General features: G+C 41.0%; 1 protein-coding gene and 1 pseudogene across 2 annotated transcripts; both read left to right on the plus strand.

Annotated features, from left to right (window-relative positions):
- Positions 1 to 21,740: 21,740 nt before the first annotated feature.
- LOC147446643 (uncharacterized) lies at positions 21,741 to 22,372 on the plus strand (annotated as a pseudogene).
- A 40,101-nt stretch (positions 22,373 to 62,473) lies between these two features.
- On the plus strand, positions 62,474 to 213,780 carry LOC147446644 (homeobox protein knotted-1-like 4). Of its 2 annotated transcripts, XR_015189944.1 has the most exons (6): positions 62,474 to 62,744; positions 62,842 to 62,984; positions 63,067 to 63,195; positions 170,506 to 170,632; positions 213,064 to 213,243; positions 213,391 to 213,565. XR_015189944.1 is itself a non-coding variant. In XM_086526267.1 (5 exons), the coding sequence occupies exons 1-5, from the start codon at positions 62,561 to 62,563 to the stop codon at positions 213,483 to 213,485; spliced, it is 678 nt and encodes a 225-aa protein (XP_086382393.1). In that variant the 5' UTR covers positions 62,549 to 62,560; the 3' UTR covers positions 213,486 to 213,780. The 2 variants fall into 2 exon arrangements, 1 of the variants encoding a protein (XP_086382393.1); XM_086526267.1 differs by lacking the exon at positions 213,064 to 213,243 and having other exon boundaries at positions 62,549 to 62,744; positions 213,391 to 213,780.
- The last annotated feature ends 74,578 nt before the right edge of the window (positions 213,781 to 288,358 follow it).

Genomic DNA, 288,358 nt, shown 5'->3' on the forward strand with positions numbered 1-288,358 from the left:
CTCAGCAAAGTCTATCTTTTGAAAGACAGTAGCTTTGAGATGTAAATCCCAAAACTTGTATACATACTTGTTGATAGACTCATGAGAGAGAAGCTTCAAGCCGCGCCATTCGGTAAGAACTTTATCTTTAGTATCGCTTGGAAGAAATTGCTTCATGATGGAAACTCGTAGAGTTTTCCATGTCTTTGGGGCTTCTCCATTGCCACGAAGGCTAGCCCACCATTGACGAGCTGATTTTTGGAAGTGCATAGCTACATGGCGTAGCTTGGAGGACTCTGTGAAGCCCTCGTCCCCAAAGGCTGCATCAAATTGCTGGATGAAGGCCAACACTTTGTCGGTAGCACCAAAGGTGCCATCGTAGGTGAGAAAAGAGATACTCTTTCCTCCCTCCTTGAACTTCTTTAGCTTTTGTGACCTTCGCCATGCAGGAAATGATTTGCGATGTCCTCCCCTCTTGTATTCTCTAGGAGAATAGCCAAACCTTTCATCGGAAGAGGAGGAAGGTGAAGAAGAAGGAGAAGAGGGTGACCTCTTCCTAGCCCTTTTCTTCCTTTGTTTACTCTCTTGCCTTTCAGAGTGATGAGGAGAAGGACTATAGGTTTCTCTTTTCCTCTTGGGAGGAGTAGGCGATCGTCTAGACCGCCGTCTTCATGGAGCCACCTCTTCAGAAGAGCTTAGACTTTCATTGCTTTCTTTCTCTTTGGATTCCTCCTCTCGAATGGGAGAGAGTCTTCTTTTGGGGGTATCTTCAAGAGGCCTCCTAAGCTCTCTCTCCTCTGGGAGAGGAAGAGAAATTCCATAAGCACGAAGTTGTTGAGTAACTTCGGCTTGCAAAGCAGGGTTGCCCATAGCTTGCTGCAACCTAGCGACGAGATAGTTCACAAACATGGGAGCATCATCATTAGCACCTTCATGTGCAAAATCAAAGCTATCAATGTTCATTCTACTCTCTTGATTATTGTCAGCCATGTTAACAAAATTTATGTTTATACTTAGTGTATGCTTTGGCAGTTCAAAACCTTAGTTGCCACTCCTCTTAGCCTTTGAAAATCGGCTCTTAAGTATCTACACCCACGGCTCAAAGTGGTTAATTATAGAGAGTAGAGGAGTAGGTCTAACATAGCAGAGTTGCCAAGGGCTAGCTTCTTTCGGACTTCTTATGGCTCAATAATGGTAAAGCCGTAGGCAAGTCTAAAAAGACTCCATTATTAAGTCCAAAGCTCCCGAGGTGTGCACCATCCCCCACATAGTGGGATTAACAAAACCGATATTAGATCCAAGTTCCACTTACTCTATTATAATTAACAACATCAACCATTTATAGGCTACTTAAGGACCTCTCTTCTTAAGCAAGAAAAGAGAAACCAAATGCTCTGATACCAATGTAATGGAATTTGCCTATTCAATTTGAGAGTAGCGGAATTTAATGAGAGTACTTTCAAGAAATGATTTTGTGAGCATAGCGGGTAGACATAATTGAAGATAGAAACATAATTATAGCAATTAGTTAACTTGGCATGGACAATACTTTTGCAAGAGAGAGAATTTAGAGAACATGACAACAGTTGAGGACCGGATTTATGTGGAGACGGTCCCCCTCCAATAGGCATTTGTATTATGATTTCTCCCATAAAGAGAGACTTGTTACAATACATTCTTTGTGTTCCTTGTGACCTAGGTGAAGCAATGAAGATGGAAAGCTTCATGCATCACCATCATAGCATAACCTAAACTTGAAGAAAGCTTTTATAAACTATCAACCCAACCTCCAAGACCTCACAAAGCGAAGGGAGGAGAGAGCAGGGGATGAGGGTAGAGAAGAGGAAGAAGAAGCATTTCATACGAGAAAGAGCTAGTTCCTCACCTTATCATAACTCTTGTGCAAGCATACATAATAGCATAGTAATGAATAAGAAATAGATGGCAAGCTCAAGCATTGAAGCATGGCTCTTGGATGGATTTGCACTCCATAGCAAGAGTGTTGGTGTAGGCTCTCAACCTCTACTTGCTTGGAGAAGGAGAGGGAGTTCTTGCACTTTGCATAGTACACAATGAGAGTGTTTGTGAGTGTGTGTGGGTGAGTATACCCCCTAAGCACCCCCCTAGCTTGCTTGGGTCGACCCCCCCCTTGTAGCTCATGCTTGAAGCTCATTGGACCCCTCCAGGCCTAGCCAATCACAAGCAGGAGCCATTACAAGCAACATGGGTAGCCTTGGGACAAGTGTCCCCCTTTCCCCTTTGAGAGAGAGGACTTGATAAATGCAAAATCAATTAATTAAATATCCTAAATTATCATCGGACCCCTTGGGTGGCCAACCAATAGGCTTCAGGCACACCATGAGGGCAACATGGGGAGGAACTTGACAAGTGTCCTTGCTGCCTCTTCAAGCTGGGGCTTCCCTTGTGTGTGTGTGTGTGTGTGTGTGTGTGTGTTTCTCTCTCACCCCCCCCCCCCCCTTGTAGGCTCGCCCCCCTCCTTGTAGGGATATTTTTGACTTTGGATGAGCAAGCCCCTTAGTCATCAAGCGTGACTAAGCACTTGAAGTAGGAGGTGTTCCCACAAGTATCTCAGGCAAGCTTCTCAAGGCACCTCAAGCACCTTAATCATGCACCAAGTCAAGCACCTCAAGCATGGAGCCAGTCAAGCACCTCAAGCATCTTAATCAAGCACCTTGAGCTTGGGCCGGGTTCCCACCTCAAGCTCAGCCCTAGCTTACCTAAGGTCAAAGGACTTTTACACACATTATTGGAGGTCTTCAATGAAGCTAACCCTAAGGTCTTATGCTCCATTGGTTAGCCTTGCTCTTGATAGACCATCTCCCATTGGGCCCCTTTACTATTGGCCCCGTGTTGAGATAGATCTATAAGCACATATGTATATCTTAACACTTGGTCCCATTTATTATCTCCCACATTAAGTGATCAATTTAATATGAGAAAATCATTTGGGTTGGTTAGATATTAGATTTTATGACAGTGTAGTTACTTGAGTGCATTTTTTTGAAGGCTAAGTTAAGTAGTAACCAAAGCTTTAATCTCTATCTATCTCTACTCTCTCTATACATTAGAGAGAGAGAGAGGGGGGGGGGAAGGGGTGGATATAGAGAGATATATAAAGGGTAGATATATATGTATGTTTAGGTGTAGGTATACGTATGTTTAGGTATAGAGAGAGGATTGGAATCTGATGTAGACATGTAGAGGCCTTATGCAGATTAGATATAGTGATAGGTTCTGATACTTATCAACCTTTAATGTAGATGTCAAACAAGAGACCAGATGGTGGGGAGCAACCATTGCATTCTTCTTGTGGTTTGTTCACATCCCATATGGGCTTTCATCTAGGTTGGACGTCGCCTCCAGTGGACCCGAGTCTTGAGGCAGTAAGTCCAAGCATTAAAATTAAGCTTATATGTACCTAGTTTTTCATGAGCATGAGTGTAGGTTTCTCTTTGTTATTTGTAGGCATGACCCTCCTACACCTACGGATGTGTCAGTCCATCTACCCAGGTTCCTCTGATTGTGGTAGATCCACATCTCTAGTGGGCACTCTCTTTACAAGACGGGTACCTTCATTCGATGAAAAGGTTGTTTGGCTGCTACACTCACCAACAACTTGTGTCTTCTGGTCTTTCTCAGCAGACCACGCCATGGGGGAGCCAGGGAGGGACTCCCTACATCTAGGGCCTCGCACCAACAACACCTCCTTCTAGAGTCCCTTCTTACCGACCTACTCCCCTTATATCATAGGCTTCCACTCCCCTTCTATCGCAGGGACCCATGCCACTCCATTCCCCTCCTGCTTCACACGAGCATCGTCAACACACTTTTTTTGGCATCGGTGTTGCCTCAACCAAAAAATATACACCAATGAGACATGCTGCCTAAATCGATAAATCTACACTAATGCTTCCTAAACGGACGGATCTGGATTTATTTTTGTGCTACCTAAATCAATGAATTTGCACACTTAATATTGCTTAAAATAATGAATATGAAATTTGTTAGTGTGGTGCCTAAATCAGCGGATCTGCACATACAATTGGTGTTGTGTAAATCGGTGAATCTACACCGGGATGAGTATTTACACACTGCCTGAATCGGCAAATATGTGTGTACATGACCAATGGACTAGACAAGGCATAAAAATTTGTAAAACATTTACCTGGTACCAAATTGGTGTAGATTGGAATGGTGAAGTATGTACCAAACATTGACAATCGTTCCAAATCAATTGAGCTCATGTAAGTAGTTGTATGAAAAATCATCTCAGTATGAATCCAATCAATGTAAGTACCATGCCATGACATTAGAGATAATTGAATTCGCACGCCAATGTTCATCTCAAGGCAGCGAGCGCTGAGAGAGGCAGAGCGGCGGGGGCTTCACTTGTTTTGGTAGTGGGGAGGGGACGGAGTCTCCTATTTCAGAGAGTGCAGCCCTAGAAGCAAAGGATGAGGATACTGACGCACCCATTCCAAACACGCATGAGAGCTATTATAGAGTAAAGTATGGCAGGGAAGTGGACTTTGGTACAACATAGGGCAGGGCCAGGGATTTAATATTTACATAATTATGACAAATTGTGATCACAAGGTCTTATTGACACATTTACATGATTACACTAAACATAATCACACAGAATGCGGTTAAGGGTGACCTACAGACCCACTAAATTCCCGTCAGGCTTTTCAGTTTCCCCACTAGGCTCACCGGGATATTTCATTTTCCTTGTGGGCTTGCCGGAATACTAAAAAGCCCGGCGGGCTCGCCGAATTATATATATGCGGGCCCGATCGGGCCCGTTTGGTATTATTTCTTGCTTTCATCTTCAAAGAGAGAGAGAGAGAGAGAGAGAGAGAGAGAGAGAGAGAGAGAGAGAGAGAGAGAGAGAGAGAGAGAGGAGAGAGAGAGAGAGAGATAGAGAGAGAGAGAGAGAGAGAGCTCGTTGACCAACTTTGCAGGTATGTCGAGAGGAGAGAGGAGAGAGGGGATCATGTGGCACCGTGCTCTATGTCTTAGTGGGCAGAGCAGAGTACCTGACCACACGATCCGGGTATGTGTTGTGTGTGTGTATGCGTTGTGTGGTAGTATGCCTTTTGTCATATTGCACGATAGTAATAAGCTACCTTACCACACAATGGGAGTGTGTGTGTAAGTTGTTCTATGGAACAATGCTTATCACGGGGGCATCACCTCGGTGACGCGGGAAAGATGGTGGCTGTGTGGTAAGTATTGGTTTACTGTCTTGGTACTACGTCGGTAACGCGACAAATCTAGTATCATTATGGTAAGTCAACTTCCCTTCCCCTTTCACAAAAAACATGTGGACATCGATCGGTAACGCGGCTATATGATGTTCGTATGCAAGCCATTTTTTCTCCTTAGATTCAGGTGGCACTCAATCGGTAACGCGGCTAATAGAGTGTCGTTTGTTAGAAGCATCTATTTTTGCATAAATGTGGCATTCAGGTCGTTAACCCGACCGTATGAACGTCATATAATTTGTATGTGCATGTGCAGTTAATTTTTTAAGTATTAAGTATATGAAATACTTGGTCAGTAACGCGGTTGTGAAGAGTATTTCATACAAATATACAAATGTATGAATTATTTGATTCTGTTGTTTTTAACTGTCCGTTTGAGATTATATACTACCTAATCATATTCAAAAGAATACTTTATTCGTCAATCATCGCTATTTTAAATACTCCATTTATATAAATTATATGTAAAAAAGTATTTCCACACAAATTGCATGTTAAATATTATATTCTTTTTTTATCTTTTTAAAGGATTCTCAAGCATTATCGCTATTTTTAATGAATCATTTACATAAATTCTCTGTAAATAATCTACATGCACAATTTGTATGTTAAATATTCTTTTGTATCTTTTTAAAGAGCATCAATTATCATCGCTTTTTTTATTTCTACATCTACATAAACTCTATGTAAAAAAGTGTGCGAACACAATTTTCTAGTCCAATTTGTATACTTTCAATGTTTTAAATGTTTTTGAAGTTTTCAATTCGGTGTGTGCTTTGTTTGAATTAGTATGTGTGCACGGAGAAAAATATAAGTTAAAAATTCAATATATGCTAAAATGTGCCAGACTGTTTTAACATGTATTCTTTGATCTGAATTAAGTTCTTATAAACCACTTGTTTTATCTGCATTTTATACGTGTAACAGATTGCAATTTTAAGTGAAGATTGTTTTCAATTTTTATCAATATTTTCTTGCACATTTCTTAAAGTCTTCAAGTGGTGGTTAAGGGTTTACCTGAATAGTGTGAGAGTGTTAGTGTCATTGGCAACCATGAATTTGTATTTGATATGTTGTTTTTTATTGTCCAGTGCAAATATGATGCCAGATCAAAAGAAAAGTATTATGCGTGCCATTCGTAAGGAATGTATTTTGGCAATCTCATCATGTGCAGCTGATCGCACACAATAGATTCGTGAAAGCGATGTCTACATCAAAGACCTCACTAGCGCTATATGGGAGAACACATAGCGCACGTTGCGACTTGAATGCCAATACGAGTTGCTACTTCCAGCAGGGATTCAAGAATTTGACCCCCACCACAAGGTTAGGACAGTGTTGGGCAATATGAAAGTATGGCAGAGACTTAAAGGAAGATATCCCACTGCCTGCGACATGCCAAAATTAGAGCTCTGGGATAAATTATGGAAAGAACAGAAGGTAAAGATGAAGCATGTGAAAGCGTAGGACCAAGCAGCCTTACTCAAGAGATTGAAGATGGCCCAAGTTGTGCAAGCAACTTTGGGAGGTTGATCTCTTTGAATGCAAAGTGTGCTCATCTTGTCGGCATCCCTCATGAAGCCTTGGTAGAAGGTATGAGGATTGGAGCAGGCTCCTTCGGTGTACGTGTGCACATTGTACACCATCAAAGGCATCTCATTTTTTCCAGACCACATTACATATGTGGGAAAATGTTACAAGGGAGGGAGTGAGGTGAAATTTGATAGCTTTCAGACAGAGCAAGGAATGCAAACGCTTCACCCCTCCATTGTAAGGTGCATTGGGTTTACTACTGAAGCTCCTTGGATCACGATATTTCCATACTACAATGGGGGTACCGTGGGCGACATGATGTGGCGCTTACCATTCGCTCATGGATTTTTCAGACGACACATGCACAAGCTACAACACGGTTGGAGGTAGTTGCCTGTAGCAAATCTTCCTGTAAGGAGATAGACAAGGTGTGGATCAAAGCAATGATTGAGCATATGCTAGCCATTTTTCATGCCTTAATCGACGATGTTGCGGTTGCCCACTCAGTCGGTATTTGCACAGTGACCTGCACTCGTTCAACATAATGTTAGACTTTACTCGTGCCAATAAACCCCATGTCGACATCATTGATTGGGGTATGATACTGAGAACACGAGCTAAGGACGCAGCAATTAATTATATGCATCCAAGCACACAGTCGGATGAAGCAGTTTTGGATGCACCGAGAGTAGGGAATGCCGAGATGGCTAAGCGACCATGAATTGCTCCCAAACTATACAATCCACGGTGTGTAGATGCATACACAAAAGCGAGCAACATTTATGCATTGAGCTACCTATTCGACATGCCGTAGATTTTTGTAGTGCAGCCAGAAAAGTTTATTTTCTAGAAGAAGTTTTTCACCAGTACCGGGACAAAGATGTTATGAGGGCTATTTCAATTAAAGTAGATTGTTTGATGAAGTTAAAAGAGCGGGAACAAAGAAGGAATGCTTCTGACATGTTGATATTTTTCAAGAACATTTAAAGACTAACCCTGTCCAACGTCCCCTTGTTGGATTTGCACCATCATTTTATCCGATTTAAACATATGTCTTGTCCAGGGTATTCTATTTTTTATTGAAGTGTATTATCTGGTTTGAAGTGGTTCACCTAATTGAGTCAATTATCTTTAGTCATTTCAAATTTATCATTTAACTATCAGTATTTCAAATTTTCCTTGTGGTTCAATTAGTCGCATTTGTTGTGGTTTGATTTAGTGGATTCCGCGCACTTTTTCTGTGAACGAGAAGTTGCTATATTTTGTATCTGTGAGACTGTTGAATCGTGAGAATATATATTTGCCAATGATATTGAATATTTGTCTATCTATTGACTATAGCTCTAAGAGAAAATGACCGATGAAGAACAAGATATTGTACCCAATCACTGCCCGATGATCAACAACAAGCGGCTATTAATGCATTTCAGCGGATGAAGTCTCTGGCACACGGCATGTTGGTACAACAAGCGACGCGTACTGCTCAACGACTCTCAAAATGGGCAAATCCAAACCACATGCAATGGAAAGAGATCAACAAAGAAGTGACAAAGGACATGATCAAGATAATATGGCCATGTGAGGACGCAAAGATCAAGAAAGGAAGGTGGAAGGTTTCGAAGTGCAACCATGATACGATCAAAGAAAACGCTGAGAGGATTTATTTGGAGGTTTATGGCCATCCCTTGAAGAATGCAGCAGATTGTGCGCTATATTTTGCAAAAATGTTATATGTTCACTTCGTGCAATAGCAACGAGTAGAATTCTCGTCAAAGGAGACAACAGTTGCCACTCATGACTTAAGGGAGAGTTGTGTCACTTTCACCCGAGATGAGCTGGCATTGATACTGGAAGGCACCAACCTACAGTTAAAAAGAAGAAGAATATTTACACGACACAGTTGACAGAGAAATGCAAAAATAACACGGTTTTCTATAGCCATCCAGACACCCAACCAACCCTCACAAGTCCGGATGGAGAAAAGCATTCACCGCTTAAGTCAGAACGTTCAAAATCTGACACAGCGAGTGAATCCAACACCTCTACAAGAGACACACATCACCCACCTTGTCATGCATCCGGATTTGGTCCCCTCGTCTACTTCAAATGCATCCTCATCTTCCTAATGTCCAGTTTTCTACAAGAATTTTGATGGATGGAGTGGATATTATACATTGACGTGTGGTCATTATTATCATTTAGTTTGTCTTATTCGTTTATAATAGTCGATGTGCAATCTGTTCACACGATATTCCACAAAGAATATATATTATGTTTGGCATGGCAAAAAATATAAATTCAATCAAGCACACCAAGATACCCCTAGCACTTAGAAATCTGTTTGATGAGCAAGATGCTGCTTCAGGGCAACACGATTGAGATCGATACACTATGTACTATCGTGAATATGAAGCATTGTAATTACTCAAAACACATTTGAATACAATGTCTTTTACAATGGTTTTTAACATTTACTTGTTCTACTCTCAATCTATATTGAATCTATTGAGTTATTATTTGGTTCTAAGTCTGAGTGTTGTGGTTCTCCTTGTAATTCAACCTCCACATCTATTATCAAATTCTCTTCTATTTCATCTACAGTACATTGAGATACACCAACATTGAACTCTTCTTTATCTTCATTTTGACAATTATACAACCAAGTTGGCATTTCCTTCTCGTAGCCAACACTTTCGATGTGATTCAATATCTTTTCGCTGCAAAACATATACACTAATTTTTATGCTCTGTCTGCTAATAGTCTGTTGGTGCGAATAGTGTTGTGAACATACTTATACATACTCCAGTTTCTCTCTGAACTTGAGTTTGTTGCACATTGTGCGAATACTTTCATTGCAAGGGGACGTAAGGTAGAGTAATTCTCTCCACCATTCATCATCCACCACTTCCGTGCAGGTTGCTCTTTTGCCATTACCTGCACAAAATCATTTGCAAAAGGATCTTCTTTTAATCTAAATGCACTCATTTCTTTGATGCAATCAATTCGGTCCTGAATGTTGGAGTAGAACGTGTTGACCACGTGATAGAAATCTCTTACCACCTCTGTATTGGACATTAGATCTAAATTCCAATACTCTGGATCGAGCATGTAAGCAACGCTATGGAGTGGACTATGAGCGCTCGTCCACATTTCATGAAAATACTTAGCCAAAATTTTTGATGTTTGCCAAAGAATGATAATTGCCACTCCTTCACTACTACAGACTCTTTCAGCTCTTCAGGATTTTCAAGACACTGTTGGATTGACCACCATGTCATCCACACTTTGCCCAAGTTTGGCACCCTTTGATCAAGATTGTGGATCATGAACATAACGGGCATCATTACATGGTATGCATCCATTACACTCCTCCACCAAGAAGCTTTGTTTACATTGTCACGTAGACATGCAATTTTATCTTTCACTTTTTCTTTTTGCTCAAGCTGTCATTCATCAAAGGCCGCGCAATTGAATGTGTCAATCACAACGCATTTATTACAGAGAAGTGATTCCAAGGTATAAAAGTGTGTGCAGATCCAAGTTTCAGCAGGAAGTTTCAACATCACTGACATGTGCATCCTATACAAATCGAGCACTCTTTGTCCTTTCAAGATAAATTTCACAACCTGACGTGCTGTATCAACTATTTTGGCAAACCATGTGGTTTCTTCTTAGTGTACCAATCTTTCAGCACCAAGTTTAAGCTGTGCGTATTACAATCATTGGCAAAAATGTGTGGAAATTAGCACTTCTTTATTAACACCTTGCATTGCTTCCTTCAATTGTTGATTGAATAAAATGCGACCGGCTGTTGTAAGTACATACATACTAGAGATAGATCCATCCCTACATTTTCTAATTCGGCAATTTTCGTAGAAGTGAAAAGAAGTTCCTGACTGGCATTTTTACAATTCTTTGTGTTTTCCATGACTACTTGAACGACATATTCAGTACCAAATTCTTTCATTACACTAATCAGGACCTCAAAAATGTATTTTCCACTTTTAATTGCACCAGAACTAACAATCACCTTTATAAATGTTTCTCCCCTTGGACAAACTAGCATTACATTGATCAACGGTCTTCTCTGAACATTTGACCAACCATCACTAACAATCCTACATCCTGAAAGCGAAATATTCCCAAGTATTATTTTGCCAACACGCTCTTTGACTTCGATGTAACATTTGTCCAAGAAAACATTTCTTATTGTGTGATAACAAGGAGCTGAAACATCCTGGACCAAACTCACCGATTATCTTCCAAGCAGCCTTCCAATGATTGTTGTCTACCATGACCAAAGCACTTCCAGTAAAGAATATTTCTTTGGCGAGTCACAGTTTATGCTTCTTCTAGAGACTGCACTCGAAAGCTTTGATGTATTGATTTTTGACGCATTTGACAAAGTCCATCTTCATTGTGATGTTTAAAAGAAACACTGTCTGGACTTTCCTCTCCTTGCGCAGGTTGTTCTCCAAGGTTAGTTGGTGTCACTACAGAATTTTCAGAGTTAATATTTGGCTATGGGAACTCTTGACTCGAAGCCACATATCTATATATTTGTTGTCTCTTGCCACCCTTTTTGGCGAGCTCTTCTCTCAAACGCTTTGCAACTGCAGGTGCCTGAGGATGTTCACATTTCTTACAACTTTTTTAGCACTACCCAGAAAATGATTCCTAATACGTGGTGCGCCGCCTGATTTTGTTGTGTGACAAAATTTACATTGCCACTCCATATATCGGCTGCATATATTGTGAGCATAATCCCACTCTTTGCCAGGAGCCTTTTTATTCTTTGGCTTCTTCGTACCACTTGTGCCCACATTTTGCTCCATTGCTTCTAAATTAAAACTGAAGACAAAAGAAACAAGTGTTCAGTTTTTGAAACATTTTTCTTATTTTTAATATATATTAAAATTTAAAAACCATTCAATATGAAAGTAGCCATGATGCACAATATGAGATTTTTAATGCACGCTAGTCAATCCACATATCAATCACCTATATTGTGAGCAACCATACACATTGCAATGAAGTCTATGCATGGCATAATAACTATAACAATGCTATGAATCTCTCTATGCAATTATTATTATAATGATTATTTATATGTCCACTTTGATTTGCAAACAGTAAGACACATCTAATTTCAATTGTTATAAAAAAACAAACAAAAGCAATAAAATATATGATTGGTCATTTCATACACTAATAATCTATCGTAATACATAATGCACTCTCTGTATAAACCAATGCATGAACTAACGCAAATAAATATTCAATATAACCACTCAATTGAGGACTACTTGTACCCAGTGAAGGATTGTAGCCCACCCATGCAACCAAGTTAATATATAAAAGCTATGTTAACCCAATTAAAGATTATAGCTCTAATATTGTGGAGTGACAAGTGTAAATCAGCTCAAATGCAAGACTTTAAAGATCTTTATATGTCCAATACACTAGTATAGGACATCCGACCCTTGACTATCGACTCGTTATTTACATATGCTCATCTTCTAAAATTAATTACAGCCCTCATTTGGACCAATGGCTTCTTCGCAATGAGCATAATTCTCCAAGTTTTCAGTTGTTTTGGTTTTGTACCTTTATGTCGATAAAACGAATTAAAAAAATTTAGAAGTGGTTACCGAATTAAGAATTACGTTTGGCCCAAAAAAAGGACCTGTGACTTGTAACCTTAGGTCAATTCACAAGGAGATGACTATACCCGGCACTCGGATACACTCCCCAAGGATTTGCCTAGCTAAAAGTACGCGGTTAGCACACTATTTACTATATATAATTATTCCCTCTTGGCTTTTTCATTTTCTCGGCAGGCCCGTCGGGAAATGAAAAAGCCCGACGGGCCCCGCAAGGAAAAATGGAAAACCCGGAGGGCTAACCGGCTCTATAGGTTTTTGCAGGTCATAATCAAATTCACGTTAATAATTAACGTGATCACGTGATGATTTTGTGTAAATACTAAAGTTATTGACGTAATCACCCGATCGTGATTACGTTCATGAAATCCCTGGGCAGGGGTTTTGACGCCATCTTCAGATTCTTATACACTCGACGTATAAGATTTTTTTTTTGCAAAGTTCAAAGATCTACAGTCCAATCATGTATGCTACATCGAGGAAGCATTGCATGCTTGATTCCCAAATGCCCCCAATGAGCATTTTTCAGGACAGTGGTTAGAGGGCTGCATTAAAATATTTTTAAAAATAAGCAAGCATTTGTACGGTGCACAACGGCCAACCATGTCGCAAATTCATATAGGAGCTATCAAGAAGGCAACATGGCAAATGCAGAGTGGGAGTGGGCCATGCAAGAAAAGGGCAAACAAGCTGCAACAGGCTCATCCTATAGACAACACCGCAAAGCTCGAGCCAGACAAACTCCCACACACTATGGTTCGGGAGGCAAAGAAACTTGAAAGGACAAATACGTAAGTTTTCTTACATTAGAGCCTAAAAGGTTCAAAAAAGGTTTTAGTTTATGAATCGATTTTGTTTTTGCTAACTTAGGAAAATATCACTCTGAGTCACCCGACCAGAGAGATGGTCAAGTATCGAGAGTGGCACAAAGAATTCAATACTTAGCAATGGTTGTTGGAGAATCATCACATCGCTTGTGAGAAATTGGACTCAGCAATTGGATATCTACAAGCAGTAAGTCTAAACAAACCATATTTTATTAATTGTTTTGAATTGCTAATCACTATTTAATTTGGTTTTGGTTAATGTAGAGTTAGGTGATCAAACGTATGAACCTATAGATGATGACAAGGAGGAGGAGGACTTGGACAGATAGAAAATTATTTGTAGTCCTCTCTTAAAGTCCCAATGTGGTATAAGAAAAACTCTATGATCATATGTATATACAACTGAACTAAAATCATCATCTTATTTGTAATTCTTTGAAATTATTGGTCTTTTTCATTTTAACTTGTTGGTATATTTAAACTCTATTGTTTATTTTTTATGTACATTTTTTCAAATTGCAATTGATGTTTAGATTGTTTTATGCAGGTCAAAAATAAAGGTGCTCATTTGGGCCACCCAAAATTTGATGGCCCAATTGAGCACCTTTATTTTTGAATAGGCGCATAGCGATAATATCCGTGATAATAGACGCGGTAATAAATGCGAGGGTATATGTCCGTGACTATTGTTGTGCATATTTTTGAAAAATTATTGCCGCTACTATTACTGCCAATGCAATTTTTTCTCTCTCCTTTTTCATTTGTTCCACGGTAATAGCAGCGGTTCTCAATTTCTCCTCTTATAAGAAATGAAATTATATCATCAAAGGAGAGTTGTACATTAAGAGGTTTCTTTAGAGGAAACTATAGATTGTGCAAGGTTGATTTCATTGAATCATTTACACATTAGAACATCAAAATCATGCACATAAATTGGAGGGAATAACATGATCAAGATTGACAGCTTGTGGAGGACTAGATTTTTTTAGAGTCAATCCTCCCTTCAAAAGGACTTTGCATTATAATTCCCTCAATGAGAGCTTTGATTACGATACAAGCTTGTGCTCTTGTAGAGGTTTCCTTGAACCAATACGATGATGAGCTTCATGATTCTATGGTGTAACCCTCCTTTTTGATCCCTAAGCAGCCCAGCGGAGAGAAAGAACTATCAGAATGGAGGTAGATAAAGTGAAAAGAAAAAGTAGTAACTTATTGTATTCCTACTCCATGAGCTAGCTCCTAGCATAGCTAGAATAATAGAGAAGAAAAGGATGATGAGCTCGCTTGCTTGGATTTGCATCCATCTCAGAACTTGAGCATAGGGGCCGTCTCTTGAGCTCCCATGTGTGTGTGTGTGTGTGTGTGTAGTGAGAGAGAGAGAGAGAGAGGAGAGAGAGAGGGGGGGGGGGGGGGGGTTTGCTTGGCCACCATGGGCACTTGTGTGTGTGTGTGTGTGTGTGTGTGTGTGTGAGAGAGAGAGAGAGAGAGAGAGAGAGAGGAGAATCATCCATGAATCCTCTCTTTTAACCTTTCTTGCACTTGCCAAAATTCCTAAATGGAATGCATTGCTTGGATCAGTCACAACTAAATACTTAAGATGTAACTAAGTGCATGCTTTGACACTTTTCCCCCTTGCTATCTGAAAAAGAACTCCCCCGTCCCCTTCTCTTTTGACTTGTCTTGACAAGTACACACACACACACACACACACACAAACTCACTTGTCCAACTTTCTATAAAGGAAATGCAAGCTACCTTAGACATGTGGCCCAACCAAAATTAGAAGAGACACACTAAAGTCAGCTTTCTTAATAAGGAAGGGCTGATCTAACCTTAGACTTTAGCTTTAGCCTTTTATTAATTAAAATACCTAGTCTTACCTTCAATTCTACTAGCTCATGTGCAAGACCTTTGCACTATGCTTTGGAGACTCTATGAATGAGAACAGACTCTGGTAAAATCAAACTTGTCCTTGGGCTTTGAACCTTTATTTCTTGTGCAAATTCTTTAGCACAGTCCTTGCCTAAGGTTCTATATATGAAGCTGGTCTCAAAATGTGCTAAATTTAGACTATCTTTGGAAAGTTAAAATTTTATCATAAGGCTTTCAAGACTTCATACTTGGAGTCTAATGAGTAAATTTAAATACTTAAAATTTAGTCTCCTATAATTCTAATTAGTCTCCTCTGCCTTCTACCTCTGATCAAGATTTCTCGACAAAGACTTATCCTTCTGTGACCTATACCTTTGACTTGGGATAATTAAATAGAAGTTATTCTTGCTTTTCTATGGACTTGTTTCCTTTGGTTCTAAGCCCAGCCTTGACCTAAATAAGTCTATAAGAACTTTAATCAATTTTGCTTGTTCTCTTTTGCTTTTTGGGGACTTAAAAAGCTAATTTAAGAAACACTTTTAGAAGGTTAGAGTTAATTTTCGTGACATAACCTCTCCCTTGACATCATGGTCATTCTTGACTATGGAGTACGGAAAATAAAGTCATAGCTAGCCTTTTACTTTGGGCGTAGAGGATCCCTTTTTACCTGTGGATATCCTTTCACAGTAGGGATTAGTTCCACTTCGTGTGTGGAAGACTTTGCTATTGCAAACATGTCTTTACTTAGCTCTTATTATCTTCCATAGTAGATTGGCAAGTATTATTCATTGCATGCATACATTTGAAAACTTATGAATATCTAAAAGAAATCTTAGCGTCAAGAGAAGAAAATGTTTGTTCATACCTCATTCTTACCTTTGACATGAGTCATTGTAAGCGTTTACAAGGTTTACGTTAGCCTTTAACTCGATGTCTTGCATCCAACTTGCATCTTCAAAAGGATAATTTTTAAACTTAATAAGTTATCGTCAGATAGTCTTACCACTTCTTGAAACTATCATAATAATTAATATCTAATTCTCCTAAATGATTTTCTCATGTTAAACTTATCATTTAATATGGGGAAGTGCCAGGGGAGAAAAAGCTAGAATATTGGTTAAGCTGGCAAATCGGCCACAGTAGGGATCCAAAGGAGGGAAAATAGAGATCCAAAGGGGGGTCCATCTGCAAAAGAGCAATGTGCAACAATGGGCTTCAAAGACCCTAAGGCTCATCCCATTAAGACTTCCAAAATACTAAGGTTCCAAAATTCAAAGCTTATGTCAAATGGTCCAACCTTAGGGAAATTTGGATGCTTTGAGTGTACACAAAAGTCTTTGCAAGCTCCTACATAGGAGGAGGCAAGCCCTTTTAGTAGGGGATGGGAGAGAAACACACACACACACACACACACACTCATGCAAGCCCCTCTACACAAAGGGGATGGGAGAGAAACACACACACACACACACACACACACACACACACACACACACACACATACACACACACACACACACACACACACACACACACACACACACTCATGCAAGCCCCTCTACACAAAGGGCATAGTCGACACATATCAGCTCCCTAGGCAAATTGCCCACAAGGTGCACTCAAATCCTATTGGATGGCCATAGAGGTGGACCAATGAGAATTAGGCTAGGGTAAATCTAGTTTAATTCATTTAAAAACACTTGATAAAAGAACCAATAAGAATTAAACTCTCTAGAGGACTATTGGACAGTCTCCCAAGGGGTCCAATGAGCATTCAGGAGCCCAATGGCTTGCCTGCTTCCTATTGGCCAAAAGAAAAAGGGATCCAATGAGAGATTACTTTATTAATTTAATTACCTAAAGCTCTCACAAAAGGGGAAAGGGGGACATATGTCACAAGGCTATCACTTATGCTTCTCAATTTTCATATATTGGCTAAGCTTTGCAGGGTCCAACGAGGTGCCAGCAAGAGTATTTTGCAAGAGGGGTCGACCAAGAGGGAGAGGGGGTTGATTTTGGCAAGGAATTATCACACACACACTCACACAATCTCATGTGTGAAGCAAGAAGACTCTCTCTCTCTCTCCTTCTCAAGCTGTAATGGAAAGCTCATCATCTACTCCAAGCTTGTGAGAAGGGAGGCCTACACCAACAACTCTTGGCTTTGTGATGCAAATCCAACCAAGATCCAAGCTTCAATGCATGCTCATCTCCTCTACCATACTAATTACTAAGCTATTCTAATCTATTATGAGTGATTATGTGAGTAGATATACTTCTTTCTCGTACGACTACTCCTTCCTCTCAATCTACTCTCATACCCCGCTAGCTCTCACCATCTTCGAAGGTGTGTGAGGTCTTGGGTCTGACACAATGAGGGACTTGGTGTTGTGTTTTATAAGTGTTTTCTTAGTGCTTGAAGATTCCATCTTCATTGCAATAGCTAGTTATCGAAGGATCACAAAGAAAAGTATTGTAGAATGTCTCTCTTGATGGGGGAAACCTATAATACAAAGCCTTTTGGAGGGGGATCGGCTCCATATAAATCCGATTCTCAACTATTATCAATAGCTTAATTTCTCTCTCTTTTGAAGTATTGTTCATGCCTATCTAACTAGGTGTTATGCTTTTTGTTGCTCTCTCCATCCAAGCACTCGATCTTGCTATGCTCATTAGGAATCTATTCTAATGAAATGCTCACTATGTTTATGCTATTTTCCGCTACACACAAGTTACTAGGCCATTAAATGTTACAGAAACATTCTCTTAATGTTGCAGGATACTATCGGACTGCAGGATATCTTCTTGACCTTCAAACTCGAGTGGATCTTAAATCACTAGGTCTTTTGGCGGCTCGCACTTATAAGTTTTAAAAGGCTCACATGAGAGGCATTTTGAATGAGCCAAGTGCTAGGTAAGCTTAACTTATTACACAATTCATTGTTTAGCTTAAGAATCTAAAATGGACCATATTAATATATTTTTTCTAGCTTAGCATAATTTTTCTCATGACCCGTTGGGCATCTATGAACTTCCCTTTTCCTATTGTATGGTTTAAACATGCTTTGTGAAATATGAGCAATACCGAATCATTCTCTTTGAAGGTCAGTACTCTTTTATGCTTGTAAGCATTAGCCTTTTGCTTCTGTTATGTGATGAATATAGCTTTCTTAATCTTATCAAAAGATTCTTTAAGGTCTCTAGTATAGTCATTAGCATCAACAAAGATCAATGGAATCTTGGGTCTTCCTTCAATTACTTTGAAGGGTGCCTTTCCTATACAAATATGGAGAATGTTATTGTACGCATACTCTACAAAGGGTAGATACTTTTTCAATCGATCTCTTTGATCTATCTATATAACATAGGCTTTGAGTAGATCAATAATAGTTCAATTTCCTATTTCACTTTGGCCATCTGTTTGAGGATGATAGGCCGAGGAGAAATTCACTTAGTATCTAGATTTTCAAAAAGACCTTTCCAAAAATTACTAATCATTCTTGGGTCTCTGTCAAATACTATGGATGCTGGTAAGCCATGATACTGAAAGAATTGGGATATGAAGAGGATTGCAATATGGTGTGCTTTAATGGAATTTCTAATCGATATAAAATATGCAAGAAATAGCCAAAGCATAGCAATTTGAGACATAAGATGCATGGCAAGAACCTGAATGAGTATGACTAGACAAAGATGCATCCTAAATCGGTCTACTACTGTCCATGTTCTCGTACTTTCGTGAATAGATCTTGACAAGATAAAATCCATGGATTAACTCTCCCACTGGAAATTGGGTATAGGCAATATTTGAAGCAAGCCATGCTACTTCCCTCTATCCTACTTTGTCTTTTGACATACAATGCATTTGGAAACATAGTCCTTTATGTTTTCCTTCATTGTTGGCCTACGTACCAAATTAGGACAGATGCTGGTGAAATTAAACTTATCCTTGGGCTTTGGAGCTTTCCCTCTTGTGTAAAATCATCAACACAATCCTTGGAAGGGTCTATAAAGTTGGTTTTGAAACTTGCTAAATTTAAACTATCTCTGGCAAGTCAAAATTTAACCCTAAGGCTTTCCAAAATTCATACTTGGAGTCTAATGAGCAAATTTAATTACTTAAATTTAACATAGCTAGTTTCTATTTTTGAACTTCTATAATTTCTCTAATTAGCCCCCTTTGCCGTGTACCTTTGATAAAGGTTGCTCGAGATAGATGTATTCTTCCTTGATATATACCTTTGACTTGTGATAATTAAATAGCAATCATCCTTGCTCTTTTATAGACTTGTTTCTTTTGGTCCCAAGCTCTTAACTTAAATAAGTATATAAGCACTTTAATCAATTTCACTTGTTTTCTTTTATTTATCCTAAACTTAAGTGGTCAATTTAAGATGGAAAATATTAGGAGATTTCGGAGGTCTTTTAGAGGGCCTTTTAGAAGAGAGAGAAAAAGCGCTCCTCCCATGAAAGAAGAGCTTACATTACGTAGAAAAATAGATTGATATTAAGAAAATAAATAAAAAGTGTCAATGGTCCTTGAAAACGGGTGCCTTTTCATTCAATGCGAATGTCTTTTTCATGAGGTAGGCGACGCTCATTTAATATGGCTTTCGTCATCATTGAAATTTAAAAAAATCACAAAACTGTCAATTGATGTTAGAATTTGAAACTTTTGACACCGTCAATGCGTCCAGAACATCCAAAAAAACCTAAAAAACATCTATCTATTTGCCTCAATCTGAAACCCGGAGAGGGAGAAATCACAAAAAACTCCTAAAAAGGGGATTTTGGATCTGCATGGCGCGCGAGGGACCATCTAGAGAATTTTAGATGACCCTCTACGTGTCGTGATCCAAATTTTTTTATTTTTTGCCTCACAGCGTGCGGAGGGCCATTTGGAATTTTCCAGATGGCCCTCCGCGCGTCGTGAGGCAAAATCTCCTTTTTAGGGGTATTTTGACAATTTCTCCCTCTCTGGGTGTCAGATTGAGGCAAGTAGATAGATGTTTTTAAAATTTTTGGTCATTTTAAACGCATTGGCAATGTCAAAAATTTTAAATTCTAACACCAACTGATAATTTTGTGATTTTTTTAATTTCAATGATGACGAAAGCTATATTGAATGAACGTCGTGTAATTCATGAAAACGACACATGCATTGAATGAAAAACGGACCGTTTTCAAGGATTTTTGGAAAGCTTTTCAGAGTGTTAAGTTGTCTTTTTGAATGTACGCAACAAGTGCAAGTATATTTTAAGAACATTTTCTAGAGAGAGAAATAGAATTTCTTAGAAGGCCCTCCAAATGACTTCCGAAATCTCATAATGCTTTTAAAATGTTAGAAATTAATTTTCGTGACATATAGTGATGTGACTAACAATGTTAAAGAGGAAAGTGGATATGTGTTGTGAGCATGATGGGAAAACAGAGAGTGGGTTCGATTAGATTCTTGTCCAAGTTGGAGCTCCACTGCTTATAGGTTCACGCCATATTTGAGCTCATTATGGTGGCCTAGTAAGGCTCGAAATTGCTCTAAGTAGGCTTTCATAGAGGTGATCTGCGATTAGCCTAGAAGCATCCAAGTTGTTTTCCCTGCTAATCGCAAATCACCTCTCTCAAAGCCTACTTAGGCCCGTGTCAGATGCATCCGGATGGACATGCTTCCTCCTGAGATTGGTGGATCAACCTCGGTGCATCGGGCCTTGCCTATCACACCCATCCGATAGACACAAGAGCAGTGTCCAAGCTGGCTACTAGGTCATGGCCATCTAGCTCTTGTCCGTGGGGGGCCTCTACAAGCCTCCCTTCCCTCGCCCGTATGAAGAAAATAGCACGTGATTGGTTGAGGGCATTGCAGATGACCAGACGGATACCACCCTCTATGAAGTGTGTGCGATTGTGTTGATCAGAAATGGCTTGAGTAGTAAAAAATGTATCCGTCCATAATTAGCAGCCATCTCACTTGTCCGCACCGCCTGTAAGACGTGTGTGATAGGGGCCTTAGGCTTTCCACCCCTCTCTAAACTACAGGAAGAAGACCATGTTCACCAGGTCAAAATATCCATCTTGCCGTCTGAACCGGTCTGAACGCCATTGTGTGAGGAATAATAGTGTAGGTACTACGAATTTACACCATTGAGGAGATCAAAGTACCAACAGACAGCCAAACTGCAAACCCAACCCTCTCATTGTAAGGTAGCTTTCAAGCGCGGCAAAAGAAACAATCAGGGTGTAGCTTTCAAGAAACACTGTATGTGTGACATTGTGTGTGTATGGGGACGAGTCGGAAGAGAGAGAGAGAGAGAGAGAGAGTTTATTATATGCTATCATCATCGACCTTGTCCTGCTAATTTACGGTGGGAGGGAGAAGAACACAAACTAAGGGGAGGAAGAGAAAGCGCTGTCGTCGACGTTCGTGGAAAAGTTTCCACTGTTGCTTGCTCAACGTTGCTGTGCAAAAAGAGTCGAAATCTCAGCTCTTTGTGTGCGCGCGTGACGAGCAGAGAGAGAGTCAGCCAGCTGGGGTCACCACCTGCAAAGCTGCAAGCTGCTGGATGAATAATAGTGCTGAAGCATGGCAGCGCATGGCTCGGGCGTACGCCCCTGCAACAAAGGGAAAATGGAAGAGCTGAGCAGCTGGCCACCAGGCCACCATGGCAGTACAGCTCGTCGACATATGCAGAGCATTCATCACACACATCATCATCATACTCTAGTCCACCATCACCTATATCAGAGGCACTACTTCAGCCTGCGTGCCTGCCAATATCATCGTCGTCGTCATCATGGCAGGGAAATGCCGCTCGCCTTCCGTCCTCATCAGATACGCACAGTACTGCAGCAGATGAGAGAACTGACAATATTCATCAGCAACGGGGACAACATCGTGGACGCTACGAGTATTTGCAGCTCATCGACGAGCTTCGCGCGAGTGCAAAAGTGAAAGCAGAGATTGTCGCACACCCGCTCTTTCACAACCTGATGCAGGCGCACGTGGAATGCGTGAGTGTCGGCGTGCCCTCGCAGCAGCTGCCGGCTCTCGACGCAGTACAGCTGGCCAGAATGCGTAGCGTTATGCACAAGTACGTGACGCTCGGCAGCGTCGACCCCAGTACGTCATCCCGTGCTCCTGCAGCCCAGGCGCTGATCAGGCCAGCTGAGATCGATGCCTTCATGGTCAGTTCAGCTCCTTTCCTCTTCTGCTAAAGCTCTCTTAATCACTGTTCATTAGGAGGTTGTATATATTGTCTATTTTTCTTTGAGATAGGCTTTCTTGCCCATGTAGTTCACGGCTGTCTGATCACGGCTTTCGGTATTGATTAGCTAATCTTAGGACAAGGCCCTTCCCTCCTATATAGGGTTAATTCGTCTTGGCCTTACTTCCAATCAAAGCTTCACTTCAAGTGCTGATGGATAAAATTAACTATTCACAAATAAGGGTAATGATGTATCTTGGATAATCCCTTTGATTATTTAGTGGGTAAAGATCTACCATATAGTGCCGGGTTTCAACATTATGATAGATGCTTGAGTGATAATATACAACCATATAGTTGAGTGCAAAGCTAACCCATTACTCTTCAACACTCCCTCATGATCGGTATAGAATCTTCCTTACTTACAAAAAATGTACTTTTTCTTTTTTTAAGCAAAACTCACAATTGTGAGTGAATTATATTGATCAACCTAAAAAATCACAAGGTTTTGTCATGCTCGTGATGAGCCGGCCATGAGATCATACAGGGACCAAAATCACAACGGCTATCAAGGCAGCAAAGTCCATTGTCATGTTCTTCTGATATCTTTTAATTACCGATGGCTAGTATTTTCCCTCGTCCTAGGCATGTCAACTGCTGACAACAAGGCACAAGTAGTCCTAGACCAATCCTCCGAGTGTTGCTTGCGTCCAAGTGTCCATATTAGCACTTTGCTTTCTTGTATAATTTCTGCGAAGCTTGCCACCTCGAAACCTCCTTCAAACACACGACGGTTCCTTGTCTGCCATACATTATGTAAGAAGAAGTATCGGACGATTTGAGTGCTGATGAGGAGGGCAGGACTACTTGAATTCTTCCCTCCAAGGAATAGATGAGTCTTGAAGAAACAAATTTTCCATGTTCTTTGGACCCACTTGCATATTTTCCCTGCTAGGCCTTTGATAGTTGGGAAATCCATAAAGAGGTGGGCTAGATCTTCACTAGCGAGCCTGCACGACCCAATCCCTCTCTCCTGAATCTTCACCCCCGTCGGTAGAGCACCCCAGATTACCTTCCATAAAAATACCTTCATGTGCTGCAGAACCTTAGGCTTCCAGATGTTCTCTATTACTTGCTCCCACCTTTCCTCCGGCCATTGTTTTTTCCATATCTTGTTAAGGGTTCTAGACCAATTCTTCTTATGCATCATTGTATGATAAATGTCTTTAGGATGGGGTTTCCATAAGAGACTGCTTCCGGGCCATTTATAGGCATTCCAGTCCAACTCCGAGTCACAAATCGGCATCACCATATTGTCAAGCTCTTTCATCACTTTGTGGACAAGCAAGACCTCCAAGCTATTAAGTTGGTACTGGCCAACCAGAAGATCAATGGTTTTCCAACTCTTGTTGTCCCTGTCCCAGAAGTGCCTAAGTCGATTCAGACCCTTGTTATTCAGTTTTCTGGCTGTCTCTATCCAATAGGTAATTTGTGGTGGATCTACAACTTTGGACAGCCAGGGGGACCAATGCAAAATGGAGTTCTTGAAGTATCTGGTTTCTTCACCCACTTTAAGACTCTTGCTGCCCTATTGCATTTTCTTACCAATTCTCCTGAGCTGCCCCCCAGTCTAAGGGTAGACCATGCCGGGGCTAATAGTTTGTCATGGAACTCCACCCCTCTCCATTTACCTCCTTTCGAGCCAAGTTTAGCCACTTCCATCATATCTTTGATCATGACAGCCCAAACTTGATCCTGTTTAACCAAGGAGACGACAAATTTGGCGCAACAAGCTTCTGCATGGGCCATCCGGTTGAGAATTCCGAAGCCTCCTTGATTCACCGGCCGAGCAAGTGATTCCCAACGGGCCCATTGCCAAGGCCTGGTGGATTTCGTGTTGTTTTCCATAAAAACATTTTTGCTGGGGTTTTAAGAACTCCTTCTAGTGACACTTAGCCATCTTGAGAAGCGGGCTAGTGAAGGCAACATAAGGAATCATGAAGGCATTTATCACTTTTACCCGACTTTGGAATGGGAGAAGAGCATACTCCCACCTACTCATTTTTGTTTTGATTTTTTCAAGAACCCACTCAAATCTTTGCTTGTGAGTTACGTCCACCCCCAAGGGTGCTCCCAGATGTCTGAAGATATTCCCTTTTGTGACAATCTCCCTTGACCAGTCAGAAGGGTCAATTGAGTCATTTTCCGATAGGGAGATCAGCCTTGACTTCTCTATATTACACTTGGACCCCGAAGCTACCGCGAATATTTGAACAATCTCTAGAGTTTTCCTAATGACCTGGGGGCACGCCTTCAAGAAGAGGAGAGAATCGTCTGCAAAAAGTTTTGCTAGGAGTTGGATATTTCTTGGTAAAGCCAGGACTTGCAACCCCCCTCGTTCTGCACTAGCTTCAAGTGTCATGATTAAAGGATGCGATCCTATGGCAAAAATCAGGGGGGCCAAGGGGCATCCCTGCTTAATAGACCTTTTGACCTCAAAAGAGCCCACAATTCTATCGTTGAATAGGAGCTCTGACTGGCTTCCAGCCCCCAGACGACATAGGCGAGGCCCAAAGCCCAAAGCTTCCATGACGGCTTCTATATATGACCATGTTATTCTGTCATAAGCCTTATCCAGGTCCAACTGTAGCAGAATGCACTCTTGCTTTGTGACAATTGCGTATTCGATGCCCACCATTGCTACCAAGATGTTATCGTAGATGGACCTTCCTTTGATGAATCCATGTTGATGGGGAGAGATGATCTTGTTTAGTAAGGGGGCAAGTCTGAGGGCTACTGCTTTAGCAATAATTTTGTAGGCCACCGACATCATCGTTATAGGGCGCCAATGTTTAAGTTGAGAACAACAGATCTGCTTTGGGATGGGTTTGATAAGCCCTCTCTTTACACGTATCTCCATCGACCCTTCGACAATGGCTTTATTGGCCAACCTTGTGATTGGGCCCTTGAGACCATCCCAAAATTCTCTAAAGAATTCTACCGTCATCCCATCCCAACCAGGGGACTTTTCCTTGCCAAGGGCTTGCAATGCAAGAGAACATTCGTCTTCAGAAAATGCCCTTTCCAAGCTATTAGCTTCTGAGTGGGGAATCTTCTTCTTGGCACTCTGAAGGAAGGTCCCTCTGACTTCTTCCACTTCTTGGGACTGGATCTCTGGCTGTCCAATGATTTGACTAAGATAGCTCAACATCAGACCATCCATGCATCTCATCTTGGTTATGAACTGTTGTCCCTTTCTCATCATAGATCGAGCGGACGTGGCCCCGACTCTTCTTGATTTTTAAAGCCCTAAAAAACTGAGCTTGATTAGAGGCTTCCGGTTGAAGGAAAGTCTCCCTGGAGAGAAGCCTTGCCTTTCTGATATCTTTTAACTGCTCATTAGCAAGGTTAGATTTGGCTTCGAGCCATCATTTGTGCTCATCCTCAGTAGCAAGCCCATTGGCTTTTTTGGAGATAAGCAGTTGTAACTCCGCTGCAAGATGCATAAGGTGTCCCTCCCTAAATTCTTGATTCGGGGGCCTGAGGTTTTGATTGCTTTCTGGATGCTCCGAGAAAACAGGTCCCACGCATTGTGTTTGTTGAGGTCAACATCTTTTCTGAGCTTACCCAGTGCTTTCTTAATTAGATTCCTGAAAAGAGGGTTTTTGAATATGTGTGCACCTGTTACCAATAGTTTTTTCCCACCTCTTGGGGTCTACTCCTCCCCTGTATTCTTCTTAATATGTATGTGTAGAGGTATGTGATCCGAAAGGCTTTTTTTTGGGACTACCTTCATCTCCATCAACGGCAGAATCCTCTCAGCTTGGTGTGAGCAATAGCATATGTCCAGCCTGGAGGCAGTGCGGGCATACTGCAGGCTTGCATAGATGAAACCAGGCGTGTTGTTCCATGGTCCGATTTCCCATTAGTTGATCATCACCCACTTTTCGCACAAACTTTGCCATTTAGACCTTTCCTAGCCAACCAACATACTGGAGGACCCTGTTCTATCCCTGCTCTTTTCTACAATTTTGAAGTCGCCAACCAACAACCACTCACCTTCAATAGGAGTATCTCTAAGATGCATCCATAGTTTAGCTCTATATTTTGCATTGCAAGGGCCTTACACATTCACAATGGTGAAGGAATGCCCTTCCCATTTGATTCTAATCCCCAAGATTCTGCCGGAAGGGTGGTTTAGAACCAACTTTGGCTCCAATTCTCTATCCGCAATGCTGAGGATGCCACTGAAACAATTACTTCCTTCCCCATAAAATACAACTTTCTTTCCTAGCACCTACTTTCTCTTGCTATGAGCATCTAAGTGGTGTTCCTGGATGGCCCAATAGTTGACTGCCTTCTCCTTTTTTATTTCCTCCTAGAATAGGATACTCTGCTTATGGGTTTTCAGCCCCTTTACGTTCCAAGATTGGATAGTGAGAGACTCCATCATTAATGAGGGGTTCATTGGGATAGAGGAACGAACTCTTCAGCATCTGAATCATTCTCCCCCCCCCCCCCCTCTCCTTGGTCTCCGGAGAATCCCGGGGTTCCAAGTCAATGGATTTCTTTTCTTGCAACGCTGCAAATAGATTGTGCAGTGGGATAGTGAAACCTCCTCCTTTCAAAGGGGTGGAGGATGGATTAGATCCTTTCACCTCAAGTGTTCTCATGACTTGAGGCACTTTGGAGTCTCTTGCCACTACCTTCACTCTTTTGGCTCTTTTTAGACCAGGGATTTTAACAGCCATCACTGTTGTCACTATCATAAATTTTGGGGTAGCAGCGGGAGTAATGATTATATTATTATTGCATGCACTTTCAGAAGTTCGTTGTATGGGAATCGATTCCTCCATAATCTTTTCCTGCATTTTTGTATCCATTATACCTTCTTTATCCTTCCCTGCATTTGCCTCTTCGTTACTGCCTCCTTGCCTCTCCAGCCCTTCCATCGGGGTTTCCATTTCACTGGGGGCCTGTGCTGATGGAGCTGCAGTACCTTTAGACTTCAAGGGGCAATCCTTGGCGAAGTGTCCAAAGTTGTTGCATTCAAAACATGCTCCAAAATATGTTCCAAAGTTAAGCGGAATAGTAACAAGCCCAGCACCGACATTGATAACCATGCTCTTAGGTGGCGTTTTAGACACATCCCAGCCTATACAAACCCTATTTGAGGTTCTGCCAAACCCTCTCTTGCTAGGTATAAATAAGGGAGTGCCCAGTTGACTAGCAAGAATCCTAAGATTTTCCCACAGCCAGCTAGGCAGTCCCACAAACTCAACCCAGACCGGATGAAATCCTTGTAGAGATTCAGCTGAGTCGAACGCTGGCTCCCAAGGCACCACACAAACCGTAGTCCTATTAAATACTAGGAGCCCTTTGTCAAGAATCTTTTCCACATTGGAGGCCTCTTTGAATCTCACTGAACAAAATCCTTTAGCTAGGTAGAAAGTACTTTCAACTGCTCCTCCATGACCAAGAATTTGAGGGCACTAAAGCCATTGTATCATCTCAAACCTGTTTGGGATTCTTCCAATGAACCCAAATACAAGCGTTAGCTTGGCTTGCCTGGCTTACTGTTTTTTATCAACGTTGGTGGAATCGCTACAGTAATAGCCTCGACAACCTACACCTGCTGTGGCAAAGACTTTTTTTGAGTAGAAAAGGCCCGATCTGCCAGCCCGTCTTTAATCAGCCCACTGCAATCTATTTGGGTGCAAGTTCTCTTGTTGTTGTTAGGGCCAGACTCAATCATTTTGATGACTTCCTTGAGCTCTTGCTGAAGTCTAGCCCTTGTATTCTGCAGCTTTTGACATCTCCTTCACTCAACAACTCTTCTGTTGAGCCTTTTCCACCATCCTTAGAGTTAGGCCCCTTGAGTATGCTAGCAAACGAGATGCCTGGCCTGCGAGCTGCAGATACACTTGATGCCTTATTTACATTGGTACAAATGGGACTCTGAGGAACCCCGTCTTTGAGGGTTTTAACCTTGAATTTGAACCCTTGAGCTAAGCCCATTTTCTCTCTTGTTTCCTCAGAAGGAACTTTTTCAATCGATACAGTTTTGTCCACTTTCATGGTTGCAGCCTTTGGCAAGTTGGGACTCGACATTTCCATGTCATATACCGGTTTCAAAACCGAACCGTCGCTTTCATCCATCGGCACTGCTAACCCCATTTCAGGTACTTTACCCGTCCCTAACATCTGTGAGAATTTTACGATATCCTCGCTTACTATTAGAGCGTCAGGTTCCATGACTAAATGACTCACAAAAAGGAAAGAAAGAAAGAACCCCTTCCAAAAGCAATAAGCTAAGGCATATGTTCCCGAAAAAAAAACGATTATTTGCTAGGCAGAAGCTTGCAAGAAACGATTATTGTGAAACAAAATGTAACGAGTATTAACTAGGGAAAAGCTAAACAAAGATCATTATGCAGCAAATAATCGTGATGGCAAAAAAAAACGATGGTGTTTCGTTCAGAGCAGGAGGCAAAACACTAGCTCGCCAAGGTTGTCCCCACTTTGTAACAGCACACTGAGTTAAAGCCTAGTGCTCGTCGGACTGCTGCGAACTCTTGCTGAACTCTCAAGCTACTGCGGTCTCCTCAGATTACTGAGTAAGCACTCGCTTGTGACCTAAGGCAAGGGAAGGTGGCCCTCAGAGGCTCTACACAGCCCTGTTGAAATCCCTGCGCTATCTTCATGTGCATCAACGTTGTTGACGACCCGCCATGTTCAGAGCTTGCCTTGAGCTTGCCTTGGGCTTTTGAGATCAAAATAAATCAATGTACTTTTTCTTGAGGACATGAAACTTCTCAAATATTCTAGATGCATTGTTGTTCATGTGTGAAGAAGTAAATAAGATTAACGTCTTCTATAGGAAACCTTCTCCCTAGTGAAACAATGACAAATCTCTATATGTTGGCCTCTACTTTGTTGGTAATGAAATGATGGTGATTCTATATGTATTTTTCTTACCATGTGGAATTGGGTTGTTTCCAAGACAAAAGTGGATATTTGATTGCAAAAGATATTTTATATGGCTTGAGATGTCACACCCACACTCTTCAAGCATTATATCGGTTAGCCATATTACCTCACAAATAACATTGTTTGCTCCTTTAAACTCAAGTTGTAATGAGGAAAGTGCAAATTCTTGCTAGACCAGTTGATGATGCCACCCCTAAATTGGAAACAGTAACTTGATGTCGACCTTCTACCATATGAGGACAATGCAACTACGGGTCGCTTCTTGATCGACTCATTGATGATGCCCCTCCCAAGTACTGAGTAATGGAAACTTGATGTAGACCTTCTACAACTCTTGCTAAATAAACATGTATGTTCATCTTGCTTCAGATTAGAGCTAGTATAAATGAGACAATGATCAGACTCCCTTTATATTACTGGAGAATCCTCTTGCTTGTAATGAATGTGATCAATTTGGCTCTTGCCTGAATTAGCTTATAAAGCTTACGTCATAAGACATGCTTTTACAAGTAATCAATCAATTATGTAACATTGAGCATAACAATTGCAAAGCATGCATTAACTTGGATTCAATCACACATCACATACAAATACCAAAACTACAAGAAAGAGGGAGAGCAAAGAATTTGACATCAGTTGAGGGTCAGACTTTTGGAGAGCTAACCCCCCCCCCCCCCCCCCCCTCTCTCTCCTGAAAGGAATTTGTATAGATAAATTCTTGTTCTTGAGAAGAGCTTTTGATCAGTACAACCGGCTAATCGCACTTTGAACTGCACAAATTGAAGAGATGAAAGTTCTGAAATTTGGCGGAGTTTGCGGTTAGACTTGTCACTTAAAGGACCTCATTGAACTCAATCCCAAGACCCTAAACACCTCCTGGGTGATAAGATCTACGGAGATTTAGCAAGAATGAGGTTGAAAAGAAGATATGTAAGCATTAAGAAGTAGTAACCTCCATAGTTAATCATGTATAAATTTCAGCAGCCATAACTAATATAGAGACTTGTGTGTGTGTGTGTGTGTGTGTGTGTGTGTGTGTGTGTGAGAGAGAGAGAGAGAGAGAGAGAGAGAGAGAGAGAGAGAGAGAGAGAGAAAGATAATATAATATAGAATCTTTCCCAAAAAGAGAGAGAGAGAGAGAGAGAGAGAGAGAGAGAGAGAAGATAATGTTCCTTGAGAAGAGCATGGAGAGCATCTTTTTGGTTGAGGATTGCATGGAGCTTCACGAGACAGGAAGATAGAAGTTTCCCTGCTCTCTCCAATATAGCCCTATAGAAAACAAAGAAAACTCCCACTTGAAGTCCTCAAATGAAACAACTTTTGAACCACAAAGTTGTTCATCTTGCCGTTTCTAATAAGAATTTATAGAAACGCCTTTTTTTTAACTTATTCCAAAATACTCAACCTAGGTCTTGTAAAAACAGTTTTTTATTTTTAGAGCTACTCCTCTCACTTTCTCTTTTGCATGGGAGACTTGTGGACCACATCCCTTATCTCCACATAGCTTTAGGTTTACAAATGTGGATAAGAACATCTTAGCTCCCATTTCCACCTTTTGGTTATCATTCTCGCTTTGGAGGCTTTCTGGATCCGCTTTGGACTCTTTTGGACTCTGTAATACCGCATCTTTGTCCCATATGATCCCGATTGAATCCTTATTGAATTCTATTGGTACTTGTGAAGCATACGTTCAAATCTTGAAACTCTCTAATTGACGAGCAAGTTCCTCTACCCATTGTACATAATTGACCCTTCTACTATTTTTATTTTCTCTTGGTAGAATGGTCAATTCTAGTGAGAGAAAGTTCATTTAAGTAGACCAAAAATGAAATTTGGTGACAATATTATCCCACCCTTGAAATCATAGTTTTCCTTGACTATGCTTCTATTTAAGAGAGGTATCTTTGGTCCATTCGCTTTTTGTTCAAGATCCACTTTTAGCACATTCGACATTGTTCCAGAGTAGATGATCAATCTACTTGGCACTTGGACAAAAATCTGTTGCAAGTATGTCCACCCTATTAGCACGAGCACCTTCTGTAGTAGATTGCAAGTCTACTTGGTACCTAGGAGAAATTGTGTCGCGAGTGTGAAAAATTTGGTATGCATACACATTACATTTAACCATTAATGAGGAACTTTAGACAACATAGTTCAAAAGCAAGAATCACATTTTTCTTCATTACATTTTAATTGAACACATCGATGTACATTAGGGCTTTGTAGGAAATTCATTGTAGGTATCTACAAGTGACATATTGTACTTCAATTGTGGCTCTTGCATCCATTTAGCATCTTCAAAAGGGTAGTATCTAAATTTAATGAGATACTTACATAGTAACTTATCATTGCATAGCTCCTTGTCTTTGTGGTGGATATTATGCTTAGGCTGCAATATCTCTTCAGCCCCTTCAAATTCCAAAGGATCTTGTGCTACTGACTCTTGTGGTGGATCACCCTTGTAGCCCTTTAGTAGATTTACATGGAATGCATTATGGATCGGCCAAGAGAGTGTAGCTTAATTTGATAATCCGTTTCATTGATTGGCCGTGGAATTTGAAATGGTCCATAATACCTGCGTGCTAATTTTGCATAGTACTTTTGATGATCTGTGAGTTCTCCATGTCAACTTTTTCATGTAGTGTGTCTTAAGCAAGCTTTGCAAAACTTTAATAGAACCCATGAATTCTCTTTGAATTGAAAAGGTCTTATATGCTTGTAAGCAATAACCTTGTGCTTTTGTTGTGCGATTCCGCATTTTCAAAATGGGGGGAGCTTTTGACCTTCCCTTGATTACCTCAAAAGGTGCTTTACCTGTAGAAGAATGCACAATGGTGGATACTTCTCCCATTGGTTGTGTTGGTCTACTTCCATTACTCAGACTTTGAGTAGATCAAGTAGTCCACAGTTTCACTTTGCCCATCCATTTGAGGATGATAGACTGACGAGAAATTGAGCTTTGTTCTAAGATTCTCTAAGAGTCCCTTCTAAAAATTATTCATCATTCTAGAATGTTGGCAAATCGTGATACTTAAATATTTGAGAGATGAATAGTTGTGCCATATTGCAGCCCTGTTAGTCTTTTTGACAAGTATAAAATGAGCTTGCTTGCTAAACCTATCTACTATTGTTTATATCCTTGTATTCCTATGGATAGACTTTGGTAAGACAAAGATAAAATACATAGCAATACTCTACCATGGAGAATCAAGAATTGGGAGTGACTGAAGCAAACCAAGTTTCTTTCCACGGTCATATTTGATATTCTGGTAAGTAATGCATTGAGTCACATATTCTTGTATGTCCTTTTTCATTGTAGGCCAAAAGAAATATGTTTTCAATTTCATTCATTGTTGCTTGAATCCCTCTATGCCTAGCATATGATGGGCATGAAAATCATACATGACCTTATCTCTTAAACTTTTAATAACACATAGGCGAGAGCCATATAGAAGATAGCCATCTTGAACCAAGTATGGTTCTTGCATCCTCCCTAGTGCTATGACAGACATAACATCTCAAAACTCTGGTTCATTAGCATACTCATATACCATAGAGCCTAGATCATTGTGAGAGGCTATCGACACAGCATTGCATCAAGGTCTACATGAGAGCGTATAACATCTCAGAACTGTGGTTCATTAGCATACTCATATACCATAGAGGCTAGATCATTGTGAGAGGCTATCGACATAGCATTGCATCAAGGTCTACGTGAGAGTGTACTGGCTACTTGATTGTGCTTTCCAGGAATGTGAGCAATGTGAAAATGAAATTGTGAATGGAAATTTTTCCACATCATTTGTTTGTTGGAAAGCTTAATTTGTGTCATTAGGTACTTGAGACTGTAGTGATCCATTTGAATGATGAAGGGTATCCCAAGTAAGTAGTGCTTCCACGTATCAAAGGCATGTAAGACAGCTAGAAGCTCTTTTTCGTAGATGCCAACATTCATCTCATCAGAGTGCAATCGGAGACTCTCGTATGCTATGGCATGCCCTTCTTGAAGTAGTACCACTCCAAGGCAATCACCACTTGCATCACAATGGACCTCAAATGTCTTTAAGAGGTCTGTTGCACGAAAACAGGTTGAGATGTGAGTCTCTCTTTAAGTTTAGTGAAGTCTTTTCTCTCCTTTTTAGTCCATCCATATTTGGCATTCTCCTTGGTCAAATCGTGTAATGATCCTTCTATGGCCGAGAATTTTGCAATGAATCTTCTATAGTATGAGCACATTCCAAAAAAAACTTTGTAGCTCATGTAGATTCCTTTGTTAAATCCATTCATTTATCGCCTATCCTTGAGATCCTTCCTGTAGTCATTGCTTTCAAGATGTCATCTTTGATTTTGGATTTGAAACATGTACTGGTACATGCATCTAGAACTTCCCATTCCAATGATCTTAAGATGGGAGGAGGTAACTTCTTTATCTCTCCATATGCACCCTCCCTTTATGGAATCTTGTATTCTGTAAAATACACAAACAAATCCACTGTTTTGTAAGATGAAGGTGGCTCGGTAGCATACATAGCATCTGCTATCCCCTTGTGAATAGCTTTGAATGTGCCACCACTTAAGCTCTCCACGGGTTTCCATTCCACAGGAGTTGAGGGAAAGATAACTGAAATGAAAAAATTTTCAAAGGAGTCATGAGATGCAATGTGAATGGTGTGCCCCTTCTCATTGACTCGTAGAGTGATGTCTCTACCCTTGCACGTGCTAAAATTCTACTAACCTCTCTGGAAATTTGATGGAAGCAGCCATACTATCAAACCACGGTGATCCAAGAAACACATCCTCATTCTTGACTCGAGAGATGAGAAAATCCTCTTTGTCTACATACCCTTGAACATGAAGCCGTAACTTTCCAATCAAAAGTGTGACTAGAATTTCTTGCCCTTCAAAGGGTCGCTCAGTGGTAGCATGTGTTTGACCCATCTCATGAAATGAGCATGTATCCCTACCTCTAATGCTAATCCCACATATATATGATTATGTGTGGAACTAGAATCAAAGAGGATGAGTGCATCATGTTCTCTCACCTTTTCCCATGCATAACATAAGGAACTTCCAAGTGGAAGACTGCCCTCTTCTTGAATAGATACCATTGTAGTTCTAACTTGGGTTCCTTCTTTGCATGCTTTTGAAGGCATGTACAGTAAGAATCACCTTGTTCATGCATTTAAAACATCTATTATCCTTATGATAACACTATATCTTCAAGAGATAATCGATTCTTACCTTGGTATCCAAATTTGTCTTCATGATTCCCAGTTTTGGTAGGAACATTTTTATTTGAATTTCGTCCTTTCTCATCTTGCTTGTCTCTCCCATTCTTTGGCTTTGAACCCGTCCAAATCTTGGAATTTGATATTGGAGGCTACCATTGCGTGGTGGATAACCTCCAAAATGGTATGAGGTCTTTGTGTACTGATATAGTTTCTCCAATCTTCAGGGATCCCAACACAGAATTGTTGCTTTTACTCTAAGAAGTTGATGCACATGTATATCGTATCTTTGATATAGATCCCAAACCTTCTCCATATATTTTTTCATGTTCTCTCCATCATCAAGCTTTAGAATTTGCCATGCCATAAGAACTTGGTCGGAAGCCCCATTGGCCCAAGAATTGCTTCATGATAGCAACTCAGCATGTTTCCAAGTCTTCAAAGCTTCTCCATTGGAGCATAGGCTTGCCCACCATTGATGGGCCGATTTCTGAAGATGTATAGCAACATGTCAAAGTTTGGATCACTCCAAAAAAAAAAAATCATTCCTAAAAGCCTCATCAAATTGTTGGATAAAGCTTAAAATTTTGACCACATTGCCAAAATTTCCATTGAAGGAAAGGAAGGTTATGCTTTCACCTCCTTCCTTGAACTTTTTTAGGTGAGATGCTCTCTTTCAGGTAGCATGAGAGAGTCGATGGCCTCTCCTCTTGTGTGCTTTGGAAGAATTGTTGTTTGAGTAGAAGAAACTCTCAAATTCATATGATCTTGAGAATGACAAAGGTCTGGATAGTTTCTTCTTTCTCCATTGCTTTTCAGGCTTCTTCTCACTCTTCCCAGATTGGTGAGAAGAATGAGATATTGAAGATCTTCTCCCCCTAAAGGGATATGATGGTGAGGGAATTCTTCAATGCCTCCTAGGCTGTATCAGATGACACAGGACTATATTCTTCATTCAAAAGAGGTTTCTCTCTTGTGTCTTTGTATTTCTTCTTTCCCTTTTCCTCATGTTGAGGGCTTATTCCACTTCTTGTAGCAAATGAGCACTTATTTTGCTTGATAGAATGTCCTCTTTTTGAAGTATCTTTATGAGACTTCTCAGGAGAATCCTCTTTGGAAGCAAAGACAATAAGATTCCTTGTTTGCAACTGTGTTTGGATTACAGCCTGTAAAGCAGGATTTTCCATAGCTTCTTGTAACCTACGAGCAAGAAATTCAATTGCCCAAATTTCATTAGCAGTTGTAGCATCATTGTGCAAATCCAAATTGGTGAAGTCAATCACCAGTCAATCCAAATTGGTGAAGTCAATCACCAGTCAATCCAAATTGGTGAAGTCAATCACTCTCTCCTCTTCTTGATTGTGTTCAAACATAGTCATGGTGATTTGTGAATGAGAAGTTCCAATAGAACTATTTTGTGTGAACAATTGCAGCTATTCCCCTTTGTGAATCAAGAGAAATCTCTTTGGATCTTACACATGCTCGATTTAATCTCTTTTAAAGTTAAAAGTTTTAGCCCTTCATGTCCAATCCTAGAACTGTCTTTTCTTCAGAAAGAAACAGATAACCTAGATATGCTTTGATACCAATGTAAGAGAATTGGGATTAATGTACAATATAATTTATAGATTAACTAGAGTAATCAATCATTTGTGTAACATTGAGCATGTTTGAGCATGACAATTGCAAAGCATGAATTAATTGTGAATCAATCGCATATCACATACATGTATCGAAACTACAAGAAAAAGCGAGAGAGAGAGAGAGAGAGAGAGAGAGAGAGAGAGAGAGAGAGAGAGGAAGATTTTGACACCAATTGAGGGCTGGGCTTTTTGGAGCCGGTCCCCCCCCCCCCGGAAGGACTTTGTATTAATACATTCTTCTTCTTGAGAAGAGATTTTGATCAGTACAACTAGCTAATCGCACTTTTAACTACACAAATTGAAAAGATGAAAGCTCTAAAATTGGGCAAAGTTTGTGATTAGACTTTTCACTTAAAACACCTCGTTGAGCTCAATCCCAAGGCCCTAAACACCTTGTGGATGGTAGGATCTACATGTTTTAAGCAGGAATTAGGCTAGAAAGAAGATATGTAGCCATTGAGAAGTAGTAACCTGCATAGTTAATTATGTATTCACTTGAGCAGCCATAGCTATAGAGACTAAATGTGTGGGAGAGATAGAGAAGATGATGAGCCTTGAGAAGAGCATGGAGAGCTTCTTTTTGGCTGAGGATTGCATGGATCTTCATGAGACACGAAGACAAAAGTTTCCCTACTCTCTCATGTGCAGCCGTATAGAAAAACAAAGAAAACTCCCTCTTGCAGTCCTTAAATGAAAAAACTGTGAACTATAAAGTTGTCTATCTCACCATTTCTCATAAGGTGGGTTGTTTTTACAAAAACACCTTCTTTTTTTAGTTATTCCAAAATATTCAACCTACATCGTATAAAAGCAATTTTCTATTTTTAGAGCTACTCCTCTCACCTTCTCTTTTGCATAGGAGACTTGTGCACCACATCCCTTATCTCCACATAGCTTTAGGTTTCCAACTATGGATAATAACACCTTGGTTTCGATTCCTACTTTTCGGTTATCCTTCTCACTTTTGGAGGATTTTGAGATTCGTTTTGGACTCTTTTGGACTCGATCGGTAATATCCCGTGTTTGCCCCATAATTAAGACCTTATCTCCACATAGATTTAGGTTGCCAAATGTGGATAATAACACCTTGGCTTCCATTCCCACCTTTCGGTTATCCTTCTCACTTTTGGAGGCTTTTGAGATTCATTTTGGACTCTTTTGGACTCGGTAATATTCCATCTTTGCCCCATAAGACCCTGATTGAATTCCTTATCAAATTCCATCGGCACTTGTGAAGAATAGATTCAAATATTGGAACTCTCTAGTTCACTAATACATTCCTCTACCCATTGTACATAATTAGCTCTTTTACTATTTTTCTTTTATCTCAGTAGAAGGGCCAATTCTAGCGAGAGAAAACTCATTTCAATAGACCAAAAATGAAATCTAGTGACAATAATTTTAAAAATTGAAGCATGCGAGTACTATGGGTTAAAGAATCACTCAATATATTGTCCTTTCACAAGAGTAGGTTGAAAATATAGATTCTATGGAAGATATAAAGCTATAAGAATAATGACAAATTGGAATGATTCAAGAGGGATTGTTATAAGCGAGTTACATACCATGCATATTTTCCAAGCATGTGTAATACTACAATAGTTGTGCTAGAGACACGGAGAAGTTTGAGGAAGAAAGGAAAGTGGATACAAACACGGTTTTCTCTTCGTCAGCGAGCTCATTCGTGGTAGAGAGGATATAGGATGTGCAAAAGAAAGGAAAGGAGGGAGGCGGGGTTTAAATAGATTCAAGGGAATGTATTCCAAAAAGGGAAAAAAGAATGGGAACGGGAGGATGTTTTCTTAATGGGTGAAAAAGGGACTACCGTTTGGTTGGGGGAAGGGGGGGGGGGGGGGGGGGGGGGGGGGGGGAGATATGATTAAAGGTGGTTTCATGGTAATCATTGGGGAGGGAGTATAAAGGTTCATAGGGTGAAGCAGGGGATCATTAAAAAGTATTTCAGAGGAAATTATGGTGAGCTTTTCCACTGTTTGGTAGCAAAAAGGACACTAAAACTCACAAATTTGAATGAAATGTTACATGAAATCTAAAAACCATCTCATTTACAAACTTATATAATTCTAGCTAAATTATTTATAAAAATTATAATCCCTCACTTTTGTACACAATATCTTCAATAGTGACTACACTCATGAAAGGGATGTACGCAAAATAGTAGTTGATGTTTCACTAAAACTCATATCCTAATCTAAGAAAGAAATGACTAGGATGCATGCATTAATCCAATCTTAACTACTTATACATATGCTTGATATTTCTGCAACTTTCATGTGACATTTTTGTTGTTTGTGACTATAATTAAATATATGGAGTCCTATAGGTACTCAAATATGAGACATTTGCGAATTCAATTCAATGCGACCACACAAAACATATATCTAATTCATCTAAAGTTTCATTGTCTTGTGCTATATATATATATATATATATATATACACACAAGATCTAACACCCCATTACTTAACGTAACACTTTTTTATGGTTATGCAAGCATTTGATGATTTCTGTCATATCCCAAAAATTGTGCATGTTGAAATTCTTATTTTTTATTTATCAAAGATTATCCTTAAAATAAAGTTCACTTTTGGGTTCGTTCATTATCTCATTTACTTATATACAAATACCCCATGTGGACACAATTGGGCAATTCACATACACACTTTCATAAGTTTTTCATGGCAATGTCTCTTTTGCAAAAAGTTGGATACTATTAAAAAAAAAATGAGCTGAAAATACAAGATTCCTCTGAGTTTGATACGTACATTATACCTTAAGTTTTGCCCCATAATATCATCATCTTAATGAAAGAGGGTTTGGAAGACCAGAATTTTCCTCTTTCTCAGCATTTTCAAGATTTAGGTTTTCTGATTGTAACTAAAATTTGGTCTAAGAACTACTTTTTGAAGCTCTAGTTCTTGGTATAATAAGTTTTTACTTATCCTCCAAAACCTTGAAATTGATGAGAGCATATTTTGATGAGAAGTTATATTTGATTTGTGGAAATTTTGTTAATATTGAACTAAATTCTTTTTATTTTCCCTTCTTAAAACTTATCACTATATCTTAATATGGTATTAGATTTGGTGAAAATAGAATTTTGGCAATGCTCTTCAGTTAATAGCTAACCTAAGCATGAACATGACCTACAAATCTTTTTTCTAGCTTTACCCAATAATTATGACAGCTTGTTGGAAAAACATAACACTTTAGTGTCTCAGGACACTTCATGAGTGTCCAATTACAGAACTAGTGTTAAAGGGAAAAAACTATAATTCTTATTTTCATTTTTCATTGTTGAAACATGTAGAAAGAGAAGGATTATAATTGTCAAAGATCAATTTGCATATGGCATTGGTTGAAGATCGGGGAGAGTCGAGGAAGGAGAAGAAAGAATTGAAGAAGGGGATGGGAGGGGGGAAAGAGTGAGTGTGAGAGTGAGATCAGGGAGAGGGATAGGCTCAAATTGTTCCAAGATAGGGTGGAAATGTCCTAGATCTAGATTAGAAAATTTTGGGTAAGATCAACTAGGGTGGTTGGGTTAGGTAGGGATAATAGGTAGAGATCATTTTTGTTTTTGTAAACAAACTTGAATATTTCTAGAGTGTATGGTTTTAAAATCTACTTTCAAAACTTTATGTCCACCATTGATATATAACAAGGTTGTAGATTTCACACTTGAAACATGAAATGGGGGTTGTAAAGTGCTACCAATGTTTTCATCCACCACCCCTTTGTAATGTGTTGCTAGTGGGTAAGTAGGGTCTTATTAGGGTGCAACGTCCCATCACAATGTACGTTTGAAAAGTTAGTACTCAAGAATTTACATATTTATATATATTTTTATATATGCCTTTCTATTAATATCTTTCTTTAAATTTGGGTAAGGTTGCCCATAAACCTTGGTGACTAGCACATAAACACTCATGAAACTCCTTGATATGATTCAAATGATTGTCCTTACCACATACTATCATGTGTGGCAATCCAATTCTTTGTTTTGGATGCTTCCACAGAAACCCTTTCTTCAAAAATTTCCCATATGCCTTCTTATCCTCTTGAATTCTCGTTCATACCAATATTATTGTGTACCAAAGTAGTACCCAATAAGAAACCATTCACCTTCATACATCCCTCTTGAAATGGCTTAATTGAAGCTTCCAGACACTTTTCATCACCCTTAGCATGAGCTATAGTGTAAAACTTTGTACATACATCACATCCTTTGACAACCATGTCCTCCTCATCTTTGTACCTTGTCATAGATAGCATACCTTCCATTGCGTTTTCTTTCCCGGCAATATACCTAACCTTTTGATTCAAAGACTTAATGTAGGCAACTCATCATGACATAGAAATTTCTGAACAAAATATCATTCTAAGAGTGGTAAACAATTAGTTTCCACAATCAATCATGCCCCTATCAAGTACTCCTTGTCAACTTTAAATATTGTAACAACTCCTCACAAATCATTCTTTGTGTGTGCATAATCTTGTTGGAAAGAACTCAAAACCTTGGCCCCAAATCTCACCACATATCAAGTTCCTTCTTCATCATCTTGCCCATGCAATCCTTGTTGGTATCCATGGTAACAATGATAGGTCTTTCACACATATAGTCTACCATCCATAAGCTTAGTGATGAAAGAAGTTGGAAAAGTCTCTCTACCATAAGGACCACACATATGCCCACAATCAACACTTCATGGAGTACATACAAACTTAAAAACCCTTAGAGGCAAAGATAAACTTAATCCAACCTTGAAAAAATATTTTCACAATCTTCAATATGGTCTATAACATATTTATGGAAACTCTTAAATCCATAGTTTTATCTTTATCATTTTCTTCACATACATCTTTTGCTATGAGTATCATCAAGAATGACATTGTGGTTTGAGGTATGAAGTCGCATAGAACATTATCCATCCCACTCATCATATGTGCAACTTAACTAGCTAGTTGCTACTTGAGGTAAGGTACACTTACTTATCAATCAAAAATCATTTTCATGGTTGTTAAATCTCTACTCCCAATTGCTAGCTAGAATTATCATATCCTAAATAGAGATCTCCCATCAACTAAATTGCCCTTCCTACAAATTCTTATGTAAATACATCCATAATTTTCCTTTACCTTTTATTTTGTAAACATGTAACGGTTTTCAAATTTTTACTTTCATACTTTTATTCTTTGAATCTTTAAAATATACAAAACCCTTTTGGGTGAACTCATCTGCTACATGCTTACATATTTTGAGATGGACTCCCCCTAGTATTTCCCTCCTATCCCTCTCTCTTCTCTTAGTTTGTCTATAATCGTTTGTTTTTGTGTGATTTTGTGTGTATGTATGTGTGCATGTATGTTCTTCTATTATGATCGCGTGGGAACAAAGCTGATGTCATCTATAAATCAAATGTGGATGCCATTGATGCTACAGTTAAGTGTTGATAATGTATCTTCATATACCATCCAATGTGTTGATGTGAGTGAAAAAACACACAATGAGCTTGTGTAAATAAAAGAAACAATGTGTGTGGAAACGATGGAGGTGCATGAATCAGTGTAATAGCTAGGGAACGGGGGGAACACGGCCCAAACGTTCCGAAATGGCATTCCGGACGAGTCCCGTTCCCGAAACGGACATGGGAACGGAACGCCGTTGCGGAACGGGGTGTAGCCAGAACGGTGTTCCAGCAGTGTTCCAGAATGGGGGGAACGAGGCAAAACATGAGGCTGAACAGCGAAACGCGGGGCGGAACGGGCAAAAGTAGGCATTTGGGGGGAAAAAAAGTGAGCTTTTGGGGCCAGATTTGGGGCTGTTCGGGGAACATATTTGGTGCAGTTTGAGGGCAGGTTAGGGGGCAGATTTGGGACCATTTTTGGGGTGGACCGTTCGGCCCCGTTCTCATTCCGCCCCCCCTCCTTCTCCCCGTTCTCGTCCCGTTCTGGACCCTCCCATTCCCGTTCCCCGTTCTCGTTCCGGATAACTATGGCATGAATAGATCCAAGACATTGTAGAGTGATGCATGAAACTCCTCCCAACCATCCCCTCTCTTCCTATAAACTCTTAAGGATCATTGACAAGGTGCCTTGTGCATGTCATCATGTGGTTGTGCTACTACGTTGAGAGGCTTAGGTTCAAGGAACCACATGCTCCACTCAGCCTCTATGTCTATTCTTATAGATAAGTCCCTGCACTGGTTCTCCATTGGGCCTTGTCCAATCGTAGGCCTTACATTACTCCCCTTGGAGAAATGTTTTTGTCCTCAAAAACAAAAAGTGGGGTATTTCTTCTTAAGAACACGAATGTTTTCCCAAGTGGCATGTTCTTCAAATCAATCTTTCCACTAATTGATCAGTGCTTGGTGATGTGTTTGTAAATCTTGATAGTCTAGAATGCACTCGGGCTCATGCGGTTTGGTTGGATGTTCGATGAAATTGACCATAACTAGATGAGTAATTACATTGTCATCCCTATGCAAGCATTTACATAAATGGATTACATGAAAAATGGGATGAATACGAGAGTGCACAAGCAAAGAAAGTTTGTAATCCATATCGCCAACTCACTTGAGAATTTTGGATGGACCACAAAATCTAGGTGATAACTAAGGTGGACTAGTTTTTAGACTTTTTGAATGCTTTGGAACATGTAAAAAATACTTCAAGTCTTATCCTTCCATGAAGGTGATTTACCGATGTCGAGAAATTTGCGGTCTTGCCGGGAAAGCACCGGGCCTATGGCTGTGAGAGTTTGTGAGAGAACTCCAAAAAACTATATGAAGGAGTTAAACCATAGATGCCATGAAGACTAGGGTTTGGACTGAACTGCAATCAAAGAAGCCCCACTCTTTCTCTCTTGCACTCACACACACAAAGAAAGAACACAAAAGAGAATGTCAAAACAACACAAAGATGAAAACATCAAGGCTATGTTCATATCGTATCATGGGTAGTATGAAAGGGTTAATAGATGAGTTAATGGCATTCAATCTTGGCTGACCAAATATATATGTTTTGTCTAGTGATGGGGATTAATTGTGTATACAAATCCTCTTGGTTCATAGCAAGATAACTACGCTTACATCAAAAAAAAAGTTATAGTCTATAAGAGGTAATATGATGGGATCCCGGTGAAAGAAGTATTTCATTGAGCCTTTCTGGGCCAAAGAGAAACACTATACGTTGTTGAAAGTGTATTTTACGGCTAATCCATACGTTAATTCTAATAGATCGTACAGACTGAAAGCGATAGAAATTATCATCATGTGGGTTATTCATCTAGGATAGTATATGAGAAATGTAGATATGAGAGAAGTGAAGAGATGAGAAGTTTCCCTCCCAAGCCCTATTCTTGCCCGTAGGCAATAAGGATACTGCGGGGAGAGATGTACCTGTAGCAAAGAGAACCTAAAATTTGTAGAGAAGATGAATTACTAAGAGTGAGAGAGATAGGTTTGGTTAAGGAGATGAGATTAGATATATATATATATATATATATATATATATATATATATATATATATATATATATAGAGATGAAAAAGAAAACAACAAGAAATCAAGAAAACATCAATGTAGAACACATCTTACTTGACAAACCCTTCGGCACCATTATTGATGGAGAGAGAAGAAGAGTGGATAATTCCACTTTGATTGATACACCAAGTGCAAGACCTTCTTTGATTAGAGTTGATCTTCCAAGGTTAGCTTGTTGCAAGGATGGCTAGTCTTCTTCTAGGAGAAAGTATAGGCTTAGGCTTATGTTAATGACTAAGTACAATTTGGCATTACTACTCCCTCCCTCATGAATTCCTCTCATCAATGGCTTGAATGCATGAGTTATTTTCAAGGAAGAAGAGGTCCCCTTTTATAGGTGAGGGAACCCCCAAGGGTTTACACAAGAAGAGAGGAGCCAGTGTGAATAGAAACTGGAAAAGTTGGAAATGAGTTGTCCCTGCATGATGTGGGTAGACTGGGGTCCAGTATTTTGATCATATCTCCTCAACCGTGGCTCCAAATAAAAAAGTAAAAATATGAGCAAAAACTTCAGCTCATTAGCTACGATTTTCATCGTAAAATCGTTTTCCAATTCGGATTGGAATCTTGTGTTAAAAAATCGTCAAAATAGGGTCCATTTTTGGCAACAAAAGTCTTCCTGTGGTCCCCTTAGCCTAGACTTTCATTTGATTCCAAAGGACACCTCATGCCATATGAAAGCATGACATTGCTCCTTGACAAAGTTTTGTAATCATGCTTGCAATAATGCATTAAAATAAGTGTATCTTTGAAATCATTCCACCTAGTGTCCCACTAGGATTTGATTCCCCCTAGTAGCTATTTAAAAAGAAATATAAGAAAAATATGAAAAATACATAGAATATATATATATTGGAGTTTACCCTAGATATAGGATCTAGCTAGGGTGTGAGATGATAATGAGATATTAGAAATAAAGAATCAATAGGCGGAGCTATTGATGCTTTTCCCATAGTATTTTCTGATGGAATAGGTTACCCTTGAGAAAAATAATAGGATGAGATAGAAGGCTTATTATTTACTTAAATATGCATATGTACATTATAAGAAATATAATTATGTATCTAAAAAATTACAAGATAGATCTTGTAGCATGCGTTCCCACTATGTACGTGTCACAGCACGATACCGATGTTTCTCATAACCACACTTCTTGTATCTGTCTTGGTCTTGTTGAATGTTTTGACAAGAAATGTTCAACATGTCCATGTGGTCTTGGATAAAGTCCTTGACTTGATAAATTTTCTTAGTAGCCAACTCCTGATCTAGGTTGAAAACCATACATAAGCATGAAAGGAATAAACCTACTCATGACATGCTTTGCACTATTATAGGAAATATGGAGATAGCCTTTGCAACTAGATTGATTAGCATATCCTCTAGGAGTTGATTAAAATGTTCAATATGTCCATTTTTCTATCAATGATTTACAGCACTAATATTGATTTGCATTCCCAGAATTTCCATCTAAACATGGCTCTCCTAAAGTGACTGTTAAATTATGGATCACGACCACTGACAATGTTGCTAGGCAATCCATATAACCTTTACAGATTGTGAAAAAATAGGTTGGATAGCTTTGGAGTCTTAATAGTGGACTTAATCAAAATAAAGTTACAAATTTTAGTCAACCTATCTACAATTACCCATACCCAGTCATGACCTCTTATGGTGGTTGGTAGATCCACAATGACATCCATAGAGATACTCTCCCACTTACCATTGGGAATCTCCAAAGGATGCAAAAGACCGCTTGCCTTCAGGTGCTTTGCTTTATTAATTTGACATTTCTGGCAATGTAAGACATAATCTTGATCATATCCACGTAAGCTTCGCAAATAGAATCTGTTAATACATGTTGCGTACAAGATCATAGACTAGATGCACCTCTCAAGGTACACTTTAGCACTATGTAAGCACTACGAGCTAGTACTTATAGTACTTGTGCTAATTTTAGCAAAAATGATAGTAATTGGATTCAAAAATCAAGTAATTTTATGATATAATCACACACAATAATCAAGAGAATAAGTACACAAGCTGATTTGATGAGAGACATTCAATTATAAAACTAGTGGTGGAATTAGGAGGCCGATTTGGGATGCCCTAATTAGTAGAACAGTAAACTCAATCCCCAATAACAAAGTATTGAGATAGGCCTCTAATGTGTCCCTTAAACCAATGTCATTACCCTCATTCTCACCTCATATGAGTAGGTATGACATAGCTCTTTACATAGAGCTTCATAGTAGGTAGCTAGTAGGTGCTATTATAGAAAAATAGCACTATGGGCCTATTTGTGAAGAGAGCAACGTGAGGAGGTTAGATGATCTTCCCAAGAGATTTGGTATGCTGATAAATGACATTGTGGACTACAACTTTGTATGTGGAAGCTTATGAAAATTATTCCTAGATTGAGAGAAATTAGCTACACAAAGATGCCCTACTGATAGGTGGATAGCTCCACTTTTCTTTCCTTAATTATAGGAAAAGTGATTTTTAATCATGGCATGATTCATTGAATCATGACTAAGGATAATCAATCAAGTTTATTTTGACTTACAATGTTGATTCTAAACTATAATATGAAGTATATGCAACCTATCCTAAATATGCATGGGATATCTATTATTCAACAACTCTTCGTCAAGTGCAAGATTGAATAGGATTGGACTTGCAAACCATAAGCTTGTTTTTTAATATATGGAAATTATCAAAGCTAATGGACTTTGTAAAGATATCAGCAATTTGCTCATGTGTAGATATCAGTAATTTTCTCGTGTGTAGAGCAATGAAGAAGTGTAACTTCTCCTTCTTGAACCTTCTCTCGAGTGAAATAGTAGTGAACTTTGATGTGCTTGGTTCTAGCATGGATAATTGGGTTGTTGGCAATATAAATTCTTGACAGGTTGTCACAAAATATCTCTGTAGGATTTGAGATGTTAGTTCCTATGTCTTCAAACATTATCCTTAGCCATATGACTTCACAAGTGACATTGGGTGCTCCACTATACTCACCTTTGCTTAATGAAAGAGCAATTACGGGCTGCTTTTTGCTTGACCAACTAATCAATCCACTTTCAAGTGAGCGACCATAACTTGGAGTACATTATCTTCAATGATTCTGGGCCAAGATTCATATGTGTAAGCAACTAGCTTCAAAGGAGACTTAACTTCATAAAAGAGCAATCATACCTTTGATATACCTAAGAATCCCCTTGGACCATCCAATGTGATTGCCTTGACATCTCCATGAATTGGCTTATAATACTCATGTCATATGATATGTTTGGCCTTGTGATTGTAAGATAAATTAAAATTCCAGCAAGATTCAATTCTATACATATGAGAATCTACCTGTTCAGATTCATCATCCTTGACAAGATTGAAGTTTTCTTCAATAGGTGTGTGGGCTAGTTTGTAGCTTTCCATATTGGACCTCTTCAAAATGTCTCCAGCATACTTCCTTTGAGAAAGTGTGATCCTCTCAAGACTCCTATTAACTTCAATACCAAGAAAGTAAGGAAGCTCTCCAAGGTCCTTCATCTCATACTCCCTTTGCAAGAGAGCCTTAATCTCATCAATGTGTGCTTTATTGCTTCTTGTAATAATGAGATCATCCACATAAAGTATAAGAATTATGATATACTCTTCAAAATTTATCCGGCATACTTCCTTTGAGAAAGTGTGATCCTCTCAAGACTCCTATTAACTTCAATACCAAGAAAGTAAGGAAGGTCTCCAAGGTCCTTCATCTCATACTCCCTTTGCAAGAGAGCCTTGATCTCATGAATGTGTGCTTGATTGCTTCCTGTAATAATGAGATCATCCACATAAAATACAAGAATGACGATTTACTCTCCTTCATGCAAAGTAGGATCTATAACACTATTGTGGGATCCAAGAGAAACAAGAAACTTATGAACCTTATTTTACCAAGCTCTTGAAGCGTGCTTAAGACCATACAAAGCCTTGATTAGTTGACAAACTGTGTGGGTACTTTGTGCTCACATAACCTTGGGGCTGAAACATGTAGACTATTTCATCCATACCTCCATTAAGAACATTAAGAAAAGTAATCTTGACGTCCATTTGTGTAAGTATCTATCCAAAGAATAAGGCAAAATCAATGAATAGCCTTACCATTGTCATCTTTGCAACGAGGGCAAAGGTTTCATCATAGTCTTCTTCATAGTGTTGAGCAAATCCTTTGGCAGCTAACCTTGCCTTATGCTTATCAATGGAACCATCAAAATTTAGCTTTGTTTTGTAGACCCACTTGCTTCCAATGGCAGGCTTTCCTTTGGGTAGATCCACTAGCTTCCATGTGTTGTTCTTCATGAGAGCATTGTACTCCTCATACATGGCTGAAATCCACTCCTCGTTTTTGGATTCTTCTTCATCGGTTTGGGGCTCCTCAATGTGTGAGACTTTAGCCATAAATTTTAAATTTTGGTCTGCAAAGTTTGATGTATGATTGAGCCTTTGAGGTGGTTTTCTTGCCCTTGTAGGTCTCCTTAGCTTTGGTCTTGAATCTTCTTCATGTATGTGGCTTCCCATGCTTGTTGTAGGGCTATTGGGTTGTAATGTGTCACCTTCTTGAGCACTCTCATGAATGATGGTAGACTCCATGGTTGAGTCTTGAGAATGAGAGGTTGCATCCTCACCTTCTATTGAGACTTATTGATAGCTTGATGAAGTACCTTTGAACCCCTTTTGCTGCACTCACGTGATAGTCACATAATTATTAAGTGACTACCCTCAGTTCTCATCAAAGACAACATCTCTAGAAATATAGAGCTTCTTTGTATCTCGGTTTAACAACCTATATCATTTAGAGTTAAGGTCATAACCTATGAATAAAGACCTCTTCGACTTGAAATCAAGCTTCTTTGTCTTCTCTTCCAAAATATGCATGTAATCAATGCATCCAAAAACTTTCAAATTGGAGACATTGGGCTTCATACGTGAGTATGCCTCCTCAAGAGTGAGCTTCATGAGAGCTTCAGTAGGACTCCTATTCATGAGATAAACTAAGGTGTTGATTTCTTTAATCCAATAGACATTTGGAAGGTTATCTTCTTTGAGCATAGCTTAGGCATGCTCTACAATAACTCTATTCTTCCTCTTGGCCACTCCATTTTGGCGTGGATTGTAAGCACATGTGTATTTCCCTTTGGATTCAATGTTGCCAACAAAATTCTTCAAACACCTTGGACTTTAACTCCCCCACTTGATTAGATCTAAGGTTTTTGATAAGGCTTCTACATTCCTTCTCTATCATAGCTTTGAATCATCTGAAATAAGTGAGCACATCAAATTTTTTATTCAAGAAGTAAATCCATACTTGAAATGTCATCCACAAATGTCAAGAAGTAAATCCATAATTTTCTTGACATGTCATCCACAAATGTCAAGAAGTAGTGAGCTCCTCCAAGACATGTGTTTTGTCTTGTCCCCAAACACCAGCATGTAAGAGCTCCAAGGGATTCCTTGCTCAATGAGTCGAGTTCTTTGTTTCTTTCCAAATTGACAAGATGGAGATGGATGTTATTGCTCGTTGACTTGCAAACCCGGGGTCTTTTACAATCCCTTCCTTCTTCAAATGCTTGATTCTTTGAAGAATTATGTGACCTAGTCTCTTATGCCAAAGAATAAGAGAGCTAGATGAAGAATGAGTGATGAAGTTAGCATGGTGATTATTGTTTAATTTCAACTTGAAAAGCCTTCGATTCCTCTCACAATGAGAAATTACGTTACCTTGGTCATTCTCTATATTACAACCTTGCTTGTTGAGTTTCACATCATTTCTCCACAATTTAACCTACGGAAATCAACTTTTTTACTACACCTAGAACAAGAAGAACATTGGACAAGTCTTTCACTTCACCTCTTGACATCTCCATTGAGATAGGGCCCTTTCCTTGAAAGGCATGATGGGAATCATCACCCGTGAGTGTTGAGCCTTCTCCTTCAAAATGTTGATGTGATTTGAACCAATCATGATGAGTCATGTAATTGGATGTTCCTGAGTCAACATACTACTCATCCTTCAATTCTTCTTGGATATGAGCCATGTAAGTAGACAACAGAGCTTCATCATGCTATTTTGAACTTGAAGATACATAATTAGATACCTCATTGTTGTTGGTTGGTCCATTTGTGATTTGTGGCCAACCATTGGTTTGATTCCTCTTGCAATCCCTTTGCCAATGTCTGGGTAGTCCACATTTGTAGCAATAATCGGTTCTTCTTCCATTGTCTCTTCCTCTTGTTCCTTGATTGTTGCCTCCTCTTCTCTCAAAGTCTTGATTTGTTTGATGTGTTGGAGCTGAATTTGATGAAGCCATAAACCTTGAGTTGCTGTTGTGGTGGATGCTTCTTCCATGTCTTCCACCACCTCTACCATTGAATCTTCCTCCTCAATGCATCACAAGGACTGATCGTTGATTCCTTGGAGTTGAATTGTCTTCAATATTTCTTTCCTCTTCTTGGAGTAGAAGTGAGGTGAGATCCTCTAATGATGGGATCTTCTCTCTTGGTGCAAGAGAAGTGAAAAAATGCTTGTACACCGTCTTGATTCCTTTGAGGATAGCTTGAATCATATCCTCATCCTTGACATTTTCTCCAATGGCTGCAAGCTTATCTTGAATGCTCCTAAGCTTAAGCAAGTACTCATGCACACCTTCACTTGGTTTTTAGCAGCGTCATTCAGCTTTGCCTTCAAATGGATGACCTTAATGATGCTTCTACCTTCAAATCTCCTTGCAAGGATTTCCCAAGATTCTTTGGCTCATGTAGCACTCCTTATGTATCCAACCAAAGTATCGTTGACATTGATTTTCATGAATCCTTGAGCTTGAAGTGTTGTTCTATCCCAATCATTCCTTCGATCTCCATGGGTTGGTACGGGTTCTTCACCCATCATGATCTTCCACATGTTCTTGATCATCAAGAGCGTTTGCATCTTGACCTTCCATGAGCCATAGTGGTTTTGGTTCAGCTTTCTCTCATCACCAAGAAGGGTGATATCACTTGGGGCCATTGTGTGTTTGTGTGTGTGTGGGTGTGTGTGTGTTTCAATAACAATATAACATATCCACCAAAGAATCCTTTTAGATTACAAAAGACACTAGAAACTATGTCAATGAAAAGGAGGTATAATTCCATTCATAGTACAAAACAGTCTTATACACAAGTGTTGAAATCAAGAGCCCGAAGATATAATAGTCCACATCTTCAAGTCAAGGAACCTTGAAAACCATACTTGAGAAGGTAACCCTCCCCTTCCGCCATGGAAACAACACAACATTTATTTAGCTTTGGTATCGTACACAAGTGATGCATGGGTATCCCACAAGTTATAGATGTGACCCAACTAGATTTCTTTCAAAGATAAATAATAAGAAAGGTCAACCTAATCATATATTCAGAGATGTAATCATTTACAAGGGAAAAAAAACATATGATTCCCCTTGTGCTTTACAAGCTCTCATGAGATAAAGTTCAGCAGAAGAAGCTATTCAAGTGCCTCTATCGGCATATGCATGAGGAATACTCACAACCATCAAATAGTTCGGACAGCAGTCCATTTCAATGCCAAAAGTGCTACAGCCGGAGGCATGGAGTTCCCTGCAAAATACCCAAAAATAGCATACTACAAATCATAAAACAGACTAATTGACATACCTGGCAACCACATAGATGCATAATAGCGAGATACCCGAACAGAAGGAGACAGAGTGCGAGAGAGAGCAATAGGGCGCGTGCAGACGCACCTCCTAGAAGGGAGTGCTACGCCGGCACGCGAGAGAGAAGAGAGGAGAGGTGAGAAGAAGAACGCAGACACTGGGTGCAATCTCCCCCCGTGCAAGAGTGACCATTTCCCTCTTGCACGTATTTCATTTATAGATTTCTTGAATGGTCAAAATGATTACAAATTACTGGCCAGCCGGTCATAAATGGCCAAAGCTCATAAAGAGCACTTGAATAATAAAATGTACAATACATACATTTCCATCCGCATAGACCTAGCTCGGTCTAGTCTTTTCCACCTGTCAACTGCAATAAATTATAAAATATCATTTCTATAACATACCTCTCCTTTGGAAAGCAACTGTTCTCAGTTGCAAAGATAAAAATCTGCAAACAATACTTGTGAAAAAGAATGATTAGAAATCTGTATCAAATAGTAAAAGAAAGAATCCATAAAACTAAACACATTGGTTATGCCTGCCGTCATCCACATACTACCTATTCTAGTGTCACATACCACTAGAATAAGCAGTATATGTCATACCCCGATGAATCAGGATATCATTGATCACACTCATCATTAATCTCATAATGTCAAGTCTCATCACATTAACACTGCCATAATAATCACCAGATACCAAATTCCAATCCAATTCCAATTCCACAATATAAGTCCAAATCTAAATTACTTTCATTATGTACCCAAGTAACAAAATCATACCAGTTGCAGTGGTGGCCAGCCACTACAGCACGATTTTGTGATCGGTGTTGCCTCATCCGGCGAGTCTACACTAATAAAGTGTGCTGCCTAAATCGGCGAATCTGCACTAATGCTGTCTAAATCGACAAATCTGCATTTGGTATTGTTTAAAAATCATGAATCTATAATTTGCAATGTGCTGCCTAAATCGGAGAATCTGCACCAAGATGAGTATCTACACACTGCCTAAATCGTGAATCTGTGTGTGTGACCAATGGACTAGGCTAGACATAAAAAGACAAAAAATGTACTACCTGTGTGACACCACATTGAAGTAAGGTTGAGTAACAAAGTAATGACAAATTGTTATGCATTAGCGGAAGCACCTCGGCTCAAGTGAGTGGCTGCATAGGTCAATATGAAATGATCGCAGTAGCAATTTCATTTAATACAAGTATTGGCACAATGCTAGAGAATGCAGATAAGTAGAAAAAAGCCATACTATCTGTCAAAAAATAGATGGTAATCGAGTTGATAAGTAAGCCATGTGCGTTGAATTTATGAAATTGTGTTGTTCTCTGTGGAATGGTATATGTATAGGACTTTGAAAATCATACAATTTTGAGAGAGTGTTATTAGTGTATGATTTCTTGTCTTTACGAGAAGATTTTTAAAAACTAAAAATTGAAAATGTGGAGAGAACTTACTTGTGTGCTTTTCGTAAATCATTAGACTCTGGGTGATGTACTGCATCTGAAAATATGTACCAGTTTGTGCGTGGGGAGAGAGGTACAAGTAGGAGACAACTGTAACTAGCAACCTGACACCAAAGTATAGTTAACAAATTCAAAATGTGTTAATTTGGTGTTAATAAATGGCCATAAAATAAAACTTATCGGTTAAACTTGTAGTGGGTATGATAGGAGTCTACAACTTGTACAAATTACTCAAAGCAAGCTAAATAATGCCTTGATAGTCACATAACATGGACAACACGAGGTATACCCGTGTCATTCAAAATTGGCAAAGTAAAGGTCTAATTAGCTTGAATAGAAGAATAAAGATGCATCAAGCAGGAAATGCCAGTTTGCATATTATTAAGACATTCAAACAGAATGTGTGTGTGTGTGTGTGTGTGTGTGTGTATCATCGGAATTGACAAGTGAGTGTGTGTAGAAAGCCACAAAAATAAAATTAAAAAATTAAGAAAAATTTGAGAAGCATTTTTAGTTAAAGTGTTCTCATTGCCAATATATATAACTCAATTTTAGAACAATTGCAATAAGACTCTAAGCTAATCAAAAGAGATGTCGCCCTAGTAATAACTTGTTGTGAGCTGATAGATGGCATTGGTTGTAGGTATGTGTGCACGAATCGCAGATGAGGTGGGGAGAGAGATAGAGAGAGAGAGAGAGAGAGAGAGAGAGAGAGAGAGAGAGAAATGAAATGAAATGCTATATTAGCAATCTTCAAAATGACAAAATTTCCTATGAGAACAATCTAGATACAATCCTTGGGGATCTACTCCAATGTCGGGGTACAAATTAAAATGAAGTAAAGTGGAAAAAAACATAAAAATGCAAGTCTGAGACGTGATCAGACTAAAAGCATCGTCGTCTGGCCTGTGGATGCATGGTAGCGGACGATTTGCCTGAGAAAGTATTGCAGCGATCACTGAAGAGGTTCGTCAATGTCCACCTCTGTCGGGAGTCAGAAAGGGTGGGGAAAAAGAGATAGAGAAAAAGCGGCCCTCCCCTTCAAGCCCAGCGCTCTGCACCTATTGAAGAAGCCTTAATGGTCGTTGCAGTTCCCAAAGTTGTATCAGCATCGTGGTTGTTGTCGTGGATCTGCTGCGCTAGTTCTTACTTGCGAGGTTGCTTCAGCAGTGTCTGAAGCTGCCTTCCTTGCTTCCCTTTGAGCAGAACCCTCCTCATCCTCTTCATGGGAAGGTTCAAGAAGCGAATTTGAAAAATGTCCACAACTCCACCTAGATAGGTTTGAGGAAGGTAAATGCTGGCACAGATGAAGGTCCACCACCAACTACATTTGTATCTTCCAAACCTATCCTGTACGTGTCCGCATGTGAGGACTAAATTCCCAAGAGCATACACGCCTCATTCCATGTCCAACAGCTAAGAAGCTTTGTCCTGTTGTTGGACTACCCGGCGGAGTGCGAAAAGTCACGAAATGTTTTTCCTAAAGGTGAATCTATCCAGGAAAATGAACGTAGAAGCCCTGATAAAACAGGTAGAGGATTTATGTATGCTTCTAGAGAAGTATCTTCTATCAGGGTTTGGGATTTGAGTCAAGAGATGGTGGCATACAACATTGAGTCGCAGTCAAAGAGTAGTGTATCAGCTTTGTCTGCATCTGAAGGACAGTGCCAATATTTCACAGCTGGTTATCATGATGCATATGGATCATTGAAGGTGTTTGATTTAAGCAGTCAGACGTCAACCCCACACAAACAATAGGTTGTAAATGAGAAAACTCTTGACGTGGGGCAACCAGCTGGAACGACATTGGAGTTTGCGATAGGTCTGTGATCGTGAAGAGTTGAAGATGACGTCCCGTATTTGAAAGTTGCATTCCAAGCAGGTCTCACATTGGACCCATCATCCATGTGATCTCCTACCGGGGTTGATGATTACAGCTCCAGTACTCTCCAAAGGGCTCATGCATGCAGCGTGATAAAGTGAGAGAAAAAGAAAAGAAAATTTAAAAGAAGACCTCGCGGTGCATGGCGGATGTTGAAGTACAGAGTGAAAGAAAAGGTTTTCAAAGTGAGAGGAAGGGTGTTCGACTGGTCGTCAAAGACACAGTAGGAGAGTTGGTGGGTGGTGGGAGTTGTCTCCATGGCAATTACTACATGAGAGGGAGAGAGAGAAATCTGGTTCGCGAGTCAAGAGAGAGAGGGTTGATAGGGTAGGCAGCCGCCCTGTACATGCAGGTGTGGGCAACAAACAAGAGAGGGAGAGGGAGAAAGAGACTCGGAGTTTCTGTGGCGGCTGAGAGGAGGGAGAGAGAGAGAGAGAGAGAGAGAGAGAGAGAGAGAGAGAGAGAGAGAGAGAGGAGAATTGGTCACCTCACAAGAGAGAGGTGTGGCGACTTAAAAAATCCACAGAGAGAGACAGAGGCGGCGAGAGGGTTTGCAAGTGGAGGCAACTATCTATGTGGTCTGTGGTTGGCAAGAGAGAATTGAGAGAAAGACATGCGACTGGGCGATGCCATGCACACCACAAAAAAAAGTGGCTACGATAATTGGAAGGCGACGTCCAAGAAGGTCGGCTGCGTGTGAAGGGGAGGGAGAGAGAGAGAGAGAGAGAGAGAGAGAGAGAGAGAGAGAGAGAGAGAGAGAGAGGAGAGAGAGAGAGAGAGAGAGTGTGTGGTGTGTGTGTAGCTAGTTGTTGATGAGGGATAGAGAGAAAGACGTTGCATGGGATCTACATTTAGCGCTGTTGTTTTTTTTTTTTAATGTTGCTTCTACCCCCGCCAACATCACCACGCCACCATAACTGTGTTGTTTATACTAGTCAAGCTAGTGCTGAGGTGCTGTCACACGACCATCTCCCTCCTACCCGCCATGGCCTGCTGTCCGCCTCATGCTATCCCTTTATTGTTCGATTTTGTGGTGACGACGTTCCTTCTATCGCTAAGCCTTCCTAAGTTTAATATGTATAACCTGAATATGCTGCCTTTGTTTATAGTAGTCACTGTTAAGGTTTACTCCCATTGCATTACAAGAGAACTTGGCTATAGACCTATTGCAGTCATTGTTCGGCTGCTTCATGACGCTCATCAGATCTTGCCATGATTGCATTGTCATCAGGCTATGTTGATTATGAGATGATTTGAGGTGCAATTACAATAGTTTCTCACTTGTTTATCAACCGAGCAAAGTCTTAATGCCTTCTATTATCAAGTCTCTCCTATTTAAACAAAATGTTTGATTAAATAAGTGAACTTTTAGCCATTAATTTTCCATGATTTAAGTATGCGTGTAATACCTCTTCCTCTTCTCTATCCAGCAATGTAAAGACCCCGCCAAATTCTTTTCTTCTACCTTTTACAAGTATTCTCACCTACAATATCCTTATTCTCAATATGGGCATGATATCCTCTATATCTTCCTCTCTATCAGTGCCTACTAATCAAATCATGCACACACACTCAAATCAAGACGCACTCATAAACTACTCAATACTTGCATGAATGCATCTTCATATCTTTGAAAGAGAAGAACCATGAAATATAATTATAGGTAATCAAGAAGAGGAAAACTTATCTTCATGTCGGCTGTGCATAGAGATCCATGACGCCATGATCCAGGTGCCACCATGAGCGGTGATCTGTGCTCTGATACCACTGCTACAGCCGGAGGCGTGGAGTTCATGCAAAATACCTGAAAATAGCATACTACAAAACATAAAACAGACTAATTGACATACCTGGCAACCACATAGACGCATAATAGCGAGATACCCAAACAGAAGGAGACAGAGTGCGAGAGAGAGCAATAGGGCGCGTGCAGACGCACCTCCTAGAAGGGAGTGCTACGCCGGCACGCGAGAGAGAAGAGAGGAGAGGTGAGAAGAAGAACGCAGACACTGGGTGCAATCTCCCCCCGTGCAAGAGTGACCATTTCCCTCTTGCACGTATTTCATTTATAGATTTCTTGAATGGTCAAAATGATTACAAACTGGCCGGCCGGTCATAAATGGCCAAAGCTCATAAAGAGAACTTGAATAATAAAATGTACAATATATACATTTCCATCCGCATAGACCTAGCTCGGTCTAGTCTTTTCCACCTGTCAACTGCAATAAGTTATAAAATATCATTTCTATAACAAAAAGTCACGTGAGATTGAGTTGGAGCAGCCAACTTCACCATAGCTTGCTTATCCTTGTCGTTTGCCATAGAACTGACACTTAACACTACCCCTTTGCAGGTAAAATCCTCACAGTCCTAATGTACATACATTCTCCCAAATACACACACCACCAATGCTAAGTGACCATGTAAAGCTCACCTTTTTATAGGGTTTGGAGCAAGTGGACACCTTCCTTCGTAGCCGTATGGCAGGCCCGGCTTCAAGAGGGGGATGGTGTAACAACGTTGCCATGTACACACACACACCCACACACACACATACACACACACACACATAGAGAGAGAGCACTTAAGAGCACAGTATCGCAGACCTGTCAAGAGGGATCCATTTCGGTATTAAGCAGAAGACGAAATCATTTAAAGAGCCGGTTAGCCTGCTCATAACCCATTTAGTATCTAAGGGTTAGGTACCATTAAGGTACTACCCTACAAAAATTACGTAGTGAATTTAAGAGAGTTATTCAATAAAAGTACCCCAAGCCAACAGTTCTGGTAAAAATAACAAGGGAAATAGCAACACACTAAAACAATTCATGTGTGTATACCAGTACCAGTACCAGTATAATTCAGTAGTACAAATAGGTATCAGTATCAGTACCAGTTTACAGTACCATTACAACTCCAATATTACCAGTAGCAGTAAAGGAGTATCAATACCAGTAGTGTATAGTGCTAGTATCAGTACCAATATAGTCTTGTAGTACCAGTAAGTAACAGTACCAGTACCAGTATAATTCAGTAGTACAAATAGGTATCACTATCAGTACCAGTTTACAGTACCATTACAACTCCAATATTACCAGTAGCAGTATAGGAGTATCAATACCAGTAGTGTATAGTGCTAGTATCAGTACCAATATAGTCTTGTAGTACCAGTAAGTAACAGTACTAGTACTAGTATCAGTACCAATATAGTCTTGTAGTACCAGTAAGTAACAGTACTAGTACTAGTATATATTGTATTAGTACTACCAATAGGAGTATAGTAATCTCAGTAATAGTAGTGTATAGTGCCAGTATCAGTACCAGTATATATTGTACTAGTACAACCAGTACTACTAGTAGCAGTATAGGAGTATCAGTAATAATAGTGTATAGTGCCAGTATCAGTACCAATATCGTCTAGTAGTACCAATAATTGCCAATATATATTGTACCAGTACTACCAATACTAGTATAGCAATATAGCAGTAACCGTATCAGTAGTAGAATCAGTACCAGTACTGTGTGTGTGTGTGTGTGTGTGTGTGTGAGTGATCGTATCATACCGGTATTAGATAGCACCATGATGGTATTAAATTGTTCAATGTGGACATTAAATGATATCATGCCTCTATGAAAGAATAGCATATTGAGATTAAAGGATATCATATCAGGTATAGATGGTGTCACTTTGGTATCATATGATACCATACTAGATATCGCACCAATAAGAAATGATATCATACCAAAATTAAAGCCAATTGTATTGATATGAAAGAATATCATAATTGTATGAAACAATATCATTTTAAAATTAAATGATATCATTTTGGTATTAGATGGTACCATATTGGGTTTAATGATATCATATCGGTATGAACCAATACCATATCGGATATTAAAACCTTCATTATCATACTACTAATACACAAGAATTTATCACAATCACGGAACAAAGTTAAAGCAGTGCACATACCTTTTGCACTGAGTTTCTTCCTTTTCCTAGACCTTCTCACTTACTTGCTTTCCCTTGAAACTTCTTTTCTTTCGTCATTAGTGTCAGTCCTACATGTGTTCAGTATCACTCTTGGGTACATGACCTCGCAGGTGGTCCACCTCAAATAAAAATTAGTGCATAACATGTGTTCCAAAGGTGGGGTATTTTGAATTGATAAATTTTATTTTATTTTGGATTATTTTACTTACAACAAGTGTTTTCATTTAGAAATTATAAAAAACTAGTAATTTTAACAAGAAAAAAGGGTCATCTTACTATCCCATAATATGGAAGAAGAGGGTTTATAATTTTAATACCATTTGAACCCATGTGATATAGATGGTATCTTATAAGTACACACTCTGAGGGTGGCGTGTTCCATTGAATCCTTATTCATCATGAAGCCTTTTGTTCCTTGGAGAATATGTGATCCACTTTGGTCAAGGGTTTTTTGACAATAGCATGGGGTTTCTTTCAAAGGTGTATCAGTGGCTACTACCTTGGGTGTGTGAGATACATCTAGTTCTCTTGAATTTTGTCAACTTGGTTTCTTGAACCACTTTCGCTATGAAATTTCATATTATATGCATAAAGCTATCCAAAATACTCACTTGGGTGATTTGCACTAGCTTGACTCTAAAAATGTCACCTATATTTGGGTATAATGTAGACATAACAAGGATTTGGTGAGCCAAGGATTGGGTGTCTTTAGAGATCATGCTAGTGCAACCTTAATCAGGCACTTTCCCATTATAAATCCAATTTTGCATAGCAAAAGGCATGATACACATGTGTGCTGGCAGTAGAGCAACTTGGCTTACATGATTGTGCTCATGAATTTTTACCCGAAGGCATTCCATACATCAAGTATTACACGACTATGTCCTGCAATTGCAACTCTTGCAAGTAGTACCCAAGCTAAAGGAAATGTAGGTCAATCCCTCATCCCTAACATAAGCTCCAAGGGGCTATATTTTTTCTCAAGGTTCAAACCTCTTTGTGGCTCTTCTTGTACTCAAGAACACTAGAATCATTGAGGTAGAACATTGAATATCTATCATATAGGTATTATTATAGCATAATACCCAGGCACGTTCTATAATGCATATATTTGATATCATTTTGAAGCTTGATTAATTACATTTTAAAATACATGTGCTTTCTATTAGTGAGTTGGGGGTGAGTTGTGTACGTGTGGTCAACTTTTGCCTAGAGACGCTCAAGCAAACCTCCCAAAGAAAAATCACCATGCAGCTAGGTGATTTTGCCCAAGAGCTTCCTCTGCCCAATGCACATGTTTGGTGTGTTTGATGCATCCTTGACCTTTCGATACTTGGCATATAAAGTGTGATATACCTTTGAGTCTTCAGCAAAGAGGTTCCTTGAGGTCAAGCACGATCACTCAATGTACGTAGTTTTAGTTCTATCACTCATCCTCTATACTCGTAGCCAACAAAGAAATTTTGGTGCTTTTAGATAGTAGACAAGGTTATAACTTCCAATGCTCTATCTTATGGTCCAAGTAACCTTCATTATAACATTTATCATGACCCATGTTGTAAATTCTACCATGTTTATAGGACTTGGTAATGTGGAATAGAAATATCCATGTGCAAACTTCACTCTTGTTTGATATTTTGATGTTGTTCCCTACCAATACACCCATTTGTTGAGCTAATAGAGGGATGTGCATTGCTCTAGCTTTAGTATGTTCAATAAAACGTCTTTATTTTTCATATTCTATTCCATGAAAACTTGCAACCAACCAGACCCGAGAGCATCTATGTAAGTCAACTTCATGACATCCATCCCTTCACTGCTCAATCAATAGTAAATACTCCCTCTAGACTTCCTCCTTTGTAGTGCAAAAAGCTTTCAGTGATTGATTGACATCTCTCAGGTAAGCAAAGTGGGTGATTCAGTGATTCATTTTTTTTTGTCCTTGCTACATGACTTATTAATAGCAGTTTAATCATAGATGCTCCACACGTGCTCCATGCAATTAGTGGGATGGAGCTCATGAAAACATATCTTTTTGAGGGATTACGGATCTATCACTACGATGGACTCTTTTGTCTTTTGCCTTGGGCTCTATGTGGGAAGAGGCTCTATAACAAAAGGAATAGGGATGCACAGTAGTTGACGCAAAGCATTTGAAAGGAAGAATAGTTTAAAGGGGGGAGGAAGGTCGACTTTGCACACATTGAGTTGGTAGGAATGGCAACTTGCTCAACCTCACATGCAAAGTCGGATTCTAAAGTACAACAACTATCTAATTAATTATGAGTTCACCATAGACAGAGAATTTCACATTATAAAATGCCATCAATTGGCAATTCCCACCTAAAAACAATTCTAAACTAGAATCCTACTCCTTCCAATTCGAGGCCTCCATGAGGACCACCACACTAGTTGAAACTAGGCCACCTATTCATGCATCCAACCACATATAGATAATGTTGCTATAGTAACCTCCATTGTGCTTGATGACAATGTTGATATTTTGAAAGTTGCTAAGGAGCTATGAATATATTCAAAAAGATAGAGCTTTTTATTTGCCTTGATTATTGGGAATACTAAAACTTAGTTTCTAGAGAGGAGGCATCTCGCATGAAGAACCTTTTCGGCTATTATATCATCATACCATGAGCAGAATAGTAAATTGTAATATTGGTGCAAGTGAAGAAATATGTACTATATACTTTCTTGAAAATCACCACACTTGTTTACTCCTAGTTACTAATGCTCAAGGAAGAATAGTGGTTAAAGAAAGTTTCCAAGAACATATCCCAAAGCTAGAGAAATTAGATAATATTCATTGTGATTTTAATTGGATTAGGGCTAATTAGAAACAAGAGGATGAGTAATAAAGCTTTCATATTAGGCGAATGGTTATGGTGGATAACCTAATGAGCCATTTATAAGTTAAAAGAGAAAATTGTGATTGACATACTTGAGTGAAGCAACTTAATAACAATATGGCTTCTTATCAGTTATATAGGCATAGTAGAGGCATTCTTTCTTACATTATGGGAAGGTACATCCATGGTATATGTCATCAATTCTAGGTGAACTTTAACGTATGGGAGTGCATGAATATGACATGGAATTGGCCATCATGGCGATCTTCATGGATAAAGAAGGTTTAATAGATTGAGGTTTACCAAACCATGGTATATATCATCAATTCTAGGTGAACTTTGACCTATGAGAGTGCATATCACATGGCCTTGGCCATCATGGAGATTTTATATGGCTAAACAAAGGAACTTTAACCTATGGGAGTGCAGGAATATCACATGGACTTGGCCATCATGGAGATTAACATGGCCACCATGGAGATTTAGATGGCCACCATGGAGATTGAGGTTTACCGAAGCATATGGAGTTCATTGAGAGTTCTTTTTTCCTTTAATGCAAAAATGTACTATCTCAATCTTTTTGAAGTTGCAAGGTAAGCATTGCCCAAAATCAGTACAAGTAGAGTTTAGATGGAGAAAGCAAACAAGGGTGAGAAACCACAAGCTTGAATCCCATAGCAAAGAGGTACCCAAAAGTATGCAAACAAGGGACGTTGAGGGTCTTTATGTGTACATGAATGATGTAACAGTGGGTTACCTCAATATTGGCAAGTTTGTTTTAGCATAGATGGTGTGCATGCATGTGATGGGCGTGGAGAACATACCCGAATGATGTAACAGACGGTTACCTCAATATTGGCAAGCTTGTTTATGATGGGCACGAGGGTACTAGGTACAAAGGCTAATGTTGTTGTGCTGTTTCATGACTGCATGTGGGTGGAGAAGGAAAGCTACTTGCAGCTGCTGATGGTATGGAGAAAGCGGTTTCTGCCGGCAACAATGGATGCCTTAGCTACGTTAGCAGGAATGGAGCAATCCTTTAGGGATCTGACGGGTGAGTATAGATACGCATGCCTGCTATTCATAACGTCGCTAATACAGCAATTGAAGGGAGGATATATGTATTTGTTAATGTGGTAGCGCTGGCGCAGGAGTCGCTCTCAACCTGGAGGAAGCTGTGGCTGCATATGAGATGGGCGATCTGTCAGAGGGAGAGACGGACCACTCTAAATGCGATATAGACCAAGCTCTTCTTGAACACATTCGCCTGGAGCTCAAGCACAAGCTCAAAGAGGCAATTTTCCAGCATAGTACCTTTTAATGTTGTTCTCATCTTATGATTAGCTTCTAAATCTCTGCAAATCTTTGCTATTCAGAGCTACAAAGGGAGCATCATCGCAATGCAGGAAGAGATTCTTCGAAAGCGGCAGGCTGGCAAGCTTCCTGGAGACATAACAGCACTCAAAACGTGGTGGGACACTCATTCAAAGTGGCCATATCCCACGGTTGGTCTGCATATCCCTTTCTTGCTTTTGTGTAGTTTCTTCACACTTAATTTCAATGCACCCAGGTCAATTATGTTACTTTCTCGTCTAGCTAATTCCCAAATAGTGTATCTCATTTCACTACATTCGCCATGAATTAATTTTTATATGTCCACTATATTCTACCGACTTTCTTATTGGTACACCCTTTTTACAAACTTGTGAGCTGATCAGCTCTTTTGTGAGCTAATAGTAGGAGGTGAAGAATGTTCTCTTATTTATTAACTACTTTGCTCCTTAAAATTGATAGTTTTAGGGCCAGTAATTACTAAGTTGCTTTGAATTTCAAAAAAAAAAATCCTTTCTTTAATGTTTTAAGAGTAAGCTAGAATTTTTGGAGCTTGGAAAGATTAGGTGGGATCATGAACCAAGCTAAAATAGAATTTCTGATACAAAGCAAAAAGTTTAGAGTTGGTGATATATGCTACAGTATAACAATGGTATAATTGGTATTAACTGGTTTATGAAATTGTTCAACTAGAATGATTGTGGTATCTCACAGAGATACTAGTGAGGCTACCAATGACGATGATTGATATAAACTACAAGACAACCAAGAAAAACATCTTGGATTCTTGCATCCAATGGATGAGGCATATACACTTGATGGATGCTCCAATGATATTGGTATGATAGAAAATAAATCCAATTAATGATTGATGTGTGGATTAATCCCAAGCTAGATACAAGGCTAATCATCTTCCCTCATAGATTAGCTAATACACTTGATAAATGTAAATTGTGGCCAAGTTCAAAACACCACTCAATGTATGTGCATACTACACTGCCTTGTTGTCTCTCTATCCTTGTTGTCTCCCTGTCCTTTCTATAGATTTTTTTGTAGCTCTTCTTTGTATAGATGTACCTCAAGACTCCAAGTAATGTAGGTAGATTTTCCATATATGGATGCTCTTCATGATATAAGGATCAAAATTATTTTCACACTTTATCTTGAGATAATGAAAGTAGCTCCATCTATTTTTATCTTACAAAATAACAATATTTTGGTAGGTGTCTTCTTGTGGATGTAGTCTATATAATCCAAGTGTCTAGCTTGGCGGCTTCACCAAATATTGTAGAGGTCATCTAGTGATGATTACTCTTACTATATGGTAGTCCATACTTAGCATATCACTTTTTTCTTTATATGCCTCATTGAGAGAAAGAGATAAATTTTACTATACCAAAACAATCTAGAAGAAAGATGTAGTATTTCCTTAAAATTATTTGAATATGTAGGGGCACTTCTCATCGCATCACATAAGGTTGTCTTGACATCGCTTCATTGTGCCATCATCGCAAAGGCCTGTTCACAGTTCTTGACCAAAGAAGGCATGGAGTTGTATACTTTAACACCTTATTCCATGATTAGCCTTTCCTAATTCCATGATAATCCTTTTCTTACTCAAACTCTCCCCCCTAAGGGAAGCTTCATCATACCAAGTGAAGCTCTATGCTTGAAGAAGATTTCTTACCCAAGCTATGTAGTGAATCTATCAGCAACATTGTCCTTTGTGTTACAATCATAGAGAAATACGTCTCCATTTTTTAGTCTCTATCTATGAAATAATGATGAAATCTTTCTAAGATGGAATGAAAACTCTCTCTTTCAATGGAAAAATAAGTTTAGGGTTAAAGCCAATGTCCCTTACCTCTAACAACTATGGTATCTTCTTCTTCAATGTGTGCACATAGTAAAGTTGCATGTAGAGAAACATGAACTCTGGCCTATTGATTAGACTAGAATATGAGTGTTTATTTACGTGTTGTTACATCTTCCGATGCAGACAAGCTTACATAATTTCCAATATCAATACCCCACCAAAGTTTGACAACATTGGTCAAAACAATATAAAAATGAATTTGGCCAAGTGGAATTTGATTGACAAAGTCCTAATCTAATGGAGAATAATCTTACATAGTTGACAATACTATATTTTTTAGACTCCATACATAGATTATTAATCATGAGTGTAGCTTCACAAAACATTGTTAATAGGGTAGTAGAATGAGAAATATATTTTACTCTTGAGCCTTGCTAAGACAAAGCTTAATTCTTTAAGAACTTGAACATACAAAAACACTGTGAACATCAAAGACCAATTGGTTATAGTTTTATCAGTGTGACCATCACATGGTGAACAAAATTCACTTAAAGAATATAATTTTCTGTAAGATATTCAATAATGTGAGTATCACAATTAAATATAATAGATTAAATAAACAGATGTCGATGCTTGAAAGACAATCAAGTAACTTCTTTTGTCTAATTGCTAGCCCTTCAAAGAATATGTATAAAAAACTTACTAAAGCAATCAACAATCATAGGAGAATTTGGTGTCTCATAATGGCCCTTTAGGAAAAATACATGTCATGACCTTGTTGTGGGTTGAGCCCACAATGGCGACCCTTTTAGCTAGCTTTTGAGGAGATTCGTATGCCTTGCTCACGACCTTCATCACATCACTCTCAGAACCACTCTTGTTGGATAGAATATGTATGCTCTCCACCCCCTTTTGCCCAATGCTTTTAGGCAAAATCTAGGGATGAGGCGCATGCTTTTCTGTCTGAAAATTAACATGTGGCTTTTGCACAAGGGGCTATAGTTGCTACCTTGAAGGATGTTGTGGTCATTGACTCGGCTGTGGAAGGGGCACATAAGGTTACCCTCCATTATGGAAAGGGTGTGGTGTGGTATTTCATAGGAAAAAATACCTATTATTAGTGAAATTGCCCGCATCATCGACCCTGGCTTTCAACATCATATTACAGACAAGATTTTTTCTCGAGTAATGGCAATTTTGAGCTATTTTTCAAGAATCAAAAGGACCATCAAGCTTTTGTCTTTCTTCCCCACTGTTATTTTGTTTAATCCGATAGTTCATGTCTTCCAGTGGCAACCCATTTAGTTTATTAAGGAGGAGCTTATCTCCAACCATCCTATCTAGGTTGAGTTCATTGATCTTCCTTCCTAGCTTTGTCCATGTATCCAGCAACAAGATTCCTCTTTAGGCAAACCTTTATTTATCCCTTTACATTAATTCAGCCAATAGGAAAAAATATTGCATTATGTGGAGTATTGACAAGAAGTTTCCTAAGACTCTACAAATAAATCTCCTCGAGATTGGAAAGATTGGGTCATACTTAAACTAGGGTACATTGGTAGGGGCGTGCTTAACACTAGAATGGTAACAGGACACTTTTATGTCCGTGGACACTTTTGTGTCCTGTTAAGTGACCATTTTTCTTGAATTATTTGAAGAGTGTGAAAATGAATTTCTAGGTGCTATATATCCACAAAGTTGCCTTATGAGCTGAAAAAAACTTAGCATTTTTTTTTGAGTATCGATCTCACCAGTAACCTTACATTGCACAACATTTTTGAACCTAACTGTGTGAAAAAACGGTCCTGTTTTTGGCTTTTTTTTTAAATTTTTGGCAACTATACCACTCTAAACTTCATGTTTGTGAGGTTTAGATGGCTAGAGGTTAGGCCTTCATAGTTCTCAACATGTTTTTGATGCTTGTAGGGAGAGCTAAGTGTTAAAATTGAAAGTTATATGACCAATTTACAAGAATTGCTAATCCTGTTTTTTGGCCAAAATTAGCACTTTTATGATTTTTTTTTGTGGCTTTTCTTGATATCCAAATTCAATTTTGATTGTGTAAGTGTAATGTATAACATAAAAGCTAATCTTCCTTGAGTTTTGGGGGACCTAATATGCTATATAGCATAGTATATGATGATGGTTGAGTTTTTTGATTTGCTGAAGAATATGATACATTTTAGAGTAGCAAGTATAACTTTCTCAATATTGCTAGTTTCTTAGGCCAATTGTGTGTATTTTGTAGGTAGTGATCATATCTGATCATAGACTACAAACTTGGTTAGATATTGAGTAGTTTCTATGGGTTTCTAGAGGTCATAATGCTAAACCCCAGTTTTTTCATGTTTGCTGTATTTAGCACTTTATCATTGCCCCAAGGTTCCAATTGTAAGAGATCCTTTATCCTTTTGACATGCTCCATGGCTCCTTTTGAATCCAGAGGCCCAAAGGGAACTAAGAAAACATGTATATAGTATCTGTATTGAGCGTGACTATAGAAACCTTTGATAATAGGTCCGCAGAGTGGCAAAAATGCAACTTTTTTGTACCTATTTTTTTGCCCAAAAAAATTTAGTGAGGTAAAAGCAATCATATGTTTTGGTCACCAACCCATTGAAGTTAACGGGGCATTTTATCTCATGTCCTACAAAAATCTCCACTCTTATTTATATGCAATCAACCGTAAGAAATTGTTGTTTTGGGCAAAATGCACTGGTCCATCACTGGGAGGCTTGTAGTGACCAAGGGATGAGAAAAATTACAAGTTTCTCATCTTTTCCATATGTAGTAGCTATTGAACTATAAGCTCATGAAAGGATTTTTCAAAATGAGTGGATTTACTATGGTTTTGGAATTTTTTCCCAAAACCCTGAAAGGACACTTTTATGTCCTATTAGGTTACCATTCTAGTGTTAAACTATGGAAAAGTTGTGCAATTCTCTAGAGCTTTCCCTACTCTCATCCAAAATGAGATCATTTTGATCCCTCTTTCACCTGGTAGCAATTCTTGGTTCCTAAAGAATAAGTTTTTGGTAGATCTATTGAGAAAAAGACTCCTCAAAGCCCATAGACCAATGCTCATGCGGTACCACAGAATACCCATAATTTGATAACTCCAAAATATGCACGGCCTCCTGCATCTTCTACCCTCAAAACCTTTGGATTGACAGGCTTTGCTTGCTCAGGCAAATCACCACAATGGGGCATCTTCTTCTTGGTCATCTCCTAGACCTCAAGACAAAGACAAGTGGCCCATGGATGCCGACGGGTTTCAACAAGTTAGTGCACAAAATCTTTTAAACCTCAAATCCAATCGTGGGGGTACATCAGACCTTACATGTTTGATGTACTTCATAACCCTTCGTCCCTGAAACCATTGCAGCATTGGATGAGGCTTTAAATAGGCTAAGCAAACTCAATATCAGCGCAATCCTGATGCAATCAACTTGGAGGTGCAAATGAATGATGTTGAGCATGCAACTTGTAATGGAATTGGTCTATTAACATGAGAGTAGCTAAAATTAGAGAGAGAAATTTTAAGAAATTACTTTGTGAGCATAGCGGGTGAACATAATTGATGGTAGCAACATAAACATATCATTTAGTTAACTTGGCATGAACAATACTTTTGCAAGAGAGAGAGTTTAGAGAACATGACAATAGTTGAGGACTGGATTTATGTGGAGCCGCAAATAGGCATTTGTATTATAGTTTCTCCCATCAAGAGAGACTTGTTACAATCCCGGTAGATTCATCATGAGAAACTTATTGTACCCACGTAAGTACAGGGAAGGGGTTCTTTAGGAGTTTAGATAAGTGTATAGATTAGGATAGGCCCCTAAAAACTTATCTTTCATTACTAAAACATAAAAGGAGGTGGTTTTGATATATACTTCAAAAGGGGAATAAGGGTGTTTGGGGATAGGAAGAGATTGATAATATACGTATAGACATACAAATCAAGGCTTTTAAATAGTAAACAAGTCAACTATTTCTAGTGAATTACATGTGGTTACCCCATTACATGCCCTTTATAAAGATAAAGCAACCAAACATGATTAAGGTATATTGACTTTAAAAATGTAGCTTGTATGGCGTCAAGTTTGGTTTTTTTATTAAAAAAAAACTCACAACTGTGAGTGATTGTATTAGGACGCCACCAAACCTTATATATAAGTTAGGGGCATATTAATTTAGTAACTACATGTCATATAAGTGTAGAAAGAGGGCATTTTTTACTTCACATGAGTTGTAAATAGGGGTTTTCCAAGACTCTCCACTTGTAGGTGGCATGTCCTTTTCTATAGAGAGTGAATCCCCTAGTGTTACAATACAATCTTTGTGTTCCTTGTGACCTAGGTGATGCAATGAAGATGGAAAGCTTCATGCATCACAAGCATAACATAAACTTTGTGGAAAGCATTCATTATCCCAAGCCTCAGTCCCAAGACGTCAAACACCTTCGAAGGTGGAGAGAGCTAGTCGGGAATGAGGATAGGGAAGAGGAAGAAGAAACGTTTCATAGGAGAAAGAACTAGTTCCTCAATTATCATCACTCTTCTTGCTGGCATACATAATAGCATAGTAATGAAGATGGAGAATATGGCAAGCTTAAGCATTGAAGCATGGCTCTTGGTTGGATTTGCATTCGATAGCCAAGAGTGTTGGTGTAGGCTCTCAACCTCTCTACTTGCTTGGAGAAGGAGAGGGAGCTCTTGCACTTTGCACTTCACACACATGAGAGAGAGTGTGTTTGTGGGAGGGGGAGAGTATACCCCTCAAGTAGGCCCCCTACTGCTTTGATCAACCCCCCTTATAGATCATGATTGAAGCTCATTGGACCCCTCGAGGCCTAGCCAATCACAATCAAGAGTCATACCAAGCAACAAGGGTAGCCTTGGGACAAGTGTCCCCCTTTTCCCTTTGAGAGAGAGGGCTTGATAAATACTAAAATAATTGATTAAATACACTAAATTATCATTGGACCCCTTGGGTGGGCAAACCAATAGGCTTCGGCACACTATGAGGGTAACCTAGCTAGGGGCTTGACATGTGTCCTACTTGTCTCTTGGATAAGGGGTGTCCTTTGGAGAGAGAATGGTCAAGTAACTATCCCCCCTTCTTGCATGGCCTGCCCCCCTCCTTGTAGGGGTTTGCTTTGACTTTTGTGCCACCTCAAGGCCCTCAACCTTGGGCCTAGTTCTCACCACAAGCTTGGTCCTTAAGCCCATAAAGCTTGGGTTAAGTTACCACCTCAAGTACAGTCCTAGCATCTCAAGCATGACAAGAACCTCAAGCATCTCAATCATCAAGCACTTCAAGCATCTCAGTCATCAGGCATGACAAGCACCTCAAGCTTGGGCCGGGTTCCCACCTCAAGCACAGCCCTAGCTTACCTAAGGTCAAAGGACTTTTAACACTAACTATTGGAGGTCTTCAATGAAGCTAACCCTAAGGTCTTTATGCAATTCTACTTGGTTTTGAGAGACGTCCTCATCACAAACACGATTCTAAGAATGCATAGTATTTAAATTTGTGCACAATAAAAGGAAAGCTAGTCTTATAAGACAAAAACATTGGTCATTTAAAAGAAATTTGTACATGTGCTTACTCTAATGTGGCATTGTAAGCATTGACAAGGTTCATACTATCCTTAAGCTGTATTCCTTGCATCCATCTAGCATTTTCAAAGGATAATTTTTGAACTTAATATGATACCGTCGGATAATCTTACCATGTCGCAGTACATTGTCTTCATGCCAAAGAATAGCTTCGGATTGTAGCACCTCAATAATTGGTTCACGTGGTGGCTCTCCTTAGTAGGGTTGAGTAGGCTCACATGAAAAGCATTGTGTATGAGTCAATGATTGGGCAACTTGAGTTGGTAAGCCATCTTATTGATAGGCTTCAAAATCTGGAAAGGACATAAGTATCTTTTTGTAGCTTAGCATAATACTTTTGATGGCCCATATGAATTTGCCCGTCGTTACCTTAATTGAGCCTTAGGAAACTTAAGTAAGACCCAATCATTTTCTTTGAACGTTAAGGCCCTTTTGTGCTTGTCAGCCAATAGCTTTTTGCCTTTGTTTGAGAGATGGATATAGCCTCCTTAACTTTTGAAAAGATTTTTGTAAGTCAAGGCTATACTCATCGGCAACAGCGAAGATCTTCCCATGTACTTTGAGTAGCAAGGGACTTTTAGGACTTCCCTCAATGACCTTAAAAGGTGTCTTTCCCATATACGTATGTACAGTATTATTGTAGGCATACTCTACAAGAGGTAATTACTTTTCCTATTGTGAGCGTTTATCTACTTTTGTGACCTGAGTCTTTAGTAGATCAAGTATCGTAAGATTGGCTATCTCACTTTGGCCATCCGTTTGTGGGTGATACGTGGAAGACAAATTCAACCTTGTTCCTAGATTTTCAAGAGATCTTTCCAAAAATTACTGATCATTCTAGGATCTCTATCTGACACACTGGATGTTGGTAATCCATGGTGTTTGAAAATATGTTTATGAAGAGAGTTGCCATTTGGTGTGTCTTAATAGTCTTTTTGACATGAATAAAGTGTGCTTGCTTGCTAACCTGTCGACTATTTTCCATATTCCCGTATTCCCATGGATAGACTTGGATAATGCAAAGATGAAATCCATGGATATACTCTCCCATGGTAAATTTGAGATAGGCAATGGCTGGAGTAATCCAGGTTGCTTCCCTCTATCATACTTGATCTTTTGGCATACTACACATTTTGAATCATACTCTTGTATGTCCACTTTCATGGTAGGTCAATTGAAATACGTCTCTACTCCTTGGAGAGTAGGTTGAATGTCTCTATGCCCCACATAGAGAGGAGCATGGGATTCATACATAACCTTCTCACGAAGGGAATGGCGAACACATAGCCTGATTCCGTGGAGAAGATAACCATCCGGCAAGGTGAATGGTTCCTCTTTCTTTCCCAAAGCAAGGGCTGACATTATGTCTCTCAAGTTAGGGTCAATAGCATACTCATCTATCATAGAAGATAAATTATTGTGAGTAGCTATAGACACCACATTAACTTTTAGTCATCGTGAAAGTGCATCGGGCACTTGATTGTGCTTACTAGCAATGTGAGCAATATGGAAACTAAATTGCGAAAGAAAATTTTCCCACCTCAATTGTTTGTTGGAAAGCTTGTTTGCATCATAAAATACTTGGGACTTTGGTGATCAGTTCGTGAGATAAATGGAGTCCCCAATAAGTAGTGCATCCATGTGTCTAGGGCATGTAGAACAGCTAAAATCTCTTTCTCTCATAATTCCCAAGACTCGTTCATCCGTATTGAGCCTTAGGCTCTCATATGCTAGGGCATGCCCTTCTTGAAGCAAAACTGCTCCAAGGCCATCACCACAAGCATCACATTGGACCTCAAATGGATTTGAGAGATCTGGAAGCATGAGGACGGGTTGGGAAGTAAGCTTCTCTTTGAGATTATCAAAAGCATTTTGCTCCTTAGCAGTCCATATATACTTAACGTTCTTCTTAGTTAAGTCATGTAGTGGTCCTGTGACTTGAGAGAATTTTGCTATGAAGCGTCTATAGTATGCGCACATACCAATAAAGCTTCTTAGCTCATGTAGATTCCTTGGATTAGGCCATGCTTTTATCACCTCTAACTTCGATGGATCCATATGGATACCATCTTGCGGGATAATATGACCTAGGTATTGAATCTCTTGAAGGAAAAATTTTCTTTTTGACGAAAAGCTTGTTCTCCCTCAATGCTTGAAAAATCACTTGGAGATGTTGCTTATGTTCCTCCAAAGTCCTGGAGTAGATAATGATATCATCAAAGAACACTCCAGTGAATCTGTGGTAGGGTCTACAAATTTTCTCCATTAGACGATTGAACGTGGCCGGTGCATTAGTCAAGCCAAAAGGAATGACTAGATATTCATAAGGTCCAAACGTTGTGCGAAACGCGGTCTTTAGGATATCTTCATTCACTATCCTTATTTGATGATAGCCACCTTTAAGGTCAATTCTACTGAAGTAGGTAGAGCCTTGTAGCTTATCAAACATATCTTCTACCCGAGGCACGGGAAATATGTTTTTGATAGTGATATAATTTTAGTGCTCGATAGTCCACACACATACAGTATGTATCATCTTTCTTTTTCACTAAGGACTGAAGAACAAAGGGAGAAGATCTAGGTCTCACCATCCCTTTGTCAACCAATTCTTGTACTTGCCTCATGATCTCCTCTTATTGATCTTGAGAAACCCGATAGGGAGGCTTGTTAGGCAGTGAGCTTCCTGGAAGGAGCTCAATGCTATGGTCATCATTCCCTTGTTTTGAGGTAATTCCATAGGGATATCATCGATGAATACATCTGGAATCCTTTTGAAAATTAGACAAGTCTAAGTCTTCTTGATTCCTATCATTTACATTTGATAAAACATTAGGATCTTTTAGAGACTCTGGACAAAAATCATGTACGCAGAAACAGAGCTCTTCTTCATTGCCTTATCAAAGCAGGAGGATTTACAAGTGGTATAGTACGCCCATACTCACTGGCATCTATCTATATACATGTTCTTTCCTCAGCAGGTGAAGTAGATTCTCCTTTCAGTTCAGTTGGCAGCCATCACATCAAATCATGGCCCCTAGGATAACATCCTCATGTTGGAGAGGAGAGATAAAAAGTCTTCTTTGTCAACATAGCTTTGGACATGGAGCCTCAACTCCCAATCAAGGGAGTAATGGAGGTTCGCTATCCTTGAAAGCAGTGTTAGTCATTACAGCACTCCCATCTTGAAAGCTTGAATGCCCAACTTGGTGGCCACTCCATTGATATGAAGTTATGAGTAGAGACAGGGTCAAACAAGATGAAGGCATCATGCTCTCTTAACTTTCCCCAAGCATAGGAGAGAGGTGCACCTTTGCAATGAGCATCCTCTTTTGGAGCTTCGATGGTGGAAGCTCTAAGAGTCTCATTGTGAACATTCTTGTTGGGGCAAGAGCGATAACCCATGTCCTTGCTCCCCACACTTAAAGCACTTATAGTCCTTGCAAAAAGCTTCAAGCTCTTCAGGAGAGAGTTTCTTTTTACCTTTATAAACTCCCTTCTCTCTTGGACCGGTTGTTGTTGTTGTTGTTGTTGTGGAAGTGCCTTGGGAAGATATTTGGGCATTGGTTGTTCTCTTGGCATCACCTTTGTCTTTATTTTCTATGGGCTGAAATTCTATCTAGCCCTTTTTTGGAAGTCGATGCGCGAAGCAACCATGGGTGTGGTGGATTACTTCAGTGATAGAACCAGGTCATTGAGAGTTGACATACTCGGTCATCTCTTCAGGTAATCCCACACACAAAACTCTTGCTTTTTCTCGGCAAAGTCTATCTTTTGGAAGATGTAGTCTTGAGATGTAAATCCCAAAACTTTTTATACATACTTGTGGATAGACTCACGAGAGAGAAGCTTCAAGATGCGCCATTCGGTAAGCACTTTGTCCTTTGCATTGCTTGAAAGGAGTTCCTTCATGATGGAACCATAGAGTTTTCCATGTTTTTGGGGCTTCGTTGTTTCCATGAAGGCTAGCCCACCATTGATGAGACGATCTTTGGAAGTGCATAGCTATATGACATATCTTGGAGGACTCTGTGAAGCCCTCATTTCAAAGGCCAGATCAAATTGATGGACGAAGGCCAACACTTTGTCGGTAGCACCAAAGGTCCATCATAGGTGAGAAAAGAGATACTCTTTCCTCCCTCCTTGAACTTCTTTAGCTTTGTGTGACCTTCACCATGCACGCTATGATTTACGATGTCCTCCCCTCTTGTATTCTCTAGGAGAATAGCCATAGCTTTCATCACAAGAAAAGATGAAGGTGAAGAATAAGGAGAAGAGGGTGACCCTCTTTTTTGTCCTTTTCTTCCTTTGTTTCCTATCTTTCCTTTTGAAATGACGAGGGAGAACTGTGTGTTGATCTTTTCCTCTTGGGAGGAGTTGGCAATCGTCTAGACCACTGTCTTCGTGGAGCCACATCTTCAGAGGAACCTAAAGTTTCATTGCTTTCTTGCTCTTTGGGATTCCTCCTCTCATATGGGGGAGAGTCTTCTTTTGGGGGGGTCTTCAAGAGGCCTCCTAATCTCTCTCTCCTCTTTGGAGAGGAAGGAAAATCCCATAAGCGCGAAGTTGTTGAGTAACTTCGGCTTGCAAAGCAGAGTTGCCCATAGCTTGCTGCAACCTAGTAATGAGATAATTAACAAACATGGGATCATTATCATTAGCACCTCCATGTGCAAATTAAATCAAAGCTATCAATGTTCATTCTACTCTCTTGGTTATTTCATCCATGTTAACAAAATTTTTGTACGTACTTAGTGTATGCTTTGGCAATTCAAAACCTTAGTTGCCACTCCTCTTAGCCTTTGAAAATTGGCTCTAAAGTATCTACACCCACGGCTTGAAGTGGTTAATTATAGAGAGTAGTGGAGTGGGTCTAATATTGCAGAATTGCCGAGAGTTAGCTCCCTTTTGGACTTCTTTTGGCTCAATAAATGGTAAAGTCGTAGGCAAGTCTAAAAAATACTTGCCTACGACTAAAAAGACTTGCAATGGAGTCTAAAAAGACTCCATTATTAAGTCCAAAGCTCTCGAGGAGTGCACCATATCCCACATAGTGGACTCAAAAAAAACCGATAATAGATCCCAGTCCCACTTGTCCTAATATAATTAACAAAATCAACCATTTATAGGCTACTTAAGGACCTCTCTTCTTAAGCAAGAAAAGAGAAAACCAAATTCTCTCAAACCGATGTAATGGAATTAGCCTATTAACTTGAGAGTAGCGGAAATTAGAGAGAGTATTTTGAGAAATTACTTTGTGAGCATAGCAGGTGAACATAATTGATGGTAGCAACATAAACATAGCATTTAGTTAACTTGGCGAACAATACTTTTGCAAGAGAGAGAGTTTAGAGAACATGAAAATAGTTGAGGAATGGATTTATGTGGAGCCGGTCTCGCCCTCCAATAGGCATTTGTATTATAGTTTCTCCCATCAAGAGAGACTTGTTACAATATAATCTTTTGTGTTCCTTGTGACCTAGGTGATGCAATGAAGATGGAAATCTTCATGCATCATGAGCATAACATAAACTTTGTGGAAAGCATTAACTATTCCAAGTCTCAGTCCCAAGCCTCCAAACAACCTTCGAAGGTGGAGAGAGCTAGCAGGGAATGAGGATAGGGAAGAGGAAGAAGATACATTTCATAGGAGAAGAACTAGTTCGCACTTATCATCACTCTTCTTGCTAGCATACATAATAGCATAGTAATGAACATGGAAAGATGGAAAGATTAAGCATTGAATCATGGCTCTTGGTTGGATTTCCATTCCATAACAAGAGAGTTGGTGTAGGCTCTCAACCTTCTCTACTTGCTTGGAGAAGGAGAGGGAGCTCTTGCACTTTGCACTTCACACAATGAGTGTGTGTGTGTGTGTGTGTGTGGGGGGGGGGGGGGGGGGGGAGTATTATCCCCTCAAGTAGGCCCTACTATCTTTGATTGACACCCCCTTGTAGCTCATGCTTGAAGGTCATTGGACCCTTCCAGACTAGCCAATCACAAGCAATAGTCATACCAGCACAAGGGTAGCCTTGGGACAAGTGTCCCCTTTCCTTTTCCCTTTGAGTGTGAGGTCTTGATAAATGCTAAAACAATTTATTAAATCCACTAAATTATCATTGGACCCCTTGGGTGGGCAACCAATAGGCTTTAGGCACACTATGAGGGTAACCTAGCTAGGGGCTTGACATGTGTCCTACTTGCCACTTGGGCAAGGGGTGCCTTTTGGAGAGAGAGAGATAGTCAAGAAAACCACCCTCCCCTTCTTGCATGGCTTGCCCCCCTCCTTGTAGGGATTTTTCTTTGACTTCTGTGCCACCTCAAGCCCCCTCGACCTTGGGCCTAGGTTCTCTCACCACAAGCTTGGTCCTTAAGCCCCTCAAGCTTGGGCTAGGTTCCCACCTCAAGTACAGCCCTAGCATCTCAAGCATGACAAGCACCTCAAGCATATCAATCATCAAGCACTTCAAGCATTCTCAGTCATCGGGCATGACAAGCACCTCAAGCTTGGGCGGGTTCCTGTCAAAGCACACAGCCCTAGCTAGCTTACCTAAGGTCAAAGGACTTTTAAACACCAAGTATTGGAGGTATTCAATGAAGCTCACCCTAAGGTCTTTATGCTCCATTGGTTATCCTTGCTCTTTGATATACCATCTCTCATTTGGGGCCCCTTTACCATTGGCTCCGTGTTGAGATAGGTCTACAAGCACATGTCTATATCCTAACCCTTGTCCTGTTTATTCTTCTCACCATTTTAATGATCGGTTTACTATGAGAAAGTCATTTGGGTTGGTTAGATATTAGATGTTATGACACAACTAAAGGTACACAATGGTTATGTCTACTCCTCAATGAAAGTAATTACTATCAATGGGCAGGGTTTGGGTGACCCGAACAAACTTTTAGCATTTAATATAGATGGCTTTTGGACCAAAAAAAAAAGATGTTTGCTTTGTGCAAGAGCATAGCTCCATAAATGGTCTGGTCAATGTATGTACTTTAAAGGTTTTTGATGTTTCTATGAGGGACAAGAAAGCTTTCTTATTTTGGAGTGCGTACTCTTCTTAGATCTCAGTACAACCCTCCTATTGAAAGAGCATGACTCTGGCCAATGTCATATTATTCAATGTACTTCTCGGGAGATGCGTCTTGTTTATGTCTATGCTCCTAATGACAGGAGGGGATAGATGTCTATTAAGTAGTAGGAAAGAATGTCTATTATGGGATTGGCTTTCCACTCCACATCCTCACTCAAGCCTTTGTAGCTAGAGACTTTAAGACTGATTGTACTCATCCACCTCTACTGCTATTGTATATTCAGCAAATGAGCATATATGTGGAGTGCAATGAGATAAACAACTTTATTTGTCTGGTGCTTGGAAAATGGGGGATTATGGATCCTATGGAAAACATTTTATTCTACTGCATATAAGTAGTCAATGTCTAGATTGGATCAAATTTATTACATTGGTAGTTATTGGTTACCTACTCAAGCTGATAAGTCTATGAATTATATTGCCACACTCTCTAACCACTACTGGCTTGTTATTCTTGATCTTCATGATTGTTCTATTCCCAATATGGCATCTTTTGGATTCAAAGACCTCTCATGGTTAATAATCTATTGCTTGCTAACACTTTGTTCAACTCCCCGGTTCAAGAACTATATGTTAAATGTCTATAGTCAATTTTCTAATCCTTTATAGTAGTGGATTGCATTTTGTATAGTCTTCTCAAACATGTATTAGACTGTGTAGCATGAGGGTGCATCTTAGCAAAGACAATATGTGTTGGATGCTCAAAATGACATTACACAGTATTATGCATAAGGAACCTAGGGAAAATTCACAAAAGAGGAGTCTAATATCTTGAAAAAATCAAGATGTACTCTTAAAGAGATGAGGTTCTTAAGATGTGTAAAATGAATATTTCTAGCTAGGCAAAGGGGACTCTCTGATCCTAATGACTTCTCAAAGCTTTCTTTTAAAATCTTAAATCCAAAAGCAAAAAGGGATAGTAGGACTAAGCTTGTAATGGAAGGTGTCTTTGTCATTCTTATGGCCAACAAGTTATGGAATATATACCCAACACTTTGAGGGTATTTGAATAAACATATGGATACATCAATTGAAATAGCAAGAGTTATGGATCAATGTTGGATCATGTGAATCCATGCATTGGGATAGCAGATGCCAGTAGGCTTGAGGATGTCTTTCAATCAAAAATCTTTTGGCCTCTGAAATGTTGTGGCAAATGAAAAGACTTTGGCATTTGTGGGATTATCAAAGAATTCATGATGCACTTTTGGACACTATTAAAGCCGATTGTTCTTAAACTTCTCAATGCTATTTGGCTATCTCAATGCATGGATCCATACTTGAAGCAAGGGATTATTGAATTGATTCCAAAGAAATGTTCTCTACTAATTTCAAACACTAGAGACCTATTTATTATATGGGATTTATTATAATCTGTTGGCCAAAGCAATTGCAAAGAGAGTCCAGCCATTGCTTTGCAAGTTTATACATCCTCATCAATTTAGATTCCTTAAATGCATATCAATTTTTTGATAATATATTGGCAGTGCAATTGGGGATCACTCATCATGCTAAAAACTCTAAAGAGGATATGGTGTTGCTGCAATTAGATTATGCCAAAGGTTTTGATAATGTCAACTGGGATTTTGTGTCCGGCACTGGGTTTTGCTAACAATACTGTCCTTTTCTTGAAAGTTAATGATTTGAATGTACAAAATGTTTGACTTGTATTGGTGTTTACTCACTGGTTGTTGGTATTGGTATGAATATACAAAAGTAAACATTGATTGATGTATCCGCTTTTGAATTCCATACTATTTTTGGCATGGAAAATACTTTTGAAGGGTCATGTTTTTTGGCATCTAGGGTATCCCCTAGAGGTAGATGTAACACAAAAATAGCTGGTCTAAAGAATGCAAAACAAAATTCACTGCTTGGCGTTGTCATGACTGGCCTCTACATGTTAGGCTCAAAGTCATATACATGTCATTCTTGTGCCTATTTGCTCTATTTTCTACCCCTTTTGGATTGGAAAGAGAAGCAATTGTCAACCTTTCAAACAAATTTTTCTTAGATTCTACTAGGGAACTACCATAAGCCTTGTGCCACTAAACGTGGGACTGATGCACAACATAGAAAGAGAGGGGGCTTGGGTGTCTAGAACTTGGTCTCTCACATGCATGCAGGAGAGCCACATTGTTGAAGCACATGTTTGATAGTAGCACCTGTGGTCGGAGTGTATTGGTATTGTATCTCTAAAGTTTTGGTCTTCTTTAAGGGTGCATGGCTGATGTCTGACTAGGATACATTATATTCTCGCATGCACCTCTTAAGCTTTATTTTGCAACCACACAATGTTTGATTGGTTCATGGAAGCTTACTTGCATGGTTAATATGGAATGGAAGGGTGGATACATAGAAATTCTCTTGCAAAATGTATTTTGGAATTTTATATTTAGAGTTCCACCTGCCAGAGTCATTGGTAGAAAAGCAACCTGCTTTTTTTCAAGAAGGGGGTGCACTCCTATCCAACATTGTTGGAACTCTCAAGGTTTGTTTGGTTCTTTTTTGCAGCTAGAATAATGTTATGGGCTTACTTTAGCATACCGGAATTCTTGGTACACATTATGTATGCTTACCTTCAAGCTGGAGGTGCCCATTAATGTAAACCTACATGACACATTTAGGGACTGGATTCTCCCTCATTATGCTGGTAACTGGTAACATTTAGGGACTGGATTCTCCCTCATTATGTTGGTAACTGGTGGACATCAAGGACAAATCAATTTTATGAGTTTTTGCTTCCTCAATCCTCTATCTAGGACAAATGTAACTCTGCTTAGGGATATTCTCGATCTATTAAATGATGGCAAGATATACTGGCTCATTTATGGCAACAACAATGTATGTTTAAGCATAAGGTTTTCTTATGGAGACTCCTTGTTGGAGCTTTGCCTCTAGGTTTCTCCGTGAATAAGAAGCACTTATCTGACGGTAAATGTGTGAGGTGCAAGAAATCAAAAACTCTCAAGCATGATTTTTGGTATTTCTCTCAAGTTCAAGAGTGTTGGAAATGGTTCCTTGTCGTGTGGCACTCTTAGTTGCAAATCAAAGCAACTATATAACCTGTACATGTGGTTTATGGAAAAGACAGAGCAATTCATTTGCCTCCTTTGGTTTATGGAAAAGAGAGATTGATGATGTGCACTAGATGGTATGCACTTTTCTTGCTTCTTCTTCTTGAGCATTGCATACCATCTAGGTGACTTTAGTTCTCACTACCTTCTACTTTGTCCACTTGACAATAGTTCATTTGGAAAACCTCGTTTGTGGTAACTCGAGTGCCCAAGTGACTAAGGTTGGGCTTTGTGTTGTAGCTAACAGTAGATAACAATGTCAGGTTCTTTTAGTTCCACAAGGGTGACATCATTCACTCATGCTAGTTGATTATTGTTTCTTTTTTAATTTTGTTATAATCAATTGGCTATTGTAGCTTGCTGAGTTGTCTCATGCTCATGCATGAAAGGACATCCACTCATCACATGGTTTGGATCATTACATTCGAAGCAAACATGGCGATGATGGGCACCTCCTTGGCCCTTGTTGAAAGTGCAACCATGTTCTTTGCCATATCCTCCTTTCTAGTTGTTGATTCCTCTTATAGCATTTTGGCCATTGTTCCCTTGATTCTCCGTTGGGCGAGTCAATGTGGGAGCTTTTGCAGTAGCTACTATCGAGTGTGCCCATGTTCGGCCAATCATTAGTATCAACATTGGCAAGAACTACTGAGTGTAGGTGCCCATAGATTGTTGTGCTCGTGGTGTGAGAAAATGTGAGGTTGTGAGGACCACATACCTAGGAGCCACTAGATTTTGATTTCCCAAAATTTGGGTTTTTGCAATAAATGAACCCCCTATAATGACATGGTTATCAATTTGGAAACTGTTGCACAATGGTAGACTGTGGACATGGATTGCATCACCCAAGCTTCTGTCGCACGAATTATTGCGGACAAAATTCCTTTCCATATGCATTTGCTTGGTGGTGGTCATGTTATTGACATCCAATCGGGAGTTGTTCATGTAATATGTTTCCTTGAACGTGATACAATTATCATTGAGATCTTGCATTAGTCTTACAAGAGCAGTGGCATGCATCATGGTAGCCATGGGTGATGAATCTCAAAGGGGTGCCGGTTTGGGAACAATACATTCATGGAGGGTGGGTCGGCTAGAGAAGGGGTTAGCGAAACTTGAAGGTGCTTCCAACAACAAGGCTGCAAGAAAACTCGACAACTCATGTGCTACTTGTGGTGAGGGTTGGAGGGATAGGGGTGATGGTGTGCAAGTGCACCCTATGGTTGGGATCCTCCAACAAAAATCATAGCAATAAAGTAGAGAGCATAATTGGCAAACTATATCGATGGGGAACGAGGCCCTTTGTGTGCAAACGTTGTTAGAGTGGCTGGTTTTGACACTATCAACCTCTCATCAAAGACTTATTTCAACTCAAGAATGCCCTCTTTGGCATTAGGAGATTTTTGTTCTTTCATGCTATTTCTCTCGTACAATTTTGTAGCACTACCATTTGTTGACTTTGGCACTATTCATCGTTGCTCCAAGCAACGTGCATGTTCACAGAAAATGCTCATTCATTCAGGCTCCCACCATTCAAAGGCATGGAGTCAACATTGCTATGATCATTGTGGTCACCAAAGCTATTGGGCCTTGTGATTAGAAATGTGCTCTTGTGCAACACTGAACTATTGTGTGCAAATGCTCTGTGGTGCACCTCTCTCAAACTGAATGGGAAGACATTGTACAAGACACAGAATACATTGTTATGTATTCAGGAGTGAATCATATGTCTAGCCTGTTGTGTGTTCACCAACACTACCCTTATTGAACTCCTTTATCAGTTAATAGGTTTACTCAATTAACACACCTACCCTCAAGATTGGGCATCAAGTGAAAATTTTTCCACAAGGGCTCCAAACTTTACGGAGTTTGGAGATCTAATAACATTAACAACAAAGGGATATTAGCATGCTAGTATCTTCCATAACTACCTCTATATAGGCTCCATACAAAGCACCTTACATATGCATGTGTAACCAGTGTGAGAGGGCTCGCCCTAGGAACCCTTTCCACTTGTCCATAGCATTACCCATACGACCCTTGTCCTCACACTACTCCCCTCTTGGAGAAAAGTTCACTCCCTTGAAATAAAAGAGCAAAACTATTTTTTGAATCACATTGATGTTCTCCCAAGTGGAACCTTCCTTACATCTGTCCATCCACTTAGCCAAAAATCTTGTGAACAGCACAAAAAAATAGTCTCCACTAATTGATGAGATGTAAACATGTAATAGTGAATTAGAATACTCATAGAATAAACAACTCATAGCTAGAATGTCTTGATGCACCTATTAAAGAGAACAGTAGGTAAAGATGACCAAGTTGTGCATTGCTACCATACAACCACTGGTAAGGTTGTCATAGTTTCTTATCTTTCTACTTTAAGCATAACCATAAAACATATCTAAATAGACAATAATGACCACATGACCATCTAAAAAGGCAGCATTGCAATAATCCTTATAGAATGAGAGTGATTAGCACCATAGGATCCGTTGTGACACACGTGAAGATATGGCTCAATTTCATAGTCCATGAGAATTCATGTACTCTCCACATCTAGAGTATGTTTCAAATTGATGGCAATACCTTGACCATCCATGTTCGACTCCTTTGCAAAAAACAAATGTGTTTATGTGGCTAAATTAAACTCCATGAGTTTCTACACAATATTATCCACCCTTATGAGACTAATAAGAAGTGCCATAGAAAAGATATGTACCCTTCTAGTCGTGGGATCATCTTCAATATTCATTTCAAGATTTTGGGAAATTTTATTTAAAATAGTATATTCTAGTGTTTCCTTGGTTGCTAGATTTGTAGCTATGTTGTCTTTGTCAGAAATGAAGAACCTCTCTTCATGAAAAAACTTGGAGCAAGAACCATTAGGACCTTTGTTCACAGGTTTCTTCATCTTAACAACTCAAAAGCTTTTTTCATAAATGATCTTGAACCCTTGTGGTCCTTGCATAAATCATCATGTATATATCTTAACATTTGGCTGTAAAACCTATATATAACGTGCGTTCAATGGCTATTTATAAAACCCCTTAGCTATGGATTTTTCACCAATAAAAGGGGGCCTTTTTTCTGTTCCATTAACTTTTAAAATTTTCAACAAAATGGACCCTTTTTCCTATTCAATATTTGAAAAATAAATAAATTCATTTTTTCAACAGCCTTTTGTATGTAGAAATGTGAGAAAACATAGAATAAATAAACCCTAGTGTTGAGCTTATGTGATACACAATTGTTTAGTAGTGACCATGGGATACATGCCATGCATATAAAAGAGAGTATAGTAGTACACTTCTTAGCTAAAAAGTGATAAAGAATATACAAAATAAGTAGCACCTAATAGCTTTGATGTGTTTAACAATGCTTACAAAGAAGAAGAAAAATCATCTATTGCATGCTATCCAAATAAGTGAATTCAATCATACATGAGTTGGTGTTTTTCCATGAAGGTAAAATATATCCATAGAAGAATATGTCAATATCCAATCACAATAAAAATACGTAGAGGGAAAAATAGATGCCTATCAAAAACCTTATATGAACCCTTATGCATACCGTCACCTGAAAAAAGGCCTAAAGTCTGTGTACTTATGCACCCTTTTTCACGCTTTGCATATCTCAATAGGGAAATTTTGTTCTCTCCCTTTAATCAACCAGGTCAATCATCAAGTTTTTGATATCCTCATTTGAAATTAGTGCCAAGTATGATAAAATCATTGCATTTGTCTTCATCTCCATGCCTTTTGCATGGTAGGTGATGAGATTTGTGCACTTTGCATGGTAAATTGAAGGCATGCCACAAATGTATGAATGTCACCTTGCAACATAGAAACTTTCCCTTTGGATATGCTTGAATACTTGCACCTTCTCTCTCAAATTTATGCTAAGAACATAGATTGATTATTATGTTGATCCCATGTGCATGGAATAATTTATTAATGAAGAAGTGATAAATCCACAACAATGTTCCTACTTGTAGTGACCACTTATTGGAAAACCTTGTTTTTCCTCTACAAGCTTTTACAAAAAAAGGCAACATATAAGAGCTTTTCTTATATGTTTGTTGTAGAAAATTTCACTTTCAATAACCCTTTGTTTGAAAATCATGCTCTACTAGGAAACCCTATACATAGAAAGGTCTGCTTGAACATGGATTTGTGAGCCCCTTGACAATCATGCATTGTCTTGTACCTAACGCAAGCTTCATGCATGTTTTCTACCATCTTCACCTCCTTGCTTGTGCCTTGTTACATTGAGTGGGCTGTGTGAAAGATCTCTTAATGGGACCCTAGGCCCTTTTGGACACCCAAATCCACCAAAAAGTGTGAAAACCCTACAGCTTAGACATGGTGGCATTGACAGAGAGAGAGAGAGAGACTTGTAGCTTTGTGTATTTGTTTCTTGCAGTGGCATAGTTGTGTCAAGAGTTGCTCCCAATAGAGAGGCACCATTATTGAGTCCATTGGTGGATGATTTTATGCAAGTCCACCTTCCCCTCCTTATGTGTGAAAGAGCTACTTTAGCTCTTCCGTTATTGCTTCCTCCACACCCAGTTTACCTTTAATCTCCTTAGTTGTATGCCTTGCATGGCCTTCATACATCTTATATTTGCCCTTGTGGATGGTGCTTCCTCCACAATGGTTCATCTTGATGCTCCTTGGTTACATGCCTTGCATGGCCTTCATACGGCTCTTTCCCCTATGCATGAGATGGTGTGAGGGTAAAAACTATGAGATTTTACAAAAAGTATGAGCTGGTAGTGAAACCAATGCCATTATTTTCTCATTCATGTCCTTGGATTCACCGCGCAGAGTAGAATTTGCAAAAAGGTGGCTCGGGAGTTCATTGTACCTGTCGGGCACCAAACAGTGATGTTAGGTAGAAATGATATGCATGGTGAGGATGAAATATCTTGATTGCTGCTTGTCAAAGTGTACATCTCTGTTTTTTGGCCTCAACACTCTTCCCTTCCAACTTCTTGTCGTCTATGACAAGACATTTGCGGATGTGTATTGTTAAACCCCAATGTCAGTTGCTCCCATTCGTCTTCTTTGGGCTGATGATACAGGCAAGTGTAGGGCATTTCACGCTCATGTATCATGTAAGCAACAAATTTGGCATGCAAGTCCTTAGAGTAGCATGAAGATTGTGCTCTCCATCACAAAGTAGCCGGTGTAGAAGGCTTCGAATGTCTTCCAAAAATGAAGTCTACTTGATCTGTGTGGATTCTGTATTTTTGAATTTGTTGACGTAGGCGAACAACATATAACAAATCTTTAGCATCATCTTACATGCTATGTCCGGCCCACCACACACTAATCTAATTATTAGTTTGAGTTCTTTTTGCATTTATATTCAATGGAGGGAGAACTGTTGGGATCTACAAACAACTAGTAGTTCAGACACCATGGATGAGCACACTGTAGTCACTTGAATTCCGGCCAAGTTTTGTGTCTAATGATAGGGAAAAATATGGTATCGACCTGTAGGTGCACTAGCGCAAATGAGTTGACTGTTATTGTGTTCTTCTGCTCAATCATGAAGGTTATCTTCCACTCTGGATGCGCTACTATGAAGTCTTTAGTTTTCCACTCTTGACAAGTCTCAATATTGATAGCTTCCCTTTGAATCTGGTAGTAGTGAGGGATGTTTTCATGTAAGCGACAAATTTGGTATGCAAGTCCTTGTAGAGTAGCATGAAGATTGTGCTATCCATCGCAAAGTAGCCAGTGTAGAAGGCTTTGAATGTCTTCCAAAAATGAAGTCCGCTTGATCTGAGCGGATTTTGTATTTTTGAATTTGTTGATGTAGGCGGACAACATATAACAAATCTTTAGCATTATCTTACATGCTATGTCTGGCCCACCACACACTAATCTAATTACTAGTTTGAGTGCTTGGTGCATTTATATTCAATGGAGGGAGAACTGTTTGGATCTACAAACACTAGGTAGTTCAGACACCATGGATGAGCACATTGTAGTCACTCAAATTCCGGCCAAGTCCTGTGTCTAATGATAGGAAAATATGGGATCGACTTGTAGGTGCACTAGAGCAAATGAGTTGATTGTTATTGTGTTCTTGTGCTCAGTCATGAATGTTATCTTCCACTCTGGATGTGCTACTATGAAGTCTTTAGTTTTCCACTCTTGAGAGGTCTCAATATTGATAGCTTCCCTTTGAATCTGGTAGTAGTGAGGGAAGTTTTAACTGGCTAGGGCACCCCAAGTTGAGAATCCAAAACGACACACAAGAGAATCAACGAAACTACTTCATACTTTATCACACTTTAAAATTAAGTCGACACAACCTAGCGTAGTTCCCTGCCCAAAGGTGTTGGCCCCAAAAACCTAGCGCCCCTTTCGGCGTTGTCAGGAGTTTTTTGGAAGAAGTGATTGCGCATATGTACATACACATGCATGGTGCATCGAATAAAGAATTGCCCATTTTCCAAAGCCAGGTGGTTACGTGGGGCCCACATGTGTACAGGTAGGGCAGCATGTACATAGTGCATCGATTTTCACTATATCACCAGTACCAATTATGTGTTTTTTCTATAATAATGAGGAGTTGGTAGCACGTAAAACTTCTCAAGGAATCTATCCACGGGCCAACGACATGAGGTAAGCAGGTGCGTCATATGGCATCTAGTGGCGTCAGGAGGTCGAATGGGGTCAATACTTGCACGTGGATAAGTACGGACACAACGTGGGTGTTTTCTTATGATAATTATGCAAAAAGGTCATCATGAGACCATCTTTTGGGGCCACTTCATGTGGTTGCGGGATGCATTATTGGAAAAAGCTGAGTGCCAGGTGTGCGGATGGATGCAGCAAGGTGACAACTATGCACTACGATGCCACTTTTTGGCATGTTCGGGGTCCGTTTGAGGTCAACTAAAAGGCCAAAGGTGCCCAAGTAATAAAGCTAAGTGTGGGAACTGAAAACCTTGAGAGAAGACCAGAAAAAATGTGGAGAGAAGAGGAGGAACAGCTGCAACTGTGTTTTTGCTGTTTTTGGAGCCTGTTTTGGCCATAAACTGCTCATCCGACGTCGAATTTGAGCACTTTGACATTGTAGACTGGGGTTTTGGGCCGTTCCGGATGCAATGGCGCTGTCCATTTTTCCAAATTCCTCATTTTTTTTCTATTGTTTTGGCTGTATAAGTTTCTCCTATGAGCGAAGCTTCTGCTCCAATTTGTGATTGTATCTGGCATATTCTACCCATATTGCGCTATTTGCCCCATTGGTGTTGGCCCAAGCGCAGTTGTATCTAAACATCAGGAATTCTCCTCTTTTGACCTGAGTTTTTTGGGGGGGGGTGTGTGTCTCTCTCTCTCTGTGGAGTGGGCAAATGGATAGTCTCTCTCCTATCACTCCATCGGCGTGTTCCCTATCTCGGCCAGGTGGGTTGTGTAAGCCGAGTGGTGCCCCACAGTGTGTGTGTATCATCCCAAGAGTGTGTATCGGGTCATCATAGAGGCGTTCTGTATGTTTTCATCCCACTCACATTCTTTTGGTGCCCCCATGGAGGATCTTCTTCGAGTACCTTCAGCTTCGGGAGTACAGATTGCAGATTACAGGTTACACGAACAGGTATAGGTACAGGCGATTCACATAGGTACAGGTACATGTAGCTAGAGTAGAGTGATACACTGACAATGGAAGTCACTTGCAGTTGTCGTGGGTATGCATCATTTGGCGCTTGTTTGAGCGCATTGTCTGCTAGCATTGTACGTTACTTGTGGAAACTGCCATTGTATGCCTTTGTGGAGCCATACTTGGTTTTATTTGGCAGTCCCAGCCATTTTTGAAACTTGGTCTGGAAGATAGTCATTTCTGAGACTTGACTATACGAGGTTTGCTTAAGCTTTCATGAGAGGGTCGATAGCGTGCGGTTTTATTGAGCTGGGGGATTCTCAAATGTGAGATCCTTTCGGTGATATAGGTGGCTGGAGCACCCCTTTCGTGACCTCACCATAGGCTATGTACTAGTGATTCCTACTTGATGCTCGAGTTCTATTGTTGGCAGGTTATACATCCATATACAGTCTATATTTTGGGTTCTTACTGCTCTATTTCTGGGGAAACTCTGCAAAAAATTTTCCAAGTTGTGATGGCTGGTTTTTGGTCTTTTAAGCCATTTATGTTGTTATGCTGGTGAAATTCTGGCAAAATCGGAGGATAAGTCAGATGTGCCTTCTTGAAAGCTGCATGGTTGGCTTTAATGGATGATCAAAACGGACCTCAATTCACTCTTTTTCATTTAAAACAAAGAATCCAGATAAATGTTCATATGTCCAGGAAGATTTTTTCCAGCAACGCATAGTCTTTATCTTTGGGCCAAAAAGATGAAGAGAGATACTAGAATGTCCTTTGCCTGTTGTAATTCCGATGATTAACTATGAAAACTCATTTGATGTGCATGTGTTTGTCCTTATCTAAAGACGAGCTCTGGTTTTAGGGATTGGGTCAGTAAAAAGTTTGGGTTCTTGCACGTGTTGATCCGAGCCTATCACAAATTTTTGTTTATCATATTTTGTTGGTTTTCCTTGCTTCTAGAGGTTTACAATAAAAGAAAGAGTGAGAACAACCTCTTGGAAAAAATTTTAAAAAAATGATTTTTTCTTGACTAGTTCACCGGAGGTGAAAGGTAGAGGGAGAACCTAGTGGTAAAGGGAAGGGAAAATATGTAAATGTGAAAAGAAAAGATATGATGTGGTTGTGGAGCCATGCACCCATGATTCAAGGGTCATGAGTGGCTCATATCATCATGGCTTTGGAGCCATATGATGATTCAAACAAATGGGACCCAAGTGGAAGACTTGGTAAAGGAAGAAACCAGACACATGATTTTGCTGAATTTTTAAAAAATACTTCCACTCTGATCCAAGAAAAGTTGTCTTCATCAAAGTTGTAGCTGATGAGCTGGAAATTCTGGCCATATTTTTTTTATAATTTTTGCATCTACGGTTTAGGAGATATGGCCAAAATGGTGGACGCCAGTTTTTTCAACTGTGGTGGAGACCACCCCCCCTACCTTTACACACACACACCCTTCCTTTTCCACATTGAGACCTTCTTTAAAATCAGCCATTAGTCTTCTCACCCTCCTCTCCTTCCTCCTCTCTCTCAAGCTCAAAAACCCATCAAAGTTCCTCTTCTAATCACCTCTCAAGTCATGCTTAATCTTGTTGTAATTCATAAGTTCTCATTCAACCCCTTTCTATTATTACTAGATATGTATTGATTTTATGTAGATTCTTTACATTTTAAAATAAGGAAGCTCTTGGACTCAAGCTATGGAGGAAGGAGTGAAGACAACACAAGTGATGATGGAGCTAATTGGTCAACAAATCACTTGGAAGGAGCTTCTTCATTGGTTGAATGTCCCTAATCAAGCTTCATTTGTACAAATTACACTTGGATCTTAACCTCACTCCTAATCACTCTCTTTCCTATATAAAGAGGCCTTCCCCTTTGTAATTTCAAGCCTCCCTCAGCCCATTGAGCCTTTGTATCACTCACCATGAGCCCATAAGCTCATTCATTCACTCTATTCTTGCACATCCTAGAGTGCAAATTGTTTCATGCTAGTAACCTCTCCTCCTCTTACTTATGTTAATTAAGAGAAATGTTTTATATGCGTGTGAGAGTGCTTGATGTGATCTTGGCTAATCCTTGAGTGATTGTTTGGTAATCTATATGCTATTTGTGTTGGGAGTGTTTGAAGTCATCCATTCCTTGTACACACACTATGGTTAATGCTTCATTCATAGTGATCTCTCTCTCTCTCTCTCTCTCTCTCTCTCTCTCTCTCTCTCTCTCTCTCTCTTTGTGTAGCGGTCCTAGTCCACGCTTCCAAGACTAGGTGGTGCCCTCATCTCATTTCCCTTGTGGCGCAATGGAGTTTGTTTTGGTGTAGAGGCCGCCATTCCAAATTTCCTTCGTCAGTGTGTTTGAAGGGGGTTCTCAAAGCATTGAAACTTGGGTAGACATGGCTTTCTCTTATTCGGAGTTTCATGGAAGAAGTGATGAAGATGTGGAAGACTTTTTGGAAAAGATGGAGGTTGTCTGCATTAACAACCAGATTCATGATCCGACGCAGATGTTACGTCTTCTCCAAATCTGTTTGAAGAATGATGCACGAGTTTGGTCCAAAGCATTTGAAGAGGAGTTGCGTGTGGCTGATCCACCTGTAAGATTGAGTTGGGACAATCTAAGGCATGGATTGGAAGTGGAGTTTGTGAAGACAGAAGATCCTCACAAAGTGTGGCAAGAAGTACAAGTCTTGGTGCAAAAGGAAGGTGAGCCAGTAGATGCTTACATACGTAAGTTTTCATTGGCATGGGAACGGATGTGCAAGGCCTTAGCACCACAAGTACCCCCGCCTGACATGATGAAGAAGAACAGGTTCTTGGCTGGTCTTTGCGAGAATATACGTTGGAGAGTGGAGCTAAAGAAGCCTAGGACATATGAAGATGCATTGGAGGTGTCAAGGAACAAAGAGTGGAAGATGAGAAGAATGAGTCAGCTACTAGGAGTGGAGTCTTTGCCCATGAGGTCTGAATTTCAGCCTATGGACTTTTTACAAGGTCGCATGCCAGGGGTTCATCATGAACCGGTGGTTCCTGTTACTCCTCAGGTTATGCCAACAGTGGTCACTACAGCAATGCAAGATGATGGGCTAAGGCAAGATATGAGGAAAATGGTAGATTTAATGAAGAATCTCAGACTAAACATGCTAGGTCAAGTGGGAAATAATCGAGGTCGAGGGAGATTTGCAAATCAGCCAGAAGGTGAAGAAAGACCTAGGAATGGTGTTGGACAAAGCAATGGTAGGTTCTGGAGGCAGACGCCCACATGTTATAATTACGGAGAGTTGGGCCACATCAGCCCGCAATGTGATAAGCCACCAAGGATGGGGGGAGACATGTATCCATTGCCAAGACAGGTGCTAACTAGGTCAAATGATTATGGCATCGAAATCAAGGGAGAAGAAGGAACCACTGGATTAACCCAGGAGGAAAAGGGAAAGACAAAAGTGATAAGTGTAGTCACCTTGGAGAAGGCATCAAAGCTAGAGGATACATTAGTGATGCCTATTGGGAAGAGGACCACAGAGGACAAGGAAGGAAGAAGTGCCCCAAGTCTTAGTAAGAAGAAGGGAAAGAGCCATGAAGGCGAAGATGTCAAGGCCAAGAGGAAAAGAAGGGCTCGTTGCAAGTTTCATGTTTCAGATTTTCCACCAGAGGATAGGCAATTAAGCTATGACTTGAATTAAGCTATCTCTTTTTGCTGCTGCTGATCATGAATGATCTAGTAGACTAGGGGATGGGCAAATTATGTCAGGAGTTTTTTCGAAGAAGTGATTGCGCATATGTACATACACATGCATGGTGCATTGAATAAAGAATTGCCCATTTTCCAAAGCCAGGTGGTTACGTGGGGCCCACATGTGTACAGGTAGGACATAGTGCATCGATTTTCACTATCACCAGTACCAATGTGTTTTTTCTATAATAATGAGGAGTTGGTAGCACATAAAACTTCTCAAGGAGGCTATCCACGGGCCGATGACATGAGGTAAGCAGGTGCATCAGATAGCATCTAGTGGCGTCAGGAGGTCGAATGGGTCAATACTTGCACGTGGATAAGTACGGACACAACGTGCGTGTTTTCATGTGATAATTATGCAAAAAGATCATCATGGGACCATCTTTTGGGGCCACTTCACGTGGTTGTGGGATGCATTATTGGAAAAAGTTGAGTGCCAGGTGTGCGGATGGATGCAGTAGGGTGACAACTATGCACTGTGAGGCCACTTTTTGGCATGTTCGGGGTCCGTTTGAGGTCAACTAAAAGGCCAAAGGTGCCCAAGTAATAAAGCTAAGTTTGGAAACTGAAAAACCTGAGAGAAGACCAGAGAAAATGTGGAGAGAAGAGGAGGAACATCCGCAACTGTGTTTTTGCTGTTTTTGGAGCCTGTTTTGACCATAAACTACTCATGTGAGATCGGATTTGAGCACTTTGACATTGTAGACTGCGGTTTTAGGCCGTTCCGAATGCGATGGCGCTGTCCATTTTGCCAAATTCCTCATTGTTTTTCTGTTTTTTTGGCTGTGTAAGTTTCTTCTATGAGCGAAGCTTTTGCTCCAATTTGTGATTGTATCTGGCATATTTTACCCATATTGTGTGAGCTATTTGTCCCATTGGTGTTGGCCCAAGCTCAGTTGTATCTAAACATCAAGAATTCTCCTCTTTTGACCTGAGTTTTTTGGGTGTGTGTGTCTCTCTCTCTCTCTCTCTCTCTCTCTCTCTCTGTGGAGTGGGCAAATGGATAGTCTCTCTCCTCTCACTCCATCGGTGTGTTCCCTGTCTCGGCCAGGTAGGTTGTGTAAGCCGAGTGGTGTCCCATAGTGTGTGTGTGTGTGTGTGTGTGTGTGTGTGTGTGTGTGTGTGTGTGTGTATCATCCCAAGAGTGTATGTCGGGTCATTATAGAAGAGTTGTGTGTGTTTTCATCATGCTCACAGTGTTTTTATATTATATTAATGTTTGAGCAAAGTACAACACCCGAGGGGTCCTTTGCTCTTAGACTTTATGTCTAGATGCCCTAAAGAGTGAGGCCCCTAGGGTAATTTTATTCTTACAAGGGATGCTAAAAGCAAAGCACCAAAAGCAGTTAAACTCAAAAGAAAACTGTCCCAAAAGTAACTAGTCCTCAAAACTTTCCAAGAAAGCACCAGCGCAAATTGCAAAAATCCATACAGGCCGCCACATCATCAACCAACACAAAAAGTAGGATTCAGTAGAAATTTTCCACGTCAACCTGCTAGCATGTTTTGTGGGGGTCCGTACTGCTACCATGTGGCATTTCTGTCGCAGGGTCACTGTGTGTGTGTGTGTGTGTGTGTGTGTGTGTGTGTGTGTGTGTGTGCGCGTGCGCGTGCAAGGTTGCCACATCATCATTTGTGACATACCCCCCTCTTGAAAGAATTTTAATTGCTCTCGATTATGCCTACAAAGCAGACATAATCCATAAACCAGTTCAGTAAACACTGACTCTAAGTATATTGAAGCACTAGACAACACAAATCCATCACTTGTACAAAGACGACAGTCACGTCACATCACATCACATCACATATCAAATCAATCATAGAAAAATTCATTTCAAATCTCAGACCATGACTGCCAGCAACATATTTAGTAAACACATATAGATCCATCCCGGACCTCACTAATGTCAAATTAACTAATCCTTATTGTGATCATGTCAATAGAGATTTTCCACTCAATCATTGTCGTGTGCAAGTAATCATTTACCTTGAGCATTGTCGTGTGAGAGTAATCATTTGCCTCAAGCATTGGCGTGTGCGAGTAATCATTTTTAGGGATCCCAATCCATCACTAAGTTCATACTCAACAGAGTGGTTCAATCATTCAATTCTAACTATGTGGCCATCTCATCCCATAGGAACTCTTGATGCGCTCACAACATCTCCATTGAATCAGTTGTGATTCAATATTCATGATTCGTTATCAAGTTCATTTCGAAGTCCTCACTGCTCCAAAATTATCCTCCTCTCATTCTTAGTCATGTTATATGTTCACAAATAGCAAGCTCTTTCATAAAACATTAGTTTCATTCAAATTTTAAAATCATCTTTTAAAAAGAAGTCTTATTTCAAAAATTCATAAAGAAAAAATAATGCTAATTCATCCATAATTTTCTATCTAAAATCTATTATGGAACGAGTATCGCCTTGTCCTATTGTCCTTTCAATATGTCAGTCGTCTTGATTCTTGTGCCTTTTTGGGGCACTGTGTAGTAATATGTCCTTGTTCTTCACATTCAAAACACTTTCCTACTTTGAAATATTCATCTCTTTGGTCTTCTGTTAGTGGAGGTTGTCTATCTCTCTATCGTTTGTTTTTCTTATGACTTATTGAAGGTTCATCTGATGGGTAACTCAATTTACCCAAATGTATAGCAAATCCCCACATCGCATGTCCCATCAATTGTTGTATGGACTTGGAATTTCTTTTAAGACAATAGTCTCAAATTTCTTTGGGAAGTCCACAACAAAACTACTCAATCTACTCCTTAAAAGTAATCCTCTTAAAAGATGAAGCAGGTAGAAAAGTATCGCAAAATCTTTCACAATAAGTATCTAAAGATTTGGCGTTAACCATCCGAATATGATTCCAATCACTAATCACGTCTCATTTGTATTCTTGTGTGAGCCATGAAGAAATAAATAGTTTCTTAAATTTCAACCACTTTGTCGGTGCTTGTTTCCTTAACAAAAGAGTGGACCACCATGTCCGTGCATTGCCTTTCAGAAAGGATGTTGCCCATTTGATCTTGGAGTGCTATGTATAGCGTCCTCCAAAAAATGCTATATCAAATTGTTGGATAAAGGCTAAAGCCATGGGAGCATCTTGAAACCCTACAAAGTACTCAAACTTTATTGCTTGTCCTCCCTCTTTGAATTCTTTGGCCTTTTTTCCCTTGTCGTCGAGGAAATCATATTGATTGGCTCTGTAAAAGTACTTCCTTTTTGCATCAAACATATGATCTTTCCATCGTTTCTTGCCTTTTCTATCCTCATCACTCAAGTCAAAGGAAGATGATATGTCTGAGTTGTCAAAAGAAGATGATGAACTAGGAAATCCTTCAAAGCGTACATGCTTCTTTTGTTTTCTGGCATTTTCAAAAGAGTATTTGGGCCCAAGTAATCGAGGAAATTAATTGCCTAGTTAGAATATTCCCTACAGTTCTAGGCCATATGTACATGCCAGTAGTACTATGGTCGGTGGCCGGTCTTTGGTGGTCAATGTCCGTGACTGGTGATCAGTGGTTAGTGGACAATGACCGGTGGCCACGAACGATGGGTTGGCATAGTCAATATTGCACACGCCACATACACACTTATCTATCACCCACTTGTATCACTATAGAAGGAGGCCATCTCCATGAGCCATGAAATCCTATATTGAGGGATAAACATTCCCTTGTATTCCTGCCTACTAGCTCTAGTTGTCTATATCATTATCTAAGCTCTACCTTGAGAGCGCATGGGTGAATGACTCCATCACTTTGTAATAATGTTAATGGCTGAAAGCGTGGGTTAGTGGTGCAAAAAGTAGTGTCCTTGACACCTCTTTTGAGGAACTCTTGGATGGTGTTTTGTTGGCAGTTTTCAAAAGCCAAAAGATAAATATTCAATATTTCTAAAGGCGTTGTGCCAACCAAGTTAATGGTTCTTGATTTAGTCAAATGCAAGACTCTCTACCTACCCTTTCGGCAGTCTGCGAGCTCTCTCTCTCTCTCTCTCTCTCTCTCTCTCTCTCTCTCTCTCTCTCTCTCTCTCTCTCTCTCTCTCTCTCTCTCTCTCTCTCTCTCTCCCCCCCCCCCCCCCCCCCCCCCCTTGCAAGAAGAAGGAAAATTGTAGCAGGAACTTGTAGAAGGACCTTGTGGAGAATTTTCATAAGGTGTGGAGACTATGGTCCAGGAGATTGGGATGGAGATGTTGCAGTAGGAGACTGGCCAACAGTTGTGTTCGAGTAGGAGACTCCACTTGATTGTCACCTTTTGTGGAATGTCGATTTCAGCAGTTTGGGAGAGCACGTTCTGAATCAGCAACAGCCTCCACACAATTTCCATGTTGGATGGCCGGCCATTGCTTGTGGTGTCGAAAGTTTGGAAGAGAGGATTGTGCACGACCAGCCACCTCCAAGTACACTGCAGGGCCTTGAGTACTTTCAGCAGCATGCGCAATACATTCCACTTCATGATGATGACATGACTCACAAGTACCACCGCATGACTCAGTCACAATTTTCCATGAAGGTAACTATCAAATGCAAGAATATTGGTCTATGATGAAAAGAGAGAGCTGTAGGAGACAATGAGAAAGTGATGCATCAGGTTCAAGGTCAACAGAAGATGTGAATTAGGTTTACATGAAAGTCTCAAAATACTGGCAGGAAGCAACAAAAGGCATGACTTGTGATGCTAAGAAAACCGCCTTTCAATGTCTTCTAGGACTGCCAGCTTTTAGACGTTTGCATCATGCATCTGAGAAGTCAATACTATCCAATATTCGAGGCACAATTACTAAAGTCAAAGCATCCATGTTTGAAGATCAACTGAAGATTAAAAGAGTTGTCTGCATGATGTTGGCGAATGATGAAAGAGATCCATCAAGGTTTATTAGCAACTCTAAGATGGCTAGATTTACTAGATTGCATCGGCGAAACTTTGCAGCAACCAATTTGCGGTTAAAACAGGCTGAGGCTGGTGCATTTCCTTTGCAATTATGTAGTTGTCAACTACCTCAAAGTTCCACCATCGCATAGTAGGCAGCAAAAGACCTTGTTTTTTGCTTTTGGCAGACAGAGACAAGAGTGTCGCCAAAAGAAAAAGATGTGTGTCAAAAACGATTGGGCAAAAAATCTTATATAAAGCATCCAATACATTTGCTTGATGATTCACATGTATGCTTCTAAAGTTTCACAGGTATGAACTTTGGATGTAGAGAAAAGTCATAGAGTTCCTTTCAAAGGTAGTCATGGAAGATCATGATAGTACAAAAGGTTATTTAGGTACTCTGGATCTTTGAAAGAGTCTAGGAATACCTCAAAACGGTAGTCTTGAAAGTACCATGCGAGTCTAAATGGGTTCTCTAGGTACTTTGGAGGTAGAAAAAGTTCATAGAGTTCCTTTCAAAGGTAGTCATGGAAGTACCATAATAGTAAAGAGGCTCTTTAGGTACTCTAGACCTTTGAAAGAGTCTAGAATACCTCGCAAAGGTAGTCTTGAAAAGTACCATAGAGCTCTTTTCAAAGGTAGTTATTTACCATGAGATGAGAGGTTTCTCTAGGAACTTTGGAGGTAGAGAAAAGTCATAGAGTTCCTTTCAAAGGTAGTCATGGAAGTAACCATGATAGTATAAGGCTCTTTAGGTACTCTAGATCTTTGAAAGAGTCTAGAATACCTTGAAAAGGTATTCTTGAAAGTACCATGCGAGTTTAAATGGGTTCTCTAGGTACTTTGGAGGTAGAAAAGTTCATAGAGTTCCTTTCAAGGTAGTCATGGAAGTACCATGACAAAAAAGAGGCTCTTAAGGTACTCTAGATCTCTGAAAGAGTTCTTTTCAAAGGTAGTCATGGAAGTACCATAGATTTTGAAAGTACCATAGAGTTTTCAAAGAGTTTGAAAGTACCATAGAGTTCTTTTCAAAGGTAGTCATGGAAGTACCATGACAGTAAAGGGTTCTCTAGGTACTTTGGAGGTAGAAAAAAGTCATTGAATACCTCACAGAGCTTTCACTTTGATGGGTTTTTTTTGAAAAAATTTTGAGCCTCCATAGAGTTCTTTTTCAAAGGTAGTCATGGAAGTACCATGACAAAAAGAGGTTCTCTAGGTACTTTGGAGGTAGAAAAAAGTCATTGAATACCTCACAGAGCTTTCACTTTGATGGGTTTTTCTTTGAAAAAATTTTGAGCCTCTGATGGGTTTTTTTTTTTGCACAGGGTGAGCTTTACAGGAGGTTCCAAATGCAATATCCACACATCAAGATCTCACTCAGATGTTTTGAGGGATTGAAACCTTGGTTTGTTCGTAAGTTGAAGGACCGTTACACGTGCTTTTGTATTGCTCATATTCAGATGATATATCTCAAGGAAGCATTCAACCACATGAGACACAGTAAGGCAGGCATGCACAGCGATGGGTGTGACTGCATGTGTGCTATATACTTGCCAAAAGAGGCTCCAAGTAAGTGTGAAGCTACCACGTACACATACACTAGTGTAAGCACATTGACTGAAAGTGTATTATCTGAAAAACCAATGGACTCTGCATTTCATAAGTTGCCTTGCTTGAAGGGAGAATGTCCTCAATGTGGGTCAAAGAGATTAATGCTTTGTCCAAACGAAACACTTGAAAGTGCAGCCCAAATTTCTGTTAAGGTGATTGAAGACATTGCCTCAACCCATTCTCAAGGCAAGGAGCGCAAGGATCTTCTGGTGAAGGAAAAGGGATGCAAGGATTTCGCATCTTTTCTTCAAAATCATTTGACCACTTACATCCGACACAATTTTATTGCCTGGTGGCAATCTCAGCAGTTCAAAGATTTCATTCATAGGTTTCCTAGAGATGTAGTGGTCTTTGTTATTGACTTTGCGGAAAATTACTCATTTAAGCAGCAAAATGAAATCCAGTCAATGCATTGGTACTCTTCACAAGTCACCATCTTGGTGCACATTATATACATTCGAGACGAGAAAGACCAGGTGTTAAAATATACACATTTTTACATTTCTGATGACAAAGATCATGACACGCTCTTTGTGCAACATTGCTTGCAATTGCATAGTGTTTGGCTTCAAAATCAGGGATTCAACTTCTTGAAGCAGCACTGGGTGTGGTCAGATGGATATGCTGCTCAATTCAAGTCATCTAGACCGTTCTTCTTTGTGTCAAGGTACGCCAAGTTTTATTCCACCTCTGATGAAAAGTTTCCAGAAATTTGTTTCTGCCCAGCATTGAAGGTGGGTCATTGTTTTAGGTACTACGGTTTGACTGGCGTTGAAATGCTGTGGAGTTTCTTTTCCTCGGGCCACGGCAAAGGAGAGCATGATGGGGGCAGGGGCAGTTGTTAAGAGGGTTTTAACACATGAGCAGTTAAAGCCTAATGCATGGCACATGAAGTGTGCCAAGGATGTTATTGGCTTCTTGAAGCATAAATTTAATGATGAAAGTGGTCACACAGGGGTGAATCGTAATTTTTGGGAGGTCCAAGCAACTGAGGTGCCAAGGGAGAAGAAGTGGAATTGCAAGCGAGTTGAAGGCTCACGATCAATACATTGTGTCAATGGATACTCCAAGAGTAACAAGAGTGCACTGTGTTGCAGACTTCTCTCTTGTTTTTGTGAATTTTGTATGTCCCAGTGTTGGAGGTGATGCTTGAACAACACACGTGTTGAGAACTTGGAGTATTTGATCATGTCAATATAAATTTTCCACTCAAGATTGTCGTGTGCAAGTAATCATTCGCCTCAAGCATTGTCGTGTGTGAGTAATCATTTGCCTCAAGCATTGGCTTGTGCAAGTAATCATTTTCAGGGATCCCAATCCATCACTAAGTACATACTCAACAGAGTGGTTCAATCATTCAGTTCTAGTAATTGTGTGGCCATCTCATCCCGTAGGAACTCTTGATGTGCTCACGACATTTCCATTAAATCAGTCGTGATTTAATATTCATGATTCATTATCAGGTTCATTTGGGAGTCCTCACTGCTCCAAAATTATCCTCATCTCATTCTTAGTCATGTTATATGTTCACAAATAGCAAGTTCTTTCATAAAACATTAGTTTCATTCAAATTTTAAAATCATCTAATTTTAAGAAAAGTCTTATTTCAGAAACTCATAAAGAAAAAGTAATGCTAATTCATCCAAAATTTTCTATCTAAAATCTATTATGGAACGAGTATCGCCTTGTCCTATTGTCCTTTCAATATGCCAGTCATCTTGATTCTTGCATTTTTGGGTCACTGTGTAGTAATATGTCCTTGTTCTCCACATTCAAAACACTTTCCTACTTTGAAATATTCATCTCTTTGGTCTTCTGTCATTGGAGGTTGTTTATCTCTCTATCGTTTGTTTCTCTTATGACTTATTGAAGGTTCATCTGATGGGTAAGTCAAGTTATTCAAATGTATAGCAAATCCCCACATAGCATGTCCCATCAACTGTTGTATGGACTTGGACTTCCTTTTAAGACAGTAGTCTCAAATTTCTTTGGGAAGTCCACAACAAAACTGCTCAATTTGTTCCTTAAAACTAATCCTCTTAAAAGATTCGCTCTGGGCTGATTCCCTGTAAGACAGAGCAATGAAAACGGGAGCACGCCTGATGTGCTATGAAGTAAGGGTGGTAGTGGATTCTTTAATGAAAATTTCCAAAGTTGTGCCCAAGTGCCATGTCTGCTCTTTGATAGGACCGATATGCGTTGAGAAAAGCACATGCATGTGGCTCTGATACCACTGTCACTGGCTAGGGCACCCCAAGTTGAGAATCCAACATGACACACGAGAGAATCACTTAAAATACTTTACACTTTAAAAGTGAGTCAATACGGCCCGATCTAGTTTCGTGCCCAAAGGTATTGGCCCTAATAATTTGGCGCCCCTTTTGGTATTTCTTTATTATATTAATGCTTGAGCAAAGTACAACACCTGAGGGGTCCTCTACTCTCAGACTCTGCTTCTAGATGCCCTGAAGAGTGAGGCCCCTAGGGTCCTTTTATTCTTACAAGGGATGCTAAAAGCAGAGCCCCAAAAGCACTTAAACTTAAAAGTAAATTGTCCCAAAAGCAACTAGTCCTCAAAACTTGCCAAAAAAGAACTAGTGCAAATTACAAAAATTTGTACAGGCTACCACATCATCAGCCAACGTAAAAAGTGGGATTTTGTACATTTTTGCCATGTCAGCTTGCTAGCAAGTTTTGCGGGGTTTCATATTTCTACCACGTGGCATTTTTGCCGTAGGGTCACTATGTGTGTGTGTGTGTGTGTGTGTGTGTGTGTGTGTGTGTGTGTGTGTGTGTGTGTGTGTGTGTGTGTGTGTGTGTGTAGGCAAGGTTGCCACATCATCATTTTGTGATAGAAGTAGGCTCTTTTTGTCTTCATTTGTTAGCCACTTGAGCAAGACATAGGGTAACTGAGGTGCAAAAACCTCATCTCTAAGCTGTACCGGTGTAATAATCTTCAGTAGGTCGGATTCGAGTAATTGTTCCTCATAGAGGAGGTTCCTAGCGACCACTTTTTGCGTTATCTTTGAGTGCTTTGCTGATAGATGAGCATACTGCATAGCTTGCTTTATCATATCTTTGTCCTACTTCCTCAGCAAGTTTCCTTATGACAGCCGCACGCTTGAGACTTGACATGGGTGTGCTTGTTATTGTTGATGTGGCATTGTTGGCTCCATTGATAGTGCTTGATTTTCTTAATTGATAGGCTCCAGAGGCGCAATTGAGGAGCCTGTCTTGATGGTGAGTTGAATCGGCCTTGGCTCCTCAACCGCTACAGCTTTCTTCTCCGATTCAACTCACCATCAAGACAAGCTCCTTAACCACTATAGCTTTCTTTCTTGTGCGCTTGGCGAGGGGTGATAGCTATGAGTACCAACCGGCGCACTGTCAACTTTGCTACTATCTCCAAAATCTCTATAATTTTCTTCTCGGGGGGTTCACTATGTGTAAAACTACCATATCACGTGCGTTCAAGACATGTTTGTAAAACCCCTTATTTGTGAATTTTGTTAAGAAAATAATGTACCCTTTTCTTTTAAAATCTGTAAGTTATTTTAAAATTTGAAAAAATAATGCCCTTCTGTAGATATATTTCTGTAAGTTTCAAGAAATTTAAATACCCTTCTGTTGAACTCACGTGATAGGTTACATGTTTATTAGGTGACCTCCCCGGGATTTTGTTCTTCTCTTTGCCTTCCACCTTTGCAAGAGGTAAGTCATCCATCATTGGGTTTTCTTGCTCTTTTTGCAAGTCCTTAGGTGACTTATCACCTAAGGTGACTTATCACCCTAAATTACCTGTTCATTTTTTACATTTATTTATTTTATATTTTTTTGTTGTTTTTTGTTTTGTTTTGTTTAATTTTTTCTTTTTCTATCCTTCTATCATCGAGTTTTCTTGCATTTCTTTTGCAAGCCCTCAAGTTGGATTTCTATTGTGGCTACCGCTAAAAGCTCGATTTTTTCTTGGACCATTTCTTGGGCCTCCTCGGCAATGTAGTCGGCCTTGAGCTATTCTTTGACTATTTTTGCTGGATCAAAAGGTGGTAGATCCTCGTGGGGAGGCTCCTCTTTTTGTTCTTGCTCTTGGGCCATATCTTCACTTTGTTCTTTCAGTGGTGGTAATCCCATCTCTTGGCCCATAATCTTTGCTAGCCTCTGTTGTGGCTCTTCTTGTGTTGCTTGTTGCTCTTCCCTTTCCTCTTCCCATTCTATAGGGATCTTTGAGAAGCAGCTCATCTATGTCTTCTAGGTCTATGGAGATATGAGCAACTTGTTTGGTGATGATCGAGCCACTTGTTGGAGCATTGTTCTCGTGTTGGCTCATCATCGATCTGTGCTTTCTTTGCTTCTTCTTATTCGGTTGTAGTGTCTATTGGTTGCTTGGTGGTCTAGCCGATTTTGCCTTATTTTCTTTCTTATGAAGGCTGCCAAGCTATGTGCTTGCTCTTCTTTCTCTTGCCTCTTAGATTTGCATCTAGCATGGGTTGCCTCCCTTTGTTTTTGTTTGCACTCTTCCTCGGCCTTCGCCTTTTGCTCCTCTTGTTTTTTTACCTTTCTTTCTCTGTGAGCACTCCTCTGCTCGAGTTGAGTCCTTGGCCGTCTCTCTTGATGGATAATTGAAAGAATTCTTTTGATTGGTCTCTAGGTGAGTCGATGTTTTTATTGGGGAGCCATACTTGCTTGGATGCTAGTTTCCTTGGCTTTGGATTGGATGACAATGGATGAAGCATGGTCTTTGGTATCCATATGTTATTATGTTGGGATTGAGCTTGAGCCAATTGTTTTGGTACCCTTTCAGGTTGTGAGGTGATGTCTTGAGTGGTTCTTTTTCCTTGTTCTTTATGTTGGGCTTAGGTTTTACAAGTTGTGTTCTCCTAGGGACCCAAATATATTCATTGCCACTTTGTGCCTTGACTAGCGATTTTGGCAACCATTTGTCATATGTCTTAGGCTTTTGAGTCAATATCTTTCTTTTTTCCTCTCAGCGTCTCTTGATGTCCTTGGGAATTTAGACTGGTAAACCTTTGGTTTGGGTGAGACACTTTTTCCTTCTTGATACATGCTTTAGATGAGCTTGGTTGATCTTTTGATAGCCATACCTGTCTAGTTGATGGCCTTTGTTGCTTTTGTTAAATTTGTGGTCTTGGGGAATGTGGAAACAGTTTCCTTGGCAGTTTTTGGTACCCACTTTGTTGTTGCTTGTGTCATGGGCTTTTTCCCTTTATCTTGTGTGTTAGTATCCTTGGTTGTTGTCGACTGTTTTTGAGTGGAAAATGGTACCATGAGTTTTTTATCTTCACTTTGAATATGTACCATTTCTTTTTGCCAATCAACCTGAGCATTATATGTGTGTTTCCATGGTTTTCCAAGCAACAAGGGATGTGGTGCTTGATTGTCTTTGACCATGTAAAATTTGTGAGGACAGACCCCTAGAAGACTTTCTCTAGAAGTCCTAAGGGTTTCTCCATATATCCATCTGCGAGATGTAGTTTCATTCTTGACACTCTTAAAGTAGGCTTTTCCCTTTTTTTCCATGTTTCTTTTGTAGTGATGGCTACCCCAGCCCCACTATCAAGAATTGCCATGGTGGTGATACCTTAAAATTCCACAGGAAGAGCCATTAGTGCTGGTGGGACAAGGATCACATCTTCACGTTTTCCAACTAGAGGTTCTAGTAAAGCTTGGGCTGTTTGAATCATTTTTTGGCACTTTTCAAGCCTTTGCTTCTCTATATACTTACAAGCACTACGTATTCATGTAGTTCAAAGCCAATGGATTTTTTTAAATATGATGTATGCACTATATACTAGAATCCACACACATTTTTTTAGACATGGTATTAAAGAACATTTTTTTTAGTCAAATAGTGATTCTCAAAACAACTTTGTAGTGTTTTTTGTATGTACTATACCCATGGGGCATCAAACACTATGTAAGTTGGTAAAAATTCATTAATATTTTTCCTTGGTATTTTTTATAAAATGGTCCAAAAACTACACTATGATGTCCAGTTGTGGTAACAAACTAGTGCTAACCATTGGCTTAGCAAACGGATTAATCCTCTTGAAACTTCTTCAATGATGTGAGGTCCCCATCCCGTCACCAATTTCACATGGAAACTGGAAGGTACATGACAAGTCACTAGGCCCTAATTGTTGAAAAAAACATAGTCAAGATACTATCGATTCCAATGGATAGGCGTCCGTCACAAGGTAACTTGAGCCTGAGCCATTAGATAGGTTTCCTAGTCATGTCTCACAGGGGAAGCATGATCTCTTACAAATATTTAAGCGTTCCTAGATCTCATCTTCCAAAAGAGAGAACTCAAATGCCTTTTTTCCCATAGCTTTCAAAGACACAAATCATTTGAGACTTCTCAACTCTTAGCGCAATGAGGTTCTAACTTCTCTTTTGCTAAACAAATAGGGAGCAGGGAGTTTCTCGACTAATCGCGACCACCCATCCATTGACATGGCAACCTGAGCCAATCCCCACTTTCCACCACACTCACACTTTAATCTTGTTTCCTAATTACTAGCACCTGGTGTTCAGAACACATAGTTCTTTATTAGAGTTCCCAACACAAGCTCATTTAAGCAACCCTTCAAGCCAAAAAAATAGGCACCAAGACACTCTTTCTTAGGAAAAACAACATACAACACTACTTCAAGATTATTCCAATACTCCGAAATGGTAGAAACTTCTTTCGACAGATGTTCACTCCACCCTTTGTCATTAAGTGCCCATACAACCAATAATTACTACACCTCCTCGAGCAACCCTCCGGTTGAGTCACATCATATGTCCATAGAAATGAACTAAGCTACCTCATAGAAATGGGACAGCATTGTACCTAGAAACGTGAGCTACCTCCCTGTGATCAAAGGGGAGTTCAGAATAAATCAATATTGGAATAAAATGAAATAAGCTTGAGAGTCTCTTTCCTAAGCAAACATTCTTTCCTACATCAAATAGCATATCATCAAACAATTTCTTCCTAATAATTCAAACTTAAGAAAATAACAAGTTCAAATGACGTAGTCTCCAATTGGGAGTGACTCAATATTTTCAATGTAATTTTTTTTTCCTAATTACTCGTGATGCAATGAACATTAAATAGCTCAAAAGTTTTCCTACCTTCTCGTGAGTGATTTCATTGCTTCGCAAAATGATTGGCACTTCTTAATTCATAGAGGCCTTCACTTTGCCTTTTCGAATTCCATCACTGGTTCCAGTCTTGTGATCGTGCGAACCACCAAAACGAGTTCTCTTGGGTGCCATTCTCACTACTAATTACTTAATTGACTTGAGAAATTTGTAAGCTAATTGTGCTTTGGAGTTATTGATCTCTCAAATCTTTGATAGAGTAATCACCAAGGTTATTAGCCACAGCAGCAGAGCTTCCTTCTCCTCTGTGTGTGTTTAAAATGAGTGAAAGAAGGTCCCTTTTATAGAGTTTTGGTGCTTCCTTGCCTTCCAAGCTTGCCCATACCTCCCAAGGGATCCCCCTATTGCTATTACAAGTTGGAGAGGTGTCACAAGTCTCATTACTTGCCAATGAAGGTGTCAAGTGATCACTCCTTAAGCCTTATATACCAATTTTGGGTGCTACACCTCATGTAATCCCATGGTTAGAGTCGATCTTTCCAAAAAAGATGGTTCCATGGTTATGGGTCATTCTATGAGCATCCATGGATGTGCATACACATGCACATACATGTCCATGCACATGCATACCTTAGAACTGTGAATTAATTCCATTAACATTAGGATAATGATTAATTGACTAGAGTGAGCTTAGCTTATCAAAATTCAATTTTGAAAGTTTCTTTTAAAAGATAAGCTTGAGGACATTAAACTAAGGTGTCAGATGCACACACCTATTATATTTAGCAATTTTTAGAGCAGACAGGTATTTTTATAAAAATGTAGGGTGGAATAGATTTAGATGAAACGATCACGTCTATCTAGATACAAGCACCTCAAAAGTTACTATTTTTGGACGAAAGTGATAAAAAGTAAAAGGTTTCATTTTTGAAAAGCCTACATTAATACATACATCAGTAACTCATTGGAAGTGAAAAAATACTAAAAATAGAAACCTTTTATTGATGACCCAAATGGTCTGATAAATTTACTTTTTTTAATTTTGCATGGAGACCCCTTTGCTAGGGTTGTGGAGACCATACATCTTCCCCAACATGAAAAATTTGAGATTTCCTCATCTCAATAATAAGTGGGGATATTCTTTGCAAAGAGATAATTCGTCTTCCCATGTTGCGTCTCCTTAGGGAAGTCTTTTCAGTTGACTAGGTGCTCGGTGATGCTTATGTTCCTAAGTTTCCTTTCCTGAGTTTCTAGGACATAGTCAGGTTGAAGTTCAAGGACTCCTTGGGTTGGAACAACTATTTTCTTGGTATCCAAAAGTTGATTAGGGATAGGAACATAAGAGCACTTTGAATGGGGACATGCATATGCTTTGAATGGGGACATGCCTATGCTTCTATGGTCAGAGGAATTGTAGGCATATTCTACTAGAGGGAGATATTGAATCCACTTTCTTGGTTCCTGCAAACAATAATCCCTAAGAATATCCTCAATCATCTGGTTTACTCTTTCAGTCTGACCATCTGTCTGCGGATGATATGTTGTGCTAAAACTTAGTTGTGTTCCAATAGCTTAAAAGAGAGAGGTCCAAAACTTTGAGGTAAATCTTGCATCCCTGTCACACTGAAAATTCTCTTTGGTAGACCATTGAGTCTAAAGATCTCCTTAATGAAGATTTTGTTGATATCAAAAGTAGTGAAGGTAGTTTTTATGGTCATCAAGGGAGCTACCTTAGTGAGAATTTCAACAACCGCAAATACTGAATCATAGCCCCCAAATGTGGGTAATCTAGTGACAAATTCCATACTAATACATTCCCATTTTATTTGGGGTATTTCAAGGGGTTGGAGTTGTCCGAGTAGTTTGATTTGCTCAGCCTTAATCCGTTGGCATGAGAGACATTGCTTCACATAGTGAAGAACATCCCCCTTCATACCTGGCCAAAAGTAGCTTCTCCTAAAAGCATTTAGGGTCTTTGCATACCCAGGGTGTCCTGACGTTGGGCTATCGTGAGCCTCAAATAAGACTGCTTTCTTTATTGTTGAGTCCTTAGGTGCATAAAACCTTTGTTGATAATAAAGACATGCCTCCAAAAGAGAGTAATCCCTTGTTGGAATGTGTGTTTCTTTAGGTGTCTTGCCTTGTTGAATATGCAAGGATAACTATTGATACTTTGGATCTTTTAAAGATGCTTTCTTAATCCTTTCCCAGATAGGGTTATTAGGTATAGAGATAGCATTAAGGAAAGATTTCCGACTAAGCCCATCTGCAGCCACATTGTCCTTCCCAGGTCTATACTTTATATCAAAGTCGTATTCTTGAAGAAGTTCAATCCATTTCCTTTGCCTCATGTTGAGGTTTGGCTGCATAAGGATTCACTTCAAGCTTTTATGATCAGTGACTAAGTAAAATTTATGACTGAGAAGATAATGCCTCCATAGCTTTAATGCATGGATAGTTGCTAAGAGTTCCAAGTCATGAGTAGGGTAATTCTTTTCATGGTCCATGAGCTTTTGAGAAGTATATCTACGGGCCTACCTTCTTGAGTAAGGACTCCCTCTAAGGCAAGTTTGCTAGCATTAGTTATAACTTCAAACTCTTTGCTGAAATCAGGAAGATTTAGAATAGGTGTTGATATCAGGTAACCTTTTAATTCTACAAATTTGTCCTCTTGTTCTGCTCTCCACTCAATATTCATACCTTCCCTTGATAACTATGTTAAAGGTACAACAATAAGAGCATAATCCTTGACAAATATCCTATACCATCTTGTAATCCAAAGAAATCCCCTTACTTCACTGACGAAATTAGGCTGAGGCCATTCCACAATGTCTTTGATCTATCGGGATTGACTAAGATACCTTCGGAAGATATAATAAATCCAAGATAGCTAACTTGGGGAGAACAAACGGTACATTTACTTACTTTCCTTAGCATAAAGTTGATGTTGGCATAAGAGTTTTAATGCTTTACAAATATGCTCTTCATGATTTGTCTCATCTTTAGAATAGATCAATATATCATCAAACAAAACCAAGATAAAATCATCTAGGTAAGGTCTAAAAGTATCTTGTATCAATTGATTGAGCTTGCAGGAGCATTGGTAAGACCAAAAGACATTATTGTGAACTCATATTGTCCATACCTAGTATTGAAAGCTGTCTTTAGAATGTCTGATTCTTTAATCTTTATTTGATAGTATCCAGACCAAAGATCAATCTTAGTGAAGATATTAGCTCCATGTAGCCTATCCAATAGATCATCAATCCTTGGAATGGGATACTTATTCTTAACGATAACTTGATTAGTCCCATGGTAGTCTATGCAAAGTCGTTGAAACCATCCTTCTTCTTTTGAAAAAGGACTAGAGCATCCCAAGGAGAAGTATTTGGTCTAATAAACCCTTGCTCAATAAGTTGCTTGAGTTGTTCTTTGAGTTCAATTGCCTCATGAAGTGACATCTTATACGATCTCTTTGAAATGGGTTTACAACCAGGGATAGTCTCAATTTCATGATCAACATCTCTAGGTGGTGAAAGACTTGTAGGTCCTTAGGGAACACATCAGAGTATTCTTTTAGCTAGTCAGGTCAAAAGTTTGAGTCTGATTTGTCTACTTTGTTGAGCTTAACGGCATAGATTTGTTTATTCTTTTGTACCACGTTCAAAAGTCTGTTGGCCTTAACTAAATGAGCCTTAGGTTTCCCATTCTTTACTTGAACTAGAACCTCATTCCCAAGGTCATCTATAAAGGTAAAGTTTCCTTGTGCACAATGAATGTGATCTTGGTTCTGTTTCAACCAATCCATTCCCAATATCCCATCATAAAATTCTAGAGGTAAAGTGCAAAAATGTGCAAAAGTAGAGTACCCCCTAGTTCAAATTCTACGTGTCCTATTGTATACTGAGTTAGGACTTCCTTCCCATTTGCTAGTTCTACAATTAGCCTTTTAGCAGGATACTAGTTTAGTTTCAAGTTTCTCATGCATTTAGGAGAGAGATGAGTGTGTGCTTCCACATTCAATCAAGAATTTTACTCATTCACCTTGGAAAAATCCTCATGCTTGGATGACTACGTATTGTTGGCAAGCACTGGGGTTGCCAATGGTAGTATGCAACACTGGAAAGATCCTAGTGCTTGGATGACAGAGTATTGTTGGCGAGCACTTGGGTTGTCAATGATAGTATGCAACACTGCTCTTTCATTCACTTTATCTCATACAATTGGCTGACCAATTGCGGCATTTACTCTACCAGGACTTCCACGTCCACGGCCTCTATTTGCTCTTCCACGTCCTCCACAACATTTGGTTGACCTCTTCTATTTGTAGGTACGGGAAATCTATTAGCACCAGAAGCACAAACTTTCTTTGGACAATGATTCCTATAATGTCCATACTCGTGGCATTCAAAACATTGCACATTTAGAAATTCAGTGGTTGTAAATATCCAAATTCAATTTTGATTGTGTAAGTGTAATTTATAACATAAAGCTAATCTTTCTTGAGTTTTGGGGGACCTAATATGCTATATAGCATAGTATATGATGATGGTTGAGTTTTTTGATTGTTGAAGAATACAATACATTTTAGAGTAGCAAGTATAACTTTCTCAATATTGCTAGTTTCTTAGGCCAATTGTGTGTATTTTGTAGGTAGTAACCATATCTAATCATAAACTACAAACTTGGCTAGATATTGAGTAGTTTCTATGGGATTCTAGAGGTCATAATGCTAAACCCAATTTTTTCATGTTTGCTGTATTTAGCACTTTATCATTGCCCCCAAGGTTCTAATTGTAAGAGATCCATTATCCTTTTGACATGCTCCATGGCTCCTTTTGAATCCAAAGGCCCAAAGGGAACTAAGAAAACATGTATATTGTATCTGTATTAAGCGTGACTATAGAAACTTTGATGATAGGTCTGCAGAATGGCAAAAATGCAACTTTTTTGTACCTATTTTTTTGGCCCAAAAAAAAATTAGCGAGGTAAAAGCAACCATATGTTTTGGTCACCAACCCATTGAAGTTAACGGGGCATTTTATCTCATGTCCTACAAAAATTCCCACTCTTATTTATATGCAATCAACCGTAAGAAATTGTTGTTTTGGGCAAAATGCACTGGTCCATCAACTTTGGAGGCTTGTAGTGACCAAGGGATGAGAAAAATTACAAGTTTCTCATTTTTTCCATATGTAGTAGTTATTAAATTATAAGCTCATGAAAGGATTTTTCAAAATGAGTGGATCTACTATGGTTTTGGAATTTTTTCCCAAAACCCTGAAAGGACACTTTTATGTCCTGTTAGGTTACCATTCTAGTGTTAAGGGACATCTTGGAAGCATATCTTCTTAGGGTAACAAACTTTGAGTGATAATCCTCAACTCTTAAAGATAGTTAGCAAAGAGAAAAAAATCATTCATTTTGATAGCTTTATGATCTGGTGGAGGATAATGTCCCTTACTGTAGTTTTGATATCGTCCCAAGATTGAGAAGACCCCAAACACCCAAATCTCTGCAATGCTACTTCCACCAGATCTTTGCATCTTTGGTGAGATGAAACATTACAAGCATTGTTTGATTTTCAATTTGAGTCCCCGCATCTACAAAATAATATTTCATTGCCTAAATCAAAACCTCGGCATCACTTTCTCTATTAGCCCCTTTGCCCTGGAATTTGGGAGGTTGAAGAAGTTTTTTCTCTTGAACGGCAGTGTACAAAGCAGTAGATGGTACCTATGCAATAATACACTTATCGGTATTCTTGTTGAAGACTCATTACAATATTAAGTAATTTTACTTCAACAACTCCAGTCAAAAAATTGAGAACCATTTATTTCACTTAATTCAAGGTGTCACAAATTTATTTATTCAAGATGTATACAAAGGTTGGTCTTTCTAAGAAGCTAGACAAGCCTCTCTCTGATTTATCATGATATATACAAGGGTTAGCTTTGCTAAAAGCTAGATAATTCTCAAAGCCGGATTCTCAAGAACATAGTGGTACAATTGATAGGTGTTTATAGTTAAGTTTTTATAATCCATTATTTCACTTGAGTAGTAGCTCTTGTACACATCCTTGAGAGGATCGTAAAATACAAGGCTCTTATTTTGGGAAAAAATGTCAGGGACAGAAATGGGTTTGATCATGTAACTAGCGATCACTTTGACCACTTGATTGAAGACCCGTTCATTTAAAGTCATCTCAATACCATCTTCAGAGATAGAAAATTAGTCATCCCTACTAGTGCCAAGGAAGTAGTAAAGCCGAATAACTTGCAACTCTTCACCCAATCGAAGCTTCTTCAAATCAAAGGAAAGACATTAGAGCTTCTTTACATTAATGTAGAAAATGTCACCTTCACAGTCCCAAGATGGATCCCATCCCCTTTGAATTTTTGTTGATGGAGGAGAGAAAGCCTCCATCATAATCTTCATTGTGTTGCAACAAAAAGTAAAATTTGAGGAGCGACAAGCCTCCAAATACATTATATCAAAGGTCTTGAACTTTTGCGATATATAGTGTTGTCATCTTCCTCGAACATTGATGCTAGTAAGTTCTCAAACTTGAGCTTCCAATTTTCATTTTTACTGTTTTTTCTTTCAAATGTTTAAACAATATTGAATTTTCAATTTCCTAACCTATGCTATGATACCACATGTGAGGTCCTGTCTCGCCACCAATTCCTCTTGGTAGCTGGAGGGTACCTAACAGGTCACTAGGCCCTATTTTTTAAAAAGAAAAATAGTCAAGATAGTATCAATTCCAATGGATAGGCTTCCGTCACAAGGTAACTTGGCCTGAGCCATTAGATAGGTTTCCTAGCCCTTTCTCTCAGGGGAAGCATGATCTCTTACGAATATTTAAATGTTCCTAGATCTCATGTTCCAAAAGAGAAAACTCAAATGCCTTTTTTCCCATAGCTTTCAGAGGTATGTATCATTTGAGACTTCTCGAGTCTTGGCGCAATGAGGTTCTAATGTTGATTTTGCTAAACAAATAGGGAGCGGAGCATTTTTTGACTAATCAAGATCACCCATCCATTGACATGGCAACCTGAGCCAGGCCCCACTTTCCACCCCACACTCACACTTTAATCTTGTTTCATAATTACACCACATGATTGTTGATAACATATAGTTTTTTATTAGAGTTCCCAACATATGTTCATTTAAGCAACACTCTAAAGAGTAAAAATCGGCAGCAAGCCACTCTTTCCTAGGAAAAACAACATACAACACTACTTCATAATTATTCCAATACTCTGAAATCGTGAAAACTTCTTCTGCCGGATGTTACCCCACCCGTTGTCATTGACTTCCCATACAACCAATAAGTACTACACCTCCTGGACTAACCCTCCGAGTGAATCACAATATCATATGTCCATACAAATGAACTAAGCTGCCTCATAGAAATGGGTTAGCATTGTACATAGAAATGCACAGCTCCTGTGTAGAAACGCGAGCTACCTCCCTGTGATCAAAGGATATTGAAATAAAATTAAATAACGTTGAGAGAGTCCTTCCTAAGCAAACATTCTTTCCTACATCACATAGCATATCATCATACAATTCCTTCCTAATAATTCAAACTTAAGAAAAGAACAAGTTCAAATAACGTAGTCTTCAATTGGGAGTGACCCAATATTTTTAGGGTAATTTTTTCTTCCTACGTACTCGTGATGCAATGAACATTAAATATCTCAAAACTTTTATATCTTCTCATGAGTGATTTCATTGCTTCACGAGATGATTGACACTTCTTCATTCATAGAGGCCTTTCCTTTTTCTTTTCTATCACTGGTTCTAGCCTCGTGATCCTGCGAACCACCAAAATGAGTTCTCTTGGGTGCCATTCTCACTAATAATTACTTAATTGACTTAAGAATTTGTAAGTTAATTGTGCTTTGGAGTTATTGATCTCTTAAAGCTTTGATGGAGTAATCAACAAGGTTATTAGCCACAACAACAGAGCTTCCTTCTCCTATGTGTGTGTCCAAAATGAGTGACACAATGTCCCTTTTATGGAGTTTTGGTGCTTTCTTGCCTCCCAAACTTTCCCATGTCTCCCTATGGCATCCCCTATTGCTACTGCAAGTTGTAGATGTGTCACAAGTCTCATTACTTGCCAATGAAGGTGTCAAGTGACCACTCCCTAAGCCTTCTATACCAATTTTGGGTGCTACACCTCATATAACCCCATGTTCAGAGTCAATCTTTTCAAAAGAGATGGGTCCAAGGTTATGGGTCATTCTATGAGCATCCATGGACATGCATACACATGCACATACATTCCCATGCACATACATACCTTAGAACTGGAAAAATTTAGATGCTCAAAATGTGCATGCCAAAGTTTTGCATCTGAAATAGGCTTAGAATCCACAACAACATTTGTAAAATTTTGCCCACACTTGTCATACAGAGTGAGCTTATACAACACGTGGCATAAAATGCCAGATGCAACAATTTCACACCAAAATTGAGATCATGTATTGTACATCTAGCATCCATAAATTTGACTACAAGATCAAGTCTAGCAAGTGCAGATATAGACAAAAGATTCTTCTTGATCCCAGATACATAAAGTGCATCACCAAGTGTGAAAGAACTGCCATTCACAAAAGTCAGCACAATCTTTCCAACTCCCTTAATCAGATAAGAGGTATTGTTGGCACAAGTGACCAAATTCCCATGAGGGGCATCCTCGAGAGAGGTAAACAAGTCAGGATGAGAGCTAATGTGCTTTGTACCACACATGAGCATATGCAACAACTGACAAACATGCATCATGGACAAAAGGATCATAAGTGCACTCTGCACTAAAAGCCCATTCTGCATCAACATCAACATTACGATCTCCTTTCACAGAAGACTCCACAATAGCTGCATTTATAGTGGAACCAGTATTTGTAGTGGAACCATCCTCTTTCTTCTTAGCCTCTTTGGTCTTCAACTTAGGACACTACTTGATCAAGTGGTCATTATGGCAACGCATCTTCTTTTTGCCCTTCTCACCAAAATTCCCAAGCGAATTACTGCCATCAGAAGCATTAGGAACATGTGATTTACCACTCACAAAAGAACCATGAGAAGTGGCTACATTGATGTTAACACCTTTTTCTTTGAGCAGCAATAACGGCATGTTCAACTGCACGTTGTCTAGTCCTATTTTTTTGGAAAGTGACTCTTGCCACATCAATGTGCATAATGCATCAAACTTGACAACTTTTGGATTTCCTTGGGTCATGAGTCTCCAAGTACTACCAAAAGTCTGGTAAGAATCTGGCAAAGCATCAAGAACAGTCTGCACAAGGGAACTGTCAGAAATGACTTTGCTTGCAGAAATAAGTTGCTCATTTATATCCTTGACACTAGAAAGGAAAGTGTCCATTTCATCTTCCTCATGCAAATTCTTCAACTCTAGCTCTTTACGCAACAATGCAAATTTTGCCTGAATTGCGAGTTGCATAAAGACCAGCCAGAATATCCAAGCATGTTTTGTAGATTTTGTTGAACGAATGTGAGGAGTAATAATGTGCTTCATAGACAACACAATCAACATATGTGCCTATGCATCCTTTACATCCAAGATCTTGCTCAACCGTAGGCAAAATAGCTCTGGCAGCAGCAATCCTATCACCAAAACCTGCAACATCGCCTACATCCTCAAAACCAAGATGTGCATCAATGCCCTACACAATGTTCCAAACTCCCTTTAACACAAGGACGTGTTGCATCATGTAAGCCCACATAGGGTAATTTTCCCCATCCAATTTGTACTCAGCAACAAACATCTTGAACACATATGTGTTGTTGCTAGCCATGGTGAATGTTGTACCTAATGTGAAAACTAATCAAATAAAGGAGAAACGAGGTGGGCACAACACATGCTATACAGCACAAACCTTAGTAGATTGTAAGGGACCTGTAATGCAAAAAAATGGCACTAATAGAAATTCTGCACAAAATGAGAGAGTAGCCTGCACAGTACTGCATGTAGTGGAAACAGAGACCGAAATGAGCCCGAATCAAAAATCTGAGTAGACTAAACTCTATGATATTTTCCAAAGTATTTTTTGACTTGCTGACACTCGTCAAATCTCACAAAAATCAAAGAAAGTGAGTAGGTGTGTGTTGGAGATGCTAGCTAAGCACGGGAGGACTCAACCTGCTTTGATTCCAATTGTTGGAATTAGGGTTGCAGGAAAACACATATAGCTTGGAGAAGATGAAGGAAGCTCAAGGCATACAATAGAGAGTGTATTACTTGGTGTGCAATGGAAAGATAGATAGCCCTAGAGTGATGGGCGTATATACAATGCACAAGGGGGAAATCCTCCTAGTGAGGAAAAAATGCCTTGAATATAGTTCTAAGTGTGTTCACACACATCACTACCACATGTATATGATAACAAAAAGAGCCCCTTTTATTGTGAAAAATGCATAGCTTGGCAATTTTATAAATAGTTCTTGAATGTACATGATATATAGGTTTTAGATAGAGTGACCCTCCCAAGGTATGGCAAGAAATTTGACTCTCGCATGTTTGATAGGTAAGGTAGTATTACCTTCTTCCCCTTTGCAATACTCCCCACTTTTTTATAGGTATAGGTTTGTCAAATTTTCATGGTTTTTTTTCCCATTCTAGATGCTAAATATGCTTATTGATAAGCCATTATAGTCCCATTTTCTTGAGACTATTTTGCCTATCAATCCATAGATGTGGTTTAATCCTATGCAACTCCCCCATTGTGATATTTGATGGGTATGGACAGAATAGAATGCAGCTTGTTCATGTACAAGGTCTTTTCTTACTGTGTTTAATCTTATTTTCTTGCATACCATTGTTTTTTCTTCATGCTCTTCATAAATATGAGGGTAGGCTTTAAAGGGTGTTTGTTTTGGAAGCCATTGATAGTTCCGTTCCCCCATCCCCATATAAAGATCATTGCATGTCTATCTCCAAGGGAGGCTGATATAATCCTATTCCTTCAAAAGGAGCTAATTGCTTATCCAAGTTTTTGTTGTTTGTTACTCTTTCCCATAGTTGTATTTGTCAATCTTTGTCCACAAGTGGAATTCCTTCCAATCCATTCCCAAATCCATGCACTATTTGAAATGTTCTGTTATTGGCTCAATGAGTTTGGAATGATTGATCTCTTTGACCCTTTCTTTGGTTTCCTATCCTTTGATCTTTTTTGGGTGTTTGCTTCTCGATTAAAGCTCGATATCATATTGTGGCACATACACAATGTAAAATAAAAACATTCACCTCACTTTAAATACTTTTGGATGCATGGGCATTGGGAATAAAATCAATAATGTAAATATTGTGATATATGCTAAAGCGGCTATTATAGTTTCTATCATGTACGTACCTATATGGGGGATTTGTGGCCCTAGAAATGACATCATTGCCTGTTTTTTCACTTGATAATATTCCTAATTTGGTTTTATAATTTACGTATTTCCAGCATTTCATCGAGACACACTCATCTTGCCTACAAAGATTGATGCGAACAAAAATTATCAAAAATAGCAAATAATTGACGTCAACGTAAAATTGCATGAAAAGTGATCCAAAATGGAAAAGTAATGAAAATTGATTCAAATCTATGCTTTTTATTCTTATGTGAGTGATCCCATAAATTTAGGGATTGTTTCCACTCTGTTTGGGATTTTTCAAATCCCAACAAAATGGTCTTTTTTTGGTCAAATATGAGCTAAAAATGACCTAGTTTTGGTTAAAAATGACCTAGTTTTGGTCAAAAATGAAAAAGAAGGTGAGAGATACCCCTCCCCAGGGGTTTATGCACAAAATATATAATTTACACTTTTACATAAATTTCATATACATCAGATCTGCGGAAGCATTTGCATAGGGGAGGAGTTCTCAACACCCGACCAAGCATGGAGTTTAGGCCATGAGCCGGACTGCATCCAGAGGTACCTAGCGAGTAGTGCTACCCCTAAATGGGTGTTATGAATGAAAGCGTACTCAAGAAAAATATAACATTGTGGAGGATGAATATATGTGTATACCGCGGAGAGAGAGAGACAGAGAGAGAGAGAGAGAGAGAGAGTATAGTGGAGGGTGAAATAAAATGCACAGAGACATGAGAAGATGACAACAGACAATCTTTAAATTCCCATCTAAATGGAACAAGCAACCATGCATTAATGCAATGACAAAATGTGGGTATATCATACCATCAAACAGTTTATGACAAAACAATTAGCAGAGCACCGGAACCCTGTAAAGGGATCGGCTGGTCCACCCATCCACTTTCACTCTACTACGGATAGAGAGAATTTCACTTTGCCGGGAGCGAGCCAGAATACCTCCAACCTACGTGAGCCATACGTAGGTGAAGCCGCTTCGCCTCCCTCCATGAACCCGAGCTCTAAAAGGATCCCAAATACCAGCAGGTGGTAGGGTATCAACACCAACCATACCAGTTTAGGCGCCACGCCTCTTCGATGCCCAGCACTGAGTGTTTAGGCAAAGCCAATGCAAAATCCCTGACGCGTTAGCCATGTAGGTCATTCAACCCCCAACGCACTAACCGTGTAGATGAGCCTAACAAAAAGAAGAAGACTTAGGCAACACCCCCAATCCAGCAAAGCCCCAGGTCAGCGACCCTTTAGTCTAACGCTAAGCGATGTAGGTGATCCTTGTCTTGTAGCAACGATGCCATGAGTAACATAACACATGAGTCCAATCACAAGAGCACTTCCCAGATGCACAAACAATCCTTTTCCAAAGAGTTAGACTGTACAGGGTCTCTACCCTTACACGTCTACCATAAACCATCTTGATCACTTCATGATCCAACCCAAAAATCATAAACCATAATCCAATCACATCACACAGGTGAGCACTCCACCCTACTTGGGTGAGGCACGACCAATCCTGCATAACCACTTTAGAACATATTATCCAGAAAAAAACCCATAAGCCACCATAAAATTCCAACCATAATCCATAAAGGAATCTCAGCCCTTAACCATAAATCATCATCACACTGAACCAACTCCCACACTTGGATTTTGACACATCTCCTGCAATCAATCGGAGTCCGCACACATGTGACCCTTAAGATGTGATTCTTTCATGCATAAAATGAGTCCGACCAGTGACTAATCATGATATAAAAATCTAATTTTGACAACATCCAACCATGCAAAGTCGTTGCATCACATTGCACTTCACCACTCTAGCACATAGAGTTAGTTTTGACCTAGAAAGGTGGAAAGAAATCATAACCATGCATATGAGGCATCCACATTAATTCATAAGTTCCCATACATCATATGATAACATTCCAACACCATAAACATGATGCAAAACAGCTCCGACCTTTAGGTCAACCATAAACCATAACTTCACACATATGCAAAAAACAATTTTGTGACATTTTTGGGAGCATGCAAAACATGGAAGTGAAAGCATTTGACCTCAAACCTGTTGACCTCAAACCAATGCATCAAGTTCAACTCCATAATATAGACTATCACTCCATCACATCACTTTGACCATATGGTACTCACACAATAAACGGTAACCCCAAAATAACTTCACTTTATTCATATATGCCTATGTGGTTCAGGATGTTTAACCATATGGTACTCACACAACAAACGGTAAACCCAAAAGAAAGTCACTTTATTCATATATGCCTATGCGGTTCAGGATGTTTAACCATATACTCTTACATAAGTTTATGGTCATCTAATAATTGAAATCAACTCACCAAAACAAACTATAAAACATATCAAAATGTCTTGGTTAACTCACGACGTCATATGGTATCCCCCCTTGATAGTACTCCTACGCGTATAGGTAAAACCGGTTTTAGAGTGACTAATAACTCACATTCACGAAGTGATAACGGAGACCTAAATTCATTTATCATTAAATTTCACCAAGCTTTTCAATTGGTTAAGTGGGTTTGTCCATCCGATGAATCTATATAGTGGTTCTCCAAGGAGCCTAGAGTCAAATTTTGGTTGTGTAGTGGGCAGCAAACTATTTTTTACCATATCTCTTAGCTCGTGCATGTTTTTCACATGACACCAAAGAGAGAAAATGATGTGTTTTACCTCTAGTATGAAGGGTTCGGGCTGATTCATAACGGTTTGTGATTTATGACCAAAATAGTGTTCCTACCATCTTTATGACGTGAAACAAAAAACGCTTTTTTATGCATGTGCGTGATCATAAACGCATCATGTGCATAAATCAGTGTGTTAAACATGATACAACAATCATGAGGAAACTTTGTATGTACTTGGTTAATCCATATATGCACTCGTATGAGAAAAAATAATCACCGAGAGGGAGACTACGTAGGAAAACGACATAGGCAGAGAGAGATGATGACTATGGAGTTTATGGTTCCTCATCGTGCTTTAGAAATCTATTAGGGGCTCTCAAAAGGCTTTTTGATTTTCCGCAAGAGAGCGGTGATGAGAGCTACGTAGAGGTATCCGCCACGAAAGTTTTAGGAGAGCGCGCACACTGTGAAACGAGAGAGAAGATAATAAGCAAGTAGAGAGAGAGTATCCTGAGAGAGAGAGAGAGAGAGAAGAGCTTATGGAGATGGTGATAAAGAGCTTGCACCACTTCGTATAATAGATAGGTAATTCTAGCATCAAGGCAAGAGAGCTTTCGCGTCTGAGAGTGTATCTATGTGTATCCAAAGTGAAGGGAGAGAGGTCTTTATACAGGCTCTCAAGGCCAAAATCACAAGCTAAGAATAGAGTGAGCAAAGAGAGACAAGTTCGTGGACGTTTGCGGCTTGTTTTAAAAAAAATTTAAAATATCTTCTTCTTCTTTTTTGCGAGCACGGATTTCGATGCGCGATTTAGAGTCTCTAAGAAGAAGCTTGTCTTCCAAGAAAAGAGTTCTAAACCAAGCTCCTCCTCTCTCTTTTCTAAAAAGACTCTTTCTTTCCTAACAAGCCTTTGCTTTTTGGTGGTCAACTCTCCCACTTATCATTCAATTTTTTCATCAAATTGACCATCCAAGCAGTATCTGGCCAACAAATGGAAACCGTAGCTAGTGACTATGCCACCCCGTAATATCCCAACATAATTATGACTTTTCAACATTGTCAATCAAGCATCTTAAGTCAAAATTTGACGAAATAGTATAGAAAGTTATTTTTTCTTATTTCTAGAAGAGACCCCAAAACTTAGGGATCTTACAGAATGCCCAAAAGATTACACATCAGCACATTTGGCAGTGAGGAAGAGAGAGAGGGCTGCTTCTTAAGAGAAAAAAGCTGCTATTTTTTCCTTTTGTGTAATTCACTTCATGGTTGCTCTATGAGTGTGTAGTGCAGTCCCACCTCTGCAATCTTGTATCTGAGATTGTGAGGAAGTGAATTAGGATTTCCCGTCATCAAAATGGTATGTGGGCTTCAATATGGAATCTTTTAAATGTCTTTAAAATCAAAAAATGGTCTTCGTGAAGGGGAGAGCTCGTGATTTCCTTTCAACTGAAGTTTTGACTATGTAATTGGGGGAAAGGCTACAAGATTCCATGAAAGAGGTTTGGGTTTTGAATGGATTTGTACTTGTATAAGAGTTGAGGTTTCATGGCTGAAACTTAAGTGTTTGCAATTGCTCTTTTTAAGTAAAATTGGTTGTGAATTGATGATCTTTTCATCACAAACTTGCTTATAGAAACAAGTAGAGTTCAAGCATAATAGGAAAGAGGGTTTGTGAATTTTTAGTTACGAACACTCTTAGAATTGAAGTCATAATTAGCAAGAGGGTCTATGACTTCCATAAAAACTTTTTCTCAAAGTGTTTGTGACTCATCATGAAGTTTCATAGCTAAAGATTTCGCACCTTCTTAGTTAGACTGCATACTTTTTGATAGGCTTTTTGTTGAATCCGATGTGAAGTAGCTGGGGTGAGGGTTCAAAAACCTATTTTCAAAGGTTTTAATTCAGATACTTAAATCTATGGATAAATAAGAGCAATAGGATATACATTTTGATCAAGGTACAATTATGTAAATGTCTCAAGCATTTTCTATGTTTATTCAACAACACAAAGCTGCAGAAAAAAGAGAGGTATCCACAACCGAACAGTTTGAAGGAAAATATGTCACAAAGTATCTTTGTAGTTATGTAAAGGAGATGGATTTACAACGGGTACCAGAGGTGGACATGATTTGCAATTTCAAGCTTGTTGTGATTCTTGAGATTAGAGACCATGTAAGGGGTATTAGGGAAGAGCATGAAAGAGATTGAAAATAATTCGAATTATCCCTAAAGGAGGAATAGATACTTCATGGAGGACTCTGAAAGGGTTACAAAAAGAACTTTCTTATAATAAGTTGCAAAGTCAAAAGAAGTAATTTCTATCACTGAAATAGTGATGGAGTTTGAGCGATGTTAGGGTACATGTCAACTGGCTAGACATGCATCTCACTGACCGTACTAATCTCATCTATAATTTTGACCATATACAACAATAATGAGTAGTGAGACAATTTTGAATCCTCACTGAAAGCTCCACCCACATCGTGCTCGTGTTCGTTCTTTTTCTCGCTCACACTCCGCATGCATCACGCACTCTTCAAATGGTATCAGAGCTACGGCTTGGTAATTGTAGGGAGCACAACGATGCTGAGAGCTTTGTGGTGATAGCTTGCTCGCTATTATCGGTGGTGGAAAGATCAAGAAAGCTTGGAATCTTTGTGAGAACACAGTGGGAGCTTGTGGGCTCAATTGAGAGTGATGTATGCTCTTGTGGATGCTCAAAAGTGAATATGAAAGATAGTGTGTAGGTAAAGGTGCTGCCATAAAAGCTGTGTATGTAGTAGCACTCTATTTGAATTTGTTTTTCTCTTATAAATTGCACATCTAAAAATTCTACTAGTGCTGCCTCTCCGTTTTGATGAGGTCTAAAATTTTGCAGAAGAAACAATTTGCAAATTCCTCACCGTTTTGTTGATATTCAGCTCAGACTAACTCTATGCAAAAAAAAATTAGATTATCTATTCTCGCGCATTGTTTGAGTTTGATGCACTTTGGAAGCACGACGGGTACTGGAAGTTGAGTGCATAATTTTTGAGCTAAAGATAAACTTTCAACTTGAGCAGAGCTTGAGATTTGAGGTTTTTCGGTAGATTTGGGAAAAGAAAAAGTGGTAGTTTTGGCTGATGATGGATGTCCATTTTTTACCAAGGCAAAGTTATCAGTTGGTTGTTAGCATTGGCACCATAGGTGGGGCTTTTTTTGAGAGGTTTCCACAAGACATTTTGGCAGTGATTGCTACTACAGTTCCTATGGGAGTTTTGGATGCATATGGTTTATGCATGACTAGTGCTTGAGAGTGCTTATGCTTTATTGAGAGTGTTTTACTCCCCGCAAGGAGCTAAGTCTGTGATTTTGCTTGGATACTCATTGATGCTTGTTTGAGTGCATCTTGCGGTTTTGGAGTGATAATTTCACATTTTGGATGTATGTTGTATTGCAAATACTACCATTGTACGTCATTGTGGAGCCGATTTTGGATTGTTTTTGGCATCCTTGACCCTTTTTGAGACTCAGTTCAAAAGAGCCCTTTCTGAGATTGTAGCTAGTCATGTCTGCATACCCTTTTGTGAGGATCATTGTGTGAGGTTTTTGAAGCCAAGCACTCGCGGCAGGGTTACACAGTGTGAGGTGGATTAGGTTATTGGAGATCCCTTTCATAGCCTCGCCATAAGATATGTATAGGATCATATAGGTGATTTGATGCCCTAGCAGTTGTTTTCAACAATTTCTTTGAGCAGTATATGTCAATTTATGTCCAAAGAGCACTCTTGATACTTTATGCGTTGATTCTATCTTGATTTGGCTTGAGATTTTGATCTTCGTACAAAGGAGACTCTATCGAATATTTTCTATGAGTCCTCTAGTTTGCTTACCATACTCTTTTGCATTGACATTACAACAATTTTTCTGAATTTCTAATTGAGATTTTCATCTCTGAATAGAGGAGACTTTGCCAAAAAATCCACATAAATTTTGCCGCCATAAAATTATAGTCTCGCTCTCTTGCATTTTATCTTGTCAGTCATGGCTGGAACTTTTAAGAAAGAAGACTATTATATCAAGAAATTTGAAGGCACAAACTTCACGATATGGAAGTAGCATATACTTAATGTCTTAGTCAATAAGACCTTGCAACACCATTGAAAGATCGTAAAGAGGGTGTTTACATTGATGATGAGTGGGAGGCGCTTGATGCTCTTACTATGGCGACCATTCCTCTGCACCTTGGTGAGTCCATTTTCTTCACAATTATGGATAATACTACTGCAAAGGAACTATGGGAATCATTATGCTCATCTTGGGATAGTAAGAGTGCATGGAACAAAGTGTTTTTGATGAAGAAGCTTATGTGCTTGAACATGAAAGAGGATAGTAGTGTCACTTTTTCATTTATACGAGTTCAATAGCATTTCCACACAATTAACTTCTAAAGGGCTCAATTTTGGTCATGAAATGAAAGCCATTTTTTTGTTAAGCCCTTTGCATGCATCATGGGATATATTTAACACTACCATTAGTAACGCTACCCCTCAGAGCAAGCTTGTTTTCAGTGATGCTAGTAGTTATTTCCTTGATTTGATGTCATTCTCTTGACACTAGTGGGCATGGTGATACATATATGACAAGTGGAAGTAGCCAAAAAAACTATCAATGGCAAAGATGTCGCAGTTATAGTCATGATTGATCACAAGATTGCAAGAATGCCCGTAGTAAGAGTCGTGGATGTGACATGAGGAACATTGAATGCTACCATTGTCATAAAAAATTACACATAAAAAAGGATTGTCGTTTGCTACAAAGAGAAAAGAATATAGCCATTGTCTTAAGTATTGCATCTCCTAAAAGCAGTGTGAAGATAGAGGAGCTCAATGTCATTGAGTCTCTACATGTTGATGTTGTTCTTGACATGTTGCAACCATCGGATGTAGTAGTCTTTACTTCCAATTTGAGTCTAGAGCTATTGTTAGCTCTTGGCAAATGCTATGCGCAGAATTAGATTATTGACTCAGGTGTTATTTTTATGTTACTCCTCACAAGGAGTGGTTCTCTAGTTATGATTCTATACATGGTTCATTTAAGTTGGGTGATCCTCATCAGCTTGAGATATGTGGCATTAGAGATGTGAAGTTGTGTATGCGCAATGATACTGAGTGCATGCTACAAAATATAAGACATGTGCCAAAGCTAACTAAGAGATTGGTTTCAGTAGAACAACTTGGTGATCTTGGATATACTACAATATTTGGCAATGGTTCCTGGATAATCAAAAAAGTAACTTGGTCATGCTCAAAGTTTGAAAGTCAAGCTCATTATATTCTTTGTAAATCTCTAGTATGAAAGAGAATTCTATTTATGTAGCCGAGCTGCCTTCTATTGAGTTGTGGCATAGCCGGCTTGGTCATACGAGTCAAAAGGCAATGAAGCAGTGATGGCGTTTTGGCTATATCCCTATGTTATACTATTATAGTAATAGTTTATGTGAGCATTGTATATATAGGACACAGACTAGGCTTACCACTTTGCCATTGGATAGAAAGTTAGAGAATCCTCAAGATTGGTCCATGGTGATCTATGTGGGCCTATGCCACATAAGTCTCTAGAGGGGCATTATATTTCTTGAAATTCATAGATGACTCTCCTTGAAGGTGTGGGTCTACCTTTTGAAGAGGAAAGACAAAGTCGTTAATGTCTTTGAGAAGTTCCTAGCTATGGTTGAAAACCAATCCAGCAGAATTTTAAGGCTTTGCACACTGACAATGGGGGAGATTACATTGAGGCGGTCCGGGGCGGGCAACAAGAGAGGCGACCTCTAAACACCCCTCAAGGCTCCCGTGCTGCTCAATTGGGGCTGGGGCAACCACAAGCACAACACAACAACAAACCCACAGCCAAACCCAAACAAGATAGGGGCACCACCTAGTTATGGTATGCGAACTAGGACGCAAGAGAGATTTTGGCACAACCAAGAAGATGCACCACACAACACACACAAGCAACCTCACACCAAGACACACACAAAATGGACCAGAGAGAGCTAGAGCAAAGGGAAGAGAGAGAGAGAAAAGGATCTTGCGTAATACCTTATTTGTGACTTGTAAATGGAGATGGTTCGTTATGATGCTATCGTAGAACTTGTACAAAACTCACTCAATGCTTAGTGATTGCTAAACATTGCCAAAACACACACACACACTGTCTTAGGGTGTGGGAGACCTCTCACCACAATACCCTCTTACAATGGACACAAAATTGGCAATGAAAAACACACTAAAACACTTCCTAAAATCAAGATCAACCGATAAAAACTCAAAATACACAAGTCACCTTGAATTCACCAAACCGTATTGCACAAATAGAAGGACGAAGATTTGAACGTCGAATCACGCCTTTGATGCACCAAACCTCAATTTATTGATGATGAAGGAGCATATACAATAGTGGTTTTGAGATTTGTGGAACTCAACGCTCTCTCACTTGCAATGTGTAGCTTGAAGGCTTCTCTCACACCAAGAGTGAAGCTCACAAGTGGTTGCTACACCTAAGTCTCTCCTCACGCATAGAGTGTTGGGGTGCTATGTGAGATATTGGAGGTTGTTTTACAAGAAGGAGAGGGGCCTATTTATAGGTTGGAGACCCCATATTAAGATTATTGGAAATCCTAATTTACAAGCTAACAAATCAGGATTATGATTTTTTTGAATATCAAAACATTGCGGGCCTTCTTTGTCTGCTTGAGTCATGGGTGTGGGCTCAAAAGAGAGCATTATTGATGGTAGATAAGGTGAAAGTAAGTAAGGGGAGAGAGAGAGAGAGAGAGAGAGAGAGAGAGAGAGAGAGTTACTATACACATGTCTTGAGGTGAGGTGTCTTTTATGGTTAGGTCAATGGCTATTTTGTGTTAGTATGTTAGTGGTTAGTGTTAGTAATCACTAGAAAGTTAATGATATATTTACAATGGGTAGAATGGGTGGGATGGTTGGAGTAAGATGGTTGAATGAAGTGAACAAATCCTTGTGATGGTGAAGCTTGAAGAAGTTTTGGACTTACTTGTGTAGGTTCTTAAAATGACCATCGATCTTCTTCTTCGTCTTCTCTTCTTTACGCCACCGCTGCCAAGGTTGATCATCGTGATGAAAATGGTAATTCCGTTGATGAGATCTTTTGATTTGCAGAGGTTAAGCATGGTACACATGCTGAATTTATGTATATATATAAGGAGTAAGATGGAATTGTACTTTGGAGATAATAGAGAGAGGCATAGAGCTGGTGTATGTACATGGAGAGCTCATATGAGAGCTATGGGAGTAAGTGGGGAGGTTAATGGTGAAGAAGGTGAGAGAAACCATTGAAGGTGCAAGTTTGAGTGAGGGATTGAGAGAAATGTGTGTGTGTGTGTGTGTGTGTGTGTGTGTGTGTGTAGAAGTGTGGAAAGAGGTGAGAGAAGACTATGGGCTACTTGTGAAAAAAGTGGGCAGACTGGGGTCCACTCAAAAAATCATAGCTCACCGCTGGTAGCTCCAAAAATCATGAAAAAATTTGAGGTGATTATTCAGAGCGTGGGCTACATTTTCTCTTTTGATCACCGCTCCAAATTCGGAGTGGAGATAGGTGCCAAAATTCTCACCAAAAAGCCTGTTTTTTATGCCTGCAAAAGTCTTTTAGTGGCCCCCTCCTTTGTTGAATTTGTACAATGCATCCAAGAGTGAGCCCCTCCTTTGTCATATTATAATACAAAGCATTCAAGTTGCCCTTGACCCATGCATGGAGGAGGATTATTGGTGAAATAAGAAATATATATATGGTGGGGCTAGTGTATGGACTATTCATGGACTTTAGCTCAATGAGCACATGGTGTTAGAATAATGAGTAAAAATAATAATAAAAATATGGAGGAGTTATGGATATGGAAAGATATTGGAATCATATGATATGGTCCCTCCTTGAATTATTTTGGGTGAAAGAGGAAAAGGTATGCAAGTAAATAATATAATAAAAGTAACCAATGAGTAGAAATCAATTTTTTGTTTTCACGAGGGTGAGGGTGAAAATGTGGGAGTGATTTGTATAAAGGAAAAATATGAGGTTAGAGTATGTACATATTGGCAAAAAAATAAAATTATGGTGTAAGAGGATGAAAGAAGGTGTACATAGGTTTAATAAAACACACACCTAAGTAGAAATATTTAAATAAAATACCAAAATAATTATAAAAAATCCCTATATTTAGGCCATATATACAATGAAATATTTACACACAAAGAGGCCATAATATACTTTTATTTTTTTATTATGTTTTATTTTTTTGGCTCAACTAGCCCAGTGACTAGCTACCTGAGGGTTTTTAAGAAGATATGGGAAAAGCCCCCTAACTCACACACGCCTATGTACAGTGAAATGGTAGGGATAGCCATAGCGTTTGGGTGAATTTGGTAGGGTGGAGTAACTTACTATGGCAATTATGGAGAGCCGAAAAAACAGTTGATTCTTGGGCAAAATGACCACCACATGCGTCTTCATGCAAACCTTTTAGAATGGCTGGAATTTCCTCAATAGTTGGTACTCTTCTGCATACTTGATCCTTCCCTTTTTGATAGAGGGAGCCTTCTAGGAAGAGATATACGCTTGCCTTCTTCATGAGTCTCCTCTTCTGAGCTTTTGTGAAGTCTGGTGGAAACTCACCCTCCAAAATGTAGCCAATGATGGGAGCCAATGACTCCAATCCCTGGTACCTCGGTTGCTTGACAGCTGCTGCCACCATGATGACCTGCACTTCTCTCTCAACACATGTAACTGCTTGTTGTGCAAGTAAATCGGCATCTTCATTTTGTTTCCTCGGAATATGATATAGTTGCACTTCTTCAAACTGATTAAACATCTTACGAATGGCATGAACTTTTGTCCTTAAGCTTTCATTCTTGCATGCCCAAATGCCTAAAATCTGTTTAACAATGAGAAGTGCATCTCCCTTTACCATGAGACGTTTTATCCCTTGGCCAATGCACATCTTCAAACCATGAAGTAGTGTGTCGTATTCTGCTTCATTGTTGCTAGTTGAACTTGGTAGATTGACCTTCTCTTTCATGACCACCTCTCCACTTGGGTTGAGCAACACTAGCCCTCCCCCTGCTTTCCCTGTGGCTCGTCGAAAAGCTCCATCAAAGAACAAGGTAAAAGCATTGGGAATACTTTTTGGTGGTGGCAATGGTAGGGTCTTTACTTGAGGCACCTTAATTTCCTTCTCATGTACCCTATAAGTGAGAATCCCTGCCAATTGTGCACGCACACTATCTTCTACCTTGAAAGAGTATTGGAACTCTTGCAACTCCATAATCCACTTTGAGATCCTAGTACTAAGATTCATTTGAGAAGACACCCAAGGGAACAAATTTTCTGCAGTGAGAATTACAAAAGGTTTTGGTAGTAAGTAGGATCTAAACTTTCTCACCGCAAACATGAGAGAAAGCATCATGAGTTCTGCTTCTGTGTAGTCTCTCTCCAAAGCATTCATGACCCTGCTAGCAAAGTAGATGGGTCGCATCCTTGTACTGTGGGGATCTTGTTGTAGCAACACAGCACCAATTATTTCCCTTCCAACACTAGAGCTAACAAAGAATGTGTACTCCCAACAAGGACGCATGAGTGTTGGTAGCTCTGACAAAGTGACTTTAATGTTACAAAAATACTCTTCAAGATCATCAGACCATGCAAATTCTACTTGTTGTGTCAACTTTTGCAAAGGATGAAGCAACTCCGAGGCTAAGTGAATGAAGCGTGACATATACTTCACCTTTTGAATGAATGAGATGACCTCCTTAAGACTCTTGGGTGATGGTAGCTCAATAAGAGCCTTTGCCTTCGAAGGATCCACTTCAATGCCTTTGTAAGAAACTTTATGACCAAGCAAGATTACTTCATCCTCACCTATATGGCACTTGTCGGGGTTGAGTTGACCTCCCATGTCGTAGAGCTTCTTTAAACCTTCTTCTACCCTTTGTAGATGCAATGATTTTGAGCTATAAATACAGAAATCATCAATGAACACCCTAATTGACTTTCCAAAGAATGCTTGAAACACCATGTTCATGAAACGTTGGAATGTTGCAGGAGCATTTGTCAGACCAAATGGCATGACTCTAAAAGCATAACAACCCCAAGGAGTGATAAAGGTTGTTTTCAATTGATCTTCCAATGCGATACCTATTTGAAAGTAGCCTGAGTAGCCATCACACACAGTGTACTTCTCATGACCAGCTACCTCATTTAGTATCTCATCTTGAAATGGGAGGGGAAAGTGATCTCTTTTTGTTGCCTCATTGAGTGGACGGTAATCCACACACACCCTCCACTTTCCGTTTTTCTTAGGAGTGACAACAACGGGAGAGACCCACTCTGAATTCTCCACTGGATAAATGAAACCTGCTGCTAGAAGCTTTCTTACCTCCTTGAGTAGAGCCTGCTCCTTAATGACTCCTAGCCTTCGTAGCTTTTGAGCCTTAGGTGTGGCCTCTGGCTTCAACTCAATCTTGTGTTGAACAACATCTACTCCACGCACATCGGTGTAGTCTTTAGTAAAAAGCCTCGGAAATTTCCTTAGCACACATTTGAACTCCTCTCTTTCATCCTTTGTAAGTGTTGTAGACAACATACCTTCTAACATTCCTTCATCTTCCACCTTTTGGTTCTCTTGGGAACCTACCTCTTCCAAACCTCGAGAAGAGGTCTCCTGGTTGTTTGGCTTAAACCTTACCCCCATGACTTCAATGGAGGACTCCTCTTCAGTAATGCTGCCGCTACTTTCTTCTTCTGAAGTGCTATCGGTCCAACCTTCTTCCGTCTCACTTTGAGATGATTCTTCATGGAGCTTCTCTTGGCGTTGCTCCTTCATGTCAAAGACAACCTTCTTGTGATTGTCATTCCTGCAAATTAGCTTTCCACTCTCCCAATCCTGCAAAGCTCGCATTTTCATTAGCCATGGTCTTCCTAGGATAAATGGGTAACCATTTCCCTTGGTAGACATGACATAGAAATCCACTGCCTTCTTAATGCCAAAGGCCTCCACAAAAACATTTTTACAAATGCCTACGCACCTAGCCTTGCTATTGTTTGCCATTTTCACTTTGATTTCAGGTGTCTCATGGATGTGCATGCCTAGTCTTTGCATGAGCCCTTCTGTCATGATGCAAATTTGTGCACCCCCATCCACTAGACCTTTCCTAACCAATCTTCCTTTTATGTAACAATCTAGCACAGGTGTAATATCCTTGTTCATTTCAGCATGTGCAATTTTTACAACAGGAAAACTCTCTTTTACCTTTCTCCTAGTGCTAACTGCCTTTGTTAAATCCCTCCTAACTTGTGGGCATAATGTAAGAAACTGAGGCCATGAGATATCAGGACCCTTACCTCGCATGTCTTCCAACAGGTTGTATGGAGCCATACCATGTCCAAGAGGGAAGTCTTGGAGATTGATACGACGTCGAGTCCTCTTAGCTTCCTTGGTCTCCTTTGCCTTCTTGCCTTGTCCATGGTCACTCTGTGATGGGACACCCTCTTTCTCTTTACCTTTTCCTCGGCCACGCTTAATGCCATTGGCTTCCATGTCAACCTCATTTGAATTTGTCACCTCTACCACATGCACATTTGGATCTGGCAAAGGTGGAACTCCTTCTACCCCTTGTGGAGGTGGTCTTGGTCCATTTGGCCTTTGTAGAAGCCTTGGTTGTTGACCAGCTCCTTCTCCTGCATTCATCACTGGGTAATTCAAGTTAGGCCTCCCTGGCTCCCCACGGGGCCAAGGACAATTATACATCCCATGTCCAGACTCTCCGCAATTCCAACATTGCAAGACTCTCCTAGGTCGTGGATCTCGCTCTTCAGACTTCTTTGCTTGTCCCTTTGGACCTACAGCTTGTGCAAGGTGAATTGACAGGCTGCTTAAAGATTCGTTTAACTTCTCAATTACTTCCGTCGTTACCTCAGGAATCTCCCTCGATGTTGATGCTTGTGACTTACCTTTGGGTCTAAGACCTTCTATTGGAACCTCTCCCCTTAAGCACTTGAGTTTCCTATACTTCTCAGCAGCCCTAGTTTCAGCTGCATCAAAGGTAGCAGGTGCACCCGCCTCAACTTTTACCTTAAGGTCAGGAAAGAGTCCGGCTATGAACCTCTCCTTCTTTAGAAATTCTGCACCATCACCAGGGTTAGCAACATTTCGTATACATAGAGCCCAAAGACGTAGGAACTCTTGCTTGTACAAGTAGTAGTCATCTAAGTCTTTTTGCTTATGAGAAACAATGTCTTGCCATAGCTTTTGAGTGTTTTGGGGATCAAAGAAGTATCTCTTGAAATGATTGACAACTTCCATGTAATTCTCTTTAACTTCCTCAGGCAAAGAGTCAAACCAAGTGCTAGCATCTTTCCTAAGGACTACCTCAAACATTTCTACACGTTCTTGATCAGTTACTATCCTCTTGATACGACAAGACATCTTGAAATTTGCCAAAAATAATTCTGCATCCTCTCCAGGCTCTCCAAAGAAAAGAGGATATCCAGACATTTGGCGTTGATTCTCCATTGAATTGATTTCAAAGTGACGCGTTTTGTTTTTTCTTTCTTTAAAAGATCTACACAATAATATTCTCTAAATTGCAATCTATTCTACAACAAAATAAAAATATTCACATCAAATGACCTATGATAATCAATGAGAGGTAGGATGACAGGGTTTGGTGACGCGAGAATTTCTCCTACTCTTTGGGCACCAAACATGAACACCATACGTTGTTGAAAATGGATTTTTCTACTAATTGCAATGTTTATTCTAATGTGTGGAGTGAAATGAAAGGGGAAAACCTCTATTCTTGGGCCATTATCCATTGTCTATGCATGACCTTATGCTTAAAACAAAACAAAAATATAGACGTCCAAACTAAGGTCGTACCTAATGAGAGGCAAAATAAAAGGATTTACTGATGCGTTTATCTCTGCCAACCTAAGAGGACCTAAAATTCTACGAATTACACGTTGAAATTGCAACTTAGTACTAACAATTATGTGTACCTTTTGCCTTGCAATGAGAATGAAGGGATCATACAAATTCTCGTGATTCATGCAAGCTACTTGATTATGCTAAAGGTTGAGCCTACACAAAACATACACAAGCCTGTCCTCAGTGGGGGCACCAAAATTGAGGCGGTCCGGGGCGGGCAACAAGAGAGGCGACCTCTAAACACCCCTCAAGGCTCCCGTGCTGCTCAATTGGGGCTGGGGCAACCACAAGCACAACACAACAACAAACCCACAGCCAAACCCAAACAAAATAGGGGCACCACCTAGTTATGGTATGCGAACTAGGACGCAAGAGAGATTTTGGCACAACCAAGAAGATGCACCACACAACACACACAAGCAACCTCACACCAAGACAAACACAAAATGGACCAGAGAGAGCTAGAGCAAAGGGAAGAGAGAGAGAGAAAAGGATCTTGCGTAATACCTTATTTGTGACTTGCAAATGGAGATGGTTCGTTATGATGCTATCGTAGAACTTGTACAAAACTCACTCAATGCTTAGTGATTGCTAAACATTGCCAAAACACACACACACACTGTCTTAGGGTGTGGGAGACCTCTCACCACAATACCCTCTTACAATGGACACAAAATTGGCAATGAAAAACACACTAAAACACTTCCTAAAATCAAGATCAACCGATAAAAACTCAAAATACACAAGTCACCTTGAATTCACCAAACCGTATTGCACAAATAGAAGGACGAAGATTTGAACGTCGAATCACGCCTTTGATGCACCAAACCTCAATTTATTGATGATGAAGGAGCATATACAATAGTGGTTTTGAGATTTGTGGAACTCAACGCTCTCTCACTTGCAATGTGTAGCTTGAAGGCTTCTCTCACACCAAGAGTGAAGCTCACAAGTGGTTGCTACACCTAAGTCTCTCCTCACGCATAGAGTGTTGGGGTGCTATGTGAGATATTGGAGGTTGTTTTACAAGAAGGAGAGGGGCCTATTTATAGGTTGGAGACCCCATATTAAGATTATTGGAAATCCTAATTTACAAGCTAACAAATCAGGATTATGATTTTTTTGAATATCAAAACATTGCGGGCCTTCTTTGTCTGCTTGAGTCATGGGTGTGGGCTCAAAAGAGAGCATTATTGATGGTAGATAAGGTGAAAGTAAGTAAGGGGAGAGAGAGAGAGAGAGAGAGAGAGAGAGAGAGAGAGTTACTATACACATGTCTTGAGGTGAGGTGTCTTTTATGGTTAGGTCAATGGCTATTTTGTGTTAGTATGTTAGTGGTTAGTGTTAGTAATCACTAGAAAGTTAATGATATATTTACAATGGGTAGAATGGGTGGGATGGTTGGAGTAAGATGGTTGAATGAAGTGAACAAATCCTTGTGATGGTGAAGCTTGAAGAAGTTTTGGACTTACTTGTGTAGGTTCTTAAAATGACCATCGATCTTCTTCTTCGTCTTCTCTTCTTTACGCCACCGCTGCCAAGGTTGATCATCGTGATGAAAATGGTAATTCCGTTGATGAGATCTTTTGATTTGCAGAGGTTAAGCATGGTACACATGCTGAATTTATGTATATATATAAGGAGTAAGATGGAATTGTACTTTGGAGATAATAGAGAGAGGCATAGAGCTGGTGTATGTACATGGAGAGCTCATATGAGAGCTATGGGAGTAAGTGGGGAGGTTAATGGTGAAGAAGGTGAGAGAAACCATTGAAGGTGCAAGTTTGAGTGAGGGATTGAGAGAAATGTGTGTGTGTGTGTGTGTGTGTGTGTGTGTGTGTGTAGAAGTGTGGAAAGAGGTGAGAGAAGACTATGGGCTACTTGTGAAAAAAGTGGGCAGACTGGGGTCCACTCAAAAAATCATAGCTCACCGCTGGTAGCTCCAAAAATCATGAAAAAATTTGAGGTGATTATTCAGAGCGTGGGCTACATTTTCTCTTTTGATCACCGCTCCAAATTCGGAGTGGAGATAGGTGCCAAAATTCTCACCAAAAAGCCTGTTTTTTATGCCTGCAAAAGTCTTTTAGTGGCCCCCTCCTTTGTTGAATTTGTACAATGCATCCAAGAGTGAGCCCCTCCTTTGTCATATTATAATACAAAGCATTCAAGTTGCCCTTGACCCATGCATGGAGGAGGATTATTGGTGAAATAAGAAATATATATATGGTGGGGCTAGTGTATGGACTATTCATGGACTTTAGCTCAATGAGCACATGGTGTTAGAATAATGAGTAAAAATAATAATAAAAATATGGAGGAGTTATGGATATGGAAAGATATTGGAATCATATGATATGGTCCCTCCTTGAATTATTTTGGGTGAAAGAGGAAAAGGTATGCAAGTAAATAATATAATAAAAGTAACCAATGAGTAGAAATCAATTTTTTGTTTTCACGAGGGTGAGGGTGAAAATGTGGGAGTGATTTGTATAAAGGAAAAATATGAGGTTAGAGTATGTACATATTGGCAAAAAAATAAAATTATGGTGTAAGAGGATGAAAGAAAGTGTACATAGGTTTAATAAAACACACACCTAAGTAGAAATATTTAAATAAAATACCAAAATAATTATAAAAAATCCCTATATTTAGGCCATATATACAATGAAATATTTACACACAAAGATGTCATAATATACTTTTATTTTTTTATTATGTTTTATTTTTTTGGCTCAACTAGCCCAGTGACTAGCTACCTGAGGGTTTTTAAGAAGATATGGGAAAAGCCCCCTAACTCACACACGCCTATGTACAGTGAAATGGTAGGGATAGCCATAGCGTTTGGGTGAATTTGGTAGGGTGGAGTAACTTACTATGGCAATTATGGAGAGCCGAAAAAACGGCTATCAACATCTCCAATGAGTTTAACGACTTTTATAGCAAATGAGGTGCTAGGAGATAGTTTACTACACCGTACACACCTTCTTAGAAAGGATTTATAGAGCACATGAATAGAACTATTCAAGAGAGGGTCACTTCCATGCTATCCATGGCAAATTTACCTCAAGAGTTTTGGGGAGAGGTTGTTATGACAACGGTGTATATAATCAATAGATCACCTAGTATATCATTAAACTACAAGATTTTGTTGAAGATGTGGACATGCAAGAAGCCTAATTATGATAGTTTACGTGTATTTGGGTGTAAGACATTCTCAAATGTGCCTTAGAAAGAAGATGGACCCCAAGTCACACAAATGAATCTTCATTGACAATGGTGCAGATGGAGAGATAGGTTATCATATCTGCCTCAAGTCCAGATGTAATAACAGCTCGATCTACTAGAGATGTACCTACCACTAGTAGGGCTCCAGAGAGAGCTAGTGATGCTTTGGAAGAGCCAGCTTTGAACGAGTGCTTCCTTCGGAATTTCAAGACAACTGGCTCCACCAGGTTGACCAGGTTAGACAATTTCAAGTTTTTCTATGTTTTGACCTTCAAGATTGCATGGATTGCCTATTGTATAAAGCAAAGTGAATTGACAACATTCATGAGAAGCAAGGTTTCTAACTCGTACCAAGGTACCGCCCATTGACTCAGGATCAAGGGCACTGACACACAAGTTTGGGGAATTGGCAATACATACCAGTACAGATTGTGCATGGCACTTAAGATAAAAACTCAATCTGTAGGGGCCATCATTATCACCAAGGGCTTACAACTTTGCATGCACGGCATGCCACTGAGGTAGACAGAATTCACCTCATTATTGTTTACGCTTTCGCTATATAACACCAACTACTATGTCAAGGACGAGGTAAGTTATTGATTGCTTAAACATATTTTTTTAATGTTTCTTTTGTTGATGTCAACGCATAACAACCCTAAAAAGAACCTAAATAACATATTTAATTCACATGCAAAGTGCCATACTTAAGTCACCTTGGTACAATCACGACCACATACAAGGTAGGTGGGTCAAGATGTGATTTATGTTACCTTTCTCTACAAGAGTGTCATACAAGCAAACTGTGGTATGCTTATAGGATAAGCTACCAACCAGGCATAGGATGCACAACATCATACACAAAGGGTACATGCTATAGTATCTTAAGGAATGTTCCTCAGCTCAGCATTCTCTTTATCTTTCCTCTTTCTCTCAATCACTCATGATAACCTTCTAAGTAGTATTTTGATACATGTTTTGGTTGTGTATAGTCATGAGCCAGGGCCCAGGGTGCTATGACCGCCTGTAAGGTGTGAGCTTTGTCCTAGTCACTAGAGTGTGAGTCAAGGAGGGAAAAGGTGGTAATATGCCACACGTATTGGTGCAAGGCTGTAGAGCTACTTAAAGCTCATTTCATAAATAAAAAAACCATTCCATTTTGCATTACATCTCTCTCTTGTTTATGGTGAGCTTGTGATGGCAACTACTCAAGATCATGTTTTTGAGTCCAAGTTAATTGATCTAGGAACCTAATTCGCTTGAGTGATATTCTAGCCTAAACACACTTACTCGTGTGCACAATGTTTCTTTTTCATCCACCATAGCTAGCACAATCCCATTCTCATCAAGTGGTATCAGAGCTTTAGGTTATGCTAGCTAGGATTGTCATTATGTATTAGTGTGTTAGTGATTAACATCTCCATTACAGTGATTAAGTACTTCTTAATCCATTGGCATTTCTCGTAACCATTTGTATCTCTCACTAATTAAGTCTTAATCTAGCTATGTGAGGGCATGTCCTTGGCACACCCAAGAGGCCACTACCCTCCATGGCTAGGTAAGCTTGATTAGGGAGAGGTTAAGCACCTATTATAGCATTTCTAGTGAATTTTTTGTGTCAATTTGCTACTTATTTTTCACCTCTAATTAATCTTTGTAATTTTGCAATCACCATAGATTGCCCACCTCATCCAGAACTACTCCTTGTGAGCTTTCCATAAACTCATCAAACTCTGCATTTTGAGCTTGGAAGTCCCCCTCTACCCCAATCACCTTTTTTATGCTATTATTAGGTGTGTGTGTGTGTGTGTGTGTGCGTGCGTGCGTGCGTGCGTGCGTGCGTGCGTGTGTGTGTGTGTGTGTGTGTGTGTGTGTGTGTGTGTGTGTGTGTGTGTGTGTGTGTGTGTGTGTGTGTGTGTGTGTGTGTGTGTGTGTGTGTAGCCCTGCTAAGTCGACTTTTAATTTGCCATTTTTGACTTTCCTAACACAAGAGGCCTTGTGGGCTTGTGGCTTAGAGCATTGACCCTAAATCGGGGGTGGGGGCGTGCTCCGATGCTCGATTTGGGAGATCTAAATTAAGGCAAGCTGGGCAGATCTGAAGTTAGGGATAAATTGCATTTCTTGGAAAACTAGCGGGCCTGCAAGGACTGAGTCCCATGCCACGAGCACGCTCCCTCTTTTTCTTACCGACAAATGCAAGGCCTCATCCAAATCAATCTCCCACGAGCACCAAGCCTCCAATTTTTATCGAGTGGTAAAAGCGAGCTCCCACGGCCATTAGCTCCCGCCCCCTTGCTAAGGAGGCATTCCCGCAAGTAGCTAGTAGAGACAGAGAACTCAAAAGAAGATTTAGACGCTTCTCTCAAGCATTCAAAATAGAACTTCAACACCAAGGGCCTACGATGAGCACTAGTTTCCCATGAGCCTCTTCCTCCAAAGATTACAAGCTCATTGTAATTTCCATTTTGTGCTTTTTGCATTAAAGTTTTTGTTATTGTAATAATAAACTTTGGGTAGACATTGCCTTGAAGAGAGTCTCCAAGACCCCCAATTGCACCCATTGAACTAGCATCCATGCATCCAATAAATCAACCAAAGGCAACTATTGTGAAGAGGGGCTTCACCCCGGTGAAGAGGAGCTTCACGAAGCTTAAAGGTTTTCTCCCAAAGCATTCAAGAAATTCTCACATCGAGCTTGCCATGAAGATAAAGAAGACCAAGCAATGTAGGAAGAGCTTCAAGTACATAGGACATCTCATCATTCAAATGGAGGAGAACATGAAGATTGCAGATCATGAATACTGTCAATGTGGAGATGAAGAAAAGAAGAATGAAGATGGCGACAAAGGCGCTTATTCAAGGGGAGGACATGGATATGAAGACCATGAAGCAGTTGAAGGCAAAGCATTGAAGAAGGTGAAGGTGCTCTTGGATTAGAGCAAAGCAGATATTTTTTTCAAGATTTTGCTCTTGGATTAGAGCGTTGTTTTTACTCCTGGATTGGAGTGTGGCTTCTGGATTGGAGTGTTATGTTGTTTGTCTCCTGGGTTGGGGATGTATGTTGTTTGTGCTCCAAGAATGGAGTGTTGTCTTCCTTCATCAAGTTGTAGCCCAAAATTTGAGGTGAGGATTCCTCTTTTGTTGTCATCTTGTGTGGATACCATGTGTCATCCTTAGTGGATAAAGAACCTTCATTGTATTGTCCTAGCCCAAACATCAAGGGGAGGATTGTAAGGTGTGAGCTTTGTCCTAGAGTCACTAGAGTGTGAGTCAAGGAGGAAAAAGGTGGAAATATCCCACATGTATTGGTGCAAGGTTGTAGATCTGAATAAACAAACCATTCCATTTTGCATTTCATCTCTCTCTTGTTTATGGTGAGATTGTGATGGCTTAGCAACTACTCAAGATCATGTTTATGAGTCCAAGTTAATTGATCTTGGAAACTAATTTGCTTAGAGTGATAATCTAGCCTACATACACTCACTCGTGTGCACAATGTTTCTGTTTCATCCACTATAGCTAGCACGATCCCCGGCACAATCCCATTCTCATCACTGTCACGGTTTTGTTCCATGTTGCAATAGTTATAGACCTACATGGTAGGGTTTTTTTGGCACATATTGTTAGTCACACAATGTGCAACATGTTCTAGGAACACATGGACTTTGGTTTAGACCATGTGGAGAAAAGTATATGAGGGTCCCTCTCGCTCATGTCGCTGAGTGTTTGCAATTACCTCCAGACACGATGTGAGCGGGATGAAAACACACACAACACCTCTATGATGACCCGACACACACTCTTGGGATGATACACAATGGGGGGCACCACTCGGCTTACACAACCCACCTGGCAAAGACAGGAAACACACCGATGGAGTGAGAGGAGAGAGACTATCCATTTGCCCACTCCACACAGAGACACACATACACACCCAAAAAACTCAGGTCAAAAGAGGAGAATTCTTGATGTTTAGATACAGCTGAACTTGGGCCAACACCAATGGGGCAAATAGCTCACACAATATGGGTAAAATATGCCAGATACAATCACAAATTGGAGCAGAAGCTTCGCTCATAGGAGAAACTTACACAGCCAAAACAATAGAAAAAAAATTATGAATTTGGCAAAATAGACAGCGCCATCACATCTGGAACGGCCCAAAACCCCAGTCTACAATGTTAAAGTGCTCAAATCCGATCTCGGATGAGTAGTTTATGGCCAAAACAAGCTCCAAAAACAGCAAAAACACAGTTGCGGATGTTCCTCCTCTTCTCTCCATGTTTTTTCTGGACTTCTCTCAGGTTTTTCAGTTCCCACACTTAGCTTTATTACTTGGGCACCTTTGGCCTTTTAGTTGACCTCAAACGGACCCCGAACAAGCCAAAAGGTGGCCTCGCAGTGCATAGTTGTCACCCTGTTGCATCCATCCGCACACCTGGCACTCAACTTTTTCCAATAATGCATCCCACAACCATGTGAAGTGGCCCCAAAGTATCGTCCTCATGATGACCTTTTTGCATAATTATCACAAGAAAACACCCACGTTGTGTCCGTACTTATCCACGTGCAAGTATTGACCCCACGTTGTGTCCGTACTTATCCAGTATTGACCCCATTCGACCTCCTGACGCCACTAGATGCCATCTAACGCGCCTGCTTACCTCATGTCGTCGGCCCACGGATAGCTTCCTTGAGAAGTTTTACATGCTACCAACTCCTCATTATTATAGAAAAAACACACTGGTACTGGTGATAGTGAAAATCGATGCACTATGTACATGCTGTCCTACCTGTACACATGTGGGCCCCACATAACCACCTGGCTTTGGAAATGGGCAATTCTTTATTCGATGCACCATGCATGTGTATGTACATATGCACAATCACTTCTTCCAAAAAACTCCTGACATAATTTGCCCATCCCCTAGCCTGCTAGATCATTCATGATCAGCAGCAGCAAAAAGAGATGCTCATTCCACCTGGATCCCACACAAAAACACTTGGCATTCCCTGCATCAAACGCTTAATCAAGCTTTCACCTGGTTCCCAAGGAAAACCTCTAGAGATGCCATATATCAACCTTGCATCAAGAAAACCATCAATTACTTTGGCATAGACCTGCATTTGCAAATATATCTCCTTCTCCATAGCTGAGAAGTCTCCACTGATCATGTATGTCATCAATTCCTGCTTCTTTGACAATTCAACCTTGGTTTGCATCAACCCTTCAATCACTTCATAAGGCCCTTCAGTTTCATCTTCAACCTCATTTGCAAATGCAACTAAACCAGACTCCTAGATTTCTTTGTCCATCAAAAGAAATGCAACATCAACATCCTCATTACTGATGGTAGTAGTATCACTGTCCTCGTCAGACACTGTGGAATAGTCTTCATCACTAGACTCATCCTCATCTTCATAAAGTTCCTCCAATGGTTTCCATGTGTCCATATTATATAGCTTCTTGGCACCTGTCTTTCCATAGAGGCTAATCATACCACGTCTCCAATCTTGAACAGCTCCGACTACACGTAACCATGGTCTGCCCAGTATAATAGGATATGCTTCCAACCCCGCTGGCATCACATGAAAATTAACCACCACCTTTGCATCATACGTCTCCACTTCTAAGCTCTTTACAATACCGAAACATTTTACTTTCTGATGGTTTGCCAATCTGATCCGAAAACCTGACACCCCAGTCACTGCAAGACCCATTTTCTCAACGCATGAGTGTGTTATGACACATATTTGGGCTCCACCATCCACATAACCTTGTCCCGTATTTTTTCTTTTGTGACACACATCTACTATTGGGCAAATGTCCGGTAGCTCGTCCATTGCCAACACCTTTATTGAACCTCTCTCTGGCTCTTTCTCCATTGGGTTAACCATCCTCTTCCACTGTCGCTTTAGCTTAGGCACCATCTCTATAAGCTGCCCAAAAGTAACATCTGCTTTCCTGCTTGTCAAATCCTCCTTCAAGTCATAGCTTAATTGCCCATGGGCCCTAGTGGAAAATCTGAAACATGAAACTAGCGACGAGCCCTTCTTTTCCTCTTGGCCTTGACATCTTCGCCTTCATGGCTCTTTCCCTTCTTCTTACTAGGACCTGGGACACTTCTTCCTTCTTTGTCCTCTATGGTCCTCTTCCCAATAGGCATCACTAATGTATCCTCTAGCTTTGATGCCTTCTCCAAGGTGACTACACTTATCACTTTTGTCTTTTTCTTTTCCTCCTAGGTTAATCCACTGGTTCCTTCTTCTCCCTTGATTTCGATGCCATAATCATTTGACCTAGTTAGCACCTGTCTTGGCAATAGATACATGTCTCCCCCCATCCATAGTGGCTTATCACATTGCGGGCTGATGTGGCCCAACTCTCCACAATTATAACATGTGGGCGTCTGCCTGCAGAACCTACCATTGCTGTGTCCAACACCATCCCTAGGTCTTTCTTCACCTCCTGGCTGATTTGCAAACCTCCCTCGACCTCGATTATTTCCCACTTGACCTAGCATGTTTAGGCTGAGATTCTTCATTAAATCTACCACTTGCCGCATATCTTGCCTTAGCCCATCATCTTGCACTGCTGTAGTGACCAGTGCTGGCATAACCTGAGGAGTACGAATCCCTGGCATGCGACCTTGTAAAAAGTCCATAGGTTGAAATTCAGACCTCATGGGCAAAGACTCCACTCCTAGCTGACTCATTCTTCTCCCGGGGCGGTCACTTATCAAAAGCTTCCTATATCACGTGTGTTCAAGAGGTTATTAATAATACCTCAATATACATACTATATTTACACTACGTGCCTATTTAAAAAATCCCCACCCCCCTCTGTATGTATACATTTTGATACATTTTGATCTTTTAATAATCCTCTCCGGTTAACTCACGTGATAGCATACACATTCTAAAAAGTGACCGCCTCGGAATTCTTCTCAGCTTCGACTCTTTGTTCCTTTCCACCTCCAATGCATCTTCATATGTCCTAGGCTTCTTTAGCTCCACTCTCCAACGTATATTCTCCCAAAGACCAGCCAAGAACCTGTCCTTCTTCATCATGTCATGCAGGGGTACTTGTGGTGCTAAGGCCTTGCACATCTGCTCCCATGCCAATGAAAACTTACATATGTAAGCATCTACTGGCTCGCCTTCCTTTTGCACCAAGCCTTGTACTTCTTGCCACACTTTGTTAGGATCTTCTGTCTTCACAAACTCCACTTTCAATCCATGCCTTAGATTGTCCCAACTCAATCTTAAGGTGGATCAGCCACACGCAACTCCTCTTCAAATGCTTTGGACCAAACTCGTGCATCATTCTTCAAACAGATTTGGAGAAAACGTAACATCTGCGCCGGATCATGAATCTGGTTGCTAATGTAGGCAGCCTCCATCTTTTCCAAAAAGTCTTCCACATCTTCGTCACTTCTTCCATGAAACTCCGGATAAGAGAAAGCCATGGCTACCCAAGTTTCAATGCTTTGAGAACCCCTTCTAACACACGTGCAAGAACCCAAACTTTCTACTGACCCAATCCCCAAAAACTTCAATGGAGCTCAACTTTAGATAAGGACAAACACATGCACATCAAATGAGTTTTCATAGTTAATCATTGGAATTACAACAGGCAAAGGGAATTACAGTATCTCTCTTAATCTTCTTGGCCCAAACATAAAGACTATGCGCTGCTAGAAAAAAATATTCCTGGACACATGAACATTTATCTGGATTCTTTGTGTTAAATGAAAAGGAGTGAATTGAGGGCCATTTTGATCATGCATTAAAGTCAACCATGCAGCTCCCAAGAAGGCACACCTGTCTTATCCTCTGATTTTGCCAAAATTTCAGCAGCATAACAACATAAATGGCTCAAAAGAGCAAAAAACCAGCCATCACAACTTGGAAAAATTTTGGCAGAGTTTCCCCAGAAGTAGAGCAGTAAGAACCCAAAATATAAATTGTATATGTATGCATAAATTGCCAACAATAGAACCCGAGCATCAAGTAGGAATCACTAGTACATAGCCTATGGTGAGGTCACGAAAAGGATGCTCCAGCCACCTGTATCACTGAAAGGATCTCACATTTGAGAATCCCCCAGCTCAATAAAACCTCACGCTATCGACCCTCTCACGAAGGCTTATGCAAATCTCGTATAGTCAAGTCTCAGAAATGACTATCTTCCAGACCAAGTCTCAGAAATGGCTGGGACTGCCAAATAAAACCAAGTATGGCTCCACAAAGGCGTACAATGGCAGTTTCCACAAGTAACGTACAATACCAACAGACAATGCGCTCAAGTAGGCGCTAAATGATGCATACCCACGACAACTGCAAGTGAGTCCACTACTAGTACATCACTGTACTCCAGCTACCTATACTGTGTGAATCACTTGTACCTGTACATGTCCCTGTAACCTGTAATTTGCAATTTGTACTCCCGAAGCTGAAGGTACTCGAAGAAGATTCTCCGTGGGGGCGCCAAAAGAATATGAGCGGGATGAAAACACACATAACGCCTCTATGATGACCCGACACACACTCTTGGGATGATACACACACACACACACTATGGGACACCATTCGGCTTACACAACCCACCTGACCGAGACAGGGAACACACCGATGGAGTGAGAGGAGAGAGACTATCCATTTGCCCACTCCACAGAGAGAGAGAGAGACACACACACACACCCAAAAAACTCAGGTCAAAAGAGGAGAATTCCTGATGTTTAGATATAACTAAGCTTGGGCCAACACCAATGGGGCAAATAGCTCACACAATATGGATAAAATATGCCAGATACAATCACAAATTGGAGCAGAAGCTTCGCTTATAGGAGAAACTTACATAGCCAAAACATCAGAAAAACAATTAGGAATTTTGCAAAATGGACAGCGCCATCGTGTCCAGAACAGCCCAAAACCCCAGTCTACAATGTCAAAGTGCTCAAATCCGATCTCCGATGAGCAGTTTATGGCCAAAACAGGCTCCAAAAACAGCAAAAACACAGTTGCGGTTGTTCCTCCTCTTCTCTCCACGTTTTTTCTGGTCTTATCTTAGGTTTTTCAGTTCCCACACTTAGCTTTATTACTTGGGCACCTTTGGCCTTTTAGTTGATCTCAAACGGACCCCGAACAGGCCAAAAAGTGGTCTCGCACTGCATAGTTGTTACCCTGCTGCATCCATCCGCACACCTGGCACTCAACTTTTTCCATTAATGCATCCCGCAACCACGTGAAGTGGCCCCAAAATATGGTCCTCATGATGACCTTTTTGCATAATTATCACAAGAAAACACCCACGTTGTGTCCGTACTTATCCACGTGCAAGTATTGACCCCATTCGACCTCCTGACGCCACTAGATGCCATCTGACGCACCTGCTTACCTCATGTCGTCGGCCCGTGGATAGGTTCCTTTAGAAGTTTTACGTGCTACCAACTCCTCATTATTATAGAAAAAACACATTGGTACTGGTGATAGTGAAAATCGACGCACTATGTACATGATGTCCTACCTGTACACATGTGGGCCCCATGTAACCACCTGGCTTTGGAAAATGGGCAATTCTTTATCATTGATCTAGACACCTCTTAGTTGTGGGAACTTGTTTACAATACTCAAGTGAGTTATAGATAGAGTCTACACACTATGTTGGATTTAAGGAGGATTTAAGCGGTTACACCAACAGTTGCACAGGGAAAACAATGTGGAAAATCAAGATGTTTCTCTTGGTTTCAAACTGTTCAAAGTTACAACTATGTGATTGGGAGCGAAGTTGTGAGATTCCATGAAAGAGGTTTAGGCTTTGATAAGATTTGTGCTTGTATAAGAGTTGAGGTTTCATGGTTGAAACTTAAGTATTTTTTAGTTCTCTTTAAGTAAATCACGAACTTGCTTGCAAAAACAAGCAAATTCCAAGCACAATATGAAAGAGGTTTTGTGACTTTTCTTTCACAAATGTTCTTAGAATTTAAGCCATCTCTAGGAAGAGGGTTGATGACTTCCATAAAAACTTTTCCTTAAAGTGTTTGTGACTCTCATCACAAACTCTCACAGCCAAAGGTTTTGCACCTTCCCAACTAGACAACATACTTTCCAACAACGTATATGTGGTACCAAAAAGGATTTCTTTGGACACTCCTTTTTTGAAAAAAGAGGGGAGAATTGAGATTGGCTTGATTAATTGCAAGTTTCATTAAAAAAGATAAAATATATATTGAGAGAGAGAGAGAGAGAGAGAGAGGAGAAGTGATGTGGATTGGTATCATTTCAAAAGAATGTTGATAACAATTGATATGAAAAACGTTACTTTTCCTTCTTGTGAGATGAGATGGACATCCAATCTTCCAACTTTAGCTCTTCAATCTTGCTTGGCTTCATTCAGCCTCCATGAGAACACTTCCATTGCTTGCACATATACATGCAACAATACATAATATGATCGCTTCACCTCTTCCACATGCTGAAAATTGAAGAAGGCACAAGTGGCATCCTTTTGCCACATTTCATGAGGAAAGAGACTGCTATTTCGATGTCTTTGGCTTCAACAATTGATGTAACTCCACATGCTTTGAAGAGATTTTCTTCTCTCTTGTATGGTTGGACTCTTCCTTGATTTAAGACCTTCATACACCATTGCTACAACTTTGGTTGTCTCCAATTCGATGATTAATGACGCTGCATGTCAACAAGCTCCATCTCCATGCACATAGATGACAGACATTCTCCTTATCTATTAAATTTTTAAAAACAAAAAATACCTCCACTGTTATTATTTTCCCAATTCCATTTTACGATAGCCTTTAATATGTGAAAATGTGAGAAAAAATGAATTTTAATAACCCCTTCTGTTGCACTCACATGATAGTTATATAATTGTTGAGTGAACACCCCCCCCCCCCCCCCCAAGCTTGCCTCTACCTTCACAAGATGGTTGAAGTATTCTTCTTCTTCCTGATTTTTGATGACGATGCAAATATTTCCTTATCCTCTGTTCTTTCTCCAATAGCATAGGTTCTCCCATTGTGAGGTTCTTTAGCCCCTTCCAAATGTAGATGAAGGGGGATTTTTATGCTCACTCAACCACTCTCTACCTAGGCACTACAACCTACTCTAATACCATGTGAAAATATGTTGGGGAAGCGATGGGGAGGGAGTTTTGTGCATGTTGCATACGGAGGCACGCGTCCCTGCAAAATACATAAAATAACACGCTACAGATAATAAATCAATGGATCACCATACTTGCACAATCGTGTATGCGTAAACGCCATAGCAAATCTGATATGAGAGAGGCAGAGAGCAAGACAGAGTAAGCGAGAGCGTGCAGGTGCACCTCCTAGAGCGGAGTGCTACGTCGGAACTACGCTACATCGGCACGACGAGAGAGAAGAGAGGAGAGGGGAGAAGATAGACACAGGTGTTGGGTGCAATCTCCCCCCGAGCAAGAGTGAGCATTTTCCTCTTGCACCTATTTCATTTATAGATTCTTCAATGCTCAAAAATCAATACACATTGCTGGCCGGCACAAATGACCATAGCTCCTAATGAGCACTTGAGTAATAAATGTACATTTCCCATATCCATAACATACTCCGGGGTTGAAAAAGCAACTACCCTCAGTTGCGAGGTGCAGAAGTGGTGGAGTCGAGTGTGAGGTACAAAATTTAGAGTACATGCTTGCATAGCACAATGAGTAACTAAAAACCAAAAGAGTAAGAATGATTAGTAGGAAGCAATTTAAAAGTGCAAAAAATTTGTGGAACATGTGTATGGGTTGATCCCGGGGGATTCACCATGAAAAACTTACCGCACCACGTAAGTGCAGGGGAGGGGGTTCTTTTACAAGTTATATAAGCGTAGAAGTTAGGGGTAGGCCCCAATAATTTATCTCCCAAGCTTAAAAATAAGGGAGGGGGTATCATATTTATTGGGGGGGGGTGAGAAAAGGGGAAAATGAGAGTAAGTTTTTGTGTTTCAAAATGATTCCCAAAAGAGTTTTCCCTCGAACTTGTTAGTCAATAGTTGCAAAGATACATGCAAGAACTAACACTGCTTTGTATCAATTTCTGTTTTCTGATTATAGTTCATTTGTTGAGGGATGAAAGTTATAAAGAGTTTGTATAGATACATGGAGAACCTAACACAACTTTATAACCATGTTCTTTGAGTAATTTAGATTGGTCAAAATTGGAGAGTAGCTGGAGTGTTGGTTGAAGGGGCACATAGTTTGAAAGTCAAAGTAAGACACATTGAGGACACATCTAGTTATCAATAGAAATGGTTCCTTAGTACGTGCCCAATCACTATGCTGCATGCTCTTTGACTAGTTTTACTCATTTAGATCATGTGAGACCTAAATTTTATATACAAGATAGGGGTATGATAGTTTGCTACATGGATTGTCGTATAAGCGTAGAAAAGGGGGTCATATTCCCTAATATGAGTCGTATATAGGGGTTTTATCAAAGTTGTCCGCTCGCAGGTGGCGTTCTGTTTTGTATATAGAATGAATCCCCCGGGGGGTTGATGGGAGTGCATAAAATGAAGTAAATGTGCATAGGTGGGAAGTGCAACCTTGCTTAGAATTTATGTTCCAAATAGACCTCCATTTGTCCACCTTTCTCATTATATCCTGTCATATCAATCCATACCAAATGTGGTGGGCCAGTTCCACATATAATGTAACCACGTAGATTCGTGTCGTACCAGGCGTAGGCACTCTAATACACATGTAACAACATCCATAAATTTCCATGAAAATGTTGCAAAGCGGAGATTCCTACCTCACAAGGCGTAGGCATTCTAAGACATGTGCCAATAACCATAAATTTCCATAATTGTGGAGCGGAGTGTCCTGCCCTCTTCAGGCATAGGAGCTCTAATACATGTGTCAATAACCATAAGTTCCCGTAACAAGGTGTGGAGCGTAGAGTCCTGCCCTCTTCAGGCGTAGGAGCTCTAATACACGTGTAGAAATTTTTCCATTCCCACTTGGTCTAACCGATAAGATCCTTGCCATAACATTGTCTCGACTAGTGTGCTGGGATAAGTTTCAAATCCACTAGAATGAAAATAGTATTGCTCATGTATGAATCTAGTTAATACAAAGTGTAGATGATAATGAGAGTTATTAAGGTGAGTCAGCACACAAGTTAGCCTACTAATATTACATAGAAAGAGCGTACGGACCAAGTGCAATTGAAATGATTTTGCTAGACAAATAGTATCAAAATGTATAAAAAATTTCATATCGTAAGATTCTTTGATATGAGAGCATTGTACGTAGTTGTACCTGCAAAAGTATTGCTCAAAGACAAAGCACTAAAAACAAGTCTTGTTAAATTTAGGAATAGTGTAATCGCACATCAAATGCATTAACAGTTTAAAATCCATGAAGAACAAAATGGATGCAAAGTCTATTTGCTAAGAAAAGATAATGAAATTAGACAATGGGAAGTACAGAGAGGAGCAGATAAGAGGGGTGTTATCAAAATTGACAGGGTGCTTTGCAATAGTGGGATAACCAGTGGATAGCAGTCTTCTGAGAGAGTGATGCCACACACAATGTAAAAATGTTAGGATAGGGCAAAAGCACTTCTCCCAAAGTAGTTGGCATCAAAGTTTGGCATAAAGGTAAATATCCTTTAGTAAACATAGGCCTATGCGAAGGAGTATTGAGAACATTGGCAAGGATGTGATACAGAAGCAAATAGATGGAACAATATTGAGGAATATGCAACAATAATTTGACTAACATATGAGGGAACGTTTAAAACAATTTGTAGAGCAAGTAAAGCAAAATTGAATTACATTATATCAGTACTATGGGGATAAACTTACATTATGGAAATAATGGCTCCTAAAAGAAAGATGAGAGAGAGATTTTTGTGTTTATATTTGATAATTGGTGAATAATCTAGGTAACAGTCAATTTGGGTGAAAGTAGCTAAAAGTGTACGTAGTCAGAATTCGCCTAAGGTCATCATTGCTAGAATATTAGGGCCTGATGTATCTAGAGGGTGAAAATTTGACCCTAGCACGTTATGATTATTCATGGTGTTGACAATGTAGGGCAGGAAAGTATCAAAATAAACTAAGATCCAACAGGACCCATGAGACGCACTACAAGAGGTTGTGTGCTCTTGTGACACTGTTAGCGACGGAAATACACTGGGTTTTTATAACCCCCGGCGTCGCTAAAACCGTCGCTACGAGCGTCGCTACGAGAGCGTCGCTATAGGCGTCGCTATAGGCGTCGCTATGAGCGTCGCTATATAGCGACGCCTATAGCGACGCTCTCACAGAAGACTATAGCGACGCTCATAGCGACGCTACAGAGCCATAAATAGCGACGCTTATAGCGACGCCCGAGAGAATATTTTTTTGGTGGCAGGGCATTGAATGCCCTGCCACCCATCAACCATATTGTACTTGATTCACTTTTTAAAAAAAGTGCAAAGGTAGATAATAGACCCAAAATAGTCACCCACAAGACGCATTGTTTGCAAAATTGACAATTGTACACATCATAGGCAAATTGAATTGATTGGCAAATGTAATAATGACAATTGTACAACATCATAGGCATAAAGAATTGATTGGCAAAAGGAACTGCGGTGACAAATGTAATAATATACATGGTTCAAAAAGACGTATAAAATCCGTCTCATGATACATAAGCTATGAGAAACCCTAAACTAATGCTATCTAGCTACGGCTAAACTGACGTCGTCTAATCAGACGTCTCATCGCGTCCAAGCGGCGTATCTGTCAGATTCTGCAAAAAAAGACAATAAGACAGTTTTCAGTAAATATAAACATATAACGACATTTATAAAACAATACAAAAAATAAAAAAGAGTAAACCCTAATACTAACCATGCCGCCGCGAGAACTGAGAATGTCCATCAGGGCGTTTAAGCCCTTCCTGCCTGCGTACTCGCGCTCGTACGGTGTGGGATCACGTCCTGTCATCGACCACTGTCAAAACATACAAAGATTTCATTATGTTAGAACTAAAAAACTCATAAACCCTAAACTATCGAACATGCATAAAGAGCAATGTGAAAAGACTTACAAAATCGGCCTCAAATGATGCCCATCCACCGCTCCCCAAGTGGTGCGAGCTCCCTGCCTCTACTCGCGCTCTGGCTGCATCCTTTTGTTGCTTCCACTTGTCGGGATTCTCGCGCGCTGCTTTCTTCGCATTCTTCCAATCTTCTTTGGCCAGCCAATCTGGCCTATTCCACCCATTCTTGATTGCTTTTTGCACTTCGGAACGCTTGTGTTTGCAGTATTCGCGCATTCGAATCTTCATCAGGTCTTCATTGAAGCGCTGATCCCGTGTTGGAACGGGAAACTCATCATGAAGTATGCTGATGACTCTGTTTTTTAAATCACTTGGTACTTCACTCCATTTGTTTAGTATATAGTGTCTAAACAGCTGAGAGCAAAGACCACGCATGCGCGAGATCACCTTCTTGCCGTCATCATCCATGATGATGCCGCCGCTGATGTCGACGGAGTAAGGCAAGCCCTCTGGCCGGTGACGCGTGAACCTGGGTGTCCCGGCAGGGGTCTCTAGCGGCGTGTCGATGGGGGTACGGACGTCAGGTGTCTCCACCAGCGTCTGGGCCCCGAAGCGAGGAGTGTCGAGTGGGGTGGCTCCTGGCGGAGTAGGTAGAGGTGTGTAGCTTCTAGTAACAGTCAGCCGTGCAAAACCTGGCGTAGATGGCGATGCTGTGGCTGGTGTGGGGGCGGGCAAAGAAGGGGAGGGTAAAGAGCCTCGTCGAACACGAGGCGGTGTGGAGGCATCGGTGGCGGAATCCCCACAACAACCGCCACCGCCACCACTAGAGCGCCGGTGTCTAGACGAGTGTGACGCTCGTCTCGTCGACGCCGAAGCTTCGGAGCGCGCCGAATGCTCCGAAAGAGAGGGAGATGCGGATGGTGTAGGAACGCGCGATGATGCGCCAGAGCGATGACGCTCCACGTACCACTGTCTCTGCTGCGGTGACAAAGAAGAAAGAAACTCCTCATCATCCATACCTGCATTAAACACACGAATATTTAAACTTAATATTGAATGAATAGAGTAGACAATGACGCAAAGACCATTAAATACAATGACGTAATGACGCATATAAATACAATGACGCAATGAATCGAGTGATAGAAGAGGCAAGTCGAAAACTCAGAATTTTCAATCAAAAGATGTGAGCACGAGTAGAAAAGAGCGTTATACACCATGGAAGGTACTTAGAGAGCCAGAGCTTTTACAACACGGAGCAAAATTGTTCAAATACAATATTTGTGGCTTTAAGAGATCTCTCTCTGATCCTCGCATAACTTCCTATATCTATATAGAGCTCTCCGTTTAAACACATATCCTCTGTTTCATTTTGTAGCTCCTCTGCATGCACCCCATATAGAGTAGTAGCATCTTGATGCTCGTCTGGCACCACCGCAGCGGCTTCTGATTGAGCATCTTCTCTGATCTCCTCCATTGATGTCGTTGTGATTGGCACATGGTAGCCTTCATACGTCCTTGCACTACGAGGGGCTACCTCTATGACGTACCACCAGTTTGATGTAGACTTTGTAGGATGAAATACTACCTGCCAGAGCCACATAACTTACATGAGAGCTTTCAAGCACATAACTTGTAAAAGGGGGATGTTAACTATTTATATACTTACTTGTTCACAATGCTCGGGTAGTACGAAAGTGTCTCTTAGGTCAGTCCATTTCTTAGTAGAATCCACCTCAAGAAAACCAGACTCTCCTCTACGCACAGTAGCGTTGCGACCGACCCTCCATGATTATCTTGAACCATTGCACGTCGAACAAGTCGACAAAAAATCCTCTGTAATCGATCCTCAAAATCTCTTGCAGCGTGCCGAAGTAAGTGAGTTCCGCCACCACAGGATCTGCATCAGAGGAACGTCGTCGACTAGACTGTTCAAATTTTGCCATGATTCCACAATCTTGAGTAAAACGCTTTTTGTCGATTCGTTCCACCCTAAAATGTCGACCTTTACACCATGCTGCTGTGTATGACTTATACTACAACAAACAAAGATTATGAGTGGCCGTTCAAACTTTTATAAATAAAGTCACTTGCTAGTCGTACATTGCAAACTTACCTTGGTCGCGCAACCCCGAGAGTACTCCCACTCTTCTTCAGTCACTTCGTCACCGCATTGTTGTGCGCTTTTCAATTGGTTATGCAACCATCTTAAGCTCATGAAGGTTGGTAGGCTCTCCAGAACGGCTGGATAGTGCATCGGTGGTCGTCTTCCCCGTCTCCACTCGATTCGTGCCCTTTGTCGCTCTTGCTTTGCATCCTCATATTGTGAAATCCACTTTTGCATCACTGGATTGTGAAGCATGCAAAATCGGTTGATTTTAGCCTCTAGATCTTCCGTCATCTTCTTCTCAACACCGAGATTGCACATGACAATCCCAGATATGCGCTCATCATCTATGGTTCGCCATAGCGTGTCCCGGGATTTATCAAATCCGTCTAGCCACTCTCCAATGTACACTAGGGACTCTGATACCAACCAACCTTCTGCCATGCTACCCTCCGGACGTGCCTTTTGACGCACATATCCCTTAAGCGTTTTCATGAAACGCTCTAAGAAGAACATCCATCTGGAATGAACTGTGCCAGCTATTTCCACCTCATCAACTATGTGAACAAGAAGATGCACCTGAATGGTTAGCATTGTAGTAGGAAAATGTTTCTCAAACATGCACACAAGCTCCGCAGCATTTAGTTTGGCGAATGGTATGGAGTCTACGTCGATCTCCTTTTGTGAGATCCATTGCACCAGCTTTGCAAGTTTGTAGATTGTGTTACGGATGTCGAGAGACAAACATCCCTCAATGGCAACCGGTAAAATAAACTGTAAAGTATGTGCAGCAATGATATTAAAGTCCACATTTTATGCAATGATATTAAAGTCCACTATGAACGTACCTGACACATTTTATGCCAATCGTGTGACTTCAAACCGGTAAGCTTTCCTTCTTTAGTAAAACACGTTCGGAGCGAGTGCATTACGCCAGTGGGGGTCCGCAAAGATCGAATGGCCTCTTTTACTTTGCGTTCTTGGGCTCCTGTGAAAATCCATGGTGCTTTAGGAAGTTTTATCGATCCATCAGACGCTGTTTGCGGCCAATATTGCTCCATACGATCCACATTTCTAAGGTCAACTCTGGCTCCCAAAGTATCTTTCTTGCCGGTCAAATGGTCCCATAGTAGATTACCCACATTCTTGAATATGTGCATTGGATCGAGCAAGTGATTGATCATGAGTCGGGGCCAGTATGGTAACTCGTACCATAGAGATAGTCTCTTCATCCCTGGAGGCAATCCGTCATCGCACATCTCCTTCTGCTCTAACCATGCTTGTGCAGACATCCTTGGTGGCTCTCTTCCCAAAAAGCCTGATTCTCTGGAAGATACGCTTGATGACCTTCGTAGATTTGCTTCTTCAGTGAGGGTGCCCTACGTGCATTCAGTCTAGGTCCACATGTGACACATGCTCTGTATCCGCTTGTTTGAAGCCCTGCATGTATACACATGATAATAGATCAACTATGGGAAAAAACAAGATTTACAGTGTCTGAGTGAGGAGTGTCAATAGATCACCTGAGCATTCTGTTAGCCCGGGATAGTCATGCATGGTCCACATTAGAATGCCTCTGATCAAAGCATTCCGTCGTCCTGTGTGTCGGCTCATATCCACCACCTCTATGCCAATCCACAATTGTTGTAGCTCTTCCAATAGTGGACGAAGATACACATCCATATTCCCCACTTTATATCGCCCTGGCACAATCAAGCTTAGCCATAGGTGCCCCTTCTTCGTAGTCAACCACGGGGGAATGTTGTAGTTGACGATGACAACGGGCCATACACTGTAAGATGTTGATCTTTGACCAAATGGATTTATGCCATCCATAGCCAGGCCTAAGCGCAAATTTCGAGCTTCCCTGGCAAAATCCGACCATGTTCCATCTATATGTTTCCAGGCTGCGCAATCTGCAGGAATTCGTAGCACACCATCCGAAGATTTATTCTCCTCCATGATGGTAGGGCGGCCATGGACTTACATTCGAAGAAATGCTTGATGCGAGGAAGCAAAGGAAAATGTCGCAAAACCTTTTGTGGAATTTTTGTCCCGTGGAGATCTACTCGATATCTTTCGGAATCACATTTCGGACACTTCTCCATGTCTGTGTATTCCCCTCTGAAAAGAATGCAGTCATTAGGACAAGCGTGGATAGAATTGTAATCCATCCCCAAGTTTCGCAAAATCTTTCTTGCTTCATCTCGGGAATCTGGCATCACATTGTCAGCTGGTAGTATGTGCTCTTTCAGCAATCTACACAACATAAAAATATGATACAGTCGTGTAAAAATCTATCAGATCATTATACATTTAGAGTTCTATTAAAGTAAACTAATTGTAATAGATCACCTGAAAAGCGCTGTGACGCTAGTGTCACTCCATCCAAACTTTGCCTGCATGTTGAGAAGAACCAGGAGTGCTTTCAATCTAGACATACGTGCTCCATTATACAATGACGTATCGGCTTCACTTTTCATATCATCATAGATAAGCCTTTCTGAATCCATGATCGTCTCGATCATTTCATCAATCTCGGGCTCAAACATTGCCTCGTTGGGAATGTGCTCTGCATGATCATCCCCCGAGCTGTCAGAGGCTACATCTTGTGGCCTCACATATGCTGCTTGACCAAAGCGCCTGCGAACACGTCTATTGGGTTGCAAGATTGCTGCTTGTTGGCCAGCGTCAGAGTCCGACGAGTTATAATTGGCAACAACTCGATCTATAATAGATGGATCGAACTCGCCAAATTCGCGAACGTGCTGCAAAGAAACACGTCTTGTCCGTCGCACAGCATGCTTGCATTGATTACAAGGACATAAGACCCTCGTTGAGAGATAGGTGTTTCGGTTGGACGGTCCCACATCCTCGTCGCTACTCATAATGAGGATAAAAAACTTATAACCTGGACAACAAATTTAATATTCTATTGGCATTCTTCGTCTTATCTCTCTCTCTCTCTCTCTCTCTCTCTCTCTCTCTCTCTCTCTCTCTCTCTCTCTCTCTCGCTCTCTTTACCTCACATTCTCTAGTCATGTCCAATCCCCGCACACCTCGGTCTAGAGGTGCACGGAGATCAGAACCACCGGGTTATAATCTCGTCTTTATTGGTCAATACCTATATTTGTGGGTACAAGAAATCTACACACCCACGTCTACATGATACTGCATGTAGTGGACAAAATCCCTTTGCCTCTTCTCTAGCTGTAGCACTTCACTTCATCTTAACATCTTTTCACAGTAGATCTTTTCACTGTTCGTCTAACTCTAAACCCTAAACCGTAAGTAATTCTTGCGTGGACTCGATCTAACGTAAATAAGCGTAAATCTAAATAAACGTAAATCTAACTAAAAATAAAGCTAAATCTAATTTAACGTAAGTCTAATGACTAGAGGTTGTCTAGATGGTCATTGTGTCGGGGATGTAGTGACTCTTGCCGCCCTGAAGATCCACCTTCTTCCCTATCTTCTGAAGACATTTCACCAGTACTTTTGGATCGACGGAGCCCACCATGAGTGAAGGCAGCAATACCCTATATTCCATTGAGGGCTTTCTTCACCCGCTTCATGCAGGCATCGCAGTCTATGGAGACCTAAATCTAATCTAATATAACGTAAATCTAAATCTAGCTTAAATAAACGTAAATCTAGTTAAAAATAAACCTAAATCTAATTTAATGTAAGTCTACATATAACCTAATCTTTAACGTCTTTTAAGATAGTTTCCTACGACGTTATAACTCTCTTCTTCTTGTGTGTGTGCGCGTGTGTGGATGTGTGTGCCAATAAAAAGAGATAAATGGTATAACCTTTCTATCACCCATGCCAAGTATGATAGATTGATTATGCCATTTCCCTCTTGAATAATAGGTCTTGAGTTCAACTCCTCGTCGGCTAGATCTTTAGGTCTTTTAATTTTAATTAGTTTCCTACGACGTTAAATTAGTTTCTCTCTCAATGTGTGTGCGTTTTTTTGGATCGTATGCATGTTTTCTCTCTCTTTTCCTCTCTCAATGTGTGCGTTTTTTGTTTATGCATGTTCTCTCTCTCTTTTCCTCTCTCAATGCGTGCGTTTTTTGTTTATGCATGCTCTCTCTCTCTCTTTTTCTCTCTCAATGTGTGTGTGCATTCTTTGTTTATGTATGTGTGTGTGCGTTTTTGTTTTTGTTTGTACTCTCTCTCTCTCTCTCTCTCTCTCTCTCTCTCTCTCTCTCTCTCAAAAACACTATGTGTGTGTGTGTATGTGTGTGTGAGAGAGAGAGAGAGAGGGAGAGAGAAAGAGGGGAAGGGAACATGAGAATGAGGAGAGGGAAGGAGCATACCTGGCTCTCCTTCCTCTCCTCGTGTGTGTGTGTGTGTGTGTGTGTGTGTGTGTGTGGAGAAGAAAAAGAGAGAGAGAGAGAGAGAGAGAGAGAGAGTGAGGGAGAGCGTTACCTGCTCCTTGCTTGAGGGTGCCGAAAAACTCATATCTGAGATCTGAGTTTTTGGGCGCGCTCGGTTATTTTTTTTACCCCAGCTGGCGTCGCTATAAGCGTCGCTATGAGCGTCGCAAATTTATTTGTAAATTTGCGACGCTCATAGCGACGCCGGGAATTTTTTTTTTGAGCGTCGCTGTGTGAGCGTCGCTAATATGAAGAGCCTCTTGTAGTGACGCAAATTATTGTAGAGAATGCTATAATAACAACTTATAACATCAACGTGGTAAGGAATCATATTTATTTATTTTTGGTTTATTTTTAAATAACGCTTCCTCAAGGCTTTTAGACATCTAATTGATTGTTATTATTGTAGTAGATTCTAAAGCCTAAAAGTAACAACTTAAGAACAATGATCGCTGACTGAAATCCATAGATATATGTTGATAGACCAAAAAGGACAAAGGAAAGAGAGAGAGCCCAAGAATTGTTGTACATATCCAACAAAGCCCCACAAGCATGATAGCACATGGTTATCTTGCTTGTTGTGTATCTGTGTGTGCGGTTACATCAACAATGGATACCCTGCTCTAACTTGACATGATCACCATCTTCATCCAAGACATATCATAATTTTACGTGAAAAAAAAGACAATGGACAAATGACATAAAAGTGACCGGTCGATTACCAATGGACAAGGAAGGTGTGCCTCATCTTAACCTAAAGTCTGTGAAAAGAAAACGTACTATTGGCGATTGTATCAAGCCACGGTAGGATGAGTCATGGTAAGCTTGGGATCTCGGATGAAGTCGGAGATTGTAGGACAAGGATTATAATGATACTTGGGCAGGCTTAAACAACGATTGTAAAAGAATACAATTGTGTATGCTTGACTGCTGGTGGTAAGATCCTAGCTCCTATCGAAGGGTATGCTTGTTGCAAAATTGCCTTAACACGGCACATGAACAAAGTGGGACGATGATTGCTTGTCATGTACTGCTCCGTTCATTAGTGATGCATGACTGCTGGCTGGAAGGCTACAATCAAAAGCTAATTCGTTCGCCTCACCTCTACCACTTACAGAGACAGCTCCTGGTGGGCTCTGCACCTTACGCAGCTTTCTTCCCCAAAACCAACATTTGTAGCCTTCAGATAATGAAATGCTCTGGCCCAGCGCTTTGGTTTAGAGTTTGAACATACTCGGCATTTGAAATGATCGTCTTGGAGCTACCTTCTCGCTCAGCTTCAACCTCATTAGCACTAAATACTTGCTTGCGTGAGGAATCATAGTGCCACTATGGAACGTCTGCCAAATCAAGGAGGATAGAGGAGCCATGGTCAATGTCATCGTCGCCTTCATGGCACAAACTGGTATTGCCTACTCCCAATGCAATCAGAGTTCCTTCAGTGAAATTGCTACTGTTGCAGGATGCAGGGAAGTGGGAAGAGAGAGAGAGAGAGAGAGAGAGAGAGAGAGAGAGAGAGAGAGAGAGAAATAAAATGAAATGGTATATTATTTGTTTTCCACAAGGGGCATGGGATCAAACTCTTACAAACCTTATGGATCTAATATGATGCTTGGGTACAAAAATAAAATAAAGTAAACAAAAATCATCATGAGCATCGTCATCAAGGCCCGCCACTGCAGCTGGCGTTGTCGCAAATAGTATGGCAGCAGTCACGAAGGAGCATCTTCAATGCCGGCACTGTAAGTAGTCGTCAGGGGGGAAGAGAGAAACAACCGGGACAAGAGTCGTGCAGACGCCGACACGATGGTCATGTTATGGCAGGCCTGTGTGCACTGCTTGTACAGTTGGAGCGATTAGAGATTTACGAGTCCGATGGGGCACTGGATTGGATGAAAGAGAGAGAGTGTGATGGAGTGTTGAAGCCCATGATCAAATCTTCCAGCTCATCGGGTGCCAACTGAAGCCCATGGTGGTTGATAGCCGTTGTCAAGGAGAGAGACAGTTCCATAGCAGATATAGCGAGAGAGAGAGAGAGAGAGAGAGAGAGAGAGAGAGAGAACAAGGACTATGTGGGTGGCTGCCAGCCGAAGAGAGGGGTCGGAGCCGCTGCATGTAGGCAGTGAAAAGAGAGAGAAAGAGTGCATGCGTGGTTGGTTTGGCGGTCGGAGAGTGAGAGAGAGAAAGAGTGCCGCGAGTACAATGACGGCTGCATGGCATCGCCCATGCTCAACCACTCAAAATTGGGGGTGACCTGAGTTGAAGGTGGCGGTAGAGAGCGATAGAAATAGCGTTCAACTGGACGTCAAAGAGAGAGAGAGAGAGAGAGAGAGTGGGTTGGTTGTGTGTGCCATGCAGTACCTTGGTGGCTGAAGAGAAAGCGAAGGATTGTTCGCCGCTACTGCTCACAAGTGAGAAAAGGTGAGGTTGGTTGGCGGCGCAGTGTGTGTATAGCCGTGAAAATGAGGAGCAGAAAGAACTGGTAGTGGCAGATAGAGAGAGTGAGCCCCAGTGTGTGGGTGTGTGTGTAGCCATTGGTGTGGTCACCAACTAAAGAGAGAGAAATTCTAGCGGCTGCTGCATGGGGGGGGGGGGGGGTTGGTTGTTGGACATGGTAAGAGAGAGGGACAGTTAAACTGTGGTCGGCATGAGAGAGAGAGAGAGAGAGAGATTTCAGCTGCGTCTGAGTGCCATGTAATCATAGCCACAACAACTAAGGGTGAGTGCATGTGTGTGGAGACACCACAATCTGCATCAACATGCACTCATGGATGGTGTGTTGCCATGCACTAGTGCACTACAAGAGGTTGTGTGCTCTTGTGACGCTGTTAGCGACGGAAATACACTGGGTTTTTATAACCCCCGGCGTCGCTAAAACCGTCGCTACGAGCGTCGCTATAGACGTCGCTATATGCGTCGCTATAAGCGTCGCTATATAGCGACGCTCATAGCGACGCTCATAGCGACGCATATAGCGACGTTTACACAGAAGACTATATCGACGCTACAGAGCCATAAATAGCGACGCTTATAGCGACGCCCGAGAGAATTTTTTTTTGGTGACAGGGCATTGAATGCCCTGCCACCCATCAACCATATTGTACTTGATTCACTTTTTTAAAAAATTGCAAAGGTAGATAATAGACCCAAAATAGTCACCCACAAGACGCATTGTTTGCAAAATTGACAATTGTACACATCATAAGCAAAATGAATCGATTGGCAAATGTAATAATGACAATTGTACAACATCATAGGCATAAAGAATTGATTGGAAAAAGGAACTGCGGTGACAAATGTAATAATATACATGGTTCAAAAAGACGTATAAAATCCGTCTCATGATACATAAGCTATGAGAAACCCTAAACTAATGCTATCTAGCTACGGCTAAACTGACGTCGTCTAGTCAGACGTCTCATCGCGTCCAAGCGGCGTATCTGTCGGATTCTGCAAAAAAAGACAATAAGACAGCTTTCAGTAAATATAAACATATAACGACATTTATAAAACAATACAAAAAATAAAAAAGAGTAAACCCTAATACTAACCATGCCGCCGCGAGAACTAAGAATGTCCATCAGGGCGTTTAAGCCCTTCCTGCCTGCGTACTCGCGCTCGTACGGTGTGGGATCACGTCCTGTCATCGACCACTGTCAAAACATACAAAGATTTCATTATGTTAGAACTAAAAAACTCATAAACCCTAAACTATCGAACATGCATAAAGAGCAATGTGAAAACACTTACAAAATCGGCCTCAAATGATGCCCATCCACCGCTCCCCAAGTGGTGCGAGCTCCCTGCCTCTACTCGCGCTCTGGCTGCATCCTTTTGTTGCTTCCACTTGTCGGGATTCTCGCGCGCTGCTTTCTTCGCATTCTTCCAATCTTCTTTGGCCAGCCAATCTGGCCTGTTCCACCCATTCTTGATTGCTTTTTGCACTTCGGAACGCTTGTGTTTGCAGTATTCGCGCATTCGAATCTTCATCAGGTCTTCATTGAAGCGCTGATCCCGTGTTGGAACGGGAAACTCATCATGAAGTATGCTGATGACTCTGTTTTTTAAATCACTTGGTACTTCACTCCATTTGTTTCGTATGTAGTGTCTAAACAGCTGAGAGCAAAGACCACGCATGCGCAAGATCACCTTCTTGCCGTCATCATCCATGATGATGCCACCGCTGATGTCGACGGAGTAAGGCAAGTCCCCGTCTCCACTCGATTCGTGCCCTTTGTCGCTCTTGCTTTGCATCCTCATATTGTGAAATCCACTTTTGCATCACTGGATTGTGAAGCATGCAAAATCGGTTGATTTTAGCCTCTAGATCTTCCGTCATCTTCTTCTCAACACCGAGATTGCACATGACAATCCCAGATATGCGCTCATCATCTATGGTTCGCCATAGCGTGTCCCGGGATTTATCAAATCCGTCTAGCCACTCTCCAATGTACACTAGGGACTCTGATACCAACCAACCTTCTGCCATGCTACCCTCCGGACGTGCCTTTTGACGCACATATCCCTTAAGCGTTTTCATGAAACGCTCTAAGAAGAACATCCATCTGGAATGAACTGTGCCAGCTATTTCCACCTCATCAACTATGTGAACAAGAAGATGTACCTGAATGGTTAGCATTGTAGTAGGAAAATGTTTCTCAAACATGCACACAAGCTCCACAGCATTTAGTTTGGCGAATGGTATGGAGTCTACGTTGATCTCCTTTTGTGAGATCCATTGCACCAGCTTTGCAAGTTTGTAGATTGTGTTACGGATGTCGAGAGACAAACATTCCTCAATGGCAACCGGTAAAATAAACTGTAAAGTATGTGCAGCAATGATATTAAAGTCCACATTTTATGCAATGATATTAAAGTCCACTATGAACGTACCTGACACATTTTATGCCAATCGTGTGACTTCAAACCGGTAAGCTTTCCTTCTTTAGTAAAACACGTTCGGAGCGAGTGCATTACGTCAGTGGGGGTCCGCAAAGATCGAATGGTCTCTTTTACTTTGCGTTCTTGGGCTCCTGTGAAAATCCATGGTGCTTTAGGGAGTTTTATCGATCCATCAGACGCTGTTTGCGGCCAATATTGCTCCATACGATCCACATTTCTAAGGTCAACTCTGGCTCCCAAAGTATCTTTCTTGCCGGTCAAATGGTCCCATAGTAGATTACCCACATTCTTGAATATGTGCATTGGATCGAGCAAGTGATTGATCATGAGTCGGGGCCAGTATGGTAACTCGTACCATAGAGATAGTCTCTTCATCCCTGGAGGCAATCCGTCATCGCACATCTCCTTCTGCTCTAACCATGCTTGTGCAGACATCCTTGGTGGCTCTCTTCCCAAAAAGCCTGATTCTCTGGAAGATACGCTTGATGACCTTCGTAGATTTGCTTCTTCAGTGAGGGTGCCCTACGTGCATTCAGTCTAGGTCCACATGTGACACATGCTCTGTATCCGCTTGTTTGAAGCCTGCATGTATACACATGATAATAGATCAACTATGGGAAAAAACAAGATTTACAGTGTCTGAGTGAGGAGTGTCAATAGATCACCTGAGCATTCTGTTAGCCCGGGATAGTCATGCATGGTCCACATTAGAATGCCTCTGATCAAAGCATTCCGTCGTCCTGTGTGTCGGCTCATATCCACCACCTCTATGCCAATCCACAATTGTTGTAGCTCTTCCAATAGTGGACGAAGATACACATCCATATTCCCCACTTTATATCGCCCTGGCACAATCAAGCTTAGCCATAGGTGCCCCTTCTTCGTAGTCAACCACGGGGGAATGTTGTAGTTGACGATGACAATGGGCCATACACTGTAAGATGTTGATCTTTGACCAAATGGATTTACGCCATCCATAGCCAGGCCTAAGCGCAAATTTCGAGCTTCCCTGGCAAAATCCGACCATGTTCCATCTATATGTTTCCACGCTACGCAATCTGCAGGAATTCGTAGCACACCATCCGAAGATTTATTCTCCTCATGCCATGATGCTAGGGCGGCCATGGACTTACATTCGAAGAAATGCTTGATGCGAGGAAGCAGAGGGAAATGTCGCAAAACCTTTTGTGGAATTTTTGTCCCGTGGAGATCTACTCGATATCTTTCGGAATCACATTTCGGACACTTCTCCATGTCTATGTATTCCCCTCTGAAAAGAATGCAGTCATTAGGACAAGCGTGGATAGAATTGTAATCCATCCCCAAGTTTCGCAAAATCTTTCTTGCTTCATCTCGGGAATCTGGCATCACATTGTCAGCTGGTAGTATGTGCTCTTTCAGCAATCTACACAACATAAAAATATGATACAGTCGTGTAAAAATCTATCAGATCATTATACATTTAGAGTTCTATTAAAGTAAACTAATTGTAATAGATCACCTGAAAAGCGCTGTGACGCTAGTGTCACTCCATCCAAACTTTGCCTGCATGTTGAGAAGAACCAGGAGTGCTTTCAATCTAGACATACGTGCTCCATTATACAATGGCGTATCGGCTTCACTTTTCATATCATCATAGATAAGCCTTTCTGAATCCATGATCGTCTCGATCATTTCATCAATCTCGGGCTCAAACATTGCCTCGTTGGGAATGTGCTCTGCATGATCATCCCCCGAGCTGTCAGAGGCTACATCTTGTGGCCTCACATATGCTGCTTGACCAAAGCGCCTGCGAACACGTCTATTGGGTTGCAAGATTGCTGCTTGTTGGCCAGCGTCAGAGTCCGACGAGTTATAATTGGCAACAACTCGATCTATAATAGATGGATCGAACTCGCCAAATTCGCGAACGTGCTGCAAAGAAACACGTCTTGTCCGTCGCACAGCATGCTTGCATTGATTACAAGGACATAAGACCCTCGTTGAGAGATAGGTGTTTCGGTTGGACGGTCCCACATCCTCGTCGCTACTCATAATGAGGATAAAAAACTTATAACCTGGACAACAAATTTAATATTCTATTGGCATTCTTCGTCTTATCTCTCTCTCTCTCTCTCTCTCTCTCTCTCTCTCTCTCTCTCTCTCTCTCTCTCTCTTTACCTCACATTCTCTAGTCATGTCCAATCCCCGCACACCTCGGTCTAGAGGTGCACGGAGATCAGAACCACCGGGTTATAATCTCGTCTTTATTGGTCAATACCTATATTTGTGGGTACAAGAAATCTACACACCCACGTCTACATGATACTGCATGTAGTGGACAAAATCCCTTTGCCTCTTCTCTAGCTGTAGCACTTCACTTCATCTTAACATCTTTTCACAGTAGATCTTTTCACTGTTCGTCTAACTCTAAACCCTAAACCGTAAGTAATTCTTGCGTGGACTCGATCTAACGTAAATAAGCGTAAATCTAAATAAACGTAAATCTAACTAAAAATAAAGCTAAATCTAATTTAACGTAAGTCTAATGACTAGAGGTTGTCTAGATGGTCATTGTGTCGGGGATGTAGTGACTCTTGCCGCCCTGAAGATCCACCTTCTTCCCTATCTTCTGAAGACATTTCACCAGTACTTTTGGATCGACGGAGCCCACCATGAGTGAAGGCAGCAATACCCTATATTCCATTGAGGGCTTTCTTCACCCGCTTCATGCAGGCATCGCAGTCTATGGAGACCTAAATCTAATCTAATATAACGTAAATCTAAATCTAGCTTAAATAAACGTAAATCTAGTTAAAAATAAACCTAAATCTAATTTAATTTAAGTCTACATATAACCTAATCTTTAACGTCTTTTAAGATAGTTTCCTACGACGTTATAACTCTCTTCTTCTTGTGTGTGTGCGCGTGTGTGGATGTGTGTGCCAATAAAAAGAGATAAATGGTATAACCTTTCTATCACCCATGCCAAGTATGATAGATTGATTATGCCATTTCCCTCTTGAATAATAGGTCTTGAGTTCAACTCCTCGTCGGCTAGATCTTTAGGTCTTTTAATTTTAATTAGTTTCCTACGACGTTAAATTAGTTTCTCTCTCAATGTGTGTGCGTTTTTTTGGATCGTATGCATGTTTTCTCTCTCTTTTCCTCTCTCAATGTGTGCGTTTTTTGTTTATGCATGTTCTCTCTCTCTTTTCCTCTCTCAATGCGTGCGTTTTTTGTTTATGCATGCTCTCTCTCTCTCTTTTTCTCTCTCAATGTGTGTGTGCATTCTTTGTTTATGTATGTGTGTGTGCGTTTTTGTTTCTGTTTGTACTCTCTCTCTCTCTCTCTCTCTCTCTCTCTCTCTCTCTCTCTCTCTCTCAAAAACACTATGTGTGTGTGTGTATGTGTGTGTGTGTGAGAGAGAGAGAGAGGGAGAGAGAAAGAGGGGAAGGGAACATGAGAATGAGGAGAGGGAAGGAGCATACCTGGCTCTCCTTCCTCTCCTCATGTGTGTGTGTGTGTGTGTGTGTGGAGAAGAAAAAGAGAGAGAGAGAGAGAGAGTGAGGGAGAGCGTTACCTGCTCCTTGCTTGAGGGCGCCGAAAAACTCAGATCTGAGATCTGAGTTTTTGGGCGCGCTCGGTTATTTTTTTACCCCAGCCGGCGTCGCTATGAGCGTCGCTATAAGCGTCGCTGTGTGAGCGTCGCTAATATGAAGAGCCTCTTGTAGTGGTGGTTGATCCTCATGAAGATCTGTTCGTGCTTGGAGCTTCCACTTAAACATGATAATGGTTGTTAGTGCGGCCGTTTTTGTTGATGGCACTGCCAAATAACATGCAGGTCGAGTAGGTTGCACCCAAGCCAGCACTGGTGGCGGTTCCCTTTGCCTACTGTCGTGGATGTTGAAATCAATAGTTGGGTGTGGAGACTCCTACCATGATATCCGCTCTTGCAAACTCGACGCTTGGTGCCAGTTGTGATGGCAGCTTCGTCTCTTTTGGAAATTTGCCGAGGTCTCTCAGGATTGTGATACTAATGAGAAAAATTGCTCAGATGCTTCACCTTCTCCAACTTCTGAGATTGTTCCTAGAGCATTAAAATTTATCTACAAACAACTCTTCTTCTCCGTCTCCTATACAAATCGTATGACGATATTTATCGTGCTTATTAATATATATATATATATATAAAATATACATACACACACACGTTAATATTATGTAAACTTTGCTTATAGTATAAAATTATCATTTCTACCATCTGAATAACACACACACACACACACACGTTAATATTATGTAAACTTTGCTTATAGTATAAAATGATCATTTCTACTATCTTATTCAGATCTTTCACTAATTATAAATTAATAAAGGATTAACGCTAGATTTGCATGAAAAAGATCGAGGACATAGAATTATAAATTTTGAAAACCAGAAGAAAACAAGAGCACTTAGCTTTTGGTTATCCAAATCTGCAATCTCTAGAGCGTAGCCTCAGCTCTAATACCACTGTTGCATGCAAAGGCGCGACATCCCTGCAAAATACATAAAAGAACACGCTACAAACAATAAATTAATAGATCTCCATATCTGCACAATCGTGTACGCATAAACGTCAGAGCAAATCTAACATGAGAGAGGCAGAGCGAGACAGAGTAAGCGAGAGCATGCAGGTGCACCTCCTAGAGCGGAGTGCTATGCCGGCACGACGAGAGAGAAGAGAGAAGAGGGGAGAAGAAAGACAAAGGCGTTGGGTGCAATCTCCCCCCATGCAAGAGTGAGCATTTCCCTCTTGCACGTATTTCATTTATAGATTCTTCAATGCTCATGAATACACATTGGCTGGCCGGCATAAATGACCATGGCTCCTAATGAGCACTTGAGTAATAAATGTACATATCCCATATCCATAACAATGCCAATATATATTTGAGAGAAGGAGAGGAGATAAACACGTCCAATAGAAGAGACACAATGATATAATGTAATGGAGAGTTATAGCCCACATATATCAGCCCACTCCACCATCAAAAACTTTGCTAGATATAAACACCATAACACAGGTAAGAAGCAATTGCAAAATTCAATATGCCTATATCTAGTATAGGCTAGCCAAGTGAATTTGATACCATGTTAAAGAACACACGACACACAATGGTTAACATGTGTACACTCTCTCTTTCAGAAAAGCCAGAAGCAACTTTCACTTGAAACTTGAAAGTCTCCAATGTGTAAATACTCCCAATATAGTATAGCTAAGAGGTGGGGTGGGCAGGGGAGGGGAGGGGGGGTTAAGCTATTACCTGTTGAGTTAGAGTTGATGATGTTTCACACACGTGCTTTGCCAGAACTTCAAGCTTGAGTAGCATCCTTGTACTTGGACAAGTATTTTTTATTGTCTGCATAAGATAATCTAGACTACCTTGATAGGTACTGTGAAAGTACCTTATATGGTACACAATATAGGTACTTTCTAAGAGACTTAATGACTACCCTGGGATACAATCCGAGTACTTAAAGTACTTAAATGTGTAATTTTTATTGTCTACACAAGATAATCTAGACTACCTTGATAGGCACTATGGAAGCACCCCGGAAGCACCTATGGTACACAGTATAGGTGCTTTCTAAGAGACTTAATGGCTGATCTCCAAACCCAAGTTCAAAGCTATAGTCTGAAGTACAATGGGCGTGTTTTCCCAACTAGCAACAGTCTATATAAGATGATCCAATGCTCACAGTGTCTCTCTGCCCTCTGTTGGGGTAAAGGTGTGTGCATCTTACCTTGGTCAGCGGACCCGCGGACAGAGGCGTCCGACCACCTAGCACTTGTACACACCTTATTCTTTACTAGATAGAAGAATAAGGGGCTCTCTCACACACACATACTGGTGAGCTACTCCACCCACATCTTGTGTTCTCTCTCTCTCTCTCTCTCTCTCTCTCTCTCTCTCTCTCTCTCTCTCTCTCTCTCTCCACACGCTCCGCATTCGCCCACTCACAATTGGTATTTGCCGATAAGTGTAGATTGTTGGGGTAAAGGCGGCATGTCTCTTTCCCCAGTCGAACATACTAGAGGCATCCGACCACCCATCACTTGTACACACCTTATTCTTTACTAGATAGAAGAATAAGGGGCTCTCTCACAGTACATACATTGTGGTGAGTTGCTCCACTCACATCTTGTGTTCTCTCTCTCTCTCTCTCTCTCTCTCTCTCTCTCTCTCTCTCTCTATCTCTAGTCTCTTTGCATTCACGCACTCACACCCTTTATCCTTGGCTCTTGTTCACACCTCTAGTAGAGATGATGTGAACTTGCATATTTTAACACCTTCCCTCAAGTTCAAAAGCTTCACAAAACTCCGTACAGTGCCACATGGCAGTCCAAACAAAACACAAGCCGCCTGTATAGGTACACGTCATCAGGTTTTATGCAAGGATTTATATGTGTCTGTGAGTCTTGCTTTATTTTATTACAAGCCTTACGAACTTGGGCCCCATCGGATGACTCTAAGAACTATGCAACATGGGAGAGATGATCTAAACTTGGATCTTCAACACTTATGGTACTCAGATTGGCCAACTCAATTGTTATTATATTCAAGGGCCATAATATATGTGAGAACTAGCATAATGGAGTAATAGAATCTTCATTAAAAAAACTATATATACCTCTAGCAATCTGTAATTACTACTTTTAAACACTAGTCTCGTAATGAGCCACAAAAGTGGCTAAGGCCATTGAAGTGGCTCATGACAAAATTAGTAGTATGCCAATACCTTCTAGATATATGACATGAAAACTTCTTGAAACTTCTAGAGCATGACATTAAGGCAAGAAGATAACTTTTGCTAAAACAAGAAAGATCTAACTAGTTAAATTTTCACATTTTGACAAAATCTTTCTTAGAAATGGCCATGAAAAAAATTTAGTCCTCGATTTGACTTCTCGATATTTTTTATCAACTCATAATATGTGCTGGGTGTATTTCTTTGAAAGGGTTTTTTGCCTAAACATCTACATACAATGGTCTCTTAAAGCCGCAAAAGTGGTTGTTATTTCAAGAGTAGCATTAAGCAAGACTTATCAAAATTTACGTGTAAAATCTTGAGACTTTTTGGTATGAGAAAACTCCTTGTAATATTCTCTATCAAAGGACCCTTGGATCTTGCAACAGTCCATTCTTTGGATGGTCCACCTCAATCCATTCTTTGAATAGCTTAGCGCGGCAGAAATGCCCATGATCATCTTCTTTGACATATATATTTGAGCACAATTGAAGCAAACAATGGTTTGTGAAATCTTTATCATCCCTTAAGATTTTTGTTGCCAAGATTGATTGGTCTCTTTTAAGAATGCCTTTGTGTGGTTGACTAAGATCAGAACAATCAAGGCAACAAACCCCAGTGAAGGGAAGCATACTCTAAATGGTTGACATGGCATTTGACACTCACAAGCTACAACATCTTCTCTTGTGTGTCCTTTCCTATCAATGTAGCTTGCACAAGTGGTTGAAGAGGTATGTGATTTTGGATGTATAACTCTTTCTAGTTGCAACTCTTGACCCTTTACTGGTAGGGGAAATGTGCCTCCTATAGGCATCATGGGCATTCGGGGTCGTTAGAGTGGAAGTAGAAGATAGAAAAGTGGTGATAGAAGATGGACACTTTGAACAAAGAGAGGTTTAGAGAAAGATATCTTTAGAGAGAGGATGGTCACTTTATATAAAGAGGTTTAGAGAAAGGTATCTTTGGTAGAGAGAGTGGGCACCTTCAACTATCATTTTGTGGATTTGGGAAAGGACATGGCCTCAATGGAGTTTGGGCCCAAGAAGAAATATTGAGTGGGATCGAAATACTCGACTAGCTTAGAGATTAGATCTAGTTTAATCTGACAACTATGGTGTAAACAAGCTCGTAAGTCAATGGTATAACTATTACTTACCGGGTAGTGCATGAAAAAATATATATATTTCAAACTAAGCAATCCTACATATGAGGAATTTCAAAGGTAAGTTGCTTAAATTTGAAGGTTGACACTAAGATTCTCTAAATTTTGTTGGTTTTCTCAACTTGAAATTTAAAATTTAGAGGTAAACCTAGAAATTTGTAGGTTTTCTCAATTTAAAATTTAGAGGTAAACCTCGAAATTTGTAGGTTAGATTACACTAAACCTAGGTTTCTTTTGAGTAATGGTTGGGATGTTGGACAGGAAGCAGAAAAGAGGAAGCTCGTGGAAGAGACAGGCTTAGAGATGCGCCAAGTCAACAACTGGTTCATTAACCATCGCAAGCGCAATTGGAATGAGCTTTCTCCCGCTTCCACGTCTACCTCGGCAGGTACACGCATTGTGTCTGTGTGTGTCTCTGAGAGAGAGAGAGAGAGAGAGAGAGAGAGAGAGAGAGAGAGAGAGAGAGAGAGAGAGAGAGAGAGAGAGAGAGAGAGAGAGCAGCGATGGAGTTTATCAAGCTAGATAACATGCCTTGCATTTGGGGATGTGATTAGCTACATTATGGAAGTTAAATTGGATCGATCCTTAAAGGTAGGGTCTAATTTGTTATTTAACTTGGTAAAATTTGCTTGGACCTTGGATATTAGAACCATATGATATGTGAATTTTTTTGAACTACTAGCTCTAGGCTTATGCTAACAATCCGTTGGCACTCTGTCTATTCACTCCTTGGGGAGTCGCACCTTGTGTTCAACATAAAGGGTTAGTAAGTTCCATTTTATATCATTCTTCAACATACACAAGGGTACTTATCAAAGGGGATACGCACATATTGAACTAGAAAAGTGTGTGTTTTATTTTTGGGGAAAATCCATAGATTTGGGATAAATAAATTAGGCCTTGTACGCATCTATAGACCGGTTGCACATTCACTCAAATCATCGCTAAAGGTGGTAGGTATCAAAAGTTCTAGGTTTGGCACATTTTCAATCCTTTTTCTTTTTTGTGGAACTCACAATGGTGAGTATATTAGATTAGCCATGACCAGTGTAACAGGGAATGGGCGGAACACAGCCCAAACGTTCCGAAACGGTGATCCGGACGAGTTCCGTTCCCGAACCGGAGTCAGAAATGGAACGTTGTTCCGAAACGAGAGGAACATGAGGTGGAATAGCGAAATGCAGGGCGGAACGGGCAAAAGTAGGCATTTGGGGGCAAAAAAGTAGGCTTTTGGGAGTAGATTTGTGGCTGTTTGGGGAACATATTTGATGCAGTTTGAGGGCAGGTTTGGGGGCAGTTTTTGAGTTGTTTAGCAGTTTATTTGAGACTAAGCTGAATGGAGGTAGTTCAAGCTTTACTTTAGTCGAACGTTCTGGCCCCATTCCCGTTCCGGCCCTTCCTCCTCGTTTCCGTCCCGTTCCGTTGCCGTTCCCATTCCCGTTCTCGTTCCAGGTAACTATGGCCATGACATCTCCTAGATACCACCAGTACATTGGCAATACATTGGTTGAGAGGGGAGCCACCCCATGACAATCAACACAAAAAATCCCATTGCTTGTTCGGGGGGGAAACCAATTGGTCGAAGCCGTTACAGTGTTGTAAACGTCCTTGGTTTGCAGTTTAAGAAAATGTCTATTCTTGGATCACCACCATGCTTTTCACTCGATTTGGGACTCACAATGCAGTTCAAACGTTCCGAAACGGCATTTTGGATGAGTCCCGTTCCCAAAACGGAGTCGGGACACCGTTCCGGAACGAGGTGTAACCGAAACGGCATTCTAGAACGGGGCGGAACGAGCAAAAGTAAGCATTGGGGGACAGATTTGGGGCTGTTTAGGAGACATATTTGGGCCACTTTGAGGGTAGGTTTGGGTGCAGTTTTAGGGCTAAGTTGAATGGAGGTAATTCAAACCTTACTTTAGTCGACCGTTCCGGCCTCGTTCCCATACCGGTTCCCCCTTTCCCCTCCTGTTTCTGTCCCGTTCGGGACTCTCCCTGTCAGGTGCAGTGGAATGAATGTTTGCACTTTACTCAAGATGAGTGCTCCGAACTGTGCTCAAGGTTCCTTTTGTTCTTATGGAAGGTAGAGCCTTCCGTTCTTAATGAGAGAAATGCTATGATCACAAACAAAGTGAATGGACACTGTGCGTGCAAGTGTATGAGACTGAGAGATAGAGAGAAAAGAGATACGACACCAGAGACGTTGTTAAATCCTCCTCTGAAGGCCCCACTCTCGTCGACGAGAGTGGTCTACTTATGATTGCACAAACTGGTACAAATTGTATGCATGAGATTGATGCAAGTCTAGGCTATGTCGGCGATGACGACGGGGACGACGACACCGGTCTAAGAGCTGAAATTTGCAAGTGAGTATCTGCTGTCAAAAACGCTATGGGCTGAAATCTGCTACAAGTCCAAAAACGCTGATTTTGGGGCTGTTTTCTGATGGTCTTTGTTGCTGAAAATCTTCAGGTCTTAGGCTGAAAAGTGAGGTTTCTTGGGGTTGAATCCCCTACTCTTTAGGGGCTGAACTTGCAAGTTCTTCATGGCTGAAAAACGTTGCATGCTGAAATTTGTAAAGGCTGAGATCTGCAAACGCTGGGATCTCCAAAACGCTAGGATGCAATCTGGAAAATGCTAGGTGTGCAGGGACTTCTGATGGCGATGGTTGCTGATGCAAAACGCTAGGGCAAGGGTCTGATTGCGATGGCTAATTGCTGGAGAAAACGCCAATGGGGGAAGGTCCTTCTTGCTTGGAGGGTGAAACTGCCAAGGTCTTGCTTGAGAAGTTGCCTGTTGAGCTTGGCTCCTGTTGCCTCTTCTGCCATTTAGTGCTAGTCTAGGTTTGCTTATATACAAACTTACTCAATTTGCCCTACCTACTTTCCAACAAAAGTCGCTTAAAAATAATAAGTGAAAAATGTCAAAAATAGGGAAAATAGGCTAAATGCATTGGAAAATTCCCTTGAAGGATTCTGATGGGAATGCTTATGATCATGCTGTGTGCACTCAGAGGATATGCATCTACACTAAGTGACTGGGCATGTACGGTCTACGAATAGACTCACAAAAGTGGCAGATCACTTCTAATCTAGACTAACTGGACTGACTGAACCTGATCATGCTGTAGCTTGTCCACGGACAGATAGGGTTGGATGTGTCACGTGACATCCCCTCCTTTTCAAAGTGATGTACTGGTACCGAACTGTATGGCGTCGAGAGAGATCGCCAATAGCATCCGGAATCCTGGAAGGGACTCTTCACCGGCACACTCTTATGTGTGGGTCGTGCGGTACTTGAACTCAGTGTTCTCGTCCGTCGTACGTGACGTCCCATCCGGTTTCGTCCTGTCCGTTCCGTCCGGCCAGTTTTTAGTCCGTTTGACTGGTTTAAAAACCGTTGACTGCGCTTTTGACTGTGAGGAATTTACGTGACTTTTTGGCATAGGATCCCTCCTAGGATCCCCCCCCTCACCTCCCACATGCCTTGAGCATTGCTTTGGATTCCATTAGCTCCTCTCTCTCCCTGAAGCACTGTTGATGCTCTTAAAGGGCAGTTGAAATCTGTGTTTTCAATGAAAGACCTTGGGGCAGCTGAACATATACTTGGAGTACGTGTTACACGGCAAAGAGACAAGCGCCTATTGTATTTGTCGCAAGAAAAGTACATTGAAAAGGTGCTGGACAGATTTAACATGGCTGAAGCAAAGCCTATTGGTGTGCCATTACAGCCATATGTCAAAATCTCCAAGGATGATTGTCCCAAGTCAAAGGAAGAAGCCAATGACATGCAAAGTGTGCCTTATGCTTCAGCTTGTGGTTCACTTATGTATGCTATGGTTGCTACTAGGCCTGACATAGCCCATGCAGTGGGAGTTGTGAGCCAGTTTATGGCTAATCCAGGGAGGTTGCATTGGGATGCAGTGAAGTCCATTATGAGGTATTTGAAAGGGACTAAAAACAAATGCCTCTGCTATGGTAAAGGACCAATGGAGTTGAAGGGATTTTGTGACTCTGACATGGCTGGTGATGTGGATATACAGAAATCCACAAGTGGCTATGTATTTACTCTTGCGGGAGGTGTTGTTTCATGGTGTTCTAGATTGCAAAAGATTGTTGCATTGTCTACTACAGAGGTTGAATATATTTCAGCCACTGAGGCTTCCAAAGAAGCTATTTGGTTAGCACGCCTATGTCGTGAGTTTGGCTTGCCTGCCAAGGCACCTATGCTTGGTTGTGATAGCCAGAGTGCTATATGTCTGGCAAAGAACGCCATGTTTCATGCACGCACAATGCATATTGATGTGCGGTATCACTTCATACGAGAAGTGCTTGAGGATGGTCTTATTACATTGGTTAAGGTCCATATATCACAAAGTCCAGCCGATACTCTCACTAAGTGCTTACCCAAAGCACAACATCATCTATGCATAGAGATGGTGGGAGTCACGTAGCTTAAAGGCGCCATTTATGCCTTTAAGTGGGAGGTTACTGGGTTAAAGGCCTAAATAACCCCTTTTTGTACATTTTTATACTTTGTTCAGGTTCATATTGAACCTGGACACATTTTTTAAAGGTCACTTATAATAAAAGTGGGAAAACCCAAAACTCACTTATTGAGTTTTCCCCAAAAACATGAGCTCTCTCTCTCTCCCTCTTCTTCTGCTAGCTCTTTCTCTCCTATTGCTCTTCGCCTCCCCTCTCTGCACACACACTGCACTTCCTCGCGTGCTCTTTCATTTGCACACACCGCCGCGCGCTTATCTGCTTGTCCACGGACACATAGGGTTGGATGTGTCACGTGACACTCCCGTTTCCGTTCCCCGTTCTCGTTCCGGGTAACGATGCGTTCTAAAGCTCTCTTGACCAGCAATCTTGCAGTCCCATCGAGATGAAATTGTGTAGCCAGTTGGTATGTTCCTTTCCAACTTCTGCTGCTGCTGTTTAAAAAATTTGCCCAATCGTTGTAATCCTTTGTTATTAATCTTTCTGGCAACTTCCCTCCAAGATGGGTTGAAGAGGATGCTTTCCGTCTCAGATACCAAGGAGACGAGTGAGTTAAGAAGTTGTGACAATACCTTGTTCTCTCTCCCCATTCCAAGGCCTTTGTTACTCTGTTACATTTTCAAACTAGCTCGTCCATTGCACCCCCAAGTTTCATCACCGAGGGGCAAGCAACTTGTCGTGCATCTCCAACCCTTTTCACTGGCCACCTTGAGAGCACAGTTTAGTGTTGTCTATCATGTCCTTTGTCATAATCAGTGTAACAGGGAACGAGCGGAATGCAACCCAAATGTTCCGAAACGGCGTTTAGACGAGTCCCGTTTCTGAAAGGAGTTGGGAACGGAACGTCGTTCCAGAATGGGGTGTAACCAGAACGGTGTTTCGGAACGGGGCAGAACATGAGCCGGAACAGCGGAACGTGGAGCGAAACGAGCAAAAGTAGGCATTTGGGGTTGTTTGGGGGACAAATTTGGGGCAGTTTGAGAACAGGTTTGGGGGCGGATTTGGGGGCAATTTTGGAGTTGATTTGGGACTAAGTTGAATTGTTCATGCTGTAGCTTGTCCACGAACACATAGGGTTGGATGTGTCACGTGACATATGCAATGCCACGTCAGTAGCTCCGCAAAATCCGTACGGATGCCACGTCAGCGTAAAAAGTGAGGGTTTCCGTATTGTCTGCCACGTGTCACTATGAGCGCATTTTCGGGCAGATCTCAGCAGTGTGTGTGTGTGTCCGGGTCTGCTGCCACGTCACTCATTTGTGACATATCCCCCTCTTGAAAGCATTGTAATCGCCCTCGATTACGCCTCCAAAACAGACAGAGGCCATAAACTGTCTTAGCAGACACTGATTGTTAGTACCGATGCACTAGGAACAACACATCTTGTACATGTACCAATCCACAGTCACATCACAGGACATCACATGACAAATCACATTCAAAAATCATCTTAAATCTTAGACCATGATTAATCGGCAATGTATTTAGCAATCGCATCTAGATCCAATCGGGACCTCACAGATGCTCGATCAACTAATCCATATTGCAATCATGTCTATAGAGATTTATGAGACCGAAATGTTGCAATCATTTCGTCTATCAGTTCCTGCACTCAAACAAGTCAAGTACAAATCAATCAATATCATTTTCATTTTCGGAAATTCCAGTTCATAGAGTCATTTAGCAGAATACTGTTAGCCCAGCAGTATCCGTGAAACACAAAGGGACATCTGTGACTCTATATAAAAAATCGAGGTAATCCGTTGACAAAGGAACGGAGCGACTTTCCTCTTGTGCAAGCCCGCTGCACTAGATTCACCCATGTTGAAATCGGGGTTCTATCATAGTAGACTATGCTAAACCGAATGCTTCAAGGTAAAGTTCCAAAATCTGAGGAGTATCTGCTAGGTCCTCCTCCTCCATCCACTTTGCATCCAATCCAGGATAGTTCTTGAATTTAACCAAGAACCACCTAATCACTCTACCTTTTATCTTTCTTTTCTTGTGTGCCAAAATCTGTTCTGGAACGAATATCTCCTTGTTTTCCTCCACTTCGGGTTGCTCATCAGGCTCCCCATCATCGGGCACATCGCCTTTAAAAGGCTTCAAGAGACTCACATGAAAATCATTGTGAATCCTCCAAGTATCGGACAGCTTCAGTCTAAAGGAGACATCATTTATCTTTCCTTTTATCTGGAAAGGGCCATTAATACCTCATGCCCAGCTTTGGAAAAAGCCGCTCCTTTCCTTTTCGTTTTCTTAGGCCTGCCTTCTCAAAACGTAATAGCACCCAATCGTTCTCCTTTAATTTCAAATCGCGACGATGTCGACCTGCTGCCTTCTCATGGCTATCTGGAGATTTCTCTAAAGCCTTCCGGACCTTGACGAAAGCGGTGTCCATGTCCCGCGTGTACTGGTCGGCTTCAAAAATCTTATCCTGGGTGTGGGGAATGTTCTGATCTACCAACTGATTCCCTTTTTCCTTTCTTTCCTTGTGCCCTGGGACCTGCGGGTAGCGTCTTTTGCTTCCCTGTCCATTGGCACGTCAGAGTCAATCATCGAAACCCTAAGACGCACTATCATTTGATTCTCTTTCTCTGGAATTCTTTGATGAACTTGCATCTGGTTTCCTTAGTTCGTCGGAACCCACATCAGAGTCAATCATCGAAACCCTAAGACGCACTATCATCCTATTCTTCTTTCTCTGGAATCCTTTGATGAACTTGCATCTGGTTTCCTTAGTTCGTCGGAACCCTCTGATTTGCCAGAATCTTGTGATGAGCTATCATCTGGTTCCCTTGATTCATTCTCTTTACTAGAAGACTCTTGCCTTTTTGATCTATCGTGCCCGTCGCATAAGTCAATGAGCCGGCATGCATTCCAAATCGTTGCTTAATCATGTCCCATGGAGTCAGACTTGAATCTCTTTAGCAAATCATAGCAAAACCGCTCAATCTGGTCTTTCAAAAGAATCTATGACAAGTATCCCAAAATCTCTGGCGGTACTCATCCAATGTATCTTTCTCAGTCATTTTCAAGTGATGACATCTCTTGCATATTCATCGTTCTTTTCAAGTAAGATGCCGCCTCATCATGCCAAGACATGATGACATCTCTTGCATATCCATCGTTCTTTTCAAGTAAGATGCCGCCTTTCGCTCCCTGGAATGTTTTGAGAACCACGCTCCAAAGAAGGCGACGTCAAGGGCTCAATGGGTGTCTTGGCCTGACTCCCTTCCTTGAACTCCTTGGTTTTCATGTTGCTAAATTGGCTTTATTTGATAGAAAAATAATTCTGAATGAATTATTGGATTTATAAGTGAGAGGGTTTTCTCGCTTGGAACACCAAGAAAATAATTCTAAATGAATTATTGGAATTTTAAGTGAGAGGGTTTTTCTCACTGGAGACATCCAAGTACAGAGTATCCCTAGTATGTCATTCAAAGTAATGACAGGAACACTGTGAAAGGGAATATCTGTAAGGCCACTAGGAACGGGTACTTCTGATGCGTCACAACGGATGGGTGACAGGGAGCATCAGTAAGAAGTATCCGACCATCCGGGAACGGACATCTTTGATGCGTCATAGGATGGGTGACATAGAGCATCGTGAAGGGGATTGTACCGTAAGTTCGGTAGGAAAGGACTAGGTGATGGGTATTCCATATGCGTCACAAGGTGGGTGACGGGCGCATCGAAAAGGGGATATCCATAGTCGAGAGGAAATCTGAACTGGAAAGAGGAATACGCGTAAAGACGCAAGCACAAGAATAAAGATGGGTTTTGAGAAGCTTTTCTTAAAAAGCGGAAAATTTGAACTAGTTTTCTGGGAAGAGCAAACGCTTTCCCGCGAGGAATCTATGTCTGCATTGCATTTGTGCATGTGGTTGCATCCAGGGACGCCTGGGAAGTGTTGTGAAAAGCATTGTTTTAAACTTATAAGGTTTTATTGAGTTTTTGGGCAGGTTCAGACCAATTTTCTAGCCACTTAGAAAATAAAGCAACAAAACCAGCCGGCGAATTCTCTCTCCCTATTTCGGGTAGAGCAGCGCAAAAAAAAAAAAAAAAGGCCGCGATCTCTACGCGAGCATCTATTCGTGCCGTGGCCAAGGAGCTATAAAAGCACCACATGCCCTCACTGAAAGGGAGTTACCAACGTCAGCAAGAGAAGACTCTGCCGCTAGATAACGGAAGAGATCGCGAGACTACGAAGCACGGAAGTCGCTTTTCCCGCGCAAGAGCAACAGGTATCTATTGTGGATTCACCATACGAATTGTTGTCGCGTGTTTGCGTATGTGTTTGCAGGTACTTCATCGCGAAGGAGAAGCGAAAAGGCTTCGGCCTACGCTTGGGAATTTTGGAATCGGAATTCGGAAATTGTCTGCGGAGTCTCAACTCCGAGTACAGAGGGAAAAAAGATTGAGAGCATGTCTCTCGGATTTTCCTTACAGGAAGGAACGACCATTTTCTCCGGTTCTTGTGCTTGTAAAAAGATTCTCCCTAATAAAGGATTCTCTTTAAGGGGGGGGGACCAGCCCATCTTCTGGGGCTTCGTACTGTGTCAATCTTCTCACTCTCTATCTATTTCTCTCTATATCCTTTGGCTTCAGTATTAAGTGATAAATTCTATTTATCCGACCAGCCCATCTCCTGGTCGCCAGTACTATGTCAATCTTCTCACTCTCTCTCTCTCTCTCTCTCTCTCTCTCTCTCTCTCTATCTATTTCTCTCTATATCCTTTGGCTTCAGTATTAAGTGATAAATTCTATTTATCGGAGTATATTTTATATTGTTATGCGCTCCCGTTTGTGACAGTTTTCGGGGTGATCTGGTCATTGTCAAAAGAGGATGACCTCTCCTCCTTTAAACGGCTAGATGGCCTTCTATGCCTTCTAGACTTTGTTTCAAAAATCGTCTTCAAAAGAATCTTGTCTTATGTGCTCAGAAGCTTCTTAGCACCCTTGAACACTTCAAATGGCGTCTTTCCTGTGTGTTGTTGTAGGCAAAGTTCAAACTCCACCAAGGGCAAATACTTTTCCCACGTAGTCTTCTGATCCAAAGAAGAAGACCAAATCGAGTACAACTGAATTTGCAATCTCAGATTGCTCATCTGTCTATAGGTGGAAAGATGACGAGAACTGCAACCATGTGCCAATGTTCTCTGAAATAGCCTTCCAAAACAAACTCTGAATTGGGAATCTCTGTCAGAGACGATTGTCTCAAGCATGCCATGTAATCTGAATATCTGGGCAATGAACAGTCTTGCTAAATGATCAAGCTTGACTGTTTTCTTCACTGGAATGAAATGAGCCTGCTTGCTAAATCTGCCAATAACAGTCCAGATACCATCGTGCCCACTCTCTGTCATCGGGAGATAAAAAATGAAATCCATAGCAATGCTTTCCCAGGGCGGGTGGGAATGGGTATAGGCTACAACAATCCCTGTGCTTTATGCCTGTCAAACTTGACCTTCTGGCATACCAAGCAACTGCGTACAAAAATCGTCCACGTCCTTCTTGAGTCATAGCCAAAAGAAGTAACACTCCACACCTTTCAAGGTGGTGTCAATGCCGCGGTGACCCGTACATAGTGGACAATGGCATTCAGTTAGAACCTTTTCCCTCAACGACTGTGTAACTCACAACATCGTTTTCTTCATCAAGTAGCCATCCTGTATGGAATATCCCGCTACTACCTCCCCATTCTGTATTCGTGTGAATACATTCAAAAAACCTTGATCTGTGGCGTACTGATCGACCATGTCCTTGAAGCGTCTATGATGAATCGCGGAAATAGCCAAGACTAACGGCTTTCAGGACAATGCATATGCCACTAAGTTCTTCTGTCCCTGCACACGGACAATTTGGAAGTGAAACTGTGACAAGATGTTAGCCCACCGCATCTGCTTTTCCGAAAGCTACTTCTGTGACAAGAAGTAGCGTAAACTGTGATGATCAGTGAAGACCGTAAAATCGGCTCCGAGTAGGTAATGTCGCCATTGAGTTAGAGCATGGATAACCGCCAAAAGCTCTTTCTCATAAATCTGTGCTGTCAATTCCGGCCTTGAAAACAATCGGCTCTCATAGGCAATCACATGGCCTTCTTGCATTAAGACCGTTCCGAGACTATGACCACAAGCATCACAATATACTTTGAATGGCTTTTGCAAGTCCGGCAAAGCCACCACTGGTCCAGTAGTCAATTTCTCTTTCAGTGTTTGAAAGGCAGTCACCTCTGTGGGTCCCCACGAGAAAAGGGACTCCATTCTGTATCAGAATGTGCAAAGGGGAAGATACGTCTGCAAACTTTCGAATGAACCACTGGTAGTAAGAACACAAGCCCAAGAAGCTTCTAACTTCATGAACATTCTTGTTAGGCCAATCGCGGATAGTGTCATTTTTTGCCAGATCTATGTGTACTCTTTCTGTTACGACGATGTGTCCCAAGAAATGTACCTCAGGCAAGAAAAACTTGCTCTTTTTCACATGTATAAGCAATTTAAAAATCCAAAAAGTCATCTTGAAAGCTGTCTTGTAGACATCTCCAGGAGCAATACAGATCTGATGATAATCACTTCTTCATATCAATTTGGCAAGTAGAATTCTGAAGTCTGTTGAGTATATCGTCGATCCTCGTAATGTGGAAATCTGGTCTGGTTCATTGTTTCTTCATCTTGGCCTCGACTAACGTTGTAAGGTGGCCAGTTCGGTGGTGTACTACCACGAATCAATCATGGGATCTTCATGACGTAAAGGAGGTAACTCGCTTTATACGCCTTCAGAGAAACAGTCAACCTCTATTGCAGAAAATATCTTGTCGTTTCTTTTTGAGGTCAAACATATTCGACCTTCAATCATCATTCAGTCCTCTTAAGAGAAATCGAGTAAAGAAATTGAATTTCATCAAGTACAATCTCTCTTGCCCTGCATTTGTCAAAAGTCGCTTTTGTACACCGATAGTCAACCACGGCGTTGTTCTTGTGGTACCAAGGGATTCCTAGGAGGACTTCACAACCTCCCAAGGGCATTACATAGAAGTCCTCTTGCCCTAAACATGTCACAATTGTGACTATGTTAACAGTATTACATCTACTCCTAGTTGCAGAATGCAAAGTGCCATGCCAAGGAGGACCCCTACTCTTGGATGGTCACACCCCTTGGCCCAAAAGACGTGCCTCTTCGCCAAAAGCCACACTCCTTCGACGATTGGTCACACGCCTTCACCCTAGGGGTGCGACTCTTTGTCCAATGGTTGCAGCTCTTCGCTGAAAGGATGTGTCTGTACGTCTAAAGTCATGTATCTTCACCATGAGACGTGTCTTTTCATGTATGTCTCTTCGTCTCCTATATTAGGAGCCCTTGTATCAAGCATTCAATCAATCAAACACAGAGTCTTCTGAGTCTTGTTTCTGAGTTGAGTTCAAGTTTCTTAAGTCTTAATCATGAGATTAAGTACTTTTAAGGATTAGTACCTAGAATCCTTACAGTGGTATTAGAGAAAAAAAATTCGTGGGACCCGAAGGTTGTGAGCCTCTCACCCTCGCCGCTACACTCTATCCCCTTCCCGGAGTTGTATGGAAGGAGAAGAAAGGTGGTATGCACGAGCATATGAGGTAACTTGATATTTTTGTTCAAATTATATACATAAAAGGACAGCAATGAATGTGTGCGGTATACCCGGCCAAATTCGGTGCCTCTTCGCAATCGGCCACCTCCCCTATGCAACCCTTGGGCAGCAGGTAGCACCTCTTCGCTTTATACACTCGTACCCTATAACAAACTGCTGACGTGTTAAAGCCCTGAAAAATGGAGTCAACTTGCAGATGTCGGTCGAGGGGCCTAAACCCTAAGAAGAACAAGTAACAGAAGAAGAAGTCCTAAAGAATAGAGTCAACTTGCAGATGTCGGCCGAGGGACCTAAACCCTAAGAAGAACAAGTAACAGAAGAAGAAGTCCTACCAACTTATGGGGACCCTGTTCGATGGGGCCCCTAGTGACAAAGGATTAAAATAAAGCAGGACCCACGCACACACACTGAAGAAATTGCATAGCCATTGATGACATGGCAGATTTTAAAAAATTACGTTGGTTGATGACGTGGCAAGCTGTACGGATTTCCGCGTTTTGCGTTGGTTGTTGATGTGGCAGATTGTACGGATTTCCGGATTTCACGTTGAACTGATGACATGGCAAATTGTACGGATTTTCGCTTTTTGCGCTGATTGTTGATGTGGCAGCTGTACGGAATTCCGGATTTTACGCTGGTAGCTTTTGAGCATTGCTTTTGGACCAGAAGCTTTTGAGTTTTGAAGGCTTTTCACTGAAACTGCTTTTCAGGCCAAGGGCCTTTAAATATGAGGTTAGGGCTCATTCTCTAGCATGCTTCCTGGAGAAGGTGTAGAGTTTGGAGTACCGGCTTGTACTGAGTTGATGCAATATAAAGAAATACCGAAAGGGGCGCCAAGGTTTGGGGCCAATACTCTCTGGGGTGGAATTCCGCCACTCCGTGTCGCGTGTGGTCTCTCTCTTTCAGATTAGTTGTTATTTGAAGTGCTTAAAGTTGTTCAGTCTGTTCTTTTCTATTGGCACATGGTGCCCGTAATGTGACACGCCCTTTCATGTGAAAGGGCATTGATCGGTGGCACTCCATCGTGCGGGCTCTTCTCTACGGAGGTGCCCCTTCACCAAAGCGTGACATGCGCCAAGCGGCAGGAGTTGCACATAAGAAAATTTACTCGCTAGTTGTGATGCGCTGGTAAAACATATGCTGGTTGAAAGTTAAGTAGAGAGTTTAAAAAAAAAAAACGCTGGCTGCACCTTGTATTGGCTCTATTATTTAAGGTGCCCACCCGCCCCAAAATTGGGTGGCCGGCCAAAGGGGGTGAACTTCATCAAATGAAGCTTGCGGAAGTTCTTTCCGTAAAGTTTTCACACACCCCTTGGCGCACAATTTACCAAATCGCTGGGCTGGGCTGAAAGTTGAAATGCTGCGCTGGCTGTTGACTTTCTGCGCTGGAGTTTTCACGTAAAGAAACCATCAGCGCATAAGTTTCAACGCCTTCAATTTGATTGGGTAAATTGCCTGGTGGTGAACCTCAAAACTGGCTAGCCTGTCCCAAATATAACTCAATGTGGACACCTTTTAATTGGGGACAATAACCAGCAGTGCTTTTTTTTATTAAAAAAAAAACACCAGGCAGCAGTTGACTCTCTCTCCTACCATACGATTGCTAGCTATGGGATATAATGCTTGCCTTCTTGGAGCGTGTTTTCGTAGCACTACTGCACCATATTCCTTATATATGCTCCCAGATGGAACCCGATGGCACGGAACTTTGCAAGATTCTGAATCTCCCGCACATAGACGAGATTCTTGATAAAATCTTACCAGAGAATTCCCCCACACATGAAGTGTTCGATTCTCCCGCTCAGAGCCGGAAGTCATAATTATTATGGATACTCCAAACCCGAAGTTATTTAGATTCCCGATTTGCCAAAGCCGGAACCCGCCCCCGAAGTTGTTCTTGCTCTTGCCGTACCCGTGGCAAAAGCTGCTCCTTCACATGTTCGAGTTCCCTTTGAGACGTAACCATGCCAAATTCTCAGGACGGAGGTGGTCAATCAGAAGACGCCCTTGCTCTTATTAAGGAGCAGATGGCCACACTTTCAACAAGCCTCGCATTGATTCACACTCGCTTGGATCAGATGCAGATGCAAACCTCTTCTCAGAGTCACCCAACTGCTTCTTGGACTACACATGCGTTTCTCTACCATCTTCTTCTGACGCTTCAATGGTTGACCAAGAAGAACCACTCACACAAAAGCCTTCGGAACTCAAATTTTCTCACCCAAAGCATGGTTTCTTAGAGACAACCGGACACAAACTATCTTCGTGCGAGCAAGAAAAGTCTTAGCATGAATATTCTTGGAAATGTTACTGTACTAAGCAACCAACTTCTTATTCGAATCATCAGCAACAAAAGCAGCAATATGAAGCTTCCAAAGGATCATCAACGATATTAAGATGAGCTTATGAGTCTGCCCTTGATCTCCGGAGTCATGACAGAAACTCAGTACGTTGAACTTTGTGTTGATGTATGCTCATGTGTGTGTGTGTGGTGTGTGTTGTGTTTGGGAGCATATGTTAGTACCTAGTTCTACACCCACTATTGGGCACTGACGTCGTTAGTGGGGATGTCGTGGTATTTAGTCAATACTATGCATGATGGAGATGATGGTTATATTGTCTTATGGGTGACTACCATGGGTCTATACCTTGCACTTTTCTTTAAGGGTGAATCTGGGCTTATCCTGGATTTATCTAGGTATATTATTTAATGACACATATATCCGACCCTAGTCGAGTACTCGTCATGAATGCCGCGACGTTTGACAAGTTCCCCCTCGCGAGCCATGGCCTACATTTAAGTCTTTCTTTTCTGATGGTGGTAAAGTTGAAGATTTATTGATCCTTTCCTTGTGCAAGAGGATCCTTCAGAGGTCTTAGAGGCAACAACTCCCTTGACCTCCCCCTTCTCAATTGGAAGCCGTAATAACCGCTGAAACAGCTGAAGATTCAGCAGATTTTGGTTCTTGTGTGACTACAGAGAAGCACATGACCCCTTCTATGGCCGTGATCCAGGCAGAAAAAGTCGCCTCATCACCGCCCTTGCAAAAAAAAGTTTTTGTCTCTCTACAGATACGCATCCTTGAGAGGATCTTGCTGGACTCTGAGCTCAGAGAGCTTGGACACTCAAGACTCTCCTGCTGACAGAGTGGCCTCTGGACTTGCTCAGCTTAGTAGGTTCTTTCTTCAGGAGTCTACGGCTCCCGCCTGGTTGTAGCGAGAGAGGAGCAGCGTCTTCGACGGGGCGTTGCTTCCCTACAGAGGATGCAGGAGCAACACCCAGATAGTCCATGGTTAAAGGAGCAGCTGCAGGAGTGTCACGTGCACATCTAACCCTATGTGCATGTGGACAAGCTACTTCAGGTCTAGGGTTTAGGTCAACTTAGGAAGTGTTCCGGCACTTTTGTGAGCCTGTGCGCAGGCTGTGCATGTCCAGGCACTTAGAGAAGTTGCATATCCTCTGGTTGCACACAACATGATCATCAGCATGACAATCAGTACCCATCATGAGCATTTTACAGTGTACAGAACCCATTTTCCCTATTTATCCATTTTCACTTATTATTTAATAAGTGACTTTGTTGGGAAACTGGGTAGGGCAAATTTGCTAAGTGTCTATAAATAAAACCTAGCGCTAGCACTTTCTGGTAGCAGAGGCAGCAAAAGTTCCAGTGACTTGCAGTGCACCTTCTCAGCAAGACCGGCAGGAGACTTAGCGTTTTCAGCCACAAGACAAGCCTGGTGTTTTTGGACTTCCCAGATCAGCCATCGCTTTCAGATCCCAACACTTGAAGCCAGCAGATTGCAGATTGCCTGTAAGGTGCAGCGGAAGTGAATGTTGAACTATGCTCAAGATGAGTGCTCCGAATTGTGCTCAAGGGTTCCTTTTACCTACGGAAGGGAGAGCCTTCCATTCCTTTAGTGAGAGAGTGCAAATGATCACAAACAAGTGGTAAACATTGTGAATGAAGGTGATGAGGCTGAGAGATAGAGAGAGAAGAATACGGCACGAGAATGTTGTGATACCCTCCTCCAAGGGCCCCACTGTAAGGTGCAGCGGAAGTGAAAGTTGAACTTTGCTCAAGATGAGTGCTCCGAACTGTGCTCAAGGGTTCCTTTTACTTACGGAAGGGAGAGCCTTCCGTTCCTTTAGTGAGAGAGTGCAATGAACACAAACAAAGTGGTGAACACTGTGAATGAAGGTGCTGAGACTGAGAGATAGAGAGAGAAGAATACGACACCAGAATGTTGTCAAACCCTTCTGCGAAGGCCCCACTCTCTATGGCGAGAGCGGTCTACTATTGATTACACAAATCTCTCCAATGCTTTGGACTTGCCGACGATGTCGACAACGATGAGGACGACGACGAGACGGGCTGAAATCTGAAAATGCTAAAGGCTGAAATCTGCAAATCTTTATTTGCTGAATTCTGACTCTATGTCGGTGACGATGTCGACGGCGATGATGCGACGACGACACGCTGAAAACGCAGATGCTGAAATCTCCGTTTTCCGAGCTGAACTGCAAACTTCGCTGGATTTGACCGTGCGGCGAGGATCTGCTGCAGGAAGTTGAGATCTGCAGGGTTCAGGACTTGATCTGTGGAGTCTTGATACTGAAAACTGAAAACGCTGGTCTATATGTTGAAACTGTCGCGATGAATTTGCAAAACGCCGAGGCTGATCTGTAACCAAAAACACTTACCTGAAAACTGACCTGTTGGAGAAATCTGCTAACGCTAGGGCTGATCTGCTGTGTTGCTATGAATCTGCTGACGCTAGGGCTGATCTGCTGTCTCTTGTTGTCGCCGAGGCTGATTTGTCAAGCAAAAACGCCAGGGCTAGTTCTATGGAAAAAACGCTAGTGTCTCTTGCTGATGCTAAAAACGCTAGTGTTGTTGATGGGGGTCCTGCTGAGAAGTTGCCTGTTGAACGCGGAGTTCCTGCTGCCTCTTCTGCCAGAAAGTGCTAGCGCTAGGTTTCTTTATGCACTTGCTTTCTGAAATTGCCCTACCTAGTTCCCAACAAAAGTCAGTTAAAAATAATAATGAGAAATGTCAAAAATAGGGAAAATAGGACTATGCACTGTAAGAATGCTCCTCATGGGTTCTGATGGAAATCTGATGATCATGTTGTGTGCAACCAGAGGATATACATCTAATCTAAGTGTCTGGACATGCACGGTCTGCGAACAGACTGACAAAAGTGTCAGATCACTCTGAAAGTGCAAACTTCGCGGGATCCGACCATGCGGCGAGGATCTGCTGCGGGAAGGTGAGATATGCGAGGTTTGGGACTTGCTCTGCTGTGTCTGAGTGTTGAAAACTGAAAACGTTGAGTCTATTGTGGTCCTGTCACGAAGATCTGCAAAAACTCTAGGTCTCTTGCAGATGCAAAAACGCTATGCTGATTTGGGATCCTACTGCAAAAGCGCTAAGTCCCTTGCTGTGCAATCTGGTAACGCTAGGGCTGATCTATCTTCTACTGGTTCTGCTACCGCCGGTTTGGATCTACAAAAGCAAAACGCTGGCTGATCTGCTTGCAAATGAAAACGCTGGCTGATCTCTGGTCCTTGGCTGAAAACGCTAGGTTTACCGTCGATGGGGGGTCTTGTTGAGGAGGTGCCTGTTAAACGCTTTGTTCCTGCTGCCTTTTCTGCTAGAATTGCTAGCGCTAGGGTTTTCTTATGTACTTGGCTAGTCAAATTGCCCTACCCAGTTTCCAACAAAAGTCACTTAAAGGCTGAAATCTGCAAATCTTTATTTGTTGAAACTGCAAACATCGCTGGATCTGAACGTGCGGCGAAGATCTGCTGCGGGAAGTACGAGGTTCGGGACTTGATTTGCGGAGTCTTGATGCTGAAAACTGAAAACGTTGGTCTATATGCTGAAACTGTTGCGATGAATCTGCAAAACGCCAAGGCTGATGTGCAAACAAAAAACATTAGGCTGAAAACTGACCTGTGCTGGAGAAATCTGCTAACGCTAGGGCTGATCTGCTATGTTGCTGTGAATCCGCTAACGCTAGGGCTGATCTGCTGTGTTGCTGTGAATCCGCTAACGCTAGGGCTGATCTGCTGTCTCTTGTTGTCGTTGAGGCTGATTTGTCAAGCAAAAACGCCACGGCTGGTTCTGTGGAAAAAACGCTAGTGTCTCTTGCTGATGCAGAAAACGCTAGTGTTGCTGATGGGGTCCTGCTGAGAAGTTGCCTGTTGAACGTGGAGTTCCTGCTGCCTCTTCTGCCAGAAAGTGCTAGCGCTAGGTTTCTTTATGTACTTGCTTTCTAAAATTGCCCTACCTAGTTCCCAACAAAAGTCACTTAAAAATAATAAGTGAAAAATGTCAAAAATAGGGAAAATAGGTCTATGCACTGTAAAAATGCTCCTGATGGGTTTTGATGGAAATCTGATGATCATGCTGTGTGCAACGAGAGGATATGCATCTAATCTAAGTGTCTAGACATGCACGGTCTGCGAACACTCACAAAAGTGCCAGATCACTTCCTAATCTAACTGGACTAAACCCATGTCATGAAGTAGCTTGTCCACGTACACATAGGGTTAGATGTGCATGTGACACCCACTCTCTATGGCGAGAGTAGTCTACTATTGATTGCACAAATCTCTATAATGGTCAGAATGCAATGGTCTTGCCGACGATATCGACGACGATGAGGAGGACGACGAGACGAGGTGAAATCTAAAAACGCTAAGGACTGAAATCTACAAATCTTGTATCTGCTGAATTTTGACTCTATGTAGGTGACGACGGCGATGATGACGACGCGACGACGATGCGCTAAAAACGCAGATGCTGAAATCTACAAATAGTGGGCTGAATCTGCAAACGCTGGCCGATCTGACCGTGCGGCGAGGATCTGCTGCGGGAAGGTGAGATCTGCGAGGTTTCGGGGCTGCGGTACGGAGTTTGACTGCTGAAAATACAAAACGCTGATGCTATGGTGTCAGGTGACACATCCAACCCTGTGGACAAGCTACAGCATGACCAGGGTTCAATTCAGTCAAGTCAGTCTAGAATAGGAAGTGATCTGGCAGTTTTGTGAGTCTGTTCGCAGACCGTGCATGTCCAGGCACTTAGATTAGATGCATATCCTCTGGTTGCACACAACATGATCATCAGATTTCCTTAAGATTCCATCAGGATCATTTTTATAGTGCATAGACCTATTTTCCTTATTTTTGACATTTTTCACTTATTATTTTTAATCGACTTTTGTTGGAAACTGGGTAGGGCAAATCCACTAAGCATGTGTAAATAGAAACCTAGCGCTAGCACTTTCTTGCAGAAGAGGTAGGAGGAGCATTGCTCATATGCAACTTCTCAGCAGGACCCCAAGTTTCTCTAGCATCTTTGCATCACAGCAGAAGAGCTAGCGTTTTTGGACAAGAACCCAGATCAGCCAGCGGTTTTGCATCTGCATCAGCATGGCGATAGCAAAGGACAGATCAGCACTAGCGTTAGTGGTTTGCACCGGCAGATCCACAGCGTGTTTGCAGCAGGACCCATTTTCAGCCCCTAACGTTTTTGGTTTGAAGATCAACCTCAGTGGTTTTGCACAGATCTTCGCGACGGAATCAGCCCTAGACTCAGCGTTTTCAGTTTTCAGCAGTCAGTTTCCACAGTAGAACCCCCAAATCTCGCCGATCTCACCTTCGCGCAGCAGATCCTCGCTGCACGGTCAGATCCCGCGAAGTTTGCAGATTCAGCCCGGAAAACGCAGATTTCAGCATCTGCGTTTTCAGCGCGTCGTCGTCGCATTGTCGCCATCGACATCGTCACCGACATAGAGTCAGAATTCAGCAGATAAAGATTTGCAGATTTCAGCCATTAGCGTTTTCAGATTTCAGCCCGTCTCATCGTCATCCTCATCGTCGTCGACATCGTCGGCAAGTCCAAAGCATTGGAGAGATTTGTGCAATCATAGTAGACCACTCTCACCATAGAGAGTTGGGCCTTCGGAGGAGGGTTTTGACAACATTTTGGTGTCGTATTCTTCTCTCTCTATCTCACAATTTCAGCACCTTCATTCACAATGTTCATCCACTTTGTTTGTGTCCATTGCACTCTCTCACTAAAGGAACGGAAGGCTCTCCCTTCCGTAAGTAAAAAGAACCCTTGAGCACAGTTCGGAGCACTCATCTTGAGCAAAGTTCAACATTCACTTCCGTTGCACCTAACATTGGTATCAGAGCTTTGGCAGTGTTCTGTATCACTCAAGGAAAGAACCACAAGAACCATAGATTTTTTTTTGCTTGTTACGGTCGCACGTAACCCAAGTCCTCTTGGGCGTGTCGATTCCTAATCAGGTTTTTGAAGAGTGACAGGAAACCCAAGAAAGAAGGGCTTGTCCATCCTTCCCTTGTGCCTCTTTTCACTCATTGAGAGCAGACCGTGCACTTAGCGGCCGGCCAATCGACGTGAGGTGGGAAAAAGCAACCTTGGTGTGAGCGCAAGGCCACCAAGGGGTGCGCCCGCGGAAAAGAGCAGAACTCGGGTGAAGAGAAGATCCTTCTCTAACACAGATTGCAAGCGAAAGAGACCCTCAAGACCCTCAAGATTCAAGACCCCCAAGAACCCAAGAACCAAAGACCCACAAGAACCCAAGTTCCTTGTGAACTTCAGAACCCAAGACATCAGTGGGTGGATGGTCATCACTTGAAGTGGAATGGATACTTTGCATGAAGGTGATGAACATGGAGGTGGCGAAGAAGAATTTTCCCCACCAGGAGGTTTTTCTGACCCTCCCCCTTCCCCATCTACGCCAAGGATTGCACTAACTCCTATGAAGGAGTCGGAGCAAATGTTTATGGACAGCAAGTTAGAACGCGAAGAAAGAAAAGCAGAAATACAGCGTGAACACGAAGAAAGAATGACAGCCATAGAGCATGAGCACAACGAAAGGAAAGCCGCCTTGGTTTGATTCTTTTCTCAAGTGCAAGCACAGATGCAAGAGATTCGGGAAAAGGAACCTCTCTCAGTCTCTTCTTTTCCAAAGCATGATTATGATAAGCATGATGATTTGGATGACAATGACAAGCATGATGATTTGCATGATCAAGATGTGATTTCTCAACCGAGCATGATGATTTGCATGATCAAAATGTGATTTCTCACGAGCATGATGATTCGTCTGACCACGATGTGATTGTTCACAAGAATGATGTTAGGTGCAGCGGAATGAATGTTTGCGCTTTGCTCAAGATGAGTGCTCCGAACTGTGCTCAAGGTTCCTTTTGTTCTTATGGAAGGTAGAGCCTTCCGTTCTTAATGAGAGAATGGTATGATCACAAACAAAGTGAATGGACACTGTGCGTGCAAGTGTATGAGATTGAGAGATAGAGAGAGAAGAGAGATACGACACCAGAGACGTTGTAAAACCCTCCTCCGAAGTCCCCACTCTCGTCGGCGAGAGTGGTCTACTTATGATTGCACAACCTGGGACAAATGGAATGCATGAGACTGATGCAATGCTGGGCTATGTTGACAACGACGATGGGGATGACGAAGCCGCCACCAGGGCTGAAATCTGCAATCTTCCTACTGCTGTCCAAAAATGCTATGGGCTGAAATCTGCGACTGAGCCAAAAACGTTGATTTGGGGGCTGTTTTTGGTGGGTCTTTGACGCTGAAAATCTGTAGGTTTAGGGCTGAAAACAGAAGTTGCTTAAGGCTGAAAACTGAGGTCTTTACCAGCTGAATCTGCTATTTCTTTCTGGTTGGATCTGCTGGTCTTTCTTTGCTTGGAATCGCCAAGGCTGAACTTGCAAAGACTGGGATCTGCAAGCGCTAGGTCATTCAAAAACGCTAGGGCTGATGTTTCTAAAAAATGCTAGGCGGAGGTTTCTCAAAAACGCTAACTGCTTGGGTTTGCTGGCGATGATGTTGATGCAGAAACGCTATGCCGTGGAAGGTATGGCGATGATGTGCTGGTGCAAAAACGCCATGCAATGCTGATGAAGAAGCGCTAGGATGGGGGATCTGCTGCTTGGGGGAAAGGTCCACCAAGGCTTGGTCTTGTTGAGAAGTTGCGTGCTGAGCTTGGCTCCTGTTGCCTCTTCTGCCAAATAGTGCTAGCTCTAGTTTGCTTTATACAAACTTAGCAAAATTGCCCTACCTACTTTTGTTGGAAAGTCACTTAAATTAATAAGTGAAAAATGCCAAAAATAGGTAAAATAGGATAAATGCACTATTCCCCCGATGGAATCTGATGGGAATACTGATGATCATGCTGTGTGCAACCGGAGGATATGCATCTACACTCAGTGATTGGGCATACACGGTCTATGAATAGACTCAGAAAAGTGCCAGATTACTTTTATTTAGACTGACTGGATTGACTGAACCCTGATCATGTTGTAGCTTGTCCACGGACACATAGGGCTGGATGTGTCACGTGACATCCCCTCCTTTTCAAAGTGAGGTACAATGTCTTCTGTGGCTCCTTCGATGCTTCAACTTCGCGGAGAGTCATGCTTCTTTCTTCTTCAAGAATCTCCATGGCTAAAAATTCCTGAAACCATTTCCAACACAAAACCATGAACATACCTATTCCATGTAAAGTGAGTGGAAAAAATCTTGTCTTCTTCAAAGACTGTGCATGCAATGTAGAGGAACAAAGAGACGGAGTGCTAACCTGTTCACCACATACACTCAAACAATGAGATTGAATCTTTCTCTTATGATCTAAATCAATCAACTGTGGCAATTCACAACGGAAATGCCCATGCTTGGTGCTCATACTTTCATGTGCTCTTTCGGGTACTGTGTCTTGCCTAGGAAGAGACATGGAATGTGACTTCCTTACATACATACTTTTCAGCTTTTCATGAACAATCCGCATACATTCGTGCTCATTCATGAGTGAAACGTGCTCAACGTACAATATGTCATGCCTAATAAAAGGGATCACATAAAGACGTTGACTAAAATACAGAAAACGATCACGAATGAAACACTCGATCAATGCGTGCGTATCAATCATGCGAACAAATAATACTTCCTGTGAGGGTGCTTTGGACCTAGGCTCGAGAGCCAAGATCGGTTCTTCTTGAATGATCGAATCGTCCTGTGGGGGTTCTTTGGACCTCGACTCGAAAGCAAAGATCGGTTCTTCGTGATTGATCGAATCTACAACGAGGTTAGCTTCGCTAGAAAAAGCATCCACTAACACATCATCCTTGTGAACAATCACATCATCTTCATGCAACTCATCATGCTTGTGAGAAATCACATCTTGATCATGCAAATCATCATGCTCATCATTATCATTTAATTCATCATGCTTCTCATAATCATGCAAATCCTGTGTGTCATGCTTGGGAGACGAAGAGACTAAGAGAGTCTCCTTCTCATGAATCCGTTCAATCTTGTCCTGCATATTAGCAATGAGAGATGGAGAACGAACAATGTCCTCTCCATGAATGACAATGGGAGAATCACTTTTGGCATTGAGAGTGAAAGTGTTAGCCTCCCAATCAATGAGAGGGTTAGCATCACAAAACCATCGAATGCCCAAAATCATATAACATCCTGAGAGAGGAGAGACAACAAATCTTCTAGTGAAGGCAGCTTGTTGAATTGCAAACAACACATCAAGGCACTCCTCCGTGATGAGAGCATCCATACCAGGAACAAAGCCAGAGACCTCGATAGAAGATCTCTGACTAACTTCTAGGCGGGCTCTCTCAACAAGAGAGGGACTGATCACATCATGCATACTACCTGGGTCAAACAATATGACAAAACGTTGCCCCGTTATATGACCATAACATTTAATGAGAGAATCATCAATGGGAGGGTCATGAGAAACTTGGGGCACACTCGTGTTATCATTAATTGTATTGACAGAGGAAGTGGGTTCTGTGGATTCTTTAGATTCATTCGATTCAAGCTTAGGACATGTTCTTTTTATGTGACCCTTAATGTGACAATGAAAACAACGACCTTCCTTAGAATAAGTGCTTTGCTCTTCTGACGTGATGTATCCTCCTACAATTCCTTCTGGAGTAAGCTTAGGTTTAGCAATTGTGTTAGACTTACCCTTAGATTCATTGGAAGAATTCTTTTTTGAGAGACTGTTGGAAGATTCGTTAGAAGAGTTACCATTCTTACCATTCTTACCGTTCTTACCGTTCTGAGAAGTCTGCGAGGTACTTGTGGAAGTCTTGTTCTCCTTGGGCTTTCCCTTGTGCTTCATCTCCTGTGCGAGAGCAATCGCTACCGCCTTGTTGGATCGATTGGATCGAGCACCTCGACATCGTACTTGATATACTCCTCCAATCCATAAAGGAATGCCTCCTTGCGTTCATCATCCGACTTGCGTAATTGGGTACCTAGCTGCAAAACACGATTTGAAAAAGACATAACCGGCATATCATTTTGCTTGAGAGCGCTCCAATCGTTCTTCAATCGTGCGAGGTACTGAGGTGGCATAAACCGTGCCTTGAGCTTGTCTTGGAAATCAGCCCAATTGAAGGAAAGAGGCATGAATTCGTCGACTTCCTCTAGGTGCACGGCTAACTGTGGCTCTTGCCATGCGTGGTACTAATTAATGACATCATCGGCAAGGTACATGGCTGCCGTCAAAACTTTGTTATTTCCTGTCTTCTTAGTTGTCGCAAAATAAGCATTAAATTGATGCAGCCAAGAATGAATAACCGTAGCATCCATCTTACCATCATACTTACTGAAAGTCAACTTCTTTGGACTGGATGGTTGAAATCCGCATCGTGGCTTGCGCCACTTGAGGAACTCCCATGATCTTTGGCTGGTTCGGATTTCGCGGCAAGTACTTGTCGAATCAATTCTTGAGTGCGTAGTTCTCTTTGAGCCTCACGCTCGATCTCCAAAGCCACTCTTTGAGCTTCACGCTCGGCCTCCAAGGCTACGCTTCGTGCTGCCGCTTCCTCCTTTCTTTGTTCTTTTCTTTCTTTTCGTTCGTCGCGTTCGCGTTCTAAAGCAATGCGGTTTGCTTCTTGTTGAGCCAACGCAATTCGATTCGCTTCTTGTTGTTGGGCCATCATGTTTCTGCGAGTCTCTTCTTGTTTGGCCATCATGTCCATCATCTGCTTGACCATTGCCTCCATAGGGTTTGGTACACTTTGTGGCGCAATGGCGAAGGGGGAGGGTCGGAAAAATCTCTTGGTGGGGAAAATTCTTCGTCACCTCTCTCATGCTCATCACCTGTGTGCGAAGTATCCATTCCGCTTCGGGTGACGACCATGCACTATGATCTTTGGTTCTGAAGTTCACGAGGAACTTGGGTTCTTGAGGGTCTTGAGGTTCTTGAGGTTTTCTTTCGCTTGCAAACCGCGTTTGAGAAGGATCTTCTCTTCATCTGAGTTCTACTCCTTTCCGTGGGCGCACCCCTTGGCAGCCTTGCGCTCACACCAAGGTTGCTTTTTCCCACCTCATGTCGATTGGCCGGCCGCTAAGTGCACGGTCCGCTCTCAATGAGTGAAAAGAGACACAAGGGGAGGCTGGACAAGTCCTTCTTTCTTGGAATTCCTGTCACTCTTCAAAAACACGATTAGGAGTCCACATGCCCAAGCGAACTTGGGTTTGTGCGACCGCAACAAGCAAAAAAATTCTTGTGATTCTTGTGGTTCTTTCCTTGAGTGATACAGAACACTGCCAAAGCTCTGATACCAATATTAGGTGCAGCGGAATGAATGTTTGCGCTTTGCTCAAGATGAGTGCTCCGAACTGTGCTCAAGGTTCCTTTTGTTCTTATGGAAGGTAGAGCCTTCCGTTCTTAATGAGAGAATGGTATGATCACAAACAAAGTGAATGGACACTGTGCGTGCAAGTGTATGAGACTGAGAGATAGAGAGAGGAGAGATACGACACCAGAGACGTAAAACCCTCCTCCGAAGGCCCCACTCTCGTCGGCGAGAGTGGTCTACTTATGATTGCACAATTTGGTACAAATGGAATGCATGAGACTGATGCAATGCTAGGCTATGTTGACGACGACGACGGGGATGACGAGGCCGACACTAGGGCTGAAATCTGCAATCTTCCTACTACTGTCCAAAAACGCTATGGGCTGAAATCTGCGAGTGAGCCAAAAACGCTGATTTGGAGGCTGTTTTTGGTGGGTCTTTGAGGCTGAAAATCTGCAGGTTTAGGGCTGAAAACAGAGGTTGCTTAAGGCTGAAAACTAAGGTCTTTACCGGTTGAATCTGCACTTCTTTATGGCTGGATCTGCTGGTCTTTCTTTGCTTGGAATTGCCAAGGCTGAACTTGCAAAGGCTGGGATCTGCAAGCGCTAGGTCATTCAAAAACGCTAGGATTGATGTTTCTCAAAAATGCTAGGCTAAGGTTTCTCAAAAACGCTAGCTGCTTGGGTTTGTTGGCGATGATGTTGATGCAGAAACGCTATGCCGTGGAAGGTATGGCGACGATGTGCTCGTGCAAAAACGCCATGCAATGCTGATGAAGAAGCGCTAAGATGGGGGATCTGTTGCTTGGGGGAAAGGTCCACCAAGGCTTGGCCTTGTTGAGAAGTTGCCTGCTAAGCTGGCTCTTGTTGCCTCTTCTGCCAAATAGTGCTAGCTCTAGTTTGCTTATATACAAACTTAGCAAAATTGCCCAACCTACTTTTGTTGGAAAGTCGCTTAAATTAATAAGTGAAAAATGCCAAAAATAGGTAAAATAGGCTAAATGCACTGGAATATTCCCCCGATGGAATCTGATGGATTCTGATGGGAATACTGATGATCATGCTGTGTGCAACCGGAGGATATGCATCTACACTAAGTGATTGGGCATGCACTGTCTACGAATAGACTCACAAAAGTGCCAGATCACTTCTAATCTAGACTGACTGGACTGATTGAATCGTGATCATGCTGTAGCTTGTCCACGGACACATAGGGTTGGATGTGTCACGTGACAAATGATGGGTTAGTTGATACTTTCTCTAGTGAAGCTAATCTCATTGCAGATTCGATCAATCACGAATAACCGATCCTTGCTCTCGAGTCGAGGTCCAGAGAACCCCCTCAGGAAGTTTCGATCCCTCAGGAAGAACCGATCTTGGCTCTCGAGTTTAGGTCCAAAGAACCCTCACAGGAAGTACTATGTGTTCGAATGATTAGTCAGCACGCATTGTTTGAGTGCTTCATTCTTGATCGTTTCCTGTATTTTAGTCACCGTCCTTATGTGATCCCTTTCCATAGGCATGACATATTGTACGATGAGCACGATTCACTCATGAATGAGCACGGATGTATGTGGATGATTCATGAAAAGCTGAAAAGTATGCATTCAAGGAAGTCACATTCCATGTCTCTTGGCATGACACAATCGTAGAAAGATCACAAGAAGAATTGAGCATCGAGCCTCGGCATGCCCATTGTGATTTGCCATAGTTGATTGATTTAGATCAGAACGACGAGATTTGATCTCATTGTTTGCGTGTGTGTGGTGAACAGGTTGGCACTCCGTCTATTTGTTCATCTACATTGCATGCACAGCCTTTAGAGAAGATGATATTTTTTCGAGTCACTTTACATGGAATGGATATGTTCATGTTTTTGTGTTGGAAGTGGTTTCAGGAATTTTGAGCCTCGGAGATTCTTGAAGAAGGTAGACGCATGACCATAGACAAAGTTGAAGCATTGAAGGAGCCACAAAAGACTTTGTGTCGCTTTCGGCGCGACCCAAAGAAGCAAGCGTTGCAGACCTTTATGAAGTTTAAGTATCGCATGACCCACGCATCAGAGTAGGTCGGCGAGAGTCCTTTCCAGGATTCCAGACGTTGTTGGCGATCTTCCTCGACGCCATACAATTCGGTACCAATACCTCACTTTGAAAAGGAGGGGATGTCACGTGACACATCCAACCCTATGTGTCCGTGGACAAGCTACAGCATGACCAGGGTTCAGTTCAATCAAGTTAGTCTAGAATAGGAAGTGATCTGGTACTTTTGTGAGTCTGTTTGCAGACCGTGCATGTCCAGGCACTTAGATTAGATGCATATCCTCTGGTTGCACACAGCATGATCATCAGATTCCCATCAAATTCCATCAGGATCATTTTTACAGTGCATAGACCTATTTTCCCTATTTTTGACATTTTTCACTTGTGGCTTTTGTTGGAAACTGGGTAGGGCAAATCCACTAAGCATGTATAAATAGAAACCTAGCGCTAGCACTTTCTGGCAGAAGAGGCAGCAGGAGCATTGCTCATAGGCAACTTCTCAGCAGGACCCCAAGTTTCTCTAGCATTTTTGCATCACAGCAGAAGAGCTAGCGTCAAAAACCCAGATCAGCCAGCATTTTTGCATCTGCATTAGCCTGGCGACAGCAAAGGACAGATCGACACTAGCGTTAGTGGTTTGCACCGGCAGATCCACATCGTGTTTGCAGCAAGACCCATTTTCAGCCCCTAGCGTTTTCGGTTTGCAGATCAACCTCAGCGTTTTGCAGATCTTCGAGACGGAATCAGCCCTAGACTCAGTGTTTTCAGTTTTCAGCAGTCGGTTTCCGCAGTAGAACCCCCAAATCTTGCCGATCTCACCTTCCTGCAGCAGATCCTCGCCGCAGGGTCAGATCCCGCGAAGTTTGCAGATTCAGCCCGGAAAATGCAGATTTCAGCATCTGCGTTTTCAGCGCATCGTTGTCGCATTATCGCCATCGACATTGTCACCGACATAGAGTCAGAATTCAGCAGATAAAAATTTGCATATTTCAGCCATTAGCGTTTTCAGATTTCAGTCCGTCTCGTCGTCGTCCTCATCATCGTCGACATCGTCGGCAAGTCCAAAGCATTGTAGAGATAGGTGCAATCATAAGTAGACCGCTCTCGCCATAGAGAGTGGGGCCTTCGGAGGAGGGTTTTGACAACATTCTGGTGTCGTATTCTTCTCTCTCTATCTCTCACTCTTAGCACCTTTATTCACAGTGTTCATCCACTTTGTTTGTGTCCATTGCACTCTCTCACTTAAGGAACGGAAGGCTCTCCCTTCTATAAGTGAAAGGAACCCTTGAGCACAGTTCGGAGTACTCATCTTGAGCAAAGTTCAACATTCACTTCCGCTGCACCTAACATATGGGTTGAACCGTCGCCAGGAATCTGCAAAACGCTAGGTGATGCAACAGCTGGAAAACGCTAGATGATCTGATGAAAATCTGCTAACGACATGCTGATCTGCAACTGCAAAACGCTGGGGCTGATCTGCATTTGTTGAAAAACGCTGGCTGGTCTTTGGAGGCTGAAAACGCTAGGTTCCCTTGCCGGGCTCGCTGAGAAGGTGCACTGTCAGATGTTATTTGCTGCCTCTTCTGCGAGAAAGTGCTAGTGCTAGTTTCTTTATATAGTAGCTTGGCCAAATTTCCCTACCTAGTTTCCCAACAAAGTCACTTATTAATAATAAGTGAAAAATGGCTAAAATAGGGAAAATGGGTTCTATGCACTGTAAAATGCTCCTAATGGGTACTGACTGTAATTTGATGATCATGCTGTGTGCAACCAGAGGATATGCAACTACTCTAAGTGCCTGGACATACACGGCCTGCGCGCACCCTATGGGCAGTTTTATTAACTAATAGAAGGATCTCTATCTCGGAAAAAAAAAGTAAAGTTTATCAAGTGAAGATCGGGTGAGAGCTGAAGTCTACTGCTCTATGGGCTGGTTGAGTGGGTGATGAGGACATCAGAAAGGGAATATTCCATAGTCGGGAGGAAATTCCGGGGAATTGTGCACAAGGATGAGCAAGCACTTGAATGAAGATGGATTCAAAGGAATACAATTGCTTTTCTGAGAAAGCAGATGCTTTCCCGCGATGTCTGCATTGCATCTGTGCATGTGGTTGCATCCAGGGATGCCTGGGAAGTGTTGTGCAAGCATTGTTTTCAGCTTATAAGCTTTAATTGAGTTTTTTAACATGTTCATACCATTTTTTTTAAAGGGCCGGTTGCCCTCTTAATAAGTGGGCAGCCAACCTTTTAAAAAAAAGAAGAGAGAGCACCCAAAAATCAAAGCCAGCACTGCCTCTATTGCTGCTTACGATTCTCCTCTCTCTCTCTCTCTCTCTCTCTCTCTCTCTCTCTCGCTCTCTCTTTCTAGAGCAATAGAAACGATCTCTCTCTCCTTCTCTTTGGCGCTTTTCTCACTCTCATACCACAGAAAAAGGCCAGTGCAGGAGAAAAGAGGCTGCTGCTGCAGATTTCAGTCGCAAAGACGCCACCGCCGGTGATGCCCATGGCTGCCCCGAGTGTATCGATGACGCTAAGACCCAATAGGCGAGTTTCATTGCAAAGAAGTGCCTGCAGAGAGCGTTTCTATCGCAACAAGCTGCTACTTTTCTCTATTGTCAGTCCATAACGTTGTAGACGGGGCTGATTTATCGAAAGGAACTCGAGGGCACACCTTTTTTGTGCGTGGCATTGGAAGAGAGGATTCTCTGCAAAGAGATCTCTTTTGGGAAATTGCTTTTGCAAAACCGAGTTGCGTTTTGAGCGTCGAGACTTCGAAGGTAACGTTTTTCATGTTATGATCTTTGAGTGTTTGTTTGCAGGTGTACTTCCTCTTCGCGTGGAGCAGAGGAAGGCATGAGCCTATGTAGGAGAAGCGCTTTGAGGAACTAGAGCCAGATCAGCCCAAGGGTTTGGCACCCTGAGTTTGGAAATAGATCCACGGATCCATTGGGATCCGGAAATTGAGATTCCCAAGGCAAGACTTTGCGTTTAGGAAAGCAGAGTTATTTTGCAGGAAGAGGACTCTAGACGGAAAAGAGGTGCGGGGATGCCATGCCCTGAGTCTGGAAGGTGAGATCCAGAGGCAAGACCCTTGATTCTCGAGGATTCGGATTAAGGAACAGAAGTGGTAATACACTTGGTTCAAGTGCTTGTATAGACTTCTCCCCACTTGTAAAGATACCTTTTTTTTTTGGGGGGGGGGGGGGGGGTGTAAGGTGCAGCGGAATGAATGTTTGAACTTTGCTCAAGATGAGTGCTCCCAACTGTGCTCAAGGTTCGTTTTGTTCTTATGGAAGGGGGAGCCTTCCGTTCTTAATGAGAGAGTGCAATGGACACAAACAAAGTGAATGGACACCGTGCGTGAAAGTGTATGAGACTGAGAGATAGAGAAGAGAATACGACACCAGAGACGTTGTAAAACCCTCCTCCGAAGGCCCCACTCTCTATGGCGAGAGCGGTCTACTTATGATTGCACAAATCTCTACAATGCTTAAACTTGTCGAGATATCGACGACGATGAGGACGATGACGAGACGGGCTGAAATCTGAAAACACTAAGGCTGAAATCTGACTCTATGTCGGTGACGATGTCGATGACGATGTCGATGACGATGATGCTGTTGGGTTAAAGGCCTAAATAACCCCTTTTTGTACATTTTTATACTTCGTCCAGGTTCAATATCTGGACACATTTTTTAAAGGTCACTTATAATAAAAGTGGGAAAACCCAAAACTCACTTATTGAGTTTTCCCCAAAAACGTGAGCTCTCTCTCTCTCTCCCTCTTCTTCTGCTTGCGCTTCCTCTCCTGCTGCTCTTCTCCTCCCCTCTCTGCACACACACTGCACCTCCTCGCGTGCTCTTTCACTTGCACACACCGCCGCGCGCTCATCAACTAGTATCAGAGCCCGATTAGGTTTGCCCCCAAACCTGCAAACGCTGAATTTCAGCCAAGAAGGTCAACTTTCACGCGAGATTTTGCAATTTCGTCGCCAAAGGACTCGTCCTCGGACACTAGAGAGCTCCCGGCAACCAAAATTGACCTAAAACAGGTTGAAATTAGGTCAGAAACAGGAAATTACAGGTTATCACAGCAAAATACAGGTTTTGCAAATGATGTATTAAGGTGTGGGAATACTTTTGCTAAGTCCCCGCTACTCGAAAACCCTGAAATTGCTGAAAAACAAGCCCTAAAACAGGTGTTTTAAGCAAATTTCAGATTTGCGCAGGTTTTTGCAAGTGTTTTTATGGTGTGATTACATTTGGGAAAGTGCAAATAGATGCAATCCACGCACATTTGACAAATTTTGTCGATGTATGACCATTTGTGGCTCAATTCCATGCAATTTTGATGCTACAAATTGGGGCTTTTGTGCTTACATGCTTCTAAAGGCTGTGTATTAGCTTTATGTATGTCTTCTGAGGCTAAAAACAACTAAATTTGTTGTTTTCGAGCACAAATTTGCTCACTGAAACTTCCTGCGCGTAAATTTCAGAAATTGAATTTTGTGTCCATATCGACCTATTTTGTCCCACATTGCTTCTGTGACCAATAGGAGCTGTAGTGCACATCTCTGTGAGGCTATACTCCGATTTTTGCGCATTTTGCCCAAAAATTCAGCGTATTATCCCTCTTATTTCGTGCAACTATGGCCTCATCTTCTTCGGATGTGAAGAACCTCTTCCAGATTAGGAGGTTCAATGGAACAGGTTTTGATCTTTGGAAAGACAGGATTCAGGGAATCCTATTTCTTAAGGATTGCAAAGGGGCACTTAAACAGGTGAAGCCACAGAATATGATGGATGAAGCATGGGTTAGCATGAACAGGAAGGCCGTTACATACATTAAAATGGCCATGACCGATGAGACCGTCATTGATGTGAAAGGTCTCACGATTGCTTTTGATGTGTGGGAGAAGTTAAAGGGAATGTATGAAAATACAACGCCTGTCAACCAGGTACACTTGATGCGAAAGCTTGTTGGCATGCAACTAGATGAGTCCAAGATCGCGGCAGAGCATTTATCATTGTTCGCAGGTACTTTGTCACAATTTTACAGGATTCTGGCTTGCCCCCTTTTGATGATAAGCTGAAAGCTATCTTCTTACTTATGACCTTACCTGAGTCATGGGAAACTTAGGTGGTTTTGTTGTTCAATAACCCCAATTTGACCTTTGATGGTGTTAGGGATTCTATCTTAAATGAAGAAATCAGGAGGAAAGCAAGTGGAGAGGGAGGCAGCTCTGCCAACATGGTTAGAGGTAGGACAGAAAAGAAGAATTCTATGCACATAGGAGTAAGAGTAAGAGTAAAGAAAGGGGAAATGCAAGCAAAGGCAAGGGTGATGTGACTTGCTATCAATGTGGCAAGAAAGGTCACAAGAAACCCGATTGCAGGTACTATAAAGTTGAGTTAGAAAGGAAAAAGAATGGTGGAGACAAAAAGAAAGAGAAGAAGGAAGTCAAGGCAGATGCACAGGATAGCTCAAAGGACAAAGAGAAGGCCAATGTGGCTTCTAGTGTCGTGATTGAGGAGCTGTCAGATGTACAGGACATCTTGTGTGCCACTTTGTCAGATGATGATGCTTATGACTTTGATGCCTCTCTAAATGTTCATTCATAGGACATTTAGATCACCAAGAGTAATCTTATTGATGCTTTGTTTATTGTCAATGATGCATTGTCCCAGACTTGGATCGTTGATTCCGGTGCTTCATTTCATGTGACTCCTATCAAGGAGTGTTTCTCTACTTTTGCTGCGGGCAAGCGTGGCCATGTATACCTTGGAAACAATCATGCATGTTCCATTGAGGGTATTGGCATTGTGCATCTCTCCATAGATGGCACAAACGAGCTTGTCTTGCATGATGTTCGATATGTGTCGGGAATCAAGAAGAGTCTGCTTTCTATTGGTGAGATGGATTTACATGGTTACAGCATCTTGTTTGAGAGAGAGTCATGGAAAATGACTAAAGGTTCAAGGCTGATTGTAAAGGGCACAAAGAAAGGGACACTTTACTGCATGCATGGAAAGGTCGTGTTGGGCAAGTTTATTGCATTGGCTGAAATTAACTCTCACATGGAGTTGTGGCACAAGAGGCTTGACTATATGAGCCAAAAGGGCCTTTCTAAGCTTTGTACTTTGAACAAGCTTGATGCTAAAGGCACAAAGCTTGACTTTTGTAATGAATGTCAATATGGCAAGCAAGTAAAGCGTTCTTATTACTCTGGTGTCTCTCGTAAAACTTGTGTGCTTGATCTTGTACATTCCGATGTATGTAGCATGCCTACTAAGTCTATGGGTGGTGCATGTTATTTTGTCTCCTTTGTTGATGATCATTCTAGGAAAATTTGGGTTTATTTGCTTAAGTCTAAGGATGAAGCCTTTGCTGCGTTTAAGAGATTTCATGTATTTGTGACCACCCAAACATGTAGAAAGCTAAAATGCTTGCGTACAGACAATGGGGGGGAGTACACAAGTGCTGAATTTAACAAGTTTTGTCAAAGTTTGGGCATTAAGAGGGAGCTTACTGTACCATACAGCCCCTCTTCTAATGGTGTGGCTGAAAGATTCAATAGGACACTTTGTGAGAGGGTGAGATGCATGTTGTCCACAGCTAATCTCTCTCATGGATTTTAGGGAGAAGCTTTGAAAACTGCAATGCATATATGCAATTGATCCCCTCACATGTCTTTGAAAGGTGACATCCCTGAAGAGGTTTGGTCTGGCAAGCCTGCTTCATATGATCACTTACGCATTTTTGGTTGCGAAGCTTTTGTGCATGTTAGACCTGAGTTGAGGAGTAAACTAGATGTGAAGTCCATTAAAGGCCTCTTCATGGGATATGGTGAAGAAGGCGAAACGGGTTACAGGATTTGGTTACCTCAGCTCAAAAGGGGTGTAGGTAGCCGGGATGTTGTTTGTAATGAGGCAAGGCTGCTTCAAAACAATTGTGCCTCAAAGCATGACCATAAAAGGGTGAAATTTCAGCACGACCAACCACCTGTTAGGCCTATTTTTGACCCTCAGGATGCGCCACAAATGGCTGAAAATGTAGATGATCCAGTGATGTTTGAGCCAGATGATGTTGGACAGCAAATTGAGGCTCCTGAAGGGCATTTGCAGCCAAGAAACAATGTTGAAAATGGTGTTGAAAATGATGTACAACAGCCCATTGTTGATGATTTTGTAGTGCCACCCGATGTAAACCCATTGCCGGATAATGTGGATCGTTGGGTGAGGCGGTCTACTCGTCAAAGACGGCCTGTGAGTCGATATGACCCCTCTTTGCATTACTTTATGTTGACAGATAAGGGAGAGCCTCTTACGTATAAAGAGGCAAAGACATGTGAGCACAACGACAAGTGGGAGCTTGCTATGCAGAAAGAGATTAAAGCTTTGCATGCTAATCATACTTGGGATTTGGTTGAATTGCCCAAAGGAAGGAAGGCTATTCCTAACAAATGGGTGTATAAAATCAAAACTGTTGATGCAAAACCCAAGTATAAGGCAAGGCTTTTGGCAAAGGGATATGTTCAAACCAAGGGCATAGACTTTCAGGAAGTGTTCTCTCCTGTTGTGAAGATGACCACTTTGTGTGTATTGTTTGCCATTGTGGCTGCTCTTGATTTGGAAATGGACCAAATGGATGTACATACCGCTTTCTTGCATGGTGATGTGGAAGAAGAGCTTTACATGAAGCAACCCGAGGGTTTTGTCATCCCTGGCAAGGAACATTTGGTATGTATGCTCAATAGAAGCTTGTATGGGCTGAAACAATCATGTAGACAGTGGTACAAGAAGTTTGATCGCTTCATGCTTAAACATGGTTACAAAAGAAGCCATGCAGACCATTGTTTGTATACCAAACGTGATGAGGATGGCAGCCCGATCATTCTTGTGCTCTATGTAGACGATATGTTGATAGCTGCAAAGAAAAGAAGCACTGTAGATGCTCTTAAAGGGCAGCTGAAATCTGTGTTTTCAATGAAAGACCTTGGGGCAGTTGAACATATACTTGGAGTACGTGTTACACGGCAAAGAGACAAGCGCCTATTGTATTTGTCGCAAGAAAAGTACATTGAAAAGGTGCTGGACAGATTTAACATGGCTGAAGCAAAGCCTCTTGGTGTGCCATTACAGCCATATGTCAAAATCTCCAAGGATGATTGTCCCAAGTCAAAGGAAGAAGCCAATGACATGCAAGGCTTGTGGTTCACTTATGTATGCTATGGTTTCTACTAGGCCTGACATAGCCCATGAAGTGGGAGTTGTTAGCCGATTTATGGCTAATCCAGGCAGGTTGCATTGGGATGGAGTGAAGTCCATTATGAGGTACTTGAAAGGGACTAAAAAAAAATGCCTCTGCTATGGTAAAGGACCAATGGAATTGAAGGGATTTTGTGACTCTGACATGGCTGGTGATGTGGATACACAGAAATCCACAAGTGGCTATGTATTTACTCTTGCGGGAGGTGCTGTTTCATGGTGTTCTAGATTGCAAAAGATTGTTGCATTGTCTACTACAGAGGCTGAATATATTTCAGCCACTGAGGCTTCCAAAGAAGCTATTTGGTTAGCACGCCTATGTCGTGAGTTTGGCTTGCCTGCCAAGGCACCTATGCTTGGTTGTGATAGCCAGAGTGCTATATATGTCTGGCAAAGAACGCCATGTTTCATTCACGCACAAAGCATATTGATGTGCGGTATCACTTCATACGAGAAGTGCTTGAGGATGGCCTTATTACATTGGTTAAGGTCCAAACATCACAAAATCCAGCCGATGCTCTCACTAAGTGCTTACCCAAAGCACAACATCATCTATGCATAGAGATGGTGGGAGTCACGTAGCTTAAAGGCGCCATTTATGCCTTTAAGTGGGAGGTTGTTGGGTTAAAGGCCTAAATAACCCCTTTTTGTACATTTTTATACTTTGTCTAGGTTCAATATTTGGACATATTTTTTAAAGGTCACTTATAATAAAAGTGGGAAAACCCAAAACTCACTTATTGAGTTTTCCCCAAAAATGTGAGCTCTCTCTCTCTCCCTCTTCTTCTGCTTGCGCTTCCTCTCCTGTTGCTCTTCTCCTCCCCTCTCTGCACACACACTGCACTTCCTCGCGTGCTCTTTCACTTGCACACAGCGCCGCGTGCTCATCAGATGCGACGACGACGCGCTGAAAACGCAGATGCTGAAATCTGCGTTTTTCGGGCTGAAACTGCAAACTTCGATGGATCTGACCGTGCAGCGAGGGACTGCTGCAGCAAGGTGAGATCTGCGAGGTTCGGGACTTGATTTACGGTGTCTAAGGGTTGAAAACTAAAAACGCTGATGCTTCTATTGATTCCGTCGCGGAGGAACTGCAAAACGCTAGGGCTAAATTTGGTTTTGCTGTCGCCAGTTGTTCTGCAAATGCAAAATGCTAGGCTGATCTGCTGTGTCGTGATGACGCCGGGGCTGATCTGCTGTGCACAAAACGCCAAGGCTGATTTGATGCAAAAACGCTAGGTCCTCAGATGGTTGAAAACGCTAGGGCTACTGCGGGTGTTGGTCTTGTTGAGAAGTTGCCTGTTGAGCAAGGTGCTCCTGTTGCCTCTTCTGCCAGAAAGTTCTAGCGCTAGGTTTTTATTTATACAAACTTAGCAAAATTGCCCTATCTACTTTCCAACAAAAGTCACTTAAAAATAATAAGTGAAAAATGTCAAAAATAGGGAAAATAGGTCTATGCACTGAAAAAATGCTAATGATGGGATCTGGCTAGAATCTGATAGTCATGCTGTGCGCAACCAGAGGATATGCATCTAATCTAAGTTTCTGGACATGCACGATCTGCGAACAGACTCACAAAGGTGCCAGATCACTTCCTATTCTAGACTGAACTGAACCCTGATCCTGTTGTAGCTTGTCCATGGACACATAGGGTTGGATGTGTCACATGACATCCCCTCCTTTTCAAAGTGAGGTACTGGTACTGAACTGTATGGCGTTGAGGGAGATCGCCAATAGCATCCGTAACCTGGAAGGGACTCTTCGCCGGCCCACTTTGATGTGTGGGTCGTGCGATACTTGAACTTCATAAAGGTCTCCAACGCTTGCTTCTTTGGGCCGCGCCGAAAGCGACACAAAGTCTGTTGTGGCTCCTTCAATGCTTCAACTTCGTCTAGAGTCATGCTTCTTCCTTCGTCAAGAATCTCCTAGGCTGAAAATTCCTGAAACCACTTCCAACACAAAAACATGAACATACCCATTCCATGTAAAGTGAGTGGAAAAAATCTTGTCTTCCTAAAAGACTGTGCATGCAATGCAGATGAACTAATCGACGGAGTGCCAAACCATTCACCACACAGACGCAAACAATGAGATCGAATCTTGTCTTGTTGATCTAAATCAATCAACTGTGGCAATTCACAACGGAAATGCCCATGCTTGGTGCTCATACTTTCTTGAACTCTTTCTACAAATGTGTCATGCCAAGAAAGAGACATGGTATGTGACTTCCTTGAATGCATACCTTTCAACTTTTCATGAGAAATTTGCATACATCCGTGCTCATCCATGAGTGAAACGTGCTCAACGGACAATGTCATGCCTAGGAAAAGGGATCACATAAAGACGTCGACGAAAATACAGGAAACGATCACGAATGAAACACTCGTACAATGCGTGTTGAATCATTCAAACACATAGTACTTCCTGTAAGGGTTCTTTGGACCTAGGCTCGAGAGCCAAGATCGGTTCTCCGTGTTTGATCGAATCTTCCTGTGGGGGTTATGTGAACCTCGACTCGAGAGCCAAGATCGATTCTTCGTGATTGATCGAATTTGCAGTGAGGTTAGCTTCACTAGAGAAAGTATCAACTAACATATCATCTTTGTGAACAATCACATCATCTTCATGCAACTCATCATGCTTGTGAGAAATCACATCTTGATCATGCAAATCATCATGCTTGTCATTGTCATCCAAATCATCATGCTCATCATTATCATTCAAATCATCATGCTTATCATCCTCAAGCAAATCATGTGTGTCATGCTTTGGAAGAGAAGACGAGACTGAGAGAGTCTCCTTTTCCTGAATCTCTTTAAGCTGCGCCTTCACATTAGAAAAAAATAGGACCAATGCGGCTTTCCTTTCGTTGTACTCACGCTCCATTTCGGCTCTTCTTGCTTTGGACTCCAAGCGTGCTTGCTCGTGCTCACGCTCTATGGCTGCCCTTCTTTATTCGCGTTCACGGGCTATGGATGCCATTCTTTCTTGGTACTTGCGATCAATTGCTGCCTTTCTTTCTGTTGTTCTTTCTTCTCGTTCTAACTTGTTGTCCATAAACATCTGCGTCAACTCCTTCATAGGAGTTAGAGCAATCCTTGGCGTAGATGGGGAAGAGGGAGGGTCAAAAAAACCTTCTGGTGGGGAAAATTCTTCTTCGCCTCTCTCATGCTCATCACCTCCAAGCGAAGTATCCATTCCGCTTCGAGTGATGACTATCCACTGAGGTCGTGGGTTCTTGTGGGTTCTTGTGGTCTTGGGTTCTTAAGTTCACGAGGAACTTGGGTTCTTGTGGGTCTTGGGTTCTTGAGGGTCTTGAGGTTCTTGGGGGTCTTGAGGTTCTTGAGGGTCTTCTTTTGCTTGCAATCTGTGTTCGAGAAGGATCTTCTCTTCATCCGAGTTCTGCTCTTTTCGGCGGGCACACCCCTTGGCGGCCTTGTGCTCACACCAAGTTTGCTTTTTCCCACCTCACGTCGATTGGCCGGCCGCTAAGTGCACGTTCCGCTCTTAATGAGTGAAAAGAGGCACAAGGGGAGGCTAGACAAGCCCTTCTTTCTTGGGATTCATGTCATTCTTCAAAAACACGATTAGGAATCGACACGGCCAAGCGAACTTGGGTTCGTGCGACCTCTACAAGCAAAAAAAAATTATGTGGTTCTTTCTTGGAGTGATATAGAACACTGCCAAAGCTTTGATACCAATGTAAGGTGCAGCGGAATGAATGTTTGAACTTTGCTCAAGATGAGTGCTTCGAACTGTGATCAAGGTTCCTTTTGTTCTTATGGAAGGGAGAGCCTTCCGTTCTTAATGAGAGAGTGCAATGGGCACAAACAAAGTGAATGGACTCTGTGCGTGAAAGTGTATGAGACAGAGAGATAGAGAAGAGAATACGACACTAGAGACGTTGTAAAACCCGGCCCCACACTCTATGGCGAGAGCGGTCTACTTATGATTGCACAAATTTCTACAATGCTTGGACTTGCCGACGATGTTGACGATGACGAGACGGGCTGAAATCTGAAAACGCTAAGGCTGAAATGTGTAAATCTTGTATCTGCTGAATTTTGACTCTATGTCGATGACGATGATGCGACGACGACGCGCTGAAAATGCAGATGCTGAAATCTGCGTTTTCCGGGCTGAAACTACAAACTTCGATGGATTTGACCGTGCGGCGAGGGACTGCTGCAGGAAGGTGAGATCTGCGAGGTTCGGGACTTGATCTGCGGTGTCTAAGGGCTGAAAATTGAAAACGCTGATGCTTCTGCTAATCCCGTCGCGGAGGAACTACGAAACGCTAGGTGCTCTGCTGTCCCAAAAACGCTAGGGCTGAATTTGGTTCTGTTGTCGTCGGTTGTTCTACAAATGCAAAACGCTAGGCTGATCTGCTGTGTCGTGATGACGCCGGGGCTGATCTGCTGTGCACAAAACGCCAAGTCTGATTTGATGCAAAAACGCTAGTCCTCAGATGGAAAACGCTAGGGCTACTGCGGGTGTTGGTCTTGCTGAGAAGTTGCCTGTTGAGCAAGGTGCTCTTGTTGTCTCTTCTGCCAGAAAGTGCTAGCGCTAGGTTTTTATTTATACAAACTTAGCAAAATTGCCCTACCTACTTCCAACAAAAGTCACTTAAAAATAATAAGTGAAAAATTTCAAAAATAGGGAAAATAGGTCTATGCACTGTAAAAATGCTACTGATGGGATCTGATTAGAATCTGATGGTCATGCTGTGTGCAACTAGAGGATATGCATCTAATCTAAGTGTCTAGATATGCACGGTCTGCGAACAGACTCACAAAGGTGCCAGATCACTTCCTATTCTAGACTGACTTGATTGAACTAAACCCTGATCCTGTTGTAGCTTGTCCACGGACACATAGGGTTGGATGTGTCACATGACAGGGGGGCAGCCTATCTTCTGGTCCCAGTACTATGTCGACCCTCTCTCTCTCTCTCTCTCTCTCTCTCTCTCTCTCTCTCTCTCTCGTATATATATATATATATATATATATATATATATATATATATATATATATATCATACACACACACTTTGGCTTGAGTATTAAGTGATAAATTCTATTTATTTGAGTATATTTTATAGTGTTATGCGCTCCCGTTTGTGACAGTGGTATCAGAGCATGGTCTCCTCTCTATCTCTATAAAGGAGAACGACTCTGGGAAGATACGGGAAGAAGCCATGACAAGCCAAGAGAGAAGTAAGCAAGCCAAACCCTAAGTCTTGCAAGAAATGCTCGCAGAGTTGGAAAATTTCTCTCTCTACAAGAGACTTGGATTTTGTGAGAAGGAGAGAAGAGCTTGATGCTTAAGAAAATTTTTCTCTCTGCAAGAAGTCGATAAGACTTGGGATTCTTTGAGAAGATGACAAGAGGTTGATGCTTAAGAACCTAGAGAATCTGAGGAGCGGAATGCTCGAGATTCTTCAGGACCTATAAGTGAGCCGAATTCGCTTGTTGAAATTCAGAGAAATCTGAAGAACTTTCCCTACCATCCACAGTTCCACCTCACTTCTCCTTCAGAATACCCATGATTACTAAGTCCAGAACCATAGCCAAGAAATCCCGTTATTTTGGGAAGGATATAAAGAAGGTCGCTAGACCTTAGAACAATTTTGTGAAGTTTGATACTTTTGATAGAAGAGGAGATGTCGTGAAAGCTACCACTTTCATTCGACAGTTTGAAGTTGCCTTTGCAAATGGCAATTCTTAGAAGAGTTGAAGATGAGGTATGTGACCGAACACATCCGGCAGATTGCAAGTACTTGGTGGCATACCAAAGCTGTGCAACGAATTTAAAACAAGACTTGGATTCAATTCAAGGCTGAATTTTCCGACAAATTTTTCTCCTCTACGCTTTGAGGAAGGTATCTAAGAAGATTGGGATCAGTTTGCCCAATGGAAGCACGAGCGAGTTACTGATTATGTGAATGAGTATTGGTTTACTCTCTCAACGGTGGCTCCATTCTTGAGTCTCTCTGAGGAAGAAACTTAACGAAGGACTTTTTCCCCGAACTTCGTAGATGCATGCAAATAACTACACCAAGAAACACATAACATCATACAATCACTGAACGTCATCTCTTAGTAACATGCCAGCGATATCATTCATGACAAAAGCCTAATGGCCTCTGACGTGCTCTGTCTCCAAGAGACCCGACTGCATGACACAGCCATTCCAGGATTCCTCAGCATATCCTCAATGCAACAACATGGCATCTTAATTCTCCATAAAAGCCACTTGCTTCCTACACAAATACACATTTGCATTATTCAAACACTAGAAACAATCCATGCAACTTTCACTTCGCCAACATGTGTGTGGCGACAATCGTTTCGCTTTACAGAGCATTGACATCGTCACTCCTAGGATTCATGAGCAGCCTCTCCAGGTTCCTGGATTCAACCCACAGCGTGCGACCACTGATCATAATGGGAGATTTGGACATAAACGCAATTGATCAAGCCTACACATACAAAACACTTTCCACTCTCCTCCACCAACACGGATTTCACCAACTGATACACCATCCAACCACAATACATAACTCTGTGCTAGACCATATATGGATCAGTAATGATCTTCCTCTAACCTTGTCCGGCACTAACTACAACTACTGGTCCGACCACTCAACTACATATCTTCTCATCCGAAAAACTGATCTTGAGTTGCCTTCTGCAGGCCATCGTGAGCCCTCACCTTGTATTTGAATATTAAAATGCTCGTCGAACTAGGGGAGATGGAGCTATGGCTGAGGAGGGAGGTGGAAAAGGCCACAAAAGATGTGACAAACTCGCGAAGAGTGTAGCCAGAAAAGCCCTTACGAAGACATGATTGTACGAGTGTTGAGTAGGATCGGAGGTTAGTACTGGCTGGATGGAGCATACTTGGCTTAGCTTGTTTTGAGATTTGATTTGGTTTAAGGTGACAACTATGGTGTAAAGGAACCTGCTAAAAAGTAAGTCGATGGTAAACTATTTGCTGACTGGGGTGATTTGTGTTGGGCAGGAAGCAGAGAAGAGGAAGCTGGTGGAAGAGACGGGCTTAGAGATGCGCTAGGTCAACAACTGGCTCATCAACCATCGCAAGCGCAACTGGAATGATCGGTCTCCCGCTTCCATGTCTACCTTGAACTTATTTTCTTTTTTTTTGGGGGGGGGGGGGGGGGGGGGGGGGCGGCGGCGGCTCTATAAATATTGGTGCCTTTGGTTAACATATTCATCAACTTAACACAACTTTTGTCAAATGTGAGCTTATTTTGTCCAAAGAATACAGCTGTCATCTTTATCCAATGGTCCAAGAGATGTTGCTTGCAATGGATAGTATGTAGTTATAAATGTAGAACTCGAGTTTTGAGCATAATGAGTTTTGAGTCATTGTGATTCAGATGTTTTATTATCTTTTCCCTCTTATCATTATCATGTATATTTAATTTGGTTTCTTTGTATCACATTACTTTTCTTTCCCTTAATTCAATTTGTCGTGAAATGCATAAAAATATAGCTGTTTTTCAGTATTTTTTTTGTTTAATGCCTGGGAAAGGATTTGGGTATGTATCGCTTGCATGGGGTAGAAGAATTGTTTTTGAGCCCTCGCTTGCACTCAATTTCAAGATTCAAGAATTGGCAGAGAGCAGTTGATTGTCTTAAGTAGGAACCTCTGGAAAAGAACTAATTAAGAATGTAACTTACCGTTGGTACAAATTTACTTACCATACAGTCAAGAAATCAAGGCAAAACTCATCTCCTTCCATTCATTCTACTCAATCAAAAGTGGTGCTTTCATCTACTGTAAACGACCTTGTTCCCTTTAAAACAAAAGATGTCAGCCATACTTTGAATTCTTAGTGCCATGTTGCTTTCATTCAAGTTGTAATCCTTCTATCTCTTCAAGAGGGCAGAGGGAGTGAAACAATGGATTTTTCACGTGATTAGAAGTTGTTGAATCCGAGCTACTTCTATGAGTGTACATTTTAGTTGTCACATACACATATATAGTGGTCTTTTGGTTCAAATACTTTTTCGCACAGTTGTCAATTGGCTAAAATACTTTCCACACATGTCAAGGGGGAAATTTTATTCAGAAAGTTAGCTTTCAAAGCCCTTTTACTCAAGTTACACAATGTTGGCAAAAATCACACACAGTGCCTATCGATTAACAAGGCTTGCAAAGGCTTTCTAATTGATTTCCATACAACATAAAGTTACAATTGCTACCAGAACTCATGCTTAGAAAGGTTCACTCTTTATTAGGATATAGCAAAATACCATATTTGCATGCTACTAGGTTTGGAATATAGTAGGGTGTAGCCAATCCAAAATTGATTAGTGTTGTTAAGATAATTCTTTATGTTTACACTTATGTTTGCTTGATTGTAAGCAGATTGGTGAGGAAGGTTTGCAAATGGATACAGAAGACTTCAAGATTACTTTCTACCAGAACGACTTAATTATGGGAGGGAAATATACGAAGAACCAAGCTATCCTTATTTGAACACAAGTTGTCCGAATTTGCTACTTTAAACAAGTATGGAGTTCAAGGAACAGTTGTGTTTTTGAAAATGACCTCTTGATTGTTGACTTCAATGAGATCATCCAAGAAAGCAAGGAAGTAATGGTATCTATTGAAAAAGGGAGGAGTTGAGGGGAGTGGGTCCAAGCCTTACAAGGTATAACACTCCATTTTAGTCTACATTCAGAATGATAGCCCCTCTTTAGTACTATTGATCCCTCAAGGCACGAGCTGTGCTTGAGGTCTTTTGTACATTCTTTTGCTGAGTTAATATAACTTCTCCACTCACTACTACTTTATGGCCCAAAATAAAATAAAATCTTTATGTTGTTATTGGATGCGGGAATTTATTGCTCTAAAATGTGGTATATTGTGTATGCCAATGGATTCCAATTTATAATTATGACATAAAAATTCAAAATAACCCAGGTTTTCTTTCTGTGATTGCCTTATCTAAATTGTGTAATAGATTGAGTTTAAAGTTGCTCCATCATAAATTTCGATGTTTAAAGGTATCATATTTAAATTTAGTTCACTTAATCTCTTAGCTATGGCTATGAAGGTCAGCACTCCCCTTTATGTATCAAAAATCGAACATGATAGGTTGAAATCAAAATTTTAAGCATCAATATAAAAGGCAACTTTGAGGTCTACGGGACTAATGTCTCACTATACTAGTAGAGAGAGAATACTATGAAAATGCTAAAATGGTGATGTTTTGAATGCTTCAAAAGCAATCCTCTGCACTAAAGCCCACAGGGTCTTTAATGAAGACCCCGTCATGGGATCGACGGCGATCAACTAAAGCACGGGATGTGAGGTAAACTCGGCCATCGGATTTTAAAGGGGCGTGGTCGAATTTACATTTTCTTGAAGATGTTCACCTTATAGGTTTTTGTTTGGGCATTGGATGACATCGAAAGGCATGCGCCTGCATGGTTAGACCATTGTGTTGTGAAAGCTAAGGTGGTGGGTTCGATTCAGGTGGATCGTTGTCATGTTTGCATTTTACTTGACATCCATCCTTCTCGAGGTTCGCGCATGGAGTTGGCCATTGCCGATCCCATGACGGGGCCTTTATTAAAAATCCTGTGGGCTTTAGTGTTGGTACCTAGCTCGCACCCCCTATTGTATCTACTCTTCAAGTATTAGCCCGAATCTTTGGAGATTCCTCCCCTGCATCTCATTGTAGCAACGCGTCTACCAATGCAAAACTCCCATCCAGAAATGAACTCTAGAACTTGCTTCTACGACCTAGAGTTCTGGAGCTAACCAAACTAGCGCGAGGAGCTCGTTGAGTTTTAACTTGTAAAATAATGGCTCCTTCCCTAAACCCACACATGTGTGCACGGCTCTCTCACCTATCGGTTGTCCAACGCCAACTGTGAGCTCAAAGTTTCGTAACGGAAAATGGCTTTGGGAAACACCCTCTTGGATTTACTCTCTATTGGCCCTTAACGAAGGGATACATTCCTCAGCACTATCTACGATGGGGTCTTTACTGAAGTTTTTGTGTTTGTGGAATGATTTTTCACAATGTTGTCCTTGCCAAAACACATATACCTACGGCTAAGGCTTGAAGCCTTTTGATGAATTATCTGTCTTAAGAACTTTGGTTGGTTGGGACATTTTTCACAATGTTGTCCTTCCTAGAACACGTATCCCTAAGGCTAAAGGCTTGCAGCCTTTTGATGAATTATCTCTTGCAAACTCAAGCGAAAAAAAAAAATTGTCCAAAGGAGCTAGCTTGACTCGTTAAGCACTCGACTCTCATGACCCAAGTCATGGGTTTGAATGCAGCCAAACGACCTTGGTAACGATCACAAACGTTTGCTTCGACTCGCATGGGATTTGTGCGATTGGAACAAAATTTCTTAAGGAAAAATTTTACACAAAAAGAAGCTTGGCCATGGCTAATGCACATACATTACATATTAACCTTCCAGCTAGTTTCTATGCTCCAAGTATTCGGGACTTTCACAGCCTAGAGTTCTCTAGAGTGGTTTCTTGTAACTATTGTTTTTCTTTTTTTGGTTTAGCTAACCTTTTTTATTAAAGAATGGTTTTTGACATGCCCAAAGGGCAAAGGCCATAGAGATGCCTTGTTTTTGTGTTAGCTAAAGTTAATTTTGGGATATACACAAAAGCAAATAAATCATATTGGTGGATAAAACGAGTGTACTCTCATGATGAGCTTAAATTCACTAGCTCACCCTACCCGCCTCCTAGCGGTTCTCATTCTCTCTTACCACCTATAAATATATGTACATGTGTGTGTCTATTTTTATACATCCCTCCATGAGACACACACACACACACACACGATGGACACTATCACCATTAATCTATTGATACTTGTTTATATATGTTCAAATGCCGGTTTATTCCACTCCATGTTCGACGCTAGAGAGAGAGAGAGAGAGAGAGAGAGAGAGAGAGAGAGAGAGAGAGAAAGAGATATATATTTTTTATTATTGTCCTCGGAGGTCAAATATGACCTATGGGACTAAAGTTATATGTGATGTAGTATGTGTATGGCTGATGAGTGACTCTCGATGCTCCAAAATTGTGGTGATGAGAGTCACAATGAAGAGCCCACATTGTGGCTGGGAGGTGAAAGTGTGTAGGTCTAAGTCATGGCTGAAAATTTGAGAGAAGCAAGTTCGGATGTGACCAAAAGCTGAGCACTCTAGTAGTGTGTGGTACTCTGACTCTCGAACTTGCAGTGAGCATAATGTGCATAGTCGATTTGACTCTTCTCCATCGTCCCAACGCCTTGTCTCGCATAGAAGGGAATGGGAGCTAAGCCGGATGGCTGTGATAGTGCATATCGCAGACAAGGGGATATGCTCAAGCATATAAGTGTGAGTATGGTTTCCTCTTTCAGCAAAGAACATTTTTATAGTTGGGGGCAATATGGGTGGTGTAATGTATGAAGCGTGACCCACCGGATTTCTCCCAAGCCGTAATACATTGCCGTTGTAGAAAAGTCCGATGGTCTGATTCTGGGGTCCATTGGCCAAACATAGAACTCTTTATGCGATACATGATGGCTTCTGAGAGTAGCATATAGAAAATTCACACTATCCCCATTATGTTTTCTACATGTAAATCCATTGGTTCCACTCCACAAAGATACACCATTGACAATGATCATACACGTGCTATTACACATGTATAAAAGTAACTTCCCATAATTATCTGGCTCTTTCTCATTCATTGAAGTACGATCATACAAGTGAACTTCCTCCAACTCCCTTGAAACGCATGGCATATCAAATTGTTGAGTATCATGTTGCAATGTTTTTGAGCGAGCATTCATATCCCAAAATACAATAACATCACCTTCGCCTTTAAAATAAGAAATGTCCTCTTCTAAATATAAAAAATGGCTGATCTCTATCCATGCAAGCATAAAAGGGGGAATCATGATGAGGAATGTAGCAATCGACGACAAAAATGGATGTTCTTTTTGGTGTTATAATTTTCAGTCATACATAACGTTTGTACTTGTCATCTTTCACAAAGTCTTCCAATACTTTCTTAACCATACATGCTACCCCTCCTTTTCCTCTTCGTTGCTTGAGATTCTTTGACCACATCAATGAATGTACATTGTAATCCGACCTCCAAGCCCTTAATCCTTTGTGTATCATGCTCCCAAGTTTCAACAAGAAGTACAACCTCGGCTTTGCTTGTAGGTTCATCAATGCCAACCCCTGCATTCCATGGGTATCCATTGCGATTCCAAAAGAATATTTTCAATTGTAACTCGGCCTCATAGGTCGTGTATCCCTATTTGCTTGAGGAACTTGCATCCTCCTTGGGCACATTTTCTTCGTGAGAGATCTCCTTGTTTTTCTTATCCTTTTTCTCATATACTGTGCGACTCATATTTTGTTGCTTAATAGTGCAATCTTCACATACAAAATATTTTGTATCCCTCAAATAGATTCAACTATTATCAAGGATAATCTTTCGTTTGCTCTCATCCGGCATGGTGCATACAATTGTTGGCCGTTCTCCTGAGCGAGGAGCTCCTTGCTTACCCACTCTATGTGCTCCATAGACCATAACTCCGGACATGTCAAAGTGGATTATGAAGAAATCTTCGATAACAATGGCAAGAGAAGGAGGTGTCTCTAACTTCTATTTGGAAATTCCACGAATAACAATGTTCTTGAAACTTCGCTCCCATTCCTTCAACTCCTCCACATCAACATTCTCAACATTCTTTGTTTCAGTCATAGCTTGCATGAATGAGGAATTGGGAACCACATTGTTACCACATGTATCAGTTTAAGACTTGTTTGTACATACATTTTTCATGTCGCATACATCCCGACTTATGGTGCCAAATTTGTCCTCTTTCAATACATGGTCATGCTCTACTTTGCTCATGCGCTCCTTCAAAGTATTCAAGTCCACGAGAGACCCTTTACATTCCTTGACTTCCTCTTCAAGTTGTATCAAACATGTTGTTTGCATCTCAAGTGTCCACTTGAGATTCTCATTCTCAACCACAAGTACCCTTAATGTGCCATTCTCCATTGCAAGTGCCTGTAAGTCTTCGCCTTGTTTGTTTACACGGTCTCTTGCAACGGTACCAAGTATGTCATGATCATAGTTTTTGTGGTTGAGTGGTTGTGTTGCTATCTCCGCACTTAGAAGATTTTGGATCATTTTCCACAATCGTTGTGGACCTTGTTGAAGAAGAAGAACCCTTGCGAGTGCCGGAAGACATTGTATGTAAAATAGGAGATGAGAGTCAACTTTTTTGAACATGTTCACTTCAAAAATGCTGCTACAAAAATGCCTTTCAAAACTTTGAAATTTTTTGTCTCTACATCAATTTATAGAGGGCGTCGTGCTCTTCGATTGCGGCTATAGATCACCTAAATCGGAGTTCGGATGAAGAAGTTATTATTAAAAGAGTGAATTGTTGTCTACTAGGTCAAAAAAACGGTTGCACTAGAAAGATAGAGAGAGAGAGGGGGGGGGGGGGGGGGGGGGGGGAGGTTAATGTGTATAGTTTTCCTTTTTGTATTGTGCATTTGACTCCATGTTCGACGCATGAGAGAGAGAGAGAGAGAGAGAGAGAGAGAGAGAGAGGGAGGGAGGCGGGGTTAATGTGTGCAGTTTTCCTTTTTGCTATCGTGCATTTGTGTTGAATATATATAAATAAATTGTAGTTTTTCACTTATGCTTGCAGAAATTTCATACGAATTGTTTTGGTTTCACTTTTGCTACATTAAACCTTTTTTGCGTCTTTTTCTTCTCCTTTCCCGCTCTGAGACCTTCAACGCGCGAGAGAGAGAGAGAGAGAGAGAGAGAGAGAGAGAGAGAGAGAGAGAGATTACACAAAAGCACATCAATAAAGAGATATATTTCAAACAAAAAAAGATTTTGTAACTTTTCAAACAAAAAGATTTCAAAAGCTACATCATTTCCAAAAAGGCTCTGGAATATATCTACATAACACTCTTAGTCGTGTTATTTCAACAGGATCAAGATATTGAGCTGGAGCTCGACACACCTCTTAAATCTATTTTTTGGACCCAACTCAAGTATATCTTGTAATGATGAATCAACCCAAGCTCTTCCTTTAAGAGCATGAGCCTAATATTGGGAAAGAAATAGGGATCAAGCAACCTGAGGTAAATTGTATCCAACTCTTCATCTACATGTGACCCCCATACAATCCAATTGTGTTCGATCACTTCCCATGTCCATTGCCACCTCCATTCCGTATGTAACAAAATTTCTTCAAAGGCATCAATAATAAGAGTTTCTGCACTTGGAAAAATATTCATAATTTTGTGAGCCCACTTCAATAAATCAACACATAGGAAAAACATGATTCTTGGACTATAAAGACAATGTATTATTAAGTACGGAGCTTGATTTACCCTTTGTAATTTTTTGTATTAAAAACGCACATTTGTAAGGCCCCCGTCATGACGAGAAGCCATCGTGCATGAAGAAAAATCACTAGCCGGAAACCAAATTCTCACGGCCAATCTGAGCCGGAAGATTCTTTTTGTCGGAATATTATAGCCGGATGGCAATCGTAAACTAGTCCAAAATGGCTGATCAATTGGCCGATGGCCGGTAGTCAATGGTCGGTGGTCGAAGGTCACAAGTCAATGGCCAATGGGCGGTGGGCGAATTCAATGGCCCGTGGCCGATTTCAAGATGGACTTGTCTTCTCAAGGGCGGTCACACATGGGCGCATTGGAGAGTCCAAGTTGAACTTGTCAACACAAGGGCGGCTACACATGACTGCCTCTCATGAGAGAGGGCAACCCTTTTGGCCTATAAAAGGAGACCTCTTCTATACACAAAAACGGATTGTGAAGCATTGTGGTGCATTGTCAAGTTGATATGAGGTGGTGAGAGTGAAGCAAAGCGGGAGCTCCAAAAGGGTATAATCCCTTTGTAATCTACTTCTTGTCTTGAAGTACTAAAGCCATTGAGTGGCTTCTTTCTCGTGGACGTATCCCACATTGGGTGAACCACGTATATCGTGTGTTCTCTCTCTCTCTCTCTCTCTCTCTCTCTCTCTCTCTCTCTCTCTCTCTCTCTCTCTCTCTCTCTTTAATCTCTCATGTGTGAAAAATTATCTCTCTCCATTGAGTAAAGTACTCAATTATCTACTTAGCTATATCATATTTCCTAACAATTGGTATCAGAGCAAGGTTTTCTCGTTGCTAAAGTATCTCAAGGAAAGGATTTCTTGAATTGAGTGGGAGTAATGACGGAGGAAGGGAAGCTCAAGATCGATAAGTTCAATGGCAAGAAATATCAACGTTGGAAGATGCAGATTGAAGATTATCTCTACAAGAAGGACCTTTATTTTCCACTAGGCGATCTTGTAAAGAAGCCCGCAACGATGGCAGATGTCAAGGAACAAATGTAGCCCATGTGACATCAAAGGACATCGCAATAGCTTCCATGTTTCCAAGAAGGGTTTTTGATGTAGAAGCTTCCCCACTCATACCTCATTATGCTCAGTGCGTGAGTTTCTTTTGGACTTCCTCCTTCACTTCACCAAACTAAATATATACAGACTTTGACTCTTATGCTCACCTCTACCATCATGAGCAACAAAACATAATTATGCTTAACTCTTCTAGCTGGAGCAGTACCTAGAATAGCTAAGACTCTTAGACCGTAGAGAATATTACTTGAAGATTTAGGACTAACGCCTTGCTCATTTATTGGCTTAGCTGTCCGACTCTTTATGCCATGTATTTTTAATGGCGACTTGGATGTACCTATTCAAGGCCAAAAACCCAATTCCAAAGTTCTTGGAAATTTAGGCCTCTTTCATTGTGTTGGTATATGGATGCCACCATTTTGTCTTGTAGGTTGGCATATTTTGGCTTCTCTTGACTTGCTTGTCGTATGTGGGCACTGCTTTCTAAAAAAGGTTCTTCGGTTGTTGTAGTGGCTGATGGAGCCTTTTCTTTATCTCCCATGAGAAGCGGTTGTTGATGTGTGTGGGTTCTTTGTGATTGAGTTTCCATGAGCAATTTTGGAACTCACCTTGTCTTTGGTCCATGTGTGACCGTCTTTTGCATTTGCTCCTTTATGTGATGACTTGATGGACACTAGGCTTTGGTGTCCATATCTGATTGTTTTTTTTGTATAAGCCTTGCTTTTGTAGTTGGAAACGAGGTATCTATCTAGAGGTTGTAGCACCCTCAATTGTGGCTGGCTTTTGTTGGCTCTTTGTTGCGACTATTTGCTTTGGGTCGATTGCTACATGACTAAGCTTCCTTGTTCCAGGTTGAGCTACAACTTTTGGTAACCATATTTGAGTGTTACCTTCATAGAATCCTTGTGCTTCGAGTAGCTTGACAGGAATCATTCGTTGTTGCACCTGTCTTGTTAATGGGTATCTTGGTTGAAGTTTGATTTTGACACCTATTCTTGTCGCATTGCTTATTGCTTTAAAGGTCCTTTCTTTTGTCTTTTGTTGTTGTTATTCCTCCTACTTGAGTTTTTTGTCTTTCATTGATTGCTTGTTTTTCTCTTTGTAGAACCTGCTGCTTAAGGTGAGTAAGTCTAAGCTGTTAATTTAGGCTTTTTGGCCCAAACATTGGTGCTTACTTGAAAGTATCCTTGAGTAGTGATTGACTCATTTGATGCTACCCACCCTATCACCTTTTGTTGTTGAGGTTGAACTTATGCTTCATGTATCCAAACTGGGTCGTTGACTTTGATATACTCTTTGGATACCAACACTTGGTTGATTCTCTTCCGGCTTCTATTGGAGGCTTTGCTGCGATGGAAACTTTGGTTGATAAAATTTTTTCTTGGGTTTTCATTGGATTGTTGATAGTGTGGCTCTTGATGTAGAAGCTACGGTGAAAGTTGGATTGCGACTCATCATAGGTAAAGCCGTCTTGCGAGGTTGATCTTCTTCTCCACATGGATTTGAGGATCTTCATAGACTCTTATTGTTGTCATTGTCAAAGCTTTTGGTTGTTGTCGAAAGAAGATGTTCCTCCAGCTTTCTGTCAGGACTAGACTCTTCTTGATGTGATGAGAGTTAATTATGTGGAAAGTATCTTTGTACTCCCCAGTACTCAACTTGAGTACGGCTTCTGCCACACCAAAGCTAGGAATTGGTATTTTGGAGCTTGTGTACATTATCTCCTCTATCTCAGTGATTGCCGACTTTCCCATCATTATCCATTTTCCATAAGAGTTTAGATTCTTTGTTGCTTTTGGATCTATCATACCTGAACATGTGATTTTGAGTCTTGTTTCTCTACATATGCTGAATTTGATCTTCGTAGGAGACACTCGATCTTTTGTCGTATCCTTGTCCTTCTCTTGATCTTGTATTTGTTGAACAATTGATGTTGAACTTGGAAACTTTGCCCCTTCATCTTCTTTTATTTGCGCTTTTTCTAGAGTCGGCTTTTTTGAATCACATTTTGTCAATTTTTTGGGTATGTCAATGATGACATATTCTCCTGGTTGCTCTGCTTCCTTCATTTGCACTTTGGCATCATGCTCCATGATTTAGCCATCTGTCTCACCTTTTTTGCTTTCATACTCACAAAAATGTTTAGCTTCCTTCAACACCTTTATCGTAAATAAGGGAGTTATGTCATAGCCACTTGAAAATTCATCTTCAGCATTGTGTGGAAGATCCCGTACTGAAACCTCTTCCACTATCCATTTATAATCTCTTACCAGGTCTATTTCAATAGCTTTAGAAAGGCTTTGAGTTTCTTGGACCGTCAAAACCATTAGAAAGGGTCTTATATCATAGCCATCTTTGTCGCAAAATGTGGTGTTGGTCACCTCATTTATACAAACATCAAGAGTTTCCAGTATTTGATCCCATCCAAAGGGTTCAAATAACTCCTCAGCAAATGGTTCCTTCATGTAGTAGTCATCATCTACTGCACGCTCGAGACTGCAATCCTCCTTTCTAAGACTCCCACATTCAGATGCTCAGCACACCCAGACGTGGGTATCCTTCACTAGCCAAGCAGGCAGCTGGGTTCCGTCATCCCTAGTGATACCAAAGTCTTCTATCGGAGTTCAATTTATGTCCATGTAACTATGGTCTTTTGTGTTAACTTTGGTTATGACATCCTTATGCCATAAGTAGATGTGATCATAGCCCCGTTCTTGGACCATTTTGAGTTGACACATGAATGGCCGTCCCAAAATAACTTCAAAGTTAATGCCTTTTCCAAAGTTAACTACAGCAAAAGTGTGTTCGTACTCAATTCTGCAAGAGGATACAATAACTTGTTTCAACATCCCTAAGGGTCTCTCTACATACCTGCTAGTTGCAACTTCATGTGCGATTTCTTGAGAGTTGGTCTTTCCCATTTCTCCCAGAATACCTTTGGAGCTATGGCTATTCTAGCTCCGCTATCAAGTATAGCTATTGTTTTAACTCTTTTGTACTCGAGTGGTAAGGTGGTATTTCCTTCCTCTCCTTCGCAATAGTCACCCACCTTGTTCACCGGTACCAGTTTTGCTTTGGGTTTCTCTGATTGGTTTATTTCCATGATTTCATCTATAAATTCATCATGTGGATGGATTTTCAACCCCATTTTTTCTAGGTTTTTGCTCATTTGGCCCATAAATGCGGTCTGATCTTTAGAAGTTTTGTAAGAGTAACGATGCATCTTATTGGAGAAGACATCAATTTATATAAGCTCTTTGTATATATTACCCACGGAATAGAATTTCATTGTGATGTCACAATTCTCACTTTAAATTTTGTCTCGTATTCCCCTATGAAAGATGGCAAAGTCTATAGAGAGTGTGGTTTACTCTCTTCATATGATATAGACCCTACATCTCCATATAGAGATTGTATATCTCCAGGATATAACTCGTGATCCATGTTGATCTTAGGAATAGGTTAATTGTAAAGTAGCACTATCGTCTTTTTGGTTTTTGATCGTTTCCCATAAGGATAGTGGCCAAGCTTGTCCACTTCAAGAATTGGCGGCATCTCAAGAGACTTCCCCTCATCCATTGTGTTTGCAACAACCCTTGTAGTCCATGATTCTTTCTTGTCCTCTTTTGCAAGTTTGATTTTGTTGTCTGGATTCTAGGAGCAATTTATGGGCAGATGATTCCTTCCACAACAATGACAAAATCTTGTATTTTAAGTTGTTCGCCTGCATTTTCTTTCCCTCACGTTCTTGTACTTTCTTTTCCCAACTCATGTGTTACAGGCTCAAGAAATTTTGGACCTCCAGGCTCTAACAGGGCTTGAGTAGTTTCTACAAGTCTTTTGTAAACCTCCATTCTTTTGGTTTTGTCTTCTAGATATGGATAGGTCAGTAGTCTTTGTTCTAAAGTTTGGTTGTTATTGAGCTTTGTTGCATAATCTTGCAACATAGCATCAAGTTGCTTGCTTACCTTTTCTACTAGGACTAGTCTTCCCAATAGAATTTTGGATGATTTCTCCTTTTCTATTTGTTCCCTGTTTTCTTTTTCTTGTTTTAGCTACTCTTTGGTTGTGCAGCTCAGTTTCTAGGGCGTTTTTATCCTTTAGTCTTTCTGCTCTAATTTTGTCTTGTTTGGATTTCCACGATTTTCTTCCAATTCTCACGATATGTTCTCGCTTTCTGTTTGAGGTGGCAATATGTTCTCCTCCTCAATGGGTACATTTTTGGCATCTTCTTGAGCCTTGAGCTCGAGTCATCACCCTTTAAGTAACTGTGGGTTCAACCTCAAATCCTCTTGAAGAAGGCATGACTCCTACTACATTCATTGTTGCTTTTCCCTTGTTATTTGGGTGTTTTAGACAATCATGAACCAGGTGTGCAACCGCGCATTCTAAACAATATTGAATTATCTCCATGTTTTTTACCCAGCGAGGATAATTTATTGGCCAATGATTACCTCCACACTCATAGCATGGTCCTACTTGTTGCTTAGTTGGTGGTCCAACTGTTGGTTATTCTTGCATGGTAAGAATGATCTTTGATCCATACTCTTGATTGGCTATGAACATGAGTGTATTCTCATGCATGGAGTAATGATTTTTCATGCATTGTGACACATGCGTTGGTTGAGTGTAGTTGACTACTATACCATCATTCAAAAGAGGTGGTTTTTGCCCTAGCACACATTGTGGTTTAGCTAAGTGTTACACCATTGGGGATGATTCCCTCCACAAGTCTCACATCCCCTCAATTGAGGTTGTTGTACATTCAGGTTCTGACTGTAGCCTTGGCTTATTCTTCTTATCACCTCCTCGACCACTTGATCAATGCTATGTACCATAGGAGTTTGAACATCTTGATTTGTTGTTGTGGATTTTCTCTTTGGGAAAGAGGCACTACTAGTCGCATTATCTACATCTCCAGTCACCTCTCTGTAGGCCTTACAATTGTCAACTAGATAAAGAGCTCTCTAGTAATTTTCTCAAACATTGTGCATCCTTTCAAATGCAGGTCCTTTTTTAGAGTCTCATTTCTCAAGCCCTCAATGAAGAGAAGTGATAATCTCTCATCTTATGGTAACTCTTGTGCAAGACATCTCTCTATGTACTGTTTGAAATGAAGCAAAACTTCATTCACTTTCTCATTCGCCTTTTGTTTGAAACTGTAGATTAGTGACACCGTGTTGTGCTTGATTCCCCTTTTTAAGAACTCCTCCATGAATTCTTGTAAGAATTGTGCTATGTTTGGAAAATCATCTTTGTTCAGTGGTTGGAACTAAGTCAAGGTTGTTTCTTCCAATGTCAACCCAAATCCCTCATATTGAGTATGAAAATCTGCAATCTGTTGAATGTGTTTTTTTAGCGAGCTTTTGATTTTGAGCTTTTACAATGAAAACCATTTTTGCGAGATTTTTGACATTTAATTTGAATCCTTTTCTAACGGCACAAAAACGTTAACAAAAAAAACAGACATTAGTCATACAATACACACCAAAAAACATGTATAAGTTTCAAAAATCCGGACTTTGATCTTGAACTTCTAGCTAAATATGAACCGCAAAGCATACATCTATATATATATATATATATATATATATATATATATATATCTATACCATATATATAGCTATACTATATATCATTATAATATACTATATATAATTATATCTATACCATATATACTTATATCATATAACAATATATGCATGAAAACCTTGCATATGTACCTATTCATGCTCATCTCTAAGAAGACTACCATTGTCCATAATGTTGATGACACTCAGAGGAAGATGAGAACACATAGTGGATGGAGATCAATGTTTGCCAAAAAAAAAAAAGATGTTTTGGCAACCATTCAAAACTATGTTGCCTTTAAGAAGGAAGATCTGGCGTGGATATTGCAAGCTATGCTAAAAACATCCCTAATTATGATGTTTATTCCAAAAAATACAAGCAGATGCTAATGAGAAGATTAGCTTACGGTTCTTGACAAGGTGTGTGAATCATGATGGTGTCAATGGCCTGGTCAGATAGCTAATGATGTATTGAATACAAACAAATACTGCAAGTCATGCATGTTGGTGAAGAAAGTGTACAATTTGATATCACAAAAGTAAGCACAACCCTTCTAATGTCTAATAAAGCCCATACATTTTAAAATTGTCATTCATAAGTATACACATCTTGTAGTAGCTTCCATCTGTAAATTTTTCGTAGAGGACAATCCATGCTTAGACATTGCTCATCGTTTCTAGCCTATATCCGTAACGAAAAATAAAAAATGTCTTCTTTACTACTCACCTTGTTAGATCTTTTGATTCTAATGAATCTTCAACAACATTTCAACAATAATAGAAATATTTCTCCTAAGAAAGAATGCATAAGGTATTCTATAATTGATTTTAGTTTCTCATCTTACGAAGCCAATCGTGCTACATATAGAGCGGTTTGAAGAAGAGATTGATTTAAATCAATCTCACATGTATTTATTCCGGATTTAAGAAATCTTGATCAAGCCCATGTTTAGTATAGAGATCAGTGGTTGTGCATAGATGGCCGATATCCTGCCATAATTCATGTCGTATCTTCAACAAATTTTCCAAAGGAAGAACCATGTGAGTATGGATGAAAATACTAGCAAGCTACTAGATCCAATTCATCTGGATCCACCATACTATCAGTGCTAATTTAAAAGATTGGCCTATAATGGACTTCCTACCGATCACCTACTACTGGTCCCAACCCCACACCAGGTCTCCTTGGATCCAAACCTTTCTGCATCATGGGTCCCTTGCTTGCACCTACTCCCATGCTCATAACCATGCCCATGCTAGCCATCCCCATATTATTCATCCCCATTGGCAAAACAAGAGAAACCCATCGCTATTCCCATGCTTTTGTTGTACTCTTGCTTGTCCACATAATATCCTCCTTTACTCTTTTAGTTCACAACTAATCAAAATTGATACCTATGTTTGCTCAAGGATTGCTTTTACCTACCAAAAAACGGAGGATAATGGGAGTAACAAAGTTCAAACTAGAAAATTATGAAGGAGTACGAGCGGAAGTGCGACACGAGAGAGAGTGCGAGAAGAATAGCACGATGATATGGTGAACTCGCTCTACTGTAATGTGTAGAGCATAGTGAGTTCTTATTAGGTTTTTACAAAAGAATATGTGTACATACCTGGCGGCCCGCCCACTTACCTGGGCGACCACATTGGGCTTTATACCCCAAAAACCTCCCACTTAAAGTCCAATGTGGTACTTTAAGTGTGAGAGAAGCTACTATACAAGCTAATATACAACAGATGTAGAGAAGTGATGTACTACCCTACACCTAACTGCTTGCGAAAATGCGCAAAGCTCTCTGAGGGAAGTCCTTTTGTAAGTAGATCAGCAGGATTTTCTGTGGTGTGAACTTTGACAAGATGAAGTTGCTTATCCTCGAGCATTTCCCTGATGAAATGATACTTCACATCCACATGCTTTGTCTTTGAGTCATAAACTGGATTGCGAGCCAATTGTATAGCACTTTGACTATCACAATATAACATAGGCATCTCTTCTTTGATTCCCAAATATGTTACTAGTCGATTAAGCCAAATTGATTCTTTGCATGCCTCTGATGCTGCAACATATTCAGCCTCTGTAGTAGACTGAGTAACACAATCTTGTAATCTAGAACGCCATGATACTACTCCACCAGCCAATGTAAAGACATACCCTGACGTAGACCTTCGGTTGTCTAAGTCACCTGCATAATCTGAGTCTGTAAAACCCTTTACACTTAGCTCCTAACTCCCATAGCATATACGCATACTCTTTGTAGCTTTCAGGTATCTCAATATTCCTTTCACTGCCTCCCAATGTTTCTTGCCTGGGTTTGACATGTATCGACTTACTACTCCCACTGCAAATGCAATGTCTGGGCGAGTAGCAATCATTGCATACATCAAACTACCCACTGCAGACGCATATGGAATCTTATCCATTTCAGCCTGTTCTTCCTCAGACATAGGACAATCTTGTTTGCTAAGTTTCACATATGGCGGCAATGGAACACTCAATGCCTTTCCCTTCTCCATATTGAAACGTTGCAAAACCTTGTCAATATACTCTGTTTGAGATAACCAAATCAACTTCTTTGATCTGTCTCTCTCAATGCGCATACCAAGTATATGACTTGCCTCACCCATGTCTTTCATGTCAAATGATTTTGCCATCTTTGACTTCAAAGCTGAAATTTCTTCCAAGTGCTTGCCAGCAATCAACATGTCATCCACATACAAAATAGGGATCAGCCAACTGCCATCCTTAGCCTTCTTTGTATATAGACAGTGATCGAACTCACTACGTTTGTAGCCTTGAGAAAGCATAAACTTATGAAATTTATGGTACCATGCCCTCGGTGATTGTTTTAAGCCGTAAAGAATCTTTAACAACTGGCATACCCAATCTTCCTTGCCTTTCTCAACAAACCCTTCTGGCTGCTGCATGTAAATTTCCACGTCTAAATCACCATGCAAGAACGCTGTCTTGACATCCATTTGGTGCAACACCAAATCTAATATGGCAACCAATGCAAGAAAGCATCTCAATGTAGTCATCTTGACCACAGGAGAGAAGAATTCATCAAAGTCAATGCCTTGTTCTTGCTTAAAGCCCTTGGCAACAAGCATTGCTTTGTACTTTGGCTCACTATCATGAGCGGTGATCTTATACCTGTAAACCCATTTACAAGGTAGAGCCTTTTTGCCCTGTGGTAATTTAACTAGCTTCCATGTCTTGTTTTTATGCAGAGCTGTCATCTTTGACTGCATGGCCAATTGCCAATTCCCAGAGTCCTTCATTTGCACTGCTTCCTTGTAACATGAAGGCTCATTGCAATCAGTCAACATGACATAGTTCATAGATGGAACAAACCTATCAGGAGGTCGCGTAACACGTCCAGATCTACGCACAATAGGTGGCTCAGGCTCAGCCACAACCTGTGGTTCCACTCTATCCTGTCCTTGCTCCTCTTGAGCCCTGACATTTTGTCTTGCACGTGCAGGTCCATCTTCTTGGAAGACAACTCTTCTAATCTCCTCAACCCTCTCTGGTTTAGAATGATATTTGGATTCATTAAAGTGAACATCATTGCTGTGGACAACCTTTCTGGATTCGGGATCCCAAAGTCTGTACCCCATCTCACCAGAATTACCATAGCCTAGAAAGATGCACTTTCTACTCTTTGGCTCAAGTTTGTTCCTAAATTCTTTTGGAACGACAGTATATGCCTCACAGCCAAAGACTCTGAGATGCTTGTATGAGGGCATTTTGGCTGACCATGCCATCTCTGGCACTGAATCCTTCTGCAAAACCTTGCTAGGAGATCTATTTACAAGATGAACAGCTGTTGATACAGCTTCAGCCCAAAACCCATTTGGCAGCTGTGCATTAGACAACATACTTCTGATTTTCTCTTGTATGGTCCTATTCATCCTCTCAGCAACACCATTTTGAGGAGGATTGTAAGGAGCAGTAAGTTCACGTTTTATACCTTTTGACTCACAAAAGTCCTGAAAGGCCTTTGAAACATACTCTCCACCATTGTCAGTGCGTAAGCATTTAAGCTTCTTGCCACTCTGATTCTCCACAAGTGTCACAAAAGTTTTGAAAACACTAAACGCTTCATCCTTGTGCTTGAGAAAGTAAACCCATACTTTCCTCGAGTAATCATCTATAAATGTCATAAAGTAAGAAGCTCCCCCTAGAGATAGGTTAGTCATAGGTCCACACAAATCACTATGAACAAGTGCCAATTGTGTATCTCTTCTACTGCTTCTATGCTTATGTGGCTGCTGTGTTTGCTTACCATACAGACAATGTTCACAGAATTCAAAATCATTAAATGAAAAGGCAGGCAAATAACCAGAACGAGACAAGATTTCCATTCCCTTCTTGGACATATGTCCTAACCGGCTATGCCACAAAGAAACGTTCGACTACTCGGTTACATTGATTACATTTTTAGAGACATTTGCTACATAAAACATGTAAAGTCCTCCAGACTTTACTCCATGTGCTACTGTCATAGAACCCTTGGATATCTTCCACATGTTCTGTCCAAAAGCGGTGACGTAGCCAGCATCATCAAGTAAACCTGTGCTGATCAAGCTCTTTGTAATTGCGGGAACATGTCTCACATTCTTCAGCGTGAAAGAAGAGCCATTCTGAAACTTCAATTGAACATTCCAACACCTAAGATCTCACATGTCTGCCCATTGCCGAGCCGAATATGATCTTTAGTGGTCACATAAGAGGTAAACCACTCCTTGTTTGGAGACACATGAAGTGATGCCCCTGAGTCTATAATCCAGTCACTCAGTGCATTTCCATCAGATGCTGTAAGAAGAGCTGAGTCCATTGTATTCTTCAAGAAGTAGATGTCTCCTGACACTAGACTGTCATCCTCTGCAATAGTGTTTGTCACATTTATTTCTTGAATCTTCTCTGAGGACTTGTTCTTCTCACCATGGTCTTCAGCTTTCTCTTTGCCTTTTTCTGCTTTCCATTCTCTGCAGTCTCTTTTCATGTGACCCTTCTTGCCACAATGGTAGCATTCTATGTCACTCTTGCCTTTAGCATTGCGGGACTTGCTACGAGACTGATTCCTCTTTCCACCTTTGTACTTTTCTTTGGTCCTTCCCCTGACAACTAAGGCTGTTCCTTTGCCTCTGTCCATTGTCTTGCTATTGGTTTCTTCAGTAAGCAGACTTCCTTCTACACCTGCTATGTTCAAACCATCTGGAGGTGCAGAATTACTCAAAGCTGTGCGAAAAGTGTCCCAACTTTTCGGCAATGTGATCAACAGGAACATAGCTCTAACAGGTTCATCAAACTTGACACCTTGAGCTGACAACTGACTGTAGATGGGGTTGAATTCATTCAGATGATTGGACATAGGTGTCCCTTCTTTCATCTTCAAGTCAACAAGCTTCTTAAGCCAGTATACCTGTGAAGCTGCACTCTGCTTCTCATAAAGACCACTCAGCTTTAACCATGCTTGATAAGCCGACATCTCGTCTGCTACACTGAAGTAAACGCTTTCTGCCAAAGTCAGCATAATGGTAGAAAGTGCCAATTCATCCATTTCGCTCCATTCATCTTCGTCCATATCTTCTGGTTTTATCCCCTTGAGCTTTATAGGTTTTATCTGCTTCTTTTGTACCAACACGTGCCAAATTTGCTTCTTCCCCAATGGGAAATTGGTTCCATCCAGCTTCTTGATATTGTAAAGAGCAGTGTCCTATGATCCAGCCATAGCTACACTTCACAGTGGTTTACTTTCCTGGGAAAAATTCGGTAGAGTTTCCCCTGTAAACTGACCTCTGAACCAATATCAACCTGTCAAATGAACCAAGAAAGCTTCAGATTCGGCATAAATTTCGGCAGAGTCTCCTTTGTAAAATGGCTCTGCTGTACTCAAAAACAGACCAAAAAACAGCTCAAAAAACCATTGTCTCTCTAACACTGTAAGCTGTGGGTAAACCTGTCCTGCACCTGTACTGTCTCTGACTGTCCTATCACTGTCCTGTAAGCATAGACTACGACAATGCCTCAACGGCAGTAAAGCAAAGATGCAATCCCAACTGTCTAACTCACAGTCAATACATCCTAGCTGCCTATCTAAGGGTGCTCGAGGGATCGCTCCAAGACCTATATCACCGAAAGGATCTCAACATTCGAGAATCCCCCAGCTCAATAAAACCTCACTCGACCCTCAAGAAAGGCTACAGTAAATCTGACAGTACATAGACTTCCCACAAAGTCATACATCCATAAATTTCCCACTGTATGCTGTAACCGTTGCGGCGGTTGTTTGCTGCGTGACTCACAGCCAGCAAACCCTCAACAGACATACATCATCTCTGACAATACATCCCATGTGGAAGTACGTGCAATGTCAGGATGAAATCTGGAATATCAAGTAGCAAACACAAGCTACCTGATGAACTAGTGGATGTCGCCTACAGTCTGTGTGTAGATGCGCCCGTGTCGTATGTGACACGCCTCCAAGAATTGTGAGCCGTCCTTCGATGTGTAGACAGCCACAAATCAGCAATCTGGGAGTGTCGTTATCCTCAGCACCTATAGTCGTAGGCCGAAAACCCCAAATTTGCAGAGTCGTATCTGCACCCGCTGAGACCACGTAGTCGAAAATGTCCTGCGCAGACCTTTGTCGAAGCCGAACGGTGGCCGAAATGACCTTAGAATGAAATTCTGAGAACAGCGAGCTCTTAAGGCTCGCCCACGGGATTTGGGGCCATTTCTTCACCTGTCAAATTTCACTCCAATCTGAGCTGGTGACTCTAGCCTCATGCAGTGCTGCCCCGAGCCTCGATCTGAGCTCTGATACCAGTTGAAGGAGTACGAGCGGAAGTGCGACGCGAGAGAGAGAGTGCGAGAAGAATAGCATGACGATATGGTGAACTCGCTCTACTGTAATGTGTAGAGCATAGTGAGTTCTTATTAGGTTTTTACAAAAGAATATGTGTACATACCTGGCGGCCCGCCCACTTACCTGGGCGACCACATTGGGCTTTATACCCCAACAAATTACACCAGTAAAAGAAGTAGCAAACATCTGATGGCCTAATGCAATGTTCAAATCAATCAATTCATTGCTAAGGCTATCAACCCAAACAATCGATTTTGTTTCAAACTGTTTTTCTTGTTGCGATCTTATGCTCCTTTATTTTCCCTAGATGGCTATCTCACCAATTAGCGGTGAAGGGTTAAAAGAAGATGTGTGCAAGGACTAACCTATATGAAAATCCCTTCATAAAGTAGGTTGAAAAGGTCCTGATGCATTTAGTGAGAAATCTAGACAGACCTATTAACGCTTTCTCTTAAGAAAGATCGCAGCTTGATTTGTTGAAGGCAAAAAAAATGTGTTAGTGTATCAAAGGTGGCACTAGCAACGATCACTTGTACACCTCCTTTGTGTTGATGCCTAGAGGTGTGTAGTTGGGTGGTGGCTTGATGGCCACCTTAACATATGTTGAGCTTGTAGAACTTGAAGCTTCCCCTTTGAATGAAGAACTTCCATTCTCACCAAGACTATTGTTTGGAAATTGGAAAGGCAAATAAATCTATTAAAAATGATCCAAGTGATTCCAACAGGCATACCTATGTGTTGTTCTATTGAGAGGGGTTTTTTTTTCAAGGGGTGGAGGGGGGGATGGGGGGGGGATTTATAACATGTACAATGTTTGGGAGCATGACATTCAAAGAAACACAGTCTCAAGAAAGATAAGACAAAGAAGATCAAGGCAAGAAAAAGGCGAGAAAGAGGTCACCCTCTTCTCCATCTTCCTCAAATTCTTCATCTTCTAAAGAAAGTGATGGAGCAACTTTTGAACCATCAAAAAGAAGAGGCCATAGGAAATCCTATGCCACGTGGAAGAGGTCGTCCAAGCTCAAGAAGCTCAAAGAGAGAGGGAAGAGTGGCTTTGAGTTGTAAGTCCCAAAACTTGTCTACATATTTGTGAATGGATTCGTAGGGAGAGAGCTTCAAACTTCACCATTCGGTGAGTACTTTCTCTTTGGCATCGGTGGCCAAAAACTGCTTCATGATGGAAGCTCTTAAAGCTTTCCATGTTCGTGGAGCTTCATCGTTGGCCCGTAGGCTAGACCACCATTGTCTGGTGGACTTTTGAAAGTGCATAGCTACATGGTGTAGCTTAGAGGACTCCGTGAAGCCCTCATCTCCAAATGCCACATTGAACTGTTGGATAAAGGCCAAGACTTTGTCCGTAGCACCAAAGGTGCCATCGTATGTAAGGAAAGAGATGTTGTCTTCAAAAGGTTGGATTTTGGAGAGAAAAAGAAACAATTTTGTGCGGGCTTAACTGAAGAAATTGAGTATGTCAACTCCCAAAAGCCATGCACCATATCGGTGGTTATACACCATACTATGGTGGCTTCTCAAATTAATTTCCAAACAGGGGCTAAGAGAAATTCTAAGCCCATGGAAAACAAGGGTTCCAATGAGCCTATGGGGAAGGACTTTTGGACGATGTCCAAAAGTCTCCTAAGGGCAATTTCAAAAAAGCTAAGGAGAAGGGAGTTTACAAAGGTAAAAACAAACTCTCTCCTAAAGAGCTTGAGCGTTATCTCAAGGATAATTGTTGTTTCAAGTGCGGCAAGCAAGGGCATGCGTACCGCGCTTGTCCCCAAAAGAACACCCGCCATGAGCCTCCTAGAGCTACCTTGGTTGAAATCCAAGAGGAGTAAACTCACCACAAAGGATCTCCTCTATGCCATGCTTGGGGAAAGGTAAGAGAACATGATGATTTTATTCTCTTTGACCCTAGTTCTACTCACAATTTCATATCCACATAGTTGGCCACCAAGCTAGGCATACAAGCTTACGAGATGGGAGATGTCCTACCCGCAGACGGTGCTTTCAAGGGACAAGAAGCTTCAGTCACTCCCTTAATCAAGAAATTGAGGCTCCATGTCCAGAGCTATGTGGACAAAGAGGACTTCTTTATCTCTCCTCTCAAGCACGAGGATGTAATCCTAGGGGTACATGGTTTGATCGCATGGCTGCCAATGTTAAATTCCCTGAAAGAAGAATCTACTTTAGGTTCAGGAAAAAAGATATATACATAGATGCTAAGAAAATGGGTAACACCATACCCATTGTGCATACGCAAGCTTTCAATAAGTCAATAAAGAGCTCTATTTCCGTGTACATGATTTTTGTTAAAGATTCTCAAAATGAACCTAATGTTTTAGCAAAAGAAAATATACTCACTCACAAGGAATTTGAGTTATCCAAGTTTCTCAAGGGGTTTCAAGATGTCTTTATTGACAACATCCCTTGTAAGCTACCTCCTAAACGAGGCAATGATGACCATGCAATTGAACTTCTTCCAGGAAGTTCACCACCTAATAAACCTCCTTATAGAGTTTCTCAAGCTCAACAAGAGGAGATTATGTGGCAAGTACATGAGTTAGTTGAGAAGGGCATGGTTAGGCCTAGCTCATCTCCATTTTGTTCTCCTGTGCTATTAGTGCAAAAGAAAGACGGCAAATATCGTCTGTGTGTCGACTATAGAGCACTAAATAGGATCACTATCAAGAATAGGTTTCCCGTTCCACAGGTAGAAGACCTATTGGATAAGCTACAAGGGTCCACCTACTTCAGTAGGATTGACCTAAAAAGTGGCTATCATCAAATAAGGATAGTTGATCAAGACATTCTAAAGACCGCATTTTGCACTACGTTTGGTCTTTACAAATATATAGTCATGCCTTTTGGCTTGACCAATGCACCAGCCACATTCAACCGCTTGATGGAGAAGCTATTCAGGACTTTCCGAACCTTTACTGGAGTGTTCTTTGATGATATCATCATCTACTCTAATTCATTAGACGAACACAAGCAACACATCCAGGTAATATTTCAAGTTCTAAGAGAGAATAAACTTTATGTTAATTGAAAGAAAAGTGAATTTTTTTAACAAAAGATTCAGTATTTAGGTCACATTATCTAACAAGATGGCATCCAAATGGATCCATCAAAATTAGAATGCTAAGGTTCCAAAATTCAAAGGTTGTGTCCAAAGGCCAAACTCTAGGGAAATTGGATGCTTTGTGTGTGTCCCAAAAAGTCTTCATAATCCGTACATAGGAGGGGGCGAGCCTTGCAAGTAGGGGTTGAGAGAGAAACACACACACACACACACACACACACACACACACACACACACACACACACAAGCTCCCTTTACGCAAAGGGAATGAGGGACACATGTCAACTCCCTAGCCCAGATACCCACAAAGTGTACTCAAATCCTATTGGATGGCCATGGAGGTGGACCAATGAGAATTAGGCTAGAGTAAATCTAGTTTAATTAATTTAAAAACACTTAAGAAAAGAAACCAATAAGAACTAAGCTCTCTAGAAGACTATTGGACAGTCTCCCAAGGGGTCCAATGAGCATTCAGCAGCCCAATGGCTTTCCTGATTCCTATTGGCGAGGAGGCAAAGGGGTCCAATGAGACTTTAGTTGCATTTATTAATTACCTAAAGCTCTCACAAAAGGGGAAAGGGGGACACATGTTAGAAGGCTATCACTTATGCTTCTTAATACTCATTGGCTAAGCTTAGAAAGGGCCAATAGGGTTGAAGCATGAGTAAATACCAAGAGGGGTCGACCAAGGGAGAGAGGGGGCTGATTTTCTCAAGGCATTATCCACACACACTCACACAACTCATGTGTGAAGCAAGACGACTCTCTCTCTCCTTCTCAAGCTTTAATGGAAAGCTTATCAGCTACTCCAAGCTTGTGAGAAGGGAGGCCTACACCAACAACTCTTGGCTTTGTGATGCAAATCCAACCAAGAGCCAAGCTTTAACGCATCCTCATCTCCTCTACCATGCTAATTACTAAGCTAAGCTATGCTAATATGAGTGATTATGTGAGGAGATGTACATCTTTCTCGTAAGACTACTCCTTCTTTCTCTCAATCTACTCTCATACCCCGCTAGCTCTCACCATCTTTGAAGGTGTGTGAGGTCTTGGATCTGAGACCGTGAGGAAATTGATGTTGCTCTTTTAGTGCTTGAAGTTTCCATCTTCATTGCACTAGCTAGTATTGAATGAACACAAAGAATTGTATTGTAAAATGTCTCTATTGATGGGAGAAACCATAATACAAAGCCTTTTGGAGGGGGGACCGGCTCCATGCAAATCCGGTCCTCAAATGTTGTCAATAGCTTAATTTCTCTCTTGAAGTATTGTTCATGTTATCTAACTAGGTGTTATACTTTTTGTTGCTCTCTCCACCCAAGCAGTCTTGTTATTCTCATTAGGAATCTATTCTAATGAAATGCTCATATGTTCATGCTATTTTCTGTTATACACAAGTAACTAGGCCATTAAATGTTACAAGACTCAACAATGGCTGCATTTGTAGTGGAACGAGCATTTGCAGTGGAACCACCCTCTTTCTTCTTAGCCTCTTTGGCCTTCAACTTAGGACACTGCTTGATCAAGTGATCATTAGCTTTACAATAATGGCAACGTATCTTATTTTTGCCCTTATCACGAGAATTTCCAGACGAATTTTTACCAGCAGAAGCATTAGGAACAGGTGATTTTCCACTTGCAGAAGAACCATAACAAGTGGCTGCATTGTTGTTACCACCCTTTCTTTGAGCAACAATAAAATCCTGTTCAATTGTACGCTGTCTAGTCCTGTTTTTTCTGGAAAGTGACTCTTGCAACAGCAATGTGCATAATGCATCAAACTTCACAACTTCAGGATTTCCTTGGGTCATATGTCTCCAAGTACTAGCAAAAGTCTGGTAAGAATTTGGGGCCGTGTCTTCGCCTGTCGAATTTCACTCCAATCTGAGCTGGTGACTCTAGCCTCGTGCAGTGCTGCCCCGAGCCTCAATCTAAGCTCTGATACCAGTTGAAGGAGTACGAGCGGAAGTGCGACGCGAGAGAGAGTGCAAGAAGAAGAGCACGACAATATGGTGAACTCGCTCTACTGTAATGTGTAGAGCATAGTGAGTTCTTATTAGGTTTTTACAAAAGAATATGTGTACATACCTGGCGGCCCGCCCACTTACCTGGGCGACCACATTGGGCTTTATACCCCAACAACCTGCCACTTAAAGTCCAATGTGGTACTTTAAGTGTGAGAAAAGCTACTATACAAGCTAATATACAAGAGATGTAGAGAAGTGATGTACTACCCTACACCTAACTGCTTGCGAAAATGCCCAAAGCTCTCTGAGGGAAGTCCTTTTGTAAGTAGATCAGCAGGATTTTCTGTGGTGTGAACTTTGACAAGCTGAAGTTGCTTATCCTCGAGCATTTCCCTGATGAAATGATACTTCACATCCACATGCTTTGTCTTTGAGTCATAAACTGGATTGCGAGCCAATTGTATAGCACTTTGACTATCACAATATAACACAGGCATCTCTTCTTTGATTCCCAAATCTGTTACTAGTCGATTAAGCCAAATTGATTCTTTGCATGCCTCTGATGCTGCAACATATTCAGCCTCTGTAGTAGACTGAGTAACACAATCTTGTAATCTAGAACGCCATGATACTGCTCCACCAGCCAATGTAAAGACATACCCTGACGTAGACCTTCGGTTGTCTAAGTCACCTGCATAATCTGAGTCTGTAAAACCCTTTACACTTAGCTCCTAACTCCCATAGCATATACGCATACTCTTTGTAGCTTTCAGGTATCTCAATATTCCTTTCACTGCCTCCCAATGTTTCTTTCCTGGGTTTGACATGTATCGATTTACTACTCCCACTGCAAATGCAATGTCTGGGCGAGTAGCAATCATTGCATACATCAAACTACCCACTGCAGACGCATATGGAATCTTATCCATTTCAGCCTGTTCTTCCTCAGACACAGGACAATCTTGTTTGCTAAATTTCACATATGGTGGCAATGGAACACTCAATGCCTTTCCCTTCTCCATATTGAAACGTTGCAAAACCTTGTCAATATACTCTGTTTGAGATAACCAAATCAACTTCTTTGATATGTCTCTCTCAATGCGCATACCAAGTATATGACTTGCCTCACCCATGTCTTTCATGTCAAACGATTTTTCCATCTTTGACTTCAAAGCTGAAATTTCTTCCAAGTGCTTGCCAGCAATCAACATGTCATCCACATACAAAATAAGGATCAGCCAACTGCCATCCTTAGCCTTCTTTGTATATAGACAATGATCGAACTCACTACGTTTGTAGCCTTGAGAAAGCATAAACTTGTGGAATTTATGGTACCATGCCCTCGGTGATTGTTTTAAGCCATAAAGACTCTTTAACAACTGGCATACCCAATCTTCCTTGCCTTTCTCAACAAACCCTTCTGGCTGCTGCATGTAAATTTTCACATCTAAATCACCATGCAAGAACGCTATCTTGACATCCATTTGGTGCAACACCAAATCTAATATGGCAACCAATGCAAGAAAGCATCTCAATGTAGTCATCTTGACCACCGGAGAGAAGACTCCCTCAAAGTCACTGCCTTGTTCTTGCTTAAAGCCCTTGGCAACAAGCCTTGCTTTGTACTTTGGCTGACTATCATGAGCGGTGATCTTATACCTGTAAACCCATTTACAAGGTAGGGCCTTTTTGCCCCGTGGTAATTTAACTAGCTTCCATGTTTGGTTTTTATGCAAAGCTGTCATCTCTGACTGCATGGCCAATTGCCAATTCCCGGAGTCCTTCATTTGCACTGCTTCCTTGTAACATGAAGGCTCATTGCAATCAGTCAACATCACATAGTTCATAGATGGAACAAACCTATCAGGAGATCGTGTGATACGTCCAGATCTACGCACAATAGGTGGCTCATGCTCAGTCACAACCTGTGGTTCCACTCTATCCTGTCCTTGCTCCTCTTGAGCCCTGACATTTTGTCTTGCACGTGCAGGTCCATCTTCTTGGAAGACAACTCTTCTAATCTCCTCAACCCTCTCTGGTTTAGAATGATATTTGGATTCATTAAAGTGAACATCATTGTTGCGGACAACCTTTCTGGATTCGGGATCCCAAAGTCTGTACCCCATCTCACCAGAATTACCATAGCCTAGAAAGATGCACTTTCTACTCTTTGGCTCAAGTTTGTTCCTAAATTCTTTTGGAACGAGAGTATATGCCTCACAGCCAAAGACTCTGAGATGCTTGTATGAGGGCATTTTGGCTGACCATGCCATCTCTGGCACTGAATCCTTCTGCAAAACCTTGCTAGGAGATCTATTTACAAGATGAACAGCTGTTGATACAGCTTCAGCCCAAAACCCATTTGGCAGCTGTGCATTAGACAACATACTTCTGATTTTCTCTTGTATGGTCCTATTCATCCTCTCAGCAACACCATTTTGAGGAGGATTGTAAGGAGGAGTAAGTTCACGTTTTATACCTTTTGACTCACAAAAGTCCTGAAAGGCCTTTGAAACATACTCTCCACCATTGTCAGTGCGTAAGCATTTAAGCTTCTTGCCACTCTGATTCTCCACAAGTGTCACAAAAGTTTTGAAAACACTAAACGCTTCATCCTTGTGCTTGAGAAAGTAAACCCATACTTTCCTCGAGTAATCATCTATAAATGTCATAAAGTAAGAAGCTCCCCCTAGAGATAGGTTAGGCATAGGTCCACACAAATCACTATGAACAAGTGCCAACTGTGTATCTCTTCTACTGCTTCTATGCTTATGTGGCTGCTGTGTTTGCTTACCATACAGACAATGTTCACAGAATTCAAAATCATTAAATGAAAAGGCAGGCAAATAACCAGAACGAGACAAGATTTCCATTCCCTTCTTGGACATATGTCCTAACCGGCTATGCCACAAAGAAACGTTCGGCTGCTCGGTTACATTGATTACATTTTTAGAGACATTTGATACATAAATCATGTAAAGTCCTCCAGACTTTACTCCATGTGCTACTGTCATAGAACCCTTGGATATCTTCCACATGTTCTGTCCAAAAGGGGTGATGTAGCCAGCATCATCAAAGTAAACCTGTGCTGATCAAGCTCTTTGTAATTGCGGGAACATGTCTCACATTCTTCAGCGTGAAAGAAGAGCCATTCTGAAACTTCAATTGAACATCTCCAACACCTAAGATCTCACATGTCTGTCCATTGCCTAGCCGAACATGATCTTTAGTGGTCACATAAGAGGTAAACCACTCCTTGTTTGGAGACACATGAAGTGATGCCCCTGAGTCTATAATCCAGTCACTCAGTGCATTTCCATCAGATGCTGTAAGAAGAGCTGAGTCCATTGTATTCTTCAAGAAGTAGATGTCTCCTGACACTAGACTGTCATCCTCTGCAACAGTGTTTGTCACATTTATTTCTTGAATCTTCTCTGAGGACTTGTTCTTCTCACCATGGTCTTCAGCTTTCTCTTTGCCTTTTTCTGCTTTCCATTCTCTGCAGTCTCTTTTCATGTGACCCTTCTTGCCACAATGGTAGCATTCTATGTCACTCTTGCCTTTAGCATTGCGGGACTTGCTACGAGACTGATTCCTCTTTCCACCTTTGTACTTTTCTTTGGTCCTTCCCCTGACAACTAAGGCTGTTCCTTTGCCTCTGTCCATTGTCTTGCTATTGGTTTCTTCAGTAAGCAGACTTCCTTCTACACCTGCTATGTTCAAACCATCTGGAGGTGCAGAATTACTCAAAGCTGTGCGAAAAGTGTCCCAACTTTTCGGCAATGTGATCAACAGGAACATAGCTCTAACAGGTTCATCAAACTTGACACCTTGAGCTGACAACTGACTGTAGATGGGGTTGAATTCATTCAGATGATTGGACATAGGTGTCCCTTCTTTCATCTTCAAGTCAACAAGCTTCTTAAGCCAGTATACCTGTGAAGCTGCACTCTGCTTCTCATAAAGATCACTCAGCTTTAACCATGCTTGATAAGCCGACATCTCGTCTGCTACATTGAAGTAAACGCTTTCTGCCAAAGTCAGCATAATGGTAGAAAGTGCCAATTCATCCATTTCGCTCCATTCATCTTCGTCCATATCTTCTGGTTTTATCCCCTTGAGCTTTATAGGTTTTATCTGCTTCTTTTGTACCAACACGTGCCAAATTTGCTTCTTCCCCAATGGGAAATTGGTTCCATCCAGCTTCTTGATATTGTAAAGAGCAGTGTCCTATGATCCAGCCATAGCTACACTTCACAGTGGTTTACTTTCCTGGGAAAAATTCGGCAGAGTTTCCCCTGTAAACTGACCTCTGAACCAATATCAACCTGTCAAATGAACCAAGAAAGCTTCAGATTCGGCATAAATTTCGGCAAAGTCTCCTTTGTAAAATGGCTCTGCTGTACTCAAAAACAGACCAAAAAACAGCTCAAAAAACCATTGTCTCTCTAACACTGTAAGCTGTGGGTAAACCTGTCCTGCACCTGTACTGTCTCTGACTGTCCTATCACTGTCCTGTAAGCATAGACTACGACAATGCCTCAACGGCAGTAAAGCAAAGATGCAATCCCAACTGTCTAACTCACAGTCAATACATCCTAGCTGCCTATCTAAGGGTGCTCGAGGGATCGCTCCAAGACCTATATCACCGAAAGGATCTCAACATTCGAGAATCCCCCAGCTCAATAAAACCTCACTCGACCCTCAAGAAAGGCTACAGTAAATCTGACAGTACATAGACTTCCCACAAAGTCATACATCCACAAATTTCCCACTGTATGCTGTAACCGTTGCGGCGGTTGTTTGCTGCGTGACTCACAGCCAGCAAACCCTCAACAGACATACATCATCTCTGACAATACATCCCATGTGGAAGTACGTGCAATGTCAGGATGAAATCTGGAATATCAAGCAGCAAACACAAGCTACCTGATGAACTAGTGGATGTCGCCTACAGTCTGTGTGTAGATGCGCCCGTGTCGTATGTGACACGCCTCCAAGAATTGTGAGCCGTCCTTCGATGTGTAGACAGCCACAAATCAGCAATCTGGGAGTGTCGTTATCCTCAACACCTATAGTCGTAGGCCGAAAACCCCAAATTTGCAGAGTCGTATCTGCACCCGCTGAGACCACGTAGTCGAAAATGTCCTGCGCAGACCTTTGTCGAAGCCGAACGGTGGCCGAAATGACCTTAGAATGAAATTCTGAGAACAGCGAGCTCTTAAGGCTCGCCCACGGGATTTGGGGCCATTTCTTCACCTGTCAAATTTCACTCCAATCTGAGCTGGTGACTCTAGCCTCATGCAGTGCTGCCCCGAGCCTCGATCTGAGCTCTGATACCAGTTGAAGGAGTAGGAGCGGAAGTGCGACACGAGAGAGAGTGCGAGAAGAAGAGCACGACGATATGGTGAACTCGCTCTACTGTAATGTGTAGAGCATAGTGAGTTCTTATTAGGTTTTTACAAAAGAATATGTGTACATACCTGGCGGCCCGCCCACTTACCTGGGCGACCACATTGGGCTTTATACCCCAACATTATGCAAAAAACGGCACTGACAAAAATTCTGCACAAAATGACGAAATAGCTTGTGCAGTATTGCCTGTAGTGGAAACGGAGGCCGAAATGAGCCCGAATAAAAAATTTGAGCAGACCTACGAATGCTCGCCAAAGCTCCCTGAAATCAAAGAAAGTGAGTAGGTGGGTGTTGGAGCTGCTGGCGAGACTAAGCCCGGGAGGACGCAACCTGCTCTGATACCAATTGTTGGAATTAGGGTTGCAGGAAAACGCACACAGCTTGGAGAAGATGAAGGAAGCTCAAGGCACACAACAGAGAGTATATTACTTAGTGTGCTATGGAAAGATAGATAACCCTAGAATGATGGGCATATATACAATGCACGGGGGAAAAAACCTCCTAAAGAGGGAACAAATGCCCCAGTGGTCCTAGTGTGTTCACACAAATCACTACCACATGTATATGGTAACAGGTCAAGTCTCTATCAATGGGTTCTACACACTTGTAAAAGATATATAGATCCCCATTTGTGAATCTATATAAGACCACGAGCATAATGCATTAGAATTCTCATGGCTTCATTGGTTTTGATGAATCTCACGTTCAATTTGTTGATCAGAGGATGCCTCTTCTCTAGGTATTCTCCCAATCCCACTATTGTTGGCATTGCAGTGTTTCTTGCATTTTTCATGTCTCTAAGCGGAGTAAAATGCCTGTGGATGATTTGTCATGGTTAAGGATCACTCAAAACTCTCAAGATAGTTCTTGACAAGCCCACTTTGGCTTAATGCAACTTACCCCTTTGTGCCCCCAATCAGGTCTCTCAAAAATTAGATTTTTGTGGTCCTTTGGTCTTTGGAAACTGGTCTTGGGGTAGTACCCTAAAAGTTTGGAATTAGGAAACCTAAAAAAATTCAGCTATTAAAGTCTAAGCGTGTTCTATTCCCCGCAAGATTTCTTTCTGGCTATACCTGGCTGAATTTTGAGTTGTCTATCAAAAGTTAGAGAAATTTTGGTGAATTGTACTTGAAACAACCCTCAAAATAGTCTCAAGACCAGGACACAGGAACTTTGGCTTTTATCTTGGTCTCCAGAAAGCATTTCAGCTCAAACTTGAAATTTGAGATGTACTCAAGTATGTTTACAAGCTCATCAACTTAGAAATCCCCACTATGCAGAGGTACATGGATCGCGATCCATGAACCCCTGTCAATTTTTATACTCCAAATTTTGACAACATGTAGACAAGGTCATATGCAGGCTCTATACCAATTTTCATCAAATTTCGAGGCTAGGGGACATGGATCGCGATTCATGTTACACCACATCTGGACTTGATCTCTTGGCAGCTTGTTACTCACTATGTCCACAAGCTAAATCTCAACTCCTTTTGGATTTGGACTTGTTTTGAGAGATCAAATGCCCAACACGAGGTCTGCACTATGGTTTTCAGTCTATCAATTGTTTGATCCCTTTTGACCCAAATTTGTTGATTGTTTTTTCAAAATTGGCCTTGGAGATATGTTTCCTTGTGTATGCACTACTGATCTGGAAATTTTTACGTCAAGCTATCACTATGGGGACATGGATTGTGATCCATGTTTGGAGGCCAAACTAATTTCTCTTGGTACCATCAAAATCAGCATGACTTCTAGGTCCTATGATATCAGAAATTTTAAAAGATGGACCTCCGGATAGAAATTAGGTCAATTCTAGCACTTTCACAGAGTACTTGGCAGTTCTGGACTTTTGGCTTGGTCTTTTATATCCAAAATCACTTTTGGAAAAACCACTAGACTCCTTGCGATGTGCTCTAGCTGTGATGCAAGTTTGGTATCAGTTTGTGACAGGGAGACATGAATCACGGTCCTTTTACCCTTGTGTTAGAATGTGATGAAACTTGACACATAGATTGCCCTTGGTCTCTTGATGCTAGCTATATGGTTTTTGCGTAGTTTGGACTTTCCATTAGGTCATGCAAAAGTCAATCCATAGATCTATTTTAAGATTTTTCCCTTGAACTATTTTTGGCACTTTTGATGAGTGTTTTGGAATTTTCTGACAATCCTCCTTTGGAAACTTTTGTTCACAATGGTCTTTGCTATAGGCTGGTATAGTTTTTGTCCAAAAATTCTCATGGGAGACATGGATCATGATCCATGTTCCACCACATTTGGACTTGATATTTGATGAGATGATAGATTTGGTGAGATGATAGACTATGATGTTTACAACCTATCCCACAAAAATTTCTTGAACTTGGATCAGTTTTGCCCAATCAAAAGTGAATTCTACAACCTGTTGTGACAGTTTTGACAATGTACTGTTTTTTGCTCTTTTGACCACTTTTTACAACCTTTTGGAAATGGTTCTTTTGGAAAAAGTGTTTGTCTATGTCTTAGCTACCTATTGCTCAAATCTCAGTCAAAAGTCTTGCTAGGGAACATGGATCGCAATCCATGTTCCATCAGATCTGATCACCAAATTTGGCTTGATGATTATCTCCAGTGTTGGCAGTCTACTCCATCAGTTATTTTTGGATTTGGACAACTTATTCTCAATCAAAAGCAAGTTTTTATGTATGCCCTGTGGTTTTTACTAGTTTTTGTTTTATGTTATTTTGACCAACTTTTTTTAGTGTTTTGAAATTGTGCCTTTTGGGAAAGTTGTTCCAAATGGTATCAGATACCTACTGGTCAAATCTCAGCTCCAGATGGTCAAGGGGGACATGGATCACGATCCATGTTCCACCACTTCTGAACAAGAAATTTGGTCAGTAGTATGCTTGCACTCTGTAGATATCATCTTTTCACTTTTTCTTTTTTTTGGATCCCAAAAAGATGAAAAACCCCAAATTTGTGTCTGAAATGTTTTTTTTGTTGTTTTTGTCCTATCAGTCAATTTTGATGTGATTTTTTAGTTTATCTTCCAAGCAAACTTGATCAGAGCAATGTCTCACTGATACTCAATGTCACTGATCAATTTTTTTGCAAAAATGGTCTCTGGGGGACATGGATCGCGATCCATGTTCCTCTAGAGAAACTTTTCAAACTTTCCAGATTGATTCTAGAGAGTCTTATAATGCCCTTGATCCATAAATTTTTGAATTTGGATCACTTTTCAAGTCTCTATCATCAAAATTTCAAAATTTCAAAGTTATGGTCGTTTTGCCAAAATATGGTTTTCAATAGTTTTTGCCCTAATATTTCAATTTAAATTTGATGGTGGTAGTTTCTACTTACCCTACTCCTAAGTACTGAAATAAAACATGAAACAAAAACAAACAAAACGGTATAAAATAAGGTCAAAACGGAAAACGGTACAGCACTCTTAAAGCATAGAGAAAATCAAAGAATGAAATGCTTTTGGTTATCTCACTCACAACCCTCTTTACCTCTTGAGAATAGGTCTAGCAAGTTCTCAACTTCTAGAGTCTACCAAGCATTAAACCCCGTGTCTAGCTGCTTCACTGCTAAAGTGTGAATGGAATGGAGAGACAAACCTTTGAAAAAGAACGCTCTAAATACGCACTAGGTCACTCACCAATTACATCGAAATGTTATGTTCTCAGTCCTCTCAATATCCATGGATTCAGTGTTTCTTCCATATAGATTAGGTAAGCACTGTCCTTCATTGCACCCTAATAAAGTACCAACAGTATTTTGAAGTGAATGCCTCATTCTAACTCATGCTATTTGGCATCTCGCCCTTCAAGATTCATCACATAGTCGATTGCATCATGCATGACCAGGTGATAATATAAGTGGCTCAGATACCATCTAAGAAATCACACGCAAGTAGATACCTCACATAAGATACTTTGTTTAGGTTTAATATACGACTATATTACCCATAAATCAGCAAGTAAAAGAACATTCTTAAGCATGGTAAACAATTAATAGAAATTGGAACATCAAAGTCTCTCATCTACATTGAATACAATAGACGCATTTCTAGCATACAAATACCTAAAAAACTAGAGTTTGGTGAAGATGCAACATAGAATTAAATATTTCTTCCATTAATAGGATTAGGATGTTGAGAAGCTTGCCATGGCTTATGCCAACATAATCTAGCTAAAGCGTTTAATTGATTTCAAGTAGCTTGGATTTTTGACAACCTTGAACCTTGGACCTTTGTCAAAGCACCCAACTTGTTGATAGTACTCCTCAATTTTCGCATAATGTGCTGCAAAGAATTATCTTGATTTCTACCTTTTGGTTCACGTTGACTTCTTGAAACTTCTCTGTGCAGATTCTCATTAAATGCTGTTATCATCTTTTGAGTATCTTCAACTTTAGAAAGTTTCTCTTGCACGTATGCCTCACTCTCCAATCTCTACATGTTTGCTGCTTTTGTATCTTCTCGCAATTTCCAAAGAATCCACTTTCAATATCCAATGCGAAGCTAAGCTTTTCAATCATGTCAGAGACATTGGTTTGTATTGGATCAACCCTATTGTAGGATGCTTTGATCTCCTCAAGGGTTTTGACAATCTACCTTTTAGAAATCCTTTCAATTTTTTGGGCTGCTCTCTTCGCTGCATGTACATTAAAAGAAAGAGATGACATAATCTCCTCTTCATTAGCTAATGTAGGTATTGACTCTATTTGAGAATATGGCAATCCATTGGTCGCAATAGCAGAAGGTATAGCATGAGCAATCATTTTGCAATTGGGGACAACTCCATGTTCCCTATAGAGCACCTCCTAATTAATATCGTTGCCTACTACTTTGCACTCAAAAGATCAACCTTGATCAGTCCCTGTAAAGAATAGATGCAAGTGTGTACATCTCTGTCTTCTACATATTGAAGAATGGCACACTTGCCTAGGAGTGCTCATTATGGCTATGGAAGAAATTATTAGATATTGCCCCTCTAAGCCTCCTCATCTATATTGCACTTTCTAAATATCATTGGGATGTAACTTTTAGTGCACCAAGCATCTTGAAATAAGTAATTGTCGGACGGAATGATTGGGCCTTGTGGTCAAGACGCTACACCTCCTGTGGGCTCAATCGATCGGACATTAGTGTGTTTAGGACTCCATACCCTCCTATAGGCTCAACCTACCAGACATTTTTGTGCCTTGAGAAGTTTTGACAAATGGAAGGCACTAACCCGATGACTTTCCTTCCCTTGCTTCATGTGATGAGTGCATTCTCTATTGCCCATCCTCACACTCCCTCTATAATGAGATAATTAATAAATGGGGTATTTTTTATTTTGATGAGTTCATTCTAGCTAGCAGACATCTTCTATGACATAAGATCCATAAAGAGAGTGGCCAAGGGTGAGAGCATGCCGCAGGACAACAACACCAGGCAAGTGGTTCTTAGTGGTATCTGCCTGAGTAGATTGATGCAAGTGTGTACATCCGTGCACATAAGGAGTAGCTCTCTCTCTCTCTCTCTCTCTCTCTCTCTCTCTCTCTCTCTCTCTCTCTCTCTCTCTCTCTCTCTCTCTCTCTCGCACACACACACACACACACATAGCAGTTTGTTATCAACAGCCTTACTCAACTGAACTTGTTGCACCCTTGGGAGCTCGTTCCAGTTAGTAGCAACCCTAGATTCATTTTAGCATCCCTTTTTTTTAAACCCAGATAAGGTATCAAATTTACCAATTTGCAAGGGTTTGGTCTCATAGGTGACTTGCCTCTTGAAGACGTAAATATATCATTTTGTTTCACTCTCTCTCATCATTTAGCTCTCTCTCTCTCTCTCTCTCTCTCTCTCTCTCTCTCTCTCTCTCTCTCTCTCTCTCTCTCTCTCTCTCTCTCTCTCTCTCTCTCTCTCTCTCTCTCTCTCTCTCTCTCTCTCTCTCCCCCAGTGTAGCCGTTTTTTGACCTAGTAGATAGCAGTTCACTCTTTTGATCATAACTTCTTCATCCGAACTCCGATTTGGGTGATCTATAGCCTCATTCAAAGAGAAAGACCCCCTCTACGCATTGATGTAAAGATAGAAATTTTAAGAGTTTTGGAAGGTGTTTCTATAGAAGCGTTTTTGAAGTGAACAGGTTCAAGAAAGTTGACTCTCATCTCTTATTTGACATACAATGTCTTCCGGCACTCGCAAGGGTTATTCTTCTTCAACAAGGTCCACAACCATTGTGGAAAATGATTCAAAATCTCCTAAGTGTGGAGATAGCAACACAAGCACTCAACCAACGACATCGGAAACTATGATCATTGCATACTTGATATCATTGCAAGAGACCATAAACAAACAAGGCAAAGACTTACGAGCACTTTCAATGGAGAATGGCACACTAAGGGTACTTGTGGTTGAGAATGAGAATCTCAAGAGGATACTTGAGATGCAAACAACACGTTTGATGCAACTTGATGAGGAAGTCAAGGAATGTAAATGCTCTCTTGTGGATTTGAACACTTTCAAGGAGTGCATGAGCAAATTAGAGCATGACCATGTATTGAAAGAGAGAAATTTGACACCATGAGCCGGGATGTATGAAACATGAGAAATATATGCACAAACAAGTCTTGGGCTGATGTATGTGGTAACAATGTGGTTCGCAATTCCTCACTCGAGCAAGTAATGGCTCAAACAAAGAGTGTTGAGAATGTGGATGTGGAGAAGTTGAAACTCTCTCTCTCTCTCTCTCTCTCTCTCTCTCTCTCTCTCTCTCTCTCTCTCTCTCTCTCTCTCTTTTTCTTCCCAAACCCTAAAGCCTCTTCCCATGTGTCTCCCCCCGGGCAAGGGTAGCCATGTGGGGGGGTGTTAGCACCATAGCCTCACCCTGTGACAAAGCAAACAGGCCCAGAGCCCCGCTGCATCCTTCTCTCGCTCCTACTATAGACACACAGTCTCGTCCTTCTCTCGCTCCCACTGTAGACACACAGTCTGGACCTTTTTCATTGCATACTCCTCCTCCCGCTCTTGCTGTAGACGCACAATCTGGACCTTCTGCACTGTAGACTCACTTGAAGCCTTTCAACACCCTCTCGCTCATGCTGCACACTCGCCAAATGGCATCCTCAAACGTTTTCAACCTCAAATTCTATAATGGAAATGGCCTAAGAACTTTGAGAACAACGGAATTAAGAGAATTAGAGTGAGCATTTTTGTGAAACTACTTTGAGAACATAGAGGGTGGACTTAATTGATGGTAGCAACATGAACATAGTACTTATTTAACTTGGCATTAACAATACTTTTGCTAGAGAGATTGTATTAGAGAACATGACAATAGTTGAGGACCGAATTTACTTGGAGCCGGTCCCCCCTCCAAAAGGCATTTGTATTATAGATTCTCCCATCAAGAGAGACTTGGTACAATAAAATCTTTGTGACCTTGGTGATGCTATGAAGATGAAAAGCTTCATGCATCACGAGCATAACATAAACTTTCCAAAAAGCATTCACTATCCCAAGCCTCAGTCCCAAGGCCTCAAACACCTTCGAAGGTGGAGAGAACTAGCGGGGAGTAGGGGTAGGGAAGAGGAAGAAGAATCATTCATAGGAGAAAGAAATAGCTCCTCACTTATCATCACTCTTCTTGATTAGCATAACATAATAGCATAGTAATGAAGATGAAGAAGATGGCAAGCTTAAGCATTGAAGCATGGCTCTTGGTTGGATTTGCATTCGATAGGCAAGAGTGTTGGTGTAGGCTCTCCACGAGCTTGGAGAAGGAGATGGAGCTCTTGCACTTTGCACTCCACACAATGAGAGAATGTGTATGTGTGTGTGGGAGAGTATACCCCCCTCTCATGCTTGGTCCGCATCTCTCTCTCTCTCTCTCTCTCTCTCTCTCTCTCTCTCTCTCTCTCTCTCTCTCTCTCTCTCTCTCTCTCTCCAGTAATATTTAATTATATCATTTGGGACATGTGTCATCTTTCTCATCTTTGAGAGAAAAAATGTAACCATTTCTCCCCTTGGTCCCTTGCTAAGGTAAATCTAGAAGCACTTATTGCACATTGCTCTTTGGTAGACCGTCTCCTTTTGGACCCGTATTGAGATGCAGCCATTTCTCGTTTTGGTCCCCTGTTGAGATGGGTTTAGAAGCACATATCTATATCCTAACTCTTGTTCCCCTTTTATCTTCCCATATTAAATGATCAGTTTAATATGAAAAAATCATTTGGTAAAGTTAGATATTATATTTTATGACATTACCTCTCTCTTGAAATCATAGTTGTCCTAGACTATGAGGTAGAGAAGATAAAGCCTAGTCATTAGTCCATGTTTCTTAGCAGGTAGAGGATCCCTTTTTACCCTACCACATCATTCCAGAATGGATGAGTAATTTTTTTGGTGCTCGAGAGACTTAGCTGCCGCAAGCATGTCTGCTCTTTAGTCCATATCATACTTCCAAAGTAGAGTGACAAGCTCTACTTGGTGTTTGGGAGACGTCGTCACCACAAACATGATCCTAAGCATGCATACTTCTTAAATTTTGTGCACAATAAAAGAAAGAGAATGAGTCTTATAAGACAAAAACATTGTTCATGTTAAATGCATTTTCATTCTCTTACTCTAGTGTAGCATTGTAAGCATTGACAAGGTTCATATTATCCTTAAGCTAGGTTCCTTGCATTCATCTAGCATCTTTAAAAGGATAATTCTTAAACTTAACAAAATATCATTGGATAATATTATCGTTTCTTAGTACCTTGTCTTCGTGTCAAACACTACAAGAGGTTGTATGCACTTGTGACGTTTTTAGCGACGAAAATACATTGGGTTTTTATACTCCCCAGCGTTGCTAAGATAGTCGCTAATAGTGTCGATGCGGGAACGTCGCTATGAGTGTCGCTATAACCATCTCTATAGTCGTCGCCATATAGCGACGCGTATAGCAACGCATATAGCGACGCTTATAGGCTACCTATAGCCACGCTTATAGCGACGTTGCAAAGCCTTATATAGCGACGCTTATAGCGACGCATGAGAGTAAATAAATTTGGTGGCAGGGCATTCAATATTGAATGTTTCAATAATAGAGTAAACCTAAATAAATCCAAGATAAGCCCAGATTCACCTTTGAAAGAAAGTGCAAGCTTAGGTATAGACCCAAAGTAGTCACCCACAAGACAATATAACCATTAACTCCATCATCCATAGTATTGTTTGCAGAATAAAGATACAAAACTGACAAAAGTAAATTGATGAAAGTAAATCAATGACAATTGTACACATCATAGGCAAAATCACTTGATTGTTAATCTTTGTAAATGTAATAGTTACAACACCATTGTCATTATTGAGAAAATATACATGGTTTTCCAATAGTTACAAAAAGACGTATACATGTCATCTCATGATACATATGCTATGACAAAAGAAAACTAATGCTATCTAGCTACGGCTACACTGATGTCGTCTAATCAGACGTCTCATCGCGTCCAAGCGGCATATTTGTCGGATTCTGCAAAAAAACAATAAGACAGCTTTCTGTAAGTATAAACATATAATTTACAAAACAATATAACAAATAGAAAAGAGTAAACACTAATACTAACCATGCCACCGCGAGAACTCAGAATGTCCATCAGGGTGTTTAAGCCCTTTTTGCTTGCATCCTTGCGCTCGTAAGGTGTCGGGTCACGTCCTGTCATTGACCACTGTTCAAAACATACAAAGAATCCATTATGTTAGAATTTAAAAGTACAAATAGACGTAACTACCAAACCTAAAGAGCATGCATAAACAATTACAAAATTGGCCTCAAATGATGCCCACCCGCCGCTCCCTAAGTGGTGCGAGCTCCCTACCTCTACTCGCGCTTTGGCTGCCTCCTTTTGTTGCTTCCACTTGTGAGGATTCTCGCGTGCTGCTTGCTTCGCATTCTTCCAATCTTTTTTGGCCAGCCAATCTGGTCTGTTCCACCCATGCTTTATTGCTTTTTGCACTTCAAAACACTTGTGCTTGCAGTATTCGTGCATTCAAACCTTCATCAAGTCTTCATTGAAGCGGTCATCCCGTGTTGACACGAGAAACTCGTCATGCAGCATGCTGATGACTTTGTCTTTTAATTCACTTGGTACTTCACTCCAGGTGTTTAGTATGTAGTGTCTAAACACCTGAGAGCAAAGACCGCGCATGCGCGAGATCACCTTCTTGCCTTCATCAACCAAGATGATGCCGCCGTTGAAGTTGACGGAGTAAGGCAAGCCCTCTCGCCTGTGACGCATGAACCTGGGTGTCCCAGCAGGGGTCTCTAGTGGCGTGTCGATGGGGGTACGGATGTCAAGTGTCTCCACTGGAGTCTGGGTACTGAAGCGAGGAGCGTCAACTGGGGTGACTCCCGGAGGAGTAGGTAGTGGTGTGTAGCCAGGAAAGGCTGATAGCCGCACAAAACCTGGCGTAGATGGCGATGTCGTGGCTGGTGTGGGGGTGGGCAAAGAAGGGGAAGGTAAAGAGCCTCGTTGAACACGAGGCGGTATCGAGGCATCAGCGGTGGAATCCCCACAACAACCACCACCGCCACCACTAGAGAGTCGATGCGTAGACGAGTGTGAATATCGTCTCATCAACACTGAAGCTGCGGAGCGTGCTGAATGCTCCAAACCAGAGGGAGACGCTGAAGGAGTAGAACGACGTCATGGTGCTCCAGAGTGATGACAATCCCCGTACCACTACCTCTGTCAGGTGACAAAGAAGAAATAAACTCATCATCATCCATACCTGCATTAAACACACCAACATTTAATCTTAATATTGAATGGAGAAGAAAACATGGACAAGTAGAGAGAGAGAGAGAGAGAGAGAGAGAGAGAGAGAGAGGACTCAAAAAGGGGGAGGGATTCCTCTATAGAGAGATTCCTGTGAAGTTCTTGTGAATTTGTCTCGCGTGTGCATTCTACGTATCTTGTAAAAGCACTACGCTCCAAGTGCGATGGAGACTGAGGTTGCAATCGCAAAGGAGGTGATCCGTCTCTGCTCATAGATGTTGCTCGCCCCTCCACTAGATCTAGTGAAAGAGACGCTAAGAAGCAGCAATAGTGCTTCTTAGTGTCTCTTTCATCCGATCAACTAGATCTAGTGGAGGGATGAGTAGCATCTATGAGCAAAGACGGATCACCTCCTTCGCGATTGCAGCCTCAGTCTCCATCACACTCGAAGCACAATGCTCGTCATCATATCAGACTTTCACGTCCCTGCTTGTGAGAACATACCTGGAGCATACGTACCTGGATGGACGCAATGACGATTAAACACAATTTAAATTTCTCAAGTATAGCCACGTGAATACAATATGTATTATAAAGCGGAGCAAAATTGTTCAAATACAATGTTTATGGCTTTAAGAGGTCTCTCTCTCATCCTCGCATAGCTTAGCATAACTCCCTATATCTATATAGAGCTCTTTGTTTAGGCAGATGTCCTCCGTTTCATTTTGTAGATCCTCTGCATGCACCCCATAGAGAGTAGCAGCTTGATGCTCGTCTGGCACCACCTCAGCGGCTTCTGACTAAGCATCTTCTCCAATCTCCTCCGTTGATGCCGCTATGATTGGCACATGGTAGCCCTCATACATCCGTGCACTACGAGGGGCTACCTCTATGACGTACCACCAGTTTGATGCACACTTTGTAGGATGAAATATCACTTGCCAGAGCCACATAACTTACATGAGAGCTTCCAAGCACATAACTTCTAAAATTGGATAGCTTCCAAGCACATAACTTACTTGTTCACTATGCTCAGGTAGTACGAAAGTGTCTCTTAGGTCGGTCCATTTTTTAATTGAATCCACTTCAAAAAAACCAGACTCTCCTCTACGCACGGTAGCGTTGCAACCCTCCATGTTTATCTTGAACCATTGCACGTCGAACAAGTCGACAAAAAATCCTCTATAATCGATCCTCAAAATCTCTTGAAGTGTGCCAAAGTAAGTGAGTTCCGCCACCACAAGATCTGCATCAGAGGACTGTCGTCGACTAGACTGTTCAAATTTTGCCATGATTCCACAATCTTGAGTAAAATGCTTTTTGTCGATTTGTTCCACCCTAAAATTTCTAGGATAGTCATGCATGGTCCACATTAGAATGCCTCTCATCAAAGGATTCCGTCGACCTGTGTGTCAGCTCACATCCACCACTTCTATGTCAATCCACAATTGTTGTAGCTCTTCCAATAGTGGACAAAGATAGACATCCATATTCTTCACTTTATACCGCCCCGGCACAATCAAGCTTAGCCACAGGTGCCCCTTCTTGGTAGTCAACCACGGGGGAATGTTGTAGTTTTGACGATGACAATGGGCCATACACTATAAGATGTTGATCTTTGACCAAATGGATTTACTCCATCCATAGCCAAGCCTATGCGCAAATTTCGAGCTTCCTTGGCAAAATCCAGTCATGTTTTGTCTATATGTTTCCAGGCTGCACAATCTACAGAAATCCGTAGCACACCATCTGAAGATTTATTCTCCTCATGCCATGATGCTAGGGTGGCCATGGACTTACATTCAAAGAAATGCTTGATGCAAGGAAGCAGAGGAAAATGTTGCAAAACCTTTTGTGGAATTTTTGTTCCATGGAGATCTACTCGATATCTCTCGGAATCACATTTCAAACACTTCTCCATGTCTATGTATTCCCCTTTGAAAAGAATGCAGTCATTAGGACAAGCGTGAATCGAATTGTAATCCATCCCCAAGTTTCGCAAGATCTTTCTTGCTTCCTCTCTGGAATCTGACATCACATTATCAGTTGGTTGTATGTGCTCTTTGACCAATCTACACAACGAAAAAAATGCAGTACACTTGTGTAAGTAATCTATCATATCATTATACATCTAGGGTTTTTATTAAAGTAAACACATTGTAATAGATCACCTGAAAAGCGCTGTGACGCTAGTGTCACTCCATCCAAACTTTGCCTACATGTTGAGAAGAACCAGGAGCGCCTTCAATCTAGACACACGTGCTCCATCATACAATGGCGTCTCAGCTTTACTTTTCATATTATCAAAGATAAGCCTTTCTGTATCCATGATCGTCTCGATCATTTCATCGATCTTGAGCTCAAACATTGCCTCGTTGGGAATGTGGTTTGCATGATCATCCTCCAAGCTGTCAGAGGCTACATCTTGTGGCCTCATGTATGCTGCTTAACCAAAGCGCCTGCGAACACGTCTATTGGGTTGCAAGATTGCTGCCTGTTGGCTAGCGTCAAAGTCCAACAAGTTATAATTGGCAACAACTCGATCTATAATAGATGGATTGAACTCGCCAAATTTGCAAACGTGCTGCAAAGAAACGCATCTTGTCCATCACAAAGCATGCTTGCATTGATTACAAGGACATAAGATCCTTGTTGAGAGATAGGTGTTTTGGTTGGACAACCCCACATCCTCGTCACTACTCATAATGAAGGTAAAGACATAAATTTAATCTTCTATTGGCATCCTCCGTCTGTTCTCTCTCTCTCTCTCTCTCTCTCTCTCTCTCTCTCTCTCTCTCTCTCTCTCTCTCTCTCTCTCTCTCTCTCTCTCTCTCTCTCTCTCTCTCTCTCTGTTCACACTGTAAACTACCTCACATTCTCTAGTCTTGTCCAATCCCCGCACACCTCGGTCTAGAGGTGCACGGAGATCAGAACCACCGGGTTATAATCTCGTCTTTATTGGTCAATGCCTATATTTATGGGTACGACAAATCTACACACCCACGTCTACATGATAGTGCATGTAGTGGAAAAAACCCCTTTGCCTCTTCTCTAGCTATAGCAATTCACAGCATCTTAATATCTCTTCACAGCAGATCTTTGTTCGAGGGATTACTTAGCACATTACATGTTGGCCTACAATCTGAGTATCATGCCGTCGAAAGCTTTCCAACTTAAGGTTGCATCGGTAGAGAGGAAGAGAGGGATCACCGTTCATCTAACTCTAATTTTTTACCGTAATCCCGAAGGTAGACTCTAATATAAAAACTAAATCCAAAATCTAATCTAATTGAACATGTGGTGATTCGCGGCTAATTGAATATGGTTAGTGTGTGAGTTAATAAGTGTCAGATTCTGATAGGAATATACATATTGTTGTGTAACTAGTGTTTGCTCTTTGGGCAAAGCGCGCTTTCATTGACATGCACTAAAATCTAACCTAAATCTAAACTAATCTTAAATCGAACATAAATCTAGATCTAATCTAATCTTAAACTCAAATAAACTCTAATTTTAAATCTAACATAAACTTAAACGTAATCTAACTTAAATCTAAATTTAATCTAGCTAACCTTAAATCTTGTCTTAATCTTAAATCTAAATCTAATATAATACTAAACTCAACATAAACCTAATTCAATCTTAAATCTTAAACCTAAATGTAATCTAACTTAAATCTAACATAGCTAGCTAAGCGTTAATACTGCCCTAATTTTAAATTTAACCTAATCTTAATCTAACGTAAATCTAAATCTAACCTAATCTTAAACTCAACATAAACATAAATCTAAATGTAATCTAACCTAATCTAATTTAAATCTTAACCTAATCTCTCTCTCTTTGTCTTCTCCCCTTACCTCTCTCTTTCGTCTTCTCCCCCTCTCTCTCTCTCTCTCTCTCTCTCTCAATGTGTGTGTGTATGCATTCTTTGTTTATGCATGTGTGTGTATGTGTTTTTTTAATTTATGCATGTGATCTCTCTCTCTCTCTCTCTCTCTCTCTCTCTCTTTCAAAGACACAATGTGTCCCCTCTCTCTCTCCCTCTCTCTCTCTCTCTCTTTCAAAGACACAATGTGTGTGTGTGTGTGTGTGTGTGTGTGTGTGTGAGAGAGAGAGAGAGAGAGAGAGAAAGAGGGGAAGGGAACATAAGAGAGAGGAGAGGGAAGCAGCATACCTAGCTCTCCTTCCTCTCCTTGTATGTGTGTGTGTGTGTGTGTGGAAGAAAGAGAGAGAGAGGGAGAGCGCGGGTTACCTCATTGCTTGAGCGTCAAAAACTCAGATCTGAGATCTGAGTTTCTAACGCTCTCAGTTTATTTTTTACCCCTGTCGGCGTCGCTATGTAACAAATAGAATAGCGACGCCCATAGTGCCATCAGGTACTTCGATGAATTGGTATTGTGCCACGAAAGCTTGCTTCACACGATTGTAGTCCAAAATTGTTGGGTGAAGAAGGGAGTGGGGGAAGCTATAGACGCGCACACACACACACACACCCGTAGATATACACAGACATAGCAAGAAGCTTGATAGCTTGAAGCTCCCTCACTTTGTTATGAGAAATTCAAGTGTGAGTATAAGAGAAAGATACGAGTCTCCCTACGTACCACCACACATGCGTATAGTGTGTATATGTGGTTACACGGAGGAAAAACCTCTAGCCAGCACTAGAGTAAAAAGTGCCCGTGTATAGGAAAACGGTTCACATCAAAACTACCCAAGGGACAAGTGAGTGTAACAAACCCCCCAGGAGTGAATGATGTGAACATGTACAGGGAGGTGACAGATCATCCCCCACATGGTAACAAGCCTAAAGCTTTGCGAAAAGCTTCAAACTTTTCCCTTGGAAGAGCTTTGGTGAACAAGTCTGCCACATTGTCTTGTGTAGGTACATACGCCAAATCAATATCTCCTGCATGTAGCCGCAATCTGACATAGTGATAATGCACTTCAATGTGTTTTTCTGCGAGCATGAAACACTGGATTCCTCGCAACTACCAATGCACTCTAACTGTGAGTGAAAATGGTCGTAGACTTATGTGGCTTCATACATAGATCCATCAAGAGACGTCTGAGCCATACACACTCCACTGTAGCCGTGAATGCTACCCTATACTCAGCTTCACAACTTGATGTGGCCATAGTTGGCCGCTTCTTACTCAACCATGATATGCATGATCCACCAAGAAGAAAGCAATTGCCACTAGTGGACACTCGTGTATCATAACAACCAGCCCAATCACTATCTGTAAATGCATGCAAGCATGGCTGATTATCTCTACCATAGAAGAGACCAAAGTTCATAGTACCTTTGAGGTATCTAAAGACACATTTCACAGCTTACCAATGCGTAGTGTTGGGGCTATGCATAAACCTTCAACTGGGAAACAATATATTGTATGTCTGGCCGGGTGTTGCATACATAAATTAAGCATCCCATAGCTTGTTGGTAGAGAGAAGTATCAAATGCATCATCACAATCCTCAATTGAGAACCTAAATCCTGTCTCAACAGGAGTTGAAATGGACTTGCAATCCTCAAAACCAAAACGATGAAGCAGCTTCTCAATGTATTTTTCTTGATGCATGATAATACCCCCCTCAACAAAAACAAACTGGATACCAAGATAATAGCTCAAATGACCAAGATTTTTTATCTCGAAAGCTTGTTGCAAATCAGCCTTTAGTTTCTCAATTTTTTGACATGACCCAATCAAAAGCATATCATCAACATAAAGAACAAGCACAATCAAGTCATTGCCATCTTTGCGTACATAAAGTGTGTTCTCAATCGGACTACATTGGAAACCAAGAGCAATCAAGTGCCAATGCATCTTCTCATACCATGCACGTGATGCTTGCTTAAGTCCATACAAAGTCTTTCGCAAGCAACATACTTTATGCTCCTGACCTTTAATGGAAAAACCAGGAGGTTGTTTGACATAAATCTCTTCATGTAAGTCACCATTCAAAAATGTAGTTATCACATCCGATTGATGCAGTTTCCAACCAAGATGAGTAGCCAATGCAACCACAGTACGAATGGTAGTCATACGTGAAGTAGACACAGAAGTCTCCTCATACTCAATACCATATTGTTGCACATAACCTTTTGCAAGAAGTCTCCCTTTGTAGCGTTCAATACTACCATTAGAGTTTCGCTTAACTTTGTAAACCCACTTAGTACCGATTGCATGCTTACCTTTAGGTAAGTCACATAACTCCCAAGTACCATTCTTGGAAATTGAATCCAATTTGGATTGCATAGCAGCCATCTACTCCTCATTTTCAGATGCATCTTCAAAAGATAGTGGTTCTTCATTACATGCTGTTGCAATGAGAGCTACATCCATAAAATCACTCGATACATGGTGAGTAGATGATCTTGTTCTACCACGCAAAGGAGCACTCAACTTACTATCTTGTAAAGTTTGCTTCAGCCATCTTGGCATTACTTGTGCATCCCTGATAGAAGTGCGTTCCTTATGTAATTCATGATCAACTTGTACATCATCAATGGGTTGAACTTCATGCTGATTTTCAGCCACTTTTGGATGCAATTTTTCAGCTCTTTGAACCTCATTTGGCTGCTCTACATGGTCATTATCCAATGTATCACTTTGAAACAAAGGCATAAGTGTATCAAACATATCTTGTGACCCAATAGCTGGCTGCGTTTTACATTCAAGCAAGGGATGAGCTGAATTTTTAGCAAATACCACATCACCACTTACAACAATCTTGTCCGTTAATGGATGATACAAATGATAACCTTTACTTTCAGCACTATAGCCCACAAAGATATATTTTATAGCCTTGTCTTGTAGTTTGTGACGTTGTTGTGAAGGCACAAGAGCATATGCCAAACAACCAAACACACGCACATGGCTCACCATTGGCTTTCGACCATTCCAAACCTCATAAGGTGTAACAACCTTTAGTGGGACATTTATTCAAAACATAGTTTGCACACATGAGCGCTTCCATCCAAAACTTATCAGGAAGATGCTTTCCTTTAACCATACAACGTGCCATTTCAAAGAGAGTACAATTCTTACGCTTGGCAACACCATTTTGCTGAGGTGTATATGGCACAGTACATTGATGCATAATACCTTTGTCACAAAGAAAAACATTAAACTCATGCGACGTATATTCCCCACCACGATCTGTGCGAAGAGTAATAAGTTTGTTGCCACTGAAATTTTCAGCCATAGTCACAAAGCTTTTAAAGCATGCAAAAACTTCATTCTTTGCTTTCAATGGATACACCCAAGTATGGCGAGTAGCATCATCTATGAAGGTAACAAAATATACATACTTTCCAAAAGATGGAGTCTTCACAGGACCACATACATCACTGTGTACAAGCTGTAATCTTTTTGTAGCATGAACAGAACCATCCTTCGGAAAAGAGGCACGATGCATTTTTCCAAGTATACAACCTTCACAAGCATGCTTCTCAATGGAGCCAAGTGTGGGCAAACCAACAACCATATTACACTTTTGTAAATAGAGCAAGCTATTGAAGTTTAAATGACCAAAACGTGCATGCCAAAACTTCGTTTCAGCCATAGAAGGAGTAATCACCATTGCTGAAGTCATGAACCATACATTTGGCATCCACAAAATGTACATGAAGACCCGAAGAGGCAATGGTAAGAACCGAAAGCAAGTTCTTCTTTATGCCTGGCACATACAAGGCATTCTTGAGAGTCACAACACCTCCATTTGTAGCTGTAAGCTTTATGTTCCCAAATCCAGTGATAGGGTAAGAGGCATTATTTGCGCAAACAACATGCCCCCCCTTTGGTGCATCTTGCAAGGACACAAAAAACTTCTTACATGATGTTATGTGCTTGGAAGCACCACTATCAAAGTACCAATCAAGATCAGCCTCACACACTGTCATACATGTAGAATGTAATGAAGAATCATATGTGCATGTAACAACACAAGCCCAAACATCTTGAGCAAGATTAGCTTCATCATCCTTTGCATTACTCGTGCTCTCAATGATAGACATGCCCAATTGCTTCTTCTTATCATTATGCTTTGCAAGCTTTCTACATTCCTCAATGGTATGTCCCGACTTTTGACAATACTTGCATCTCTTCTTTTTTTGTGAATCACCATCACTAGAAGAATTAGTGGAAGAGGGAGTTTGGGGCTTTGGTTTTGATGTGCCCAAAGCTAGTCCGGACTTGCTTTTACCTCTTTGAGAGATAGCAAGTGCTTGAGTTTCCTCAATCAAACCACTTCTATTCATTCTAGATTGCTCTTCTTGCAAGAGAAGTGACACAACCTCATCAAAAGTATACATGTTGGGATTTCCTTTTGCAACAAGAAAAAGAGTAGTAGCAGAGCTTTGAAAAGAATCTGGCAACCCTTTAAGCAAAGTGGAGATGAGAGAATTGTCCAAGATAATCTCATCTATGTTTGCCAATTGCTCTTTCAAATCCTTAATCTTTGTAACATACACATCAACGGACTCACCTTCAGCCATTGATGGGTTAGAATAGCACTCCTTTTCCCAGTCAAGAGCTTGCATAATGGGTAGTGTACTCCAAACCTCTTTGACTCTATCAAAAATATGTCACAATCATGAGACCACTCCAAGGGATCATTCGTAACTGCTTGTTGCAATGGATACAATAGTTGTGATGCCAAAGGTAAGAAACGAGACATATTTTTAACCTTCTGTATGAAAGTGGCCAACTGTCCGGTATCTTTTGGAGATGACAGCAACAACAAAGCCTCCACTTTCTGTGGATCCGCTTCAATCCCATTTTCTAAAATCACATGTCCAAGAAGCTTTACCTATGGCTGTGCCAAATGACATTTCTTAGGGTTCAGCTAACCCCCGCATTCATCATACATTGCAAAATTCATTTCAAGATTTTGAACATGCTCTTTCCTTGAACTGTATACACAGAAATCATCTATGAATCCTTTGACAAACTTCCCAAGAAATGGGGTAAGGACCAAATCCACTTTTTTTTCAAAAGCTCCAAGCCCATTTGTCAACCCGAAAGCAAGCCAACAAAAGCAGAAACAACCCCATGGCGTGATAAAAGTAGTCTTTTTTGGGTCTTCAGGAGCAAGGATAAGCTGAAAATATCCTATATAACCATCGCAGACAATGTATCTTTCAAAACCAACCACTACATCTAAAAGTCGATCAATGAAAGGTAAAGGGTAGGATCTTTTTTGTCACTGCATTTAATGGCTTATAATCAACGCAAACTCTCCAACGCCCATCTTTCTTTAAAGTGACCACTACAGGGCTCACCCATTCAACATTATCTAATGGCACAATGAACCCTGCATCCAAAAGTTTGTCCATTTCTTCCTTTAAAGCATTCATTTGCTCCTTACCCATCCTTCTTAATTTATGTCATATTGGCTTTGCCCCTTCAACTAGTTCAATCTTCACAGGATCTCCAACAAAACCCCTTATTTTTTTATATGAGTGATGAAAAGATTTGGAAACTTGTCCAACGTTGTTAAGTACTCCCTTCTTTCTCCTTATGTTAGATCGGCACTCAACATATTTTGAATCAACTCTTTCTTCACTGGCAATTCGTGTTTAGGCTGCATCAACTCTTCAAGTTTCTCTAAATGGATTGAAGCATTGATATTTCCTAGAACTTGTAACAGTTCACCCACTTTCCTCTTCTCCTCGTCCAACAACAAGAATGGAACTTCACCCTCATCACTGAAACTGGAAGCAGAGCTACTTTTTGAATCTTGAGAACTGTCTCTGGTAACTTCGGCTTCATCATTCTCACTCACATCTTCTAGTGCCATAGGTTGCTTGGTTGTCATATCAATTACCCTCTTTTCACCCTTCCTACCATACACACAGATTGTGCCCTTGCCCCAATCTTGCACAACACCAAAGCTCTCAACCAAGGTCGTCCCAAAATGAGAGAAAAAGCTCCCAGGCCAACTGGCATAACATGAAAGTTTATTATAACCTTCATGTTTAAAACTTCAACTTCCAAGTTCTTAATCAACGCCAAACGGGTCTCAAACACTTCACTTTGGCATGGTTTGCTAGTCGAATCCAAAACCCAGAGCTCCCGCATGTAATGAGACCCAGTTTGTCGACACAGGACTGTGTGATCACACAAACTTGAGCACCTCCATCAATGTAGGCTTCTCCCATGCCCACACCTTTATGCCAAGCGTTCACCACACGGGACAAATGTCGGGTAACTCTCCCACAGCCAACACTCTGACTTGTCCATGCTTCTGCTCTTTCTCTGGATTCACTAATGACTTCCACTGCCTCTTGAGTTTGGGCACCATATTCATCAATTGTCCTAAAGTACAATCTACTTTCCTCCCAATCAAGTCTTCCTTTAAACTGTAAGCTGTTTGGCATTCTCCCAAAGGTAAATCTGCTACTTCAAACCATCTACGAGGTCTTCTCTTCCTCTTGGCTTTTGCATCTTCACCCTCTTTCTCTATCCCTTTCTTTTTGCAGGGACCTGGAGTGGCATAGCCTTCCCGCTCTCTTTTGCCTACGGGAAGCATATCTGCTTCTTTCTTTTCAACCCGTACAATACCCACATGACCACCATAGGTTGAGGCCTGATTTTCCTATTCAGTACCTTTATCTCCCCGTATATCGAATTCATAATCATTAGCCCTGTTAGGAATCTGATGGGAAAGTGGAAACATATCACCTCCCATCCTTGTTGGCTTTGAACAATAAGTGGTGATATGACCAAGTTCACCACAATTATAACAAGTAGGGATGAACCTCCGTTGCGGCTCAAAGACGCCTTGTCCATGACCCGCATTAGCATTAGGCTGAGCTTCACATGCCTGGGCCATTCCTCTACCATGACCGCGACCACGACCACCTCCACCTCCACCTCCAAGAACACTAAGTTGCAATTCCTGCATCATGGTCATCATGTCTTGCATATTTCGTAGTAATTGCTTAGTATTAGCAACCCTTTGAGTAGGTTGGGCTCCAGCCTCTGCCTGATTTTCCTCCTTTTGGCCACCATTACTTTGCACAGGGACCGCTTTCCCATACTCATTAAGTCTTTGAGCCTTCCATTCTTTCTCCCTAACAATAGTGACTGCTTCCTCAAAGGAGGCGGGCCTTTTCAGCTCAACTATGAACTTCAAACTTTCTTTTAAGTTTTCCACAAAATGGTCCTTTTTTAGCATGGATGGAGGGATTTCATTTCCCAAAGCTCGGGTCTGTTTATCCAATAAACGGGTGAACTGCATGACAAAATCATCAACACTTTGATTAACCTTTTGAGTGTACCCCATGCCAAACTTCATCAGGTATTTCAATGGATCTGTAATGTGCCATGAAAGCTTGCTTCACACGATTGTAGTCCAAAACCACCTCTGGAGTTTGTGCCTGCACCAACTCTTCATGATTGTGTAACCAAACTTTTGCCGCATTCTGTAAAATGTATTGCATCAGCCATAACAATATAGCTTGGTCTAGTATATTTTGAAGTAAGAAATTGACTTCCAATTTTTCAATAAAAGTCTACGCATTCTCATTAGGCAATCCATGGAACTGTGAGAACTCATCTGCCATGTTTGATTGCCCTAAAAGTTCTCTCTTTCTTTCTCTCTCTCTCTCTCTCTCTCTCTCTCTCTCTCTCTCTCTCTCTCTCTCTCTCTCTCTCTCTCTCTCTCTCTCTCTCTCTCTCTCTCTCTCTCTCTCTCTCCCCATTCAAGTTGCCATCTTGGGTGTTGGCAGGCTGGCTGTGAAGTCTCTAGGGATTGGAATCCCTACGTGAGTGGCCGTTGGCATCTATGGTAGTCTACACTGAGCACCATCCGTAGTTGGTCAAATGCATGCAGTACTTTTGCTTGATATATGGAACCCTTGAATTGGCTACAATTTTCAAGTTCCGACCCACTTTGGCACTTCTCGTGCCTTCCATACAATGTTCAAGAAAAATCATTTTTCCAAAGATACAAAATTCCTTTCCTTGATTTTGTCAAGATGTCGACCAGAACATAAGTGTCGACCTTGCCTCCATGTGTCAATGGGTCAATGAATTAAAATGCAACTCCTTGTGGCTTATCAGCTAAAGTGCCATGGGTAAATGAATTAAAATGAAACTCCTTGTGGTGGCTACCTTCAACAATTTGGGAGGAAGTAGCACTACCCCATCAAATGCGATACTTACACATCTAGTAGAGCCTAAAATCTCTCTCTCTCTCTCTCTCTCTCTCTCTCTCTAAGATGCACAAAAGCTTATGGTTGTCCTTGAGAACTTTTGCTTGCATAGTGGACTGATTGTGAATGAATCCAAAACAAAGGTTATGCATGTGAAAAGAGACCCTTAGGAGAAGCCAGGCATTGTGTACAACAATGAGACACTTGAAGTCGTTGAGAGCTTTAAGTACCTTGGCCTTGAGGTTCCGTCCGATCACGAGTGGCATGAATGTGCTATGCGTTGTTTGGAAGGGGAAAGAGAGCATATTATGCATTTAAGGACATGTGTAATGTGGGAAACATCAAGTGTTGGGTTCTCAAGAAGTACCTTTTTGATGCATTGGTGACATCGGTTCTTCTTTATAGAGTTGAAGTGTGGGGCGGGAGCATATCAAAGTCTACTTGGAAAGAGTTTGAGAATGTCCAAAATCATTTTCTTACAAACTTTCTCCAAGTTAAGGCACAAACACCATATATGCTCCTACATCTTGAGTCACAATCTCTTCCAATTGAGGTTATGGGCATGGAAAGGGTTATGGAGTACATGATAAAGATGCGTCAAGACCCCTCACATTGACTTCCTACAATTGCATGGGAAGCAAGAAAAAAAGTTCAAAAGATGCATAAAAGCAAGATCTTGAGCACAGGATGGATGCAAGACATAAAGAAGTGGTTTGGGAGATGGGATGCATTACACTGTTTAGGGATTTAATATTTACGTAATTACCAAAAGAATTGTGTGATCACAAGGTCTTATTGACATATTTACATAATCACACTTAACATGATCACAAACAAGGTGGTTGAGAGCAACCTCAAAACCCACAAAAATCCCACTGGGCAATGCAACTTTCCTTGCGGGCCCGCCGGGAATTAGAATTTTCCCTACGGGCCCATCAAGAAAACCCAGATGCCCGACGGACCTGCAACATAATATATATAGGACCATGATCGGAGTCGCTAGGTGTTATTCCTTGAGCCACATTGAGAGAGAGAGAGAGAGAGAGAGAGACAGAGACAGAGAGAGAGAGAGAGAGAGACAACTGCCTTCGCAGGTACGTCAAGAGGAGAGAGGGAGAGAGGGGGTCATGTGGGAGCATGCCTTGCGTCGCAGTGCGTGGCAAAGCGGAGTAGTTGACCACACGACTTGGGAGTGTGTGTGTGTGTGTGTGTGTGTATGTGTGTGCGCACGCGCGTTGTGTGGTAGCATGGCTTTTATCATATTGCACGGCAATCATAAGATACTTACCAAAGAATGTGAGTGTGTGCGTAAGCTGTTCTAAGAAACAGGGCTTATCATCGGGGCATCACCTCGGTGACACAGGGAATATGGTGTCCTTGTGGTAAGTATTGGCTTACTGTTTAGATACTACGTCGATAACGTGGCGACTCTAGTATCCTTATGGTGAGTCAACTTCCCTTTCCCTTTCCAAAAAAACATATGGGCATTGGTCAGTAAGGCAGCTAATATGATGCTCGTATGCAAGCCATTATTGCTCTTTAGATTTGGGCGACACTCGATCAATAACGCGGCTAATTGAGTGTCGTTTGTTAGAAGCATTTGTTTTTGCAAAAAGGGGGGCATTCAAGCGTTAACTCGGCCATACGAATGCCATATAATTTGTATGTGCATATGGAGTTCATTTTTTAAAGTATTAAATATATGAAATACTTAGTTGGTAACGAGATCGTGAAGAGTATTTCATATATAAATGTTTGGATTGTTCGATATTGTTGTTTTATTGTGTTCTTATGGAAATATATACTAGCTAATTATATTCAAAAGAATGATTTATTCATCAATTATCATCGCTATTTTAAACGCTACATTTACATAAGTAATATTCACACTATGTTATTTCTCTATGTCTACAAATACGTAATTTACTTTCAATTCAAAAAAGTATATGCACACATTTTGCATGTGAAATATTTATTTTAATCTTTTTAAAGAGCAAGAAGTTCTTTGCAATTTATGAGTGGTTTGTATACTTTCAATGTTTTAAAATGAGCTAAAATGAAATTGGCAATATGTACATCACGATGCATGTATCTTCTGCTGGCAAATTTTTTTGAAGTGAATCGTGATAACGTGCCAAATATAAACTCATGTCTTATGCTCTATCGAAATATTTTGAATTGTTTTGGGTTTTTAACATGTTATGTTAGATCTGGATGATTTTCTTAGGAGTTGCTTATTTTTATTGCATTTTAAACGATTAAACATAGCATTTTAAAGTCAAAATGATAAATGAATATAATCTTGCACAATTTTTTGAAGTCTTTAAGTCAGGGTATGGTTTGTGTGAACTAGTGTGAGAGTGCAACATGCAAAATATAAACTCATGTCTTGTGGTTTCTAGACAATCTACTGAAATGTTTCAGGTCTTAACCTGTATTGTTTAATCTGGATGAAGTTCTTAAAAGTTACTTGTTTTTTTTGCATGTAAACATAGCATTTTAAAGTGAAAATGGTTTCCAATGTGTATCAATACAATCGTGCACATTTTTTAAAGTATTCAAGTCACGATTATGGTTTAATTGAACTAGTGTGAGAGTGTCAATGTAGTGTGCACCCATGAAATTGTATTTGATATGTTGTTTTTTTATTGTCCAGTGCAAAAATGACACCGGATCAAAGAGAATTATTATGCATGCCATTCGAAAAGAATGTATTTTGATAATATCATCATCTGCAAATGGTTGCATACAACAGATTAGTGAAAGTGACGTCTTCATTAAAGACCTCACTGGTGCTATATGGGAGAACACATAGCGTAGGCTGCGAGGTGAAGACCAATATGAGTTACTGATTCCAACAGATTCGAGAATTTGACCCCCACCACAAGGTTAGGACAGTGTTGGGCAATATGAAAGTCTGTTGTAGAGACTTAAAAGAAGATATCCCTCCCACATATGATATAGAAAAATTAGAGCTCTGGGAAAAATTATGGGAGGAACAGAAGGTCAAGATGAAGCGGGTGAAAGCTCAAGACCAAGCTTCATTACCCAAGAGATTGAAGATGGCCCAAGATGCGCAAGCAGCTGTGGGTGGCCGATCAGATGCCAGTGGCACCGGCACAATCATGCGCACGGCATTGAATGCAAAGCGTCCTCATCTAATTGGCATTCCCCACGAGGCCCTGGTGGAAGGTACAAGGGTTGGAGCAGTCTCTTTTGGTGTTTGCACATTATACACCATTAAAGGCATCTCTTTCTTTCTAGAGCACATTACATATGTGGGAAAATTCTACAAGGGAGGGAGTGAGACAAAATTTGATAGATTTCAGACAGAGTAAGGAATGCAAACACTTCACCCCTCCATTATAAGATGCATTGGCTTTACCAACGAGGCTCCCTGGATCACAATCTTTCCATACTACAATGGGGGCACCTTGGGGGACATGATGTGCCGCTTGCCATTCGCCCACGGAGCGTTCAGATGCCACATGCATAGGCTACAACACGGCTGGAGGTCGCTGTCACCAACAAATTAGCACTGACCAAAGATAGAGATTGCACGGATCAAAGCAGTGATTGAGCAAATACTAGCAATCTTACATGCTTTAATTGATGGCGTTGCGGCTGCTCACTCAGCTGGTATAATGCACATCGACCTGCATCCTTTCAACATAATGTTGTACTTTACTCACGCAAATAAACCCCACATCGCTATCATTGATTGGGGCATGATGCTTAGAATGCCAGCTAAGCGAGTATCAAATAATTATTTGCATCCAAGCGGACAATCGGACGTTGCAATTTTGGAGGCACAATCAGCAGGGGAAGGAGAGATTGCAAAGCAACCGTGGATTGCTCCAAAATAATATGATCCATGGTATGGAGATGCGTACACAAAAGTAAGCAACAATTATGTATTAGGATTTCTATTCGACATGTTGATAGACTTTAGGAGTGTAGCTAGGAAAGTTTATTTCCCAGAAGAAGTATTTTACCACCCCGATCAAGATGCCATGAGGGCCATTCAGATAGAAGTAGACTGTTGGATGAAGTTAAGAGAGCGGGAAGCTAGAAGAAATGCATCAAATGTTTTGATCTTTTTCAAAGAGCATTTAAAAACAGACCCTAATCTTGTCCGACAACCGCTTGTTGAACTTACGTCGTCTTCTTACCTGGCCTAAACATTTTTGTACTATACATTTGTCTTGTTGTCTAGGTATTTTATTCGTAATGAAGTCTATTATCTGGGTTTGGGATGGTTCACCTCATTGAGTCATTACCTCATTGAGTCATTTGAAATATATTTGAATCTTTATGTCTCTAGTCAATTGTCTTGTAGTTCAATTTGATCAATTGTCTTGTGGTTCAATTGTACCAATTGTCTTTTGTCAGTCTTTAGTCATTTGTCTTGTGGTTCAATTGGTTTAATCAGTTGTGATTTTGTTTTTTGCATTAGTTGTGATTTTGTTTTTCGCATCAATTGTGATTTGATTGATACAAGATACAACATGTTGTGTAGTGGATGAGACATATACATGTTGTGGTATCTTTGAGACTATTGAATCGTGAGAATATATTTTTGTCAAAGATATTGAATATTTATCTATTTGTTCATTGCAATTTTAAGATACTATGGCCAATGAAGAACGAGTTTGTGATACCCAACCAGTGCCAGATGATCAACACCAAGTGGCTGTTAATGCGTTTCAGTTCATGAAATCTCTAGCGCATTGTATGTCGGCACAAGTGACGTGCACGGCTCGACAACTATCAAAATGGGCAAATCCAAACCACATGCAATAGAAAGATATCAATAAAGAAATGGCCAAGGATATAATTAAAACAATATGGCCATGTGAGGACACGGAGATAAAGAAAGGATAGTGGAAGGTATCAAAGTGCCTTCACGAAGCGATCAAAGATAACACTCAGAGGATCTACTTGGAATTTTATGGCCATCCATTGCACAATGTAGATGGTGCATCATATTTTGCAAAAATGTTGTATGTACATTTTGTGCAGCAACGACCAGTAGACTTTTTGTCAAAGGAGACAACTGTTGCCACCCATGATATCAGGGAGAGTTGTGTCACTTTCACCCGAGATGAGGTGGCACTGATAGTTGAAGGGACTGACATACAGTTAAAATAGGAGAAATATATTTACGCAACACAACTCGCAGAGAAATATGCAGAAATAACACAGCTTTTTATAGCCATCCAAACACCCCAACCATGACAGGTACAGATAGAGAAAAGTATCCATCGCTTAAGCCATGATGTTGAGAATTTGACACAGCGAGTGAATGCTCCACCTGTATAAGGGAGTTGGTCCCCACATCTGCTTTCGATGCATCTTCATCTTCCCAGTGTTCAATTTTCTACAAGAATTTTGATGGATGGAGTAGATACTATATATTGGCATGTGGTCATTATTATCATCTCGTGTGTTTAATTCATTTTATGCAAAATAGTAGCCGATGTGCAATCTGTTCACAAGATATTCGGAAGGAATATATGATATGTTTTGTATGGCAAATGAGTATAAATTCAAGTAAGCCAGCCAAGATACCCCTAGCACAATTAGAAATCTATTTGGTAACAAAGATGCAGGTTTCAAGCATAACAATTGAGATCGACAGATTATGTATAATCGATACTATGAAGCATTGTATATGATCAAAACATGTTGAATACAAGCTCTTTCATAATGGTTTTTGACACAAACTTCATTCTAGTCTCAAGCTATATTGAATCTGTGAAGTTGTTATCTGGTTCTGAGTCCGACTGTTGTGGATCACTCACAATTGTGCATCCTGAAAGCAAAACATTCCCAAGTATTATTTTGGCAACACACTCTTTGACTTCGATGTAACATTTGTCCAAGAGAACATTTCGAATCATATGATACGAAGGGGCTGAAAATCATGGGCCAAACTCATTGATTTTCTTCCAGTCGGCCTTCCAATGATTGTTGTCTACCATGACCAGAGCACTTACAATGAAGAAAATCGCTTTGGCGAGTGCGGTTTTGTGCTTCTTCTGGAAACTGTATTTAAAAGATTTGATGGAATGATTTTTGACGCATTTGCCTCCACCTTCATTGTGATGCTTAAAAGGAACATTGCTTGACATTTTCTCTCCCTGCGTAGGCTATTCTGCAAGGTTAGTTGGTGTCACCATAGGATCAACAGAGTTAATATTTGGCTTTGACTGCTCTTGACTTGCATCCATAACAATGCTATGTATCCGTTGTCTCTTGCCACCCTTTTTGGTAAGCTCTGTAATTGTAGGTGCCTGAGGATGTTCACATTTTTTACAATTCTTTTTAATGCTACCCAAAAAATGGTCCCTAATACGTGGTGCACCACCTAATTTTTTTGTGAAGCAAAATTTATATTGCCACTCTATATATCGACCGCATATGTTGTGAGCATAATCCGACTCTTTTCCAGGGGTTTTTTATTCTTTGCCTTCTTCGTACCACTTGTGCCGACATTATGCTCCATTGCTTTCAATTTAAAACTGAAGGCACAAGAACTAGATGTTCATCGTTTAAAACATTTTTCTTCTTTTCAATATATATTAGAAACCCAATCACTAACAAAGTTATCAAATCTGCACAATATGAGATTTGAAATGCACTCTAGTCAATCCACATATCGATCACATATGTTGTGAGCAAACATACACATTGCAATGCACTCTCTGCATGGCATTATAAATACAACAATGCTATGAATTTCTCAATGCAATTATTATTATGATGATTATTTATACACCCTTTTCGATTTGTAAATAATAAGACACATCTATTTTCAAATGCTACAAAGAACAATCAACTTCTACACTGAAACGATGTCAATTATTTGCAAAACACACACGAAAGCAATAATATCTATGATTGGTCATGTCATGCACTAACAATCATTGATAATACATAATGCACTCCCTTTATAAACCAATGCATGAAACAACGTAAAGAAATCTTCAATACAATCACACAATTGAGAACTACTTGTACCCAGTCAAGGATTGTAGCCCCCTTATGCATCCAATTCAATATATAAAAGCTATTTTCACCCAATTAAGGATTAAAGGTCTTATATTATGTAGTGACAATGTATATCAACTCAAATCTATGATGGTGAAAAACGCAAGACTTCAACGATCTTTACATACCCAGTACACTAGTATAAGGCACACGACCCTTGATTATCGACTTGTCATTTACATATGCTCATCTTCTAAAACCAACTTCAGTCCTTTTATGGACCAATACCCAGTACACTAGTATAAGGCACACGACCCTTGATTATCGACTTGTCATTTACATATGCTCATCTTCTAAAACCAACTTCAGTCCTTTTATGGACCAATGGCCTGGTCGCAATGAGCATGACTCTTCAAATTCTCAATTGTTTTGGTTTTGTACCTTTATGTTCGGTGAAGGAATTAAATATTTTTAGAAGGGGTTATTGAATTAAGAATCACATTCGGCCCAAAAAAAAACATGTGACTCTGTAACCTTAGGTCAATTCACAAGGAGATGACTATACCCGACGCTCGGATACACTCCCCAGGGATTTTCCTAGTCAAAGCACCATGGTAGGCACAGGGTTTACTTTATAAAATTACACCCGTCGAGGTTTTTTATTTTCTCAACAGGCCTATTGGGCAATGTCTTTTTCCTTGCGGGCCCATCGAGAAACCCTAAAACCCCGGCGGGCCTTGGGGGAATATGCTTATATCCGGCGAGCTAACCGGCTCTATTGGTTTTTGCAGGTCATCATCAAGATCACGCTAACAATTAACGTGATCACCTCTTTTTCTTGTGTAATTACTGGTGTTATTAACGTAATCACACGATCGTTATCACGTCAATGAAATCCATGATTACACTTACTACATGATGCTTCAATTGACTCCCAAGTGAATGAAGCTTTTCTACAACGTCAATGTATTACGGCTTGGGAGAAATCTGGTGGTCATGATGCATACATTACACCACCCATATTGCCCCCAACTACAAAACCATGTTCTTTGCGAAAGAGGAAACCGTACTCACACTTCATGCTTGGGCATGTCCCCTTGTCGATGATACACACTATCGCAACCATTCGGCTTAGCTCCCATTCCCTTCGATGCGAGACAGGGCATTGGGGCAATGGAGAAGAGTCGTATCAATTGTGCACATTATGCTCACTGCAAGTTTGAGAATCTATGAGTACCACACACTACTAGAGTGCTTAGCATTTGGTCACATCTGAACTTGCTTCTCTCACATTTTCAACCATGGCTTAGGCCTACACACTTTCCTCTCCCAGCCACTGTCTGGGCTCTCCATTGCAACTCTCATCACCACAATTTTGGCTCATCGAGAGTCACTCATTAGCCATACACATACTACATCACATGTAACTTTGGTCCCATATGTCATATTTGAGCTCTGAGGATGATAATAAAATCTATCTATCTAATCTCTCTCTCTCTCTCTCTCTCTCTCTCTCTCTCTCTCTCACACACACACACAAACACACACACACACACACACACACACACACATTCGCATACACTAATAACCTTGGTTGATCCCGCTTGCGTACTGGAATAACAAATAGTTTGTACAAACTCAATATATACCCGAACAATGGTATGTCCAAAAAAATTGTTTGGGGTAATAATAATAATGCGTTAAGCTGGGTTATTTTAGATCCATATCCACAATGATGTTCCTGATTATAAATTAATTACATTGTTCTTTTATGCAGATAAAAGCTGCTTCAGGTAGTACGATATCCTCAAGCAATCCGCTTGGCAATATGTGACTGGATAACTTTTGTTTGTTCAGTTAACTCAAATAGATCAATGTGGTTTCCGGGTTTTTTACCTACCTTTTATATACACATGGCCTTATTTTGGCCAAATAAACGAATTTGTAATAGTGTTCTATTTTTTGATCCATATTGGGGTGGTAAGCTGTATAATGCGGCTGTTATTTAGTTGGCCTACTTCATGTGCAAAGCCACTTTCTAAACCTAATTAAAGTCTTCCTTGATATGGCTCACCCAACCTAATGTGGCGAGTAAAGCCATACCCAGCTGGACACGTTTTTGCTTTGTGTTAAATAGCTCCATGCAAAGCCTTTTCATGCATAGTATAATATCGTTTGCACAAGCATCACAATCTCTGCAGAAACGCGAGCACACTGAGTCACAACCTATCGTTTGTGGTAGTGCAAACACACACACACACACACACACACACACACACACACGATCATAGTAGGAGCTTCAGCCTGGGGTGATCGTTGATTTTCAATCATGGCTAAATTGATATCTTATTAGTGTTGCGCCTACTGACGGCCATACACAAAGCATTTGAACACTTGGTCCTGGGGCCGTACTTCAAGCCTATGGCAGCCGCTTCAACTCAACAGGTAGGTCTATGCACCTACTCAGATTATGGGATTTGTATAACATGCCTATAAAAACAGTTCTTTTTATAAATCGATGGTAGCATAGACCTATGATGTTTTACTGTTCTTTTAATTTGAAGCAGTTTATTCTGAAGCGTTTACACACAGAAACTCACACACACACTCATGTGCATACTATAGGCATAGCAACCTTATGGCTTGACATAAGCTAAACTTCCCGTTAATCAACTTTGAATGTGACTCTGAGCTCTTGGAAGGCTGTCAGCATGTGCTCTTGCATGTACTGCATCATTACCATCCGTACCGGTGGTACAGCTAAAGTTGGTCAAAGCTAGCAAGTGGTCTATGCCAGGCAAAGGGTGCAGTAGAGTGCAGTGCAAAAGGCTAGGGCAGGTTCCAAGGCCCTAGGCAGCCAAAGGGTAGCGGGAATGCATGCTTGAAGAGGGTTTTTAGGCCAAAAGTGCTATGCAATGGTCCATATGGGATGGCAGATGAAGATTTTCGAAATGCCAAGTCAAAACTCTAGAATGTAGAGTTTAGCGTGCTCTAGAAGCCGGTCCAGACGGCTCATCAAACGGAGCCCCGATGCTCAAGATATTGCAGTATTAAAGAAAGAGTGTGTAGCAGATCCCCGACGAACTGGGCAACTGGGGATGGGTAGCCCGGGCTAATGTCAGTGTATATGTGTGTAGTGCTCGAGTTGTGGAGCATGCATGTCTTCTCGGAATGCGAATTGGAGCTTAGGATGGCAAGATATGGTCAGTTGAAGATTTTTCGGGGGCCGGATCTGAGCCCACTTGGCCGCATTGGAAGATGTGCCATTTGGCATTTTTTAAGCCTCGCCAAGGTTCTCGGTGGGAGTGTTCACCATGTGGAGCTAGTCAGAATCAACTGCACGACAATCGGATGATTAGTCGACAAGATACGGCAAGACGAAGTTGGGAACATTTGGGTAGTGGACAGTTGTAGATGATTTTTTAGGTTTTTTATAGCCTTGGATAGTGAACTCCGGGGGGACCAGAATACAGTGGCCAGTGACCGATTAAGTGGGGACCCGATACCGCTTTGCGATTTGGTGATTGGATCACCTGAGATGTACGGCAAACAGGGCAAGTTAAGGAGGGAACCAATGAGCACAGTGAGGTTTTTGTTGAGGGGAAAAAAAAGAGAAGAGAAAGATTTCAAGCCCTTGAGGGCGTTTCAATCGGAGGCCGCCACGTGGCATGGCAGTAGCCCCACATGCGATGGTAGAAGAAACAGTGCTCTTTAATTGGGTTGTCCATGAACCTACTCACAACTCTCACTGCATGTGCAATGTCTGGCCTTGTCCAGACCATAGCATACATAAGAGAACCTACTGCTATAGCATATGGAACTTTAAACATATAGGCTATTTCCTCTTGTGTCTTTGGACACATATCCTTGGTTAGTTTAAAGTGACCAGCCAAAGGTGTAGAAACCGTTTTTGCATTTTGCATTGCAAACCTTTCTAGTACCTTCTTGATGTAATCCTCTTGAGATAGCTTCATTGTCTTCTTCGTCATGTCCCTTAAAATCTTCATACCAAGTATCCTCTTTGCAGCACCTAAATCTTTCATTGAAAAAGATTTAGATAACTCCTCTTTTAGGTCTTTGATGTCTTGCATGTTAGCACTTGCAATCAGCATGTCATCAACATACAACATTAGGATGCTGAACTTAAAATCTCCCAAATTCTTTGTGTAGACGTAGTGATCTGAGTTGCATCTTGTGAATCCATGATCCAACATCCATCGACGATCGAACTTCAAGTACCATTGTCTTTATGCTTTCTTTAAACCATACAAGCTTTTCTTTAATCTACAAACCATTTTCTCCTTACCTTTTACTTCATACCCCTTTGGTTGAAGCATGTAAATTTAATCCTCTAAGTCACCGTGATGGAATGCCGTATTTACATCCATTTGCTCAAGATTTAAATTGTGAACAGCCACAAGGCTTAAGACAAGCCTAATTGAGTTCATTTTTACAACAGGAGAAAATATTTTATTGAAGTCAATACCTTTCTTTTGAGAAAACCCTTTTACCACAAGCCTAGACTTGTACCTTTTCTTCCCACCTTCTTCTTCCTTCAACTTGTACACCCATTTGTTCTGAAGTGCCCGCTTGCCTTTAGGCAACTTAACCAACTCCCATGTTTGGTTGCGATGTAATGAGTCGATCTCCACTTGCATGCTCTTTATCCATTCTTCTTTGGATTCGTGTTGCATAGCTTCCTCGTATGATTCTGGCTTTCTAGAATCTGAGATGAAGAGATGGTTGAAGGAAGGAATTAACCTTTTTGGAGGTCTACTTGCTCTTGTAGATCTTCGGGGAATAGGTTGAGGCTCCTCATTTGATTGTTGTTGTTGTACATTGTCACCGTTTGCACTCTTTGAGTCATCACCGTCCTCCATGTACTCATCACTTGTTTCTTTTGTTTGTTTTCTTTCCAAGTAATCTTTGTACATATTTTGTTCATTAAAAATTACATCCCTACTCCTAAAGATTTTACCATCTTCATGATTCCATAGATGATACCCAAAGTCACCTTCTCCATAGCCGATAAAGAAACACTTTTTGGACTTTGCATCTAGCTTTGACCTTAGGCTTCTATCTATCATGAAAGCCTTGTACCCAAACACTTTGAGAAATGAATAGTTCACCGGTTTACCTGTCCATGCCTCCTCTGGAACTCCCTCATCTAATGCCGTTGAGGGTGACCAATTGATTGAGTACACAGACGTACTTACTGCTTTTGCTCAAAGCTCAAGCGATAGGCCAGCATATAGCCGCATGCTTCGTGCTCGCTCCATGATTGTTATGTTAATCCTTTCCGAAATCTCATTTTGTTGAGGTATCCTTGGGGTTTTCTTTTGCCTCTGAATGCCATTGCTAGCACAAAAGCTTTCAAAAGCTTGGCTGCAATACTCGCCTCCGTTGTCGGATCTGAAGCATTTAACCTTGGTACCTGCTTCATTCTCCACAAAGGCTTTCCACTTTTGAAATATGGAAAACACACTGGATTTATTCTTCATTACATAAACCCATGTTTTCCTAGTCGCATCGTCTATGAATGTTACATAGTACAATGAGCCACCAAGTGATGGTGTACTTGCAGGACCCCAAACATCAGAATGAACCAACTCAAGTTTTTTATTTTTTCTTTCATTTCTTGATTTTTGAATTTTTATCCTCTTTTGTTTACCATAAACACAATCTTCACAGAACTTTAAGTCCACTTCTTTCAAACCTGGTAGAAGCTTCTTTGTTTGAAGGATTTGCATTCCTTTGGCACTCATATGCCCAAGCCGGTAGTGCCACACCGCATTGCCGACTTCTGTAGTTGTTGCACAAGCTGAAGATTGTGAGCTGACACTACACAAGTAAAGTGTACCAACCTTTTCTCCTTTGGCAACCGCCAAAGATCCCTTTGAGATCTTCCATCGTTTGTTTTGGCATGCAATGTTGTGACCTTCATCGTCCAATTGTCCTGTGAGATCAAATTCTTGTGAAGAGAAGGAACATGCCTAACATCTTTAAGCTTCCATTCATTTCCGTTAGCAGTTTTGACACAAACTGGACAATTTCACAAGCTTCATCATCTCCCAAGTATACATACCCAAAATTACCTTTGGTGTAATCTTGGAAATGTTGCTTGTGTGGTGTCGCATGGAATGAAGCCCCGGAATCTACTATCTAGGAATTAGATACATTGTCTAATGAGAGAATTAGAGCATCTTGCTCTACTTTACCTACCACATTGGCCTCCGATGTTGGCTTGTTGTCTTGAGACTCCGACTCCTTCTTCTTCTTGGACCATCAATTCTTCTTGACGTGGCCCTTCCTTCCGCAGTTCCAACATTCAAGAACTGACTTTGTGTGTGACTTGCTCCGCCTTGAGCAATCACGACCCTTTTGGTTTTTGAACCTCTCCTTAGGCCTTTCTCTTGTTTCCACTGATAGTGCAACACTTGATGATTCACCTATGCTTCTCCTTCGTATTTCCTTGCTTAGGAGAACACCACAACATCATCAAACTTAAGAGTATTTGTGTCAAAGATAGAGTTACTTACCGCCATCACAAGGCTGTCCAACTATCCGGTAGAGACGATAGTATAAGGAGATCTCGCACTTCGTCTCATCAAAATTGATTTCGATCGAAGTTGACTTATATTGGTGTTAAAGTCATTTAGGTGTTCTGCAACTGAACCATTCTCTGCCATCTTTAGATTGAACAAGCGCTTCATGAGAAATACCTTATTGGATGCCGATGGTTTCTCGTAGAGGCCGTCAAGTGACTTCATCAAGTCCTCCATGGTTTTCATCTCCAAAACATTGAAGGCCACCATTGACGCCAAGCTTAACCGGATTGTTCCTAGTGCCTTTCGGTCAAAGACAATCCATGCTTCATCTGCCATCGTTGCGGGCTTCTTTGCAAGACCACTTAGTGGAAAATAAAGGTCCTTCTGGTAGAGATAGACTTCAATCTGCATCTTCTAGTGTTGGTAGTTCTTGCCGTTGAACTTCTCGATCTTGAGCTTCCCTTCCTCCGCCATTACTCCCACTAAATTCAAGGAATCCTTTCCTTGAGATACTTTAGCTACGAGCAAACCTTGCTCTAGTACCAGTTGTTAGAAAATAAGACGTATCTAAGTAGATAATTCAGTAGATTACTTAATGGAGAGAGATAATTTTCACACACGAGAGATCATAGAGTAGAGAGAGAGAGATAGAGATCACACACGATATATGTGATTCACCCAATGTGGGCTACATCCACGGGAAACCAGCCACTGAATGGCTTTAATACTTCAAACAAAAAGTAAGTTACAAAGGGATTATACCCTTTTGGAGCTCCCGCCTTGCTTCACTCTCACCACCTCACATCAACTTCACAATGCACCACAATGCTTCACAATCCATTTTTGTGTGTAGAAGAGGCCTCCTTTTATAGGCCAAAAGGATTGCCCTCTCTCATGCGAGGCAGCCGTGTGTAGCAGCCCTTGTGTTGACAAGTCCAAATTGGACCTTCCAATCTGCCCATGTGTGGATGTCCTTGAGAAGACAAGTCCGCCTTTGAAATCGGCCACCATCCATTGAATTCGGCCACCGACCACCACTGGCCACCGGCCAATCATCCAATCGACCGACTGTTTTCCAACCACTTTCCGGCCGCCGTCCTGCCATAATATTTCGACGAAAAGAAATATTATAGCGAAGCAAGTCTCAAGCTTTGCTCATGTCATAATAACTAATATCTAATTCTCCTAAATGAATTTCTCATGTTAAACTGATCATTTAATATGGGGAAGTACCAAGGGAGAAAAAGCTACAATATTGTTTAAGCTGGTAGACCAGTCAACAGTACGGATCCAAAGGATGAAAAATAGGGATCCAAAGGGGGGTCCATCTGCAAAACAACAATGTGTATCAATGGGCTTCAAAGACCCTAAGGTTTAGCCCATTAAGACTTCCAAAATGCTAAGGTTCAAAATTTCAAAGGTTATGTCTAATGGTCAAAATCTAGGTAAATTGGATGCTTGTGGAAAGACTCAAAAGTCTTCCCACATCCCTATCTTGGAGGGGGCGAGCCCTTTTAGTAGGGGATGAGAGAGAAACACACACACACACACTCTCTCTCTCTCTCTAGCAAGCTCCACTTACACAAAGAGAATAGGGGACGCATGTCAGCTCCCTAGCCCAGTTGCCCCCAAGGTGCATTCAAATCCTATTGGATGACCATAGAGGTGGACCAATGAGAATTAGGCTAGAGTACATTTAGTTTAATTCATTTTAAAAACACTTCATAAAAGAACCAATAGAAATTAAGCTCTCTAGAAGTCTATTGGACAGTCTCCCAAGGGCTCCAATGAGCATTCAGCAGCCCAATGGCTTGCCTAATTACTATTGGCCAGAAGACTAAGGGGTCCAATGAGAGTTTAATTTCATTGATTAAATACATAAAGCTCTCACAAAAGGGGAAAGGGGGACACATGTCACAAGTCTATCGCCTATGCTTCTTAATTGTCGTTGGCTAAGCTTTGCAGGGTCCAATAGGATGCCAGCATGAGTAAAAAGCGAGAGAGGTTGACCAAGAGAGAGAGGGGGACTGATTTTGGCAAGGCTTTATCACACACACACTCACACAATCTCATGTGTGGAGTAAAGAAGAATTTCTCCTTCTCAAGCTTTAATGGAAAGCTCATCATCTACCCCAAGCTTGTGAGAAGAGAGGCCTACACGAACAACTCTAGGCTTTGTGATGCAAATCCAACCAAGAGCCAAGCTCCAATGGATGCTCATCTCCTCTACCATGCTAATTGCTAAGCTATGCTAAGCTTTTATGAGTGATTATGTGAGGAGACATACTTCTTTCTCGTAAGAATACTCCTTCTTCCTCTCGATCTACTCTCATATCCCGCTAGCTCTCACCATCTTGGAAGGTGTGTGAGGTCTTGGGTCTGAGACCGTGAGGGAATCGATGTTGTGTTTTAGAAGTGTGATCATGGTGCTTGAAGCTTCCATCTTCATTGCACTAGCAAGTTATTGAAGGAACACAAAGTATTGTATTGTAAAATGTCTCCCTTGATGGGGGAAACCTATATATAATACAAAGCCCTTTGGAGGGGGGACCGGCTCCATGTAAATCCGGTCTTAAATTGTTGTCAATAACTTAATTTCTCTCTCTTTTTGAAGTATTGTTCATGCCTATCTAACTAGGTGTTATGCTTTTTGTTGCTCTCTCCATCCTATCACTCTTGCTATGCTCATTAGGAACCTATTCTAATGAAATGCTCACTATGTCTATGCTATTTTCCGCTACACACAAATTACTAGACCATTAAATGTTACATTGGTATCAGAGCACAAGGTTTCTCTTTTCTTGCTCAAGAAGGGAGGTCTTCAAGTTAACTATAAATGGTTGATATTATTAATTGCAATTGAGTAAGTAGAATAGGGAATTTTCAGCCTTGCAGTGCGCTTGCTTCATGCAGATAACGGGACATCACTGTCGAGAGCTATGGTCTTAATAGTGGAGTCCTACAGGACTTGCCTATGGCTTAACCACTATTGAGTTATTAGAAGCTTGACAGGAGCTGGTACTATTTTGGTGTTGAAAGACCATCTCTTCTATTCCTTGCAATTAATGATATTCGAGCCACGGGTACAGGAGCTTGAGTGCTTTTCTAAAGGGGTTAAGAGGAATAGCAACTAGGGCTTGAAGTGCCAAAGTACACCTAAAAATATTACACCTAAAAGTTGTTAGAATGGCTGACAATAATATAGAGAGTGATATTAATATTGATAGCTTTGATTTTGCTAATGAGCAGGCTACTAATGATACCCCTATGCTTGTTAACTACCTTGTTTCTAGGCTTCAACAAGCCATGGGCAATCCATCCCTCCAAAGTGAAGTGCAACGGCAGCTACATGGTCATGGGATTCTCCAAACTCCTCACCAAGGAGAGAGAGAGTACCTAGGAAGCCTCCTTGTGAGACTTCCAAAAGAGGCCTCTCTCCGATAAGGGAAGAAGAAGAGGATCCGTACGAAGGGCTCAAAAATCTATTACTTGACGATGCATCTCCTTCCCAAAGGAGAGCTCAAGTTTCAATGGTAGAGCCCCCACCGAAGAGAAGACCATCGCACACTTCTCCACACCATAATTCAAAGAGGGATGACAAAAAACAAGAGAAGAAGAAGGCGAGAAAGAGGTCACCCTCTTCTCCATCTTCTTCATCCTCTTCCTCTTATGAAGAAAGTGATGGTGCAAACAAGGAGGAACAAGGGAAGAAAAAAGCGAGAAAGAGGTCACCCTCTTCTCCATCCTCCTCAAATTCTTCCTCCTCTGAAGAAAGTGATGGTGCAACTTTTGAACCACCCAAAAGATGAGGCCATAGGAAATCCTATGCCGCATGGAAGAGGTCGTCCAAGCTCAAAAAGTTCAAAGAGGGAGGAAAGAACATCTCTTTCCTTACCTACGATGGCACCTTTGGTGCTACGGACAAAGTCTTGGCCTTCATTCAACAATTCGATGCGGTGTTTGGAGATGAGGACTTCACGGAGTCCTCTAAGCTACACCATGTAGCTATGCATTTTCAAAAGTCCGTCAGGCAATGGTGGTCTAGCCTACAGGCAAACAGTGAAGCTCCACGAACATGGAAAGCTTTAAGAGCTTCCAGCATGAAGCAGTTTTTTGCTACCGATGCCAAAGACAAAGTACTCACCGAATGGCGAAGCTTGAAGCTCTCTCCCTACGAATCTATTCACAAATATGTAGACAAGTTTTGGGACTTACATCTCAGAGCCACTGTCTTCAAAAAGATGGATTTTGGAGAGAAAAAACAACAATTTTGTGTGGGTCGTACTGAAGATATGGCGGAGTATGTCAATTCCCAAAGGCAACGCACCATATCTGTGGTCATACACCATACCATGGTGGCTTCACGAATCAATTTCCAAGAAGGGGCTAAGAGAAATCTTAAGCCCACGGAGAACAAGGACCGTAATAACGAGCCTAAGGGGAAGGACACTGTCCAAAAGTCTCCTAAAGGCAACGCCAACAACAACAAAGCTAAGAAAAAGGGAGTTTATAAAGGCAAAAATGAACTCTCTCCTAAAGAGCTTGAGCGTTATCGTAAAGATAACCGTTGTTTCAAGTGCGGGGAGCAAGGGCATGCTTATCGTGCTTGTCCCCACAAGAATACATGAAATGAGCCTCCTAGAGCTACCTTGGTCGAAATCCAAGAAGAGGATGCTCACCACAAAGGATCTCATCTATGCCATGCTTGGGGAAAGGTAAGAGAACATGATGCTTTTATTCTCTTTGACCTTGGTTCTACTCGCAATTTCATATCCACAAAGTGGCCACCAAGCTAGGGATCCAAGCCTATGAGATGGGAGATGTCCTACCCGCCGATTGTGCTTTCAAGGGGCAAGAAGCTTCAGTCACTCTCTTAATTGGGAAATTGAGGCTCCATGTCCAAAGCTATGTGGACAAAGAGGACTTCTTTATCTCTCCTCTCAAGCACAAGGATGTAATCCTAGGGGCACCATGGTTTGATCACATGGCTGCCAATGTTAAATTCTCTAAAAGGCAAATCTAATTTAGGTCCAGGAAAAAAGATATGTACATAGATGCTAAGGAGTTGGGTAACACCATACCCATTGTACATACGCAAGATTTCAATAAGTCAATAAAGAGCTCTATTTCCGTGTACATGATCTTTGTTAAAGATTCTCAAAATGAACCTAATACTTTAGCAAAAGAAAATATAAACAATCACAAGGAATTAGAGTTATCCAATTTTCTTAAGGGATTCCAAGATGTTTTTATTGACGACATCCCTTGTGAACTACCTCCTAAACGAGGCAATAATGACCATGCAATTGAACTTCTTCCAGGAAGTTCACCGCCTAATAAACCTCCTTATAGAGTTTCTCAAGCTGAACAAGAGGAGATTATGCAGCAAGTGCATGAGTTAGTTGAGAAGGGCATGGTTAGGCATAGCTCATCTCCATTTTGCTCACCCGTATTATTAGTGCAAAAGAAAGACGGCACATATCGTATGTGTGTCGACTATAAAGCACTAAATAGTATCACTATCAAGAATAGGTTTCCCGTTCCACGGGTAGAAGACCTATTTGATAAGCTACAAGGGTCGACCTACTTCAGTAGGATTGACCTAAAAAGTGGCTATCATCAAATAAGGATAGCTGATCAAGACATTGTAAAGATTGCATTTCGCACTATGTTTGGTCTTTACGAATACATTGTCATGCCTTTTGGCTTGACCAACGCACCCACATTTAACGTCTTGATGGAGAAGCTATTCAGGCCTCACCGAACCTTTACTGGAGTGTTCTTTGATGATATAATCATCTACTCTAATTCACTAGACAAACACAAGCAACACCTCCAGGTAATATTTAAAGCCTTATGATAGAATAAACTTTATATTGATCGAAAGAAAAGTGAGATTTTCTTACAAGAGATTCAGTATTTAGGTCATTTTATCTCTCAAGATGGCATCCAAATGGATCCATCAAAGCTAGAGGTAATAAAAGGATGGCCTAATCAAAGGAATCTACATGAACTAAGAAGCTTTATAGGTATGTGTGCATACTATAGAGGCTTCATAGAAAAATTCTTACAAATCGTGGGACCATTACATGACCTAACAAAGAAAAATGTTAGGTATACATGGTCTACCGGAGAACAATGCTTTCGAAAATCTTATCTCTCAACATGTACTTACACTGCCGAATCTCTCAAAGCCATTTGAGGTCCAATGTGACGCTTGTGGTGATTGCCTTGGAGCTGTTTTGCTCCACAAGGGCATGCCATAGCCTATGAAAGTCGAAGGCTCGACCCTGTTGAGCAAGCTCTAGACATACATGAAAAGGAACTCCTCGCAGTTCTACATGCCTTAGAATCACTATTTATTGGGGACTCCTTTCATTCTGCAGACGGATCACCAAAGCCTTAAGTACTTCATGACGCAGACCAAGCTCAACAAATGAAGTGGGCAAATTTCCTCTCGCAATTTCATTTTCATATTGCTCACATTGCTGGCAAGCATAATCAAGTAGTCGATTCACTCACGATGTCGGCCGAGAGTGAATGCGGTTTCCATAGCAACTCACGATGATCTATCTTCAATGATAGATGAGTACGCTATTGATCCTGATTGTAAAGATGTGATTTCAGCCCTTGTACTAGGGAAGAAGGAGGAACCATTTACCATACAAGATGGTTATCTGCTCTATGGCAGTAGACTATGCGTTACTAGCTCACTAGTGAGAAAGTAATGTATGAATCTCATGCTTCTCCTTATGCGGCGCATAGAGGGATTCAGTCTACCATAAAAGAGATTGAAACATATTTCTATTAGCCTGTCATGAAAGCAAACATACAAGAGTATGTTTCTAAATGTGTGGTATGCCAAAAGACGAAGTTTGCTAGAGGGAAGCAACCTAGATTGCTTCAACCTTTGCCAATCACTAATTCACTATGGGAGAGCATATCCATGGATTTTACCTTTGGATTGCCTAAGTCTATCCATGGGAATATGAAGGATAGTAGACAGGTTTAGAAAACAGGCTCATTTTATACCTGTCAAAAAGACTATCAAAGCCCATCAAATGGCAACCCTCTTCGTATCACAAATCTTCAAGTACATGGCTTGCCAATGTCTATAGTGTTGGATAGAGATCCTAGAATGACCAGTAATTTCTGGAAGGGCCTCTTTGA

This window comes from Adiantum capillus-veneris, chromosome 12, assembly GCF_014529385.1.
Source record: "Adiantum capillus-veneris isolate H3 chromosome 12, ASM1452938v2, whole genome shotgun sequence".
NCBI classification, from domain to species: Eukaryota; Viridiplantae; Streptophyta; class Polypodiopsida; order Polypodiales; family Pteridaceae; genus Adiantum; species Adiantum capillus-veneris.

What these genes read in the sequence shown, in the direction of transcription:
- LOC147446644 (XM_086526267.1), top strand. Translation starts at nt 62,561, where the DNA reads ATGATGGGCACGAGGGTACTAGGTACAAAGGCTAATGTTGTTGTGCTG. An exon ending in ATCCTTTAGGGATCTGACGG is followed by an intron (nt 62,745 to 62,841) that starts GTGAGTATAGAT and finishes GCGCTGGCGCAG; the next exon opens with GAGTCGCTCTCAACCTGGAG. An exon ending in CAAAGTGGCCATATCCCACG is followed by an intron (nt 63,196 to 170,505) that starts GTTGGTCTGCAT and finishes GATGTTGGACAG; the next exon opens with GAAGCAGAAAAGAGGAAGCT.